The sequence below is a fragment of the Megalops cyprinoides genome, chromosome 13 (genome assembly GCF_013368585.1).
Source record: "Megalops cyprinoides isolate fMegCyp1 chromosome 13, fMegCyp1.pri, whole genome shotgun sequence".
In the NCBI taxonomy this organism is placed as follows: domain Eukaryota; kingdom Metazoa; phylum Chordata; class Actinopteri; order Elopiformes; family Megalopidae; genus Megalops; species Megalops cyprinoides.
The window spans coordinates 13,956,310-14,160,078 of record NC_050595.1 but is presented as its reverse complement, the minus strand read 5'-3'; the positions used below and the strand labels follow the sequence as shown (position 1 = coordinate 14,160,078).

The following is a 203,769-nucleotide window of genomic DNA, read 5'->3' as shown; positions in this document are numbered from 1 at the left end:
TAATTAGGGAGATTTATTTTATTTCTTAAAAGATTGTTTAAAAATACTGCATGTTTGGAACTACCAAGTGGTTCTGTTGGCCAGACCATCATATTTAGTGCAGGTTGAGCCCTATGGCCTGTGTCCAACACCAGCTGTGTCATTTGCTGACAATAAGCAACAGCCTGTAGTGGTGGAACAAACTGGCGCTGTTCCACTTGGGATAGGGATGGGCGGGTTGGTCAGGGCTTCATCACCCCACTCTCTTAACATTCTGTGATTCACAGAGAAGCAGCAAGTTGCTTGGACAGTGTCAGTGGAATACTACCCATCTACCAATGAATGTGCACTTCAGTGTGGTGTGCTGTTAGACTTGTAAAATAGACGCATTGGCATGTGGATGTATTGGATTTTGCATTCGCCACAGAAGTAATTACCAAAAACAACAAATAACGGTACATTCAATCTCTAAAGAATGAAGTTAAGAATTTCCCTTCTTATTATACAACACATGAATGTCAATTTAATCTATTCATTTATCAGTCCACTTTTAAGAGTCAACAACTTGAAAGGATGTGAGTCTTATAAGGAGTGCACTGTAGAGGCTTCAATTAAATTTCTGCTATGGTTAATGATTGTAACACATTTGTCCATTTTCAGCATCCCTGTTACAACAATAATGTATTACTGAAACATTTTGATAATGAGTGGTGTTTTGTATACTGAGGGACTTTCCAATTCCCTCCGGAATACTCTCAATATCGCTTAGGCAGAAGAGAACATTAATTCACAAGGGTTATTCATAATATATCTAATGGTACACTAAATTAAACACATCTGTTGTTTTAACAATTATATGTAGCTTTCAGTTTAGGTATGTTTGGAGCAATCTTTCTTTAAAATGGTGATAAATGAGAAAAACATTGAAACATTGCCCAAAATATTAGATTTTATATGAAGAGCATTGTTTTTCATGTGTAACCTTTTATATGTTTTCTCCAATAAAAATTAAACATTTGAGCAAGATCTGGTCTGGTTTCAAGTCTAGGAACACTGGGGAAGTCTGTTCAACCAAAGTTGTCAATATTGCATTATTAAAGTAGTTTCATTGTTGCATATTTGTTTTCAATTATTCTAATGCATCAGATATTGCCACTTCCATGTAAAGCGCTCTGCATATTTGTTCATAGTCCTGGTTAAATATGAAAACAGGACTGAAAGAGAAAAACACTTTTAATTTTTGTGACTTTTTTTTTTTAAATGTTGTATTCTCATTTTAACAAGACAGCACAAGGCAATTAATTTTTTTTTTTCCAGAAAACATGAGGATCAATTTTATTCATGGCTGTAGTTGTGAAATTAGGGAACAGTCATCTGGCATGGTTAACACTGACATGTATATTCTGAGGTTCTGGTACTTCTGAGGGATGATCTTGACAATTACTCCAGGCAGAAATGAAGACCTCTCTGATCTTAACCATTCATGCTACTAAAGAATTTCCTCCTTTCATACCACAAGAAAACAGGAAGACTTAGCAGGGCTATTTATAGTTTCAGAAACTTCCACTGCACTTGCAGAAAACCATGATGCTGGTGATGATTTGTTTTTCCTGAGTTTTGCTAAAACAATTACTTAATGATTTACTTAATGAAGACTTACTTTTCTGGGAAAAGTATTCATTATATGTTAAAAACTCCCAAATTATTTTAAGTAGAAAAATTAATGAGTAATGAGTTTAAGTAGAAAAACCAATACATATATTTTTTATCTGTTATATCATGTTTAGATTCCTATTTAATCACACATAGGACACACTATATAATTTCAAACCAAAACTGTTTTATTTTAAAATGCTACACGGCTATATACAATAGATACCCATCATGTATTATATGGAAGTGTCATTATTTTATTCTTAAACACTCTTTTACGTGTGTATATTTCATTTTTAATATTTGTATCATTATAACATTTAAGGGAGTTAAATGTCAACATCTAATAATTTATCAAAGTACATGATTCATATTTAGTTACTAACATATGCTTGTTACCTTTTAGCCTGCCCATTTCTATAAATTCCCTGTAGTTTGGCCTCTGCTTCAGGTGATTCTGGCAGATTCAGCCTACACCATATCAGTTAACTAACAGAGCAGAAAGATACAACTTGTAACTTTAATATCCCCATCCAGCTCTGCAGATGCCTTGGCTGCATAACATTGAGCCAAATGCAAACAGCAAAACCAATGTCTCAAGAGTGAATACATTCGCTGTTGTTGCAGCCAGCTCAAATTATATTAGCTAGGGGTGAGTTTCATCCAGCCCAGTCAGAGGAATACACTTTAACTCAACCCTTCAAGTGCACCTTTAGACCTGTTTAAAATATTAGCCTTGAGTTCAATCTGCTTGTGCCAAAACTGCAGGCCAACCTGAACACTCGGCAAAATTATATTTTTTTAAGATTTATTTGGACACAAGCTATCTGTGTTCTACGTTCATCTTGTAGGACCTTGATAGGCTCTACCTATAAAATTATTTAATGACAAACTGGGGTGCCAAGTGGCTGATTAGCTAGCCTGACAACACGAAATTTTTTGTTTCCTGATCTAGATATTGCCATTTTTTTCATTAGAAAATATATTTTTGTCAAGTTAACCAAAAAGCTTGAATGAAGCTTATTCTTGCAACACAATTCATGTGTCTGAAGCACATTCTTCTGAAGTAGAGGTGCTCTCTCCAACAGGTCCTCGCTGTTGCAAAGTCTTACCTGCAACACATGTAAGATGCTGCTGTTCATCTAGCTATTCCAAAAGATGACACCAGACACGCAACTAATCCTGAATCTGGAACACTACCAGATTTACACAGCATGTACAGATGCAACCATTCTCACTGACGAAATGTATCAGTTGGGAAATGTTTTACATTTAAAATGATATAATCTAACCTGAAATTATATGTAATATTAAAATATATGTCTATTATAATGCCTTATCTTTGATAAGGACACAGCACTACAGTTCTGTGGTTTGTTCATGTGAATCAAATCCAATAGACAGACAGACAAACAGCTAATAAATGACTCTTGAAAGACTGAAAATGTGTTGCTCCTGACAGTCAGCTAATATGCTGTTCCAAACACAGAGATAATGTATTGCTCCTGTTTGAATTGTCACCTAAAAACCTGATCTGGACAGCATTGATACATTGGCTCAATTAAATCTCAATAAACTTCACATCTGAGGCATTCTGGATTTACACCGGATTCCAAGGGGAATCTTCAGGAAAAAAAGAGCTTCAATCTGAATTAGATCTTAAATTTAGAAGTATTTCTTCTCAAATATATTTGGCCACCTGTCAAAAGTTACACACAGATTGAATGCTATTAATAGAGAAAGAAGAGATGTGTTTGCAGCCTGGTTGCCAATGGCATCTCATGATTCTGGGAAAAGGGAAGGCTGCCCATAGTAATGAGAACTAATCCCCCAGCCACAGATTAATCACAGATTAATGTTCTAGTGAGTCATGCACAGGTTTCACCTGCCCCCAAAATTGCCACTCAGGCAGGAAATAGTTCAAACGATTAATATTGTGCTGTATATGCACTTAGATAAAATTAAGGGAAATACCTGTAATTGTTATTAAGGCATGATAAGGTGATTAATGTTCATTGTATTATTATGTTTTGTGTGTCTTTTGTATTGTAATTGTCTTATCTACACGTCAAAATGTGTACTTCCCTGCACTTCCCTGCAATGTTTCTTGCCAGGTCTCACTCAGAAAAGAGGTTCCTAACCTCAAGAGACTTCCTGGTTAAAGAAAGGTTAACAACATTACTGACACTACTACTACTATTTATATACACTGGAGACACACCTTATTATAAATTTAAGTTTTACAAAAAAGGAAGTGGTTCTGGTGTCAAAGATCTTAAGTCCAAAAACTATTTGAGGGAACAAGGACAGAACATGGAAGGCTGGGTTTTATAATCATTGTTCTGACATTTTTGTCCTAAGTAATTTACTAATTTCACCACTCATTATCTCTGCTACTTCCCTAATGTGGCCCAACACTACTGTTCCACCCAAGATTTATATCAGTCTGGAACAGACCCAAAGCCATTTCATAATGCTGCTACCACAGCACTGCCATACAAGTGTAGATCATTGGCCTTTGTTTGTATTTTTAGATACACAAAGAGAATTCACAATCACCTTTGTTCAAAGGGTAACTTTGACACTACTAGTTCTTGTGGATCTGAAAAACACAGAGTGGTATATCCCAACAGCCAATCTTCACATACCTAATTCATGCCTTTTTAGCATTTACTTGCAATTCAGATTCCCTTATCCGGGGTAGCCTTTGTAGCACGCATTTTGTAAATAACCCGTATGAACAGCACATTCCTCCCTTTGCTTGGGAGAGACCCTGCTCAAGGGTACAGCAAGATTTGAGCCTGCGCTTCTTGATATAAATGTTCCCTTGAGGGGGTCGTTGTTTCTGATCATTGGAATTTTCTATTCTTAATTTGGAATTTGTGCCTCCTGACTCACTTCTAGTGGACCAGTCCCTCAGGAGCTGCCCTGCTCCTCAAGTTATTTAATGCCTCCTTATATAAGTACTAAATTGATTTTTGTACCAATTTCGGTATTGATCTTGACAGTTAATCTGCATTGTTGTAATTCATTGCAAAGCCTCTCATATGAAACTAGAATTCAATCTTCAATCTGAAGAATTTAGAGCTATTAAGTGGACTGAGATGTGACTGGAGTTTGAATCATAAGCAGAGGGAACAGGCACTTTGTTTTTTGGCAGAGTAGAATGTCTCCTGTCACCTTTGCTTTGCGTTTCCTCTTATTCAGCTGGAGACGGAATTGAATATTGAATCTTTACTGATGCAGTGCCACAAACTATTCAAAGTTATTTCTGTCAGCATCAAAAAACAATAATGAAAATTTGCTTTGTGTGTTGTCTTTGCAGAGCTCTGGTTTTAGCAATTGTTCTTATTTTCTCAATCATTCTGATCATACTGTCATACTCTGATCATACTCATCATTCTCTCACTAAAGCAGATCAGTGTATTTTCTTGTGAACATTAGACCATCAACATATATTTAAATTAGAGGTCAGTTACTAACCTGAGACTGAGACTTATATACTGGTATACCAGTGTTACATTTAATAGACAGATACAAGCAAAATGTTAATATGACCATGTTACGCTTGCATGTATATCAGTATTTTGGTATGAATTTTAATTATAAATATTGAGTTTATGTCTAGCCCATGTCTGAAATCCTTGGAGGCTTTCATTGCCTAGGATACAGCAAAGCCCTCATTCTGCCCACTCAGGCTGGCCTTGGGAGACTAGGGAGCTCAGGGAAATGCCTGTCTGGCAAGTCCTTTCTGCAGCAAGACAGCAAGGCTTCAAGGATTACACGAATGAGATAACACACAAGACACACCCACTCACAGCACCAGAAATATGACACCAGGATCATTAGTTGAGGGATCTCCTTTTGCTCATGGACAGATGAGACAAAAAAAAAAAAAATTGAAGACCTTTTAACGTGTCTGCATTCAGTTGCACAATTGAGTACATATCAAAGCTCTTGTAAATGTTTGTATTACCAGGTCTTGCATGTTTGATTTAGCTTGAAAGTATCTTCTATCTTTTTTCAAATAATATAAATTATATATATGTTGAACCTTACCATTACTTAAAGAAAAATGTCTGAGGTTACGTTTGCCTCCTAGCCACGGTGCTTACGGTTTTACCTCTATCCCATTCAGTAATCCACTCCTGCTATACAATAGGAATGCCCATACAAGTCTGAATAAGGAAATACCACTAATGGACATTCTAAGTATGTCCCAAGATAAAACTGCAGGCTAGATGTTACTGGAGAGGCATTCTCTGAGAAAACAAAAGCAAAACTTTTTTTCATTGGTTATATTTGGCATAAAACCATATTATTTATAAATATGTTTACAGGTCAATATATGTACAGCTAAGTGTTTTTTACAGGACAAACCAAAGGGTGTTATCTCTTTAAATTATATTTTAATATTTAAGTCGTGTCCTCTCAAGATGACTGAATTTCTGAACCTCTCCTTTGCTCAGTTATATTTGAACCAGCTTTCTATGTAATAATGCAGAGTATGAAACTACAAATGAAGATTTGAAATGGACTTTTAAGAAAAATATTGTATTTAACCTTTTGGTGGAATTTATGTGTTTGGTCAGGCTGTGTAAATGTAATGCTTGCATGTAATTTTTTAATATAGTACCATTTTCAAATCATCCTCCCACATTGCTCATGCATTTTCTTAACCTGAAATAAACCTGACAGCAAATTAATTTCTGGTGTCATGCATAATCTTCACCATTCCTGTCAGCCTCAAACATTACTGTGAAAGTGGTCTGCTGAACACTGTGACTCTAGTGAACACATCTATACAGCCACTGATGAGGCTGAAAGGGCTGCTGGTACTGACTCAAGGACTGAATTGGTTTTCATTGGTTACATTAACAAATTGCATCATGGGAGAAAATCTCTCAAAACTTAACCTCTTCCAGGCTGCTGGTCCAAAAAACCAAAACAAAAAAAACACATTCACTGGCCATTGTAAGACAGCTGACTAAAGCTTTTAATTCAGCAAAATGCTTTGCAGCTTAGATCGAAGATGTAGTTAACTTCTCATCATGAAGCTTCTGGTTTTCATTCCACCTCAGATTAAAACTGGTGTCACCACATTTAGTCACAGCTGAATAAATGAAGATATGGAGAATCTTCATACCAATACACTGTATGCTTACACACCTCAATATTTCAAGAGGCCAAAATCCTTTACGTCTCTCATGGAGCTATTCTGCTACATCCTCGACTGGTGTGCAGAGTTTATCCAGCCTTGCTCCTAAAATGCAATGCTATGGAAAGTCTAGTTATGTGCGTGTCAATTTGATTTACATCGTTAGTCTTGTGGCCTTCCTCAGGTCATCCAATGGCAGACAGTACAAAAACTATGCAAAACAAAGGACTGCAAAAAAGAACAATTTATCTCTGCGAAGAAGTGTAAAGTGAACCTGGACTGCAGATCAGGACGATATCCGCATGCTGGACGAGGTGTCAGCCCTTAGAGCTCAGAATCCCTATTCATCCTCTGCATGCTGCAGGGGTCACTTTGCCCCTGGGTGGAGTTTTTCCCTTTGCTACAGCAATGAACAGACGAATCAGGAAGGTATACACTGAACAGAGCCCCACTGGATATAATTGGACTAACTAAATGAAATTTGACGCAATGAAACCACTCAAATAACACAATGCTACTGGAATACAAATTTGGAAAGCAATCAGAATGACTGAATGAGAGATTTAGGAATGCAGCAAAGTTAATCTGCTGTTCATTTGCGGGTCTCCATGATCAGTTAAAGTTATTTCTTTTGAAGTCAAGTACGAAATACAACCCTCTCCTTTCTGTGGGAGTTTACCCACACAGAACCTGAAGAATTTCACCACTACACCTAGGTGTCTGCTTGATCCAACAAGATGTTATTTCTGATATGTTAAACTGTCTCTCCTATTTATTGTTAAAGTTACCTGTATTCCACACACAACACAGCCACGTCACTTCTCTATCCATCCAGCATATTTCTTAAGAGTTCAGCTGAGGTGAGAGTAGGGAACGAAAGGACAGTTACAGCAGAGGCAAGAAAAAAAAAAAAAAAAAAAACACCTTCCAGCACTCACAGGCACATACTGTAATGAAAATTTTTTATTTAACAATTTTTACAATATAATAAACATTTACTATCAAAAAGAGAAGTTCAAAAGAATGTTATTCTCAGTGGGAAGCTGGCCCTGCAATCTGCAAATGAAACATGTGAGAAGTTAAAGGGGTTAATATTCATACAACCTGTATTCAGAGAGTTTCACCTAAAGCACAACTCAAACCTGATGCTCTGAAAATGACATTTGTGAAGGCCATAATATCAAATATGGTGATGGTTGTGGTGGGGGATACATTTAATGGTGGTAAAAAAGTGGCAGCAGCAGCCTATACAACAGACTTGTGCTGGTTAATACACTGTAATACAATCAATCCCATCATAGGTCTTTGTCCCAGCTGGGGGTCAGTGGCGTGAAAGCAGCAGGGGGGTTCCGACTGGGCTAGCTGGCAAACTTGTTCCTGATGATCTCCCCTCCTTCCACTTCCACCTGCTCGTACAGCCACTTCCGGTCGCAGCGGCACTCGACGCCGCACTTGCGCGAGCCGCAGTCGGGGCAAGGGTAAAAGCAGCCCATGCAGTCCACATCCAGGCAGTCACACAGGTCCCGGCCACTGGCGATCAGCAGGCCTCGGCTGTCGTAGACTTTGCTCTTTGCCGCCATGGTTTGCCTGTGAGCGGGCATATTCACTCCATTGGCTTAATAAAATTTAAGACACTTCATGCACTAGAAAAGTTAAAGGCAACATTCAGCATCCCTTCCTTAGTTTACTCAAAGTGGAAGTTTTCATCCCAACCCTAGCTTCCCATATTTCTATTTACTGTGTAACATTTTATCATTTTTTTACAACTACACTTGCTATCCTATGCTCTTCAAGGTAAAAGGGTAAAATAAAACAACAATAACAAAAAACCTTGAAATATGTGAGCCCAAATGCCCATTCTCTACTCTCGTCAATAGCTATTTTGTGTTATTGTAAAACATAGTATTATTTTAGTGTATGCTGATTCACCATTACTGCACACCCTCCTATCATTTTTCCTGTTCCACCACTATCTACTGTTTGCCAATTTATAATACAGGTTGCTCTATCTGATGCTTTCTTATTCATTTTTATACCAGTGGTGACTGTATGAAAATAGGCAAGCATCAAAGTCTGTTATGCAGGAAAAAAATGAGCCAACTAAAATTTTATCTTGGTGCTGCAATTTCCTGTTTGAATTTAAGAAATACACCACATACCAAGAAGAAAACAGTATCATACCTGTCACTGGATGAAAGCTTAGCTGCTCGTCTCTTGTCTCTCCGGTTGCTTTCAGAGTTAAAATCAGTTTGGCGACCAGGGTTGGCGAATTCCAGTGACTTCAATGCTTTTGCTGTTCTTCCCTTAAAAAAAAGGGGGAAAGCCATTACAACATGACAAATATTCAAAACTGAAACCTCTGCATTTTTTAGACTAATCAAATCAAACCACGCAGAGCATCCAAGATTGTAAAAACGTTATTTGGAAATGCACAGGTGAACCTTTTTGTTACTGCATTGTTTGGAGACTGGAAGATTCAACATGCAACATTCTTGATTTTCTTGTCAATCATTTTCAATACTCCAAGTTTTGTTTTGAGCACTGTGTTCGGGTTTTACAGAAATCATATATTGTAATTAATGAAAGGAGAAGGAAGCAAACAATGGAAAAAGCATGATATTGTTTTTATTATTTTTTGAAAAGGAAACTATTCATAGATTAAGCTTGACCTTCAAATATGCCACAATTATGCCAACAGCATCAAAATGAACCTGAACAAAAGGGGGGGGGGGGGGGGGGGGGGGGGGGGGGAGAGATTTTCTGTCATGGCACAAGGTATTTGTTCAGTAAGCACTGTCCTTCAGATATGGTAAACATGCTTTTAGAGTTGCATTTGCCCTCTAAAGTTTTTCTGCTGATGACTTGCTGTTTTAACATCGCTAATGAGACAACTACGCAAAGGGGTCATTCACACACTGGGCTTAGTTCTCCTTTTACAGGGGCGATTCAGGCAGCATGACTAGACTAGAGGTCCAGCAGCAATCTTCAAAAATAAAGCCCCTTTGTAACTCTACCCACTGCACCCTGCCATTCTAATATACATACTTCCCTATCCAGCCTCCGTCTTTGACGAGTGTTGACATCCACGTCAGCGTATCCATTGACCAGCTGGGCGCACCGGGCGCACAGCTTCCAGCCGGGTACAAATTGCAGGGTGAACCTCTCCGTTAGGAAGGTGGCTTCGTCCAAGTCGATAGCCCTCAGGCCCGTCCTGACGGCCTTCCTGTGGTTGTTAAAGGGGTCGCAGCAGGCCTTCTGCATGTCCTCGAAGCGCTCCACGTACACCTTCTCGTGGTGCAGGCAGACAGTGTCGCGCTCCATCAGGCCCATTAGGCCGGTGCGCAGCTGCAGCAGCAGGGCGTCGCTCTCGCCCAGCTCGCTCAGCCGCCTGAGCCCTGCCCGCTGGCAGTAGGACGTCTTGTGGCAGTCTGCCGCCACCTGCAGGTGCTCCCCTACCGTGCAGGGGCTGAGTTCCATCATGCTGAGGTCCCTTTTTACTGAGAACTGGGTAAATCGTTTTGGGTACCGTTCAACGAACGCATCGGCAATTCAGACTTTTCGCGAATGGATCCTACGTGCTGCGGCCTGGGGAAAAGTACCAAGTAAGATAATCAGACTGAAACTTTCAAAAACGTCAAACTACATAAGACTCATTTGCTATACAGACAAGCTGCTACTGTTGATAGTCTAACACCCAAATAGTTAAAATACTGATATATTATGACAGCTGTTGTGAAAAAGCAAGAAAATTGAAATTCCTATTCTTAGCCTTTTGGTTACAGACTGAAAGAGCTATAAGAAAGTGCTACACACCATACAAGGTATTCACTTTACTATATCAAATGGGTCAGCTTTGAATACCTGTATCTCCAGTATGGCTGACCATAGAAGTCAAACATCTGCATCATCTTTGAGTATAATAAATTTCAGGAGGCAACCTTTTGATTTTTTTGTCCTATTGGAAAACGCCAGCTTTTGAACAATTGGGATTAGCCTTCTACAGAATAATCTCATGCAGAATTTGGCTGAATGCAGCCCACTTTAAACCACAAAGCAGACACATATGTAAAATCTGCCTTATGCAGATTTACTTGGGGATAGGGAACAACTTTGAGTTCAAAGGTCATACTGGGTGGGTTTTAGGCTTAAATAAACAACTTAATATGAACTTACATGTGATAACATGTATTTGTACAAGTGTGTGCATGCAAAGGATGACTTATTTTCATTGTTATACTGCAGCACACAATTTGATCGTTTAACATTTAACAAATGACTGCCTAAAATCTAAAAACCTCTCCTTCTTTATATGCAATAATAGAAAAATCCACATACAACTACTGTATGCAGGCTGATTTTTTTTTTATAAATTTTGAACAAAACCTGCATACATACGTGCACATACACAAAATACAGTGTGAACTAAAAATACAACCAATAGCAAAAACCTTAATTGTTTGTCCATCAGCCACGTTGGTTTGAAACGGCCAGTCGATGCTTTGTCTTGGGTCTGTTTGATAAGGCTTTATTTTATGATTTGATTTCCTTTGCAAACGCAGAAACAGAGGGGTCGGTGGTTGACTTTACTGACATTATGTGATCGTGGTTTGAATCCTTTGCATCAGTATATTTTATTGCAGCATTTAAGATGAAAATTCATTAATTTATCATACGACATGCTGCTTCGCTTTTATGCTCCACTTGACTAGCTTATGTGCACACCTCAAACTAACTCTCTTTTCACAAGCAGCTAATGAAACGAGAAAGCCAGTCAATGTTGGCTGGTAAATCAGCAAGAACAACTGCGTACTTTTGTTAAATATGAGTCTGTTAGTACTTTAAGTAGCTTGCTAACTAGCTACCTGTCTCAACCAGCATACAAGGCTACTTAGCAAGCTAACAAGAACGAGACAAACTTGCAAGAAGCTAACTACATAATTATCGAAGGCGAAACTATGTCCAGCCACATTCTGATAGGTTCACAGAAAGAACAGTGCCTTATCTTGCAATCTAACTCACTAGTTATACACATTTTACCAGACAGTGTGCGTATATCGTCTGCTCTCTCTCAAGCGCCGCCGGACTGTGTTTTCAAGCGGGTCCAAAGCGTCAGAACAAAGAGCCATTCTAAACCTAATACTCGCGATAAAATGGTGTTCACGTTCAAAATACGTGAGCTGTCCTGTCCAGGAGGTTTGCTGGTTATAACCTCAGCTAGCTAACGACATTATTCGTTGAATATCATCTTTAACTAACCCACACCTCGCTTTGCTAGGATCTTTTTCCTACATAATACTCGGCTGAGATGGTGTGTAATGGCGGTAGTTGCGAGGAGCATTACAAAGCTGAGCTAGATACTCCCCCTTAGCTATCAAGGGCGATCTCTGCTCCACTGTGCTCACTTATGTAATACTGAAGCACGAACAAGGTGCAAGTAATTCGTGGTTCCAAAACAGGCAACAGTTGCTCTAATATTGCTCTAATATTGTTAAACAGGCTAAAACAGAGGCATGAATTACGTTTCATTACATAAACGTAAACAATGACGATTGAAAAACATACGACCCCCCCCCCCAAATAAAAAAATAAAACGTCAGGGTTCCCACTCAAATCAGATACTCTCCACAGCTTTTCAATGATGCTTTGAGGATAAATGTATGTTTTCAAAGCTGCATGAATTGCAAAGCTATATGGCTGTGATACTGGACTACTCTGAAAGTATAATCTGATCACTCTCACTTTTTCACAGCTTTCGACATGGAAAATATGTTGAAGGACTTTGGGCACACTGAACCATTCAGTCAGGAAACCATTATCAGTACTGTAACACAATAAGGATCTAGTTTATGCATCAAATTTGACACTTCATGAGCAGGTGAATCCCCGGGACGTCCAGAATTCTCAGTAGCTGAAACAAGCAACTTCATTTTCCAGGGACCAAAAAATGAAATGCTAATCACAATTTTTTGAGTGAAGGATGCCAAGCTGATTGAGTGCAGGTCAGACATTGCATAGTGCAGCCAAGAGACATGGCATAAAGGTAACCGTAATTGGCATACACAGCTGCAGAAAGCTGTCACATGACTCAAGAACAGCAGGATACAAGTACAAAATGGTATTAGGATATGGCAGTGCCTTCCTTCTCATGTCAGTGTACAGCTATGCTACTTCAAACCAAACATGGAATCCTTCAAACTAATTTGTGCTATTTGTGGGGTAATTTCATTAAAATTTCCTGCTTACCATCATGCTTAATACCTTCTTAATTTCATGTTTTTTTTTTCCCCCAAAACCATCTGCCATGCACCCCTGACTTCAATCCTAAATGGACTAACACAACAACAGAATATATTGTCACCTTCAGACTTGTCGGTTGCTGATTTTACGACCTTTGGGTATATAATTTTTATCTAACCGATGTACACATTAATAACATCCATAGGTAGACACACTGTGAACAGTCAAAGTCAATGCCATGGTTTTGCAAAAGGATATCATCAGCAAAACTAAAACTGGTTTTCTGGTTCATCAAAAATGTCACCTTTACTCAAAGTGCACACCTTCCAGAAGGACGTCAAACTTCAGGTAATGTTTACTTTGGATTTTGGGGCATGTCAAGACATCTAAGGTAGGATCACCTGTCTACATTCCCAGCAGCTACCAATATGTTGTTGCAATACATGTTGTATAACTTGTTTAGGCATCACTAACTGTCCTGCGGGCTGCATCATGTCTCCATCAGCAGTCCTGGGGTCACATTTCTAAGTAAATGTACAAAAACAGTGTCAAAAGCTTAACAGAAATTAGTGTAGTTCACATCTAACAACTAGAGTGTTAACTTCCTAAATTCATGTCCCTAAGTAAGTAAAGAGTGGAATGTACTTTTCTGTGCCTAGTCTTGTTTCAGTGTTCTTTGAAATGTTTAAACATTTTAACTGGCTACAAAATGAGAAATTATTGGGCTAGCTACTTGTTAACTTTATTCTTTGGGTTTTCTGCCCTTTTAAATCACTGACAGCAAAGTCAGAGCCTCATTGTTTTCATTTTTTGCTAGATAGAGAAAAATTAACATTAATTTGAGCAATATGAGATGAGATGAGGTTGCTGACACACTCATATAATATCCTGTATGTTAATAATCAATGCCGAAACTTAGGTGAAGCACACTATTTTATTGAAAATATTGGACTGCAATAAACCCATGCAATACTGCTTACGCTATAGTATGGCAATAAAAGGTACAAAATACAATTCATTAACGTTTTATTTAACTATACAGCACATTAATGAGCACCATCAACATCCCATTCTTTGTTATTTCACATGGAAGAGCCAATGGATAATGAGAAAACCCTGTTAAAATGAAATCCAGCTCTATATCACACACGCTGTCTGCACAGCGTAAATGATATTATGTATGGCACACTGTACTTGTGTAATTCTATAGCAGATGCTACATATTTGTTGCCATCTCACTGCATTAAAATCAGAATGCATTCACAGTCATGTTAGAATTTTAACATCTGGGACACTGCTCTCATGGCCGTTTGTGTCACAGAATGTATTATGATATTTGTGGGAAGTCAAGAACTTGCAGCTCTCCTCCAGTCGTATTCCCTTTTGTCACAAACATGCCTTCATGTTTTACCATAAATTACTGTCTTAAGAATAAAAAGTAATTTCTTTGTTAAATAAACCCAAAGTAAACAGCACTTGCCCTCATTAACAAGTTGCAGAGTTGCCCTCATGGTCCCCTGGAGGGCTTAACAATGATGTTCCTGTTTTCGGCAATGTTGTCTTAATTTTTTGCTGTTAACTGTTTTAACATGCTGTTGATATTTTTAAATGTGGATCAGTAATATAGATTTTCTGCGACTTTAATGTATGGCATGGATTTCAAGTTTTACAGAGACCAAAGAAAACAATGGCCAGACAGACATTTTCCACTTCTAATCGGTAGTTAACAGATACAATCTTGAAATACGGAGAGGTATTATCTGTCATTTTCAGAATAAAGCATCATTACCTTTTAGATCAGATAATGCCTGATAAACGATAACATAAAACTGGAAAAACCATCATCCAAAATCAATAATGTATACAAAACCAACAACAATAAAAAAAATCTCCAAACAATAGTAACGAACGTCAACAAGAGGAAAATAAGTGATTTCATTCAATCAAGGAGCCTCTTCTGAACATATTCAGTAACCTAAGTATTGGCAATTGCTGCTGCATATTAATTGGTATTTTGCAATAATCAAAGGCCAACAGGAAGTTCATGATTGCCCACTTTGGTACTCAGGCCACCAGATGTGGACAATCAACTCTAACGTAGTTGACATTCCATGTAGTACATATAATGCACTTTGAGACATGGCCTTGATTGTTAAGTATCTTCATTTTATGTTTGCCCTGTTGCTTCAGAGGACAAGCGATGAAGGCAGTGCTCAAGAAACCCAACCTTGTTACTGAATACTGCTCCTAAACAATGTCTAATTAAAACTCTGTTGAGCCTTATTTTTGTGTGATGGTGTTTCTTTCTTGTATACAGCACCCGCACACTTTTAGCAAACCATTTTTAATCTCCACTTAAGACTGTTTGCCGCCTTATTCCATTCACCTACTGAAGAACCTAAATGCAAAATAACAGCATATAGAGATCAAAACTGTAATAAACGTGTGGCTTCTTACCTTATAGTTGGCAGCGTTTGTCTCCTTCATCTTTTGCCGCTTGTCTGTTGTACCTACTTTTGCTCTCTCTCGCTCCTTTACTTTCTCCTTCTCTGACACAGTGCTCAACTGGCTGGCCTGAACTTTATTTGCATCTTTAGGTGCAACCACTCCACGATTCTTTCGTAATTCAATCTGTAGGACATTTTGAAAACTCATTTACCAAAACAAAATGCATAAATAATGCTGATTATTCCATATTTTTATATTTTATCTTTGAATAACCATTTTCTCTTACCCTCAGAGTGTCTGGTCCAGGACTTTGGGAAGCTGTGAAAATGGTGGGAACAGCATCTTCCCTCAGAAACTGCCTTCCATTGTAATCACGAAAGCAGTCTGGCTCAAAGTGCTCTGAGCAGAGACACGAATTAGGCGTGGGGATGAAACCCTTGCGACCCAGACTCTGTACCCATTGAGACGCAAGCTGAGGTTTGCTAATTGGAAACCTGCAGTAAGAAGAGGTTCAATTATTCCAACAGAACACAACAACCAAGATGTGGCCCACTGAAAGAGAAAATAAATTATTTATTGTAACCTTCCTTCAAAAAAAAAAAAAAACATAACAGCAGTGCATAGTAAATAATGAACTTTGGAGAGCAGAAAATAGAACCCCCAACACACACACACAAAGACCCACACAACAGATTCAAAATAACGTTTTTATCGATAACCCTGCAGCGTTAGGCTGGAAATGTAAATCTAAAACAAATACAAGGTATAACTCGCCTACACATTAAAACAAACAACTATAATCACCGTTCATATCACAAATCAACCTGTCATATATGCAGCTATGCAATACTGATGTTGGAACTTTGTGGATCACAATGTAGCCTACGACACCCTGCACGTTTTATTTCGGCTTCTAAAGTATACTGCCTCAAGCAAACACAACGCTCGCAGGTTTTGAGCTTGTGCAAACATAATCATAATATTGCCTGACAATAGGAAGACAGAAATGCTCTCATGAATTACCTCACAATGAAAATAGAATGTGATCATAAGCGTACCTGTAGAACCGTATTTCTGACCCCTTAATGAATCGGTTTGTACAGCCTACAGCGGCACACGAGACTGGCATGATGAAAAAATGGTTAAGTCAGAACTAGCCAGAATAACCGAGCACACTATTTTTCCTGTTTTCCATCTACAAAATGGCATCTGTAGTATCAAACATGCTGAGCTGTTCTTCTATTGTTTCGAGCAGATTTACAAATCATCCACAGTATTTACTGCCACCTATCGTCCTGGAGTGTAACGTTATTGGGGGCCAAGCAGCAAAGCTGCGAGGCACCCATTGCGTTTCTACCTTTTCTTATTATTATTAAACATCTTTCTTCTGCCATTGAAGTCTATCGAAATCGAAATCCATGGCGAAGCCGCCAAGCAGGACGTGAGCTCATATCTCTGCAACGCTTTCACATATCAAAACCAAACTTTATACTTGGACTTGACACCCCATTGGGGGAACGCACAAGAAATTTGGTGGCATTTGGCCTCTAGGGTATGCACACTGTATGCATTCAATAAACTCAGTCTAAACTTGCATCTCCAGTGAACATTTGTTCATATGCATCTATAATATGTATATTTAAATAGGGTTAGGTAATACAGAAAGAAATGCATGTAATGAGTTATTTCTGTAGAAACCCACAGAAGGGCCTACCTTTCCGCGCCATATAGGTATGGGGTTTGCCGTGGTAACCCGTTGGCCGTGGCAAATTGGCTAGCACATATGGTCTGTAATACTGCAGCTATTCAGAATGATACATGCTTTACGTTGCTGTTTCACAATATACTACATTCCCTTTACATGCTAAACCTCAAGGCCAAGACATTTAAAAGAAGAGGGTAAACAATGGGTAGCATTCATCTGAAATGGTTTCTCTTTTGTGTATATGTGAGCTAAACTGGGGGCAGAATGTGGGGAAATTTGTTAGTTGTAAGTTGGCACCATATTGATACTAATACTGTGAGTGACAGATCTATTTTGCAAATGTATGTACTAACATTTAGGACATATTTATACCTTGTTTGTACACAGAAAGCATTTTGTTACAGATGAAAATGAGTGGCAGTTATTTTTCGAAATGTGTACATACTGACTCGTGATTTGTACATATGAGGGCCTTTTTGCATGCTTGTTTGTTATAGATGTCATAAATTTTAGAAAAGCTGAAACATTAATTTTTAGGTTTCTTTTTGCTACACTGATGTGTCCCTACAATGTGTCCCAAAAATTCAGCAATATCCAAAATGTCCCTCCAGCCATTTGGTATAGGAGGGCAATCCTGAGCTACATACATACCCACTTTGGAGTTACATGTTACATACAAGTTACATGACAACATGTAGGGCACAGGATGGCACTGCTTTTGAATAAGACGTGTTTAGCTGGCATGAGTTGTTTGTTGTAACTTGTTCCAAGTCCATCTTTCCAAGTGTTCATGTTGCTTTAGTTTCAGACAATATTGTATACTGTATTCAATATATATATTGTATTCATACTGGACTGTCTATTCAATTTGTAGACAGCAGTCCTCATCCTTAGCAGATAGTTAGCTATCACACAGGATGCTGGGGAAACCATGTCATGTTCTGAAGGTAAAATGAGAAACTACAGGGCCAAGTTACACAAAAGAACAAATGAAACACTGGGAAGAATTTGTTGTACTGCCTCTTTAGCGTCTGTGACATAACGTGGACTAAATTGTTCGCTGTTAACTGGCATCCGTTGTTGAAAAATTATAAACAATCAGGTGATACTGTGAATGTCATGCTTGTTATAATGTGTCAACACCTGGCGTTTGTGCTGTGCAACTACATGGCTAGGATGTTTAACCCCGGCAGTGTTGATGAGGCGCAAAGGCCGAAGTAGGCGGAGCGACGTATACGCACAAGTGGCAACATGTGATTGCGTGGGACGTCTGGCTTTATGTGACATCACTCCTTTTCAGTAACAGAGGTTTAGCCTGCTTGCCTAATTTCTAAAATTATATCAGCCACAAAGAGCCCGGGCCCTTCTCTGTTTTGGCTTCCCCTCCATAGTCCTTCCATTTCCTGCTTGGGTCACATGATTGGAATATGGTGCGGTGAACTGGCTTCGTCTGGAGAGAGGACTTCCAATAAATCAGGTAGCTATCTGTTGCTAGCTAAGAAAATCATCCAACTAGCCAGATAACATTAGCTTTAGTTAGCAAGCCATTTGAGCCTGCTTCTTAACCCTTAAGTCATTAAATTCTTGCAGACCTGTTCCCTGACTCTTCGGTGCACTAAGACTAAATCCAGTAACGTAGCAAGTCAAGTTAGACATTTGTCTACGGGAGTTATGAAGCTGGCTATCTAGCTATGTAAACAAGGGGTTCTAGCTGGTCAAATAACCTGTATTGCTAACCTGAGCCACCGTTAACGTACAATTCCTGGATGAACAACAGGAAGTGTTTTATTCTGCGAATGTCTTCCTGTCCTCGCTTGTACAAACTAGTTATCAACGGTTGTCGGCTACTGCTAAGTGGAAATCAGCTAGTTGCCTAACTAGCCAGATGGAAATAAATTTAAACTGATGTGTTTGGGTGGATAATGGTAGCTTGCAAGCTAATTGTGGTAATGTGCTCATGAAAATAAAAGTAGCTGACGTTAAGTCTGTATTAGTAACTTGCTAGCTAACGACATGTTATGAAATGGGTTGCTAAATTTGGAGCTAGCATAGATAGCTAATGATCCAGGTAACGTTAGCAAAGTGGTCACTGATCAACTGGAGAAGTCTAGCTTGCTAGTCATCCGCGTGTGCATTGACTTGATAGGTTATCAGGAATTGCTAGTTTATTAGTTAGCTGTGAATGCCATCGAGAAATAGACTGAGTACCTTATGCTACCCAAGCCGTTATAACGAGGCGTACAGTCAGTGGTTAGGATGGCAAAACGCAATTAGTTAAGATAAACAGAGCAACGCCACATCACTACAATAACTTTGCCTTCATATTTCACATCAAGTGACGTATAGTGAACATAGTGAGGTTGAGAGGAAGACTGTCGGGGAGACGTACCAGATTAACGGACATGCTGTTAGGGCACAGGTAGTGTTCAAAAAGAAATAACTGTGGTATATGCAGTAGCACCGGCATTTAATTTGAACCACAAATTCAAATTCTGTTCTTTCACTTAATTAGGTAACCATACTCATTATGCTGCAGCAGGGAGTTTGAGGTGGAACCGTACAGTGAGCTCCAGGGCCCTGTCAATAGGACCATATTCTGTTCAGTAAAAGATAACTGACTAGCAGCATATGAAGACTGGCATGTGAACACGTGACTGTTGAAATCTGTAGTTAAACTTGTGTGGTATGGGTAATATTTTTGCATGAACAATATAACAATATTTCTGTTATATTTTTAATGTATACCTGAGGAATATTTTGTATAATGATAACTTTCGTGTTTTTGTGAGAATGATCAAAGAATGTAGATTTGACACAGCCTATATCCTTGTCAGATGTGACAATCACTTGGATGTAGACATTGGGATCTCTGTTTTGCAGCCTCATCTAGCTACATACCACATTTACACATCATGCTTATCAAAGGCTTGTGCATATTTTCCAGTGATGACTGTGTTTTGTCCTATATTGACATTTTGGGTCACTACTAGTTGCCAGTGGTCTTTGGTTCATTTATACAGGGTAGTTAGCTGAATATATATTTCAGACAGTTTTGTATAAATGTGACCCATGCTCGCTTGCACTGGGATGTACCTACCATGGTTGTTTAAAAATAGCTAAACTGTCCGTCAGCTCTTACTAAGCTCATTACATTGCCTGTGGTTGTAGTTGGTCCTCTGTAATCCTATATTCCAAGCAAAGGGACATTAGATGATTTAAACAGAAGCACAACCCATGAAAAATGTGTATGTTGATCTGCATTTTTGCTATGTAGTAACTGAACAATGATATACAAACCAACCTGTTTGTATCATTCTTTATTGGAATTACTTCTTTACCTTTATCACAACATTTTCTAACATATTCTTATCTGTTTTATCACGTTTTTCTTTCAACCCTCTGTACAATTTCATGAGTTTATTCAGATGTTGTTTTCCCCCATACATGGAGTAGCATTTTGTACTCGAAACATTTTAATTAGATCAGTTTGAGAAACTTTTAGGTTATATATTCAACAGGGATTTACATTCATCATTTATGTCTTTTAAAATATGTAGGGTTACATGTTGAAGCAATCTGGAATGCAGTGCATAGTGGTGGGGAAAAAAATCAAAAAACAAAAAAACAGGTGAGCTGAACTGGTGGCTTGTTGTTGATATTGTTGTACAGGCCAAGAGGATAAATAATAGCTAATGATTCACGAACCCCTTGAAGCAAAATGTTTACCTTTGATGCTTTTGACTGCAGCAATTAAAGTGCGAAGAGGAGGTTAACCTTATGTGCACAACCTTGGAAGAAAACATTCCTGTGAATCTGGGGAGTGAGGCCCAGGATGATGCAATCATTGGATGGGGTCTGCACTCATTTCATGAACTTCCTTTTGTTGCATTTTATGTTTAAGTTGTTTTAATGTTATTACCACATTAATGCATTAACCTGCCAGCAAACACAAATTCATTTTGGCAACCTGGTTCTCTCCACATGTTTTAAGAGAAGTAAAATTCATTATTGAAGACTAATGTGAAAGCACAGTCATTATTTAGGAAGGGTCATCCAATTAAGCCAGAGAGAAGAGGTTTAAATGAAAACCTGCACACTCTTTGGCAGCTTGAGTTTGACATCTTTGTTCTTTTGAGCAATGAATCCTGTTATCACCAGAGAACCTGACAGTCAGTTTGTTTGTCATTATCTTCATCAAACACTTCTACCTGAGCCCAGTGTTGAGTTTTCCTAAACCATCTATACACTATGGCCTGCCTAGCTGTTTTTCCTAGTGCCTAGACCCTGTTATTATTTTGAATTGTGTTCATAAATTATGAATGTATGAGAATTGGTTTACGGTGCATGTGTCTCACCAGAAGGGTGCTGTGTTTACTAGAGACAGAGCCTTGATGTTCAGGAGTAGAACTGGATTTCCCTATATTGTCCTGTCCTTAACCCTAAGTTACTGAACAACAAAGCTGACCTAGTGGCAATGTTTATGGGCTCCCTCTGCCTTTTGAGGGGTAGTTGAAAGGCAAGTAACGTAGAGGCATAACTTGAACTTTGATTCATTAACCTCATCCTGAAAATATTTGTTTTGTCACTCTTTCAAGTCCTTCACCCATACTGACAGTCGATGAAGTTCCACATATACATTTTTGAAATTGAACTGTTATATCACAGGTTTGAGTGCTGATGACTTATGAAACAGATGTGTAATTGGCAGAACTAAAGGTTAGCTTCTTGGCTACATAAAGCGCGTTTGCTAAAACCGGTGTGATTAGAAAACTAGATTGGAAAAATTCTAACTAATTTTAGCTTTGAGGAAACAGCGATTTAACATTAAAAAATATAGCAAATGCTAACTGAAAACTTTGAGAAGCTTAATAACGCTAATGAAGACATAATGAACCATGTAACCTAACACGCACGCTACATAGCACAAAAAATAAGTTATATGTGAAAGGGTTAAATAAGCCTTGTAAATAGACTTATTGCTTGCATTATATGTATAGTAAATATGCCCAGATAATTGCAGAATGAAAAAAAAAACACTGCTCGACTTGAAGAATCTCAGTTGACTGCCGGGTCTCTGGTAGAAGATTCAACTCGTCGATTTCAGGGGGCAGCCCTGAAAATCTCCATCATCGGTTACACTATTGATGTCTGTGAATAGGCAGTAGCATTAAAACGATGTATGGAAATTCTGTTTACCTGTGGTCTATCAGTGAATACTGTCATGACTTGAATGCAAACTGGCCAATAGGAATGATGGACAAGGACTAACCATTTTGAGAAGTTTTTGTCATAACACTGCTGAGGAGTTAAAGTGGGAGTCTTCATTCTTCTCCCCTGTGAGGAGAATTACCCACAGGTACTTCAGCCATGCTTTGCTGTCCTGCGCCCTAGGGGTCCAGAGTCCAGTTCGCTAACCAGCTGAAATTGTAATTCACAGTTCTGTAGGGCCTCCCTCTTATAGTCTGTGCAGGGATTTCATACAACATAATCTGACTGGCAAAGCTGTAGACAGGAAATTTGACTTAGGACAAGTAAGTAATTTGATTTGGTGTATTATTATCCTAAGGTTTCTAAGGCACATTAACCCATTTAGAGCTATATGATTATTGCCAGCAGTCTTTAAATATTATAATAAATATGTTATCATGCAAAAAGCAGTAAAAAACATTATCCCATCGGAATTAACACCTGCTTCCTTTTTACCATAACTACGTTTAATTTGTATGACTAACGCAAGTCAAAACATTAGGCTATTCTGATTTTTCTCTTCACTCTTCTTAATTTTTTTTGATTAGGCCTATATGTATATGGATAAATTACTTTCTCAGCATGTCATTTCGCTGTACAAAGGTAGTCGCAGACTGATAAGTTGCACAGACATTGGACTGTTGGCTCCAGGGTTACTTTAGGTCAGAAGCATTTGCTGAGCGAAATCCAGTGTAGGGGAATTTTATTTCATTTTAATAGGATCAAGACCATTGCTGATGTGGGTGAAAAAAGCCTAAAATTGTTTTGTGGTGTATTTGTTCCCTTCTTTCTTTTTGTGAGATGTCTGTGCTATACAATATGGAACTATTTCATTTCATGAGAATGAGTTGCGATATGAATGAGAACTGTTTAATGCTAGCACAGTTCATGGCTCCTAAAAGCAGGTGTGGAGGAGACATACCAAACACGACACGGTTCTCATTATCTAACTATGACACATCCTAATACTCTTGGAGCTCTGCAGGACTCTTCCAAAATAAGCAGTGCAACATCTGTGCATTTGTCATAACTAGTGTGATTCAGATTTCAAGGTCTGCACAAGCAAAGCAGAAGCTGAGTTGATGAGAGGGCGTTTTTGAAACATAGCATAAAAAAGAGGGGTGGGTAGCACAAGGAGTGGCTGGCTGTTTCCTCAAGTCCCAGCACCCATATGAGAAACTGAAATTTATATGGAGAAAGTTGAAAAAACACAGCCATTTTGTAACTTCACCCTGTTTTTTGGTGAAGCTGTTGTACAAGTTCTGAAATCAAGTGATTCATATCCCACCTCCCTGTCGTGGAATCCTTAATTAGTTTGAAGCATGTTGCTGTGAGTTACTTATTCTGAGCTTTCCCCCCAACATTTTTGGACAGCCTCTGTCCTTTAGAGTCACAAAATGCATCAGGGCTGATGCAGCACAAAGGATATTTCTCTTCTGTGCTCTTTGTTTGACTCTGTTTTATTTTTTTATTAAAAAGTTTCCCTAAAATGAAAATTAAGTGATGTTTGGCATAAAGTTGAAGTGTTTTTAAAGATGGAAAGCAAGGAGTTACCTAGGATAGTGGCACAGACTGTCAAACAGGAAGAGACTTGCAAAGGCCCTGCGGGGATTTCAGAGTGGTGTGAACGACCTATAGTAACCTCTCTCATTCTCTCCCTTACCCTCCCTTTCCTGCTGTCTCCCTTTCTTGTTCTGTCTGTATTTCATCTGGTTTCTACAGGGCCAAGAAAGAGTTTGTTGTGTTGAGGAACTTGATACCTAAAACTTCAAGACAAATGGACAAATTCTCTTCCCAGGGTGGACCATTCTAGCTTTAATTAATATAAAAATTCTTCCTGAGAGTGCTGATACTTTTTGGAACAAAAAGAGGGATCAAAAACCCCTCCCATTTTCTTCATCTGCATGTAGGATTTGAGAAGAATCAAACACCAAAGCTGGAATAATTACAGAGGTATGTGCACATAGACTTTTATTCTTAGTGGAATATGTAGTGTGTAGGTGTATAGAAGTGCATGTATGTAAGCTCACAGTCTCACATTCAATACTAAATTATTCATGAATAAGTGATATACATGGGCCATATTCAGACAAAAGTCATGTACTTGGAATATCATCAGGGTCCAATATTAAGGTTTTTTTCTCACTTATCAGGTCGGAGAAGTGGGTCAAAAATGTACTTTATTTTAGTCTGCTTTCACTGTCACAGGTAGCCAGTTATTGGTCAAGAGCTAAGGTATGATTGGTCACAGGACCCAACATAACCTGCCAATTATTATTATTTTTTTAACACAAAACCACATAACTATTGATGTGCTTGCCAAACACCAGCCAGTAATGCAAACTGAAATGCCATATTTGCCCTGAATCATCATTTGGCTGATTGGGTAAGTCACTGGTTGGTTTGAATTGCCCGATGCACGTTTTCACTTGCCCTGGGCAATCAGGCAACTGGTAATGCTGAACCCTGATCATGCATTGCATTGCAAAGAGTCAATATGTGAAGGCACATTTATTACCTGGAATATGGCTTATTGTCAGTTGTCAGGCTGTCATGTCAAGAAGGGAGGAGCTTACTGGTTACAGTGCAGTTAGGGACATCTGAATAAATTGCCAGCAGATAAATCCATGTCTTGTGTTAATTTAAATGGGGACGTTACCTTGAATATGCAATTGGGATAGACACATTGAAGCTCCGTATAATAGTGTCTTACAGATGAATGTTCATATATACTGACAGCAGCATCTATTGTATTCAGGTCTATATTCAGGGTATGCTAAAAAGTGGCAACAGATGCTTGTTTAAGGGATACCCAGGGCTGTTTCTGGGAAGAAAGATCAAGACTAAGCTCACACTGAGATAGTGGGCTTTACAAGTCAGATTTATAGGTATGGTATGTCCAATAATATCCCTAGAATTTATTTTATCTCATACTATAATATACTATTATAGTAACTATTACTTATAAAAAGGTTGTTGCTGTAGTTGTGGCTCACTCTCATCATGGAGCAGCAGTGTTTGTGAATTTATAACAAAATACTCCAGATTATTGGTGTTGCTTGTTGTGAGGCGAAAAAAAAGTGAACCTACACACTGTTGCAATACTCCCAGGTGGATATCTTTGCCATTAAAAGGCAATGTTTGACCATTTGGTCACCATAAGGTAGCATACTACTGTAGAGTGTGCTGTGAGTGAGAAGTGACACAACATGAAAGTGAGACAGCGCTAACTATACAACAGTAAAGTGTGTCAGACAAGGACACAACTCTCTGTTGCACATAGCTGAGTAGGAAGCAATAATTCAGGAACATGAATTCATGAATCACACAGCAGTACCAACAGGGCTATGCATTACAACACTATTCTCAATAAAAACACATAATAGCACTTGTCAGTATCACCTGAAGCCATCAGCCAGGTATCAAGAAAGATTCAACCAACAATGTGTGAAGTTTAGCTGGAGCAAGATGATGGTTAACTGGTCTGCTAAGGGTAGCTTGCTGAAAACATCAAGTCGTTTGGAAAGGGTAAAACATTGAAACAGACACTAAGACTGTGCATGTGTCAGTATGGGGGTGCACCACTGTACCTCTGTATTCCAGAGAGAATCCTAAAGGATTGTTAAACACTCTCCTATCATGAGGTCTAAAAGATATGAAATTATTAATTTAGCGTGTAGTTCTGTTTCGTTTTCAAAAACTTGATGGAGAAAGACCGTCGCTACATATTAACCACAGGAACAAGGCGGAATCTATGGCTACCAACACAGAATGAAGAGATAATCTCAGCTGGGTAAATTCAGCTGAGTAACAGGTAAACTCTATGAATGAGTGCTCAGAATGTACACAAATATAGGATGTCTGCTGTCATTGAAAATTAGTGTTTGCCTCATTTCAAGGTGGCTCAAAATGGCTGTTTCATAGTTCATGAATTAATTTATCTGTGGAAGGAAAATCACCTTTCTGTAATGTCACCTGATAATTAACATTCCATTCAAAAGTTCACTGGGTCAAAGTCATCGCCTCAGCATTTCAAACCGTGAAACGATGAACTCAGTTCAAACCTTTGGACTCCCACCACATCACAGGCAGTGATAGCTTGCACCAGTGTGATGCCAAGCCTCTCCCACTCTGTCTCTCTCACTTTCTCCCTCTGAGATTGACATCAATAGAACTGGAGCGATTGTGTAAAAACCAAACGGACATAGACTTTGTTGCACTTGGCAGATAAAGGCAGTAGGGCAACTGAGTAGGTCACCGCTCAGTTTGACAGCTTTGTAGGTTGACTTGTGCAGTTCTGCAGTTGGTTTTAGTGTTAAAATGCTGAGGGGGGTCACTGGCTTGTAGGTGCTTTTTTATCCACTTTTAAATGGGTTTGTGAGTGATCCTTTGAAAATTGGATGGAGAAAACCAAGAAGTTCATTGCTTTATCCCTGGAAGGCTAGAGTGGCTGATTTTCTAAGAACCCTGAAATGTCTAAAACCCTCAGAACTGGTGTAATTAATTTTTGTAATGTAGTTTCTTGTTCATGCACTTGATTTCAAGAGGACTGCAAGCAAACTGACTCTAGGAGCACAATTCGTACATTTGGGCTACCAGTTATTTGTGACCTATATTTTATCTGTATTTTAAGGCTGATTTTAGTGATTTTCGTAAGTATGAGTAGGCCTAGTGAATTCTTACTGTGATCCACCTTATTTCACATTTCATGTTTCATGCTTTACATTTCAAAGAAAATCTTGCTGAAGGAAAACTTTGATTTTATGAATTTAGAACTTGAAATAAATCTATGAACAAAAGAATGTATCAAATCTAGCTTTTAATACAGTCAGAACTAATCAGCAAAAATTTCAGCAGGCATGGATTAATTCAAACTGTGCCAGCTACAGCCAGACTATAAGAAGATTAGTCCATTTATAGTTCACAACTGCTCAAAAGTGTTCCCAAGATTTTATTAGGTCAGTTCATCTGCTAATGTCACACCGGTCCATTTCCAGCGGAAATGATAGTGTCATCAATTACAAAATTTAACATCCACTCCCTTTGCTTTGCCGATACTGTATCCTGAGTGAAATACAGTTTCACATAAGGCCAAGTAAAATTGAATTCTTGGTTCAGGTTTCGTGACTTAACGGTTTTAATGAAGTAGATTTTTAAAAAGTTTGCTGTCTGCTGAATCTGATGGTTTCATTAAACACTCAAATGTTAGCTTAGTCAAATCACACAGCCCTTTGGAAAGCTCTAAGTCCAAGCTTTTCAATATTCTGCATTGTTACAAACAGTAATCAGCATCAGTGGAAGAACCCAGTCTTCCTTTGATAAATGTGTTGACTGTGTCTCAATAAATTCACTGTACAGTGATACTTTCAGTTACATTAAGTCATATAATTAACATAAAATAGTTTTTGTTAATTAAAAACTGATGTTTTTAGACTAAATGTGAGGTCTGTTTGCCTATAGTCTTACAAAATATTAGTTTGTGAATTATAGAATAAATGCTCATGGAGGTGCTCATGAGGTGTTTTGAAATGCCAGGTTAAATTTATGAATGCACCCTTTAGCTAGTTTTCATGAGAGAACACTTTTGCCCTCTGAGAAGTGCTTCCTGTAGTGAAATAGCTGCAGTGCTACACTGACTTTTTCCACACCATACACGTCATCATTTGAAAAACAGGCTTTGAATGTTTTCTTTGTGTTCCATTGAATCAACACTTGTGTCCTGTTTTTGATAACTGCCATAATCACACCGAAATTCTGTTTATTAAAAATCACCCAGGGTAATGTTGATAACTAGGCAAAATAGTTGTCAATTACCCAAGGTGGGACAACAAATCCTAATAGTAATTCCCCTGAAAGATATATGTATGATATAGTTTTGTTTGCTTGGTAGGAGACTAGGTAGCAGGATAGTTGGGTATAACATTATTTGCATTTGAATATAAGTTAACAGTCATTATCAAATCCATCTTATACATTAGACTAGTATTGGAAAAAGCTGCATTTACAGAGCTGAAGTTAGTTAGGTGGCAAGTAAGGTTTTCCCTGACAGGTTATAAAACAGGGTTATAGATGGCCATGCATGTAACAAAAGTTTGTTAGTAGCATTAAGCGGCAGTATACTCAAAATACTTCACCATAGCCAAAGCTTACTGTCAATTTGCAGTTTCAGTCCATCAAAAGAATTATTATTTTTTTCCACTTGTTTATAAAATGTCAGAGCTGACACCTTCATATTGAAAATGGATAGCTGGCAATATTATTTGTGTTGTGTTTTACTTCTGGTTTTCCAGTTAAGAGAAAGAGAACATATTACTAGTACATTTAAAACTTCTAGCAGTTCATCTTCAGCTGCTTGTTTATTCATCCTGTTTCTTTAGCAGTGTGGGAAAATGACCTGGTAGTGAGCTAACAAAAGCTAAACCAAAACATGAAGAGAGAGCTGGAATGAAAACAGCTAGCTTTCATCTGTTACTGCCATACACAGAGCAATGACTGGTCATATCTGATGATCTAGCTAGCTAGACAGGCTGATGGATCAGTACTCTCTTTAGCTTGCTTGCTAAAATTATTGAGATCAAAATGATATACAAATATACAAAATATATACAAATATACAAAAAGTGTAAACACAAAATAATATGAGCCACAGTAACTCACTTAATGTTTCTTGCTTTTTTTCACACAGCGTAGCCCTGTATTTTTTCATCTCATGATTCATGTTTTGACATTTTTGTTAGGAGTATCTGAGGATTTGAAATGATGTAATCTAGCAAGAAAGCAGGGTGTAGATGGTAAAGATGTAAATATTTAATGGGGCCAAAAGGTTTTCAGTAATATATACATTCAAAAGACATTGAAAATCTGTAGAATTGTGGCCCCACTGGAGTAGGGTTATGGATTAGCTGTGAGCAGAGTAGGAGCTTCATGTGTACTTAGTGGTTTTATTTTATTAATTCAACAACATAGATTTGAACTGGTCAACATGTATTGTTCTCCACAATGAACAGTTAGGTTTCAGTCAGTCTTCTTGAAGAAGTTGGCTCAAGTCATGCTAGATAATACAGCCTTACAAAATCCTTTTTTTAAGAAATACTGGATGATAATAGTTCAGCCTAGATTAACTCAGCATTCAATTACTTTGCTGACCTCTGGGATATTGTGCATTATATTGCCCGGAAGTTCCACTGCCAAGGGTCTGTGGCCCCACCCTAGGGTTTGCACTCTTTGGCGCCATTGTGCCGGCAATGATTTTAACTTGTCAGCAAGAGCAAGGTGAAAATGAAGAAGGAAACCTTGGGCAACCTGCTGAACAAGGAGGTTTTGGGCCCCCTGAAAGTTTCCAAATCATCACTTTCACTACCTCTGGATAGGGAGGAGTTTGTCCCCACCCACGCATCTACATGGTACCTGAGCCTACTCAGCTTGTCAGTGGAAGCAGGAGGGCATAGGATCTCTGGGCTAGCAGGCGTTAGCTAGCATATGATGCATTTGGTAGCTAAAGTAAAATTCACCAAAGAGACAAGAGAACACGTAAGATGTAGGACTGCACATATTAAGCCTGCATGTGCTTACTAATCATTTGCTTAAAATGCGTATTCTTACCATGTACATCCTTACGTGATGCAGATGGTTGGTTTGTATCTAAGCATTTCTTATATGAGGAGCTGTTTTCCTACATGTAATGTAGTGGAGTGTAATAGTGTAATGTACATATTGCATGTGTCCATGTAGAGTATCATTATATACACAAATGAGTAGTACCTTACCGCTTTTGTCTTGGGTTCACCAGGGTGAAGATTGATTTCGTTATGACAAGCTGCTGCACAGAAGATGTCCGCACTGTCTGCGACTAATATCGCTGATGTTGGTCATGGTAAGAATTTCATTGCTTGCATTAAGTCATTTTTTGAAGAGAGCATTTCGCTCATACAGCACAGCACTACAGCATAAAGTTGAGGAGATCCAGTTAGAAGCTAGAGGTTCTCTCAAATTCTCACTCTCCCTCTGGGTGCGAAATAAATGTGCACCCCAGGTGGATATCTGTATGACAGGTGACCAGCCTTTGTGTATTCCCAATGCACATTTCAGTGGGTAATTAATACATTTTTGAAAATGAAATAAAATGTTATAAACTACTATGTGGAGTGCATAAAATACATAAATGTGCAGATTACTGTATGCATATTTAATGGTTAGAATATCATCTCTGAATCAGTCAGTGTGAATGCTGTATAGAGAAAGAAATTATGACATTTTGTTTCTGCTGGAGTCTGCAACCTCCTGCGTTCTGACCTATTGTGACTAGTGGCTTTCTGTATGATGTGAGGTATTATTCATCACACTATAAAGACAGCCTTTATTTCATATTTGTGTGGGTTTCTTGGTATGTTGAAGGCTAAAGTCCTCAGCCCAATGTGTTGGTCAGAGGTCGGCATATTTTCTATTAGTGAATATCAGTTCAGCATAACTGTTGCATGGCACGCTTCATCTTTTGTCTGTGTGAAGTTTGACACTTGATTGAGTGCATCCTTATGCCACCATGAAGGGTAGTAGGTCCAGTATCTAATATTTTAAATATATTTAATCTAAATTTGTTGACAATTTTGCGGTTATCTTTTTGCATATGCAGAGGGAGAATCACTTAACCTCCATGGTATCTACTGGGACACGATGGTAGAAATAACAAATGCTCACTTCAGAAAGGGAGAGAAAATGAATTATGCTAGTATGTTATGAATTATGTATTCATTCTTAGAATTAGTAAGTTGACTGAGCGGTACAGAATTATACCTTTACAGATTTTTCCATCAATTTTGCAGTGCTAAATGTTTATGAATCATAACACTGTAATTTTATTGGATGAATAATGTGTAGCATTGTCAAACTTCTAGATTTCCCTTCATTTTGTTCTTGTTCTTAAATTAGCCATTATTTGTTATCCTATGATTTCGTTTTGGCCACTTTCCATCAGCGGTTGCTTCCCATCTGGCATGACCAATACAGTTGGCTTTATATCTTTGCATATTTTGGATATGCACATGCGTTTTAAAACACAGCTTGATTTGCGTTTGTATGGCCTAGTTTTGTCTTTGACTAATCATGATGGGTTTTGTGCTGCTACCTGCACCGAGTGAACAATTACAGTGCATCTGGTATTTTAACCCCTTGGGTGTAAAATATAATTGGTTTAAAGCGAAAACTGGCATGGCTCTTGGCCTTTCGTGGGTCAGAATTGAAATTACATGTGACGACAAAAACAAACTGCTCTCAATTACCCCATTCACACTCGCAAACTGAACACAGAACAATAAGTCAGCAGACAACAGACAGCCGTAGGTGTGAAAGGAAAAGTAATTAGCATATGACCCTTGGCTTTGCCAGCTTCCTTCAGGACAGCTGGAATAATTGGCCCCTTTGTCCCCCTAATGTCCTCCTGAAAGGCATGATGGTACCTGCAAATGAGCATGTCTTTTGCTGGTTTCCTCAGCATTTGTTTACTTTCTTACTGTGGAGCAGAACACTAAATAATGTGAAGGATAAAAGCACCAGAATTGTATGTTCCCACAAATGACTGATGGAGCTCTCCTTTTGTCAAAAGCTATATAAATATATATAAATATATAAATAATATGTAATTTCATTTTAATTCTATTTAATGCATTGGAATTATTTTTATTAAATGTACTCATCAGTGATGTTAGTTATATTGATAACTATCTTACATACCAAGCAACTTTCCAGAATCGGAGCAGATACAGAAATGAGTTTGGAGACCTCTTTTCCTTGAATGATTACATTTTCCAGTTTCAGATTCCAGGCTTACTAACACAGCAGTTAGCTAGTAAACAATTTTAATTATGTCTGAGACAAATGACTGAACAATCCGTTTTAGAACAAGGATGCAAGTAATAGCTACATGATATTATGAAATGTAAATTGACATCAAGAGCTAACATAACTCATATTGTAGCAAATAAGCGCGTGGTTGTGAATCTGTGTAGCACGACCCAAAAAAAAAAAGAGTGAATCTGCACTGCATGTGCTCTAAACTGAACATATTCTCCTTGTTAACAATTTTGTAATTAGCATAGCAGTGCATAATTAAAATGAGCAAAATTAGCAAAAAGTAAAAGTAACATAGCTAGCTATCCAACATTAACTTTGTTGCATTTTGGCCGACAGAGGTAGCCTTTTGGCAGCTCAATGTGATAGCTAGCAAGAGAGCATTACTGCTGCCAGCTAGTTCATGTGAAAAACATTTTGCACCCATTAGTCTGTTTAATCAGCCCCTACTTAAAAACATTAGGTGATTCACATTTATGTTTCTAGCCAGATGCTTTAAACCTCTGCAATATCTATATTTAACAAACTAGAATCTGGCTCAAAGTTTTTCTACTTGCATAACTTGGAATGCATTGTAATGCTTCTCTGTCTTGTGAACAGTAATACTGCATTCTTCTCCCATGGATGTATTGACTGGTTTAGACTGAGGTAGGTATATTATGTTAAACAGTCTACAATGGCGCCACTATATTGATGTAATTTAATAAATAAGCCTCATATTATTACATAGAAGTGAATCATTTAACAGCAATGCCTGAATTGAATAAGTTGTTTTGTACAGTGAAGTTATTTGTCTGTTAAAGCACTCATTTCTGTGCAGTCACATGCAGTTGTGTATAAAACATGTTGCTCCACACTAGTTCTGTGCAAACTACTGATCCTACAGAATCATCTAGTTTCACCCTGAAACATTTAACATGTCTCTGGGGGAAAAAGAAAATTGTTAAATGAACAGTATGGAGGGAAAATGATTAGATGATTGGTGATTAGATTTTCTGTAGATATGCATGCTTGTGACTGACTTGTGATGGACAGATTGGTTAGTTTATGGTAGTCCTGTATATGTTAACATAATGGGAGTGGACCAGAGCTAATTTGTATCTCTTGCAAGATGTGGTCTTGTATGTATCCCCGGATAGATAACCAGGCTATTCTGTGGTCTTTACACTAAACAATCTGAAATAATTACCTGATAATGTAGGTCCATCCTTTATAACATACTGGCTGCCTTCATTTCAGAATCCCAGGCATGTGACTTAGAGGAAATTGCATGCCTTCTCCTCCACTGTGGCATGCAGGGCTTTAATCAATGGCCAGCCAAGGTCTCCTTGGGTTAGAGTTTTTCTCTGGCTTTCAGTTGAATGGTGGCTTTTTTGTGTTGGCAAAAACAGAGGATTCGGCTGAGAAAAGCATTGTACTTAAGAGTGCTTTCCCATGTGCCATCACAGTTCAAAAAGAGTGTGAATGCTGGAGATAATGTGAAAGTGGAGCAGACCTGAGCCATTCAGAGTAAATAGAAATTTTTTCTGACCCCGCTTTGATATTTTTTACTTACTCTGAACTTTGGAGTTGACCTGTGTGTTTGTGTTCCTGTGCCATTGAAGCTTGTTAAGGATGGTTGACACATAGTGTCCGTGTTCATAGTACATTTTTATTTGAATATGTGAACAATAGTTGTTGCAAAGATTGTTGCCGTTTTCATTGTTTATATGGGAAGTGAACACTGATGTTAGTGCTGTGTGTATCATAATGGCTTTTGTATGTGTTGTTTTCATTACTGGTGAGGAAATGGCCCTTATGGGAAGTTGTGTATAGGTGGCATCTCTGGCATTGTGTTCACCAAAAACATTTCCGTTCCCTAGCCTGTCCCATATTCCTGTCTTGGGCAATAGCACAGTCAGCTTTTATTTTGTTATTCATGTGACTTAGTGTTGAGTATATGTAAATACAAAAAATGTACACAGCAAAACTGGAAAAACCATAGTCAGTTTCATCCCTCTTCTGCCATTTCAGTATAGTATTTATGTTTATGAGCATGATATAATTGTCTACAGTATCTGGTAGTTATCAGGAGTGCTTCAATGTCTCCCAGTATCACTTAGTAAATCCAGTCATGTCAGTATTTGATTCCAGACACAGTTACACTACATATTTGTTGAATACTGAATCTCATATGTCACAATTGAAAATTTAATTCTGTGATTTATATTCAGTCTTACTGTGGAAGACTGTACTTATCAGAGCAACATAGGTGAAAAATGAAATTCAGCTTGTGTACTGAATGTATTTGCAACCCAGCTATAGTTTGTCTCTGTCTGGGCAATGCCTGTTCAGTGATGGATGAAGCACCAGGAAAACCAGACTCTGAACTCCAACAATATGATCTGGATGATCATTTTCCCTCTACATGAATGTTTGCACAATGAAGTTTGCACATTAAAACTGCAGAAAAAATCTCTTCCACTGTAGAGATATTTCCCCATCTGTTTGTGAATATCTGCATAGGCAAAAGATTTAAAAAAGATTTAAAATCACTTGCTCCTGACCCCAAAAACTGTAAATATATATATATATATATATATATATATATATATATATATATATGTATGTATGTATTTACAGTTTTTGGGGTCAGGAGCAAGTGATTTTAAATCTTTTTGCCCCTCAAGGATACAATTCACTGGCCGTCTCTGGTTTTCAAACCCAGTGACCCTTGGCCCTGTGTCCTAATCACTTCCATGCGTGCGTGTGCTAAAAATGGGTCTCTGCATGTCTGCACTTTCTGCATGTGTTTGTCACATTGTTTTTCTGACATCTCCAAATGTTGTGCAGGCGCAAGGTGTAAAAATATAAGGAAAGGCTGGTGTTTAAAAACAGAAAAACTGCACACAAGACCAAGGTGAACGCTTGACACGTAAAACATCTGAAAAACATTGGTTGTGACATGCTGTCATAGAGAGATTGGCCTACATTGTATCCACAGCAGCATCATATGTGTAAGAGAATGGACCAGACAGTCTTGTGTTAGAAGCCAATCAGATTTTTCTAAGCAGTTGGGTGACTGTAAACAAAATTTAAATGAAAATTGCAGTACCAAATTTAAGAAAGGTGTGCTTGTTTGAGATTCTTAACAAATATGCTGCCACCAGTATGGTTATGGACATAGGAGATAGGTTTGGGTTAATATTATTAAATTGTTTCATATTCCTAGAAATGAAAATGAAAATAAGTGAAAAAATAATACAGACCCTCAGTTAATCTGAGCATTTTGATACATTTACAATCAAAACAGAAACCTCACCCTTGTAACTGTCTTTTTCATTTTAATATCATTAACCTCCTGGCTGCAGGTTTTGCATGTTTTGAGCTCATGTCAGGTAAAATTTGTCAAATAACCAAAATGGAGGTAGCTGTTATCAGTTTTTCAGTCATTATGAATGGACATGTTTTAGAAGCTATACCTTGTACCTTTTCATGGAGAGTGTTAGGATGCAGTTTCAGTGTGTGTAAGTAAACACTGGGGTAAAGGCTCCCTTAAAGGCAGCATGGCCAGCACACAGACACACCCTTGTCACATCTTCTCCACTTTACAGAGACACTCCACGGCCACATATCTGTTTGCACCATTAAAATGTCAACATTAATTTGTGTGTGCTGATGTGTGTCTGCTTATGCCACCGAATAGGGTCCTAAGCCTTTTTGGAGAATGGGAGGTGAAAGGTCAGGGGTATTTTGACACACTTAATTCAACACATTGGAAATACTTGGGGGTTGGGGATGGTGTGTTACTAGAATACTATCTTAAGAGCAGTTTATCAGTCAGTTTATCATATTTTTTGATATACTTAATTTGAACACAAAAATTTGGTTGGTCTACTGCTGTGTGCTTTGTCTTTTTTATGTAAGCTATTTATACTTTCATGCTTTCTACAGGTGAAAAATGTAAATACAAATGAAAAACTTGAGTCTTCACGTAATCTCAGGACCCATTAAATAAATACAGCTGCGAGACTGCGAATTCCACATTCCACATGGTGCTAGATTCCAAAAGATCATCATAAAGAATGAAGGGCGCTAGTGTGAAGCAGCAACTCGCTGTTCTAGCCTGCACAGCATCAATCAAAGTTATTTGTGTAGGTCAAATTATTATTTTATATTTGAAATTAGTTAAGGACATTTAGTGCACCATGGCATTGTAGCAGTTCACACTGTGCCAGCAATTTGCACGGCACTGTTCAAATAATTACCATGAATCATCATATTATTTAATAAAGCATTGTATAAAAATATTGCACGTTCTGTACTTTTGTTGGAAGAATTTAGCCAAAGGCATTTTCTATTTAAATAAGATAAAAAAACAAAACAGGACATATTAAAATGCTTGATATATAATATAAAGTATCAAACTGTCACAGAGAGAGATGTGATTCTTATAAGCACAGTGGACTGTATATGTATGTACATGTTTAGGGTCTGGTTTTACACTGGAATTGGCAGAAGCTTTACCATGAGGGATTATGATTAAGACTTGAAAAAAAATATGTGAGATCAGGGAGGGTGCATCAGAATTTCTGTTCTGTCTAGTGCAGGGATTTCTGTTGTTACTGGAGTAAAATCAGATTGATAAAGGCAGGTCATGGTCAGCTGAGTCGCCCACTAACTGTACAAAAGGTGGATAGTCACATTATGACTTAATGCATTGGAATGTATAGTGTCTGTGGTTTCAGAAGCTTCACATTTTCCCCACTTCCTCTGTGGTCGATGAATGCTTGGTGAATCAGCTCTGAGGCCCCTGCCACTGTGGCTGACCTCTCCATCCCACAAGTATGGAAAGTACAGCCCACTGACCATCAGCAAGACCTTGCTGAAGTTAATTTCCCATGTGTGAGGGAAGTAGGTCAGGCTTCATTTGAAATAACCAGTTATGACTACAGTGACATTGCCTAAAAAATAGTGACACCTAAATGAAGTTACATAGAGAAATACGTAAGAAAAATCCCTCTCATGGTGTGCTTGATCCGAGGTCAGGATGGAATTATTCTCTGGAGAAAGTCAAGTTTCAGATTGTCAAAGCCTTACTGATTTGGAAGTGTTTTTGTGGCAGTGAAGTTTTTCATTGTAACAGTACTGTCACATTGAATCCCTGATACAGTTTAAAAACCAAATGCATGTGACTGCAGAGAGACCCATAAACATCCATGAAGTGGAAAGGTGTACTAGATACAGCTTTTGATTAGAAACCCTTCGTCCTTATTCCCACGGTGCAGTTTGTCCTCTAAAGGTCCGTCCATCGGGTCATTTTTTGGGAAGGCTCCAGGGGCTGCTGGCAGGACATTGCGAACACATTGCTGGAAGGGAGCAAGGACCGGTAAACAGATGTTTCACAACAAGTTATGGATTGGGGGGTGGAGGGTTCAAAGGAAGTCTGGGCTGGGACTCGGTGGAGCCGGGACGATATCTAGAATGCTAAGTTGTAACTGCAGGGTTGAATTGTGGAGATCTTTGCCTCGTGCGCAGCTGGTCTTGCCGATGTCCTCGTCCCTCTGCGTGCGCACGTGCCCAGGGCCTTCATGCAGATGTGAGGGGGAGGAAATGTTTCTTTGTTCTGTTCCATTGTCTTTATTACTATAGACAGATAGAACTATAGACTATAGAATTACTATAAGGATGTGTGCATCAGGGGTGTCGAGCTGTAACGTCGGGGTCCACTCTGCTGGTGCAAGCAAATTGCTTCACCACCTGAACCCCTAATCAGTATATTGACCGGGCAACATGTAACGCTGCCCCAATATCTGGGAGTAAAAGCGTGATGAAATGTGATGTGTTGTAGCCCAGGGCTGAGAACCCCTGTGGTGGGTGAAACCCAATCAGGGTGGAGTTGAGCAATGGGGGGACGCCGTGGTCAGATGTGACCCTTCCCCTAGTACTGCCCCAGCTGGCATGTGACTGTGAGTCAGCACCTTCAGCACGGCCCCCTTCCAGTGTTGTGGAAACAACCAGAAGGATCTGTGGGTGAAAGCATTTTGTGGCTTTGTTTCCCCTTTGAGGCAGATCTTTCCTTGCATGAGGCTAACAAAGTACTGTGTCTTCTCACAGGATGTCTCCCTCCCCCTGTCTACTGGGTGCAGTGAGTACTCAGATCTAGAGGAGCTGTTTGTCCTGCTTTAGGTTCTTGGACAGGTGTAGATTTGCATCTGTGCGTGCCGATTTTGAGGTAGTTTTGGAGGACATTCTACAGAAATCCATTTGTACACACACGCATATGCGCGCGCATGCTCTAACTCTCTCTCACTCTCACACACACACACACACACACACACACACACACACACACACACACACACACACACACACACTGTAGTGCATAGTTCTCAGAGACTGGCGGTATAATGTCTAGGCATTGTTATCCACGGTCTCTTTCTGGGTTTTTGTTCTCCTGTCTTTTATCAGAAATTCAAAGGTCATGTGCTCGGCTTTCCCTGAAGCTGGCTTGTTTCAGTGCTTATATTTTGTTATGGCGTCTTTTATATTCATCAAATCAAAGCACATTGGATGCTTTGTCTCTGTGTTCTAATATCCATAATGTGCCCTGTTTCTGGACAGTAGCTTCTGCCTTCTGAGAGGAGCAGGTTTTCTGCTTGGTGCCCTTTATAGTGTATGCTCTGTTTAAATGCGTAATGTCTAATCATGGTGAATATTCTTATTCTTTGACTGTGTTCTTGATATTCCCTGGACAATGAGAGCTTTTGATATTCAGCTGTATAAACAGCAGACAATTTAATTGATGTGATGCAGACTATTTGCCATTACTCAAGCAAATTGTTTGGAAAAATAAATTAATCTAAGGGAGATTACTGTCATCCTTACAGATAAGAGAAAAGTGTTTGCATAGGCTTCAGTATTACTGTTGAGAGTAAAGTGTCTTTGTTTGTGTAGATTATAAGGGTCTATTACATGAGTCCAATTCATTATGACCAACCAGCATTTTAGTATCACTCAGACATTGCATCTACCTGTTACTGAGTCTGCACCAGAAGCACAAAATTACAGCTGAATTACAGCATGACTGATTTAAAAAAAATGAGTTTATGGTTTTGGTTTATTCAATTTTTGAATAATTAGCAAAGACAAATTTAATTATCACTTATTTCAAGACTTTCTGCATTTTCTTGCAAACCATTGGGTGACTGGAAGTACTTCTGGAATAGCATTTTTATGTAATTTGTGACACTCTTCCTCAGTCAAGTCCATGCTTTTCTTTTTCCTTCTCCTCTATCCAAATGTTAGGCTTTTTTGTAAACAAAACAAACCAAGAGTCAACCAGAAACTTGATGAAGTGAATGCCTTATTGTGAGCTGTTGTGTGTTCTTTTTCTGTTGTCTTCTGGTGGAAGTTTGAATGGTACTCCCCACTTACAGTCTACACACCATGGTACCCTATATGCCCCTCACATCTTGCATGGGATGTCCAGCGAATGTTCAGGATTTTACATGGAGAATACATGTAATACATGGACTAGCTATGTCCTAGTGACTCTGGTGCACAAATCAGCATGATGTAACAGACGTATTGCTGCAGACAAAATGTTTCTGTGTGTTTTAGAGGTAACGGAAATGGTTGTTTATGTAGGTTTAAAGACAGAGGAAAGTGCTTGTATGTTCTAGCTGATGATGAATACATATGTATATTTAAGGTTAGGTAATTGTCTGCACATTTTGTGAAGCGTGCGTGTACAATCAACAGAATTAAGTGTTTTTGTGGATGTGTGTTAAAGGTGAGAGCAAAGTGTTTGGTGTGGCGCCTGAGCTGCAGCTGGACTCAAGTGTGGAGAAGAGGAACGGCCCCATGGTGACGGACAACAGCCATGACGGCCCGCCGCCCGCCCCCCACGTTGCCGGCTGCTCTGCCCAGCAGAACGGCATCTCGCTGGGTCCCCAGGGCCTGCAGGGTGAGCCCGCAGGCCAGGAGCTGAGCTGCCCTCTCTCCATGGATTCCAGTGACATCAAGCTGGAAATGACAGGCGACATGCTGCCTGCCAGCACAGGTAGGGCAATCCCTCCGTCCCATATTGCTCATTTTAAATGTGCTGATTTTTGCCTTATTGCAGGATGTGTATGTTTTGCGGGGAAAAAACTGTGAGTTGGACTTCCACTGTGAGTTCACGTCCAGTGAATCCAGGAAATCTGAACTGTGTTGTCTCAAGTATACAGGCTGCATCCCCATTTTTGAGTCCACTGCTCACTTGCCATCAGAATAAAGGGCAGAAGGTGTTGTAGTCACCATTTTAAAGGGCATTACAAACAGCAGAAACTAACAGAAGCAGGCTTTAGCAAAGAACAGAGGGCCCAAGTGATAGTGATGGGGCAAATTGAAAGGATTACTGTATTGGTCTTAGTTACTACATATCACCCATTGAGATAAATGATGGTTTACTAGAGCTGGGGCTGCCATATGGAATAGGACAGAATCCCTGGTTGTTCCAAATATTGTATATGTGCACAGCAAGCACAGCTTCCCCTAACATGAGTAGTACGGCTCTGCCAACCTCGTCTCTCATGTCCTTGTCTCGCAGAGGCTCAGCCGGTGAAGCGGAAGAAGGGCCCGGCCCCCAAGATGCTGGGCAACGAGGTGTGCAGCGTGTGCGGGGACAAGGCCTCGGGCTTCCACTACAACGTGCTGAGCTGCGAGGGCTGCAAGGGCTTCTTCCGCCGCAGCGTCATCAAGAGCGCCCAGTACTCCTGCAAGAACAGCGGCAAGTGCGAGATGGACATGTACATGCGCCGCAAGTGCCAGGAGTGCCGTCTGCGCAAGTGCCGCGAGGCGGGCATGCTGGAGCAGTGTGAGTGACGCCCGTCTGTCCGCCGCCTGTCCTTAAAGGCCAGAATTCTTTACATTATGGCATTTAGCGGACGCTACCCAGAGCGACTTGCATCAGTTACTGTTTTTTTTTTACAATGTTATCGTTTATATAGCTGGATATTTACTGAAGAAATTGTGGGTTAAGTACCTCGCCCAAGGGTACAGCAGTGGTAACCATGCGGGGAACAAGTTACAAGTTCTGCTCCTTAACTGCTCCTTAACAAGTTACAAGTTCTGCTCATGCAATAAATTCTCCTTAGGAGAAGGAGAATTTATTGCATGAGCACTCAGATCTGTGTACACCTTAAGCAAATGGGTAATTGGCTAAGGGGAATGGGAATGAACACTCTCATTTAAAAGAATGGGTGTTGTTTAGTTTGCTTTTGTTATTTGCATTATGCATTTGATGTTTGTAGTTGAAGGGGTGAAACTGGGCTGTCATTGCCATGTTTGCTTAAGAACATCTCAAGTGGCACAACTTGAGTGTTTTCCAGTGCCATTGTTGTGATGGTCCATGTAGACATTCAGTCAGTAGAATGAGAATTTTAAAGGGATTGAAAGGATTGCATTTAAGGATAATGTTTAAATAGAAGTGTGAATTTCTGTCACTCTGTGGCAATGCAGATATCTAAGAACACTAATGTGTTTTTTGATCTATCTGTGAGAAAATCTCCTACCAATGTATATTAGGAACATGTATGTGAGCTGTACGTGTTATACGTGAACTACAAAAATTTAAGTTGTTTAAAAGCATGTACTTAATGGTGACCATGTAAGAAAGATATTGCTTATGTTTCAGAAAGGTCATTGTAGACTATGAGAAAATATTTGATGTTTAAAAATGGAGTGTAAATACAAAGGCCTGGATTTAAACTTTGCATCTGCTTTGTACTTTGTCCTGTTCAAATTATGTCCTCTTCAAATACTACAGTCTTTACATAATAGCAAATGTGACGTTTTTCACTTTTTACACAACATGTTAATTGCAGTGGCTACCAGGTAATTTTCAGGGAAGAAAAGAAAAACGTAATACTACTTTCCCCAAATGACAAAGCACATTGGGAAGATGGCAGAGCAGAGAAGGGGACTTTCTGACTGCTGTAGCGTGCTTTAAATCACCGAAACCTTTCTGAATCCCTGCGCCAGGTGTCCTCTCTGAGGAGCAGATCCGTCTGAAGAAAATGAAGAAACAGCATGAAGACGAGGTGGCACGCACGTCCACCGCTCCCCCAAACCCGGCCCCGGGGCTGGAGCCACCCCAGCTGGCACCAGAGCAACAGGACATGATCGAGAAGCTGGTGGCCATGCAAAAACAGTGCAACAAGAGGTCCTTCATCGACCGGCCCAAAGTCACAGTGAGTGAAGGGGGCCGCTTTCCTCGACTATAGCCATGAAAGATAAAATATACATTATTAACTTTTCAGTGTGTGGTAAAATGCAAAATCCAAAATGCACAATACATTTTAATTGTGTGGTGCACAATTGTGTGGTTTTAGGGACAAAAATCACAATGTATTTGTTTATATCACAAATGTGAGATATATTCTACAACACATGTACGATACATACACAGACATGGAAAATATTTACGTGTTGTATGTTTATATACATATAAATTAGCATATATTTTTAATATATTATTATATATTATATATATTAATATATGATTATATTATATTTTCCTTTTACTTTGGGTTTTTACATTTTAACATGTAACTTATTTCCTCAGCTATAGCCTGCCCATTACTCATTGCTTTATTTATGAATTTTCTGTGAGTTTATGTATCTGACAGCATTTTTTATTTATTTTTTTTAATGACAGCCGTGGCCACAGAGCCAGGACCCCCTAAACCGCGAGGTGCGGCAGCAGCGTTTCGCACATTTCACAGAGCTGGCCATCATGTCCGTGCAGGAGATAGTCGACTTTGCCAAGCAGCTGCCGGGCTTCCTTGAGCTCACCCGAGAGGACCAGATCGCCCTGCTCAAGACCTCCACCATTGAGGTGAGCCCTCTGCCTCATTCCCCAAAGGAGTGTAAGGCCATCTGCTGTTCCCACTGTTCACAACCGGGACATTACAAGGGGAGCGAGGACTTTAGTAAATACCACTCTTCAGAAGTCCCAGTTTGATGAAGGGTTGTTTCAGGTTTGCTGTTCTGTGATCCACGTACCTGTGTATCATCAACACCCTTCAACAAATTCTGAAATATTTTTAGGGGTAGGGGTCCAATTTTGTTTTAAAGTATTGGTGAGCACCACCTTGTGGTGTAAGCCTCTGAACCTCTGAAATCTTGATGCATCTTGTTTAACAGCAGTATCATGCAAGATTTTGACAATATCTTTATCTATTAGCGCAAACTACATATTTCAATAAAAGAGGAGCAAAACCCAAAAAACACACATCTCTGCTTGTACAATCTCAAGTAAAAATTGTGTCACGTGTAAGTCGCTCTGGATAACAGCGTCTGCCAAATGCCAATAATGTAATGTAATGTAAAGACCCCAAGTATTGGATAATTCCTCCAGGTGTGTATAAGCATATTTTATCATCTTTTTTGGCATGGGAATACCTTAAGGTTATGGTGCTTAACAGTGAAAATGGGAAAACCTTGTTTTGCTTTGGCTAAAGACCCTCTGGATCGGATGTTGCTTAATGATGATGAACTCTGCTTTTTGATAATCCATACATGAACATTTTAGACCAGTGACAATCCCATGGAATTAAGAGGAAAATTGGGTTGTACAGTTTTCCACATAAAGACTATATGTATAAAATGAATACAGAGTGAATTCTGTCCATCAAGAATGTGTAAATATGGAACATATTTATATTTAATTATTTGTATGTTTGATAGAATCTTTTGTCCAGAGCAACTTGCAAGTCAAACATCACAAGATTAATTGACGGTAGGAATGCAAGAATCCTCTAAGGAGACATGAATGAAAAACACAGTGAGGGAATAACTGAATATCTCATGGGAATGATTTAGTATTTTATAGAAATGAGAGGCTGTTAATGACTGAAGGCATGTCACGAGGTACTGCTGTGCATTTTCAGAAATCCGATACTCACTTAACTGTGCAAGGTGGTGGGGTGGAAGGGGCACAATAAAAGTTGCAATTTTTCAGCTTTTGCACCTGCTTCAGTGGTGGCATTCCCCCAGTGGGTCTTGCTGTCTGTTGTGCAGTGAGGCAATGTCTATTGTCTGTGTGAATAAGTGTAAGTTATGTGTTAATGTTTTCTTGAAAAGCATGGTTTTCTGTGCCAGATTCTAACTGGGTTACATAGGGAAATAGGATTATGTTGTCTCATTTGCCTGCTGTTGTGGAAGTCAGACAAAAAAGGGAGCAGAATAGAAATCTTCATTTTTTTCTGTTTGCACTGAAGAATAGGCATGTTATAGAAACATATGTAATCATTTCTTGTTTTTGGTGTATAAAACATTTGCTAGTTTTGTCTCAACAAACTACCTACCTACTAACATTTATCCCTATGAGCAACATACAGTAGCTACATCGTATGATATAGCAACTACATACAGTGGCTACTGTCTACATATGCATCTACAGTATCAGAGAAAGCCTAAGAATGATCCAATAGGGCAGCACTACCTTGTCATACTGATGTTACAATGCTTAACAATGAACAGCAAAAATACAGTACTATTTAGAGTGATCGGAAAATGGAATGCTTTCCTAGTTTAATCAAAGTGGTGATCTTGATGGATGGATACTTGTTTTGGAAATCCACATTCTAAGATAGCTATTTCTCTTTCAGATTATGCTGTTGGAAACATCGAGGAGGTACAATCCAGCCATAGAGAGCATTACTTTTTTGAAGGATTTCAGTTACAATAAAGAGGATTTTGCAAAAGCAGGTACAGTAATTCCCTTTTCCTTCTCAAGACTGTATTTGAACATTAGAAGTCAACACCTGTGTATGTTCCTCCCACTCTTTGAGACACCCTATTTGGAAAATACCATTAGTAGTATGCTAGTAATCCAGACTTGATGACTGTTTTTCAGGGCTTCAGTTCGAGTTCATAAATCCCATATTTGAGTTCTCAAAAGGGATGAATGATCTGCACTTGGATGAAGCAGAATATGCACTGCTAATTGCTATCAACATCTTCTCAGCAGGTAGGAACCTTTCCTCCTCCTTCTCTGTGATGTACTGAAGATATAACCATTTTCATTTACACCAGTTATTGGCAACACCCACCTACAAGAGCTACAGTCTTGGAGATTGCATATTTATCCATATGTTATACAGCATGTGGTCATTTAATGAACATCATGAGTGTGTACAGCATCTGTACTGTAGACCACAGACCTTCCCTTCTTATGCATATTATTATGCATTTTCTATATCTAATCTGTGTGTGTTTGTTTGTGTTATATAATAATGTTTAGTCCACAGCTTGGTTGTGTTGGTCAGATTTTACAAGTGTTCACGTATATGAGTCTAAGCTATGCTCATTTCAATTTATTTTACATATGTATGTATTCATATACTTTTACAGACCGCCCAAATGTGCAAGACCATGATTTAGTGGAAAGACTGCAGCAGCCATATGTGGATGCACTTCATTCTTACATCAGGATAAAGAGACCAAATGTAAGTGCTGTGCATGTATGACTGAAATTCTGCCCAAACACAACAAATTAAAAAAACATGTTTACAGTTGTTCTATAGAAAAAATGTAAGTATTCTGAATTTGTTTTTATCAGACATGTTCTAGCATGTTAAAATATTTGTGTGAACTTAAAAAGCTGTGCTGCAGAGATGTTGTCAGGTGCAGTATCTGTCAGCATGTTGACAGTGTCCTATACTTTGCACCAGCATTTTTCCCATTGGAGCTCAGACGTTTATTCTTTAAGATGCAGAAGTTATAATGAGTTATTGGCTACTACTGAAGGGTTGGTTGGTCTCTTGCAGGATCACCTGATGTTCCCACGCATGCTTATGAAGCTGGTAAGCCTCCGTACCCTCAGCAGCGTCCACTCCGAACAGGTCTTTGCCCTGCGCCTCCAGGACAAAAAGCTTCCGCCCCTGCTGTCTGAGATCTGGGACGTCCACGAGTGACGGAGGACCTTGCCGTCCGCTCCTCCTGCTCAGGCACCCCACCAGTCGCTGCCTCTCGTCCTTTGTCCTGCTGAACCGTCAGAGTGCATTTGTGGGCAGGACACCCATCAAGGGCGGGCTGCACACATCCGGCCCGTGGAATCTCTGGGCCAGACAAAACAATGCAAAAACCTTGAACTTGCTCATGTAATACGTGGCTTTCTTTGGACAGATCTGTGTCAACACACGTTCTGCTTACACGCCTCTCTTTAACATAAATGGAAAGGAGCCACGTTCCTGGATTTTCAAAGCCAAGGGTGGCTGAGTGACAGTTGGGAAGATTTTTTTTCTTACTTATCACGACATTGTACTGTCTCTTGCAAATGCTGTCATGGCCGATCCTTTCGACTACTGCTGGCACTCTTTCCTGACTGCAGACGTTGAGGGACAATTGTCCACTTCTCCTCCTCATTTTGACGCATTCAGGATGGAACCTGCATGGCAGACAGACCTTGTTCTCTCCCTCTGTCCAGTACGTGGAGCATTTGGAGAGTGCACATGGGAACTGCACTTGACTCATTGTGATCCACAGAAAGGCCTGTGTTTAGTACTGTTGAACTAAATTGATTGTCAATATTCTGAAATTTACTAACTTTTAAAATGACCAGAAAGCTTGGCCTTGACAACAGTCTCCAACCTCCGATCCATATCAGTGGTAATGATGGACAAGGCCCTGTATGTTGGCTAGTTTTGATGTTTAACCATTTATGCTTGTTCTGTGTATGTAGGCCATACCCACAGTAAGCCATTCAAGTGATGCCCTACTGGTTAGAGGCATAAAGTATAACACTTGGGAAGGTTTTGGTCACATTCAAGCACCCTTAATTACATAAGAAAAGAACTGAAGTCCCTTCATCGTACCGACTACCGTATGGCATATTTGCATTAATTATAATGGCTTCTGCCACATTCTTTGAGAGTTCCCAAAAGATTATCTTCTGTCTCCCATTCACTGTGCTGTTTTAAAATTCCATGTGTAAAATGCATACAAGAAAGCTGAAAAAAATTCACATGAACATCAGGGACATCAAATATGATTAATCAAAAGAACTATTAGATTAGCTTCTCAAATAATTAAGTATTCCTACTGTGTAGTGCATATTGGCAAGGCTTATTGCACAAAGTGGAATTTATTGTATGGTCCAAGTAAAGAGTAACTGTCTTCAAATTTTATTAATGTCATTAGCTCACCAGTTGTTGTCTTTGTTTAGATATGAGAAAATAAAGCACATTAGCAGGGAGGCAGAATAAAATCTAATGCAACCCTTAAGTGAATGAGGCAAGATGAAGCAGAATATGCAAAAAAAAAAAAAAATCCCCAAAGAAGAGGACTGCAAAGGTTTGAGCTTTTAAACAGTTTTTGCACTCTACATTCTACCTTCTACCATTCTACCAAACGTGTAACATTTGTGGTACCCATCAAACTAAAATACAGTAACAGCTGGGGTAGTAATAATGACACCATAATAAGGGATTAACTAATAGGGAACAGTAGTTAGAACAGTTTACATTCGGCTGTGGCCAAGATTTATCAATGCAAAACATTTACAGATGTGGTTGGAATTCAATGTGTGGGTCATTGGTGTTTTATATGGCTTTTGTGATTGACTTAAATTGAACAGTAATGGAGAAAGCATCCAATTATTCAATATGAATGGTTGAGACTGTCTAATTGGGTGCACCGAAAAAATGAGATTCCCAGTTCAGTTACATTTACAAAAGATTTTAGACAAAAGAAACCCTAATAACCCAGGAACACCAACACTGACAAAGGATTGCACAGACTGCTGTTGGCCATCTAGGTCTACCACCCTCCCATGTCTCTATCAGCAACCTAGATTGTCACTGAATGTCAGAGTGGGATATTTTCTTCTAATTGAACGCACAATTTGAGATACTCTCAGCTAACATTGTCATCAGGGTTGTAAAACATGGCTGTTTTTTTTGCTGCAAGGTTTTATCTGGCAGTGTCCAGAAAAGAAATAGGAAACAACCAACAGCCATTAAATGGACCTGTCACTTCTACTGTCTGGTTTTGGGGCAGATTATGACTGACAGGACCTGTGTGGTGTCCAAGAATTTTTAACACGTTGACTTTTCATTTGGGACCTTGAACACCAGATCTGGGCCTGGCTAAGGTCATTACATGAAAATGTACCCATAGATAACATGTTAAAAAGTCATATTTTGAATTACTTTTATACCCACTTAATCATATTAATCCAGTATATGTGTTCTGATTTATATTCTGACTACACAATTGGAAAAATATAACCTTTGTTCAGTTCATCTAACAACATACAAGTCATATTTTTGTGATTTAACACAGATGTGGGGAAGAGTACTGACTTATCTGATAATTAATTCAATGCAACAGTGGCTGGGTACTTCTCCCTCCCAAATAAATAAAAAAGAAAATCAGACAAATAGTATTAGGTTTACATCATTACTCATTAGTAACTCAGCCCTAAATTATTTGACCTCACCTTGCAATTGCTTCAAAGTGAGTCAAATATAATATGCCCCTCAATCTTAAATATTAAATGTGTTGAAGCTGCATTTTTTTATTCGCTATAAATATTATAAAATGCTAGACTGAACCTATACAATACAAATGACCCTAAGGTGTTCTAATTTTCATTGATTCTTACTGTCTCCTCTGTTGAAATGGCTATAGATGTTGAAATAGAAATATGAATATATATTTTTAAATGTTTCAACGCCTTAAATTCTTGTATGTTCCGCTTTATATGTATAAAGTAAACGCTGACAAAATACATAGTTCCACCAAAAGACAGCCTATATTTGTTTTTTGTTTTAATTTAGGAAAGGGCAAACCTAATCTCTTTTGCACAAACTGTTCAACTGATGTGTTAAACCACTTGTACAAAATGTTTTTGTTTCTAATTCTAAAGTGATTTTGAGGAAATAAGAAATTATCTAGCTTTATAAATAAAATGTCTAATTTTCCCTGTCCTGCAGCACAGTATGATATTTGCACGGATTATACCAACACACTCTTTGTTTTTTTTTATGGACGTCACTTTTTAATAACGGCTTTTCGTGTTGAGCTGTGCTTGTTTATGGCTGTTACCCTCAAGACTTGTCATCCCCCGGGACAAGAATCACCAAGCCTGAGGAAAACATTGTCTCGACCTGTCCAAATGTAGGTATGCACCTTGTTTTCCACTACAGCCGCCGCGGAGCAGCTCTGTCCAATTATATTATGTCGAAGGCTCAAATGGAATCGTTGTGAACGTTGAAAATGGATTTACGTTTCAGAACATCTCATTTGCAGCATGAATGTCTCTAACTTGTGAGCAAAGATCTAGTCTACCGTACCTCACATTCATTGAAAGCTCGCTTTTACTGTCTATCTGAACCGCAGTCTGTCTGTATATTTGTTTCAAAAATCCACCAAATTTATCAAGCGCCTTTCGCTATCTGTACGTATTTATTTTCCATGTCCAGGATGTAAACACTGTCAATAATATAGTATTCCTCTAGAGGGGGCCTTGAGCCATTGAAATACTCGTTCTCCATTCGGTTGCAAATTACCTTTTGATGTAACATTCGTGAAGGAAAAACATACAACGAATTGGTTAAATTAATAAAGTACCGTACCCTGTTTATGCTGATAGACAGCACTTGATAGTTGCATTTTTAGTTCACGAGGCAAATGTTTAGTTCGAATCCCCACATGAATTTCCATTGTTTTCGAATGTACTACTACTTCAGGCAGGACGGGGGTGTGGAGTACCTGCTATGAAAATAGTATACAAAACACCATTTTTATTGATACATGCTTCAGCGTATAAATACGAGTATGGGAATACTCTGTTCGTCTTGCTGGACGTTTTGCAATGCGCCGACTACAGACAGCGTAATAATGCGATGAATTCTCGAAATGGCTTGTTACCTTTGGTGGCTCCCACAATGTCATTCAGCGTTCAACAGCAAAGAGGTGCTACGTTATTTAGTCATATTAGCTATATATAGCTTATTAGCTGTCTAGTTGGCAAAAAAAACGATGTGTAATGCAATGGCGTTATGAATTATCTGGCATCTCGAAATGACTCTGCTTCTCGTAACATCCCCATTTCGTTAAATGGTAGGATCTTTCCCCCACCCTACAGTAATGCGGAACTCCCTGCAGATGATATTTTAGCAAGCTAGTGACAGCGACTCGTTATGTAGCCAGCTAGCTAACCATCCGGCAAGGTAGCATCACTCCCTCAGGAACAATGATGCCAATGTAATGAGCAATACACAGATAAATGCTAAACAGTAGCTAAATACACGCAGTGGGATATTATTCGAAGAACTTCATCTGACAAGCGTCACACGAATTCAGCTGGCTGATTTCTAGAGCTAACCAGTTAACACCAATAGCTAGCTAACTTGCTAGCCAGCCAGAAGAGAGCGTTAACTAACGTTATCTTGCGAGCCAGGTAAGAGATGAACACTTTAAATACACCGTTTCGTTAACATTTGCAGCTAGCCAACTAACAAGCGTGGATATATTGTTATGTAGTGGTAAAATATCAAAACAATCATTACCTTGTCTGCTCTGTGGCTAGCTATTAACAGAAGGAAATACAGGCATATGCCTGGTTGTGCATCGTTCTACTTAATTGGCTAGCTCACGTAAGACGGCTGGCTTGTAGAAAACGAGCATCAGCTAGTTAGCTAGCTACCTAACGTTTGTTAATGTTGATCTGTAGGTAATGTTACCTGTGTTTTTATGGTTAAGGTAGCCTAGCTAGGTCGTATTTGCCAATGGCTAGCTAATACATCTGAGGCAAGTTGGCAATATAACCTTGATGGATATTGTGAATAATGTTGCTAGCTAGCCAACGAGATGTCTAAGTGACCATATCGGTGTAATCCATAATTTGTCATGCATTAGAGACTTTGAACGAATAACCCATCTGTAGCTTGCTGACTGGCTTCGTCATACACAGTCAGTAATATCAGAGAGCCAGCTATCTTGACCGTAATGCAATGTCGTTAGTTGGCTAACCTCACCTAGCCGGCTAACAACAATGCACGTATCTAGCATTATTTAGCGAGCGTTATGCTAAGAAGCTAGCTAGTAAGCTAGCTGTGTAGGGGCTCCGATGGGAAAGGGCATTCCGATCTGATATAATTTGGATGAAAGAAGAGCGCAGTGTACTTAATAGAGATGATGTCTTGGTTCCCAAAGTATGTTATGGACATTGACGTTACATCTGCTTGTTTGTAAGGGGAGACTAAGTAGGTAGCGTCCCTAGCTGTCGAGCTAACAACCAATGTTGAAGCACACGCGTATTGATCAGGAGTGGCATTCATTCATTCATTTCCTCATGCATTCATTCATATATTAATGGTTTGTGATCTGCTTAACAAGGTTGGCTACCCTTACCCCATGAATGGACGAGCGCAGGTGGTCTGGCTTCTCAGGTAACGCTAGCCGACCACCTAGTTAGACGAGCTAGTAGAGTTTGAGGGTCGACTGTACTTCCGAGCTTTAACGTTAACCTTACCTTGTTAGCTGGCTAAAGTAGGTGCTAGCTAACGTTAGCATTTCCTAAGCTGGTTTGTGACGATGCTCGCTTTTGAGCCTCTCTACACATGCGAGCTAACGGATCATTTTTACAGAATCAGGCTACCAGGGTGAAATAACACGACTAAAAATATTGTAACGGACATGATTAGATTTATTATGGGCTTTAATGACAGTGTAATACTACTGACTAGCTACTGTACTGTCGACACCCTACCGTCTACACGATCCGTAATATAACAGATAGCTGGGCCTACTGTACATTGGCACATGCGCACCGCAGGCTCGTAGACAATATCGTAAAATTAACTTGCTAAATTTGTTCCCAATGTAGAATGTAAGTGTGTATATGATATAGCAGTAGGAAGTAGACGGAATGAGTAAGAGGTGTTAATTTGAAATGTCTGCAGTTTTGAGAGAAAAAGACACTAACTATACCCAATGATCATAGATTGGGAATAATTATGAGGGGTAGTCCTGTGTCCAAATTCAACCACAGCCGGTTGAATTTGTTGATCGTTTGAGATGCATTTGCTCCGAGAAAGGAAGGTCAGCAGTTGTGTCTAAAAGGCGAACCATGATGGCATTGTGGAAAGACAGGACAGTACGACTGGCCTCTGCCAATGTGTTTGTTTCAGCATCACCCAAAGTGTGTCATGTTTTTGCTTCATGTAATCCATGAGAGGCATTTTAGATTGTCTTTTATGTGATCAAGGCTGCAGCAAAAAAACATCATCTGCATTAGATAATCTGTGGAGGGGTCTTGTAAAATAAGTTTAGAAATGATGAGCTGGAGTTGTCAATGAAGGTAAATGTACTTATGGTTGGACTTTAAAAGGAGATGTTGAAATCATACACAGCTGCTTGTGCCCCCTTGGAACTCTTCTATGCTGATCACGGATGGAAATTGTCTGCGGTGTCTTTCGTAGCTCTGCATTGACGCAATGAACCGATGGCACTGTTTACTCTCCAGGCTGCCCTTGCACCCCCCCCCCCCCCCCTCCCCCATGGCTTATTGCTGTGCCACACTCCTTTCCTAGGCTGGAGACACTAATGAAAGCCTCTGAAAACAATTAAAAATAGACTAAATGAGTGTGGGGCCTGTTTGCTTTAGTGGGATTCTATGGTTTGCTCTCAAGTGCTGTGGTGATTCCAGATAATAAGCGGTAATTGGAGACCGTGATTGTGAGTGTTTGACCGGATATAGGCGAAAGGCTATTGACGTCAGTAGGAGCCAGTGTATTTGTCAGATGTGTTGATGTGTTCCTTATTAAAATGAATTTCCATTGTAAAAATCAAACTGGGTAGAATTTCATAAAATTGAAGAGGAAGTTGCTCTGTCAGTTTATGGCACTGTGGAAGGAGGGTTCCAAATTGTCACAGGTATAGTTTTGAAGGTTCTTTGGTTGGTTAGGACTGTCTGAATTTTTACATGCATTATGATTAGTAGACTCTTACTTTCAGAGTGATTTGCATAGCTAAAATGCTTTACATGTTACACATTACAGGTATTTACTAAGACACTTCAGGTTAAGTACTCTGCCCGAGGATATAACAGTAATGGACCAGCCAGGAATGGAACCGATAGTCTTTGGGTTTTGAGCACACCTCCTTACCACTTTGCCACTTCGCTGTTTTTACATGCATGCAAACAGCATTCTCAAAAAAAGCAAGTGAGCAATAGTTAAATCCCCAGCTACAACTAATCCTTCAACCTAAACTCAGTTTAACCCAAAAAAAACAGGGAATACATGTATTTCCCAGTGTTGTGAAGTAATTTAGTCGTTGTGCTGGTTCCAAGTCATACTAAACATGTTGAAATGCGTAGTATATGTTCTAACAAGAAACAAATGCCAGTATGACATGGTATAGTATAGAGAGAATGAAATGGGTCCATCAGACATTTTTTGTGCAGACAGGGGAACTGAGGTTATGTGGAGACATTATCCTTAAGGTAATGCAGGTTTCTAATTTGGTAGCTGCACGTGTGTTGAGCATTTGATTTATATATATAAAAATTATATATATAAAAATTCTGCAAAATACAAGGTCTGTTAAGAATTCACTAAAGCTAAGCAGGTAGCAGAGAGTGATGTTTAATGATTTAATAATTCATATTTTATATAAAAAGTGTGGAATATATTTTTATATTACAAGCATCAATACACAAAATGCACAGGAGAGGGAGTAAGGTAATGAGTTTTCAGATGATGAAGCCAGAATTATCCTCAACGCCAAGAAATGAGTAGGCTGTTAACACTAGCTAGCATGTGACATTCTATTGAAGTATCAAAAACTGAAGCACTCTGATGAAATGCAGACACTGGGTAAATCCATGTGGGTAGAGCCTGTTTGATGTTTTCTTCTTATTCTTTGACTTTGGATTAAATGCCCTAGTTAGGGAGGGGAAAAAGTCCACTGTGTGAGTTTTTTTCTTTTTTTTCAGTATTTAGAAGTAGCTATGGAATTAAATGAGCTGCAGTTTCATTTGAATAGTTTTGACTTGTTGTAATGAATTTCAGATGTGTGTGTATAATTTTAGGTAGATTCAGTTGTAATAATCAGAATTTCGTGAAAAAAAAACCTTGCATTGATCCATTACTTAGGCAGTCTGCGGTATGTTACTCACCACTGAGAGATAAACCAGTGGATCAGTCTGTAACCTTGTCATAAAAAATGTCAAAAACATAAAACGTCATTCTTATCTTTCAAATTGCAAGTGGATCCGTATTTTAACACATATTTTAATTGTGCTTATTACTTTTGTTAATGTGATACATCCATTTACTCAGTGGTTGATGTAAATGGAAGGTAATTATTTTACCACCAGAGTGGTACTTCTGCGGTCACAGTCTGTTAGCTGTGCCTCAGCTGAATGCTGAACCATCCTTATTGTTCTTAGTAGGCATCCACATTTAGACTAGTGTGCATTATACATACTGCTGTGTCCTAAGAGTGGAAGCTCATTTACACATTACAACAACAACCATGACTCCACCCATTGTTGAGAGGTGGAGCAGCCTGTCTGTTTTCTAATAATAATAAAAAATCATATGGCCAAAAAAGTTCCTTAATCTACATTTGTGTCTGTTTCAGTCAGGGATCTGATTTCAATTTGGGGTTTGTTCTCATCTTCATGAGTGCTTCACATATATGTATACAACTTTATCATTTTTATGAGGCAACACAAATGTAGTACATTTTGCAGTTGAACGAACCAGTACCATGATGTAGCCTGTTGATCTGCTTTTAGTCAGCCTAGTCTTACCACTTTAGTTCCAAATCTCTTTATTCAGATTTCCATCATAGTTGGCAATTGTTGCTTTGATCTCAAATGCTTTTTGCCATTCCCTCCTGGAAATGCCGCTGTTCTGTGAGCTTTGTCTAAGGAGGGATTTGAATATTTAATTTGATGTTATGTGATGGCCCCATCCATTATTTATACAGCTTGAATTATTAAATTGAAGCAGAGCTGGACAGACGGTTTACTGAGCATGGGCTGGTTGAGTGCCAGCTCTGTTCATGATACAGCCTACCTGTGGGTAGAGTGTTCCATTTTGTGCTCTGTACATGCCTTGTGTAGTACACTTGTGTGATTTGAATCTACATGAAGTTTTGGGTCACATAAAGGGAGGCTATGGGCATTAATAAGAAATAACTGAAGAAAACTTAAAATGTCTGTCTTCAACAAAAAATGGAGTTTGAGGAGTAGTTTGAAAAAAGTGGAAGTGGTCACAGACAGTGTCTGTGGATTATTAAAAGTTAAATTAAATTTGAACTTTGCTTGAGCTACAACCTGGTTTCTTCATAATGCAAATAGAGAAGCTATGATGATGACACTTCCATGAATAAAGTACAGAGCTTTGAAGACACCCCCCATGATACATTAATATCATTCTTTCTCTATACAATCTAATGACATTCTCAAATGAATCTCAAATTTAAAAGGAGCAGGCACAGCATAGCTTTTCAGATATTAGGTACAAGTTAAAACTTGAAAGAATTAATAGTGCCAGCACACATTTTTATAAGTATAGGTAATGAAGGGCATACTCATATTTCAAGTATCCTAATTCTGTGTCCTACATGCAGATATTTTTTCCTAAGGATGTTCCCTCTTAAAAAAAGTCTAAAGCCCTAAATCTAAGGGTAAACATTTAAAACCATTGATTGGTGTTATGGTGTTAAGACTGATATACAGACTTGAAGGTTGATGTAAACTTTCTTTGTTTCATAGGATATTAGAATTTTTGTCCTGTTAGAAAAATGGTCAATTGCTTTCTTTTTGAAATTTGTCATGGTCCGTATTTGATCGTGAATGGAGGTTACATAATTGGAGATCATCAAACCATTCACTTGCCACAGTAATGCACGCTAAATGGATTGTAGGAGCGGTTTCTTAAGACCTTTAAAATCGTACCCACTTCAAACCCTGCATTATGTCTGCCAATGAAACTGACCCACCCTCCTGTTCAAGGTAGGCATAGCTTTTAGTTTGATATGTTGTTTGAACACTTGTGGCCACCGCATTCATGGGTGAAGCAGCATCTTTTTTATTGCTCCATGAACATGCCCAGAAAATGGACATAAATACTGTTTTTTAACAGTAATTGCCCAGAGAGATAAATGAAAATCTATTGTGCAAAGGGGCTCCAAAGTTCAAGGTGCTCTAGCATTCAGTTGGTATTAAGGTTGAATCTGGGCCTAACCATTTCTGTGTCTTTTTTGCCCTTGTGGATCTGCCTACTTTACCTGATAGCCATATATGTTCACAGGCACCATGTGGTCATGAAAGTGGTTTGGAGTGATACTGTTGTGAGGCTCAAGGTCAGCTTCTAAAAACAGATGTGGTGTAAACACTTAAAAGCCTTGGGGGAGTGGACCCAACAGGGCCTGGCGGGAGGTAAATCAGCTGACGAGGGTGAAAGACCAGAACCTGGAAATGTTTCATTTTGTCCAGGATCCATGCCCTTTCCCAGCTCCGCACGCGTGTGTGTGTGTGTGTTGTGGTCGTGAGTTTCTGTTGGTGCAATAGGTGGGGCGGAACCCAGGAGAAGTTGCAGGGTAGGAAAGAGTCAGAACGAGAGTTTGTCTTTCAGGGTGGGGTACAACAGCAAAGTTAGTGTATGCTGAGTGAATTACAGCGTGTTTACAGTGCTGAACACCATGTTCATTCATAAAGGAATGAAATTGCTTCTGTGTTTTGTGGGTGTTTGTAAATTGCCTTCAATTTATGTATTACTGTCATTTTAACATCCAGGTGTTATTTGTCACTTTAAGGGTTAATCTTGTGTAACATCTCTGCTGTGGTAGAATCCTCTTGCAGAAAACTAAAATGACATACTTTATGTAAACAGTTGGTAGATTAGTATTCCTACATGTGGCAATATTCAGCAGGTTGGGTTAACTAAGTACTGTTATGTACTGGTATAGTAGCCTATGTTATGTTCTGGTGTCACACAAAAATCAGGTTAAAGAAAAAGGTAACATTACACTGTATATTCAGTGGATTGTTCTGTTAATCTGTTGCAGTCCTGTTCTGATTGCACTGTATCACTTGATGTTTTTGGGAAGCAAAAATGTTTTTTGGTACTGAACTTCCTGCTAATTTTTTAAAGCTGACTGATACTTCAAGGACATGTCCTTTCAGTCCCGGCTGTTAGTCATATATAAATTTTGCATCCTTACTATAACAGGAAAATACAATAAAGAATATTTATTAACCACTAAAACTAGCTAATGGAAAATTCTTTTGTGGTAACTCTAATACCTCATCCAACTCTTTAATGCATTTTGCATAAGAATAGAGAGAAAAGGCTTCACCTGCCTTGCTGTGTTTGCTGGAGACTGGAGGCACAGAGGAGCAATGCTGAATGGATTTCAACAGAAATATTTTTATACAGGTTTTCTGTCTATTTCATCAAAAATCTGATAAAAAATATGTATATGTAATAATGTGTGTGTATGTGTAACATATATAGAATGGATATATATTATATATAAATATATATATATATATATATATATATATTAGATATGCTTGGAGGGGACAGGGGGAGATTGAAAAATTGTTACAGGTTATTCTCACTTCACATATGATGACACTTGGTAGCCAATGGGAGAGGTGTACACTCCTGAGATGATTTATTGCATTTTGTTTGCAAAATTAGATAGTAAAGTTAAGGAACAGCATGAAAATAGCTGTAAATATTTTCTTTGCATCAGAACAGAATCATAATGTTTGATGCAAAGAAAATATTTACAGCTTTTTACTCACAACAGTGTCAGTTTTTGTCGCTTTACATTTACTAGCTCTGTCTTGTGAACTAGAGTAACCGGAGAGGGAGCTATGAACCTTATTATTTATCATTTTATTGAAACAGTAACCATTACTACTAGCAATGTCCATCAAAAATATTAAATTATTCACATTTAAAATGAGACCCACACAAAAGATGGATATTTCCATGTAAAGCTGGGTGGGGTGTGTTATTTTGGTAAGCTGGCACAACCCCAAATTTATATGCGAAGTGAATTTTAATGAAATGCAAAGTACACGCTGGGTACTTTGAGTGCGGCCTGCATTTCAGGGTTGTTCATTATAATTGTCAAGGAAAGAGTCATATAATTTGAAGAACTGAATTTCAAATCAGAAATATGAATAAGAGCAGAATGTTTATATGCATAGCATTCTGAAGCCCCTGGAACACTAGGTTATATGTTGCAATTTATTGCTTATCGGTAATTTATTAGCATGCTGGTTGTCATTGCTTTTTCTGGTCAATCATCCATAGTCGTTATTATCCAGATGAAACATCTCAAAAAATTACCAGTGTAGTACAAGTATCTGTGATAACAATAGTATGACGACAGTTTATGTTTCTTAAATAAAGATGCATGCTAATATGAACACTGATGCCTAGAACAGAACAGAATATAACAGAGTAGTATTTTCTGTACAACTCCTTTTCTTTCTTACCCTCCAACTCTCCAACCTACTCTCCTTTTCTCCTCATATGAGTTACATGCAGCACTCATGTGCTGTTTTCTCCAAATATTTAGTAGTTATGTACAGAATGCATAATTGCAGCGTGCATAATTGGACAATCAGTCAACCTTTATTTGGTATTTGACCCTTTAAAATCACATTGACACAGGACACTTTACAGTGCGCATAAAAAAATGAGACAAAATTGGGAAAAAATCCTGACCCTTTACAAATGTGCTCAAGATAAACATCTGGGAATGCGTGGGACAAGATAGGCTGAATTACTACTTATGTACTAGTCGTTATGTCACATGTTAGTGACAGTGAGTCTGCAATAGAGTGGTGTGAAAGGGTATAGGGTCACTGTTAGTGTCCTCAGGGGCCAGGAGTTGGAAGTTGGAGAATGTTGTTGTCCAGGTTTGAATTCAGGTCCCTTTGCTTTTAATGGGCTAATCTAAGGTGGTCTCTCCAGCATGACATCGTGCAGTGAGACGCAAGATGGGGCATATATTCATTTCTCCACATCTTCATCTGTATAATAAATGTTGGGGTTTGGTGGAATTTGCCTCAGCCACCGCTGGGGGCTGCTGAAACCTGGCAAGTCTCTGTTTACTTGCTGTATTATTGGGATTTGTATGGACAACATCAACAAAGGCTTTTTACCCCCTCTCCTTCCCTGCTTGTGTTTGGGTCAGTGGCATTCTGATAAAAATAGCCGTCTCTGCTGGGGCTGAGAAGAAAGCAGATTGGGTTGCTATGGCGACTGAGCTGAATCAGATTACCTCGGGGTGGATGGTGGTGGGGGGGAGATGGCAGAGGGGTCATGTGACACAGTGTGATTGAGGACGTCACTCTCCCCAGTTTCCCAAGGCCATGCTCTACCTCACGGGAGATGTGTACTACACAGCAGCAAGACAAATCACACTGCCCACCTCTTCCTGGTTTGTTTTCAGTGTGACCTCCACATCCAGGATGTGCAGTGCACCTTACAGTGATTGTGGCAGTTTATCTTTTCCAGTCTGGTATATGCTGAGGAAGGGGCAAGGATGTAGTGTCAGGGGAGGGTCAAGAGTTCATGAGGAGCATACAGCACAAAGCAGACCTTCACAGTCCTATAGAGCCACTGAGATCTACTGATGGACTCTTGCAGCTGCCTCATCTCACACATGTGACTGACTGCATCTTCATCATGAAATCAGTTAAACTTCTCAAGCTGTGCACATTTTACAGGGCCGTTAATTAAAAGAGGTACATCCAAGGAGACTTAATAACCCTACATGGAAAGAGTGTCTTTTTATAAATAAAATGAGGAAAACCAAACAGAGAACTGTTTGTGCGTTTCTCTGGGTAAGAACATCTGCTAAATGACTAAATGTAAATGTTAAAATGTTGAATGCTCTTTCAGTTCTCACTGATAAGTACACAATCATTGGTTCCTGTAAGAGTGTAGCAGTGTGCATTTTTGTCATTTTCAAAAATTATCTTTGAAAAGAGGGGTTCTGCTATAATCAGGAGTGTCTTTTACCAGGGCCAGTATGGTAGTTAACATGGACTACATGTGGAAGGGCTGTCACAATGTCATGCATTCTCTCTAATGCTATTTTGATGATAGAAAAACAGGGGAGTCTTTAATATACACTGCTGTTGTAGGGAAATGAGTTTGACCATTTGCATCTCCTGTTGTAGTACTAACTGAGTCTTCTGCAGGAAAACCTGGTTTTCTGTGGTTTTCTTTTGAGATTATATCATGTTAAAATCAGATATAACCTACATCTTAATGAATGTATAAAAAAATAAATGTAATTTTTACATTTTAACACTACACGTGTGCTATTCAGCAGCACAGATTTGCTTCCTGTGTTTTCTCCCATCTTCTTAACAAATTAAGTGCCACGAACAGTCATGCTCTTTGGCAGTTCCTTCTGGCATTTCTGTCCCAAAATCTTTGCTTCTCAGAATTATGGAGATTGCAAAGGGACAGATTATGCTTGTTGGTTGGTTGGCTAGTCTAGTAAGATTATAAATGAATCATGTCAAGTAATGTGGTTTTTGAAATGTCAGTTATGGGGGGTTGTTATTGCAGTTCAGGCTAAGTGTTTAGAATATGGAAATAATCTGTTAGACGCTCAACATTAAAATTATATTTTGAAAGGCAAAATATATTCATTCAGGAGTTATTAGAGTGTAAGGAAACAATAATGGACAATTGATGGATAATGGATCACAAACCAGATCTTGAGGCCAACATGGGGTTATACATATTAATACAGTTTTTCTGAGTTTTGGTGTTTCCCCCAACAGGAAGTCACAAGTGGGCTTCATCTGGCTGCTGGTTGAATAGCCCTACCTTAAATGCTTGCTTGTTTGAAGATTTGTTTAAATATGGATTATTATATGGATTTATACTGAAGTGATAAAGTTAAGATTGTAAAAAAGTAATCCTGTTTGTTACTTTAACATTTTTTCCAGTGCCATCTTCCTCAAGGGCATTCACCTGTGCATGCAGAGGCTATAATGAGCCTTGGATCTTGACAGGGCCACATGAGTCCTTATAGAATGAGACCAAGATGAGTGTAATTATATGCTCTGCAGGCCTGTGAAGGCAGTGCTTTAGGCTCACTTGTACGTCCTTCTGCATGGCTGTCAGGGATAATTGTAGTCATGTTTCTATTCCTCTTGCTTGCAGATGCAAAGCTGATTAAGTTGAGATTTGACAGCTCTTCAGTGAAATGTGGCAATGTTTGGTCTGTGCACAACTCCTTTGAGATATGCATAGATTTGAACAATATTTTTTTTCCACTTGTTTTCCTTTCTGCGTCTCAGTTGTATGCAGGCAATGTTAAGGCACTTACACTGTGCTGGGATTTGACTGTCAGTCTGAAATTGTAGTAGTTTGTTTGTGGTGCTGCTAATGGTAAAGATAATCATAACCTATAGCTCAAATTAGCAGGCAGTTTAGAAAGATTGGAAAAGAAATGCAAAGCAAAAAATGTTTAGAGACTAAAATTAAAGCAACTGAAAATATTGTGCATCTGTTAAACAACATTTTTCCTTTACATCAATCATTCGCCAGAGGAGAATGTCGAATTTAAATTTGCTGTTTTCAGTCCATAACCAAGCTGGCAGATATGCCTCCATCAGAATGCAGAGAAAATCAATGGTTTCAACATCTTACTGTTTTCTTTTTAATCTATTGTAATACTACCACAGACTGGTAGTTCTAGACTAATGATCTAAGGTAATGAATACTCAAAGAGGTAGAAATGTGGTATTTTTTATGGTTTTATTTACAACAGAATTGAATTACTACGCAATCAGTCCTAAAAGAAAAAAACGTATATGCCCAACATCTCCACATTACAACTCAGTGTTTCTGCATTCCAATGTCTGTTTGGTCCAGTCCAGTCTAGCTTTAAAGTGCCAGCCACTGACATGGATAGTGAACCTGACCAACATGTTTCTGTAGTGTGTACTGAATCCCTGTTGTTGCCCTTCATGTGGGTCTGTGATCTGGAGCATTTCTAGGTTGGGGATGTCACTGGGAGACGAGCGGTGACCTCGGTGGATGAGATGCGCTGTGCAGTGCGATCGATTCGTCATCCGTTTGTTCTCAGCATGTCAATTTGTTATTTATTTTGGCCACGTACACAAAAACTGCTGCCTTGGTCAAAATTGAATTTGGAAGTGTCGCTGAACAAAACCCCTGCTTCTTACAGCAGTCTCACTGCCAGGTAGTGTTTCGGAAGGGTGACCTGTCAGGTAATTCATTTGCTGTTTATTACTGAAGTTTAGGTTTATGACCTTCATGCAGACACACATGTCTGAGAGCGTAGATATGCCATCTTTTCTGCTGCGTACAGAGAACACTTTTGATGTGATTAGGCAAGACAAGGGCTCGGGTGCTGTGACACTGTTACTGTAGCTCAAGGATTTTATCCTCAACAACAAACCAGCGAAATGACCTGCATCTCTTCCCTACGTGTTAACACTGAGAGATCGCTCGTAAGGTTATGCAACCTTCATTTTACGCCGCAGTCCTCTCCATTTTTTTTCTGTCGTCTTCCAGTGCTCGGCACGGCCAGAAAAGTAGATGTGAAGATTATGTGAGTATCTAGGGAAATGATGCAACACCTAACCAAAGATGACAGTCTGCGCTCTGGCCTTGTGCCTTCGCCAGCGGTGCACTAATTTTCCTTCAGTCATCAGGTGATATCGAATTGGCACAGGTGCTGCAGGAGTCCTCGGGGTGCTGCTCCTGATGGACGGATCGCTGTGTAGGAGGTTTGTTGGGATTTGGGGGCGGTGGAACCTGGCCAGAATTGGATTGTGCCTGTTTGGCGTCTGCTGTTGAATCAGAAATTCTCTAAACATCTTAATGAAGGGGCCTTTTAGAGCCATGGGCAGCGGGCAGAGCGTGTCTCAATTAAATTTGCGGAGTGTTATGTCAGATGTCTGTAGCAAGGCTGAATCTACTAAATGCTTCATTTGGTGCATCAAAGTGATGTGTTCTGGCCAGCTATTACAGTTTTTGGTTCTCTCTTGAACTCCTTTCCCTCTCTAAAATCAACAGTAAAAATGTTAGAACCAGTATGTGATGTTTTATGGTTTCGAAGTTGACACTGATGAAAGAATTATTATAGCTAACCTTTAGTGACAGAAGGCAATTTCAAAATGTTCCAGACGAAACATTAAAGTCCCTGTCTATATTTTTATTTGACTTTTAATCACTATGGTTAGACTTGTCGTTTTATTTCTCATTTTACCTGATCATCATGTTATAATGTTGTAAATTGTCTAAGGAATCAGTGCATAACAGCATTGAGGTTGTTGCAAAGCAATACATGTGACATAGTGCTAGCTACATAGGCCTATAAGCCTATTTTAATCATACAAATGTATGTGTGAGTGAGAGAGCCAATGGTACTGAGGTAGATCTCATCCCATTCTAAAGTCTGAAGTTAAAGCATCTCAGAGAGACCTATATTTTGAATAATGCGATGCTATTTATGTAATCACCAGAAGATATTAGCCAAAATGCAAGTGCAAGTACTCTGTGCCCTGCATTGTGTGGATAACCCCCTTTGATGGGTACAATGGGAATTTTTCAGTCTGGAATATTAGCGTTGCCCGTTCCGCTTAAGAATTTGCTACAGAATTTGCCCTGGGTAAAGACAATCCTCACCAGTACACAGCCGATCTGGTTTAAGTTGCAGTTGCCCAAAGCGGCTTTATATTGTTGTTACACCACGTCCTTTTACTGCCGTCCCTCGGCCCCGTTGTTTTCGAGTGAATAACACGTCTTTATCCGCTGTGGGAAAGTACTGGCCCTGCCCTCCGAGCCCAGGCGGCTGAACTGTGATTCAGAGCTGATTACTGTCCAGACTGCCCGTGCAACCGAAGTCTTGGAGACAGGCCGCAGATGACCGGAGGTCAGCTGAGCCTCCGGGGGCATGCCCCCCTGCCCTCCTCTCCCCTCTGCATGTAGAATTAAACCCAGCCCCTCTGCTGCGTTCTCCCCAAGAAACCGCACTCAGCAGGGATGCACCATTTGGCGTTCATCGCGTGGCATGCGAGTCGGTCCTTCTCAACCTTTTCAGTCCTACCGAAGAACGTGCGTTGTTTGAGGCACCTGCAGGCTCACCTCAAGAAAAGCACTTGCAAACATCAGACTTTCAAAATGAGAACACTTTGTTCTGAATTAATGCAAGCCTTTTATGCTGAAATCATTATGTACCTGTGTGAGCTGTGCTTTCGCATGCCTCACAGCCTGCCTGTCTGTGGCTTGTCCTCATGTGTAGCGCCGCTGAGAGAGGAGACGCACAGACGTCAGAGTGAATGCACGCGTGAGAGAGCGTGTGCGCCGTTCCTCCCGGCTGAGGGGATGCGCGTCGGGAGGTCCCCCACTCCTGAGCTCCTGAGGGCAAGTGCTGCTCTGGGCCCAATCCCGTTAGTCTCAGGGGCTCAGGGGCATTCCTTCATTAGCCTGCCGAGAGGCCTGCCAATACACGTGAGACAGGAGCCCCCCCCTCCCCCCCGTGCCGCCGTGAGTGCGCGCCGAGGGAGTGGCTAGACTCTTGGCTTGCACCTTCCTGGGCCCTGCAGCTAAGCTGCTTTTAAAGGAACTGCAAAAAGTTCCCTCTGACCACCCCCACTGCAGCAGGCAGGAAGGCACAGCAGAGAATCCTGTCAGGTTACTCTACTTGAGTCAGCGTCTTGGAAAAAAGAGGTGTTCATGCTGAGATGGATGGCAGGGCAGACAGGTGGGACAAGGCAGCAAGTGGGTGAATGATTATGAAATTCTTGAATCTCTGATAAAATGGTGATTGTGAAAGATTGCGCATTTCAATTTCCAATTGATGCCTTTCTATTACGATTGGTCACATTATCTCCTAAATAGATAGATACTGCATAGCGAGAAGCTTTCCAGTCACGGCAGTGATTTTATGCAGATTTAAGTGCTTCTGCATTTATTAAATTATACTATGTAATGCTTATTTAGCTATGGAAATGTTTTTATAATGTCATTTCTTGTCATTTAAAGGATGATTGACATACTGCCTCTCTTTCTGTTCTGTTTCTTGTCTTTCAGATTGTAGTTCCTTTCCGCGACGGTGAGCTCTTCACTGCCTCCTGATGACTCCAGTTATACTCCATTGTTCCTGCCAGTCCTAGGTCTGCCACCTTCATCTTGGGCAGTGCCTGGCCAACAAACTGATATTTCTCCCAGGCGGCAATGACATAGAGGAGGGCTTCTTTCAAAAATGGAGAAAAAGAAACCGTGCCCCCGCTTACTGGACTACCTGGTGGTAGTCGGAGCCAGGTAAGTGTTATCCAGGTTTGCAGCATTTTTGAATTCCAGTATGCCAGCTTTTCAGTAAGCCTGTTGTTGATCTGTCAGTAATGTTTTCTAAACTCTTACGTGTAGGTCTAGCCTGTCATACCTTTAAAATATGAAACTTGTTTTTGTGTTTGATAAAGCATGTGTCCTTGGTCCTCCGCCCCCAGGCAGCCAAGCAGCGACAGCGTGGCCCAGACGCCCCAGCTGCTGCGGCGTTACCCCCTGGAGGACCACCACGACTTCCCGCTGCCGCCGGATGTGGTGTTCTTCTGCCAGCCGGAGGGCTGCCTGAGCGCGCGGCAGAAACGCATGAGCCTGCGCGACGACACCTCCTTCGTCTTCACGCTCACCGACAAGGACTCGGGCGTCACGCGCTACGGCATCTGCGTCAACTTCTACCGCTCCTTCCAGCGGCGCTTCGGCAAGGGCGAGCGGGCCGGCAAGTCCGAGCGGCCGCCCAAAGCCGCGCCCGCCCCCTCCCCGGCCCACGCGCCGGAGCACAGCGCCGCCGTGACGTCCGCGGCACCCGAGGACGCCGGCGGCGACAGCTCGGGGAGCGGCTCGTCCCTGGCGCCCCCCGGCGTCGACCCGGCCCACGAGGCGGGCAAGTCCCCGCGGGCCAAGAGGAGCGCCAAGCTGGCCCCGAGGAACCGCAACAGCACCCTGACCTCCCTCTGCATCCTCAGCCACTACCCGTTCTTCTCCACCTTCCGGGAGTGCCTCTACATCCTCAAGAGGCTGGTGGACTGCTGCAGCGAGAGGCTCACTCAGAAGGCCGGCATCCCCAAGGGCGTTCAGAGGTGAGTGACACATTGCGCAGCTGCCACCGTGCAGCGTCCTGTGGGGAAGACTTGTGTTTTTGCCCCTGTTTGTGCCCCGTCTCTTTAACCCCTCCGCACGTACGGTCACACCGGTGTGATTAACCCTTTCATGCGTACGGTCAAACCGGTGTGATTAGCCCTTTCGTGCGTACAGTCAAACCAGTGTGATTAGAACACTAGATTGGAAAAATTCTATCTAATTATATAAGGTTCTATCTAAGGTTAGCTTTGAGGGGACAGTGATTTAACGTTACAAAGTGTAGCAAATGCGGTGGGGAAAACTATGAAACTATGAAACATAATGAACCATGTAACGTAAAACACATGCTACATAGCAAGTCACAGGCAAAGAGGTTAAATGAGGTGAGTGATGCAGGTTTATACTTGGGGTGGAGTTTCATGTCTGTGCCTAAGGTGAGTGCCCTGTGGCTATACCTGCCCAGAGTCTGTTGTCTACATGTGAGTTGTGTGCCTTTGTTCAGCACCTTGTCTTTTGTTAGGGGTAATTACCTTCTGTATGCAACAAATGTGAGTGGCCTGAGTTTAGTTCCTGTCATAATATGTGAGGTGTGTGCTTATGTGCAAGCTATCAAACCATTGATAGTCTATTTTGCAATCCTGAAGGAGATTACATGCTATGATTCCGAGGTTTGCACATGAATGTCCTTCTGAATGCATTCTTACCATTTTACCATTTCCAAATCTGATCTCTCCTGATATGTTCTGATATTATTCTGATTATTTGTTGTCTTTATCTCACACCCCTTCTCTTGTGCTACTTGATTTCTTCCTTACATTGGCTTTGTATCAGTGCTAAAATTGACTTAAATATCCTTGTTCTTACTTATCACTGTGTTTACCAGTCTGCTCCTATTCAACTAAAATATATATGTGCTTTCTCATACATTGCCCTTTGGCTTCGTAGATTTATTACTTGCTTACTTACTACAAAATCTACTTGTAGATTAAATGCTTCTGTATCTTCATGGTGAAGTGGCTGTATTGAATTCTCTTTTATCTTGCACCTGTGGTGGAATTGACTTCCCGCCAACATGAAGTCTGCTGATCTGCTGAAGAGACACCCCGCTTGCCATTAACTGTGCAGTTCCACTACTCTTTTAGTTCTCTTCGTTCTTGTATGTTTAATTAATTAATCCGGTGTTTTTTTTAATAATCCATTATTTTTCTCATGCAGATTGTGTTCGCCAGCCACCTATTTTGTTCAGTTGCACATTTAACGCATTATTATTTTAACATGCATTATGTAAATTTATTTAAATTAGGTTGGGTAAAATGTTGTTGACTTCTTAATGCCAAATCCTGCATTTTAATCACCCTGGATAATGCCCCTGCTCAATTGTGACAAAACCAATAATGCTTATCTATACAAATAATGTTTAGTTATTTTTTTCTCAGGAGTAATAATATGAAGAATACCATTTTCCCTTATTACCTGCTTCTTGGTACTACTCAATGAGAATTTTCTATGCCTGACCTAGAAAGAACAGAAAAGTAGTACTGTTTGACACTGATTTTTGTGTTTATGGACTCTTTAGAGGGACGTGCTAGTGGATGGCTATGCCTACACCCTATTTCAGCCTCTCAGAATTTCATTCCCGGACTAAGTTCTCCTATCAGAGCTGTATTTATGGTGCTGCTTTAATCAAGAGGCGATGATTTCGCACCTCATTGCCTGTGCCAAGGTGGCCTCATTTCCTCTGCCGTGCCGTGGTTAGCGGTGTATTTCATCAGCCTCTTCCTTGCCTGCTGTCAGAAACCCGCCCCACAGGGGACCGGGCTTCTCGGCTTTACAGATGCGCACTCCTGGAGGAGGCAGATTTAAACAGGGTGTGGCATCGTACTGCGGCAACCATTTCCAGACCTCGCCCTGTCGTTCACATGGAGTGGAAGCCATGTCACTTCTGTCTGTAGGCAAATATCACATGTAGCTGAGTGTCACACAGTACATGATTGCCATATAGTGCAAGTCCTTTTACTACAGATAAAGCCCTATAATGTCAGACAAGGGAACTGGAACATGTACTCCAGTACTAGAGATTCATTCTTCCTTATAAGAACTGCAGCTGATTTTATTGAGAATTGGTGTTTTCTGTATTAAAGAAACCATGGAAAGATTAACTGCTGTCATTTTAAACTGAGGAAGACAGATGCAGAGGCCATAATCTGGATGTTGCATAATATTCCGGATCAAATATTCTGGACTACCTTCCTCACATAAGCAGTGCTGGTGTCAGCAGTTTTCGCTGTATAAGCAGACATGTGTATGAATGCACAAATCAGTGATATTGAACCAGCTGGACACTGGCTTCAATTTAAGATGAAATAATATCTATCCTGCCACGCATGGGTGGTTCTATTTCCTTTCTAGAGCATGCCATGAAAATTACAAAAGAGATGCATTACCTTCATGGGCTATGAGTGGCTTTTTTGAATGCATGTCTGATGGGAGGACAGTGAAGTTGATCTGAAATTTAACGAATGGGTTAGGAGGTCCACTGTGTTGTGTCATATAAAAGATTTTTTTTTTCTAGATGATTTGGTCACATTGTAAATTTCTAGTTCTAATAAAAATGACCGAATAGTTGATACATCAGTAACATACAGCATATTTCTTATGTAATGTACTTAATCGTTTTAAGTGTTCCTTGGGTTATGAGCTCCTTTTCTTGTGATTTCTGAGTATTTCTAATCTTATTTAAAGTGAGTGCTTTAATTCTGTGAATGAGTGCACACAGTGGTCTTTCATGACCAGAGTAAAAGAGTAGACCATCAGCATCACAGACCACCAGTGGAATGCCATTGTTGAACGCTTGAAGGTGTTTTGTGACAATTGCAAATCATCTTAGCAAGATAAATGTGTTCATCAATAACTGGTCAGCCTGACATAGACTCAGAACTGACCGAAATTGATTCCTCAAGTTGGTATGATGGAGATAATATGTATATTTGAACTATGAGGAGGGAGACGATCTTGCAGTGATCCAAGGGCTTTAGTGAAGTGATGTCAAGTCTATGATTAGAAGTGCTGTTGCTAACCAGGCACAAACTCAAGTGTCCTACAGACTGCTTAGCATCTGGCTTTAAATCCCTGTTAATGTGCGCACTGCTCTTTGTTCAGTATGATACTGCAAGCAGAGTTCCTGGTGAGACAGAAAGCTAAATATAGACCAGTTACTTGTGAGTTTAGAATACCACATATAGGGCAGTTCATGAAGAAGTTAGTTGATCTTAGCAGGATATTTTTTATACTGAGAAGCCAACCCTCGCTAACATACTTTCGCATCGACCACAATTTGCTTTAAATTCATGTATCCAGGAACGGCTACAAAAGACCCCTGTAAATTAAACTAGAGTGGCGTACAGATAAATGAGAGTCAGTGTAACCTTGCATCCTCCCTTGTTGTGGCTTATTCTAACATGAGTCTTGCAGTTAGCGGCGAAAGTGCCTCGTCATACCCCTGTCAGATGCAGTTGCTGCAGCCCGCTGATGCGGAAACGGCAAAGCACATTAAATCACACTCGCGAACACAGATACAGCCTCACTCAGACAGTCACAGACACACACGCTCACACACACACACTCTCTCTCACACGCTGTCACACGCAAACACAGATAGAATCTCACTTCGCAGTCACAGGCATGCGCACAGATACACACACACTCTCACACACACACACACACACACACAGAGTAACACAAAGATACTCATGCACACACTGAGACACAAACACGCACACACACTCTCCCAGGGATGCACGCACTCTCATGACTAACAGATGAAGGCCGATGGAGATGCAAATCATGCCAGCCATTGTGCAGTAGGCATAGAAACAGACTGGATTGCAGCTCCCCCCACCAATCTGCTCCATATTTTCATACAGTGTCAGATTTTCTAGGCTTAGTATTTTTAGGTGCAACCTCTTTAAGAATCTTATGCAAGCTGAATGTATTGGAGATGTTGTGCTATATTATTGCAATGTTAGGCATGCTGTCAGCTGAGAGTAGCTGTCATGTTTGTGTGCAGTTTCGCACATAAGATTTTCCTGACTCACTGGAGTCAGATAAGATGGAAGCAGCTTACATTCACGAGTGCAGGTTATACAGCAGATTTTGCAGGATGTGGAACGTCCATGGAGTTAAATAGACAGCGGCGCAGAGAGTTGTTATGCTTCTGTGACCCAGCTGGAAGCAGCTGGTTATGTAACTGCCTGGAGGATGCTCAAGTCTGCAGTGTCTCTGCTCAGCTTGAAAGGCTCTAAGGGTATTTCTGTGAGATGGTAAAGTACAGGGAAAGTGTAAAAAGATAAAACATTGAAAAGTTGTGGGGGCTGTTAAATTAGTGTGTGTGTAGGGTTCATTTTTTATAATAAATAAACCTTTCATAGGAAACATGAAATAATTTCCCCATCCCAGTAAATATCGATTTTAACTGACTGTGAGGTAGGCCAGTGATATATTTCAGTGAACAGTCAAAAGTGACATTTAAGGCTTCATGTTCCATCATTAGGGGGATAAACAGTTCACAGGGAAAGACCCTGGAGTGTCAGCACCGGGCCTGGGGATGTGACTCAACAGGAGCTGACTGCAGTCTCCAGGCTAATGAAGATAGTAATCTCAATCCTCACTGTAGGGGATCATGGGACCAGTTTCTTTTCACATTTACTGAGGCATTGGTTCCTGTGATGTGCTGAAGGCAATCCAGTGGCAGGTGCTGTAAGATAAGGTGCCGTAGTCTAAACATTACTGAAACAATGAGCCAGAATAGTTTTCGGCTCCATGACAGGTGTTGGTTTCAATCCAGCCTCCGTGGAGCAAAAAATATGGTTGAAATCATTCATTTAAACCAGAATGTGTCCTAAGGCTCCAAGTTAAATATAACTGTTCATTCTTAACTCTACTTAACAAGTTTAATCAAATGTTTCAATAAAAAAATTACTGAAAAATGTGAAAGAACCTAAAAATATGTCTTGATAGAATCAATTCATATCTCAGAAATGGGGATGAATGGGATGTGGATGGATTGAATCTGCCTACATTACAGATAATTTAGATAGAATGACAAGACTCCTTTCCTGGAGGTAGATGTTCAATGTCGTATCAAGTGCTGGGGATATAAATGCAACTGAATTTCATTTTATTGACAGCTCTATTTTTTCAGGTCTGGTTTCTGCCACTGTAAGCCCGCAATGCCATATTTAATCCTGAGGCACTAAGTCATGGATTTCTGTATCACTGTCTTTCCTCATTCCCGACAGTATCACCATTTGTCAGTTCAAGGACAGCCCCGAAGTCCACGACACGGCCGCACAGCAGAGCGCTCGGACCAGAGGGCAGCAGTATAAACACGCACCCTCCGTTAAATAACTGCCTCGCAGCTTTCTGACATTTTAAATCTGGCAGCAGCGGAGAGGCATTACATAATGCTGTTAAACAGCAGGCTGAAGCAGGTTTTGTGGCAGATTGCGAACACTGACTACCCAGGGATGTGAGATCACTCACAGCAGGGCCAGACTACTTCTTCCATAGAATGGCTATTTGTTTTGTTAATCAGGGCAGATGCACAAGAGTGACAGGCTTCACCAGCAGCAGCCGTTAAGATGCGGGCTGCGGGCTCAGAGTCTATTGAACTGGTGATCAATACATCAGATGGCTAATGCTGGACAGATGGAGGGAACTGTGCAGGTGGGCAGGGCTGCATTGTGGCCTGAGTGTCTGGGGATTGTGGTAGTGAGGAGATTAGTGCGGCCTGCTAATTGTGTGACATTATGCAGAATGGGTGAGAAGCTGAGCTCTTCAAAACCGTACCCCTCTATATTGTTGTGGCAGTCATAGTTTGCATTGCCACTCCTCTCCCTTATGTCGAATTGTACCTTATATGGCTTTTAAAAGGTGCATATTTTTAAGTTTTCTTTTTAGTGATGAAACATCTTTGAATTGACTGTTTTTTTTGAAGCGTAACAGCAGTGTCGGACTTGAAGTGTTTTAATAGATGTATGTAAACCCAAAGATGATTTGATGGTTTCCCCTGATTCCTGATGTTAAGGAGAGCAGCAAAAGGCTGGTGGGCCAGTTTTTTCCCTCGAGGAATTTAGTCCGATCCAAAGGCATTTTCCAGGAAAAAAAAAAAAAAACAGATGGCAAGGTCTAACAGTGTGTTCGAACATGTTGTATCGCACAACCATCCCACCGTGGTTGCTATGGCGATGTGAAAAGACTGCATGCAGTAACTGAACAGAGAGAAGTTCAGTTGATGGGGATCAAACATTTTACTTTTGGATCAGGGCACCTCCCCTGCAGACATATCAGCTGTCCTACTGTATCCACTCTGTTCTTTTCCCAGTTTAATTTCATGTCCTCATTTTGTATGGACAAGAGATACAATGTGGTTCCTCATGGAGTGATTCTCTGTATTTTATGGTACTCTTTCGCAAGAAGCCATAAACGACCCTGGCAGTCCTATGGTAGGGCCACTCTAACACTCGCCCTGGAGAGACTGTTTTAGCCACGTACTTAACCTCCTCAATCACATTGTTCTTATCTAGATTGTACCAATGTAGCTTTTCTCCCCAGCTGAGTGCTAGTAGTTGACTGAGAGCTGGAAAACCTTGAGTAAAACCTTTCAGAACAAGAGCTGAGCAGCTAGTGTGTTATTAAGCTATGAGTGATTCCTACTTCTCCTTTGTAGTACACACTTCCTTTACTCACGCCTGTCAGATTTGACTTGATCCCAGATCCGTGTTCCTCTCTGCTCTTGGAAGTGGTGTGGAGAGGGCATCTGTATTCACCCCAGTGACACCCCCATGCCTTCCTTTACAGATGTCCCACACTCCCAGTCACGCCCCTCACCAGCTGCTCCTTCGATATGGCTGCCTCATCCGTAGGCGTCACTCTGCAGTCGATGCCCATATGAGGAAATTAGAGCGTGCAAGAACACATGTGTTGCTCAGCCATGCTAATTAAGCTTCCTTACAGCACTTCCCCCAATGATTAGTCATTAAATGCTGTCAATGCAAAATCTGGCCCTGTGTGGTGTGTCTAAATATAAACCGAAAGTCAAAATGATGCCGTGAACTTTAAGAAATGAAACGAAGGCTGCTGTTGACCTTGCGAACCCCCAAATACTGATACATATTGAAACACTGCTTTGTTGCGTGCTGTGTTACAGGGACACGATGTGGAGGGTGTTCACCGGCGCTCTCTCGGTGGAGGAGAAGGGGAGTGTGCTCCTCCAGGACCTGCGGGAGATCGAGTCCTGGGTGTACCGGCTGCTGCGCTCACCCGTGCCTGTGGCCGGGCTCAAGCGGGTGGACGTGGAGGTGCTGCCCCGCGAGATGCAGCCCGCCCTCACCTTCGCCCTGCCCGACTCCTCCCGCTTCTCCATGGTGGACTTCCCCCTGCACCTCCCCCTGGAGCTGCTGGGCGTGGACGCCTGCTTGCAAGTGCTCAGCTGCATCCTGCTGGAGCACAAGGTAGGGCTTGCCCACCAGAGACCGCCCTCCCCCCCTCCCCCCCCAGCACCCCTTAGCCTGTTTTATCCAAGGCTCTTAATCTCCACCCTTGGACTCTGACCCCTCGGCTTGCTTTACACAAGTTCTTACTGAAATCCATCCAGCACTTGCCCAAACTCCCCGCCAGCAAAGTGGGTCAATTTGTTCCACCGCGGTGACAATGGACAATACAGTGTATTGTCCGCTTCTGTTGTGAAAAGTTGTCTGTGTTCTGATCAGGCACAAAGCTCAATACCTGTTTCCCTGGAGTGTTTCCCTGAAATGGTGGTAGTCATACCTGGATGTGTCTCAGCAGACACATTTTGACCATCATTAACCATAAAGTGTGCCTCCACTATACACACGTGAACACACACTCTTTATGGTAGCTGTCTGTCTCACACACAGCACAGTGTCTGAGACTCTCCCTCTCTTTCTCTCTGTCTTACATGTACAAGCAGCCACACACAAACACACATGCTCCTTCTCGTACACACACGTACATGCTCCTGAAAGATTCTGTACTCCTCTTTGTATCTATGGCTGCTGACCTCCAGAGCCAGAGGAGACATGGGAAAGAGCCGCTCTGGGGATCAGTTCACATCTATCAGTAAAAACTGAGACACCCTGTGGTGAAATGCAGAAACTGCGTCAGAAACAGGGGACCTCAATTAACTGTGAATGTAATTCAACCACCATTCTGCACACATACTCTGTTTTAGCATGTGCATAAGTGTTGAAAGAGCTTATCTCCTTGGCACAGACATTCAGTGCGACTTGGCTAGAAGTATCAGTTTGGCTTTGCTCAGAGTTAGAGCTCTTTACCACTCTGTGTAATTTCTGTCTGTGAATTAGCAGAAACGTTGAACATGGTTATGAATTTTATCCAGAAGCTGAAGACTGTGCGCCAGTGTTGGCACTGCAGGAATGTGTACAGATATCCATGTAAACAGACAGAGAGACTTCAGGGACTGAGAGTGTGAATGACCTAAGGTTGCCATTTTCCTCAGGTGGTTCTGCAATCGCGAGACTACAACGCCTTGTCCATGAGTGTCATGGCCTTTGTGGCCATGATCTACCCCCTGGAGTACATGTTCCCTGTCATTCCTCTGCTGCCCACCTGCATGGCCTCTGCAGAACAGGTATGCTGTGGTTATTACCTGTCTCAGTAGTACTACTACAAATACTACTAAGTAGTAGCATGATTTTAAACCATGTCATTACCTGTTTTTATCACTGTATTTTCAGCGGGTCTAGTCTCTTGTTCAGCTCCAGTAACCAGTGCTGTATCCACTACTCTATATGCTGCTAACTGGTCAAACTTGTTGTACACTTCACTCATTTTTAAGCATTGTAGCCTTTCTCATGCACTAAGTGCCATACCCCTCTTTACTGCCAACTGAAAATCTGTAGTAAATAAAATTAGAACTGAAACATATTTCTCAATACAACTTTTCCTCTCCTCTCCCTTGCAGCTACTTCTTGCCCCCACGCCGTATATCATTGGTGTGCCAGCCAGTTTCTTCCTGTACAAATCCGATTTCAAGATGCCAGATGACGTGTGGCTGGTGGATCTAGACTGTAACAAGGTTAGACCTCAGAATGGCCTGGTAGTCTTTGCTGTGCTGCATGTCGTCTGTTTTGTTTGAGTGTGCAGCAAAAATGACCACTGTTCTCTTCCCACCTGAATCCTCATACTCTGCTGCTGTCAGTTTACTTGCACAAAACCATAAACGTCCTAGCGAAATCAGACAACAGTCAGAGGGCTTGTGCTGGACCTTACCTATTACTTAGTCTTTTTTTACCCTTATAATAGTGGGTACAGACAGTGCATAGCCGAGGTGTGGAACATGTCATCAGAGGTAGGTCTCTGAATTTGGCTTGCCTGTCCTACAGGTTATTGTTCCCAGCAATGCAGAACTCCTTCCAGCTCTACCAGAGCCAGAGGCCTCAGAGCTGAAGAAACACCTGAAACAGGTAAAGCCCAAACTTCAACTCTGTCGGTGGTGATCTCTGTTCATTTGCTATTTATATTAAGAACAAATGATGTTTTTTTTTTTTTAAATTCACATGCTACCAAATCTCCCACAGAATGTGTTTGATTGATAGAAACCATCTGCTTTTGTAGTGTTCACAATATGACAGCCCGTCTGTTTTAAATATAGACAGTCAGGCCTTTTTGAAACAATGCATGACTGGCAGCTGGGCATTGCATCTTTCCAGCTGTTTTGAATTGTATTGTTGAATGCATGTGTGACATTGAAGAGTTGGATTTTGTGAAGGTTTTCTGTAGTCACCAGAAGAAAGTAGTCCCTGTTAAAGTCTGTTGTTATCACCACAGGCTGAACTGACATCATTTTGCTCTTGTCTTATGTGTTCTGTAATTGGATTTTCTCAACAGGTAGCAAGTATCACATTTTTATGGGGATCATTAAGTTGATGACTTCAGTAGGGTTTTCAATATGTAAATCCAGTGTCGCAAGTGTAAATGCTTTAGCTTCCAGCTGCAACGATGACGCTGATCATTTGAGGGATGGTGATGAAATAGGTTATCTGTTGCCCTGTGCCCCTCTTCCCCACTCACCTTTTAAATAGGCTGTCTGTGAGTGGCTTGGGGTCAATTGCAATGCAGTGAACTTGAGTGAACACACGTATTTCCCCCCCCCCCCCCTCATCTGTTTTCTTAATTATGCACTCCATAGCTTATGCAGGTAAAGCCGTTACTGCCAGGGCTTGGGTCCTCCCTCTCTGATCTCAGTAACAGCTGAAGTCTTCCCAGTCCTCTAACCCTCTGTCCTTTCCAGAACCTATGGTAGATAACCAGATTCTAGGCCTGATTCATAACGCGTAACTTATTATAAACATTGTCCCAGTTCTGGTCATTGTGCTAAAATTTATTTTATTTCTGCGGCTGTTAGTATTGCAATCTGAATTTTGTTTGACAAACAGTGTTGATATATTTTAGTAGAAAGTAATGTCTCAGCATTCAAATGCATATATGGTCCTTTTCTGGGGATCATTTCTTGTGATAATCATCTTTGGATAATTTAGGGAAAAAAAACTGATGAGCATGGTTTTGTTTTAAAACCATTGGTAAGTTGTGAATCAGGACCTTGGCTATAGATAAATAGTTTTATGTGTAACTAACTCCTTTTATGAATATACTTGTAGGATTGAAGGATTCTACCTGCAGTAGAATGATTTACTTGCGTGTTTGTGTGTGCTTAAACACTGTAACTGTGACATATTAGAATGCCATCCTACTGCCATCCCATTGCGTAATACTGGTGATCACACAACAGTGTTGGTATGACAGTGATCGCCCTATGCCTCTGCAAAGACTTTGACAAGATGAATACAGAAGGGAGGCAGGAGAAAGCATGGGCACATTCCTCACACCCCTCAGGAGCGGAGTCTCTTCTGCATTATCTGACTATAAATAGATCTGTGTTGATAAAATGGCTGCCTCTTTTTCCACCTCTGGGGCCAAACATCTCTCTCAGATCTTTCCCTCCTCTCCGTATGCTGTGAAATGGAAACGTTTGTATTGATTTCAGTATATGGTGCTTCTCCCGTGGAACGTGAAACCCACGTCTCCTGTAAAATCTTGCATGCCTTCAGTCTAAGCCAGCAATAGTTCCAAACCATTTTTGTTTACCAGGTCTACCAACATTCTGTGTATCTCCGCTAGCTGCTAACATTCTGTGTACCTTCTATAGCACCTGCTATTCTAATATTAATGTAAGTGCTTTATTAATGTGAAAAGGGTGAGCAGATTCAGATGTTGCCTTTCAGATCACCAGTACTATTCATCCCACCAGTTACAAGGCTTTTTGAGTTAGAGATGAGCAGCTGGTGAGAAAATTTATGATGTGCTTGGCAAGGAAATATAATTCCTTAGCTAGTTTGTAAGCTACATGAAAGAACTGTTTAGCATGAAACAATGAATTTAGTAGATAGAAAGCAAGCTCATGTAAGAGTTTGTGTTGGTGTTTTTAATTTTATAATTAAATGAGGAACTAAACATGAAGTAAGAGCTAGCTGGCTCCTGTTATTTCATTTGTTATTTCATCCTTGTTTTTCTCACTTTTCTGCTGCAAAACAGAATATATAAAAGGCACAGTACGATGTGTTATTGATATAATATAGCTGAAAAAGTTGTGATGATAAAATTGGAAAACTAGTTATTGACCCCAGGAAACAATTCTATTTTTTTTTTTTGTTAAGACAAAAATAAAAATAAAGTGATCAATTGCATATGTTTAATGGGAACATACGGTAATGTAAATACTGAGGCATTCATATAGTGTAGGATAGTCAGATTTCGTAATGTTGTGGAAAGAAGAAAAACCGTATCTTATAGTAAATCAAACTAAGGTCTTAAAATACCGTTCTAGCAATGCAGATGTACATTTATTTTGTTGAAACATTTTTAACAAATGTTTAGTTTGTTGTTTATTTCATTTAGCTTGCTTCTAAAAAAACTGCCTTATGAGTCAATCGTCATGAAACTGTACGTGATTCAGTATTTTGAAATTCGGCCTTTCATCTATATCAAGATGGATAAAAAAGAAAATTGGCTGAAGCTAAAATCAGTCCCTTTTGGTTGATCAACACAGAATGATCCATATGCATGATCATAGCATCAGATCTTTGTATTGGTGGAACCCCTAGATTTCCAGAGGAAATGGGCCTCCCCAAGCTTCTCAATATTCTCAACAACTGATGTTCTCATACCACCTCATGCTACTACCGAACCATTTTCTGCAATGGTTGCATTGACGGTAGCCATATTGTTCCCTGTTCATGAACTGTGGTACATGTTGACCTTGCTGAAGGACAAAGAGGAGTGTCTCGTTCTTGTAAAACCGCTGACTTGTCTGTGATGCAGTGTCTCTCTGCCCCTTCCCAATGTTGTGTTTTGTCCCGTTTGCTTTTTGTGCATTTGTCTGTCTGTCTCTTCTTCACGTGTCTGTCCTTGTCAGACAGCCTCTCTGTCCTGCACCATACCTGTCTTTGGCCATGTGTGCATCCTGCCCTGCTCCGTGATTGGCCCGTGCCTGTCATGTGACCTTCCATCTCTCTTGTCCTTCAGTGTCTGGTTAGGTTGACTGCAATCACGCAAAGGCAGATCTTCGCTTCTGACTATAAGGTTCCTATTTTTCTTCTGCTGAATATGCCATGCCTTTGCACGGATACGTTTCAGCAACCTGAGACTTTGCCTGTCATTTGTTTTTATGTCTGATAGTTTTCATTTCTTATGTTTCTCAACTAATACCATTAGAGAGGGATGTTAAACACAGAATTCAGCTGGATACTGATTAATAAGCATTTCCTTAGCGGTCATCTAAGATACCCTTATGGAGTCCCACACATAGAGAAAAGATGTTTTCTAATGCTACTTTGTGGGGTGGTACTGGCTTGAGCATGATGGAATGAGTGCACAATCATTGTTTATTTTGAGCTGAAAATAAATTATATATTATGACTATATAATAAGCCAAAGGTCAGAAATGCAGTGAAATCTGTCTGCCTATCTTTAACACACACTGAATGAGAGATGGTTGCCTAGACTAAGTTCCGCTTTTGCTGTAGAACATGCTGTCTGGTGACCTTTCCTCTACCATGACCCCCTTAGGTCACACTTCCATTTCAGGTGTCAGTATCAAACTATGCTCATATTCAAGTTCTTTTAGTTCAGTAATGACAAAGTCTAACAATGACAAAAGCTACTAAAATTGGGCCATAGTCAAGCTGCCATTTCTGAGGAATAGGCAGCACCAAGGCAATGAAATCAGCAGCTCAAGGGCATGGAAATCAAGGACACAGATGACGACATTATTGTGTATGTGAGGCATCATGTACAATGACAGGAAAATTTGGATACTTGGCTAACAGGTGTAGCTACAAGCTAAATCAGAGTGTACTCCCTCACACTTATTTACCAGTTAAAACGGAAATCAAGCATATAACAGTCACATGCGCCCACACAAGAAAGCAGTATTGTAGACCTAACTTGAATTTGAGTATCACCCTGGTTTAGACATCCGTCCTTCCCCATATCTGACACTTGAGATGAAAGTGCTGCCACCGTATCCTTGTTAACTTACACTAACAATGTAATACCTCCCCATCTCCCCACCCCCTTCCTGGCCACTGAAGGCCTTAGCAAGCATGAGCCTCAACACCCAGCCCATCCTCAACCTGGAGAAGTTCCACGAGGGCCAGGAGATCCCCCTGCTCACTGGCCGGGACAACGCCTGCACCCCCTCAACGGAGTTCAACCCTCTCATCTATGGGAACGATGTAGACTCTGTGGATGTTGCCACAAGGCAAGGCAGAACTTCCACTCTGGGTTTCCACTTCACACATATCAGAACTGAACTGATGCAATAAATGAGTAAATAAGTAATAAACGTAAGAAGCTGGAACAAAATTGACAAGCATCTAATGAATCATTGAATTTGACAGACTTAATAAGTTTGGTCAGCCTCGTTCTCAAGCTCTAGAAAATGTGAGCTCTGAGTACTCTCCCTCTGACTACTCTGTGGTCATGCAGTTCTAAGTACACCTAACAAATGTCCCCTGATGTTTTCCTCCAGAATCTCCAGCAATTGAATCTTTAGCCTTAGTCCTTAGTGCTCATAGGAGCCACATCCAGAATCACATGACTGCTTCAAGACATATTGAAACAGAAAATATTCAAGTTGTCAGCCAGCACTACTTGTGCAGTAATGCAAGGATGTTCATTCAGGTGTCTGACAAAGGTTTAATCGGTGAGGAGTGTGAGCAAGTAAGCGTGATCGAACAGGAATGTTTTCCTGATAGAATGAAAACAGATTCATGGGCTGTGTCTCTAAGGCATCAAGGTTCGGGGAATTTTTCATCGACACAGAAGTGGTCTTATCCATCTGAACATGACATCACATGGATTAAATGATCAGTTCATTTTTGGTTGGCATTCAGTGCTGACTGCCAGAGATTTACTTAAAACCTGTTTTATGAATTACTCAGTCAGTACACATAATTTGCATTGTATGGGATAAAAAAAGAAAGACAAGGACAAATAATGACTGAAAAGCAACAGAGATGCATGTTTTAATTTCTGGGTTTTGCCTTAATCAGACAATATCAATTAGGATGACTCGATTTTAAGAAGATTAATGTGAAAAATAAAAATCTAAACTGCACTTATTTTTCAACTGTCCAACTTTCCTCTCTTCCATATTGTGCAGGGTTGCCATGGTAAGGTTCTTCAACTCCCCCAACGTGCTGCAGGGATTCCAAATGCACACGCGCACCCTGCGGCTCTTCCCCCGGCCCGTCGTGGCCTTCCAGGCCACCTCCTTCCTAGCATCCCGACCCAAGCGGACAGGATTTGCAGAAAAGCTGTCACATACACAGGCGGTGGAGTACTTTGGCGAGTGGTCCCTGAATCCCAGCAATCTGGCCTTCCAGCGGATCCACAATAGTAAGAGTCTACCACCTTCGATTCAGTACGCACACACACGCACACACATCCTGTTATCTGAAAGTGTATTCAGTATTATGCGTTTTGATACCTTGCGATTTGGTGCAAGTGGACATGACTACTTTGTCATGTTTGTAATTATGACTCCAAGAATGCAACTCATCAAAATGCACACAAACACTTCATCTGCATCTGTACAGTTTTAGGAAATGACAAATAAACTGTTGATTACAAAAAACAGTAAGCAATTTTTAAACAACGTAGGGTATGAAAAAACACCCCATTGTATTAAGTAAAATCCACAGTATCTGAACTTTTAATGAAAATCGCTAGCATGGATTGATTTAAATTTGAAATAACCATTAATGCTACAGGAGCGGTGGCAATGCTGATTATTGAAAAAAGTCAAGGCTTGCAGATGGCAGCTAATTAAGTATTTAGCAGCTGCGTAAGGAAACTGAGAGCTGAAGAGTTTTAAGAGCGGGTTTGTGCGCAGACACAGGCGCCTGGATGCAGCACACTGCGGAACACAGACGTTTCAGATGTTTCTGTGGTTGGTGAGGGTGTTGACATGTGCCCCCCTCCACCACAGATGTATATGACCCCTCCTTGATTGGAGACAAGCCCAAGTGGTACGCCCACCAGCTTCAGCCCATCTATTACCGGGTGTACGATGGGAACTCCCTGCTGGCGGAGGCCATGAGCGCGCCACTGGAAATGGACAACGACAGGGACGAGGACTCTGACCCCACTGACGACAGGTTCGCCTGGGCTCTTCACGCTGGCCCACACTTGGCCTCACTTTCATGTTACATTTAAACGCTGACTTTAGAGGAGCAGTCAAAGTTGGGCTTGGGATGTTGTAATTATTTGAGCGCTGGGCCCTGGTCCTGAGGGTGGATTCAAAACATTCTGTAGCAAAGCTGTGTAATTCGTTACATAATGTCTGGTTGTATTTCTAATACAGAATATATTACAATGTCAGTAATGAATATGTGTACATTTTGTGTCATTGGAGCAATATCATGTGGCAGATAAATACAGTTATGAGAAAATTTTCATGACAGCCATGTGAAATTATGTCCAGGAGGGTGAAACTGGGCCCCTCTGCTGCCAGGGAGGTCATGAATGTAGGTCATACTTCCGTTTATGGTTTAAGTACACTCTCAGGGGCTCGGGCATAATCATCTCTTTTCACACTGTGAATTGTCTGGCAGCCTTTTGCTCAAAGTCACAGAGCTAGGCCACTAGCTGAACATGGACCTGTCTTGTCCACATGTTTAAAGCAGTCTGCTTAGAGCAGGTGTGTTAAATGGAACCAAATCTGGAATGGACAAAATCTAACTGCAGTTGTAGGCTCAGTTTATTATCCATTGTGCATAATGACACATTTCTTGTGGGTGGGAAGGTTTCAGATTTAGTTACTGGTTGGTGCATGAGGTGAGTTTGTAGGTGGTCTTTGCACAGAACTGCAGAGCCACAGGGGAAGTGAGTGGTTCAGTCATTAGCTACACAAATTGTGACAAAGTATCTTTTTCTTTAGTGGCAGTGACAGCGTGGACTACGATGACTCCAGTTCCTCATACTCTTCACTGGGGGACTTTGTCAGTGAAATGATGAAATGTGACATCCAAGGAGACACGCCAAGTGAGTGGTAACAAGCTCTGTTTGCAGCCCTGAACTACTGTGGTCAGCAGCCTGTTGCTGGGGTGGAAGACATGGGCCTAAGAATGTTAAATTATTCTTTCCATTTCATTTCTGTACTAACGTAGAAGACCTAATAGTTAACACAAACATTTCCATTTCTACACAGTGATTACCAATGAAAGCCTGCTTTCGTTGTCAGATTCCCATCATATAGAGGAGAAACACAAAACTGCTGAATCTTTTTTCACAATACCAGTGCGAAAAACAGTCACATTAACATGATGTCTTTCATATTACCGTGGCTGACCAATCACACTTGTGTGTTTGCGTCCCAGACGTGGATCCCCTGACTCATGCAGCACTGGGGGATGCCAGTGAGGTGGAGTTTCAGGACTTCCAGGAGTACAGGGTGGAGGCCACCAGCCAGGCCTTGGAGGGAGAAGGCCCCCTGGATGGCCAGCAGCCCAAGTCCAGCTCCAGCACCACGGCTAGCTCCAGCCCCAGCACAATCATCCAGGGAGTCAATCATGTGAGTGTCCCAGCGACTGTAGACACATAGCCCAAAGGCTATATTTGCCAAACAAACTCTTTCCGTAGGGCAGTGTGTTTGACTTGCAGTGCCCTGTAGACTCGCTGTGCTCATCAGTATTCCATAGTCTATCCTGCTCTGACTGTATTTTAGAAGTGCAATTAAGAATTGTGTCAGTTTATGTATACATCTTTGTTGTAACTATTGTGGAAGACACTAGAACACTAAGCCTCTGAACTAAGGATGATAATTCTGTACTGTGGGTACACTCTATTTTAAATGTTTAAGTGCCAGAATGCATACTCATAAAATGTATAATTAGCCATACTGGGGTGTTTTGATTATCTCCCAGTAAATTCAGTGATTCAGTGCTCTGTGACCTTGGTGATGTAACTAGATATTAATAGAATTTAAACTTGAGAATAGTGTGAACTTAAATAAACGATAAAAGTTACTGCGTACAAGAAAGAATCATGGAATTACCACCTGCTTATCTATGGAATATTTCATGAATTTCAGATGTTTTGGCTTCAGTTATATGGTTACAGAAATTAACATTACTTTCTGGAAAAGGCTTATAATTTGAACCCTGCTGTGTTTACAGGAGCAGGGCGAGCCAACAGATATGGAGGTGTCAGCGGCAGCAGCAGCGGTTCAGAACCATGTCCCGGGATTAGGGGCGCAGTCCTTCCCCAAGATGGGGCCTGAGAGACGGGACAGTGAGGCGGCAGCACCTGCAGACCCAGCGGCAAAGAGGAGAGAGTACGACAATCCCTACTTCGAGCCGCAGTACGGCTTCCCAGCTGAGGACGACGCCGATGCGGAGGGGGAGCAGGAGGAGAGCTACACCCCCCGCTTCAACCAGAACCTCAATGGAAACAAGTGAGTAATGGAATTACGAACTTCAGCTCCCGAAGTAGAAGTACTCACCTATCTACACCCACATGCACTCTTCACCAGAACATCAAAGGGCACAAGCGAACACCCCAAAGTGGACACATTCACAAGTATTGTGTTTTACAACAAGCCAAATACATCCATCTTTCTGCATAACTCATTAGCTTGAAGTAATGTACAGTCCAGTGTAGCAATGTTAGTATGTGAGTCTGCTGGTATTGAAATGGCTAATGTCCTGGCATATAGACAAATTGGCTAGCTTGCTGCCTTATCCATTATGACAGAAGTTGTTTGTGACTGGTATTCCCTTCCAAGTGTATGTCCAACTGTTTCTGCAGACACAAAATGTTTTGAAAGCAATGTGTCCCAAAAGAGTACTACCCCTGCAATTCTTTTGTTAGTGTCATCCATTTCACCATTGCAGCAATAAAAATGCTTGAGAATCGTATATTTTTCTATATTTGTAGTTATGAAAAACATAAACCAGATTTAATTGGTAGCATTGGGATAGCAACATTGTGATTTTTTTTTGATGCTGTACATGAACAATGCGATGCAAGTACGATCAGTGTCTGAAGGAGCACAGCCAATTAACATTGGAAAGAAGTACTTGGAAAGGAGCCCCAGTGCCCTCATGGATGTAGACTGGGAAGTGGATCAGCTAATTAGACATACCTGCTTAACAGTAAGGCCTCATATTTTTCCTTGTCCAGCATAAAAACAGACCTTTCAGAGCCAGACTGTCCCCTGAGTTTCTAGTCCGAGACCGTCAGGAGACTCTGTTCCAAAACAGTAACACTATGCGGAGGCTGCAGGGTAGTCCATTCCTTCACTGAGCCAAATTTATTTCTTTCTCCTCCAAAACCGTTACTTAGTTTTTCCTGCTTTCCTGATCACATGCAAACAGTCCCTTGTTAACTACCGTGCTGACTCCTCTCTCCCTTCAGTGGTATTAGACCTTGGGTAGCGATAGCGGCTCTAATGGCTTTCCAGTGCGGGAGGAGGTAAGGCGCACTGCAGGTGGCTGGCTGGTGGCACGTTTCTCCTGGCGACGGGGTTTTTTTCCCGCATCCATCGCTGACCCTCCCCATCTCTCGCAGGCCCCAGAAGCCGCTGCGGCCCAGCAGCCTGAAGCTGCCCGGCGACTCGGACGGGGAGTCGGACTCCCGCGCCAGCTCGCCCAACTCCACCATCTCCAACAACAGCAACGACGGCTTCGGCGGCCTCATGTCCTTTGCAAGTGAGTGGATGAGTGGGCGGCGTGTCGCGTAATGGGCTCTCCAGCTGTGAGATAAGTGGTGCAGGGGTGGGAATAGCATCTGAATCTTAAGCAATTTATACACATCCAGTGGAAAACATCTACAAGCATTAAGAGATATACAGTACCAGTCAAAAGTTTGGATATACTTTTCTTTCTTTACTGTTTTCCACATTTTAGAATAATAGTAGAGATGTAAAAACTATGAACTAATACAAATGGAATTATGCGGTGACCAAAAAGTGTTATAAACAAATCAAAACTATCTTACATTTTAGATTAAAATAGCCAAACAATATTTTTTAAAATTAAATTTTTTGGAAATAAATTCATACATAGGCATCAACCCTACTATTTATATTTTTCTAAGAAACAAATGTAAAGCATTTAAGCATAAGTCTTTAGATCAAAATGTCTTTGAATGCATGTTTCCCATTATCTTAATCAGGCAAGTCCAAAATTTTGACTGGTACTGTACTTGTCTAATCCTCAAACTATGGGCTATGGTTAAATTTACACTCTTGTATTAATCCCCTTATAGATTAGAAAGTATATCAGGCAAAACCTGTAAACACACCACACAATAATAACAAGATATCTACATATCAATACATGTGTAGCTTTTCATGGTAATTAATGTTATTTTTTTGTCAAATTGTACACAGCCACCATTTATGTTTTCCTTTCCCACAATTCCAGGCAATCTGTACAAGAACCACGGTACCAGTTTCAGTCTCTCCAACCTGGCTTTACCCAACAAGGCAGCTAGGGATAAAACAACTCCCTTTCCGAGCCTGAAAGGTACTGTGTCCTCACCGCCGGCTTCCTTTGTCCTTTATTCCTCTGTAGTCCTCACCACTGCATTGATGTGACTTAGACTTATTCATTGGAGTTAGTGTGTCTTTTACTCACCCAGTTTTAGGTAAAATATATGTAATATTTTTTATAATATTTCATGTCAGCTCAGCCAACTCACTGATAAGGGACAGATAGATAGGCAAGGATAGTTAGACAGCATGATTACATTTTCAGGCATACTGGACTCCTCAGTGGTAAACCTAGTTCTGTAGTTTGACTGGCAGTAATAAACCTGACATGGAAATAGATGTATTGGATCTTCATTTATCAGTCAAATTGTAGCACATGCACATGTGAATTTACAGGCCTTACACTCTATTGAGTTTTCCGGAAACCTCCATACCCACATACCAACCTGAATTCAGTACTGAGTAACTGGTCAAAAAGTATGTATCCAGAATGTTTTTATGGACTGAAAAAGCAATTTAGCATAAGGTACGATATGGAATGAAACAGAATTTAAAGCAGAAGTTCCATTGACAAAATTATGCTTAAAGACATATTGACTATAAATTTTCCCGTCTTGATTGTCCCATTGGCACTGCGATGGGCTTATCTCTATGCTTGTGGTTGTTCTTGTTTTATGTAATGCAGTCTTTGCGTAACCTTGTGTCTTATGAGCCTTCCGTATTACTGACAGTATTATCTTAAGCGTAAAATGTCTGTGATACGTTTCCAAGTCAAGTTCTTCTTTGTTGCTGTTCAGTTTTCACATGGCAACTTAAGTTTTTGCTTTGTCTTCTTTTTTACATTCTGTTTTTTTTTTCCTTAATTTATTTTATGCTACAAATTATCCCGTAAATAGAGTACTTTAAGTTTGATGTAGAGCAGGAAATGGATCAAGGTCGGTATACTACATTACCCTGTTGGCAAAAACTTTGACCTTTCTCAAAGGTCAAGTTGAGACTCTATGGCACTATTCAGGAAGCACTGATTAAGTGATGGAAATTATTTTTATTTTTTGAATCACAAGCTCAGTTTTTGATAAATAAATGGAATGCGATGTTATTTTGGCGAGTTGAATGAACTTATAACATTTTTATTTATCAGAACTGGACTTGGAAAGAAAAATGAATGTGTATGCTTATAATTCATGCTTGTAAAGAGTAATCCCATGCTTCATCGGATAGCTGCCATAGCAATGTTTTAGATGTTCTCCTCTGATGTGAAATGTTTTTATTGTTCAGCTGATCCTGAAAGCCCGGGTATGTTCACGTTTGATGTCCCAATTCGAGCGTGATAGTTTGCTGTGCATTTGATCCTACCTCTTCCCTACCAAACCCCACCTTTTTATGGAACCCATAATATATTGATTGTCCTTCAATCATCTTTAAAGGCAGATATCCCTTTGCTATCCTAGATTTCAGCATTCCAGTTGAATTTCTTTCCTTTCCCCCTGATTGCTAGTGGGAGACTTTGCGCTAACATACACACATTTAAAGAAAACAGGTTTTTTTGTTGTTTTTATTTTATTTTATTTTATTTTTCCCGTATTGCATTTTTCCAGACAGTTATTTCAGTTCTCCTCTTTACACTTGTTTTCACTCTTGCTTGCCTGTGAAGTGAGACTCCATTGTTTTTGTGGTTCTCTGTGTAGGAAATAATTTTCATTTTACTGACCTGACATCTGTTGGCAGCAGCATGGGAATTGGGAGAAGCTCCCTGAAAGTATTGTGATAAGGACAGAACAGTGTGGTTCAAAGCATTCTAAACAGGACTGGCAGGACTGGCAAACTCACCATCCAGAATGGTTCTGTTTATTGGTTCACATCAGTTTTTGAATACCTCACTGATGTACTCAAACATAAATCCAAATCCAATTTTCCTGGATCTAATTACTCAATGCCAGCCCGTTTCATGCTGCTAAGCCAGGAAATTGCCAAAAATGCCTTGATCCCATAAATCATTCATAACATTAATTAGTCATAATAAGTCATTGCCTCTCAAGATTTTTTTTGTGACTGTTATATGTGTCTCTTACCACAGTGGCACTGTGTACTAGAGAGTGAGCCCCTATGCACCAATCTAGAATCAGATCTGTCTATGTAACCTTATAACTATAAGCTGAATTAACAACAATGCTGAATTAAGGCAAGGGTTTATAGGCTTGTTATACTGTCACCATGCGATTCAAGTGTAAATTACAGATGGCAAGTTAGTGAAATGTAATTGCCTTACTAGTTAGTTAATGTAGACTGACATAAGTTATTACCTTGCAAGCATGCTAACTGTAAAACCAGACAGTGTGGGGCACAAAAGTAAAGTTTTCAATCAAAATTTCAGTCAAAAAGTAATGTTTTGATCAAATTTTGAGAGGCTTGGGTTGCCAGCAATATTTGACAGCATATCCTTGCACTCTTCTTTCTTTTAAGTCTCACTCAAAAAAAGAAGAAAGAAAAGAATCTCCGGCTTGAGCCTCAGTTTGAGTAAGAAGCCGAGGGGAACGCTTGAAACAAGACCACTGTGATGGCGTTTTAAAGGTTATTTTAGCTGACAAGTAAATATAGTACACTTTTTAGATGAAGTTTACAAGAAAGAAAAATAAACCATCAGCCTCGTGTTTATTTGTTCCTTTTAATCAGGGGTATGAAAAAATATCGAGGGCACTGTGAATATGCTAGTATATTGTAATTATGAAAAATATTAATTGCCACAACCATCTTCGATAATCCACTTCAAATATACACCGCCTAGTTTCTCTCAAGCGAAAATGATGAAGTCACCTTTGACTGCGAACTGGTTGTAAACTGAAAGCGCATTTGCATTACATTTACATTTATTCGTTTGGCAGACGCTTTTATCCAAAGCGACTTACAAGTGAGGCAGAGTATAATAGAAGCAAAAAAAAAGTGCATACCCATAGCAGAACCATTGGTGCCCTGGTGCTCGGGTTTGTCATCCGCCCATGATCGATGGTGTTCTGTCAGTAGAATGCTCTGCCCAGAACAGTCGTCCCCGTCCCCTGATAAGACTGTCGGATGCGCTACTGCTGCTCACAGATACTCCACCGTGGACAGGGACACAGCAATGACGTAGCTCTCGGCCACACGGCGGGGTGAACGTCACTTCAGCCTCAGGCACATTCCAGTATGGTCCTGCAGATGCCTAAGGTTAGGTGTTCTCAGAGGGCACGCGTCAAACCAAATTGTCCCAGCTTCAAATCATTCTGACACATCTGAAGCTGCTTGGAAGTAAAAGCTGACTTAGCAAAAGCTGACAAATCTCAAAGCAGAAGTTCACCCACGGTAAAAAGAGGCCGTGTGAAATATGAAGTCTTATCGTATCCATATCTCTAATACAGCCCTGATTGCTATACAGACCACACCCTCTACTGGCCCCATGCGACCACATCTTCTGCAGAGGCAGGGATACTGCAATGTGCCCTTAAAAAGTTGATTGGAAAGCCCCTGCGATTGTGTTTACTGGAATGCTGTCAGTTTGGTGTGCCTATATTCTCTTTCTGGGCCTTGCTGCTATATCTTCCCAGTGTCTCCAACTGTACATGTGTCTTTTGCTTTTTTCGATATACAGATTCATTCTGTTTTGGGTTGGTGTCTATCTTTCTTTTGGCTTGAGTGGATCTTTTTTTCACTGCACTAACTGTGGGTTTTGTGTCCAGTATTTGGGCTAAATTCTCTAATGGAGATAATAACAGAAGCCGGCCCAGCGAGCGGCGAAGGTGGGTCTCACCCCTGCATTAGCTGCATGCCTCCTAGTCAATCAGCAGCCATCTCCCAGCATCCTCTTCTGCACTCGCTTCGCCGGGCTCCTCTCTGTTGTTGGGCAGTGAAAGTCACCTGGCATCTGCCACCCTCGATAGCCCATCAAACCCTGATGTTGTGGACTGTAACTAGATCACCCCCCTCATTTTTTTATTAACAAGTCACAAACTGTACTGTTTTGTAGATGTAGTGCACAGTGTTGTCGTTGTACACTGTATACATGTGTATAAAAGTTTACACCATCATTTTTTTGGTTTTGTTTCTTGCTCCTGCTGCATGAAGACATTGTTTCTTGGTTTGTGTAACCTCACAGTGCAGACGTTTGCTCATATTTATTTTGTTTTGAGCTCACTCCTGTTTTCTGCCAATGTGTGATGCTAGAGTGATGTCATCTCTCCCCTTTCTGTATCTTGGTATTATCTGTTCCTTAATTGTTATCAGTAGTAGTAGTTGCAGCACCGTTAGAGTTGTACGTGTCCCACTGTGTAGCGTGCCAGATGTCCGAGTGTGCAGTGTCACAAATCAGTCCGGCGAGGTGTGTGTGTGTGTGTGTGTGTGTGTGTCTGCATCTGCGTATGGGTGTGTGTATGTGTGTTTTGCCTCTTGCACAGTTTTTATCTTTGTGCATGAGGGCGGCAGTCTGTGCTGATACCCATGTTTCTGGGACCGCCTAGTCCTGTGTGCTTTGGAAATCTGTGAGTGTATCGCAAAAAAAAAAATATTTTCCAAATATTTAATTCCAAAAATTAACTTTAATAATTCTTAAGTGCTTTCTCATCTAAAGAACATTTGTCCTATGTGACTCATTTTTCTGCAGCACATTATTTTCTTGTGTAAATATTTTTATTAAGCTGGGAGGTGGGGGGCTTGTTTCAGAGAAAAATGGGAGCCAGAGAACATTTTTCTTACAATAAGAAAACACTTAAGTTCAGGCGTGTGATTCATTTATATTTAAACACAACTAATCTTAAATCGTGAAATGAAAAGTCTTATGTGGGGCGTGTGAGTGTGTATGTGTTGTGCGTGTGTGTCTTCTAATCTTGTTTATGTTCCAAACGACCTTTACAGGAAACCGTCCTCCGAGAGCTCTCGTGGACCAGAAATCCTCTGTCATTAAGCACAGCCCCACGGTGAAGAAGGAGTCACCTTCTCCTCAAGGACGGGCGAACAATACCAGGTGAAGTCCGTGCATAAATCCGTCTTAGTTTGGCTTTCATCAGCCGTAAGCATCAGAGAGGCAACAAACTTTGCGACCCTGCGGTTGAAAGGCGACCCCCCCCCCCCCCCCTGCTTTCCGTGGTCTCGGTCTCTAGGCCTACAAGTCACAGTGACCCTTCTTACTTTTAACTCTCTCGGCAGTGAGAACCAGCAGTTCCTGAAGGAGGTGGTGCAGAGCGTGTTAGAAGGGCAGGGCGTCGGATGGCTCAACATGAAGAAAGTGCGGCGGCTGCTGGAAAATGAGCAGCTACGTGTGTTTGTGCTGAGCAAGCTGAACAGGGCCATCCAGTCGGAGGAAGATGCCAGACAGGAGATCATTCATGACGTGGTAAGAGATAAGCGGAGGCGAACATAAGGCTAGGAACAAGGCAAAAGCAGAAGTGACGTACCATCTGTGTTCCTGTTGCTAATGCACACGAGAAATGATTTACCTGTGTCATATTCTGTATGGGGTTTCACCATTTTATCCCAGCATTTGTGGCATGTTGCGTACAGTTTTGTGAAACCCTACAGTAGTCAATTATCTTTTCAGTTCTCTGTAATTCTGAGGTGATGGCAGAAGTGTTATGTATTGATAGAAGAGTGAGACTTGATGAGTAGGGCTGCCATTTGCTGCTCACCACTGAATTTCATGATCCAGTCGAGACTTCGCTCTTCATAGTAAAAAAAAAAAACTATGCTTTGTTCACTGATGACACTTAGCAAGTCCCACCTGTTTTGTGGTTCATGAAGCATCACTGTCCCAACACGAGTGTTTTGTAGTGGATTGGGTTCTTAAATCTGTGTGCAGCCATTAAACATTTTAGCCCTCATCTTCCTGCTGGAAAGAAAGACTGTTTTGCAAAACTCAAAAGTGGGTTCTGCAAAGGGTTACTAACCCCTGTCTTTTCCATCTCTGTCCCCAGGAAATCAGCCGGAAGGTGTACAAGGGAATGCTGGACCTGCTGAAGTGCACAGTATCCAGCCTGGAGCATTCCTACACCAACGCAGGCTTGGGTGGCATGGCCAGTGTCTTCAGCTTGCTGGAGATTGCACGCACACACTACCAAACCAAAGGTAGTGTAACATCACTCACGCTCACACACAAATGGACTCATATTTGAAATCTCAGACCTAAGGTTGGAAAATGCCGCACATTAAACTGATACAGTCCAGCTGTTCACAACAGGAGGAGCCTGGAACCATGGACTTGATTTTTTTGTGCTGCTCTCCTCAGAGCGAGTGAGATCGGCCTGATGGTTAAGGCCAAGGTCAAAGTGCTTTCGCTTTCAGACCGGGATTGCAAACTGACCCAAGACAGGGTACTGTATGGTGCTTTATATTCTGGGTTGCACCTGGTCGCTGCTTTTCTGGGGCATCTTTATTTCTACACATTTGATTTGTACTGTCTGCTTCAAAGGGGCACTCCACCAAAGACGTAATGTGGTTGTTTCTTACTATCAAACAATGGGTACATTTTTTCTAGTATTTGCACAGCCACACTGAGTTGTAACTGTAGCTAGCCTTGTATAAACACTGCAAAAATGTACTTCCTTAGAATGAACAGATGGAAATGTAGTTCTTTGGAGGAGTGCCTCTACATTGCCTTTAACCTGATCAACAGCGATTGAACACCCCCCCTCCCCTCTTTTCTTGTCTCCACTCTTCATTTTACACTTTTCACATGATCACTCTGCCCGTATCCCATCTCTCTTTCGCCACTCCGCTCTCTCCGAAGACCCCGAGAAGCGCAAGCGGAGCCCCACAGATGGTGGAGGCGGCAGCAGTCCGGGCAGTAAGGACAGCCTGACGCCCCGCGGAGAGAGCACCAGGCCCCTGGGCCCTCTGCTGGTGCCCAGGCTCCAGCTCCAACCCCCCTCTTCCTCCACTGGCAAGGGGGCCCGCCAGTTTGACACCCGAAGTCTGAATGAGGAGAATTTTATTGCCTCTATTGGTGTGTACCTCCCCTGCATGCGCTCCGAAAGGCCCTGAGCTTCCACCCCTCCCCCCCACACCCCGCTGACTGGGGGGGCCATTCTTACAACCCCTAACGAGTGTTACTGTTGTCGTATTTCCTTTCCTTTTGCAACACTGTTTCCCCGAAATCGCTCACCACAAAATCAACCCTGCATTCAACTTTCAACTTAAAAATTTCAGCCTAAAAAATTCAATTTTATCCAGGCATATTTTAGGTATGAGGAAAAATAAAATCTTTTGAAATATTTTAATGTACATTAGGCTTTCCAGGGCCCATTTACAAATATGCAACAGGGCGAAAAACAAGTAATTCCCATGGGAAGTCTCGAACTAGGCATCGGTGAAACCCCTAGTACCCCTGCTGCCAAGTAATATATTGCAACGTAGGAATTATTCGCATGTTGCATATCTGCGATTGTGACTACCTCAATGTCAGTTGTTAAGTAGGTTTAGTGCCACTTATGAATCTGCTGCTAATGGCTGGAACATTACATTTAAATGGCTTTGAGGAGCTTACGCCCACTGGTAGAACTGTGGCCCCATTTTGTTAATTTTCTTTTTCTTTCTGAAGAATGCAAGAAATGTTGCCAATATTAATCCATTCAGTTGTGTTCCATTTTACAGATACTGTATGTGCCCCTGTTTGTTCCCTCAGCCAAATAGAACTGATGCATGTTTGTCTGCTTTTATCAGTCTTTAAGTTTCATTTTCAAGCGAAATCTGCAGTACTTAAATAATTGGCAGCAACACTGAATAAATCCCAAATGAAGCTGGTCAACTAAATAGAAACATCTAGACATATGAATCATAGACACTACTGCAGTTTTCTTGTTGAGGTGTGATAGGATGTTAGCACCTCTTTTTCAGTATTGCGGATGACCCCATATTCCCTTCTAAACAGATCCAAGAACCTGTCCCATTATTTACAAATTTACTGATTGACTTTTTCAGTATCACTGCACCTGATTGGCTGTTCAACCCAGTCCTTCCTGCTGCTGCCATTGGATGAAGTAACTCTTGGCATCCTTGAGATTTACCTTGAAGTGGTGCAGTGGTATAGCCTATGCAGTGGAAGTATCAGCTGTGTGTGATTGTCCTTCCCGGGCTTTAGAGCAAATTGTCCCTTGGGTCTGTGTAGATGGGAACAGGGTCTGCTCCCGCCCCTTTTTTTGAAGACGCACCTTCAATTCTACGGAATGTCCTTGAGACTGCATCCATGCTTCTGCTGAACCCCATTCCAGTGCTGGCTGGCTCAGTTCTCATTCCTCAGCCACTATTCAGTTAGGGCCTTATCTACTCAAGATCCTGGTTCTGGAGGGCCTCACTCCAGTAGCTTTTTGTTCCACTGAAAGTATTGAAATAATTGTGAAAGAACTGGTGCATCGTGAGGACTGAACCATTGTACAAGTGCCATTTTTGAAAGTGCAAGTATTGACAAGAGCTGGACAACCTGTTGGATTGCTGCCCTCCAGGACCATGCGTGAGGAGTATGGAATGCTTTGTAATGTGACTTCTGTAGCGGGGCCAGGATAATGTTTTGCTCACAGTACATTTATGTTGATGTTGCACTCTTAGAATGAACGTGGCACCTTCTGAACATTACAAAGCATCTCCAGTTAGCCAGGGATCATTTTTGTGTAAATTTGTTTTTATATTGTTTATCTTCTTTATGCCCATCGTCCATCCCCCGCCTATCCAACAAGCTCTCTGACTCTATCTCTGTCTTTCTCTCCTTGCTTGCAATGCATCTTGGGTAGAATTGTGGAGCAAGCACCAGGATAACAGAAAGCAAAAAGCTATGGAAAAACAACAGAGTAAGAAATTTCATACACAAAAAAGACTGGGGTCTCGCATAACTGACAACTTTTAATCTCACACTTACACCCACCCCCAACCCTACCCCCCGCCCTCCTCCCACACCTGCCATGTTCCTGTCACTGAGTGAGCTGACAGAACAAGAACAGTATGTTTTGAAAGAAAAAAAAAGTTCTACAGAATAGGAAATTAAAAAAAAACAATATAGAAGGCTTTAAGTGTTTGTTTTCAGTGGCAGATCTGAAAATGAGCAAGGAAAGATTATGATTGGTACACAAAAGCTTTTTCATGCCTACCATTTCATTTGGTGTCTGATTTGTTAATTTTTGTGGGGCTGTATGTCATTGTTTGTTGAAATTGCCTTCAATCTGTTACAGATGGCCATTGTTTTAAGCAATGAATTAAGGTGAACACAATGAAGACATTGTGGAGCCATATTACAGAAGCAAATGAACTTTGACATTTCACATAAATATATATTTAGGGTCTGCCTTTGGATATAGAAGAAGAGATATTTGTAATATCATTTCCATATTTTAAAGTTGTTAGGATATAATGTGGCAGAATGGTTATAACTCATCAAGGTCCTCAAAAATGTTCAGTCCTCTCATTCAGAGTGGACCCTGTTTTGTCTTGACGAAAAATCCAGTTCCACCTCTGTCATATATACCTATATCTTTGTTTGGGTTGATGGCACACTGGCTATAACAGGCATGTCATAATGCGGCATGTGGGTATGTAGCTGGCTTGCTGGTTTTCGCCATAGGTTTAGTAAATTCATTAGCTTTAAAATTAGCTGGCTATGTAGAGTTTACATTAGTATCCTGCAAATTAGTTTGTTTACTTGCTTGCTAGTTAGGAAACTTGTTCTGGGTAGGTGGCCTACATCGATGCTGTCGCTATCCCCCAATGCCATGTTTGTATGCCTAACAAACATTTGTATCTCATTTTGTATAGTTTTAGGACAAAATGCCACTAAGGTAGCTGGTCTGTTTTTCAATACTCCAAACAGTGTGCTAGATGTCTTGAATAATGTCCGATGCTCTCTTTAAATAGCCATCTTGACAGCTCGCTAATTTCAGTATGAAAAAGTAGCTACTCAGTCACAGTACAACTAAGACCTAAGTGTTTAGCTTTTATTTTGAAATTTTATTTTGCATAATACTGAGCATATGTCACATTAAAATGGATCTAGCTACAAGATATTGCACTACTGCTCAATGCTTGCTTTTTGTAAATAGACAGTATTGCAACCCAGTTGTTATGTTTTTCTGGTTTATTTGACGGATGTGTGAAATTATGAGAGGAATTAGATGTAGTTATACCTGAAGAGTAGAAACCAGGATTCTGTAAATTTAACAGAAGTGTAGGGTTGCCAAGTAACAAATCCCCTTGCGGGATATGTTGTTGTAAATACATTTTTATGAACTTTAATCATGGACCTATGACATTAAAAAAATAACACAAATTTAGGATTTTTTATCATTCTAAATTAATTATATTCCTAAATCGTGTGTTACATGTCCCTTATTGCAGTGGTCATCCCTCTCATAATACCCTGAAAATTCCCTGAGAGCATAGACAGCTGCTGTAGATTTTGTCTATTGTGAATACTGACACAAGGCCAAGCAAGAAAATTCTAAAAGTATATTATAAATCAATATTGCTGAAACTGAATGTAATGTTCAGTTGTTCATAACATCAGTGTCCACTTATTTTATATGGTCTGGATCACTGCCTGAACCTGAGTGACCCTAATTGTAAAGAGTTAGACATGGTCATGAATTTTTTTTATAGATGGCATTATGTAAGGTAATCACACAGCTCTCACTGCTACCAAGTTTTTTTTTTTTTTGTTTTTTTTTTGTATAATCAAGCCACATTCATAAATGCCAAGCAGTATTTAGCAATAATTACACAAGAACAGTAAACATTGGTTTTGTGTTTGAGATGAGGGCACAGAACGTTCTTCCTTTAAATGGCAGTACTATTGTGAAAAAATATGATCTTTTTTTATAACATACATTTGTATAAACGTCGTAGTATGTATACACAATGCATAATTCAGTTTTAACTTTTTTTGGAGTGGACATGGCGAGGCTTGGCTTTGAATCGTGAGGTTGCCAAAGAGAAATCTTGTGCGACACTGATTTGATTATGGTAGAAATGAACTTGAGTAGGTTATGAATTCCGTATCCCCATGGAATGGCCTTTTAAATTAGTGCATGTCTTTTTAATTTAGCTGAACATATTTTGTTATTGTGTTGGGAATTACAGATAGTGAAAACAATATGTAGCAATTGTGTTACTGGTGATTGCTGAATGCCTCTATAATGCAAAGACAGTACCATTGAGTCAATGAAGCCCTAGATGAATAATCTTAACCATGTAGCAGGTGACTTATCACAACTGTGCACACTGTCATGCTTTTGGTTTTAAATGAATCCGTAAAAATGCATGAGATGATATTGCTATAGCTTGCCTTCTTGTCCTTTGTCCTTCTTCCTGGCTTTTAGCATGATAGTTTGCCAATTGTCAAATCCTCAAAGCCCAAAGATATGATTCTTGTCCTTTCTGCACAGTATGCTGCCATGTATATATTGGGGGTAGGCAACTCCAGATCTCAAGAGCCAGGTTTAGTCTCAGACTGAATTACAAATCATCTCTGATTCTGTGTTTCATTTTGATGTATGAACAAACTAATACATTCCAGTCGTGAGAACTGGAGTGTACTACCCCTGTGAGTCTCGGGCTGGGCATTTGCCCTCTATCGGTTCTGTTTCTCGACATTCAAAAGCCTCCTTCCACGCAGGTTGCATGCTTGTCTGTCTCTTGCACTCTGCTGCTCACTCAGTCACTGGCATGGAGCCCACCCTGCCCTCTGTAAGGGGCAGGGACGACAGTGTGGGCAGCTCAAACCCAAGGAAGTTCACTCTGCTAGCCCTGGGATCTACACATTAACATGTCCAAACTGTCAGACTGAATTCAGGACTTCATGTAAGCCAAACCTGTAAGGTCTTTACTTACCTACCAGCAGAGCACCCATTGCTGACAACAGAAAGACATGACCGGCATTTGGTCATGTTTGAACTGGCTCTGTGTCCAGCAAATACATGCTTTATGTCTGAAATCTGCTGACCGGAAGGACATTGTCACAAAGCTGCAGTGTGACCACCTTTGTAACTCAGGTGAGGCTTGCGCCCGTGGACAGCATGGCTGCAGAGTGAATTTTGGGGTAAGTAGCCCCCTGTACGGGGCTGATACTCAGTCCCATGCTTTGATCTCTGCTGTGGGTCAGCGTGCTGCCCGTGCCGCCGCAGCGATCAAACGGCAGGAGGCCTAGGAGAGGTTCCATCTTGTCTTGTCGGGCAACTCGGTCCGGTCTAAGTGTTATCCGGCCACGCGCACTGTGCCTGCGGTCACGGCCGATGGATTCCCTGCAATCCGGTCTAGGTCGCTGACGCTCACTGTCCCTTGCTCACGGTTGTCCGTTTTTTTCCCTCTCTCCAATCTTGGCCTCTCCTGAAACTAAGTCACATGACCATCAGTTTGGAAGTTGGTTCCTGGGAACCTGACAGGAGGATAGTGTGATGCACTTGTTCCTCAAAACCTTTTCCTTCTAAATTATCATCACAACAAATATTCATGCACATGACAAGCAATTATCTATTAGAATGTGACATTGAAGAGACAGACATAATCATAACCATGGTTTATTTGCAGAAATGTTGAGGTTCCTTGGGATTCCTACCTCTGCCAGTCATGTGACTTATTCTTGGGAAGCTAAGTGGAGGAGTTAGCGGTTGCCGCGCTAACTGTGTATTTCCTACAGGGGTGGAGGGAGCGAAGCAAATTGTCGACCTGGGGGACACAGATGAGAAGAAGTCCCAGATCAGTGCTGACAGTGGGCTGAGTGTCACCTCTGGCTCTCAGGTCTGTATTCAGCAGAATCCAAATTCAAATACTCAAAAGTCCTAAATAAGCTTGATTATTATGGGAAGAATTCCCACATCATTCATCAACACATTTACAACGGAGAAAGCATGTAAACTGCCCATATTTATTCATTTGGCAGACACTTTTATCCAAAGCGACTTACAAGTGAGGCAGTACAACACAAGCAAAAAAACACATAAGGAGTCCTGGTACCATAAGTCAGTAATTGTGTTTGGGTGAGCATGTGAAGTATGTACTATAGCTACAAGAGAAAACATTTTAGTTTGTCCTGATTGGCATATGATTGGTAATTAATTCTATTGTGTGGTTGAATTATTTTTAAGGACTCTGATAAAACTGATGATCTAGAGTTGTGGCCCTTTAGGAACTGGTCTTGTCATCAATTCCAAACCAACTGGAAGGTGGTGTATCTGCTGCTGATAAAGGTTAAATACAGTAAATGGAGAAACCTGAGATGTGAAGAACAGACCATACGCAAGAAGTTTGGCCTCAGGGACAGTGATTGGCTAACCCTGTTGAGTGGTTCCTGACACCACCACACAACATCCCTCATTCCTCTACTGCTTATCTGTCTCTCCACAGAAAAGTGATTCTGAGTCTGTTGCCAGCTCTGAACCCCCAGCCCTTACCAGGAGCACCAGCCAGGACTCAGAGGCCAGCACAGTGGTAGGGCATGGCCAACACAGAGAGATTGCATCAGGCTTTATCATATACATTACGTCCAATGATGAAAACTTTTTTTTGCAGTGTTCAGAGTGGGCTTATTATGTAGTGACTGCTTTCTAGATTTAAATTTCCTAGATTTAAAAGGAATCAATGATTTCACTGGTTACTGATTTGGTTTTCTTGGGTTTTTCCCCATTACTAATAATGGTGTGGAGAGCCCTGCTATAGGATATTCTAGCTGAGAGGAACTTGTTGCTAAACAGCGTATTTGTGTATTTTTTGTTGCTGTTAGGTGAGTAACAGCTCAGGGGAGACGCTGGGGGCCGACAGTGACCTGAGCAGCAACGCTGGGGACGGACCAGCCGGCAGACTAGCGCCTCACCTCACCATGTCCAGAGGAACCCTCTCTGACAGCGAGATCGAGACCAACCCGGCCACCAGCTCTGTCTTTGTGAGTTTCCCTCTCAAGTTATTTTGTCCCTCAAAACTGGAGTGGAATGATTGAAGGGTCCTGCCAGGGTTACAGGGTCATACTTGTGCCAACATCAAGTCTTAACTGGAAGCATTAAATTTCCATGTTTCAGTGACTTGTACCCTAGTTTCACGGGTGGCGTGGGTGACGTGGGGCTTTGTCAATCTTATCCAGGGGAAGACTCATAAGCTGAAGCCCGGCCTAAAGGAGCCGCGTGGCAGTGTGGGAAGGGCTGCCCCTGTCATGCCCCTAGAGGATGTCAGTATGAGGATCTACCTCTGTGAAGGCCTGCTGGGTAAGTTCTCCATAGACTGGTGAAAGCAGAAGAAGGATTATCTTTAGTTTTTCAGTCTTAAGTCAGGTTATTTTGGTACTTCTAAACTTTATATGAGACTTTATACAGGATGCGCTGACCATGTTAGCCCTGTGGCTACAACAGGACCACATCTGTGTCATTTTTTATTTTTGTTTTTAAATTGTGGAAATAGGCTGATTAATATCACTCACAAGAGAATGCAGGCACTGGAGTACCTTAGTTTTTATGTAATTGACTGGAAACAGTCTGGACAGAAGCATGTACAGTGGATTTGTAAGAAAGTCAAAGGAATAAGAAAATAAAGAAAGCTGTCAACACTGAACAGATCAAATTTGCTGTTATTCAGCATACCAAGCAGTCAATTAAAACACTGGCTTTTTCAATTAAAAACCCGTTAACAGAGAATGTAGCTTGTTCTCAACCCTATTAGTGAGCCTCTTTAAATAGGGTGTTGTGATAAATTAGGTATTTAATGTCATACTTCAATACTTAATGAAGCAGACAAACAAGAGAATACAGTGATGCCTATTGTCGTCCAAAGCGCGTGTAGAGTGCTGAGTAATGTCCATCCTTCACAGGTATTTCAACCCGCAGGAATGGTGTTCTCTTTACACCATTTTGCAAAATTTTCATCTTTTACCCGTGTGTGTGTTTATCTTTTAACACTTCTCCTCCTTAATTAAATTAACATAGCTTTTCAATTATTAATGTTGTTTCGATCACAAGTAACTCCCAGGTGGTGAGTATGTCAGCTGTTGCGGTTTTGTTGTACTTCTTGGCTGTCTGCCGTCTGAGCTTGCTATTAACCAGAATGCGGTGTGGCACTGGCTTCTTCTGGCTTAACTTCAACCGCCCTGCCTCTCTTCCTCGTTTGTGGGACGCTGCGTAGGGCGGGACAAGAGCTCAGTGTGGGACCAGCTGGAGGATGCTGCCATGGAGACCTTCTCTCTGAGTAGGGCTAACCTTATTTGTCTGCTTGTGGCTGGAGTGCGTGCCTCGGTTCTTTGTGTGCCGTGTGTCTTCACCGCATGCGGCTCCTCTTTAAAACACTGTTTTATGTTTTTTTCCTGACATCCCTCTCATGTACTGTTTCCCAAACCTGCTCCCAAACCGCTGTGTTTTCCAATTGACTTGAAGCACTGTTATCTCCTCTGAGCTGCCCTTAGCTTGTTTGTGCCATCAAGAAAGTAGGTCAACAAAGCATTGAGAATCGGCAGCACAGTTTGCCAGGTTTTGGAAATGGTACCCTCCTACCCTGCACTTGCTTTTTGACTGTCAAAGTGTAGCAGGCATGATGCCAGGAAACAGTGGATCTTGTGTCAAGTATGACTCACTATCGAGCCAAATGAGGTTTTATTGCTAAAACTGTCAGAGTGAACTGCATGTCATTAAGGGGTTTCAGACATTTTTATTTGAACTCCATTATGCAACACCAAGACAGCACAGCTGAGATCTGTGCCTTGTGCTTGAACACATTTGGCTGGTGTTGTGCGCAGAATCGTCAGTGAAAAGAATGACTAGGAAAGGCTTAGTAGATCTTTTTTTTCTGGATGTTAAATCATCATCATGTCATCATGTCGCAAACTAGGCATCCTTATATCACGTGTGAATAATAAGTAAGTATTGTAATAGCAAGATGTAATCAACAATTAATTTGTTGTTCATTGAAAATTGCTGTAATTAAGGCTTTTTAATTTTAGGGAAACAAAGCATCCTCTGGTATTGCTGTGATGTGAAAATGGTAGGAATTGTTAAGTTTGGAATCCCTTTGGCCCTGTATTTACTGTGAAGCCCGTGTGTACGTGCGTGTGCACAGGTAAGGAGCGCTCCACCCTGTGGGACCAAGTACAGTTCTGGGAGGATGCCTACCTGGATGCGGTCATGCTGGAGAGGGAGGGAATGGGCATGGATCAGGGGCCACAGGAGATGATTGACAGGTGGGCATACAGCTCCATAGGGGGCCTGGATGGGATGATGTTTTCTTTTTTTTTCTGTCATGTGGCCCTGGAGCATGCTCTGACCTGCATCCTCTACGTCCGCATGCAGGTACCTGTCTCTTGGTGACCACGACCGAAAGCGCTTGGAGGATGACGAGGACAGGCTGCTGGCCACTCTTCTGCACAATATGATTGCCTACATGCTGATGATGAAGGTAGACTTGTGCTCTCTCTCTCTCTCTCTCACACACACACACACACACACACACACACACACACACACACACACATACACACATGCATGCACACACACAATACACCCACATTGTCTGAATGTTTAGTTGCTGGAAACCCACTGAATGTTACTGTAATTGCACCTCCCACAGGTAAATAAGAACGACATCAGGAAGAAAGTGAGGCGTCTGATGGGGAAGTCTCACATCGGCCTAACCTACAGTCAGGAGATCAACGAGATTCTGGAGCGGCTGCCCACACTGGTGAGGGAGTAGCACTGACTAATGAACACTTAGCACTTTGCTGTTTTTGACACGTAGCCTCAGTCGTGCGTGTAGCTGCGTCATCTCAAAGGGCAGGCCAGCTGTATCCCTTCTTTTTTTAGCAGTGATTTTTGATTCACACTGCCGTGGGTGGAAAGTTCACCATAAGCTTTGAGATGGTGTGGTAACTCTAAATTATTTAGCGGCAAAGCACATTTTTGTGGAAAAAATAACTTGACATATGCACACTATTCTGTGGATGCCCTGATAAAATATGTTGCAGAGGGAACAGCAGGTGATGCAATGTTTTGTGTTTCAGACTGGACGGGAGCTCTCGATCCGGCCCAGTGGGAGTCGTCACATCAAGAAGCAGACTTTTGTGGTGCATGCTGGGACAGATACCACAGGAGACATATTCTTCATGGAGGTATGAGAAGTAAAGCTTGATTTGCTTTCTTTATCATGCTGGTGTTTCTCAGCTGATGCTGTGTGTTTTCGTTTATTCTTTGTTTTCAGTGGAAGAGAGTTGTTTGGTTTTATTTGTTACAGTTCAGTTTTCATCACTTTATTTGTAGTTCTGTTGGTCAGGTGCCCCATCTGTTTATTAGATTGCTTTATGCTGTGAACCCGAATCCGATACTAGCCACAGTTGGTTTGAAGTGTTGTGGGCTATGCAGTGAGGCAAGAATTGAAAGCAGTTATTTGACTGTTATCTGTAATTTGACAATAATTTGATTGTTGTTCTCATGATGTAAATCAGTAAGTTTTATTTAGCATATAATTCATGTAAAAATGTTGAAGAATGCTTTACAGAACATAAGTAAGAAACACTTGGAAAAACATTTGTACAAGACCTGCAAGATAATAGCTAAGTAGCCATTACCATAGATGGCAAAAACAGACATTAGATTGGTATCAGCAGTTATAGGTGAAAGAGACCATATGTTATTATATGTTCACATGTGAAAGACAAATGATAGCATTAGTAAGAGAAAGAAAACATGTAAAAGCCCTCTTTGTCTTTCTCCTCAACAGGTATGCGATGACTGCATTGTCTTGCGGAGCAACATCGGCACAGTGTATGAGCGCTGGTGGTATGAGAAGCTTATCAACATGACTTACTGCCCCAAGACCAAAGTTCTGTGCCTGTGGAGACGCAATGGCCAGGAAACCCAGCTCAACAAGTTCTATACCAAGAAGGTAGGCCCACTCCTTCACTGCTTCTGGGATGGGCTCTTCCCTCTATTGTAAAGGCATGTTTACTGTGGGAACATTCAAGAGGGACTAATCCAGTAAATGGGCAGATGTACGTATTGGCTTCACAAAGACAAGGTGGTAGTAGACCGAAGAAATGAAAATTTGGTAACAAAATCTGCCCGGACTTAAAGAATGTGAAATGAGTTGAACTAGGGCAGCAGCATGGTGTAGCAGTAAGGAGCGTGGTTCATTAAACATAAAAAGCCTGCCAGCCTGCCAGCTGGGACACTGCTGTTGTATCCTTAGGCGAGGTACTTAAGCGTAAATGCCTCAGTAAATATCCAGTTGTATAAATGGGTAAAACTTGAAGCTGTATGAGCTATGTCACTCTCAATCAGAGTGTCAGCTAGCCAAATGTAATGCAATATAATTGAATGAAATTGGTCCTGATGAATCACATGTCATATTTGCTTCTGTTAGTAGGGATAGTCTCCATACATCTCTGCATGCAGCTGATGGACAACAGTATGTTATCAAGCTTGAGCTGACTTAAATTGTCTAGAACATACTAAACCAATTTTAATTTAATAAGTTAAAAAAGCCTTTTAAACAAAACAGTCCTTTCTGAACTGTGATGGGGCCTCTCTCTGTTGGGGATGGTGTTGGCTAAAGGGACCATGGGGATGTTTAAAGTTGTCTCTCCTTTGTCCCTCAGTGTCGGGAGCTGTACTACTGTGTAAAGGACAGCATGGAGCGTGCAGCCGCACGGCAGCAGAGCATCAAACCAGGTGAGGAAACAGCACGCGTTAGGTGTATTTTTACATATGTGACTGGATTAAAGGACAGTAACATTCTGAAGTGTGAAAGTTAAATTTAAAATGTTTCTTTTGTATTTGGAGTAACTGTCTCTGACTTAACCAGAAATTTAAGCCAGTTTTAGACATTCCCTGCAAAGCTGATAATGAACACCAGCTCTCTGCTGAACTTTTTGAAGTGTGCACTGGTGTTTAGCAGGTGAGGGCATACACATTGGGACATCATGTTCTGCAGTGAGTTTGAAGACTTTATCACCTGGAGAGAAGCCAGGTTCTGTAGAATCCATGCAGATCAGCAGTTTTGTCTGTTTTGATCATTACAAAATCTGTAAATGTTTTCAACCTCGCTTGGATTCAAGAAGACTTTTCTTCAGTGAAGAATATTAATCCTGGGGAGACATGCCAAATTGTTGAATGTTTTTACATGTAGTGCTGGTTAGTTGATCCAGTATTTTTAAGAGGCAAAAGCAATCTGGCCCAGATGCCAAACCCATTTAGTGTTTTAGCTGGCTTTTCTCTCTGCCTTTCGCCCATTTTTGTAAGATGCAGAGACTTCCCTTTAGTAGATGGCACCTGCTACATAGAGGTTGTTATTCATCTGTGCATTCCAGATGAAAAGAATATGTAAGTGATTGTAAGAGTTCTAAATGGAAAAACTAGGCTAATTCAAGTAAGCATGCATCATAGCTCTATTCCTTGGCTTATGTCATTTGAGTCACACACTGGTTTTCAAAATGGAACTGTACTGCATGTTTCTTTATTTCAGGCAAAATGTGCTTAGCAGGTGTCAGTTTAGCTTTAATATATTTTCAGCAAAGGCAAAAATCTGTGATTCAGAAAGGTATTAGGAGTAAACCAACCTAATTTTTGCTTTTTTCTTCTCATCTCTTCCGGAATTGATTACCATTTCTTGTCATGCTAGTTGACTATGCTAGGATATTTTAGATTGCTTTTCCCCCCAGAACAAGGGAAAGCAGTTTTATTTGTGCTGACTTCATCTGGTATGGTGCTTTCTCACTGTTAACTAAGCAACCCTTGTAGTTGAACACACAGTGAGTGTCACTGGCGGTTATTATGCTCTATGGATGTGCTAGAGTGCTCACAGGCCATAGTGCCACTTGAAGTCTACTTGTTTCAGACTTTTACTCTGCCATTTTACTGGGTATATACAGCTGTGGCAGTGTCTTTGTAGCAGATGACATATGCTACTTAGTTACATATTTTCTAAGCTAGTCTGTGGGCTGAAATGCATTCACCTCACATGCATAGCTATTACGATGAGTGTGTATGGCAATTACAATGATTTCATTTACATTTACATTTATTTATGTAGCAGACGCTTTTATCCAAAGCGACTTACAAAAGTGCATACAGCAAGTATAGCGACAGTACGGGGACAGGATGTGTACAGTTCCACAATGAGACAGTTCTCAGCTGAGAGCGAGGTCTGTTTGAGGACACAGTACTATTAGATTTGTACAATTACAGCCTATAGGGCAACTAATACGATACACTTTCAAACGGCGGATTTCTTTTGGTAATATGAGCTAACGTTAAGAATTTTCTAATTTTTTACTTTGCTACCCCTGTAACTACAAGCTGTCAAATTTGAAAGCCTAAATCACACACTTTTTGATATCTTTTGTTTTACACTGAGGAAAAAATACCACATGAATTGTGACTGATTTATTGGCCGTATTTGCCACTGAATCATCCCACCCTGCAGGTCCAGAGTTGGGCGGGGAGTTCCCAGTACAGGACATGAAGACGGGTGAAGGTGGGCTGCTGCAGGTCACCCTGGAGGGCATCAACCTCAAGTTCATGCACAGCCAGGTAGGGGGCGCCATCCCATCTGAGAAACCTTGCATGCTGCCACCTCCCTCATGATTCTCTTTCCCTCTCTCACTCTCTCTCTCTCACTCTATCGCCCTGTCTCAACAGTGTGCAGCCTGTTTCCTCTAAGAATGTCCTGATAATTCATAAATCCATAGATAGAAGTCGTACTGAAAAACTCAAAATGTCTAAAACAAACAAAAAATGTAAATGTCAAATCATGTATTACTGTAGACACACAAACCCTATATTACTGTGTACAGTATGTTATACATTTAGGAAAGACTGTAAGCTTTATATCTAGTATATCATGTGACAAACAAAATCATGGCAAAACAAACCCATTAGACTTTTGCTTGACATCTTGGAGGAAGCTTCCATTTTGTGTTTTGGCTTTATTAATTTGCTGGATGTTCCTTTTTATTTGCTGATGTCTCTTGGAAGTAATCTGTTGTTTGAAATGTGAGCATTCCAGACATATTCCCCGTGAATATTGTACATTACTACTGTTGTGCTCGAACCTGTTTTCGCAGTAAGTGTGTATTATTATTATTATTATTATTATTATTATTATTGATTTGGTCATTATTTTTCTTATTGGATGCTCTTTGCGTTTAGAGGTAAGACAGAGGGGCTAACAAAGACTTTTCATTAATAATTTGGCATTTTTTGTGTTCAAATGATGGCTTCATTAGTACCTGTTTATTTACACATATACGTGCAAGTAATTGCAACTTTTAAAGTCTGATTGCTTTTTTTGTACTTGAAGCTACACTAATGCATAAAAAAAGAGCACACACTCATGAGGCTTGCTTGGTCAAGATCTCCCAGAGTGGTTCTCGAAGGAAAGCTAACTCAGGAAAAGTGTTTGGTTGGTGATACCAAGCATTTTTCAGTTACCATTAATAGAGACTACCTGAATGGTGTGTGCTTGGTACAGTCAACGGAAGATTCTTTCACATTCATTTTTAAATATTTAATTATCTGAGCTTAAAATCAGTTGGAATCTCCTGTTCTATGTAAATGTGAAATCAAATGCTGATCTTTTTCAGTGCCCCTGTAGTACTGTTTATTTTTTTTCTAAGGCAAGAGAAGGGAAAGTGGAGGCAATTGCAGGGAGAGTGGTAGCTGTTCTGAGGTAAACTGTGCAAGCCTGTCCTTTATGGGATAGTGTCTATTGTGCTGCGTTTGGCTGAAGGCCTGCAGGGGGCCTGCAGAGCCTGCAGTAGCTATGGACAGCACTCAAGAAGCATTAGGCACAGGACTGTTGCCCTTGGCTAGAAATGGGGGAATCCATTGTGCAGAAATTAGGGAAGATGATTATACTGTGTGAGATGCAGCCAGGGAAGCAGTTCTCGAGGTTTCAGCCGAATCCTTTCTTGTAGTTGTTCCTGAATTCTGTACCATGGTTGGTACACATTGTCTGCTTTGTGAATCCTGTTTATTTGCTTTTTAAAGGAGGCCATTTTTGCAGATCCCAGGAAGCAGGGCCAGATTTTTTGTAGAAATAAGTTGAAAGTCCATTAAAACATCTATCTATTAAAGCATCTATTTATCTCTAAAAATTTTTTTTTCTCGAGGAGACACAAACCTTCCTTTAAAAATCCACTATTGGTATTAATGACTATGTTGCAAGTTTGCATGTAGTACTTCTGCTGTAGTAAATCAATCCATTGCTGTAGCTGTGTTGGATGCCCCTTTGATACGTGAAACACATATGATATTCCAAATGCTGTCTGAAGTAACAGAAAAGCATTAACATTGTCGCAATGATGCTGCAGTGTTCTAGAAGTGTTACCTGTTCGGGGTTTTGTTTTGTCAGTGTTACGTTTGTGGGTGCCAGCCCTCATTGCTGGAGGAGGACGCATGGAGGGTGTGGGGGTGGAGGTGTGGGTAGACTGAAAACCAGGGAACTCTGCATATTTACATAAAAATACACACACTGCCAATTCCTTTACATAGTTTTTCTTTGTAATTCTTATGATTATTATTGATGATCATTAGTGGTATTAGTACTATTACCTGAAGACATCACGTCCCAGAGGGGTTCGGTGTTAGCACGAAGCACTATTTTGAGCGCCAGTGTGTCTGTGCTCTCTTGTGTCCAATATTAATCCAAACCATTTCTCTCCCATGCTTTCTCCCCCTGCAAGGAGCGGAAGGTACACATCTTCTGCCATCTTTGCTTCTTAGCAGTGACTTTGTTTATCTTTCTTTTATGGATTTTTTGTTTTCAATTTGGATATTTAGCTGTGTGGCAGACTTATTGTGTGTCCTTTACAGTGTGTTCGTATGTGTTCCCATAGTGGAATTTCTATGTATGAATTACATGGGCAGCGGTACGACAATTAATGAGCAACAGGAGTTGAGACTGTCACTTCAGAGGGTTCTTATTGGCCAAAATGGAATTTTTTCACCCAACAGCTTTCACATGCCATGGCATTATCCTGTGTAAAAACTCATACGTGGAGATTCCTCTATTGTGGCGTCCTTTTTTTTTTTTGCTGGAGCATTGAAAAGCTTGCATACTGTGGTGTCTTCTTTTTCCTTCTTTTTGTGTTTTTAATCGTTATGTTCTCATTTCTGTTCTAAAAATGTCTGACTTGACTGATGGTCATTGTGTTATTTGCTAACGTTCTGTCTTGTTTTTTGTTTGTTTTTTCTTTTAGGTTTTCATAGAGCTGAATCACATTAAAAAGTGCAATACTGTCAAAGGAGTCTTTGTCCTGGAGGAATTTGGTAATTACATTATTTTGATACTAGGTCTGTACACGACATGGCAGTAACTCAGATTCATGGCACGTATCGTCTGGCGCTGTTCTAGTGTTACTTAGCTGAAGCCCAGGGTTGAATGGAAGCTCAGTATGGTGTTACTGTATCTACAGTATAGATATCAGAAGAAAAGTTGCTCCTAGCTTCATAATACATGCGCAGTGAGCAATAAATAAATATTTCTATACGGCATTTTAATTTGTTGTTTTTTTTTTCCACTTTTTGTTAACATTGTTTTAAACAAGCATATAGAATTGTACAATCAAAATTCATTGAGTTTATTCATTTAGTTAGGTTCACAAAATCATATTTGACTCGATCAAAAAAGATTTATTAATGGGCATAATGATAGACATTAGATATTTTCCGGCCTTGTGTATGTCAGCAAATAGCACTGTGGTATTTACCTTTCCCGAACAGACAGTTTGATTTTGTAAATTAGTGGTATTTTTGTCAAGATATTAAAGGGACTTATTTGATTAAAACAAAAATTTCAGGAGTCACTGAAGATGATGAGCCTCGAGTTGCTTACTGTAGCACCTGAGATATGTGTTGTGACAAAGAAACACCCTTCTGCTGAAGAATACCTCTGCTAGGCTTGCTTTGTCAATTAAACATTGATTAGCACAACAGTGAAGAAAAGATGTAGCGTAATCATGGTTCTTTTTGTGATGAATTGGCCTGTTTATTTCAGTGGCTTCTTTGATACTTGGACATATTCATAGGTGAAAAGAGAGGTATAGAAGGAAGCGATATATATTTTTGGCAGGGTTAGGGATGCCTCTTTGCCCAGTGACAGGGAGATGAGTTTGAAATAGGGACAGCAGGCTGTGTTTGGGCGGTCCACTCCCCTCCCCTCCCCCTCCCTTTCAGTGCGGGTTTGAGTTACTGCTGTGTCTCTGTGCTTCTTTTGTAATCCGTTCCCTCACCTTCGCTGCTATGAAAACCTTCATTCTCCAGCAGGTAAAGTGCTGTCACCTATATCTACCTACTTCTTCTCTCTGTAGACGTCCACTTTTCTCCCGGTCATCAGACCCATTTTTCACCCCTACCATATGTCAGGAGTTCCTTGGTGTCCCCCTCTACCAATTTTTTCAGTTACCTTGAGAATCTGCATTCCCTCAGTCTAAGTTAGCGTTTGCCAGTACCTTGTTAGCCTTTGTCCACAGTTAGTTTTAAAACACCTCAAATTTCCATGCTACTCCACAAGCGATACTGATTTTCCAAAGTAACCCTCTTTAGTATTAACATTGCTCTCCACATGTTTGTTTCATTCCTCCATTCCGGATGGTAATCAAGTTTGCTCTTATAATAATGTACAGTACATCTCAAAAGGGGTACCCTGATCTTCACAGGGGCCTGAGTGGCAGAGTGGTGTTGAGCTCTGTCATGAGTGACAATTATTGGTGCCTTATTCCCTCACTGGTTTACAGTTACTAATGAAAAGTCTATATAGCCTCTTCTCTGTGGTTGTGGCCTTAATACTGTTGTTATAGCCTCTTTGCTGCTGTAATTGTTTTCAGTTATTTTATAGTTGGGTTTTCTGTCAGATTTCAAAATGTGTCTGACATTGTTTCTCGTGTATGTATACAGACCCTCCCATTTCACATCCATTCCCATTTCTGTCAGACATATTGGTCAACATAGTTGCTCTTGGTTTTTGCCCCCATTGTGCTTCCTCCTACAGGCCCTGTTGGGCCTCTCAGGAGATATATGAATCCAGTGTTTGAGCCATATGACTAACAATTGGAGTTCGGCCCATTTACCATTATACATTTGTTCTATGTTTTAAGTGTTAAATGTTTAGATTTTCCATTATTATTTGTTTTTGCAACTTCATACAGTTGATTTAAGGGCTCTGTGCACTATAGTATATGGATATTCATCAATGATTTGACAGAGATACTACATTAAAGAGCACCTAGATTAGATTTAGCAAATCCAGTAAAAGCAAAATTTTACATAATTTGCATATTGTAGTGGTGTACAGGGCTATCACGTAGCGTAACTTTATTAGCATCCCCATGACCCCAACCATATTTGCTCAGCGAGATCAGAATTTGCTTGTCCTGAAGACACTTGTATGGGCATTTGAAAATGTATTATTTCATGTTTGTCACATACACCTAAGTATCTCGTTACCTTCATTATAACATTAGTAATGATTGTCATAGATAAAGACTGTCATACAGAACAAAACAAGGGCCTTGAATTCCTGAAACAGTGATGCTTCTATTGTAATCAAATTGATTTGTATTATTTCATTATGTGTTTCTGTGCTAGGCTAATAACCACTTTGTTTTGGCAGGTAATAGCCATGTTCCTATAGACAATCAAAGTAGTTACACATTAGCTTTAAAGACAACACCTCATTTTATACTGTTAGAATGTTAAGTTCTTACAAGACATGTTGCAAAAAAAAGTACTCAAATTGCAAACATTTAAAATACTAATGAATTTTATAGCCCATTCTAATGTATCTGCAGTGCCCTCTGCCCCATCTCCACCATGTATAAATTACAGCCTGATTTAGGCCATCCCCTCTTTAACCCGTACTCTCTCATATTATCACATGACACCTGTTACCAAAATAGGTATCTTTCGCACTACCTCCAGCAACACACTTTTGAAGATGCAGCATTCATGAAGAGCAGCCTCAAGTCACTTTAGTAGCTCATTGAATGTCAATAGGAAATAAGGCTGTTTGGAAGGACTTAACTGTCAAGCAAAACTTGACAGAAGCTTAATAGCTAATGGATGAACACCCAGCCAGTTGACGTGCCATCCTTTGATTTGTTTTTTAATTTTCAACGCTGGTCCGCGAACCCCTGTCATTGCTGTCAACATAACCATGTCTTGGAGGGAGTGGTTCACGCAACCTGGCAGCATCCATTAGTGATTCATCCGTTTGAAGCTTGGTCTGTCCTTCAGCCTAAATAGCCTCTCTTGGCCTGTGCCTGATGTTTGACAATTTAAACATGTTAATTGCTACTATATGCACATCCCTGCCATTTCAGCTCTTGAATTTCCATCAGCTTTTCCACCTGTGTTGAATTATTTGTTTTGTCTCTTGCCCGTCCGGTTGTAGTTCCTGAAACTAAAGAAGTGGTGATCCACAAGTACAAGACTCCCATGGTGAGTAATTTGTCCCTCCTGAGTCCAAGTGCTCCAAGGTCTGAAATCAGCGTCTGCATATCCACATTGCATTACATCATATTATTTCTTTTCTAATCTAACATCTCCTGCCTGGGCAACTCAGTGCTTAAAAAGGTTAGATGTTACACATTCTGACACCGGTATATGCAGTAGCCTTTTGCACTACAAGTCACACAAAGCCCATATAGTCAATGACCCAGTCTATACATGTTCTAAATGAAGTAAAAAAAAAACTAAATAAAACAAATGGCTTTAAAGAGAACCATAAATTAGAAGAAAGTATGTTGCCTAGTAAGAACAGTTTATGCTGAACTGTCATTAGTTGCAGTTTGTTTAAATCAACAATGAGCAGAGGTCAGAACAGTGATGTTCAGCCCTAGTCTTAGAGGACCATACTGTTTGCAGGCTTATGTTGTATCACAGACAATTAAACTTCTGACTTGTCTTATAATTTTCCGTTTTGATCCAGTTACTTGTAAGGTTTCCTTTTCAGTCAAGAAGTTGTTAGGCTAAGAGAGCTAGGGAAAAGGGTGGATTGCATGTCCCTCCAGGGAAAAAGAGTAAAGAGTAGGTCAAGGCTGAAAGCGTCATAATTTTTTCTTTTAATGGTCTTTAACATCACTGGCTGGGGTGAAAGTAAGTCTTACTTAAGAAGCCCAGTCTCCCAGCAGTGCAGAACTAAGTCACACAGAGCAGTACTGTTAGGATCAAATAAAAGTTTTCGATGGAAGAAACAATTTTCCCTTTACTGACCATTGGCAGACGTGACCAAAATTTCTGAAACTGAAACATAGGTCCTTTGTCAGAATGGTTCAGTGTCTGGATAGAACTGTAGTTCAAATAATGTAATCAAATGGGCTTCTGTTTAGCCACACGATTTGCTTTTTGTTGATATAAATCAGCATATTTTGTTTCTTAGATGAATAATGTCAATTAAAATTGACCAACTATGTAATATATGCTTTTAATGTCCTTTGGTGTCTGTTTCTCTGAGCTTGCTGAAACTGGGTGCTGACTGTATCGGGCTGTTTTTTCCTGAATTCCTGAGATGCATGCCCACAGCGAATGTTTGCCCATACATCCGCAGATGCATGTTGATAGCATTCTAAAACGGGTATACAGCAGGGCTACTTGTAAACTGTTCCTGGAGGGTCACAGTCTTGCGCATTTTCCATCTCTCTTTAAACCACTGAATCTCTCGAAACCGGGCAGGGAGGGTAATTGGTTCAATAAAGGGAACTCTTGGCTGAGTCAGGCGGTTAAGCCTGAGTGAAATGAAGGACTGTTGACACTGCAGCCCTCCAGGACCAAGACTGATTAGGCTTTTTTTGCTGTTTAGTGTGTGCCTGCCAAAGGGCATCATGTGGGAGGCAGAATTTTTCAAGTGGGCCACGGCGATCCCCCTGTCCTCAGCTATGCTGTGTTCTCTCCCTAGGCGCACCAGATCTGCTACTCCGTGTTATGTCTCTTCTCCTACATGGCCGCGGTGCGGGGGAAGGAGGCAGAAAGCAAGCCCAAGGCCCTATCCCCGCGGCCCCTAACCAGCTAGTCTGTGCCCATATCCCCCCCTCCACCACTTCCCACATGCTGTCCATACGATGGGCGGCAGCTTGGCAACAAGTCAGCAGTCTTCTCCCACCTCTGGTTTTGCCGCGCCCAGGCCCCTTCTTTGAGCTGGTGGCTGTTTCGCTGTCTTGAAATGCATCCGTGCATTGATGCTGCACTGTCTGTCAGGCTGTCTGTCTTACACTTTTCAGCCCCGCGGCCGCCCAATGTCTGTGCGCTCGTCCCTCTTACCTGTCTGACCTCCCAAGTTTACATGGGTTCTTTTAAGTGGAATAATGAATGTACTACTGATGCTCCTCATTTAATTTTTATTTATTTCTCCTCCGCTTCTAGCAAGGTTTTTATGTGGTTCTTTTTACTGGGTAGGAGAAAAAAAAAGACAAGGTTCCCGCCTTCGCATGGGCACTGCGCCATCTTGCAAGGAAATACTTGTACTTTGGAAAGCTTCCAAAGTGCGGCCACCCTCACTGTGCAGATTTGCCCCCTAAAGCTGTCGCACTTTAACCCCACCCTCAACTCCCTGTAAATCTGACTGTACGATGGATATTATATGTGCTTTATGGTATCGTAACTTCTAGTCTACTCTAAAGTAAGGAAACTTAAAAAGCACAGCTGTGGGGTGTCACTGTAGATTTCTATTGCAATTAATCTGTGCAGAGTTGTAAATACCTTTCAACACTTTAGCGAATGAGCGAATGCTTCAGGGACTGCCAGCTGGAATAATGTAATAATGACAATGAAACAAAGTCACATGACCAGTTGTGTTGCTAAAGGTGTCATTGAACTCCTATATTGTGATTGGTCTAAGATGCGTGCATCTCCTTAGCTTGCCTACTGAGGCTTATCTACTGTACTAGTTATAACGTTTGTGTCTGTGGTCGGCAGTATTGAATTGCATGTTACTAAGAAAATTTGTTGAAAAAGAAAATGCTGTACATTTCATTGCGAAAAGAACTTTCAAATGCTACAATTCAATTCAGCTGTTGTTCGTCCACTAGATGTGCAATACGTTAGTTAATGGGTCAGAGACTGGACTCTGGTTGGAAGGTGAAGTACAGGTCTCTTGGGTTTTTTTTTTTTGAGGAAGGCAGTAAAGGGGAATATTGTGTAAAAAAAAATAATATTAAGGAGAAAAGACTGAATTTATTTATAAATAGACGGCGACTGTGTTTGGAGATTCTCTCTCCATGGGATGTAAAACTACTGCTACTTCTCAGTCCTGTTGTAATGTGTATGTTAGTGGAGAACAGTCTGGCTCTGTTGTAATTGTTCCCAGGATATGTAATGTTTGGAAAAACCTAGCTATAGGATTTGTGGTTTTCTTCTTAGGTTCATTTCTTTTGTCGGAGTTTTCAAAGAAACTACTGAATACGTCTGTATAGTAATTGCACATAATTGCTTCTTCCAGGAGTAACAGTTCCTTTAGGTATGCCATGCTGAATAAATCAAGTAAGTTTTGGTGTAAATATAGGATTTGAAACTGATTGATTCAGGTCGGGAAGAATCTCCAAAAACAGATGTTTGAAATGGGGTATATTGGGGTATATTCTATATTACAGTAAATAATACTGAAAATGTCTGTGACTCGTCTGATTTTAAACAATATAATCATCAATATGTCTGCTGCTGTAGAGAGAGGGAAAAGAGAAACAGGGACATCAGATGTAAATATTTCAGTGTTAAAAGTATTTATAGAAGATGTACAGCTTTGGCAATATGAAAATAAAACATGTCCAACCTGAAGTGACCATTTTGTCTAGACTGATTTTCCGATTTGCTCTGCATTTAAATATTGAGTTTGCACTATTTGCAGCCTTAAGGCATGATATTAAGCTGGTAAGTTCCTCTGGTGCATATGTCCACTGCAGCTCACAGAGATAAGGACTTTACACAACAGCTTTCAAGAGGGTGATTCAGGTTCCCATCCAATGAGGCAAGTTACATCAAAGAGGTGGGGAAAACTCTTGGGGAAAATCAAATTGCACCTTGTTCAGCCATGTTCATGATCATGCATGTACATTGCATTCCAGATATGTATATGTGTTTTCCAGCTTTTTCCCCAAAAGAATATTAATAACCCATCACCTGTAAGGGATAGTTGCATAATGAGAATATGCCCATCTGCTATATGTTTGTATTAGAACCACAAAGGTCTCCATGCTTTTGACATAAATAAATGCATACATAAAAGTGAAACAAATTGTCATCTGACTTCACTATGAAACGGAGTACAAAACTGCATGTTTACCAGAAATACTAAAACAGAATCATCTACATATGCTAATGTGTGGACAGTGTGCAAATAAAAACACATTACAATAGCTACAAGTTTGTCATGTCTTAAAGTGTTCTCATCACTTTTAATTCAGGAATTAAATTCTCTGCATCAGTGATGTGATTGACTGCAATCAAATTCGCCACAAACAGATTACACTCCAAATCTAATCTGTATCTTCTTAAATGTCACCATAGATCTAGAGGACATTCCATGGTAGAGGGACATTGCCAGCTTGTGGTTGTTTATGATCTGCAGCATAATTTTTTGAAATTCAGCTCCCTGAAAATCTTATGTCCTTATCAGTGCTCCCAACAGTTCCTAAGATCCAAATGACTATGAATTGCGTGTGACTGATTTTTGCAATTGGTGCAAGATTTGCTTGTACTCTTAGAAGTTTCCACACTTTTTCAACACTGTGTTTATTAATATAGCCTCAGATGACATCCTGTCAGTATAATAACTGAAACTTGACAACCAAAATGTTGCAAAGGGCTTCAGTTTCTGAGAAGAGAACCATCTCCACAGGGTTTCCAGCCCTGATGCTAAACTCGGCTGGGTCTAGAGGGTTACACTGAAAGAGAAATTTTATTAAAACACAGTGTGCAAATGTATGAAGACAACAGGCAAAAGAGAGATTGGGTGATTGCTTTGAGTAACAGTAGGGCCAAGGGTGTGCTGTTTTTCAAAGAGGAATGATGCATGTGATTCATCACAAAGGCATATGTTGTAAGGGAGCAGGAAAACCGCCTAAGGGAAAGGAGTTTTAAAGATTGAGGAGATAAGGAAAGTAGATCAAGAGAAAGAGGGAATGAGATTCAGAGGGTGGGATCATGAGACCGCAGAAGGTGGAAGACATCTGTGAGCGGAGAAGGAGGAAAGACCAGGTGAGGGTGAGCATAGGGAGGCTGCCACATTATGTAGCCGGAGACTTGGAGCCTATGCAAAGAACATTGCAATATCTTCAGTGAAGGAGGAAGAGGAGACAGTTTGTGTGGGTAAGTAGTTGTAGCTTGGAGTCTTACTTGGAAGAAAAATATTTTGCTAGAAGTGATAAAGCATGAGAAGGAGTGACTGGTAGCCATCCAGGTGGTTGAAACTTGTCATTTTCACAAGTATCTGTTGGTGTAGAATTTGCAGAGTGTTTTTTTTTATTTGGAATTTTAAATATTTAATCCATTTTTGTGCAGTTAGACCATAAAAATGCAAAATAGGTAAAAATGAATGCTCTGTAAAATGCAACTTCCTTTATGCAGTATAATGTCTGCCGCTGATGTCAGTCGGAATTTATCATATGACTTTGCTGAAAGTTGAAATTTACCACTGAATGCAGAATCTCAGAATCTGAGAGGCACCTGAACTATTTATTCCACTCTCAGAATATCAACTGTATGACTATCCCCTCTCAAGACCAATGTAATGCTGTTTGCACTAATGACAACCTTTGACCAATAGGGGGAGACGTGGCTCCACTGAAACGGTGCAACAGTGAGGTAAACATCTCAAAGATTTATTTAAACTTTCATAAACTGATCTGAGAATAAAATGTATGTGCATTTCCCTTTTGAAAGGCCTGAGCCTACTACATGTTTCTATATGTTGGTTTGGCTCACACTTGGTTTACCCCTTTTTATTGGCTGTAAACATTTATTATTTTTATTTTATTTTATGCTAGTAATTCTCAAAGTACTGAAACTGAGTGAGGCTGTAAGTACTGAGAACAATAAAATGGAGGATGTGCTTTTTTAAGGTTATTGAATATTGTTCCATTAAAGCAGTCAGAGGTCTTATGCCTGATCATGTGCTGTGGGTTTGAGTACAGTAACCCGCCAGTACAGTAACCTCTACCGGTTACAGAGGCATGGTACTCCGGGAGGTGTGTTTGAAAATGGCTTCCTGCCATTGTGCCCGGTGCCACCTGTCGTTACATCCCGCCCTATCATCCGCCGTCACCTGACACCAGTGGCTTCAGGGGTATTCTTAGATGATGGAACTTTCTGGACACATTCATTTGGGGATTTATTCAGAGGAGGTAGAACACGATGAAGTCCAGGCTGCATTGGTGCAAACAGGTTGTGCCAGCTGTGCTAGGTTTATAGTGAACAGACTGTGCCTATCAGAATGAAATATTACAGACTGTAATAGTTCAGAATAAATATGTCAAAATAAATGTTGTGACATCAACCTGCTGGGGTAATCAGGATTTATTTGTCTTCAAGTATAAAGTAGCTTAGATTTTAATTAGATCAAGGCGGGAAATGAAATAATTGCATTTGAAACAATGCAGCTAAAACTTTGAACAATAAATCAGTTCTTTAAGAGGTGTAAAATTGTCTGTGAGAGTTTTGCTCAGTCTCAGCAGTGAGCTGTGGCATTACAGCCTTGTTAAGAAGAAAAATGCCTGCAAAAAGAATTCTACGTCATTTCTTTTTCATGTATTCATTATTTTATATATGATCATAAAGTGTTTTCCGATGAGAGCTGAAGGTTATATCTTAGAGTAAGAATGTAGAGAGACCTTTTTGGTAACCGTATTGACAAAGCTTTATGTCAGCTATGTGATCTTACCTTTTTTCTAAAGCACAGCCTTGACCATCTGAATCAAAGAGCCACATTGCTAAAACTGTGGCCTCAGGAGTATCAAGTGTCAGAGAACCTCCAGAGGGCAACATTGAGCTAGCAAGCATGATAAAAAAAAAACTTCCCTTGTGGAAAACTTTCTCTGAAGTACAGGGTACATGACAAGTTTTTTAACCTACAAGTTGTCAATTTCTGACAGATGCCTGACAGACTGCCACAGATTTCTGCATGACAGGGTTAGTCAGGCAAGCACGCAGCAGTGAAGGCAGTCAGCAGGGGGTGTCAACAGCCAATTGTTGTAGCAGTCCCCTGGGAAAATAAATCAAGAGGACTCATGAGAGGTCTCACGAGATAATGCAATGGGAAAAGGGCCTTAACACATCAAAGCCTTGTGCGCAAATGAAACAACTGTCCATGTGTCGCCAATGGCTGTCCTAAAAGTATCCTACCAATGCCTTTCACGTTTTCATCTCGACCAAGCAGAGGTTAACGTACCAATCAAATGTCTTCAGCTCTTTTGCTGATCACTTTCGGACCTACTGTATCACTCGTACATTCTTTATGTAAATGCCTCGAGCTTTGGATAAAAATGTATTTCCATTTGGCAGTATGGTAAATTGATCAGGAATATTGATCAGCAGTATTTTTTGTCATTTTTTTGTTTCCTTTGAAACATCCTTATAGACAATATACAAAACAGGAATAGTGTCCCTTTAATGTAAAAGCTCCCCATGGCATTGCTAATTACATGGTGCCTAGTATTGCCCACTAAAATCACCTCAAGTTAACATGACAAATTGGCAGGTGTCGGCTTGTTCATAATGTTTATTTTTTTTGATACTTCATCCATGTTAACTTGCCTATTTCCCCCACCCAAGAAAGTATGTATAGTTCATTTCACAACAAGAACATGACATTCAACGGGTTCAAGTCATTGCATTTCCTCAAAATATATTTTTAATCTCTTTGAAGTCCAAATACTTCTGCGAAATGTAGAATGTTGTCATCTGAACCGTAACTGCAAACTGAAAAAGTGTATGGGTGGATTTTAACAGAAATGGATATTTTGATGAGATGTGGCTTAGGGTGTCAATGCAGAACTGATCCATTGTGTTGCAAATCTGGTGTTTCCTTAGCTAAATTATCTCTTTATGACATACTAGATAGGGTAATTGTGTCACACTATGCCTAATTCATTACGGTAGTGACATCTACTGTTCCTCACTTTTCCACACGGCCAATCGCCAATGAAGCAGTGCCCCTCTTTAATGCTTTGTTTATTCTGAATCTGTTGATAATGAGTTGGTGAATGCAAGTGCTATTGCTTTATCAAAGTCAATGCATAATCATTCATGAGCAAAATTCCTCTAGTCACACTAAGCAGACCACAGCAGTTCAACCATGTACCATTTGTATTCCTTTACGATTTCCTTATATGTGAATGTACAAAGTTCAACAAAATTGCACTAGAAGTGCAGGGAAAATGAGGTAAGGAACTCTCATTAAGATTTGGGTTTGGATCTTTAATCTGAAGTTTAATTCTAATTTAATTTAGATATAGATACATCTTCTGCTTTAAGTTTAAAGGAAGGGGTTCATTCCACTATGTCAAATATCTGGAACTTAAAGGTTCTGTCACAATTAATAACAATTAATAACAGAGGACTAGAGGACGAGAATACCGTGCAATATACTTCTCCATAAAATTCTATTTCTCGTGACAAAACACATGAAACTTGTTGAAATTAATTTCAATTTGATTATTTGAAGCCACTTGTTAGCATTCACAAGTTCTTTCATGTGAAATGTGCCTGACTCCATTTTAGGTGAACTTCAAAAAAAGGGTCTGTACATTCCCTGAGAAAATACAAAGGGGAATTTCCCATGCTGGAGCTGAGAACTTAAATGGAAACTGGACTGTTTCCTCTTATTGCGACGAATGAAATCGAACCTCTGTCCCACAATTCTGATGAAGGAAGCGTTTTTTGTTGGTAACCTTGACAGGGTGGCATTTTTTTTAATTCTGCCAACTGCTCATCTTTGACAAACTCCTTTCTGTTTATATCTCTACTCTGTTATGCTGCCTTTGGTTAACGTTGGCCTTGGTGTCTATGTCTGGCATGCATGGGGTGGGGGACGCCCCCCAACCCCCGTCGTCTCCGCCAAATACACAAACACTCTTGCATTTATTGTCACCTATTAAGGTTATGACATTGCATCGGCTCAATTTAGGGGCTGTCAGGTCTGTCAGTGCCCGAGTCTTTACTGAAGGCATCAGGTATCACCTCGGTGACTGCAGTGCCACTTAAGAGGGCCGGCTGCCCACGCCAAACCTCATGGCTGTTTCCGTTCAGAACCTCGGCCTATATATAGTATGCCTCCTCAAGGCCTACATGCAGTAACGTGTATATGGAAATTCTTCCCTTGACTCGTAGGATTAGGCTCCGAGTGCTGTGGCTGCATTTAATGATGAAAAATAGCCTTGCAGATGGCGTGAAGGATTGCCCCATAACATGGTATCACACATATGTCCATGTGTCTGCAGATTGTTCACGTGTCAGTGGTGTCCTGTTGTGGCCTCCCTGGGAGGGGGCCTCCACAGGATACCACTAAATTGACATTTTACATACACATGTCATTCAGACATGCATATGTATAGTGCATTGCCCTTGAAAATCACAACATTCTGACATTTCTATCCTAACCAGGGCTTAAAATGCAAGCATGTTATATTTAGAAATACTTAGTGAAGATGATATATTGCAAGGGTTCTTTTGTATATTAAGATGAGAAAACTCTAATTCATTTGGGAGGGAAAATAGGATTTAAATTTGATAACGGGATGAAATTCATTCATTAATAATATTTTTTGTATTTTATTTTTCTCAGAATTGCTGCTGTTCATCTGAACAAAAATGGAGCAAGCATCAATATGGCATGTTATGTAGAACAGGCTGAGGAACTTGTCTTTCCTGCTGAACATGTGTTCCGTGCTGATATTGTGATCCATAATACTATGGGTATCAGTGCTGTGGTAATTTGGTCTTGTTAACCTTCAGGTCAGCGCGGAGGGCTAATGACAGGAAAGCATTCCTGAAAATGCACGTCATCCAAGGATCAGATAGTTAACAAGAGTGGCTCTAAGGATGACCTCAGCCATAGAAAACGGAGGTTCTCGTACACGATTGGGGGCGCTCAGTACCAGTCAACCTTCCAAGGTCATTGCAGAGCTCGTCTGGCTGCTTTTCATAGAAGTGACCCAAGCGTAACGTCAGCATTGCGCAGGCTTGTCCCCTTAAAATTCCCAAATTTTAAAAATGGCCAACTTCAACAGGGTTGCCATCTCTTTTGCATCCCCCATGGTACTCACACTTTGTCAAAGCAAACTCACAGTTTCAAAGAATGATATGGTGAATGCACGAGAGCTGGCAACCCTACTTCGGGCGGATTTATGTGCTCGGGAACATGTGGCATATTCCTTAGAGCACGGGGGGTCGCAGATGTTCTTCTGCTGCAGTAATGTTGAACAGCTCTAGTACAAATGCGCTGTCTATAAATATGTTTCTCCCTTTACACTATTAACCTTAAAGTTAATAAATGCATTAGTACATATCAAATGTGACAGTTTTGTAATGTAAATCTGGATTTATGTTGTACAACAATTAATATAAATATCTGCATTTATAATAAAAATAGCATACACACGGATTGTTATAACCCAAATGACCATGTCATGACCTAAGGAATGTCTATATCAAAATTTACGTTAACACTAATTCAAAATAATTTTGAGCAGATCTATGTGCCAAATATCTTTAACAATACATTATACTAACTTATGTATTAAACAATACTAATCAACACATTTAATACCCGCTTTGAAAAAGTTTAAGCAGGCCCTTAAAGTACTGAGATACAAATGTTTATTGCGGAGACTTATTTTATCTGTATTATATTTATGCATTTGTCTAGATATTGAAGTGCTTGTGTGGTTTCCTCACAACAATAAATATTTATTTAATGAATATGTGTATAAATTATCTGAAAAGACAGAAATTCATTCATCATGTATATGTCATAAAATTTTCCACCTCATAAATCTGGACAGGAAGAGACAAAGTTTGTACCTCAGTGATCTAACATCTTTTTGCATCTTTTTCCTCCGGAGATAGGAGGGGTTTTTTGTCAGCTATGGCTGTCTGGAAACTGAAAGTGAGATCCTTCCCAGTTTGTTTCACCTTGACTCATGCCATATTTACGACCAACAACGTACCACGCAGAACAGCTTGATTCCACTTTGACACACTGCAACACTGAAACACAGTGGTGTGCCAAGGCCATGGGGGGGGGGGGGGGGGGCAGCGTCTCATTCCATTCTCTTCCACGTACGGACAGGTGTCTCGAGTCACCATGACCCTCCAAGAGAAATGGTTAGCCCCAGCTAACTCTTGCCCTGGTTTAGCATCCACTTTTAAATCACAGTTAGTATGGCTGAGTGCGGCAGCCCTCTGGCTTGGACCAATGCAGGAAGCAGTTTTTCATGATATTTCCAACACCAATCAAAAATACCTAAATAAACCATAAAAGTACCTTTATTGTTTTTAATATGTTGCTATACCAGATGACTGGAAACAGATGGTTCTGCTTTGAATAATGTGTTGTGGTTCAAAGGTAAAACAGTTATAGATGCAGATGCAGCAGGTGGTTTTATTCCATCTTACATGGCTACATTACCTATGGAGAACAAAACAAATATACTGTACACCTCCAGAAAAATGAGTCAATTTTATTTCAGAACCTAAATCAGAATACACATACTGTAGCTTTAAAGCTCTAATAAAGCAGAACAATACAGTTGTGGAATTGTCTCAGCATAAACCACAACAATTGTATTAATGAAATTTACTCAGGTCTTTCAGCTTTTTATATTATGTTCATTGAAGACAAAAACAAAGATGCTGCTTGATGATATCATGCCATTTCACTACCAGGGGTAAGACACACAAAAAGAGCATTGAATATACTATTAAAGAACACAATTTCACACACATTTCTAAAATATCTGTATGTCACATAGTCATTACATGTAAAAGTCCCAAAGGCATGCCATTGACACTGGAAGATGAGGTGGGACCACCGTGACCTCTGAAAGCTCCTTTATTTCTTTGTGTCTTCTTTGGTGACTTGAGCTGCAAAGCAATCACAGTAGCTGCTGTTCAGTGACTTTTTCCACAATTAGATAAACAATGTGCTAAATTCATACTAAATAAGAGATTCAAAACACAACAAAACAAACAATATTTGGATTTCAAGAATGGTGTCTTAGTAGCCATTCCCCTTAGAGGCCATGCAAGGCGTCTACGGCAATTTTCCAATGCTATAATTAATTGAATGGTACTCTCAATGTTAGTAAAAATAAAGTGCCTACGTACATTATATTTCCAACTGGTCATTTTAAAAAGAAAAAATATATATTTTTAAATTAGATGAAATACCAATTTATTTCAATACATTACAAAGGTTAGCCGTTGTCTTTCAGCATGGCTGCATCAAAGCAGATGCACAAACAGAAGATATTTTTCCTTAAACATATGTGGGTGAGTGATACTATGGCCTGCTTTTCCTGGAGCTGCACATCAATGCCACTGCAAAGATACAGTAGTGTTGAGAGCATTGCAAGATATAGCGTACATCCCTTTAATGGGATGTATTTTCACATTGGATACAGAGACAAGCACTAGGTGCAGATGAGCACTGAGCCCAGATAAACACCAAGCACAGACAAACACATTGCAGACAGACATGCACCGTAGTCCTCCTTCGTGCAGCTTGCTTTCAGCAGAGAAGTGTGTATGGGTGTGTAAAATGAAATGATGGTCTGGAATGAAATATGTCATTGCTTTTCATTTGTGCCTTTGAGCGTTCTGTTAATATGTTTCTACCAGTCACACTCAAAAGCCATCCTGTTACTACTATGTTTCATAGCAATGAAGTACATTTCCAATCAAACCTCCTGTGACTTTCAGAAAGTCTGCCAATAGGTATTACAGGCGGTATTACATCCCGTCAGAGGATTCCAGTAACCTTACTTCAGTAAAACCTCTCTTGTTATAGTGTAATATTATTTGGAAAGTACATACTTCGTTTTGGTAATTCTGTTTTAGTAATACTGCATGAAAAACTGCTGAGTGTGCAGTTATGACTTCACAACACAGTTTGAGAAAAATGTGAAAAAAATGGGTGGGAGGAAGTACTGGTGTGTATTAATACAGGATATATGATGTTAATGTTAACGTGAAGTATGGAGTAGTACATGAAGGGCCAAATATTAAGGCTTATCAAAAAAAAAAAAAAACCTTTAAAGACTGAACTGGGTACAGCTTACCTCATGGGTACTCAGAATACAGAGTACTGAGTAATACTGATTATGGAGGAGCTGAGGGAGAAGAGTGGAGAGGACCGGATAGGAAAGAACAGTAGTATTACAGAGAGAGAAACAAACACATTTAGAATGATGGATCATGGCAGCCTGATCCAGTCATCCTGTCAAATATATACAGAATGCTGTATATAAACAGGCATGTTTAAGCATGTTATCTTACACAAGTTGCATGTTCATATATGATCTTGCTTCAAACCTCCACATTTGACACATATGCACATAATACCATTTCACAGAGAAATGGCAGATGATGCAATGTGCAGAAATGCATGCACGAGCGGGTAGACGGACTGGGATTATTTTTTCATAGCCTCACTTAAGTTCACTGCTATCCCAGAGATGAAAGGAGTTATTGTGAAATAATTCCTCCCAGACAATAGCAGTAGGAAGTTATTTGTTGATGGCCATTTAAAATTTGATCAACACCAACTGGTGCTGGAAATCCACATTCCCAGAGTCCTGGCATTGGTGGCCTTCATTGGCAATAGGGCCCTGGGGATACTTACATCTGACCTCCAGTTTGCACTCCACAGTGTCTTCTCCAGAATCATTGACGGCCTTGCACATGTACACTCCTCCGTCAAAGGGGCAGGGCTTGCGGATCTCCAATGTCAGGACACCCTGCTTGCTGAACATCCTATACTTGGCCTCCTGGGATATGTCCATTTTGTTCTTATACCAGGTCACTTTGGGCTGAAGGGTTTCAATGCGCAATTTGAAAGAAATTGGATTGCAGTTGAACCCCTGATTGCTTGAACTAATTACGGCATAATTATCATTTATCATTGTCATAATGCATGTGTATCTTATATGTGTGTAAACACTTCAATAATCCATTAAAGTATTATGGCCCAAGGACCCGAGGTATATCATGCATATAAGCACAGCTAGGGGGTGTTATTACCCACAATGTGAAGCGGACTGCTTCATGATATACCATGGTGTTTAGTGCCACAACACGTTTATAAAATAAAACCATGTTGGCTCATTTGTTGAGCCAAGATGTTTCCTCTTCTCAAATTATGGCTGTCCATAACTTTGTAGCAAATGCTGTGCCATGTGGTCAATTCTACGTCATTTCCCTCGCTTGGAGCCTAACTTGGATTTGCTAGCTAGCAAGCAGTTAAACTATGAATGTCATGAATATTGGCATGGATATGGATGTTGTTAGACACAATGCAAATGATGTTTCATGTAATCAATAAAACTTATTAAATCTGGTCTCTCCTCTAACTTTACGTGGCCAGCTAGCCAATAAGCTAGCTAACATTAGCCTGATGTTCATCCAACAATGATTTTTAATGTGCAGTGGTGTTTAAATGATGCACGATGATTCCATACCCATGGTATATCAGAGGATATTCTCACAAATTACCAATAGGAACATGGGGGGTGGAGCTACATCAATTTTATTTAGAAGAAGGGGGAAAATATGCTGCCACTAAATTTGTAGGCTCAAAGTGTGCCTCTGTTTATGTTTCAGTATGATTCAGCTGTCCCCGGTGTTGCACTTACCTTGGGAATACCCCGCACTGAGCAGCTCAAGGTGGCGTTGTACCCTGCGATCACCGAACGGCTCACCAGGGGGTGTGTGAATTTTGGGGCCTCAGAGAAGTTGTGCTCTTTGTAGACTGGTGGTTTGTATACTATTCCTGAGAAACAAGTGCTTGTATTTAACAGAAGTATCTTTTACCTTGAAAATGAATATGAAAATGTGTGTTCATGTTTACTGGTGGTTGAAAAGTAGCTAGTCCAACAGACTTGGATGGGCAGGTGTTGATTTGACTGACTTTTAGCCGGCTGAATGTGACTGAGCTGTTGGTTGACTTGGGGTTAGTGTGAATTAATGTTGGTTTGATCAACAGTGGACTGACTGACATAGTGACTTAAGTGTTGGTCTGATTTACTGTGACTTGGACATCTCTAGGCAGGAAATATACCTGTCTTCAGGATGTAAGCACTGTCCTTGGAGAAGCAGGGCTCTGGACTGAGGCCTACCATGTTTATCGAATAGACACGGAAGATGTACTCATTGCCCATGATAAGGTCAGACACCACACAGTTGGTGCGCCGGTATTGTTCAAAGACAGTGAACCACTCCTGTGGATGGAGAGAAACATCTGTAGAGCAAAAACACACACCTGGACAAACAGTTACACTCATTTGCAAAATACCACAACTACTAATAATAATGAGATGGTAAGACATGGGCATTTTAATGGCTTTTTGTTTGCCCTAGCATCAGAAAGCGGTGGATTTATAACAATATCAATTTGATTTTTTGTTTAGGTATCGGCAATATATAGACAGAGGAAGACACATTGTAATGGATTGCTGTAAGTGGTGTACTTCTCTATACCACACAATCCATGAACCTACCCTTAGAATACTAATTCAGGTAAGTAGCCTACAAAGGCAGGTAAGTACACAGAGAGTAAAATCAATCATTTGGTCAAACAGTATTAGGTGTGTGTATCTGTGTCTGTGTGAACAGACAACTCCATTATAAATTCCCATTGCCGATTATTTGACATTAGAATCAAATTAGATAAAATATACATTCAGAATAGCGACATCAATGACTGTTTTTAATGTCTTTGCTCTGGATGATACACACCAGCTCAATTTATCAGTAGCACCACAAACTAAACCACTTTTATATTTAGCTGTGGGGTTTCTCATGTCCCTAATGGACATATTATAATTTAAATTGAGATAATCTCATGGCTTATCATTCTTGAGGGGAAAAATGAATTAGGGCTAAAAATAACTCATAGTGACACCTGATCTAAAAGGCCCATGATATGCTCAGACAAATGGCCAGTGTTTGAAAGGCGTTAACCTTGCAGCTTTAAAGTACAATGAGAAATGCGTGGGTAGTTCATAAATCTGTCAAAGGCCAGGAGCTGAGATCAGAGTGTGCTTTGCCTGCTGATGGCCTTACAGTCATGCCACAATGGCCCCACTTGGAGTTGTCTGGCCCTGGAATGCCATCCACTTGTTCCAAAGCACATTGTTGAACAGGAAGGCCCGGCAGCCAAAACAGTCACAAGGGAGGGTGATAAAGATATCCCTGGTGACTACACAGCACATAGCACAGCATAGTGTACATACTCCATTCAATTATAGCCTTATGTTTTAGGGCTTTACTGCTTTAGCTTAAGTCAGGCTTCCTTTGGGTGCATTGTGGTAATGTGCTGTTCCAGCCAATGACCAATTGGCCAAAGTCTTTGATACAAGCCAGGGATTTTGTTCAGATGTTCTCTTGGGAGAGTTTATGGAGAAGAAAATGTGAAATGGAAGTTGGCATGTGGTTGTTCTTTTCAAATGGGGTCAATCTCTTAGTTTTAAAACTGCAAGGTTTAACAGATCTGTGTTTATTACAGTATTTATCTTTTGATTTTTGGTCTATGAGCCAAAGTCATATTGGACCAATAAATAAAAGGTGAAAGTAGTGAAAGATGTTACATTGCGGTACTGAAGAAAGGGGTCATGCTTTAGCTTAATGCTAAGCCTTGAGGGCACTTTGAGACTCACTGCATATGCATTGTACTCTGCCATCTTAAAGTGTTATATGTTGTAAAATGGGCTGATGGTAGCAGATGGTGACCTTTGGTGTCAACTTCAGATGGCCCTCAGTCTTGAAAGTAGGTAGTGATCTGCAATCCACACTCACCATGGTCTTTTTGTCTGCTTTTTGGATGGTGTAGCCAGTGATATCACTGTTCCCATTGTCCTTTGGTGGTTTCCACTCCAGAGCTACATTGAAGCCCCACACATCCGTGATCTTTAGATTCTGTGGTGGGCCAGGCAGGTCTGAGAGGTATGGAGAAGACCATTTTTATCCCCCAGTTTTTATGTATTCATACTTGCTTTTTCACATGACAGTTAAAATCATGCCTTCATTATCTGTTAACCCCACAATGTCACAGTGGCCAGGTACACTTCTGTGTGAGCATTCTTTGAGTGTAGTACTGCTGCTAATTAAAGCAAGTTCTGATGACTTTCTCAAAGAGTGCAGCTCATTATATAGCAAAAAAGGTTTGACAGAAAATAGACTTTAAATTTAAATATATTTATTACTAGGAAGAACTGTATTTTACTGGGCATTATAGGTTTTTCCAATACCCTGATGAGCTCAGACCTACTGAAGGATTTACCATGCAACTGGCTAAAAGTGTGACTTTGTCTTTGATCAAACCTACAAAGACAGTCATGGAGCTAAATCATGGAGTGTACTTCTAGTGTGCAGATTTCATAGAAAAGTGAAAACCTGTCCCACCAGAACTAACGTGTATGTGTGTCTCGGGATATGTAATTTAAAACTAAAACAAATTGATGCTGATAAGTACTAAAAGGGTGCATTTTTTTAACCAAACAGTCCAGGTGTATCATGCCCCTTTCACAAGGAAAACATTGTTTTTTCTTCAAACCAAGTCTCCACATCACATCAGATTTCCCCTTTGTATTAAGTTATCTGAAATGAAGCTTAACTGAAGTGGAATATGAAAACAACGTAGACTAGATAAAATATGTAGCGTATAAAATAAAGAAAGATTTCCTCACCTACAATCTGAATGTTGACTTCGGCCTTGTCTTCTACGTTCTCAATCTGCACTTGCACTTCATACTTTCCTGAGTCCTTACGCTCGGACTTGCGAATAAAGAGGATGGTGTCGGTATCGCTGTTTCGGATGCTGACTTGTTTGGGATCCAGAGGCTCCCCCTCTCTAGTCCAGGTCACTTTAGGCCGAGGTTTCCCCTGAGAGGGGAGATCAGCCAGGTATGTAAAGTGCATTTATACTGTTAGTGTGTGGACTGTGTCTGACTGAAGTGAGCCAATTTGTTAATCAACCAATGCAACACTGCTATACTGCCAAGTTATTTTGCACTGTGGTCAGAATGCCATCATAATCTGTCTTCAGAGAGATTGTAATAGACACACCATGAGAACAGCCATATCAGGCTTGGATATCAGAGAAAATTTATTCTTAGCTTTGCTTTTTTACTCAATCAGCATTTTCTGCTCCTAGGCAACCCATTCAAAGAAAGGGTACTGAAACCCCTATATAGTTGGCAACTGAGATAAAGCAACAATTAAAGAGGGAAGTGAAAAATGAAAATGGTATTTTGAAACACCAAAAGAATCTGGTCTTGTCAGACATGCAAGTTATTCTGAGGTCTGCCTTTTGCTTCATGGGAATAGATGGACCATTGTTCATGACATTGTTTTGAAACAAGAATTCCTGTTCAGCCAGTAACATCAACCTCTACTTGAACTTTATCATGTTCTCTTTGGACAGGTCATGTGACTGATTTCAAGAGGTCAGCAGATACAAGCTGAGACACCCATGGCACAAAATGTTCAAATTTCTGAAAATTATTTTGAGACATCATTTTGTATTGTCATACAGGTAATGACATTTTTGACTGCTAAACAATATGATATCTTTCTTTGACATTGCATGCTGCAAAAATGCATATAACATACAACAAGCAGCAAGTTGGTGTAATATAGACATTACTTCATTTAGCAGACACTTTTACCCAGAGAGACTTACAAATAAGTGCATCACTATGCGACGAGTAGTTATCACAAAGTATTACAAGAGGTCATTAAGATCCAAAGTTAAGTGCTAGGCTAGTGTAGAGTGTCTTTTTTATGAAAATAATGATTGATAGGATAGATAGACATAGATAGGGACATAGTGTGTTTGATTTCACATGCAGTAAAGTTATTTCAGAAAACAACGCTGTGAAAATTCTGACAACTAATAAGGTTTCATATTGTAACGTGGTTGCTTGCATGCATGATAATTGCATATCATGAGCCATGTCTCTTGGTAATGCACAATGCATATCTAAAAATAATCACAGTGGCTGTTTCAGGGACAAGACTTGAATAGGAATGATGGGAGATAGAAAAAGGGTAGGTAACATTGCTCCAGATTTAAAATGTGATGAACATGTCGATGTAACCCTGATGCAACTTCAATCTTTAACATAAAAATGGCATCAAATAACACCAGATTGAAAAAAAATTCATAATGTATTTCCTAGACTTAATTAAAATAACTAAGTGCATTAGACAACAATAGTAGCCAGGGGCTCTGCTGGGCATATGTACACAGCCAGTATCAATTTACAATTAAAATAGACAGATAAGAGATCAGGACACTGAGGGTAAAGTAAGGGCAATATTTGAAGCCAGGCAGACAGTTATATTAGAAAACCTGTCCTTGGCCTCCGAGTTGATAGGAGCATATAAATAATAAGAGCATTGCCTTGGGATTACTGTGTATAAATAATCCTTGCTCTACAGAGCTAGAGCTCGACTACAGTTAAATAAGTGCATGTTCATATTGTCCAACTTGCATAGTGATGATCAATGGCATAGTGAATTCAAGTGAGCTATAAAAATTGAATTCCAACAGACACAACAGTTCAGTGTCTCTTTGTTCCGTAATCACTAGTCCATGGATATACATATACTAAATCATCTCAACATAAGTTTCAGGGATCAAATTTGATTTGAGGTTAAAGTTTAACTTTGAGGGACAGCACAAGGACCTGAAAGTGACAATCCAGAGCAATGCCTGTGAGAGCACTCATCAGTAATTAATGTCATTGCAATACATGGCGGGATGCTGCACAGCATTGGTGAAGACAACTTTTTGGGGTAAAGAAGGAATTTGCTTGCATAGTTTTCTGGATAGTATTACAATAAACATGTTCACCAGGCTTTCAGATTTGAAACTACGTCAAAGCTACCAGTACAGATTTTACATAGGTGAGGTCATGAGATGATTATCCATCCAGCATTGAAGATGTGGTACCCTTGTCTCACTACTCTCACTAGTGTTTTCCATATGAGATTACAAAGTCTGAGTATGATGATAGCACAGATATTGACTAGCCCAGGATCTGTGTCTTACCTGGAAAGGGATCACTATGTTTATTGTTTCTCCAACCTTTTTTATCAGAGTCTGGCGAAGATTTCGAGGGAGCCAGATTTTGGGGCGCTCTGAAAACAAAAAAAACATGGAAAAATAGGTGATTCAAAGCAATTCAGATTTGCTTTACATGCATACTGTGCCAAATTATGACATTCAACACATGAATTCTCACATGCTCAAGCTTGTTTGACTTGTTGAGTCAGCACCTTCAGATAGAGGACAAGCTCAGGAGCCTTTCCATTGCTTGTCATACGAACCCTTAAGATCATATCAACCTGTCAACAGTAAACGTATATGGGCTTTAATGAGCATGCAAGACCTTGACGGGCCTCCTCTAACTAATCTGTGATGTGCTGAGAGTGGAAACACCCAAGACCTTGTGAACAAGGTGAGGGCTACATTAACTGAAGCCAATAAAAAAGTAACATTTTCGAGGCCTTTTAATATCTTTCAACCAAATGACTCATTGATACACAACTGTGACATATCATACAATGGCCAGAGAAAGTATTCACCCCCCTGGACTTTTACCACATTTTTTTGTGTTACAGACTGAAACCTTCAACTCAAATAAACTCAGATTGACAGACCTTTTGATCTATACAACCTCCCTTACTGTTTCAATGTGCTGAAATGGAGGCTAAAACATTAATTATTAAAAACAATTAATGAATGAATTAATTAAAAACAAAACTCCTAAAAATCTTGACTGGAAAAGTATTCACCCCCTTAGCAATTACTCCTCTAAATAAGCTCTGGCTCAGCCAGCTGCTTTCAGAATTCTCACAGTTTGTTGGATGGTAGCCACCTGTGTGTAACCAAAGTGGTTAACACTTTTGATTGAACATACCTGTCTTTGTAAGATTGAATACACCTGTCTGTGTGAGGTCCCGCAATTGGCCATTCCATACAAGGAAATATGAAGTCAAAAGAGCTTTCCAAAGAAGTCAGCAAAAACTTTGCACAGATAGAAATCAGGGGAGGGATACTAAAACAGAATCAGAAGCTTTGTCGATCAGGCCGTCCTTTTAAACTGAGCAGCCAGGGAAGAAGGGCATTGATCATAACTGCAACCATGAGGCCGAGTATAACATTGAAGGACCTACAATGTTTCCTGACTGAAATGGGAGAAACTGAATGAGACAACAATTGCTCTGGTACTCCAAAAATCAGGGTTGTATGGTAGGATGGCAAGGAGAAAGCCATACTTAAAAAAAATGTCATTTAAACCCAATTTGGAGCATGCAAAAAGGCACATGGAAGTCTCCCTCACATTTGTGGTCTGATGAAATAAAAATTGAGTTGTTTGGCTGTAATGTTGTGTCTGGCGAAAGAAGGGCACTGCTTATCACTCTGACCACACCATCTCCGCTGTAAATAATGGCGGTGGCAGCATTATGTTGTAGGGTTTTTTTCATTAGCAAGGAAAGGAAGGCTTGTCAGATTCGAAGGGTGAATGAATGGAGAAAAATATAGGCAGACCCTTCAGCAAAACCTGGAACCATCTGCAAAAGACCTGAAACTGGGATGGAGGTTTATCTTTCAACAGGACAATGACCCCAAACACAGAGCACAAGCAACTCTACAGCGGCTTAAAAAAAATAAAGTAAAGTCCTAGAGCGACTAAGTCAAAGTCCAGAGTTAAAACCAACAGAAAATCAGTGGGAAGGGCTGAAGACTGCCACATAACACCAGTCCCCACATAATGTGCAACAACTTCTTTTGCATGGAAGAGTGGGCAAAAACTAAACCTGCAAAATTATGAAAACTTACCAGAAGACTTGAGACTGTAATTTCTGAAAAAGGGAAGAAGCTAAGTACTAAATGAAAAATAACTCAGCAAGGCGATTACTAGTCCAAGATGGATTATTCCTGTTTTCTATTTTTAATTCAATTTTCTTTTTCAATAAAAATGATTTTCCTTGAGTATGTTTTGTTTATTGTTGGAAGAAAATCCATTCAAATTTATTAATCTTTAAGGTGGTACCGCAACAATTTGTGGTAAAACTCCAGTGGGGTGAATACTTACTCAGGCCACCATATAAATTTCAATAATTAGTAAACCATGAATAAGCTGTCTTTTTATTGTTGGGTGGTTTGAAATATTAAAACATTATACTATTCCTGCCATATATGCTTAGATGTGTTGTTTGATGACTGTTTTAATTGCTTTCCATATAATCACCAGTAGGGTATGGTTTTGCATGCTTTTATTCCACCTTTTAAATAACCTCAAGAGCACAAAGTAAAACTGCACAGAGTGATAATCATAGGCCTCTTGAAGCTGGTACCGCATTAAGCACTTCAGAGTTATGCAGCATTTGAACCACTTCTCTCTGAATTCTTCATTCAGTGCTAAAAGTATGTATCACAGAATTTTGGGTAGAACATGGTTCATACTCTGTGAGTAATCCAGTTTTTTTTTCCCCTAGGGTATTCTAAAATATGTGGTAATCCAATAATGGTCAGTCCGTTATTAAGGTTGTGACACTAATCTATCACTAATGTATTGTGGATTTTTAAACCTTCTACATTTTCTTAGTAGGCTGCAAGAGTGATACTTTCCATGGGTTTTGCAGTATGATATTGGCTGGGGGTAGCACATGGCTGTAGAGGTCAGGGAGAGCCAAACATACATGCATTTGCCCTGGCAAGTCATCAGTTACAGCTGATTAAGCATATTGCTGAGCATGGAGGGGATTTCATTATGATCTGGAAAGCTTTGTAAACATATTCGCTGCAAATGACAGTGGGTGCCCTACACACTAGTAGAAAGCTCCCGCATGTCACTCAGCCTTTGGAAAGGCATGATATGCTGCGTTACTGTGTGTGTGTGTGTGTGTGTGTGTGTGTGGTTGGGGGCAGGGGAAGGGGGGATCTGGGGGATCTGGGGGTTTACCCTAGTGAACTTAATGGCCCTCATCCACAGTACCAGCTGTCTGGGGCCTCAGGGTTTTATGGGTGGATTGGAGTCAGTTCCATAACTGTGACTCATCCGGGACAGGTGGGCTGCTAGATGATGAACTGACAATGCAGCCACTGGAAACTGTCATCCTCCCCACATAAGATATCACCTTGACTTTTGTTTCAGACACTGTCCTGCTTTGCTCTCCCTCTGCTCCCCCATGCTCTACAAAACCCAATGACAGCCACCAGAGATACAAAAATGTGTGCACATGGGCAATTTAGGGTGTTTCCATTCCATTTAGGACCATATTGCATCTTTCAGAAGAGCATTGGGGAGTTGCAAAGCACTCTGTTGGATTTGGAGGGATATGTCACTGTGCTTGGGACTCAACTGGGGAGACTACACCATAGCAGAATTATCCAGCCCTGGTCCTGGACAATCGTAATCAAGTCTCTAAAATGTTCTTTTACCCACTAGCTACCCGAAGAGTGGCAAGGAGGTACATGGATTCAATTCAGAAATAATGATCGGTTGAATGCCTGGAGTTGCAGTCTGCAGACAAGGCAATCCCTACCCTGGCAAAGTAGGTGGTCTTATTAACTAGCTCAGCCAATGACCAGAGTCATGATGACCCTGTGTAGTGAGAGTCATACAGCTACAGCATATGGTGAAGTGGACTCACGCATGATCTCTCGGATGGTGACAGGCTGGGCGAGGGTAGCGGGAGCGCTGGGCCCAGCGAGGTTGTAGGCCCGCACGCGGAACTGCATCCTCTCGCCCGTCGGGAGGTCACGAATAGTGACAGAATTACGCTCTGTCAGACCCTCGAAGGCTGGCACCCATTCATCCGCTGCAAGCCAGAGGAGTTCAACAAGCTAGGTGAAAACATTGTCAAATGCACTGCAATAATGGTCTCACACTCTTAAAATAAAGTTTTTTTCCTCATTAGGATATGAAAGACTATGTGCATGAAAATTCTCAGTATTTAGCCATTTAAATTGTTATCTGCCATCATGTTTTTAATGATATGCATTTCACTGCTTCTGATAAATTGTGATTTCCCTTGCCAAATGTGGTTTCCCCTGCCAGACAGAGACTTACACCTAAAATTCTCAATATAGAAGTCAATGTGGAAAATTCTGTCGTCCAAATTAAACTTGAAATGGAGGTCCAGATTTGTTGCTGTCCTATGGCAGTTAATGCAAAGCATGGGGTGTTCATCTAGGAGGTTTGCCTGAATTCCAACCTCCTTTCTTTCTCAAATTGGCAACACTCCCACCAGTTCACTTATACTGTTTGTAGTCCTTTATCCCAAATGGACATTTACTCCCTGGGTCATCACTGCAAAAGCAATATTAATTCTCTTTTGACTAATATTGGTGAATAGAATTGACGTGGATATTAAAGTGAGACTCACAGCCTTCCTTGCAGTACTCAACGGCATAGCCATCCAAGGGAGCCGACCCCATCCGCTCTGGGGCTCTCCACTTCAAGGAAATGGTGGTGTCACTGATGTCATCTACAGTTAGGACAGTGGGCTCACTGGTAGGAGCTGAAAGGAGAGAGGAGACAGAGTATTCACAGATCTTTGTTTGAAATCCTGGTGTACAGATTGTACTGTACAGTGACTCGGTGGTACAGACCAGCACAGCATTGTGAGTGCTGCTGTCTTCAGTACATTGTGCTGAAGACATTAATGGAGAAAGCCAAAGTTTTCCCACCCATATTGTCTGACTAAAGCCTTAAAGCCTCATTTATACTAAATTTCAACCGAATAAAAACAATGATGATGTCACCATGCAATGTGAGGGGTACATGAGAGCTTAATGCACATGAAAGAAAATTCACCAAAATGGCATTGAGATTTTGTAACTGTTCAAATGCTAGGTGCAGTATCGTGCACTCCATTGGGTATCAGTAGTTAAAGATTGTGCTCTGAGACAAGTCTAGACAAAGCTAGACAAATTTGTCTATATTGAAAAGGAGAAAACCTCCAGCAACACCAGCTTCTTGTTGCTAAAGCAGAAAATCAGGTTTTAAGTCTAGCTAGTAACAACAAGCTAGCAATAACGAAACAACTACTGAACTATATCAAATCTTTACCTTTCAAACCACAACTGTGATACATTGCTAGGAATATCCACCAGTTTCATTTATAATGATACATTGCATTTATACTAGGTTCATAAACCATGCTCAAAGCACTAACGGACAAAAAGAAATTTTAAAAAATAAAATTTAAAAGACAGCAATTGAAATACACAAATGCAAAAAATGGAAATATTAATTATATATTATATGTAGGATTGATTAATCAACCATTGGGGGCATTCTCCTGTGCTGAACACTGTAACTTCCACATAGACTGCCTGCATGGACAATTGTGAAGTTGGTAAGTTAATGCCAAAGTGTAGAATGTCATCCATATCCATGCCATGAGACTACATCAGTAAGTAATTTAGTCTTCAGTGCGTGCATTGAGTATACGTTGTGACTATGAAAGAGCAGTTTTAGGGAGAAGGATGGTGTTAAGTGTATGTAAAAGGAATTTAAAACAGTTTTTATGTACAACCCTTCAATCAAGGGTATGAATGATACTAATACAATGCTGCTTTCTATTGTACAGCCCGCTTGCAATTTATGTCAGCTTAACTTGCAGAAAACCTTGCGGTTTTCAAAAATATTCACGTGTATACTTGTCATAGGTTTGAGTGTCCCTTTGAAAGCATCTTACTTGATCGCTCTTGAACTGTGAACCATGTGCAATAAAGACAACTCTTACTTCCAACAGAACATACCCAAAGAGCAAGCCCTTTGGTATGCTTCAGTGGTCTGTGTGGAGATCTGTGTTGGTTAACCCATTTGCTAGATAAATTTTGAAATATTGTCCAAGTTTAGTAACATTAATTAGTTAGATCCTGCATCACAAGTGATGGGCTGGATATGGGCAAATCATTTCTGTGTATAAATAGAACTGAGTTGTGAATAACTGAGTTTTACAAACAGCACTGGCATGTCTGTCTAGTGTAGCTAAGAACTACTTTTCATACTTGTAAAACATTAATTAACTAATCACTTCTTGTATGTTAAGTGTATCCCTCAGATAATTCTCAAATAGGAGTATAAGTATTAGCAACTCACATTCATAAGTCACATTGAATACATTGTAACAATTTAAAACTGTACATACCCAAGTCACATTAAAGTTAACTAGCTGGTACCCACGTTAAACTGGAATTAGACATACCAGTAGTCTAATGTATAAATAATTTATGGCCTGACACCTGCTGTGAAACTAATGTATTAAGGCTTATAGCAATTAAATCAGAGGATTACTTGCTGTCATAGAGCAGGTTGAAATGAAAGTGAGGCTGTCAACTGGTGAAGCTGTGACCTCTTACATGGAATGGCATACATGTATGTTCATGGGTCAAGCATTAAACAAAGCAGGACTGGCATTTGACATAAGAGGAAATTTGGCATGAAGCCATTCATCCAAAGACAACAGAAAGGCTGCTTTGAAAGGTGCCCCTGTCAAACCCTTTGCCTGTGGCAGATTTTGTGCAGCCTAACACAATGAGAGCTGAGAGTCTGAGAACTCCTCTCAACAACAATCTGTGGATCTCCATGACTGATCCATCATATGAAGGGAAGAGCCTGAACTAATGTGACCCTGTGAATATAGACAAACATGTAATGTAATGTCTCATCTCTGGTACAGCCATTTTGACCGTTTTGATGTGCTGGTATCCTTGATCGTCTATGTCTGCAAGTACAGGTAACTGCCATTCTCACTAGCATGGGGAGGGGGGCTTTGGGTTTTACTTCATAAGATTTACTAATCCCCCAAAATGAAATGTGGACCTCAGCCAACCAATGTAATGCAGGTGGAAACATCCACGGAAACTATGCATTCAGATAACAATGCCCATTTTAGCCTTGTATCCCGCTAGATTAAGTATTGCCCACCTTAACACTAATCTGCTCATATTGATTTCAGTTTCTCCTGCAGGCCAGCACTTGCATTTGGAAAACGTGGAGTCATAGCTTTATATTGGTATTGACACAGATGTACTGAGATACACACAAGGCCAGAATAAATATAAATGAACAAATTATTCTTGTTTCCTGCAACTGAGATTGCTACCATGTTTATCTTTGACAAGATCTCCAACATGTTTAATTTTATCCTTCTAAGGAGCTTAAACTGCAATGCGTTTGAGTAATCAAAAAGAACTGCACTATTAGAAGATCAACATGCAATTAGCTGCCTTAGACTATCCATCTAGATACAGTAAACTGCAATGGAATTGGATAATGGATATGGATATGGATAGGGATAGTGAAGTCAGGTAAAAATTAGCTATGTCAGAATATACTGAAATAATGTACAACTGCACATTCTTTTGAGATGAGACTATAAATTAGAAGAACAAAATAATCCGACACTTCTATATAGATATCTAAAAGCATGGCAGATTAGTCATTTCAGTCTGCTACTACTTCAGAATGCTTACACATTTTCAATCCAATGCACAATTTATATTTCATAGCATTATTTCAATAAGGAAACAGCTGCTTACAACTGAATCCCCCACTTTCTGCAATGCATAAAAAATAAATTAAAAAGCAATGTGGTACAACCCTAGCATTAACATAAATGGTAAATTATGGCCCATATATTCACTAAACCCTCATAAATTCTTACTCTTACAACTGGCCTCTTTGTTTGAGTCACGCCTTGTAAAGTTAATGTGACCCTGTATGGGTAATGTCCATGCATAAAGGTATTTCCCACCTTGGGTATTTTCCCCCACAGGAATTTACCCTGGAATAAAAAAGTGCTTAAAATGGAAGCCTACTCCCTATGGGTTCAGGTTCTGGTTCCGGCTCAGGTGCAGGGGTGGGCTTTGGCTCTGCAGGGGACTCCTCCGCGGGGGCGGCAGGCTGCTCCTCCAAGATGGGGGCGGACCCCTCTTCAGCAGGGGGTGCCCCGTCCTCGGCAGGGGGAACGCTGTCTTCCGGTGGTGGTGCCCCATCAGCAACCGGGGGTGCGCTTTCCTCAGCAGGGGGTGCACTCTCCTCAACAGGGGGTGTACTTTCCTCAACAGGAGGTGTACTCTCCTCAACAGGGGGTATACTCTCCTCAACAGGGGGCGCACTGTCCTCGACAGGGGGGGCCTCCTCCTGAGAGGCCGCTTCCTCAGCCGGGGGTGGTGGCGGTGCCTCAACCTCAGGCTCCTTGGGGCTGTCCTCTGGCGAAGCGTCGGGCTCCGGCTCTGTGGGCTGACTCACCGACTCCTCAGTCGCTGCAGGCTTCTTCTCTGCCGTTTTTGGAAGCTTGGGCTTCGTCATCTTCACGCAGTCGTCGGTTTTGCGGGCAGCAGGTTCAGGCAGTTTACACTGGCTTTTTTCCCCCCCTGTTGTGCGGCTTCCCTCAATCCACTCCCCAGAGCTGTCTGTCAGCAGCAACAGCAGGAGCAGTATCCTCTGCAGCTCCAACAGTAGCCACTATTCTCTCTGTGGTGCAGCTGGCCCAAGCCTCCCTGTCCACTAATATGCGATTATATATAGAGAGCAATGCTGCGGATACTTTCCTAATCAGCTGTCTGTGTGACACCAGATTAGAGACGAGCTGGTTCGGATACTTCAGTATCCGCACCCACTGGGCTGAGAGATGACAAGGGAGGGAGGAGGAAGAGGAAGCCCTCCTAAAGACCACCCTGATCTGTTTCTCAAGGCTCTGTTTCTCCTCCCAGGACACTACAGACACACCATGCTTAGACAATCTTGACAACTATGCAAGACAGACAGACTGACAGAAATCAGGAATGACAAGGATGTGTTGCATGCTGGTTGCAGGTGCAAAGAGTCATATAACAGACCTTAATTGGCCTGAGGATGACAGAATGAATAAAGTACATATTTTACTCCTTGGCTGTGAAAAATAATAAAAAAAACTGTAAAACTGCCTGACTATGAAAGCTACAGCAGTGAAAAAATGTTATAGGGTGCAAGAAAACTACACAAAACATTACAGATTTTTCTTAAAAGCAGATTATAAGATAACCATACAATAACCTAAAAATGTGCCATGGATTCATTTTTATCTGAAATATATCCGGTGAGTTTTCTTTAAAAAATGTTAATTTGAAGTGTTTAGTTGCATGCCTCAAGCAGTAATTTTCATTCTTTTCTAATTCCTGTATTTTTTGTCCTAAAGTAGATTACTTTTTCAAAACTGATTTACTTTTAAATTTAGTACTATTGCAATATATATCAATGTAATGGTATATAATGGTTAGTTGAAGTGCACAGTATCCATTCAAGGGCACGAACGGGCACATCTGGGAAGAAACATTTTACAAATGCATATTAACTATAATACCAAATATTTTGTGGTTTGTTTACTCTATATGATAGAACATAGAAAAATATCTCTATTTACTGATGGATATTCCATTCATCACCTGGATGATCAGTCACTGACCACATCCTATCAGATGGCATTTCAGAACATATCAGTTACTATGAGAGGTTGGAAAAATTTGGCCACCTCATCCATCACAGACAGAGAGACTTGAGGCTTTGCAGCAATGTCAGATAATTAGCATTGCCCCCCCTCCCTGCCTGACTGCTTGAATAAAAAGTGATTGGTCATGCTTCAAACACCTGTAATGATCCATGCCTGGAGTTCACCTTGATGTTGACGTTTTCATGAGCGTTAAAAGAGGTCGCTGGAAAGGGAACTCACCAATTGGCACAAAGGGCTGGGAGGCAGGACTGTGTCGTGACATTCCGATAGCATTCACAGCATAGACCCGCATTTCGTAGGCCACTCCCTCGATCATTCTCTTGGCCTCATAGGTCAGCTCCTTATATGGATCAAAGTTCAGCCTCATCCACCTATAGCTCTTCTTCTTCTTCCTCTCCAGTACATAGCCTGATAGCAAAACATGCCTACATAAGTAAGTCCCACTGCATGGTATAGGTCTCAAACTCTGGTTTCTCTCTTTTAATTTGGTCACCAATGCAAGAATATTTGCTGCTATTAGGAAACGTGTGCATAAGAGTTTTTTACAGATATTATGCTGACTATACAGCTGGCAGAAGGTCACAGTTAACAATGATCACTGAAGCCTGTAAATGAAAATGAGATCTTTTCAGCACCTAGCATATATTTTTAAAACAGTTGTGTCATGCATATTTGTTTGTCATTTTTCTGTGGCCACTAATGGGAAGACTGCACAGGAATGCAATGGTATGTCCACCCCTTTCTCTCTTAACATTAAATGGCCAGAACACATATCACATTACAGAGAAAATAAATGTCAGCAGATTTTACAGACTGTACAATTACAGATTTTACAGTAATGTTTATGTCACTGCAGCTTGTCCTGTATACTGACCAATGATTGGTTGGCCACCATCAAACAGTGGGGGCTCCCACTGCACAATACATGAATCCTCTCCAACGCTGAGAATTTTAGGTGTTTGGGGGGGATCAGGCACATCTGTAAAAAAGGCAAACGCAATACACAAATAGCAAACAAGCAGAGAGGGCCTCTGTGATGCCACAAACATTGGGCTATGTTCAATGCATTCTTTTACTTCAGTCAACCAAACTTGGCTCCTTGAGATTTATATTGCAGATGGGATTCTTTCATCATCAGACATTTAGCATACTGTACTTGTATTGATTCTATGGGCATTTCATACAGTTTTAGTAAAATGTAGAGCATAATAGTCTAAGTACTGAAGGTTGAATATTTTGTTTGCATATTATACTGTGTTGAAATTATCTGAAAGGATCTCTTCATCAACAAAGATGAGCTGCTCCTTTTGATAAGAAAGTCAGCTGGCCAAAGAATGATTATCAGCTGGCTGGTAGCAAAGACTGACTACTTCATAACTCAATCATGTGGCGTTCTATAAAAAAACCATAGGTGCGGAGTCAAGGTGGCAATAAAACTTAATAATGAGCTATACAGGGTCGAGGTGTCCCTTGGTGGGACTGTTTGAAGTCTGTACTGAACTGAGGAGTGGCTTGTTAGTGTCTCTCTGAGGGGAAAGGATTATGCAGCCCTTACCAGGACAGAATCAGACACTGCTGGGAGATTTCAGCTCAGTGATTCCTGCCTTTGAAATCACTGGTCAAATCCCTGAAGAATCTGGTGAGCACTTGTTGACTTTTGAGGGTAATTCCTTAAAATAATGATAAGCTGATATACTCTTTAAATAATTCCTGTAATTTTGGTGGACTTTCAGAATCAAAAATGTACTTTGAAACTCAGTTATCACCTAGCACTAATTACAGTATTGTGCTGTACTTAAGATAATAATGTTTCAATAATTTTTGCAATCTTTAATTCTTTTATCATTCAACCAATATTGACATTTCCATTACAACATTGTAATTTTGCTTTGTTGACATTATAGTTCTATTCACATCTCATTATCTAAGATTTAATCTTACTGTAAACTGTTCGAACCAGACCTCCTTTCAGGAGGCCTAGAGGAAAATAAGCCTTTCAGATTATGTAAGACTCAACAGATAATATACACTGAAACTGGACTGACTGGAGTTTCTAATTGTTTTGTCTGGTCGAGAAACGTCTCAAAAGCTCATATAGGTCATTGTCTGTAAGCCAGTAATATGAAGCTAAGTTCATTGAGTTGACAGGTAAGACAGTCTGGTCAGCCAGCACAGTTTGCTACACAATGTCGAGAATTTATACAGATACAGAGAATTATACAACACAGAGAATTTTGTCATTTTGTACAGAAATACCCCAAATGAGGTAAATCCATACATTTACTTTTGTACCACCTACATTCATATAACACGTAATTCAGCTATAATTTCATACGGTAAAATAAATCCCCAAACTTTCACCATTTTTAGCATCATTATCTTATTTCCCTTTTCCTTCTCTTTTTATTTTTCTTCATCTAAATGTTCTTGCCCATTACATCTACAATGTTAGAACTGCACAGTCACTAATTACTTAATTACTCAGCTTTCTACACTATATCTGCATTTTCCTTGCTCTCTAATTGTTCTACTATTTGTGCATCTAATGCTTTCTATTTGTATGGTTCTTGTGTCTAATGATTTTTCATCAAGTCATTTGTTATTTTTTGCAAGGCAGTTACTGTTGTGCCTCAACCACAAGCTTAGCTCAGATTCTTATTCTATAATAATTTAAATTAAATGTTGTCATTTTGTGTTGAAGCATTATTTAATACTATATTTTCCTCACAATTTCATGTCAAATGTCTCAAGAATCGTTGGTATGATGGAGTCCTACACACTGTGAAAATGGCAAGCGGAAATGTACCATGCCATACCACGCCATTTTGATTCATCAAAAGGAATGCAGGGCAACTCTGGAGCATGTTTGAACATCCTGGTCCTTCTACTAGGGTCCAACTGAAATGTGTGAGCTCACCTACTACTTTAACGTTGATGTCCGCTGTGTCCTCCCCTGCTGGGTTTCGGACAATCACAGTGTAGACCCCCTCATCCTGCCGCTCTGCCCCCTCAATGGTGAAAATGCAGTGGCCCTTTGTGCTCTCCACGTGGACCCGCCCATCCGCATCCGTGATGACCTGCCCCATAGGATGCAGGTTAGACCAGTGCTGGGCAAAGGGCAAGCCACTGGGCTCATTCCAATGGTTTCTCTCAATATACAGTACCAGCCAAAAGTTTTTGGACACATCTGATTAAGATAATGGAAAACATGCATTCAAAGACATTTTGAGAGACTTGCGCTTAAATGTAAAATATAAATAGTGAAGTTGATGCCTATGTATGAATTTCTTTTCAAATTTTTTTTACATTTAAAAAATACTTTTTGGCTTATTTGAAGAATCTAAAATATAAGATAGTTTTGTTTATAACACTTTTTTGGTCATTACATAATTCCATTTGTGTTATTTTATATTTTTGATGCTTTGCTATTATTCTAAAATGTGGAAAATAGTGACTGGCACTGTATGTTAACACCTTCACCTACCTATAATGGCTGACATCTCTCTTAGTTTGAAGCTAATTCAAGCCTATGTAAATTGTCATATTAAAATGCATTAATGCTAAGTGCTTTCATTTTTTAAAGCAGGAGTTTGGTGAAACCAAGCACACTTCACTTTGTCTGCATCCCACCTCCCCAGTTTGAACCTATAACTACTTTTACTAAACTACTACAGCTACTTTTAACTAAAAACATGAACTTCTTCGCTCCAACCTTTTTGATTATACTGTAACTTATAGTTTAGTAATAGGGTGTCTTGGGTGTGATATTTTGAATTTATAATCTATAACCTTCTGAGATGAAGACACAGGACATATTTTTAAATGAAACATATTACCTGTTGTCTATCCATGGATAGAACACTCGGGTGATTGTTAAAACTTGGACCATTTCATGGGATGGCACATGCACACATAAGGCAACATGATGGGAGCACAGTCTGAGAGAGCCATGGACTAAATGGTTATGAGTTTGCTGTTCAGGTTTCTAATATTCAGACAGCAATAGATGTACCAAATTCTCACAGGTCTGTGCTTGTAATAGTCAATACACGTAAATAAGAACTTAAGTGGGTACTTAAGTGTCAATTTGGTGCTGCTAAGGGGGTAAAAACAGGAAAAGTGGTGTTTTCCTTGCTGCCTCAGACTGTGAGATGCCGCCTCAAGCATGTGTGTCTTACACAGGAGACTTACCTTGATTACCTCACTGCCAAGAAATACTGAACAACCGACACTCTCAGTGATGTCATAATCATTTTGCAGCATGCAGAACCTGCTGTGTTTCCATGGTAAAACTTACTTGCCCATCTTTCATCAAATCGGCAGAGAAGGCCACTTCTGAGGACTCGTCGCTCTTCCGCGTTCTAGATTTACCCTACATGAGCAAAGCAAAACTGTGAAGCAGGAAAGAGGTGCTATCCCTCTGAGAAATAATGAGGGAGCACCCTTGTTCATGGCAGTCCTTCATTCCTTTACAAACCCTCATTCCACTGTGATCTTCCATGGTATCGTTTGAGGTCCTCCCGTGGTCCGCGGTTGAGAGACCCAGCAACACCTTGGCTTGTATTCAGTCTAATTATGTTCTTATTTTTATTCTCATATTCGTATACATTAATTGTAGCTAGTTAAACCCTGCTAAAGGTTTGCCCAACCCAAGCTTGTCCAGTTGCTTATCCGGTTGTTCACTAGCCATAGAAAGCTATCAACCATCTGAGAAACAATCAATCATTATTCATATTTGTCCTGCTGCAAATATTAAATGGGGCAAGGGTTGAGAGAACAAATTAATCATGATTCTCCCCAAACCTGTACCTGAACTATTTTATACCTTACGTTATGTACTGTTATGACTCTTCCTGTTTCTCATGCAAACAACACTTGAAGGTTATGAAATTCAGAAATAATTCCCCTGTAAAAGACCTGTTCAGTTATACTTTAATTGAACAGAAATGGTATTACGATTAAGACCCCAACTGCCCCTTTTCTCTAACCTTCTTGTGAGTGCTTGGAAACAATTTAAAAACCTGGCCTGATCTCACAAAAAAGCATGACAGAAGAGGATTGGGCAAGTAAAAAAAATAATGTCGCTAATCAATAAATACTTTGACAGTCTTACCCACAATCCTGGACAATGTGATTCCATACTGGACAAGGAAAGCATGAGACGTAATAACTAGCATGTAACACCCATTGGAAAGACTGAGGATTATTTTGAGAATTTTACTTGTTAACCTGTGAAACTGTAAACAATATTATTAGTTTGTAGCTGTTGCTTGTTTATGTTTATACATTTTTATCTCTAAAATTGATATGTTACCTCATCTCTTCAAGAACTGTATAGATTACAGTCAAATTATTACATATGTAACACAGCAAGGCCATACTCACTAATAATACATATTAATTCATTAATTGCTGCCTTTTAGTAAGATGAAACGTTTTCATTTTTTAATACCCGCCGCTGACTACACTACACAGAGAAAAATGTATATGCTTTTAAAGGATAAATAGGTATACAGGTTGTAAAAATGTTAACATATCTAGAATAAAGTATTGTAGCTTAATATGACCCCCATATTTTAAGTGTCCTGGGAATTATGGTCACAACAGTGTCACAGTAAGCTTGGGTAGACTACAACTGTCAGAATTGCAAGAATAGCAAATCCTTACCTGCTTAGATGTAATACAGACTTGACTCTTACCATTTGGCCTTTGTTGTTACCTTTATCATGTAACATGAAAGGGATCATTTGATCTTTCGTAGTGAGTTATTGTTTTCAAACCACAAAAAGAGGACACCTCTCTCTCTCAAAACCATCTAAAACTGGCTCCTCAACTCTGGTCTCAGTTGACTGCAGGTTGTGTGTAATTCTTTTAGCCAAGCATCACATAAACGGTAATATTATTAAACATGTCTGGCAGATGCCCTTATACAGTGACTTGTAGAACTTTAGACAAAAGAATACAAAAGGAGAATACAGCAGAAATAAGTCATGAATTGCTTCACTTATCTAAGTCTGGGGATGATTTAACATGATAGTAATAATATGCACACTCATGCCAGCTTGTGTCAATGGGGTCTAGATGACAAGACAGGGAAGCTTGGGATGATATACGGCACTTCTGAACCATTTATGGTTTGTTTACATCACAGCCTAATTTTATGTGTTAATTTAATGTGTGTTCACTGTTCCTGCAATGCCACCTGTGAATTGGATTGAGTCAGTGATGAGCTACCTAGTACCTTACTGCAAGCAATGGGAATGTTTTGCAGCTGAGCTGGCCCAAGTAATTTGGTGCCCTTGGCAAGATATCTCTGGGGAAAAATCCCCCCCAGCTCTGGCACTTGGTGTCCCCCAGTGATGGGTGGCATCCTAGGCAACCGCCTATATGCCTTATAAATAAGCATATAAGCTTTTAAAATGCTATTTCTATATATACTTTATATTAAACTGCCTTACACCGTGAACTGCTTATGCCCCAAAGCCAGGGAATCCATGCCATGGGTATCAAAAATGGCTTAAATGAAATCAAGTGATAATTACTCAAATGAAAAGCTTTTATATATTACTTCACTGAAATATCCTATTTAAGTGATTGAATGTATTCCTTAATCTATCATTGTTTACATTGCAGTACTTTATGCTCTATCTCCTGAGTGGGTGGCTTAATTTTAACAGATCTTTGTGAATTCAATCTTGGTCTAGGTGAATTAAGCAATTCCAAGGCAGAAAGGTATTCTTCAGAAATGTCTATTAATATGTTCTTAGTCAAGATTTATTATACAGTAAAAAATGTTGCATTGTAGTCCAGACTTTAAAGGACAGCATACAAGTCCAGTTGTTTTTCTCACCAGCCACTGCATGTGCTCCTTGGATTGGCCCAAACACTGTGTTACTGCCAAGCCTCAGATCAGAGGCAATGCACTGAAGCATTTGATGCGGAAAACAGCATGCCCCTACCTTATCAGACTTAGTCCAGACCACAGTGGGGGCTGGGTCTCCAGTGATGGGCACGTCCAGTCGTAGCTTATTTCCTGCTACCACCACGATGGTTGAATCGGCCGTGTGTCCAACACAGTCCAGATGGATTTTTGGTGGATCTTCGGAGGTAAATGAGAGAGAAGCTCGTTAACACTTGCTTGGAGGACTGTTCTTTATTGAAACAGAGATCATTCCTTTACAATGTCTTGGTTTGTTTTTAGATCCATGCAAGAATTTGGATAGCTGCCGTCATTGCAGTAGAATGACTAGTATGAAGCTGTGATTGTACAGTAGGGCTTATGCCAAGAATCCCAAAGCACTGACAGGTCATAGAAAAAATTATGACATGCTAAAAGTGCAGAAAGAAAGGTAAAGCTTACCTTGTCGAGGAACATAGTCAATCTTGACCTCTGTAAATACATAGATTAACAATTTATTACAGTAAATAGTGGACACTTCAGATTTTGTGTTTTATCTGTACTTTTCTCATGAAATGAACTGATATTCTATGACTACCTTAAATTCTGGGATCATTATTTTAAGAGCTACAATGTTCTAGACATGAGCAATACCGAGGAAGTTGAGTTTAGCAGAGAGGTTGAATGCATATCCCTCAGGAACAAATGTATAGTCTCCCTCATCTTCAGGTTTGACATCATCAATGGTCAACTTATGAATCCTGGAAAAGAGAAACACTCTTTCAGTATTGCTTTGACAACTTGCTAAATCACCCCACAAAGCAAACTTGATTGCTCAGGGATAATGGCTGCCAACCAGCCCTTAAATATTAAATACATGAGAAATATAAAATTATTGTTATCCTGCCGTCATACAATAGTCATAATGCTTGGTTAGGAAAAGAGTTTATATTATACTCCAATTAACTACTAAGAAGATAATGAAATCTTATAACTAATAAAAAAGATCTTCATTTTAATATGTTACATTGATTCAATGTATTGCACAGCATACTATTTTATAGTTATTTGTAATATTTTATAATTAAACAAATGTAGCATGTGCTTTCCTCAAAGATATGCCCCATTCATTGTAAGGTCTGTGAAAGGAAACTGGAAATGCTTGATATATAGGGAGAGCACAGAATAATATGACTTTCTCTAAGGGCATTAACAAATTTAAAATGAAGGCTGGTTTTTTGTATATTCTCTGAACAATGTTACCAGTTATGTGCAATGGTCATATCAATGTGCAATTTACAGTGCTTTCATAAGATGCTGTTCAATTTATGTTATTGGTCACTAGATACATCAATGAGAATTCAGACACTCTGAACTTTGACCTCATTGTTGACCCCATTGTTATAGTTACATTCCAGAAGCTAGAAATGTTGTGCACCATTGGTGACATAGTATTAAGCAATACCACTTAGTTTCTGTTTGCAATAGGGCAGATTACAACAACCAATCAAACAAGGAAATGTCTTAATTGTAAATCACAGCTCTCTCTCAACTAGCTAGCTGTTTAAACCTAAGGTACCTAAGATAGCTGACATTTGTGTTCTATTGGTTTTAAAACAAACAGCAGACATGGGAAGGAGAATTAATGCTCCTCCAATACTGTCACTTCTGATGCTCCCTCTGTGCTGATGATATACAGATAAGATGTGATAATATAAGATAATATAGTACAAAAAGGAAAATACTTAAGATCTCCGATGCTTCAGCAAAGTTGGGGAGTGTTTTTAGTTGATACTCATCCCACTCACCTGCCAATGTGTGTGATGTGAGTTCTTGCATCAGGCTTCACCTCCACACCATTCTTGTACCAGATGCCCTTCACATTCTCATCTGAGACCTCGCACTTGAACACTGCCTCCTCCTTGGCCTTCACTGTCAGGTCAGCGATACTCTGGTATACCTCCAATTCCTTCTCTGTCAATTGAAGGTAATGGCAGCCATCAGTCTCACCCCAGTGAATGAGATAAAGTGCGTTTATCACAGCTGCACACTGGTGATCCATGAGTGGCACTGTTTACAGGCTTTCATTCTGCCTAGGCAGATACCCACCTGATTTAACTAATATTAGTTCAGACATTAGCTTTTTGGATGTGTAGATATTAGCAATTTGCAGAGGAAGTGGAAAACCTGCTTAAAAGTCATCAAGGACTTACAACAAATGGAGTATGGGATTGAATGGGGGTGCTGTCTGCAACAGAGCATTACATACAATAAGAATAGCTCTCTGCACTATATTAATTGCTGTTTTGCATATAAGTGCCTTGCTTTCATACATCTTCAGATTTGTACCTAAGGACAAATCAGAGGAGGGACAAAATATTGTATATTACACAATAATATATAATAATATATTTTCTAAATATTTTCTTTCTGTTTTATTATAGGAAGAACATGTTTTGGTTTCTTTGTTATCTTCAGTGAAAGAAATGACTTCATAAGCAAACAAAATTTCCAAATAAGAACCGCATGGAAAGAAAAAAATTCAAGATAATCACATTATTACTTCCTCATATTACATCACTTATCTTCCGTTGAGAACATTTTTTTTTCCCTCTGTCAATAATTCCCAGCCAACGCATCTCACCACACAGTGCCAGCTATGTTAAGGGTTCATAAATATGTGGTGGCTGTCCCCCCATTACCTGAATGCACAGCCTAAAATAAGATCGTGTTCTGGAAAAGAGCCAGAGAATGGGTAATTTAGGTTGGAGAATGAGAATGGTTGCACTTATGTGCTCGCTAGCAGCACTAGAGGATCGCAGTGCACCTGTTTATTCTTGGCAGCTTCCCTTTTGATTAGTGGCCTAGATAAATATAATTTGCCTGCATGCAGAATGCAAGAAGATTATGTTACGTTATAAATCTCATTATCATGCATTATCAGTGCTGAAAAAAAAACGTGAACACTCCACTGTACCAAGTTGTAATGCAGGGACTAATTTATTTAGGGCACACACGCTGTTTATGTAAATGCACATTTGATTTTGAAAGTAAAATATGGAAAATACCATGTAAAAGCAGAAGCAGGTGCCAGTCAAATAGAACTGCATCTGCCAAGTTCACAGTCTCTCTTGCAAAAAAAAAAAAATATAGCGGCCACATCTTCTAACTATAGCTGGCCTTTGGGTTTTGTGCGGTAACCTTGACACAATGACGGCAGTCTGTTGTGTAAGTGATCGTGTTTCAGGGTAGGGTAGGATAGGGTGTTTATTGATGCAGGTCAGAAGTACTGAATTACTCCTACTCTCTCCACTCAAAAAGGAAAAGATCAATCTGTATGGACATTTTCAAATAAATTTTTACTGCTATAGATAATATATTATTCTTTGTAAAGAAGAACATGTAGCTAGCTACCCATGATACTTTATTTTTAGCAGCTCCTTCTTCTCCTAGTACTTCTGATTTAGCGGTGTCAGCTTATTGCAATCATAATGTTTAGGCTATACATTCACAGCAGATTCCTCACTAAAACCTTACTGAGGAGTTTGTTTGGCTCCCAGACTGCCAACCCTTTATTGTGAACACAGCTAACTCGGTGACAACATGGATGGTGCAGCCAATGTACGCTTCATTGCAGTTTTAGGTACATTACCATTTAATGTTATATTTTGCCTGACAACATAGTTGTGTACACTATTGTACACTATGAGTTTTATCAAAGGCATGATGAATACAGGCGTACCCCTGGATTGTGTGCTATTGCCTTGCTAAACACTAATTACCATGCTAGCCAATACTAACAATGCTCAGTGGAAAGTTTTGTAGATGATACTACTCTGATTGTTCTGTTCTAATTGTCAGCAATGTACGTCTATTGTAATGTGTCACTTGTTATCCAGTATGGGTGAACTGGGACTGAGAGCACTTAGAACAGAGAATGCCATGGACCTGAAATTGCATACAGCAAAGCATGGTCCTGAAACAGATACCTACCTTGCACCAGGAGCTCTGCCATGGATTCTCCCCCATTAGTCTTCGCTATGTAGTGGCCACAGTCCTCTTTGGTGACCTCGTTAATGATCAGCACATGCTTTTTGCCATCCTTCTTGAAGCGATACTTGAAGGACTCGTCCCTTGTCAGCTCAACACCATCCTTTTCCCTGAGTCCACAAATAAGTTAGTATGAGGACCTGAATTTCAATGTATCATGTTTCACTTGGGTTTAAGCACTAAATTCACCCATTTTGTCTAAGGATAGCTGATACACATGTTCATGAGCCAGCATTATTTTTTTCCATTTTCATTTTCCCAAATCTATCAAAATAAAAAGCATGGCATGGAAACTGCCACTGAAATTTCAGTGCATATCAGTTGCACTGCAATTCCTTCCATAGTATACCTGGACAGTTGGGCTAATTTTCAAGTTTCAAATCAGATCTTCCCAAATTTTGTGAAATTTTGTTTTATAACATTATATTAACATTCATAATTTCATTATTAGTATATTTCGGCCGATTCATTCATTGTAAATATGTAAAAGAGGGAGAAGAATGAATTTTTTGACATAATCATATGTGAGACAAAAAAAAATGCATTTCAGCTGTAAAAGTATGCCTCACCATGAGATGAGAAATAAACTTAGAGGTCTTAGAGGTCAGACTACGCATTCACAGGCAGACATGTTTTATTTTTTGTGTATCTTCTCTCTCTTCTGCCCTTTCAGAAGCTTATATTTGTGCTGTCATATTTCACCATGTCTTTCGTGTTCAGATAAAGGACAGGAGCTCAAAGGTGTTAAAAGGCGCGTGTGGCCTTTTCTCCCATTGATAATTTATGAGAAGCTGGAAATATGGCCTTGGCCGTGGCAAAGACAGCCATCAGTGCGTGGATCTGTCAGTGTGAAATGCCTCGGAGCAACAAATGAACTGAGGTTATGTGACAAGAGACACAAATGCCATCTACAGGACATTTGAGGAATGCCCATAGCACAAAAATCAGCAGTATATAATTAACAACAAATGAATGAACATATCTTAAAAAAAAAAACATTGAATGATATTTTAACATTGATCAGGCAATCTCATAATGCTCTTAATCCATAAATTACTCCTTAAGACCAGTTGTACTAATTAATTTGTATTGAATCACATATATTACTCACAAGTTAACATACAGTAGGCGGTAAATTCATACAACAGACATTTGTCAGTATATATTTGTGTGGAACATTATGTATATAAAGTGCATGTCATGTTATTGTTTATTTTGCATATGGGTGAATGTATAGCAGGTATTTTCCCATGTAGTCTATTTGAAACCTGTGATCAGCATGAGCTCATGACCTTTTCAGCTTATTAGCTTACCTTAGCTTATTACCACAGATGTACTGTACTGCAGAACAGATGTGTGTCTGTACTTCATATCAACCCACTGACACTTGAGCCACAGGGAAACAGGTCTTACCATTTGACATGGGCACCCTCCTCAGAGACCTCACACTCAAACTCCACACGTTCACCCTTCATCACCATCTGATCCTCCAGGTTCCGCACAATGAGAACTGGGGGCTCTGTAAACACATGGGAACAAAGTGACTTTGTGTGCCTACCATGTGCGCTCTATTGACTAGCCGTAGAGCAGGGCCCCCGCCTTCAGAGTAATGCACAAGTCTTGTCCCATTATCCAAGGGTGAATTAAATTACCAAATCATGCTGTCTATGAGTTCAGCTGGTGATGGACTCAATCTTCCATCAGCCCCTCTTTAAAACATTAGACAACATTGTGCTTATTGAACTCACTCTAGCATTATTCATACAACTTTGGGGAATTAATGTTACTGGGCAGAAGTATGACGTAGCAAAGGATTGTATAGGTTCATTCAATCAAGCATATGCTAGATCTTATTAATTTAAAAAATATGCTCAGGGTTCATATATCCCATCTGTCTGAAGATTCCTGGAAACTTGGGCATCTTTGTCTCAGCTTGTACACTCCTGTTTTATGGCATCAGTGGATATTACTGCATGCGATCCTTCAATTTCAGGTTCCTAGGATTTGCAGTTACCTTTAACGAAGAGTTCTGTGAAACACTTCTCATCTCCAATCACACAGGTGTAGGCAGCATCATCAGCCAATGAGCAGTGGTTAATGGTGAGGTACCGCTTGTTGCCAACACTTTCAAAGATGTACCTAATGAAATGAACAGAGGAACAATTATGTCAGCCCTTACAAACATACTAGTCCAATCAAACTGCTTAGAGCACAAGTCAGTGATAATTTGCCTCACATCTTAATGCAATGCTCTCAACTTAGAACTTAGTACTGTATGTCAAGAGCTGTATTAAAATTCATTTATTAGTCTACTGTATGTAATTCTTTCTTCAATAAATAGCAATATCAGCTGCTCTTGAGGTCATTAAGCAGGATGTTAATGTTATATGTTGATTTGTTTTAATTTTTATAATGAAAACATCTGTAACATAAGCATGTAAACCAAATGACAGCTGTTTTGTTCTTAAAGTTGCTCACCATTATCCTAAATATTGAAAGAAGAACAGTGCTAGCTGACTCAACTGTGCCTTGTATTGTATACAGGTGTTGGGTAGTGGTAGTGGGAGGCATTCCAGTCAGCTATGTCATTAAGACTCTAACTGACATCAGACACCACTAATGAGGAAGTTGGCATCTTCTCAACAGGCAGTGAGTCTACAGGTATGTATAATTGCCTTTTCATGGCATGCACTTACATTTTTTTCACCTCTCAAATATGTCTCATTTATGTTTTACAAACAGAGTGGACTACTTACTTGCTGAGGACAGGAGTCAAGGAGGTTATTTCAGGCCAGCCACAAATGTTTGTTTTTAAAGAGGAAAACAAGGAAATAAGAAATAATTATTGCAGTGGATGTTTTATCTCTGCAACCAGATCTTGAGGGGAAAAAAGTGATTTATGAACAGCTATTTATGTGTATTAGCCCACACCCAGTATCATGACACAGTAAACAAGATTCAAAAGAAAAATATGGACCTTCAATTTCAGTGCAGGATTAGATTAGTGTGTGTCCACCGAGGACAAATCCTGGGTTTAATTGCAAATGCATATGTATTCATTTATTCCAAACAATGTGACATTAACTCAAGAAATAACTAGAGGAAAAAGTTTGAGAGTCTCTGTTTGGTCATGTTTTTACACTGTACATTCTCAGGAGTGAGCATAGTCATTCTTTCACCTTGTGTAGGTCGAACCCAGGCAACTGACAAACATGTTCATATGTACCTCCCACTTGGTTGAATTTCCTGACCATTCTTCAACCATTTTACGTCTGCATCGGGGTTGGCCACTTCAATCGCAAGTTTGATTTTGTGACCTTTCTCTACCTGGTAGGCTGGGTCAAGTTTCTTCAGGAATGCTGGGATGTTAAGAAAAAAATGGACGTATTAATGTAAATAATAAAACTAGATGTGACACAATGATGTGATAATGTGAGCTAATAAAGAGAGATAATTATCTCAGGCATGAGATAATGATGTCAGAAGGGATAGTGGTGAGGCAAAGAATTACAAGTATGGTTCTACAGATTAATACTGTGTGGTATGTGCCAATCAGAAGTTGCCTACCAGCACTCTTCTTCTCCTCCTTCTTCATCTTCTTCAATCTCTTAAGCATCCCACGCAGATCAGTGATTCCATACTGGAAGGCGATCTTCTCATACTCTGAGGGTGGGGCCTTCTGGAGGATTTCCCAGACATCTACCTCTGGCTCGTTGCTGACATGGACAGCTCTAGAGCAGCACAAATCAAAGGTAAGTGCCAAGTTTTTTCCCTTTGAGGGGTGCATTGTCTTCAGTTTGGAGTATTGTATAAGGGTATTGCATAAAACATCTCATACATTAAATCATGTGCTTTACCTGAATTTTTCAGTATCACTGTGTGGATAAAATATGATTTCCAGCTGGTATGTGATGAGAAAAATGGCATGTGGGATTCTGTGGTGCCCCCCCAAAAAACTGATGAGGTAAATGTACTTGCTATGCTGAAATTTTAATTGAATACTAGTTAATTCATTAATAAGTTGCACTTATGTGAGCAAAAGATATTGGCTTGCTGAAGTTCTACCATTTAATCTTTCATGGCAAGGATATAACCTTCAATGAATGTGTATTGATTTGACAAATATCGTTTTGAAGTAGGAGGCCTTCAATGACTATTACACATGCAATTAGAAATTGTATCATATTTTTGAATGCTTTGGATGGTGTAAATATTCAATCGTATGTTTTATTTACTAAGTTTTACTGAGATGAGGAGGAATATAAGGAGAAACTGGTTTCAGAACAGTTTGCAAATCTTGATGTTTTTAACCTTTATCTGTTATGCCCCTAAATCAGATTAAATCAGTTCAATATCACTTGGTCCATATTTTTTTTCAATAGAGTTACTCCTCAGAATTTAAAAATACCATCATTAATTAGTCAAACTGGTATTTTGCCTAAATTATTTTATAATTCTTCAGTTAAACGACCAAAGGACACTTTTTACACTCTGAATATTCTCTTATGATGATTCAAAAGGACAATAGTTCTAGTTTTTTGTACATTAAGAGCCTGGGTCTGTATCATGGGAAAATTAAAATAATATCCTATCATGCAGGTGTGAAATAGTTTAGGACATTTGCCTTTACAGAGAAAATTCCAAGAGCAAAGCCCTAACCTCCTTTAAAAAAAGAAAATGGATACAATTTTGTACAACCATATAATAAATGCACTTTAAAATTGGACCATTTTGCACTTTTTCTTTTTTCACTTTCTTCTGTTATTTCTTCTTTTTCTTCTTGATGTTCCTGCCTATCATGTCCCCACAAAATCTCCAACATCCCTAATAATACATCCCATCATTGGTCTGTCCCCTCTGGAAAGCCTAAATCTGAACTCAGGTTTACAAACGCATATCCTGTGTTTATTTTTATAGGATGTGCTTTTCTAATTCAAATATATGCAGACTTGATCATATGAGACAAGATCTAATCTGGAGATAGGACTTTCTTTTCTGTAATACAGCCCCCAAGATGATAATGTCAAAATTTCCCACAGGCCCATGGGAAGTATTAAAGTCACATATTTTGTCTGTGGATGGTGGAAGAATTAATGGTAGTACAAAATCAGAACCAAGCTACTTCAATTTTGAAGCATTAATGATTAAGTAATTCAAAAATAATTTCAAGACCAAAGATGCACATCCCAAGAAAAGAAAAAAAAGTTGGAAACAAAAAACAGACTTCAGCAAATAAATAAATAAATTAAATTAAATTAAAAAAAGGTGAAAGAATGCATGGGAAAAACATTGTGCAACATATGCAAACATAGCATATTTATGCACAGAAGAGCTTCTTACCGAGTTGTCGCTTTTAAAAAACTGCTGTACTCATTCAGATGCAGAACCCAAGCGGCAGGCATGGCGAGACAAACCAGAACTTGTTAATTCACACAAAACAGTCCAACACTGACTGCAACTGCCAAAGCTGTCTGATTGAGATGTAATTTTGTCATTTTAAAAAGATTAAATAAAACAAAAAAGATATAGTAAGATATAGTATGTGACTTCATGAGGCAATGGAGACTAATAAGCAAGTCTAATCAAAGCGTTCCTTTCTCTTGCTTGAACATTTGGCATTATCCAAAACAACCTAACACACTTTCATACTGAAAATGGTGCTCTGATAAAGCAGGTGGCATTTAAGCTTCTGGATGAGGTGAGTATCTTCTATGATGCATGTCATTCCAAGGTAGGTGTGCAGCATTCCTTAAGTTATGTTTGGTAATGAGAGCCACACATTAAATCTATCTCTAATTTCCAACAATGGTCTACTGATGCTGACTGATGTATTCTAGACTCATGGACTACATCATGACACAGTATCAGTATCATTGTCATTTAGCAGACACTTTTATCCAGAGTGGCTTACATAGGTTACTGTTTTATTCATTTATACAGCTGGATATTTACTGAGGCAAGGGTACAACAGCTGTGCCCCAGTGGGGAATTGAACCAGCAGCCTTTTTGTTACGTACCCTCCTCCTTACCACTATGCCACACTGCTGCTGCAACACACCGTAAAAAAATACATGATGACCATACATATTACTTATGGCCAAACATGCTATTGTGGAGTGAATATCAGGAAGTGGTGGTAACATTATGCATGACGTGGATCGGTCGTGGATGTGAGCAGATCTGGGGTCGTGAATAAAAGAGATGTGGTAGTAATCGGTGACATACAGACTTGGGAGGTGATGAGGGTTGCATGCAATGAGGCTGCAGTGACATGGGCAAATGTCATGCAAACTGCACACATGCAATTGTGATGTGAAAGGGAGGATGCCCAAGACACACTGTGAATAGCAAGCAGAAGGGACGGAAGACCACTCAGTGGATCAGACTGGGTCAGTAGCTAATGGCCCATGCAGCCAAGCGTCTGTTAGCCAGCTGAGCCAGGCACTTACTCTCTGTTGAGGGAAGTCCAATGACCAGTAGATTCGACATGTAAAGGAAAACAGAGAGGGTCATCAGTTTAAATGTAATGGACTGTGAGTTGTACTGTTTACTTTATCCATTATCTACAGCAGCTAAGCAACTTTTCTCTAAACATTTAGGAATGGAGGTTAAAGGTTTACTTCCTTCTTCTTCCTTCATTCTCTTCCCTCTTGGTATCAGCAAGGCACAGTATTAAAGAAATCCTAGTGGAGGCAGTAGTGGAGGGGTGATTTAGAATCCCTTCCCTATTCCCACTCTGTCTCTGGAATTCCATGGTAAGATGATTGGAGCAGCTGTTATCTAACAGAACCATGGTTACACCTGTAACTTCCATTCTATAGAGCTATAAGGGCTTCTCAAAAGAACATATCATGTCAGATTTTGTTCCCTATACTGCATAGTATCATTTTTCAATGCAAAGGACAAACAGGTTTATGAACTGACCTTCAAACAGCAGAGCCTCAAGTACATATCAAGGAGATCAAGTAGGTCTGCATCACCAATGATGAAAAACACAATATTCAGGTAGTAAAATCTGGTGAAGGTCCCTGGCATCACCCAGTAGGGGGCAACATATATGTTAGACAGTGGCCCAAGAGTCACCCAACTCAGGTGAAATGAGCCCTCACATTGGATACAGGCTACCAGCAATACCATCAGTAAAGTGACATCCACGACAAACTACAAAGGTTGGATTTAGGTAGAGGCAATTCTAAAGCCTGTTCTCCAAAACAGTTAAATTTTGAATATGCTCAATGTGTGTTCAGCTCAACAGGCCAGAGTCCTGATCAGGCAAAGAATATTGGGAGAAACTTCATTCCAGAAACCTCATTCCAATGGAGGGAATGTAGTGCAGGTAGTGAAAGGTCTTGGTTCACTTGGTAACAGAAGCTTGGGAAAAAGGCAGGACTGAGCCTGAGGCCTTCAGAGGTCTACAAACCACCCCATAGTAATTTACAGCTCTCTAACTCCCTACGATGGATAGATGTTTCAGACTTACAGCCACTAAAGGCTTGAGCATGCTGACACCCACCAAAAGTATTAGCAGAGGCCCTGTCATGCATGTCTGCCTTTGGGTGGCATGGCCACAACGCTTACAGTTCACCCCTATCTGCCCTCCAGCCCATGCAAAAAGTGAAGGTAATAGGGGGGTTGTGGAGGGGGTGGTAAATTGACATAGATCAGGATTTCCCTGTGGTGTCTAAAACCTACTTGATGCACGCTCAGTGCAGCAACAGCATGAGACAGAACTAAGTTTTGGCAAATGTCTGCCGTCCTTCAAAGTCACAACTTGTAATGTCTCTGGGCAGACGCCTCCTCCTCTGCTCTGACGTCAATAACACTTGTGTCTGTAAATATCTTATCAGCATCGAGAGTGTACACCAAACATACTGGGAGTCAGCTCAGGCCTTACATTGGAATTCTGCTATGTGCTCACCAGAGGTTGGTAAGACAAGGGTATGCACTGCATGACTTAACATGCATCCCCTTTGGGGGACTGTATCACCTGTAGGGTGTACAGTTGAAGAAAGAGTGGCACTTGTCCAGAAGCAGCCCCCAAAGTCACAGAGACGGATGGGTTAGAGTGTTCAAGAGTCTTGATTCCACATGAGGCAGCTGCAAAGCATGCTTCCAGCCAATACTGGGAAGTGAAATAGCACTCATAACATTCATTGGATTCCAGGCCCTCCAAGCATGGTCAGTGGCCAAGCTCATAAAGTGGCAAAAGTATAGGTCTTTAATGAGCATGGGCTAACTGCAAGACTCTTACTGCAAACAATTTTAAAATGCTTATGGGATTGCTAGTTTATAGCAACAATCAATGACAAATTAACTCAAAGTATGTATCAGACAGAAAATAAACACAACTGCTAATGTCTGTTTGTAGAAACTGAGCCTCCAGTCAGACAGGACTATACAAATAGGAACTGCAATGTACAGGAATTGGCTAGCTGTACATTCGGCTACACAGCTCACAGATTAATACCATCACTAATGCATATCATAATCTTTGTGGTTCACCACCAGAGACAGACATGAGTTAATCTACTTATTGTTTATAGTAGCAGTCACATCAAATGACCTGAAAGTGATCTTAACCTTTAATGTTATTCACATAAAACACATTGTATGACAAGCGCAGTAATAGTGTGCGGGCCCTGTGCCATTCTGTCCTGTGCCAGATGAGAGCATAAGTGACCATGTATAAAACAGTGAAGGGAAAAACACTTGCAGACACAGGACACTGCTCTAAATGCAAGGGTAAGTGGTCGACAAGCGAGTGACTAAACTGAGAGTGCGACTTAGATGAATGACCAGGTCAACTCCAAATTAGTAGCCAGATACCTTAATGACTTGAATCATTACAACTAATGCAATCCTACCCAGCAGAGTAATGGAAAAAGCTACAGTGGGCATCGGTCTGACATTTTTATGTGCTTTTGTGGACTACTTTCGTATTGCGCCTTGCTTACACCAAGAGGGATTGGAATACAATCTGTTAAGAAAGGCTGACTTGAGCAGCCCATATAGTACTATAAATCTGTTTCATTTAGAACCATTTTATTTGTTTAAGTATTCAATAAGGTTGCACTTGAGGTTACATTTCAGGATTATAGGATAATGTGAAATTTGTTAAAATTGCATTGTTAAATTTCAATTACATCTTTGGAACATTACCCAGAAACAGACAGCAAAGTAACATTTATGCTGAAATGATAGGCATCAAAGCTGGGATATTCTACATAAATTACTACTGAATACACTTTAACTACTGTATGTTGATATGAAGCAACATGTGTGGAACATGGGTTTATGGTTTTTGTAACAATCAAGATCTTACTGAATAATAATGATAAAAAAAACTCTAGCCCTCTAGCTATAAAACGCTTTACCCTGACCATAATCCCTGCACCACACTAAACTAAAACCACTCATAATTCAGAGATGAAAATAGCAGTCCTGATATGTAGAAATTTGTGCCATTCCAGGTCTTAAAAGAAGCAGATCATTGTATTGTGTAGAAGCCTCCAACAGGCAGCTTCCACTCAATACACTAATCTCTTATAAATTCTGCAATGATTCAATCTACTATGCATTAGGAGTGTTTTTTTTTCATCTCTCTAACTGATCAGTACTTAACACACCTGCCACATAGCATACATGTGTCTGTATATTCCATCTAGACTGTTTAGACTGTTTTTAATATTTGCATGAGAAGACAGTTTTACCTTTTCTTCAACAAAGCACTGAAGTCCAGCTCTCCTGCTTCCTCGCCTCCATCAAGGCTACTGCAGAGAGACATCACAGCCAGCATATCATGAGCCGACCCATAATGCAATGCTACATTCAATCACTTACACAACATATTTATCAGAGGTTAATATCCCCCACTTTTGAAAAGGGTGTCACAGGAACAGAGCATTGTTGTCTGGGTATACAGCAATTCTCTGATTGATATCGTATAGGGATGTGATTCTCATACATTTGGTGCACTGTATTAGAACAAGCAATACCACTAGTGCTTGTGTTCAAAACCACTCTTTTTTCCCCAAGTTGTAGCACCACAGTCAACTGTTAGACAGAAAATAGAGTTTATAGTAAAGTGACGTTTTAAACACAACAGTGGACATTGGTAATGTCAATGAGCAAATGGTAGTATTCTAATGGAAATGAGCACCTTGACTAGAACTTAACAGATATGCAAATACTCACAGTATGTGTAAGTATTACAGTATATAACACAGTATATTACACTATATGAATGTACATTTGATTCTTAAACATTTTCCTAAAACCAGAAATAAGAGCACACATTATATCTTACTGAAAGACAATGATAGCATCGTAAACCTGTTCTACCACATTTATGATAAAGGACAGCCCCGTTACTCCATATGAAAAGTGTAATGAAACATGGAATGTTTAAAAGGCCTTCAATAATCAGTGTGTAGAGATATTTCAAGGTAGCGACCAATACCTACCGACAAATACAACTAATCGGGGAGACAGCAAACCTCTCCCTTAATCTCACACTGAGTTCCTGATGAATCTTGCGTCTGATCTCCATGAGATGATTGGGATTAAACGAGAGCCCTATATCTGTGTAAGGTCTTAAAGTGGATTTAACGACCTGTGGCTACATCTGACAGATCACTCTCACCCGTCCCAGAACTGGGTGGCGCCGAAAGCCCACATGTCCTTAGCACATCCTGCGCTTCACGGCCAACCAGGAGCAAAACCCATTCTGAGACGGGAACTGTTTGTGCAGCTGGCTCCACTGTTTTGAAAAGGTGCAGCAGCAGTTTAGAGAGCGGAAGTGCAAAACAAACTGAACAGACTGTCAGGCTTCCTGCTGCCTCGTGTCCTTCTAGTCCTTACAGGGTGGGATGTTGTTGCATTTAGTCTACCTCTAACCTAGCGATTTCATTTGGAAAAATAAACTCTTGGAGAGCATTATTTTTCCATCACTTACAAAACATCTTTGTGTTATTCAGCTCAACCAATAATGTACCCAAAATAGATAAATAACATTGTTTAAATGTGTTACACCGAGTTTGGGGCACAGAGCATTTAAGACCGAATATTGGTCCATCATGTTATAGGATTACTTGGATAGGAAGCCACAGCAGATCACCTGATATTTCTGGTCAGTAATGATTCCCAGGCCCAAGTCTTTGTAAAATCACCTACAGTATGGCTGCAAATATTTTTGCATTTCCCTTCTGTATTTCTGCAACTGTATTTTCAAAACCTTTGGAGGTAGGGTCATATTCACGTAAGGAAACAGAGGCTTCTGTTGTCCTTTAATGCAGAACTGAAAGTGAGCATAGACAGTGTTTGGTTCATTCCTCAGGAAGAGACTCAAAGCACCTCCTTGCTGTCCTTTAACAGGTGACTAAAAAGTCATGTCTGCTCTCTGAATATGGCCCTGATGTTGCAGCAAACACTTTACTACCTTCCTCCAGTTCCACTCTTCCTTTTTCCACCTGCAGCGGTGCTCCTAGTAGATTGGCATGTCAGGACAGTTAATCATCATAATACCCTACACATACCATACTGTGTACATAGCTACAAGCTTAGTGGTTCCCCACATCTGTGACTGAATATTAACCAGAGCTTCTGGTTAAGTAATAATAATAACAAACTTAAGTTAGTTGCACCAAAAATAAATGTATTCATTGCAAATTTTACATTGGGGATTAAGTCACCCAGATTAGAGCGAAACATATCTGACTGCTCAGTAAGGGTGATTGTTTAGGACCCAAAAACACAACATCAGTACTAATCTGGGAATTCAAAGTAAACTGTGTGAAATATCAGGGAAACCTTCATGTATATAAAATATGCTATTTTAGCACCAGTGTTAACTGATTTCCATATATCTGTGTGCGACACTTAGAGGTGACAGGAGAAGCCCTGTTCAACGAGGCTAAGAAGTGCCATATAAATCATATAATCATATAATCAAATAATTGGAACTGTATTGGCCACAGCATTGGTCACTTCACATTGGCAGCGCAAAGTGCAGTAGAAGACATATTCAGACTGAGACTGTCTACCAGAGAGATAAGAACTGAACTATGACAGACCTTTCTAGGTTCTTAGGCTGGTGATTGAACTAACATGATCAATATTATCAAAAATTATATTTAGTGAAGTAGAAAACAAACAAAGTTTTCAAAAAGGTTTCACAATTTAGCCACAGTTTTCTGTGAAAATGTAGTTTAAAATACAGTATAAGTCTAATAAATAAGTTTATAGTTACCAACAAGTAAGTATTAAGCTTATGGTTATAGTAATAACGGACTAAGTCACAACAGAAACCTTCCCATTAACAAATGAACTATCTATAAATGACTGCAAAAATTTTGAAAACATGCCATACTCTAACATATTTAGAATCTTTTCAATGAGGATCAAGAAGCAGAATCTGGATTCTTGCATTATTAATGTTGTTCTCATACTCTCATAAACCTCCAAGAATAAAAAAAAAAAGACTAAAAATTTGACCTGGGATTACCAATTTGATCATTGGTCTAGAACTAGAGGGCTCTTATATTCTTTACAGCATAGCATTTAAGTAATTCATTCCCTAAGCATATCACATATAGTACATGAAACACAAAGCTGCAATACTTACGTGCGCCTGAAAGCTGCACGGATATCAAATTCCCCTACAGATCGGGCTTCTGCAAATTAAATTAAGAAAGCAGGACTCTGTATTTTCATTTGTACATAAACAAAAGGTACATTTTACAGTGAGTTTAATACAGGGATAAAGCTGAGGTTTTCAGTTTAATATTTAATTGTTTTTATATTTAAATGATTCCTGTTTCTCTTACCGTTGTAAAAATTTATGATTCTGTAGCATAATATTGCACATATTTGTGGATGAATGTAGTACTCTGTACAATCCAGGTGAAAGCAACATCCAGAAGTGACCAGTAACTTTCTGTCAGTGCTTTGGATAGTAAAGAAAAAACGCACCATGTACAATGAGATCAAAGTTACAGCTGTCAAATTTGTCCCTGGAGGACACCTCGCACCGGTACCCTCCAGCGTAGTTGGCCTTGGCTGCGATGATGTGCATCTCAAAGGTGTACACCTACAAAATACCGGCAGAGATCACGGTACCATCCAGGGACAGTGGTGTACAGCCACCCAAGAGACAACAATATCAGAGGATTTTATGGAGGTGGTTACGTAGATACAAGAGACCTGCAATCCTTATGACGACGTTGTTTCAGAAAATTGAATTAACCATTCATTTTGTCATCTCTGAACATACACATCTTATACTACACAGGAACACCTTCTTTATTGAAGACTTTTTTAGTAATTTTTAAAATAAGCAGAAAAGGTGGTTCGTTTGGTACTGCATGTTAGTAACAGTGAAATGTGAATATTAATGCACCTTAATTAATATATGTTCAATGTTTGTTTATACATTACATTATTTAGCTGCTTAACAGGCACCATTATCTAGAACAACTGACATGTTTCCAGATTAATGGAAAACTGCAATGTGTCACCTGGGTACCAAATCAGTAACTTCTGGGTTACACAATCAACTTCTTGCCACTACAACACACTGCTGCCTTTGATGTTGTTTCCTTTCTAGCTAAGATTTTCTTAGCTGCCCTCTTTTCTGAAACTGTGGAATGTATCTCTATGTACAGCATCTTATATCCCTGGTCACCAAAGTGACCTTATGGAACACATCTACTTCATTTACCGAGATCCACCTGTATGTATAGCCAAATAAATAACTGAATTCACTTTTAGGTGTTTACAGATGCTATATGTGTATCAAGCCAAGGAACACATCTGGAACTTGGTTGGATGCAATACAATATTATTAGCAAACATATACACTCACGTACATGTAAATTCAAAGTGTTAAACATCACTTTCATCACTTTGTAAATTTAACTGAATCTCTTCTGTTTCAGTACCATTAGCTTTTTTCAAAAAAGCTGGGAGTACCTTCCCTGCAGTCACCCTGCAACAAGACTGGGCACCACTGCCTTAAATACACACAGTCATGTCCCCTAACATTCTAAATCTGTGCAGAAAAATGACAGCTGTGACCCAGCACTGACCTTGGTGTTGCGGTCATACAGCTCCTTCAGCTGGAGGTGCTTCCCCGCCTTGCTGGCCAGATCCATCCACTTGCCCTTGAACCACTTGACAGTAGGTTTCTTCAGCAGGCTGGCTGCACACACCTTGGCAACAAATGTAATGTTTTCACCTGGGGATGAATCACAGCAATATCGCTCTTACTTTCCTTGAAGTTTATGTTTCTCTAGGAAATATTTTTGGTTGATGTATTTCACTGCTGTTTTTGGCAACATTTCTTTAGGAGAAAAAAATTGTGAATACTGAAATTGAGCCATTTATTTTGAGACATGATAACAGAAACAAACGTTCTTTGCATCTACCAAAACAGTCCAAATTGTTCTTGGACAAATACCTTACGAGAGTGTGAGTGCAGAGTATTATAGTGATTCTCAACAGTGAAAACTCACTAGAGCACTACATGTGCACATACGTATAGACAACAACTTCAGAACGGATATCAATGTGAAAGAATGACAGGCACATTAAAATGGTGCAATTATTATTCAAGGACAAACACAGGAGCACAGACTTTGAATAGAGCTGCTGTCCCACCACTAATGCATACATGTGATTAGCAAATTTCCTTGTTCTATTTGTTCTACACCAACAGACACTTTCATGATATTTTGGTCTAAAAACAGAATTCCTGAAGAAGAATTTGCAGTATTAAGACCAGATAGTGCAGAAATGGCATTTTGTAATGACTGTCCAGTGTGAAATGAGTTTATATGTGTGCGAGTACTTCTCTAAATACAGTTGCACAGGTTATTCATTAAAGCAAACGTTTTCCAGGGTTTAATGAACTCATGTCAGAATGCTTAAGAATCATAAAAAATTATGCTGTATGTAATATATCTTACAATCACATTGAGCTAATCATTTAGTGTGAACGTTATGCCTACGTTATGATGTAAATACCCATGACACATTTTCTTTACCCTTATTTGTCATCTCTACCACTGTGCCACTGGACCTGGGTATTTTTAGTAAAGTGCCTTTTGCAAAAATTTCTTTCCCCACAGTTGTTATGTGGGGCAACAGTAAGAACAGTATCACATTTCAGATGTGCCCCAGGACTCATACAATGTTACTGAACTTTTTTTTTAATTTTAAACAAGCTTGCTGGTCTCACATAAAAGGGCCTTTCGTTTGTATTTCTCCGGGTTTAGACATGAAAACATGCAGGTTTTCTCCAGGTTTTCTCCAAGTTCTCTAGGTTTACATTAACCATTTATTTCAGCATGTAAGATGCTTTCTGTAAAGCACTAAGCAATTACATGTAACTTTTATTTGTGTCTGACTTTTATCAAAGGGCCAAGTATTCATTCCCCAGTGGAGTTCATCTACAAGCCTGACATTAGGCAAATACGTGGTTTGGGCATTTTGCAGCAAAGGGCTGTTCACTGTTATGTGTTTCAGCATGCTGCTGTTTTCTTTCTGCACATTTCGAATGTTTAGCATTGGTGGGATTCTCATTGTTGGGGGACTGGAGAGGATCACAAGTCTGGATTTGGCAGGAGCACTTACCTACAGTGACCTCTCCACTCTGGGGCTTTTCCATGAAGAGTCCAGTGAGGTCCTGCCGTGTGTCAGGCAGCTGGCTCTCTGCCAAATCTGGGCATGGGGGGTGAAAAATGAGAAAATAGTGGAGACCACCACTTTGAACAGACCTGTGATATTCTAGAAAAATGGTTGAACGGGGAGGCCATTGATATTAACACCATTTTCTAGTTAGCCTTTGAAGTTCAAAATAGTTTCTCCAAAGATTGCATCCATAAATATCCTCGTGAGACATTGCATTCAGAGTGTCCCTCAGCTAGCTCTCGCTACTTTTTGATTTACTTGAGGGAAGCAATGCTGGAGAAGTAAACTACGCAGGGATCCTTTCCAAACCATTGTTAAATGAAATAGTGACCTTCTGGGCAGAGTACATTAAAGAGCTTTGTTTTGTGTACTCACGCTCGGGATGGGCCTGCTCCTGAGTTGGAGCTGAAGCTGGGGGAGCAGCTGGATCCGCAGCTGGTGCTGGGGGTGGAGCTGGCTCATCAGCAGGTGCTGGAGCTGCAGGTGGATTTTCAGATGGAGCTGGAGTAGGATCTTCAGCAGGAGCTGGAGCTGGACTATCAGCTGGGGCCGGGGCTGGACTTTCAGCTGAAGCTGAAGCTGGATCTTCTGAGGGCACTGAAGCTGGGGCCGGTTCTTCAGCAGCGCTTGCACCATCCTCAACTTTTTCTGACAAACAGTACAGACAGACAGAGAGTCTGACTTTCACATAGGACTTATTTTACTAACTTCATATTAGTAAATATTTGAGATTCCTGACTTATCCATAGTCACACTTTCACACTCAGTGTTATTTTAACAGCACTGGACAGTTACGTAGGAGGAGGTAGGAAGGGATTACAATGTTAGTTCATTTGTGACACTACATTTCTAAGTGGCATGAGGGTGTTAAATACACAAATGTAGGAAAAGACACAAATGGGTACCTGCATATCTCTCATAATGACAGAATGACTGAAATTTCAGTAAGAGCATGCCATGAAGTTGACTGCCTTGGCTTGGTTCTTTTCCGTGGCAACTTCCCAATGGGTGATCAAATAGACCAGGCAGCAGGCTAACTTATATTTTACAGGTAAACATGAGAAACATAGAACATTTTAACAAAACAACACATGCTCACCACTGCTTAATTGGGACTAAGAGAAGGAGGATTATTAAAGAACTTCAGACTAGGGAGTTTTTGATTGGACATTAAAATGTGTGATGATTGCATAGCTGGAATTTTGTGCAGACTGAAAATAAGATGACCATATGTAAGGTTGGATCTATTGAGTTAAAGAAAAGTTGATTTCCAGTCTTGTGACTGAAAGAATCAGAAATTTCAGAATGACTGTCTTCTGGTATGGAATGCTCCTGAAATTAAGCTTCAGATCATTGTTTAACTGTTGTTATTTTGAGGGGGAAACAGTGTGTAGCAGAGGTTGGCTACTACTTTTCCACCATAGTGTAATCATTTTGGTTGACACTGAGTTACAGTATCCACAAAGCAGAAATTAAATTTAGTCTGTACAGTCTTTGTCTGTGCTTGGACTGTAACTTCTTGAAGCAATTTCACAATGACATGTCAAAGTTTATTTCATTTTCTAACTGACTGATAGGTTGATTTTTCAGAGAAAAGGATGAGGAAATAGGTGAGATGGTACCTCCTCCTTCTTAAAAAAGCTTTACAAAGTCTGTGCCCAAGGGAAGGTTATACATTTGTTAAACATTTTTTTAGTTATTTATTTTATTTTGCATAATAATCCGAAATAATAAAAATAATAATAATAATAATAATAATAATAATAATAATAATTGCAGATTATTATTGTTGATATTAGGGTTGTGTAAATGGTTCTGTCCACTTTTGTAGTGGGCCTACAAAAAATTGGTTGAGAGTTCCAAGAGCAGCTAATGCTCATCACTAGACCACTACTAATGGGGGCCTGCCTTTGCTCCTCAGATATCCTGTTGGACTTTCTTCACAGTCTAGTGGCCTACCAGAGGTGAACCTCTAAGGCTGTACACATAATCACTCACACAATCACTTTTTCTCCAGTGTTACATATTTCTAAATTTGAAAGTGCTTAAGTTCACACATTTACTGGTTACTCTACTTATACTGGTTCTCTGACTTGAAAAATGTCAGCTGTTTGAATTTCACACATGAGAATTCAATATTACTAGTGTAAAGCAATCATATAATATTTTGGATTAGTTTCTATACCTAACATTTACTGCTCTGAAAACCTTATAGGCACAGAAGCTATAAATCAGACCTGTTGGGTGAAAAGTAGACCTGTAGCAAACCCTACATACAATGAAACCGTTTTGAATTGACAACTTTTTTGAAAATTATTTTAACATTTTGTGGAAGTACCAGTATAATGAAAGGATTAAACCACTTCCACCAGCACATTCTATATGTAATTCTGGAGGTGGTAGTACTGTAACTAGAAACAGATAACTACCTTTGGCTTGTGCTTACACTGGGAGAACACAGGAATTGATGTTGTTCATATTCTTTATACACACATGCAGTGGCGTCAGTTTGTTTTGAAAAGTGCTGGGGACAACAACGGGTTCAACGTGTTCAACTAAAGACTTTCAAAAAGTGGTGGGGACGAAATGGGCCACGACAAAAAGTGGTGGGGGTATGTCCCCAGTGTCTCCAGCACACATGTTATTGACAACTCTGGTGTACTTCCACCCGCCCCCACTTTGCAATCCATTTGCTCAACTAACCATATTTATGGGCAAATCATTTATCACTTTATAATGCATGCTACAATACTAAAGAAATTACTTTGCTGTATTAAAGGTCATGTTACAGAGTGTTTCTGGAATACAGCTTGAGGACATCATCCTTAGATTATATTCACCAATAGTGATTATATATCCAGAGTGTGCCACAGAATTGCACTCTTTAAACAGTATAAAAACTAGCATGAATAGCTATGAATTGCAATGTGCACATTTAATGACCATATGTGCACAGCTGGATACAAGGCAGTTAATGCTGAAAAATGCTCACTGGCCAATACACCCACCTGCTTGTTCCTTCACTTTGAGCTCAAATTTGACCTTTGAACTGCCAGCAATCACAGCGTAGATCACGTCGTCCTCTTTGGTGACATTTTTGATGGTGAGGGAGTGCTTATTTCCCTCGGCAGAGATGACATATTTATCGCTAGCTGTGATGTCTGCAGAGCCCCGTTGCCATTTCACCTTGGCATCTGGCTTCTCCGTCTCAGCCTTGAACACTGCAGTCCCTCCGGCTACGACCACTGTAGTCTTAGGTTTCTTTTTGAAGGCAGAGGCTGGGGAAGCAGGTAAGCCACTTAACCACAGCTCATTCAAACATACTATATTCTGCGGGTCTGTTTGCGTAGTTAGTTTTCTATTAATACAGCAAATAAAGCATGGATCTGTTTCCTTTTTTAATGATTAAGCCTCACATATGTGCAGTAAATAGCCCCTGTATTGAAGTTACTGTATATTAATTTCATTTACTGAAAGTTTAAAAATGAATCAAAGACACACTCTCCTTAAAAAGTCCAAATATAAATAAAATATGAAAAAATGTAAAAGTACTTCAAAATTAATAAGGCATTTAGCATTTTTTTCCATTATAATGCATGCTAATACATGCATTATAATGCTCTTTCCTAAGGAAAGGGGCATACACATATATTATCTCTCAGAAATGAGCAGAAACAGGACCCCAAAAGAAAACATCACAATAAAGTAATTTTGCATCAATATGATGCATGAAATAAGTGACTATATTGTATGTCCATGGTCCTGAATTCAACAGCCCGCTATTGTCTGATTATAAAAGGAGTGTAGGTGGGACCAGTGCTCAGTGGGAAAAGGCTGGACATTGCTACAACCCTAAGGATCCACCAGGATTCAGTTTTGAATTTCCCTTGCTTTTTATGGAGAGATTAGGTGGGCTGAAACCTAACCATACATGCCTGTGGGTTTACATGTTGCAGTTTTAGTTGACTGCCACTGTGAACTGCGTCATTGGAATAAATGAATGGAATAAATACCTAAAAATAGCCCAGTCTTTCTCTGGCACGTGATGTGTAGGAGTCCATTATAGAGCATATAAGAGAATCTGATCACAGCTTGGACATACATATAATCTTCCTATACAGGACATTGGCACAATTTCTTACTGGATTTTTGATGGTTACAATTACAGTAGTGCGGTTTTGCAGTGTTAGGCTTCTTTTGGTGGTAACACGTTTAGTTTTTGGCTGAGTCCTAAAAATATGGATTAGGTGTGCTCTAAATAATTAGTAAGCTTCTTTGTTGGTTTAAGATTGCAAGATTGCAGTAGTAGCCTTTTCTTGTACAGAAAATTTAGTCGCAGCAACTATCACACTTGAATATATGTCATTTCAAACATGGTGTGCTAGAAAATTCTTGGGGCATTATAGAAGCATTAAGATGTAATAAAGGCAGTTATCAGGTGTATGAGCTCTCAGTTTTGAACTTTGAGCTTTTTTGATCAGCTTCATCCTTACATCGTATCGTAAGCACGGATTAGCTCAGAGGTGCACCCCACTACAACTCGTTAGTTACTACACCTACTGCTACCTTTAAGGCTCTTATACAGCACATTTCAACCAATGTAGTCAACTCAGACATTGTTGGGTGTGTTTTATGAGGATGTATTTTTATAGGGGGTGGGGAAAGGTGGAACATGCGACTCTCAATGTTGAGAAAGTGTTAAATTGCCCATGAAGTTTATGAAATCACCCATGAATAATTTGGACCTTTTACCATCACGTTGCTACTGTTAGCGAGAGAATTCTCACTTTGCTGGGGATAGATGCTGAGTTACTGTATGCCTGGTATAGTAATCATACATTATCTGGTGTTGAGGTGTCAAATCTAGTAGACCTAAGGTATGCGTATATTATTTTCCATTTTGGTTATGCTCTTTTTTGTATTTGAATAGAATCTCATCAGTCAAGTAAAACCTCAGTAGTTATCTGAGTAGTATCCTCCATATTAAAAGCAAAACTTCAAACCTTCCTATGTTTGGTTTTCAATGTATATAGCATGAAGTGACTTAGATGTTTGTACAATAAATTAGTCTCTCTCTAGATAGTCCAGAATCTTGAAGGAAGGGAATGTTTCACGTTAGCTTGGTTTAAGGGATTTGATGCCTGAGCTTGCAATGCTATGCAGAGGAAGAAACGTGATTTTTATGATGTCTATTTAAAGATTATGGATGCTTTGGTAATTTGAAATCTTAATCCTCATTTTTCATTCATAACTATAATAGAATTTATAGTTATGAGGAAGGAATACAAAATATATTTTAATTCAAATGGCATAACACTGTTTAAGAATAAAAATAGTGTCATAATAAAAATAGTGAAAACTATGTTAGCATCAATAGCTCCATGTGAAAAATTAGGCCTTATATAAAATTGCTTGCCTGTCAAGATTCCCATACATTCAAATATATCACCCAAATAGATCCGATCATATTAAAATCCTTGAAATAAAATTTGTTAAACTTAATGCTTTGAACATAAGCTTTAGAAACGTTTTTATATACAAGCTACGTGGGTGAGACGATATATGAATGACCTCCACGTAGATACCCCTCAAAGCAAAATGTTACTATGTGCCTTCTGAATGAGGTTAAATATAGAATACATACATACCCTTCAATAAACACCTATGCTGTACAGATTTAATACAGCAGGGACTGCAGCACAGGTAATGGTAAAGGATTAGCTGATCTCTATTTCTGTTTGAATGACACATATCAAAAGTGGGGTTCACTTCTGCAGGCTTTCCAAAAGTACACTGTAACCCCTGCAAGCATATCTTGCCATATATATCTCCCCCATTCCATTCTAGTAGTAAATGGACTTTTTATTCAGCTCTACAAATAGCTTTATTATATTAGCACTTTTATTCTTGAATGAAATATTGTTTTATATGATTAGTGGGAAAAGTCTGCTGAAATGGGAGTTTGTTGCATCAAGCCAACTGGAAATTACACTCCATTACATGATTAATACAGTTATTGATCAGCTCCTTTTTCCAGTCACATATGATTATATTTTGTCTGTTGAAGTGAAATTATCATGATCATCACTTAAAAATCATAAAGAAAAAGGGAAATAACTTCACATTGCCAAACACTCAATAAACCCCCACCGTAAGTTTTAGATCTATCCTATAAAGAAACAGGTTTTTAGTAAAACCTTGTTTTGTCTTTGTTTTCTTTCTTTTCATTGTTCTTTCATTGTTCATAGTTTCCATGGATTTTAAATCCTTTAAATTCTGTTTAAATTCTAAGTCTTTTCCTCAATAATATTTGTCCAGGGAATATATAGGCATTGAATGCAACAGAAAACACATTAGGAAAGAAAAACATCACTCCATAAAGAAAGCATCAGTTAAAGGAGGACACAACAGGAGCTTACAGGTACTCATGAATATGTTTGAGATGGAGATCATGGTTGATATGAAATTCAGAGATCCTCATGACATGTTGAAAGTTTTCATGTTAATCAGCAAAATGTTTTCTTCACAAGCAAAAGTTTGTTTTCCAGCACAGTGATTCTACTATATTTTGATTAAAAACTTTAGTCCTGTTAATGCAGATGACAACTTATCATGAAATACATTTACCTCAACAACAAAGACATTACTGGTTAGCTAACAAGCGTGCCACCACACTTTTTGAAATTTGTGATACACAGCCCAACTAATCTCAACTCAAAAGATGTGGTTCATTTTCTGTACATATGAGCTGAGAGTGATCGCACAGAAGACTTTCTGAACAACGAGTTTTTCGTATTCTTGTCCAATAGACTAAGATAATATTTCCTCTTGGTTTATTTGGCTTGGGATTTTTCAGTTAAGTTTCCAATGATGCTAATTCTGTATTATAGCATAAAGAAAAGGATTTGGTTTGGAAAGTTGGTCTCCCTGTGGAGAAGTGACATTGCAGTATCACAGTCTCCTGTAGTGCCAGTGTGACAGTATGCCATTGTTGCAGTCAAGCTAGATCAGGAGGAGACTGATATGGGAAAATAGTGTTGGAAAGCCTTTGCATTTGCAAAGAACGGAATGATAATTTCTCAGCTTTCATTTGTCAGCTCAGGATTTAAACAGGTTTAGTTCACTGTACACCTGATATTGTGCCGAATGCAGTGCCCACCACATGCATCCCTCCAGTCTAGTTTATTAATGCATTCTTAAACTCGGCAAGTAATAGTTGAAACATATTTCCTCTACGACATCTCTGTTGAGAAAGGCCTCTGAGTGAAAATTCCTCTGTCTAAAACAAGCAAAAAGAAAGATGTGCTTTACATGCCAGGATACTGCAGCTAATGCTCAAGCGTTTAGGCAGATCACAGATGGCAATGCTGCAAGTGCCATGAATGGTACTGGGCTTAACACGCCTATGTAAACGCTAGGCTGACAAACTTCATTGTGTAACCTGAACTGTGGTTTAGTCTTTAGACACAAACGGACTTCACTTTCTTTTTGAAAGAAAATGTGGATAACATGGGTTCAGTAGTGCATAAAAATGTGTATTTGTATTGGTGTAGAACAAGGTTATTCAGTCTCTTCTCATTTATAGTCATTTTAAATGCCATAATATGGCATGAGAAAGATACTTCTTTTTTGTCGTATACGGTTTCTTTCATGAGGTATCTGTCTCTTATGTGTCAAATCATTTACTCATTTTGTTTTCTTACCATAAATGGAAAATTGGGGAACTCTGAACTGAAACCTAGCCTTATACCAAGCATTCAGATGATCAACCAGGAACCTACAAAATTTACAGTTACAGTATGTGCTAACTGAATTCATAATTACATTTATCTGAATTCATATTTATAGCTAAATGAGATTATAGCTATCTCATTTGATATCAGCCTACTGTAGATATTTAGCTACTTAACATGTTTGTTTTACTTTGCAGCCAAACCACTGGTATCTCCTTAAAATTCCTCCCTCTGTTTTTGGCTGATGACTTCACATCAGTCAGCCACAAGAAACACAGTGGTCTCATCAAGCAGTCTGCATTGATGGGATAACGTGTTGCTTACTAATAACAGATCTATGAATCACGTTGCTGTACATGTTTTGACTTCATGGCTTGTCACTAATGTTTTCAAGCATAACTGTTGGAATTTAAGGAAATTAATGTAATCTGGGGTTGGTCTTTTCTGTCACTGTGGGTACTAGCCACATATACAGATGTGTTATAGCATCATATAGCATGTATGATGATTTGATTGGCAGTTACTCCTGTGGAACACATACTGGCTGTGTAGAGCAGGTATATATATGTGGGCAAGTATATATGTTACTGTTGTACAGAATTGAATTTTTAAAAGGTTGTGAAGCATAGCTTCCACTTGTGTGTAAAAACTGAGAATACAAGTCAACAAATCGGTCTACAGTAGGTATGTGCTTCATGCTTGCCCATTTGCAGGACTACATCACTGATGGACAGAAAGTGGCAGTTTGGAACAGTGCTAAACACTTACAAGATTTGTCGGAATTAATGGATTCATTGAGCACTTTGATGGGAGGGTTGAAACCGCATACTTATGAAAAGGAGGGTTTTTTTTTTTTTTAAACAAAATTGGTCATAGCAGTCATAGCAGATCTGGATGGAATGGTGATACAACCCACTACAATGCAAAACACTTGGCATAGCTGTCCAGTCTCGCGTTTGCATGCATCATCTGTGTGGCCCTGCTTCTTGTTGAAAAGCTGTGTTAGTGTGCTTGGACACACTACTAGTGCTCGGAGGACCATGTGCTCTGTTCTATATTTCCACCTTTTCAGCACATCCCATTAAAGAATGTGAAGCTGGAATGAAATGTGAATCTTCTAAAAGATGGATGTTGCGTCTCTGTTGCGTCTCATTGGTCCAATTTCCATGGCAAGGGTAAAGCGTGGAAAGTGTTATGACGCTTAAGTAGCATTTTTTCCAACAATTCCTAAATTCCAAAAAAAAAAAAAAAACTTAAAATAATAAAAAGCTTTTTTGTTTTGCTTTTGTTTTATTTAGCTCTAAGCAAACAAAAACCTTACTTTGAACACTCAGGAAAGACTGCACCTAGAATGTGCAACAGTTAACAGCAAAGAATCCTCTGTCTTCTCCATGGGTTCAAGCCACTGCCTGATGTCTGAAAACAAAAAAAAAGCTCCAGCGGATAGATCTATTTCTTTTTGGTTATTCTCCTGTTGAATGATGGAATTACGCAGTCAATTTTACCTAAGACTTCCACTCTTGAATGGGTGGAGCTATGGAACCAAGGCATACCAGGACAGTGTACCAGTCATCCAGAGGTCAAAAGGGTATGAGACAGGTCTAAACACTTGAGGTTCAGCTAGACAGAAGAACAGCTCCACTCATTACTGTAGTTGTACACATCCATTTTCTCTCAATTCAAACAATATAATATGAAATTATAACATGCGGCTATGAGCTATGAGCTATGTCTTTGTACTCACATACATTTAAGGAATTTTTAAAACAATTATTTAGATATTTCTGTTAAAGAGAGAAAAATCCATCACAGCAATCCATCACAGCAATCAATAAAACATTTGCTGTAGTGTATTGCTATAAATAGATGATTAGATGAATGAAGGAAAATTACTTTTCTATGCAAACATATGTAATGTCTTTGAGACATCCTATGTGTTAAAATTCAGAATACCATAAACTCCAATTCTGAATGGCATCTCATATATTCACTACAGTAATGAAACAAACGGATTATGAAATCACGTGTTACTGTACTCTCTTCCTCTGGGAATTAACAGAATTTTGATGATACTTATGTTTAATGGATAACCTCTTACTATAAACCGGGACATTGAAAACATAGAGCACATCATTCTCCCTCCTTCACAGCCAAAACCCAGACAAAAAAGTGGGAAAGAATGGCTTATAATTCTCACAGCTCACAAAGCAAGCATTTCAAAACCACAAAAACAATGTAAAAGGGGGGAAAAAAGTCAAGGTGGTAAGTTTCAGAGGTCCTGCCACTTCTTACCATAGTCAACACACCCTCATAAACTAAAGGTGACCCGCTGAAATTTGCTTACCTGGTTTTTTGACTGGCTCTGGCATCTTGAGTGAGTGTCCTCTTTGTCTGAAAAGACAGACTTTACAACTCCCCAGTCTGTGCTGTTAATAAACCTTCCGACCCCACTTCCAGAGTGAGGCTGGAATATCCCCCCACCCCTTCTGTTTTCAACAATGAGATAGTGAACATCCAGCCCAGCTCCCTCCACAGTACCATATTTCAACAATCCCCCCTTCCCAAGCACTTCACCCGCATGACAGAACCCAGGATGGGGGGGAGTTAAATTTAGAAAATGACTCCGACAAAGTCTCTCACTCTCTCCAGATTCACCCCCCCCCCCCATAACAAAAAAAAAGGGAGAGAGAACAGGACCATTTCCCAGCGCTCGTCAAATACTCCTTTTATCAGTTGTGCACTAAGACAAAATGCCCCCTCTTCTTGAGTACTTCCAAGAATGCTTTCCTGGTGTCAGGGAAAGGGAGGGTCATCTACGTTTATGTGATCTATTATCTGGACAGACAGCATCAAAAATAACCTTGCACATGTTCTAAATCCCTGTGTTTTGCCAATTAATGCAGCTTACCAATAAAAGCCAGAATAGCTACTCTCAAAAACAATGTTACCCTTTCAAAAGGCGAAAAACAATGGAACTCTTCTAGTTAGAGTTTTTCTCTTATATCATCTTCCTAGTTACCTTTTTCATGGGTGTACTGAATCCTAGTCCATCCATTGTATATCATCATCTTATTAAGGGAGGCCTTTGATGTCTAGTTAGCCCATAGCCTCTATGTCCCAGTGAAGATATGATAAATGAGCTGGAATAAAACCATAATAGAGTGTTTACTGCACCTGCTCTACGCACATCCCACAACAAGAGAAGTGGACTATCCAGGCTGAGTGGGAGGCTTATCTGCTGTGCTTCAACATGCTGACCTTGCTGCTGAGGGTTTGTGAATAACAGAGCCTCACCTCACTCTGTTCCCACCTGCAGACATCTCAATTCTCAATGTCCTCCCTCGGACCGAAGGGGTTTCGGTTTTGACATTTGCTTTTCGTAAGCATGCTAATTCATAAGCAGCGAGTGACGTTTTTTCCCCCCCCCCCCCCCCCCCTCTCTCTCTGTGGCAGACGTGTCACCCCTGTAGCCCTGTCACGGGGACCTGTCACCATCCTCAGTTTATAGAGCCTTTGTAATGTGGATTTGGCAGCAACATGCCAGTCATTGTGAAATGGGACTAGGGTGGGGGTGTTGGGGAAGGAAAGGTGGCCTCACATACAGCCCAAAACAACCATAAACTACACCGCTCCCCGCATGTTTCTAAGTACTAATTTGGGGTCTGATTCTGTGTACATGACTGTGATTCCTGGAAATAATGCAGGAAATAATGTGATGAGTCAAGATGATCCGAGTGGCACATTATCCCCATCAAGTAACTAATGGGGCTGAGATGGATTGATGGGATGGTACCCCTAACCTATGCAGTGGAAGTATGTTGGGCTGCAGACATATTGCAGAGCTTTGCCATTCTTTCACTGAAAATAACTAACCTGCTGTTCTAGGGCAAGATACTGGGCATTGCAGTACGCAGCCTGTTCTAGAGGCCATTTTTTTGTGAAGCCCCCAGTCATATTATTCTCTCACATCCTGTTTGACTTAGCACTGAATCAAATTTCGATTGTCAAATCTGCATGTAATTACCAGAGATCATTAAAATGGATGCTTTAGTATTAAATGAAATCCATAATTGCCTCCACAAAACAATGAACAACTTCTAACAAATTCCAACTGATCCTGCTTGGTACTGATACTGTGTGTGTGTGTGTGTGTGTGTGTGTGTGTGTGTGCGTGTGCGTGTGCGTGTGCGTGTGCGTGCATGTGTGTGTGTGTGTGTGTGTGTGTATATATATGTCTGTCAGAGAGAGAGTATAGCTCTTTACTCCATCTAGTGGAAGAGAGAGAGTACTGATATCATGTTTTGATTGCAAGTCAAATGGGAACATCTGTGGGAAAACAAGTTATGTAAAGTAAAGTATTCAGAGGTAATGCAACCACATTAGACACAAATAAAAATTAACCATATCCTGTTAATCCCAAAAAACGGGTTTGGGACCACTGTAAGTCTGAAAAAAGGTTCAAGGCTCACTGGCTGTCACTGATACTGACTCTGATCTACAGAATATGAATTGAGGGATATCTCAGCAGTTCATAATCTAGTCTAATTCTACAAGTAAACAAATAAATAAAACTGACTCCATTGGTGAACATATGTGCTTAATGCAATAACTGTAATAAGAACCTCTTTTTGGGAATATGCATCACCTTTTCTGTAAGTGTACATCTGCATATGACATTCAATATTTTATTCCCTTAAAATAAAAACAAAAGTTGATTTTTTTTTTTTTTTAAAAATCAACACATATTGGATGCATAGATTTTAAACTGTACCATGACTCGTATGGTGCTGTTACATATCATGAGATTAATGTTTCAGTTTATTGCCATTAAACCCATTAAAGTCTCGCAGCCTCCTGTGGCTGCATCAGAAATCGTGTTAGATTGTGTGGTGACCTTGCCATGCAGCTTTGTTTTATTTACCCTTGACACACTAACCAGATCATCTTGTGACAGTCTTGCTAAAGCCACAGTCTGACTTGCCTGGCTTAAATTTTAACAGCTCATCATAACCAGACATTCTGCAAGTAACATTTTGAACTTTTTTGCCCTGTTGCTTTCTTTTTTAAAGCACATTTTTATCTTTCCTCACAGGGGAATAAGGGAGAATCATGACTCTGTGTTTAAACAAATTTTCTCAATTGCAGTAATTTCTTCAAAACTGCTTTACACGAGGAAGTGTTCCCTTTATTTTGAAGAGGAACAACTACCATGTAAATCATTCTTCTCACAAAGTGTTGTAACATAAATTTCCTGCTATAAGTGATTTTGTATATTTTACAAAAGTACTATTTTGATGATATGCAGCAACCTGAATCCAAATTTACAAAGTCACATTAGAATTTCTTTTACTGTAAAGATTTTTATTTAATAAATAAATCATTTATTACATTCCATGCATCTTTATTGCATAATGTTTGTTCCCATACTATTGTACATGGTATGTTCTTGGAAACACAATTAACTGTCATGGGTCAAAAGAAATGAACAAAGCAAAACACAGTAAAAACCTTGTCAGGAGACGATTCTGAAGGAAGAATTCTGAAACGCAGTATGCTTCATGTGAAATATATGATTCATGATACACTGTAACTGAGGAATTGAATGACAAACACATAGAGACAAAGAACATGACATGGTATACGCACCATGTTGTCTGTTTGAAAAAGACTGCATCTGTTGGCTATTTTCTAACAGTCAACAAAGAAAAGCAATTCATTTTAAACTATTCCTCATGCTCTTCGTGGGAGTATAAATGTCTAAAATATTTTCTTGACTGCATCAGTCATTATGAAAATGCACTGACTGTAAAATCTCCCTGAAAGTATGTTGTTTAGGCTTAATGGATGGCATCGGACGTTTTTAAGGTATTTGTTAAAAACACCTTAGTGCGAAGTTTTCTAAATGGCAGTGGATAATGTCTGTAGCTTTCGTAGTCAAGTTTTTTTTAAATGCTTGTTTACGTCAGAGCCACAGTCTGCTTTAATAAAAATACTAAAATCGTGACCATGTCAAGCAAGACACAAATTCTATGATAAACTATTAAAAATGATTAAAAACAAAATTGTTGATTCTACTGCACAGGCTATTTCAGGAAACAGACATTTTAATAATTTAATTAAAATCTCATGAAATTCAAGACAATAAACAATGAGAGTTAAGAGAGTTTTCCTCTTGTAAATATTTGGGAACCGTTTCCAAACATGTACTCAAGTAGTATTCCCCTCTGAAATTGAAAGCACCGACATTACTGGAGGTGAAACTCCGAGTACCGACGGTTTCAAGACTACCGTGTCTGACCTTTACAATTTTACACAATATTGTAAGCAATATTAATTTGTGACCAGGTGGGGGCAGTGTTGTCAAGCGCATTAGACGCCGGAGCACTCTGATGTTTTCCACCAAGTTTTGCAGGAGGCTGTGTCATTTATTTTCATTTCCCCTTTTTCAACAGCAACCATGATTTTCCATGGTTGCCATCTTAATATGAGACATGAACCTTTTTTTTTCCTTTTCAGAACATCTACAAGCTTTACAAAAAAGAACGGCTTAAAGGCTGTGAGTTAATGCTATTTACAAGATCACAAGACAGAAAAACAAGTTATTACCCCCCTTAACAATGGCATGCATGGTACCTTTAAATTAATAACACCTGTTACTTCATCGCTGGGAATTTGCAGCCAAATATTTGAAGGTGCTACCATAACATTTTATAAAGAGAAATGCCGGCCTGTTTCCGTCCTTTTCAGAGAAGACAGTACACATTTATGGTCTCTCTCTTTGTTGCCCTATGCAACTGGGTACATCCTCCTCTCTTGGCCTCCCTTCCCCAGCACCTCTCCACTGAACTGATACGTCAGCTTCTTTTTCACCTTCTTTACCTCGCCGGTCTTGCCGTAGTTCCGCAGGGCCCTGGCCATTTTCTGGTAGGTCATTTTCTTGCGGTTGCCCTTCTGCACCCCCCAGCGGTTTGCCAGGGCCTCTTTGTGCTTGGAGGAAAACTGGAAGGTGCCCTTGTCCTTGTCCACCCACCAGATGCTGTCCTTCATGTCCCCATTCCGCAGAAGGTCCAGCAGGAACTGGTACAGGCGGATCTTCTTCTTGTTGCCTGAGCAGACAGAGGAGTGTCTTGTCATCACCTTACATTATACTTCCTTGGAAGACACACTTATCCAGAGTGACTTAACACAGCTTACATTCCTCTGTGCTATGTATTTTTTTTACATGTTGTACATTTACTGAGGCAATGTAACCTCCTTGACCAAGGGTTCAACAGTAGTGGCTTACTAAATCAATCAAACCAAGACCCTTTCAGTTACAAGCACTGCTTCTTAGCACTATGGCCCACTCAGCTGCTCTCACTACCTCATCACAGCAATTCAGTGAATACAAGGATGGCTATCCTCCATTTCTGCCACCCTCATCTATCTTTTAGTCATTTGTTTGCTGAATGATTGTTTTCTATTGCTTATAAAATCATGGACAAGGCAATACTCTATAAAGTAGTGCTGCTTTATTTGACAGCATGTCCATTATGTGGTCCCTGAATGATCCAAATGCAGATTTTATCCATGACTGTGAGTGAAAAAAAGCAATGCCCTAATAATCCCCGTACAGTGACAACATTTAGGAATGCCTGAGTGATACGTGTACAGTGATAAAATAGTTGGTTTGCAAGGTATCATAACTCCCCTTTTTTAAACTTGTTCTCAGCACATTTAAGTGTCTGAAACGTCTATTGTCAGCCCGCAATTTAAATGTATGAACTGTTGTAAATGTTAAAAAGTAAAAGTAAATGTTATTATATTGAAGTATTGCACATGCAAAGACATGAGGCCTTCCGGTGATTCTCATACTAAAGTAGCTGTGGTATGGAGGCAGGCAGGCCCTACTCACCGGCCTCTCCCCCAGAGGGACAGGGGATATGGTCCACAAGCTCCTCTCCATCTGAAACCTCAAAGGGGGGGCTGCGGCCCCCTGGGTCCTCCTCATCTGAACTGCGCTGGGCCGGGGAGGGGTGTGGGTAGCACAAGTTGCGAGGGAAATATTGCATCTAAGGAGACAGCACACCAATTTTCAAGTCTAATTACGAAGGTCAATTTCCAATAACCCTAAATGGCCATTGTATTCACCTTTAGAATTTGTCCTGATTTTAAAAACATGTGAAATATAAACATTTGTCTTTCTTCTGCTGTCTTCACAGATTCTCTTAACCATTCAAGCATACGTTGGTTTTGCATGAAATGGCACCATCTGTGAGTTCAGAAAAATGTTACATGCTTCTCTTGAGTACATTTACACGTCGTCTTGTTGTTAACTATACACTCATGCACTGACCATTAGAACATTAAAAAAATACTTTGTGAACACGTCTTAAAATACTGAAATGTGTCACTCTGGAGACCACAGACATGCCTTATACTGAAAGAGGAAGTCCACTGCTATACCCGCACATTCTGTGAAAAATAAATACATTGTGGGTAACACTCCATTTTGTTAAAACTTAACTACACATGCGAGAAATGCAGAGCTGAAATTCAAAAGTGCAATCGATATATCTTTGTTAACTCAGCTCTGACAAGACATGTCATCTCTGTGGAATTAACCATTGAATTAACCAGAGTCCAGCCGTGGACAGACAATAAGGCACATCTGCCTTATTTAATGTTGTCTTACCAACACATGACATGAATTAAATACTTGTACCAAACAGAGTAAGCTACATTTATAGCTGCTATACTGCTACAGTCATATCATCAATATAATTAGCTGTGTCCTACAAATGAGAGAGGCTGAAGGTACCATTAAAGTGGCAATGTAATTATTAAATGTATTGTAAAATCAAGGGTTGAGTGAAATTTAACCTTGATCCACCCTTGAACCATCCAATGTGAATGTGGGGCAGATACAGACTTTTTGGTAACATGTTGGTAACAAGCAGACAAGAAATACATGTATTACATAATTTATAATTGCCTCTCTTTTGTCATTACCTGTAACTCCTATAACTGCCTTGAAATAATTCATTAAGATAATAAACACACTGTCAGTTAGAAAGCAGTGGCCCATCATGTACTTTACAATGTTATCAGTCTCTTACTATAAAGTGTAATATTCATTTTAATAAAATGGCTGTAGGTAAAATGCAAGAAATTATCTACTAATGGCTGTGGATATTACTGTACGGTCTGAAAATGTACAGTCTGACCATATGTTTCCACATGTCTATTGTTGGAAGTGTATTACGATGAAAGCACAGTCAGAATCAGGAAATATGATTAACATTAATGGCACAAACAGATTGTGTGGCATACTGGTTAAAGTACATGATATTTGAGTCCTTGGTCTTTGAGTAAGTGCTTTTCCTTAAAGAAAGTTGCATTATGTAAATTGCTTCATTAAACATCCAGGAAGCTGTTGAACTCACCATGCTTGAGCTTGCAGCTTTATAAAGTAATATGAATGCAATGTACTGGAAATGTATTTTCAGATTTATTTTTGAATTTCAAAAAATGTGCATGCATGCTTTATGTTTTGCATTTCAAAATTTGCAATAAAAATACTCATATACTGAATTCATGGAAAGCTGAGTTGTTGCATCTCTGATCTCTGATAAGTTAGCCACTAATATTAGCCTGGTTTCAAACGATCATTCTCAACACTTCTCGCAGAGTGTGAGAAGAACTCTGTGAGAACAGGGGCTTTGTGCAAGCTCTTTTGAGGCCCCAAACCTCTAGTTTTGCAATACTGGTCTGAAATCGTGCCATACCCAAGTTGCCATGACCAGAGCTGTCATTGTGTTAAAGGCCTGTTACCCTGTTTTTGTGTAAAACCCTCTGATCATGTTCAAAAGTCTTATTCAACGTAATAACCCCTGTTGCTCTGTAGTTATGTTAAATTGCTAAACATGAAGAAAGGTGTCCTTGGTCCTTGTTTTTGGTACACTTAACACTTGAGTGTGATTATATTATAAATAGCTTTGCAAAACAACATGTTAAAGTCAACGAGTAAACAGTTTTTTAGTCATATCAGCATGACTATAAGGGAACATTGATATCTCCATGGTATGCTAGGTTAAGAAATTAAGTAAATTGTAGTTTAAAAGTTTTTGCTTCAACGTTCTGAGAAGTGTCCAATAATACAAATCAGTGTAAAGAGATATTGTAGAGCCATAGGTACATTGTGATTGCCCTTCTTTTCAAGTATTGCAAGGTAATAAATCATGTCTTTAGTATTGGCTGCTTTCATTTTCCTGTGCAAACTATCCAAGTGCTTGAAAAGGAAAATAGCAGCTCTCAATAAACTGAACTGTGGTTTGGGTGCTTTTCTCTATAGATATCATGGGCTCAGAGAAGGGATTTACTGCTGTCTGTGCTGTATACTTTTTTCTTTCTTGAAGCCACCTGCAACCAACCTCCACTTGCTCTACACCAGAGTTTATGTCCCAATAACGAGCAGTTAAATTGGGTAAATGAGGTGAGTCCACAGGCCAGCGGTTGGTGAGTATGCATAATTTTGCGCCGTCCGAGTACACGGACGTGGCAGAGTCTGTCCACAGTCAGGAAAAGGCCATATTGAGCAATCGTCTATGTGCAGACATCACCCCGACCCCCACGCAAATGCAGCTCTCAGCTCCAACCTTGTTTTTAGAGACCCCTTTACTGTATGACAGAACAGGCCATAAAGTAATAATTATTACCTCTCATTTTTTCCAATTATTTATTTTAATAGCATTTTAGGAGTACATTTTCACATATCTCTCTGTGTACTTGCAAGTTCATGACCCTGTGTGTGGATAAATTGTAAGTTTGGGGAATTCCTTTGGAGACAGGGACAATAGAGGACAAAATTAACGTCAGAGTGAAACAGCTACAGATAGGAGCTGTAGTGTCTGTTGAAAACTAAGACGAAGAAAAAGGGTTACTTTCTTTGGCCTCCCCTCATCCCCCGTCCCCAAAGCTCACCTCTCAGAGTGACTTTAGCAGCTCTTGTGAGAGATGGAATTTAAAAAGGCAATACAGAATTACCACTGCTAGCAATTCTAAAATGAAAGTGTTATTTGCAAAGGGAAATATTTCAAGTATGAAGCTCAGCCAGAAGTTGATGATATTACATTTTGTAGTTTCCAGTCTGAAATAAAATTATATTTATGTGAACAGAATTTTAAAATTGTACTGAAAGTATGACCATATATGTGGTGATATATAAATATTATTATATAATTTATAGATAGCTGCAGATACGCTTTGTTTTTTTACTAAAACTATGGGATGGGTAGTTTTCATTTCATATAGATGAATGAGATGATTTCCAAAAGGACACTATTGATAGGTTTATCTGTTCAGAATATGCCACATCAACAGGTTCAGATGAACCTAGTCTCACAAGGACCCTCGGGTTGACAAGTCACATGTTGCATGACAAGACATATATGGAAACATGCTTCCCTCACTAAATGTCACAAGGATGTGAGTGACCACTTATCATGTGACCGTGTCAAGGTTGCGTTCATAATTCTTTTTTTTTTTTTCAATTTTTATGAAGCAGGTATTCAATTAGTGGGCTTAGAGACCTGTAAAGCTTGTGTTCTATTTACACAATGTAAATATGCCCAAACCAGGGTAAAGTCTGTCCAAATATGCTGATAATTTCACTACCTTACTTATCATCTTGCATCTCTGCACAGAACGTAGGAACAGTATGAACAACAAACACACCATCAATAGCCATTGGCTGCAGCTAGAGGGATGCAACCTGACAAACAATGTCCTTCCCTCCTTCACTGATTGATTGACGTGCTCACTCACTGGTTGGGCAGCTGTGTTATTGAAATCTATTCATTAAGATGGAAAGCAATTCATTCAACTGTGCCTGTTCAGTTCTCACTATTATTACTTGTAGCAGCATTTGTAGTAGCAGCAGCAGTGGTAGTAGTAATGGTATCAGCAGAAGCAATAGTAGTTGTAATGACGTAGTAATGTTATCACCATGATTGGATGATACTGGTTTCTTCACACAGCATAAACATGGTCTGTTTTTAGTTAAATGCCATTGGAAAAGTGTCTCATATGGATGTCCTGTGGAGTGGACTGTGATAAAATCTTAAATGTTGTTCTGCATTGAGCCCTGCAGCTCATTTTCACTCAAAGCCATTTTAAGAAGTTTAAATAAATAAAAAAATATGCTATGCAAACAGTATTGGGCTGGTTATTGGGTGAGGAGGTTGGGGAATTGGGTTTGTAACTTGGCATTGTTCTTGTAGCCTTTACATGAATTATGTCCAGCTGTGCAAATGTATCATTTGTAAATATAATATATAGTTTAAATGCAAAGTGACCCTGAATAAAGATATCTGCTGAGTGAATAAATGAAAAAGTGAAGGAATTGCTACTTTAGTTTCTACAGTTGGGGAACAACTTGCTAAAATAGTTGCATTAGCATACTACACACAGCTCTTCAAGAGCACAGCCCTTTCATAAGATTAAAAATGAAGATTATATCTATAATCCAAATGTTTTTGTTCATAGTTTTATTTTGGTGAGACCATGGCATGAGGTCAGGATGTCTAATAAAACACATAATAAAGTAGTCAAAATGTCTGTCTATAATACCGTTAGCTATTATTTTATGATGTTTACAATTCAGCTTTCACTTCCTGCACATCAGCAAAACTCAATGGTATGTTTCATAAAATACATGAACTAATTACGTTGATGTCAATTCAATGAAAACATTGATAAAATGATTAAGGCAAAATGTAGCTCCTGATTGTTATCATATATATCATTAAATCTGTAGCTGTCAAACACATAAATTTATAGTTGACAAAAAACGTCCTTTACATTAAGGATATGACAAAGAATGATTTCAGTACATTACTGTGGTCATAAAATTTTGATTCTGATGGGGTATATTCATGGAGTTCTGTAACTAAATTATAGGCCTCTGTATTCATAATATGTATTATCAAGACATACCAGAAAACATTACAATGTCAGTATGTGATGTTTTGGTACTTTGTAATCTCTATAATTTAGTAAGCATTTGATTGTTAATTGTTTATTTTTTATTTATTTTTTTGCCAGAGTAAAAACATTCTGATGTGTTATTGTTTTATCTATTGCAATTAATATATTCATAATTTATGTATATAGTTGTGCAGGGGCAAGTTAATATAAGATAAAAAATAAAAAGCTTGGATATTTTTTGCAGATTTAAAGAATAACTGACTGGAAGCAACCTCATCTGTAATTTGAAGCTGGGGAGTAGATCACAAAAATTAAGCTGAGGTTTTAAAATTGAATCTGTTCTCAGACAGGCCATTCCACATATAATATCTGATACTGCACACTTTTTCCCCTGTTACATCACATTCAATGTGTCTGTTGCAGGAGTGATGAATGCAGGGGAACATGGGAAGAGTACATTACACATGTGGGGGAAACTCTGGTGGAGACCCTGCCAGCGGAGCAGGAAGAGGACTGACCTGCTGGGGGATTGTCAGGTGATGCGGTCCAAGCCCAGGGTCCAGAGCGGAATGGATGGGCTCCATGTCTGTGTACCGATGCAGGTTGGGGATATGCAGGGGCTGGACGCTCTGCAGTTCTGTGAAGTGGGTTTGCTGAGGGTTCTCAAACTCGCCAGGGTGCATGTGAAGGGGGTCCCAGCTATAATCTGCAAGGAGGGAGAGCAGTGGGGCTATCATTCAGTGAAAAAACTAAAACATTAGACCCTCCACCAAACAGCATGTTTTTCACTTAACAAAACACTGCTGATTCATTTATGCAAAATATACAGTTTATGATAAGCTGATTATGGTTTGTGCAGAAATACAGAGGTAATGGTAGCAAAATGTACAAATGCTAGTCAGACATAGTTGACAAAGTGTGATTTTTGTATCAGTTTTCAACAAAGTTTTTGCTCAATATCAGGATTTCTTTAAAAATTCTGTTTAACACCAGTTCAGAAATCATTGATGTTGCTTCCTGTTAACAGCCAACATTTCCTTTTGTACAGTTTAGTGATAGCGTAGTTTTACCCGAATGACAAAAGACTTACAAAATCATTACCTAGCCACATATATATATATATATGTGTGTGTGTGTGTGTGTGTGTGTGTGTATCAGTATCAGAAAGGAAGGGTTCCACCAGTGTTGTTATTTGTTTTGATTGTGAGCTCCATTCAATCAATCTGCCATCTGCTCCTAAAGTATGGTAATTAATCTGAGTTATTATTATTATTGGTGTTGTTTTTTTACACAATATTCCTCATTACAGCTTCCATTCAATGTGCTCAAAGTGTTCCCTAAGACAAAGCCTTCGCTGTAACCTTCCAAAACAAGAACATATTTCTCAGTCATTGTCTTGCAACTGAATACATACCATAGATGTATGTGTATATTTGTTTTAATTTAAAAAGGAATCCTTTCATATGAGACTGGACAAAACTACACAGGTTTTAAGCTGTGAAACGCAAACCAGTCAATTAATCCAATGCCAGCAGTGCTGCATTTCAGTTCCAGTTCACATTCCCCATCAAGTTTGTCTATTTTAACAATAAGCAGTTAGCACACAGTAGTGCTTGTGAGGAATAGATTTATGATCTCACGGCGGCTCGATGGTCTGCCTTGACTTCCTAAACACAGGGCCAAACATGTCCCGCCTAATACTGCTGAAGTTCAGAAATATAATTTCAATACAGTCTCAAAAACTTCAATGCCTTAGTTGCCACCCATTTATGGTACATTGACTGAATCAGAATTGTCATTATTGTTACTCCCACTCCTCTTCCTTACCAACAGTACTGTTCAGACTTGTAAAAGGTAGAATAAGTAGAAACACAGATATCAAAAACAGCTAAGAGTAAGTGTCTTTGAGACTTTTTCAGGTCTCAAAACTGTCTTTTTAAAATGTAATAAGAATATCTCAGACCACCATGGACTTCAGTGCACTCAACCACTGTTGAAATGTCTCATCAACCATGGCCTGACATTTGATGGCTTCTGTTAGATATCACATCTGTTTCCTTTCATTTAAGTGTCTAGCCTAGTCTCTAAAATTTGCTTGATATGTGGAACCCTACAGCGTTCAACAGCTTTGTGCATTTGTCACTTGTTAGAACAAACCACTCAGGTTTTCTGATGTTTTATTCTGGTGTTCCTTCTTCATGACTTATGCACTTGTTGTCTTGTTACTATTAAGCAGTTATTCTGATGTATTCAGAGAATAAAATCACTTTCTATTTCGAGAGCCAAATGGTAATATGATGAAGTGTGCCAGGTTCCCACATATAATTCTGAGAGGCTTTTGCCATAACCATGGCTTGACTATAACAATAGATAAATAATGACAACAACAACAATGTAATAATAATAATAATAATAATAATAATAATTTCTTTTTCTTCTTATTATTATTATTATTACTATTAGCAGCAGCAGTATCAGAAGCAGCCTTCTCATCATCATAATTGCCATAACAGTGATAACTACAGCAATTTATTTTTTATTAATATTTAAGTATTGATATACTTGCATAGGTTTGCTATGTTACTAGACTTAATTCTTGACTTACCTCCATGGCTTTCCCCATCACTGTTGGGGTATGGATAATATTCTAAAGGTGGTCGATACATTTCAGGATCGTAGGCAATCATATCTTCTGGCTGTAAAGCAACAGTGGATCATATTAGAGAGTTATTTATTCTGTCATGCTCAAACTTTCCACAGTATGTTAAATAATTATGAACATAAAAAATACTCTGATACTCAGATATTCTGATCAAATTGTGATTATGGATACTCTCAGTCATTCAGCAGACTAAATATTAAATCTGCTTCTTCATTCTGATGTCACATTTAGGCATAGTTTTTGAAAGAATAACACATGCATAATAAATATGTAATTTTAACATCATTTTAAAACCAATTACATTGCAAATCTTTTCAACAGCAACATTTCAGAGCAACATTTTTTATAATTGATTTCAGTAGAATTAAAGTAGTACACACAGGCAAGAAAAAATGTTAATATAAAATTCTGTATGTTATCTATTGGAAGAAAACAATGGTGCATTTACATTTTGTTTTGCTTTTTACCTTTGTATGTAGAATGGTCTCTTTATACATTAGAGTCTGCCAAATTTCACTTAAATCTGATACATTTAAACAGTAAATATGCAGTTGTATAAATGGACGACATATAAATATGTAAGCTATGTAGATTGTAAGTTGCTCTGGATAAGAACATCTGCAAAGCAAGAGTCATAGAAAGTGCAGATGTAGCTTAACGATAATGTAAAACTATCTAACACAAAAGGATTTTCTGGTTGTTTTGTATGTTCCGTAACTGTAAGCAAGGCCTTCTGAAATCATCCAAAATAAAGAGAGAATAGTAGATAAATAAATTGTATACTTACAGGTGGAATGAGGTACCCCTCCATTCTGAATGACTGCAACATCAAGTCTTCTCTGGCAAATACTCCTTGCTCACTGGGCTTCTCACTCTCTTCTTTCAAAACTTTGCTGAAGCCATTGCATAACTATGAAAATTTCCTCTCTACAATCAAACCTTGAGACGTCTTCTTCGCAACTTTATCCTCAGGGAAACTACACACCAACTGGAAAACCAAAAACAATATAGTAGCAAAATATTCTGAAGAGGCTTCGTGTGTTATTAACAACACAATGGCAGTGGTGGAAGAGGATCTTGTTATTTTTTTACTTCTTTTTTTTCTCAGAAAGTTCCTGATTGCGGGTGATTTGTCAGGTGGAGATACAGTAGAGTCCTCAGATATATCTAACAGCAGCCAATCACATCATAGCTCATTGTTTTAATGAGTCAGTCTTTTCTTGTGTGTTTTCCATATTTTCTTTGCTACCAGAATGAATAAAGATGGATTCTGTCTGCATGCTCTTACACGCCATCTGAGCAGCTTTATCAGACACAGGTTTTCTTCACTAAATATGGTCTCATTGGCTATGCATGGCTAGCTGGTATACAAATGCATTAAGTTGTGGTTGAAAGTTTCACCTCTCTAAAAATAGGTCATTAGTAGAATTAATACGGACGCAGAGCAGTTGTAATGGGCCTCTGGTTCCCAAATTATATTTAGCAGTGAGAGGTCACCAGTCTGTATCTTTTATGTTTCATTGCAGGACTTTTCTAAAGATACTCTCCTCAGATACTATGTAATTTGTAACCATTCTAACCTTGTTTTGCAAAATATGTGACCATGACCAGGATTTAGACAAAAAAAATCATAAATGTGTTTTTAACCCTTGCTTTATTGGATGTGTAAGTGATACATTAGCATTATAACACACAACACACAAAAAACAAATTTTATCTTTACATTTTTTTATACAAATGTCATGATTTGATAAAATTAAGTATGCTATATTTCAGGTGTTATAATGAAAAGTTATTACAAGCACTTGCTTATTTATTTTATTTTTAATTTTTATGGCAGTTGCAGGACAGTATTAACATACTGTGAATACCTAAAGTGAAGTTGTGAGAAAGGCTTGTTCCCTTTTTTAATCAAAGCCCAGCTCTGTGACATTAGGTTTGAGGAAGTTACATCTGAATAACTCAGGTGGGAAATATTCCATACTAAATAAATTCATGGATGAAATAACAGCAGTCCTTTCTTCATTCACGATAATAAAAGGCTAATTTACAGTTATATTTGCTCAGCCAGTTTGATAGCCACTGCTTCCTGAATGGAATGACATTATAGATGTGGAAATATGGAAGTAACAACATTCATTTTATAATTCTATAATTCTGTACAACAAAAGATATATATTTAATGTGATGCCCTTGGTATCGCATACAATGTAATAGCAGGGTGTTTGTGGTGCCTAGAGTGTAGTAGGGTATGAATATTCTTTCCAAATATATGCCCAATACAGTTCAAACTGTATTTTGATTTGGATGTGTAAACATTTGGGTGTCAAATGTTTTCATCTCCAAATCAATTTAGAGTTTGTAATTGTGTTTAGCACACAAATGTCTCTCGTTGATAAATGGTGGTACACGCCAAACAACAAGACAACAAGCCTATTTTATTGAGACCAAAATATGAGGCACAAAAGCTGGGTTTTTTTTTGGGGGGGGGGGGGGGGGGGGGGCAGAGTAAAGAAAGTACCCATACACTGTACATGCACACATGTTTTTGATGGGTAGGTATTCAAGTGGACTCCTCTTTTAGTTGTCTGTTGACAGAAGGCCCCACAGATAAGATGGTTAGCAAGATACTACCACTTCCTTTGAATGATCACTCAGCTGGCCTGCAGAGAGAAGACATACAGGAACAGGAGGGCAGTGATATCAAAAATAAAGCATCTCCAAAGAAAAGGATGATGGCAACATGTAGTTAAATAAAGAACAATTAGTATTGTTCATTATGAGTAAAAAAAAAAAAAAACTAATAAAATTGGACAGATTCATCTCATTATAGAGGGAGATGCATATGACACCCCATTTATTTGAGACAATACACTGTAATGTTACTATGCAAATAAATCAAGGTTCTTTTAGCTCAACTAATATGGGAGCATTGCCCATGAATAAAATGTAAACCTGTTGTAATTATCGCATGCTAAAATCACAAAAATACCTCTTCATGATAGTCCCATCCCAAGCGCGCTGGGCTGACTGCTCTGGAGGTTAACCATCCAAACACTATTCCTGAGCTAACATCAACAATGTCACTATTCCTGAGTTAACATGGATAATATCTAAAAACATCAGTTTGTATAATCAATTAAATTCCAATGTTATACTATGCACATTCAAGAAATTACAGATTGTTGCATAGACCAAATATTCTCATAAGATATTGATTATTGTCTCTTTGATGACTGACCATTTCAGCTTGATTTGGGCTGTGAATTATGGCATTATGCTATGCTTTTTAGAGAAACATTCTTCAAGAATTGTTACATTACAAAGCTGAGACAAGGTATTTACAAAGACCAAATGCATCAGAAATTGAAAGCTAGTGTCACAAGCTTCTACATATTGAAAGCACAAATACTCAGGCAGATTGTAGATACCAGTTACAACTTTGAAGTTCTACCTCAGAGCAATTCATAAAGCAGTGTTCTCTGAACTTCCCTGGCTGATGACCAAATTTGTCTTGTCCCCAGAGTGCCCAGTGTTGCCATTTTTACCCTGTTGTGTGCTATGTTCCTGAAGTCTCCTGTGGCGGTACCAGATGAAACCACACGCAGTAAAAACGTCTCTCCTTGCAGCTCTTTTTTGTGGGCCACTGTATTGTGATAGTTGTATGAATTCTGTTTAATTGTCTGTTTAATTTTGACAACAGAAATATTTAGATTGACTAGGATGTTTTTTTTTTCGACATTTTCTGGCATAGTTTTCAGGTATTACGAAACTTTAAAAACTGGAACATTTACCAGCATGTAGCAAAAGTCATCCTAAAATTTAACCATCCTACAAACCATCCTAAATTTAATGTTTAATGTGGAATCAATCAGCATCAACAGACAAAAATAATGTGGACACACACTGTTGTAGATGTGGTCTTTGGAAGATGAGAATGGAATCTCACCTTACCCACCTAATCACCTTATTTTCTTATTTATAATTATACAAGGATTTTTAACTTTTACTGCAAGATAGGATTTCACTGAGTGTGTCTTCACATTGTCAGATAGCCATCTGAACTTTTACAGAGAAGGGCACTCATAGACTGGCTGTCTTTAACTTCTCAATTTTACAAATTCATTAGGCCAGTCTGACCAAAGAGAATATATTTTTGTAACTGAGGAAGAGAGCATGTCTTTGTCTGATAGTGGTACTTTGAAATGCAATGAGGTTTTGAGATATCTCTGTATAGTCTGACTGAATCTTATTTTACCCACTTTCATTCAAAACAGGTTGCGGCATGATTATTTTCTATGAATGCTGAGATGGAAATGTGCATTTAATGTAAATAAAATTAGGTTGCCTACAACTCCACAATCATTGAAGATCCTTTCAGATCATCTTAATTCTTCAGACAGTGAAACAGCTTCACAAATCAGCAATATTTAATGAACTGAGGACAATTATCACACAATGTATGAGATCCTCATTTAGAATTAAATAAATGGCACAACAGTTTCGTCTTTGTAACAAAATGCTTTGCCACCTGCTTTACTCTTTATGGATTATGGAAGAGCTAGATCTGTGTCTTTTTGAATTACAAAAGGTTAGAGGAGAACAGAAGATCTATAGAGATCTCTTACGCTGTAGCAAGTCTGTTGAACTCTTAAAGTTAAGATGGTATGCAAAAATTAAAATAGGATTTCACAAGTTGCAAACTAAGCAATGCTATGACTTGTGACACGTGGCCTCATCCAGATGGTCTTTAAGAATCACCCTGTTTTTCAGTATAAAAATTTTCCTGACTTCAGTGTATGTCTTCCTTGGATTCATTTATTCCATCCATGAGCCAGCTTCAATAACCATTCACTATAACACTTTTCATTGTGTCCCTCTCCCTAAAGCTACTAATCACTTCACTATAACTGTCAAATATGCTTCACACAGAAGGTAAAAGAAGGAAGAGAGTAAAGTTTGGGTGGTATTAGACCATGACAACAAGGGCAGTGGTTATTTCTGTGGGTATTCAATCACTACTCAAATTTCACTTGTCTCCCTGGGATTCCTCCTGAATAACGTTTACACTTTAAATGTCACCTTCAGTTACACATTCAAGTCTCAATTCATAATGCCAGCCATAGCAGTTCAGAAATGCTCATAACCACCTCTGACAAAATTAAAGCAATTCAGGTTTTATTATCTGAATTACCTGAATAATTATTTATTTATTACTCTTCTGTTATGTTTATTTTAAACTACCCATGTGTCATTTTTTAAGACTCAATTACAAGACATTACCATACAGTGACAAGTTATTTGTGTACTTGATTTTTTTTTTGTCTTTTTTTTTTCCACAGAACTGCCAGTACCAGCTGCTTGTGCTAAGTCTCTAAATTAAGACCAGTTTCATGCCGCAAACCCAGGGTCAGCATCAGCTGCAGAAATAAAGACAAAGCCGGAGACATACATTTAGAATTTGAGTACAGGGTCTTCCTTTGTAATCCTGAAGAAATAAAATTGCTAGGTTGTTTTGCATGAAACACGGTTTGGCTATGTTACGAATGGGAAAACCTAAGAAGAGTATAGGTTTTTGCATGAAATGTTTCTGTTGATGGTACAGTCACATGCTCCTCCTTCAGGTGTGCTTGCACAAGCCCCTTTTGAGGTCCTTGGAGAAATATTGTGGATGTGCAGGTTGCTTAGTGAACAGCTTTTTCCCTGCTGAAGCACACCACTGTAAGAGGGCATGAATGGCTCCTTCCAGACCAGCATGGCAATTCATGTGAGAGGCCTGACCAAGTAACATGCCCCTGAGAGGCAAAAAGAGAGTAATGCAAAAAGTCATAATTGCAGGTTAAGACACATTAGCAATCTACAGTAAGAATCGTAGGCCCAGTTCATGGAGTCCCACAGACCAGCAGATCTTAGTGATCTGTAAACCATTAACTGTTGAAAACCACAAGGTCTTCTTCATTGAATTGAGCCATTGATTGCACTAATTCCATAGATATTTAAAGATATTTTGCTAACATTTGCTACATTTTGACTGTTTAGCCCACACCTCCTCCTACAAATATGGTATATTCAGTATGGTTTTCAGCCACAGACCAATCTTTCAGTATTCCTCACAGATCCTTCATATACAGCTTTCCATGTATTTAGATTTGTTGGAGTCAAGTTGTAAATGCTCACTGATTGACAGGTAAAAATATGAACTTGTGTCTGTCTTTAGGTGTTCATATCATATCATATCATTCATATTTTCAATAATACTGGTGATTCATATCACCAGTAGGGATTATTGCCTTTCAGTTGCATTTGCAGAAGTTTCTAAAGCAGTATGCTTTGCACTTTCATATTTTGTATTGCATGCTTTCATACAGTGCAGGAGAGTTTTGTACTCTCCAGTTGGTCATACGTTTTTCACACCACCATTCTATTGTTACAACACAGACTGCATTATTTTCCCTTTTAAAGATCAAATTGCAGGTGTCTGTAGACACTTCAACATCACAGGAACATAATGGGTGTGATTCAAAATGCTGGTGTCTGAGCTTGTTTGTTTTTCTGTGGAACAACTCAGACAGGGTGCTCTACAGTTTTAATCTCTAAACTGTAATTTATTCAGTGAATTAAATGTTCATTTTGACAAGCATTACAACAAATTTATATGAGCATGCAAGAATCAATGGTTCAAAATACAAGAACACCTCATGATGCATGTGCACTCAGACATCTGGTTCAATTTCAGATTCACGAAATAACTTTAATGGAATAAGTATGACCTGCACATACTATTTAATTATGTTCCAAAAATGTATCTGGTGCAAGTAAACAAAATAGCATAAATGAGAGAGTATCTAAAACTGTGCTTATCTCTTCAAATAAATGAACCAGGACCAGTTGTTTTTTGGACTTTGTCCCTCCACCGCTAAAAATACCTAAAAATTCTAGTGGATCACCAAATTTAGCATTTGCTTGAATTATCTATTAAGATAATAGTTATATATCTATTATTTTTTTATGCAGGGGGCAAACTCAGTCTATTACACTATTACATGGACTTCCTCATTATAAGACAATTTCTACATTTATTTTCACATCTAAGGCATGGATGTGCTGTTTGTCTGTACTTGTAAACCTGTGAATACTTCAGTAGTATTGTGCAGTTCAAAGACATAATAACAGTTGTGTTGAACATCAATTCCTTATCGTTGGTCAATAATACGTAACACTTTGTGAACAGTTTGTGAAACAGTTTGAAAAGCTGTCAGAGGCTGGAAGGTGAGATTCCTCCCAGGTAGCCCACTAAGCCTCAGAAGGTTAATTTCTGTTTGATTCAATGGCATTAAGAGGACTTGATGGTTTTGATTAAAGCCTCCCAGAAGCTATAGTTGCATATTCCCCATTGCCAAATAACACAGGCAGCTTTTGTCCTTTGGGTGGGTAATGTTTTTTTTTTGTTGTTATTTTGAGTATACTTAGGTCATAGAAGGTGTCATAACCTTTCAACATAACAGTTACCTCCATATGTAATGACTTTGTACTGTTGCATTTTGTCGTAATGCACACAAGATTTTTTTTTTTTTAATTTGTTTTCAATTTCCAAGAGTTGTTGCTAGGCTGTGACTGCTGGCACAATTTTACTACAGGTCCTGCTCTGAAACCACATGGCCTGCACTGTGGCTGCTGTGTTAATCACAGCTGTCTGCACACCGGCAAAACTGATGACATTTAATGTTTTCCGAGTATATTTATACAGCAAGTGTTTTACCCGCCTCAGCAGAGTTTTCTCCATATCTATTTTAAGACAAGCAAGAAAAAGTTACATTCTTCTCACAAACTGCTCTTCAGCAGATACCATGTAGATTTGTTGACTTGTAGAGTTCAAGTTAAGATTCCAGCATTTCCCCTCTCCCATCAAACAAGAGCATTAAGATAAATTGCAATGTATTATGTGGTCACACCTTGGCCATCACGTTTGTTGCACAAACATTTTTAAGATTGTATATCACTTGTTTCAGTAACCAGAGAAACATTCGCATCAGACAATTTGTTGGCAGCATCCACCATTGCATCCAACATTAATATTGTAACTGAGAAATGTAATCTTTTTTTTTATAATTGCAACTGTTACTTGCACACTTTTGCCTGTCAATCGCACACTTTGTCTGTTTATTATTTTGTTATTTATTGATAGTATTTCATTCTACTGTCTTAATGTCTTTTTGCACTGCTCCCATTGCACTTTATGTTGTCTTTGTCCTGCAGTGGGTCCCAGGGAAATGCTATTTCAACCCTACTGTATACTTGTATATGGATGGGCTGACAATAATGCCCTCTTGACTTGAAATCTGAGATCATAGATTTTCATTTGAGAATATAACACGGCAAAGTGGTACTCTGTCATCAGAACATATGGGAAGCATGATGTCTTGTTTAACATCTTACACTTCTCCAATTGTCCACTAAACTTCTCTTTCACAATTGGATCATATCAAATACTTCATATGTGCCCTTTGGGGAGCTGAGGGGAGCAAACCAGAAGCAATAATTGTAATTTGCTAATATCAGACAATTTGGGTATTGTAGGCAGAGACCGTATGACAGTAGGAAATCACATTGACCTACCAATTAATCAAAACATGCAACCCCACTTGCTATTATGAGTATATTATATTTATTATATTTATAAATGTACATGCATAAATATGCACATACTGATATATACACAAATATATGTGCATATTTATTCATGCATGTGTATAATTCAGGGGTCTCAAACTCAAATTACCTGGGGGCCACTTGCCAGGTGGTCTTCTTAAAAGGGGACCAGTACAATAGGGAATGAGGAAAAAAAAGTCTCCAACAATATAACGTGCACACACATCTTTTTATTATATGATTTTTTACATCAATAACTATGTACAGTGTTCTACATCCTTTCACCACATTGTTTATTGTTTGCTACCAGAAACCTGACACTCCTTCTGTTGACACAGATAAGCCACATTTGGTTTCAACAAGTTGGCAGTGGACACCCTGAGTACAGCCTGAAGATGAGCATTGGTCAGTTGGGATCTGTGTTTTGATTTATTAAAGTTCATAGTTGAGAACAGTTTCTCGCAGAGATATGCGCTTCCAAAGAGACACATGACCTGCATGAACAGTTTGGACAACTCAGGAAAGGATTGGGGTAGTTCTCTAAGAAACTGTCCAATCATCTCTTGCCTTCCCTGAGCCTCCCTGAAGTTTGTTTTGTGCTCAGTATTGCACTGTAAGTCTATGAGCTCCATTTGAAGTGTGCTTGAGGCATTGTCCACATCAAAGGTGAAAGGGTCTGCAAATATCTGGAAAGTGCTACTGTGACTCTTAAAGTCAGCAAATCTCCAGCAGCAGGTTTTCAATGGCAGTCACATACCTTCATCAACCTTGGCTATGGCACCGTCATCAATAAATGATTTGCATGTTGGGAAACCGACAAAAATTTTTCTGTGTGTTGTGCTTTCCACAATCTGAGTTTCACAGAGAAGGCTTTCACATTATCCAAAGCCGCAGTGACAAGTTGGTCTGGCCCCTGTAGTTTTAGATTGAGTGTATAAAGTACTTGTGTAATATCCACTAGAAATGCTAAGTCCCTCAGCCATTTTAAAGCATCAAGCTCAGGAACATGTAGCTTGCCCTCTCTCATTAATTCCTTGATTTCCTCCCTCAATTCAAAGAACCTTTTCAGGACACTGCCCCTGCTCAGCCAGCGCACTTCAGTGAAGTACAACACATCGGCATATATCACCTCTATTTCCTGAAGAAATGCACAGAACTGGCGGTGTTGTAAATCCCTTGATCTAATGAAGTTAATACATTTTACCAGTATGGCCATAACACTGTCAAATTTCAGGCATTTATTGCAAAGTGCCTGCTGGTGAATGATACAGTGCAATGCAATTGCGTGGCCTACATTCTCCTCCTCCAGCTTTCTTTGAACTAGCGCCACAAGCCCATTCTTTCTTCCAGTCATTGATGGAGCACCGTCAGTGGTGATTCCAGCTAATTTATTCCTGGGTAGACCAGCACTCTCCATTGCATTGCACAGCACCCAGATATAAAAAATATAGCAAATGCTAACTGAAAACTATGGGAAGCTTAACGCTAATGAAAACATGACGAACCATGTAATGTAACATGCGCACTTCATGGTATAAAAATAAGTTACGTGCGAAAGGGTTAAGAAGCTAACGTAAAACGAAACGCAAAACTGGTATGCGGGCCGAATCTCATTACAAATCTAAAACAATCAGGGGGCCGCACGAAACTGTCTTGCGTGCCGGTACTTTGAGATCTATGGTATAAATGCAACCTCGGAAAATCTCCTCGAAGTGAAATTGCATTGACATGAGAATGTATTCTCTGATAATGTTTGATTAAAGCCAGGGTGGATGGTGCTGCAGGCAGCTCAGTGACAGAAATTCCCCATCCAGGATGATGAGTAAATCCTCTGTCTGTTGTGCCTGTCTGTCTTTCATCCACAGTAACCATTAAACCATGGCCTGGGCCTGAAAACAAGCGACATTCTGTGCACCCATAGAAGGAGAGGACTTTCACTTCTGCCTTAAATGAATAGCTTTACTGAGAAATGGACTGTTTTTTTCTCCTTGTAAAGAGCCACAGGAAACTGATGAACAAAACTGGAACAGACAAAGGTGACTTGGACCTTTCCTATTTGTTTTTATAGTACGTGAAAGGGCATCGTGTGTATGTACACTATATGGACAAAAGTATTCGGATGCCTGACCATTACATTGTAATGACATTATATTCAAATACATACACTTTAATATGGAGTTGGTCCCCCTTTTGCAGCTATAACAGCTTCCACTCTTCAACGTTTTTTTTTTTTTACAAAAACATTCAGCTCTAAAATAGCCATATATTTTTCACCTTTAACTCAAGTGCCTCGGTTCTTTTGTGCTTGGTTCTTAAACAGTGTATAGTGTTCAATGCAGCTGTGTAGCTGTGTGCAACTTATACGCTTATATACATATACGCTTGGGAACTATTTTGAATTCAGTGTTGTTTCAGTACTGGCCTGACAGCATCTCAGTCTGAATGTCTGACAGTGCAGTCTTTTGTTATGTGGCAACATTTGTGGTAACTAGAAACAGTTTGCGCACTCTAATTTGAATTTAAATCTTGCATGTGTATGAAATTTCCAGTAGATTTCAGACACATTTGAATTGTACGGTGTCACGTACAATTCTACGTGACAGCAACAGTTTATGTTTTTTTTTTTTCCTGATTGGTAGCCACTTGCAACTGTGAGAGAAGATGGAATCCCTTCTCTCTTTTGAAAGAGTGAACTACAAATGGAAACTCATTGATAATTTTCAGAGGTACACAGAGATTTAGTTTGCTTTCAAAATCAGAATGTTTGCTGTGGTTTGAAAAAAAAATTGACCTAATTACACACGTAAGTAGCACACAGAGAGATTGGTTTATGACAGGTTAAAGGTTTCATGAACTACAAGATAAATAGACACTCATATGTAACCAAAATGAATTCATATTATAGTGAAACTGAACATAT

General features: G+C 39.7%; 6 protein-coding genes across 49 annotated transcripts; 2 read left to right on the top strand and 4 right to left on the bottom strand.

The window, feature by feature from the left end:
- Positions 1-7,809: 7,809 nt before the first annotated feature.
- Positions 7,810-10,282, bottom strand: LOC118788498 (ARL14 effector protein-like). The gene is made up of 3 exons (XM_036544516.1): positions 9,836-10,282; positions 8,972-9,093; positions 7,810-8,377 (listed from the first exon to the last, which is right to left on the bottom strand). The coding sequence occupies exons 1-3, from the start codon at positions 10,268-10,270 to the stop codon at positions 8,149-8,151; spliced, it is 786 nt and encodes a 261-aa protein (XP_036400409.1). The 5' UTR covers positions 10,271-10,282; the 3' UTR covers positions 7,810-8,148.
- A 26-nt stretch (positions 10,283-10,308) lies between these two features.
- Positions 10,309-16,689, bottom strand: LOC118788499 (ADP-ribosylation factor-like 14 effector protein). Its single transcript, XM_036544517.1, has 4 exons — positions 16,534-16,689; positions 15,762-15,969; positions 15,485-15,658; positions 10,309-10,375 (listed from the first exon to the last, which is right to left on the bottom strand). Exons 1-4 carry the CDS (start codon positions 16,602-16,604, stop codon positions 10,340-10,342), a joined length of 489 nt encoding a protein of 162 aa, XP_036400410.1. The 5' UTR covers positions 16,605-16,689; the 3' UTR covers positions 10,309-10,339.
- Positions 16,690-18,456: 1,767 nt separating this feature from the next.
- nr1h3 (nuclear receptor subfamily 1, group H, member 3) lies at positions 18,457-49,226 on the top strand. Of its 4 annotated transcripts, XM_036543282.1 has the most exons (11): positions 18,457-18,657; positions 24,150-24,380; positions 30,217-30,300; positions 40,045-40,314; positions 40,843-41,109; positions 42,276-42,484; positions 42,952-43,131; positions 44,906-45,005; positions 45,154-45,267; positions 45,651-45,745; positions 46,067-49,226. In XM_036543282.1, exons 3-11 carry the CDS (start codon positions 30,258-30,260, stop codon positions 46,211-46,213), a joined length of 1,425 nt encoding a protein of 474 aa, XP_036399175.1. In that variant the 5' UTR covers positions 18,457-18,657; positions 24,150-24,380; positions 30,217-30,257; the 3' UTR covers positions 46,214-49,226. The 4 variants fall into 4 exon arrangements, with proteins under 4 accessions (XP_036399175.1, XP_036399174.1, XP_036399173.1 ...); XM_036543281.1 differs by lacking the exon at positions 24,150-24,380; XM_036543280.1 differs by lacking the exons at positions 18,457-18,657; positions 24,150-24,380; positions 30,217-30,300 and adding an exon at positions 38,276-38,397.
- A 171-nt stretch (positions 49,227-49,397) lies between these two features.
- Positions 49,398-116,243, top strand: madd (MAP-kinase activating death domain). 38 transcript variants are annotated; one of them, XM_036543240.1, is made up of 37 exons: positions 49,398-49,418; positions 65,375-65,605; positions 65,791-66,423; positions 73,632-73,935; positions 74,964-75,095; positions 75,429-75,542; positions 75,850-75,930; positions 76,656-76,664; positions 80,116-80,285; positions 81,189-81,424; positions 82,017-82,185; positions 82,968-83,071; positions 83,407-83,600; positions 84,205-84,482; positions 85,598-85,737; positions 86,455-86,556; positions 90,233-90,292; positions 91,404-91,512; positions 91,695-91,881; positions 92,459-92,609; positions 93,271-93,486; positions 95,267-95,323; positions 99,157-99,257; positions 99,864-99,947; positions 100,240-100,398; positions 100,594-100,714; positions 101,625-101,687; positions 102,552-102,672; positions 102,782-102,887; positions 103,059-103,169; positions 103,489-103,596; positions 104,205-104,369; positions 105,082-105,154; positions 106,908-107,014; positions 109,684-109,753; positions 112,875-112,921; positions 114,378-116,243. In XM_036543240.1, exons 2-37 carry the CDS (start codon positions 65,547-65,549, stop codon positions 114,489-114,491), a joined length of 5,055 nt encoding a protein of 1,684 aa, XP_036399133.1. In that variant the 5' UTR covers positions 49,398-49,418; positions 65,375-65,546; the 3' UTR covers positions 114,492-116,243. The 38 variants fall into 38 exon arrangements, with proteins under 38 accessions (XP_036399133.1, XP_036399134.1, XP_036399132.1 ...); XM_036543241.1 differs by lacking the exon at positions 49,398-49,418 and adding an exon at positions 50,223-50,703 and having other exon boundaries at positions 99,864-99,944; XM_036543239.1 differs by lacking the exon at positions 49,398-49,418 and adding an exon at positions 50,223-50,703.
- A 7,797-nt stretch (positions 116,244-124,040) lies between these two features.
- On the bottom strand, positions 124,041-179,034 carry mybpc3 (myosin binding protein C3). Of its 4 annotated transcripts, XM_036543142.1 has the most exons (33): positions 178,917-179,034; positions 171,848-172,117; positions 169,215-169,487; positions 168,783-168,869; positions 167,237-167,385; positions 166,122-166,239; positions 165,775-165,823; positions 164,590-164,634; positions 162,863-162,922; positions 160,602-160,604; positions 158,493-158,516; positions 156,720-156,883; positions 156,379-156,511; positions 155,909-155,911; positions 155,167-155,291; positions 154,566-154,671; positions 153,096-153,262; positions 150,911-151,076; positions 149,757-149,863; positions 149,565-149,594; positions 149,164-149,303; positions 145,122-145,281; positions 143,079-143,183; positions 142,424-142,612; positions 137,087-137,221; positions 136,352-136,519; positions 132,741-132,829; positions 130,372-130,567; positions 129,482-129,621; positions 127,746-127,905; positions 127,321-127,457; positions 126,312-126,498; positions 124,041-124,552 (listed from the first exon to the last, which is right to left on the bottom strand). In XM_036543142.1, exons 1-33 carry the CDS (start codon positions 178,939-178,941, stop codon positions 124,521-124,523), a joined length of 3,942 nt encoding a protein of 1,313 aa, XP_036399035.1. In that variant the 5' UTR covers positions 178,942-179,034; the 3' UTR covers positions 124,041-124,520. The 4 variants fall into 4 exon arrangements, with proteins under 4 accessions (XP_036399035.1, XP_036399034.1, XP_036399032.1 ...); XM_036543141.1 differs by lacking the exons at positions 158,493-158,516; positions 160,602-160,604; positions 164,590-164,634 and adding exons at positions 125,749-125,799; positions 159,602-159,604; XM_036543139.1 differs by lacking the exons at positions 158,493-158,516; positions 160,602-160,604; positions 164,590-164,634 and adding an exon at positions 159,602-159,604.
- Positions 179,035-182,049: 3,015 nt separating this feature from the next.
- spi1b (Spi-1 proto-oncogene b) lies at positions 182,050-193,271 on the bottom strand. Its single transcript, XM_036543144.1, has 5 exons — positions 192,988-193,271; positions 192,144-192,234; positions 190,057-190,244; positions 184,467-184,623; positions 182,050-183,678 (listed from the first exon to the last, which is right to left on the bottom strand). The coding sequence occupies exons 1-5, from the start codon at positions 193,027-193,029 to the stop codon at positions 183,359-183,361; spliced, it is 798 nt and encodes a 265-aa protein (XP_036399037.1). The 5' UTR covers positions 193,030-193,271; the 3' UTR covers positions 182,050-183,358.
- Between the last annotated feature and the right edge of the window lie 10,498 nt (positions 193,272-203,769).

Excerpts from the sequence above, each read along its gene's own strand:
- LOC118788499 (XM_036544517.1), bottom strand. The coding sequence starts at position 16,604 with ATGCCAGTCTCGTGTGCCGCTGTAGGCTGTACAAACCGATTCATTAAG. Across the intron at positions 15,659-15,761 it reads CTGGACCAGACACTCTGAGG|ATTGAATTACGAAAGAATCG; the intron begins GTAAGAGAAAAT and ends AATGTCCTACAG. Across the intron at positions 10,376-15,484 it reads CAAACGCTGCCAACTATAAG|GCCGCAGCACGTAGGATCCA; the intron begins GTAAGAAGCCAC and ends ACTTTTCCCCAG.
- spi1b (XM_036543144.1), bottom strand. The coding sequence starts at position 193,029 with ATGTTGCAGTCATTCAGAATGGAGGGGTACCTCATTCCACCT. Across the intron at positions 190,245-192,143 it reads TGATGGGGAAAGCCATGGAG|ATTATAGCTGGGACCCCCTT; the intron begins GTAAGTCAAGAA and ends CCCTCCTTGCAG. Across the intron at positions 183,679-184,466 it reads TCCCTCTGGGGGAGAGGCCG|GCAACAAGAAGAAGATCCGC; the intron begins GTGAGTAGGGCC and ends CTGTCTGCTCAG.
- LOC118788498 (XM_036544516.1), bottom strand. The coding sequence starts at position 10,270 with ATGATGGAACTCAGCCCCTGCACGGTAGGGGAGCACCTGCAGGTGGCG. Across the intron at positions 9,094-9,835 it reads GACGGAGGCTGGATAGGGAA|GGAAGAACAGCAAAAGCATT; the intron begins GTATGTATATTA and ends CTTTTTTTTAAG. Across the intron at positions 8,378-8,971 it reads AAGCTTTCATCCAGTGACAG|GCAAACCATGGCGGCAAAGA; the intron begins GTATGATACTGT and ends GCCCGCTCACAG.
- nr1h3 (XM_036543280.1), top strand. The coding sequence starts at position 38,334 with ATGAGGCTAACAAAGTACTGTGTCTTCTCACAGGATGTCTCCCTCCCC. Across the intron at positions 40,315-40,842 it reads CATGCTGCCTGCCAGCACAG|AGGCTCAGCCGGTGAAGCGG; the intron begins GTAGGGCAATCC and ends CTTGTCTCGCAG. Across the intron at positions 41,110-42,275 it reads GGCGGGCATGCTGGAGCAGT|GTGTCCTCTCTGAGGAGCAG; the intron begins GTGAGTGACGCC and ends TCCCTGCGCCAG.
- madd (XM_036543240.1), top strand. The coding sequence starts at position 65,547 with ATGGAGAAAAAGAAACCGTGCCCCCGCTTACTGGACTACCTGGTGGTA. Across the intron at positions 80,286-81,188 it reads TCTGTGGATGTTGCCACAAG|GGTTGCCATGGTAAGGTTCT; the intron begins GCAAGGCAGAAC and ends CATATTGTGCAG. Across the intron at positions 103,597-104,204 it reads GAGACATATTCTTCATGGAG|GTATGCGATGACTGCATTGT; the intron begins GTATGAGAAGTA and ends TCTCCTCAACAG.
- mybpc3 (XM_036543142.1), bottom strand. The coding sequence starts at position 178,941 with ATGCCAGAGCCAGTCAAAAAACCAG. Across the intron at positions 156,884-158,492 it reads TTTTTAAAAGCGACAACTCG|AGCTGTCCATGTCAGCAACG; the intron begins GTAAGAAGCTCT and ends GTGCTGCTCTAG. Across the intron at positions 154,672-155,166 it reads CACAGAACTCTTCGTTAAAG|AGCCCCCAGTTCTCATTGTG; the intron begins GTAACTGCAAAT and ends ATGTGTTTACAG.